Source organism: Schistocerca piceifrons, chromosome 7, assembly GCF_021461385.2.
Source record: "Schistocerca piceifrons isolate TAMUIC-IGC-003096 chromosome 7, iqSchPice1.1, whole genome shotgun sequence".
NCBI classification, from domain to species: domain Eukaryota; kingdom Metazoa; phylum Arthropoda; class Insecta; order Orthoptera; family Acrididae; genus Schistocerca; species Schistocerca piceifrons.
In genome coordinates this window covers 316,106,526-316,394,883 of record NC_060144.1, presented here as the reverse complement: position 1 = coordinate 316,394,883, position 288,358 = coordinate 316,106,526, and the positions used below count along the sequence as shown (strand labels likewise).

General features: G+C 42.2%; 2 protein-coding genes and 1 non-coding gene across 3 annotated transcripts; 1 reads left to right on the top strand and 2 right to left on the bottom strand.

Annotated features, from left to right (window-relative positions):
• Nucleotides 1-579: 579 nt before the first annotated feature.
• Nucleotides 580-1,495, bottom strand: LOC124804637 (dnaJ homolog subfamily C member 24-like). Its single transcript, XM_047264853.1, has one exon. The coding sequence runs from the start codon at nucleotides 1,330-1,332 to the stop codon at nucleotides 928-930; it is 405 nt and encodes a 134-aa protein (XP_047120809.1). The 5' UTR covers nucleotides 1,333-1,495; the 3' UTR covers nucleotides 580-927.
• Nucleotides 1,496-92,926: 91,431 nt separating this feature from the next.
• LOC124805647 (nose resistant to fluoxetine protein 6-like) lies at nucleotides 92,927-272,722 on the bottom strand. Its single transcript, XM_047266213.1, has 9 exons — nucleotides 272,603-272,722; nucleotides 265,738-265,919; nucleotides 243,953-244,285; nucleotides 241,601-241,794; nucleotides 171,176-171,308; nucleotides 147,322-147,505; nucleotides 120,375-120,517; nucleotides 104,690-104,798; nucleotides 92,927-93,346 (listed from the first exon to the last, which is right to left on the bottom strand). The coding sequence occupies exons 1-9, from the start codon at nucleotides 272,679-272,681 to the stop codon at nucleotides 93,186-93,188; spliced, it is 1,518 nt and encodes a 505-aa protein (XP_047122169.1). The 5' UTR covers nucleotides 272,682-272,722; the 3' UTR covers nucleotides 92,927-93,185.
• Nucleotides 110,582-110,656, top strand: Trnas-cga. The gene has a single exon. It is a non-coding gene; the product is annotated as a tRNA-Ser (tRNA).
• Nucleotides 272,723-288,358: the final 15,636 nt, after the last annotated feature.

Sequence of the window (288,358 nt, the reverse complement as noted above, 5' to 3'; positions counted from 1 at the left end):
TCTTGCTGCTTTGGTGAGTAAAGAGGGATATGTTGGAAAAATATTAGTAGGACACTCACACTTGTGTTTGAAACACTGAAGGTACTTGGTTGAAGGGGCATGTGAGAATGAGAGGATATGGTGATATTTATGTGGCCCTCTCCTCCTCCTACTCATCAAACTGATGGATTTTGTCAGAACATAAAAAATATAAGCCACATATCAACAACTGTAATAAAGAGTTCCAGCAATCCCATCAATTTCTATTTCCTAAACTGCCAAAGTTTAAGCACAACTGGAGTCTGTCACTATAACATTTACCTGCTCTGTTTCATATTTATGTCTTGTTACTCGATCACGCAAAATCTGCCAAGCTTCTGCACAGTATTTTTGCTTCAATTTAATGTCACCAGTACCAAGAGTGGTAATTTCAAAGTGTTCTTTTCTTGTTTTTTGTTTACCAACAGCAATTATATTAATAGATAAATAAATATTGTATTTCAATTGACACAAACAATATGTGCCTATACCTCACAGATAGTTAATAGAGTAACATTTAGTTCGATAGAGAAAACAGCCTTGTATCAATAAATAATGTTGTTAAAATACACAAAGAATCTTATTACGTCGAAGAACATTGTGTTAATTTCAAATAGTTTCACGTGTAATAGGACTTCGTAGAAGTACTTGTGTATTGTAAATAGTTCTACTTCCTATAGCAAAAGAGTCAGAGTGGTATGCACATTTGTTGGTGTTTGTTACACAATTTCATTTTTGCTCACAGTATTACTGTCAAAACTTTATTTCTAATAGTGTTCTTGTTTTTACACAACCTCATAGCGGAACACATCCCATACGAGAAACGAAGGACACTTCTTAGAATGTTTTACCATCGAAGATAATTTTTACATGCTTTCGTCGTCACCTAAATTCGATAATCTGTATACATTACTTCAGCTTAATGAGTATTGCTAGAGAGCATTCACTGCAATTCACATACGTTGTATCCGTACACAAGTCATCTCGACAGACGGAATAGGAGCCACCACATCGACAATTGTAATAGTACGTTCTTGCGGTCACGTCATATTCCATTTCTTGGACATTCACGGTTTCAAACACAACTGGAGTTTCACAATGTGTGACGTTTAGCTGTTCTGCGTCGTACTTTTTTCTTGTTTCAGGATCACGTAAAGTCTGCCAAGCTTCCGTAATTTGTTTGAATTTAGTATCGTCAGTACCAGCTTTCATTTTGTCTGGATGATTTTTTATAGCCAGTAGATGATAATTCCTCTTCAGTTCATCAGGCGAAGCATTTTTAGTGCATCCCAATACTGCATATAGATCATCCATTAAGGAAGGGATACCAGAAACTACGATAACTTATGTTGATCTTTCAGAGCTATCGAATCGGTACATACGAATTAACCCATATAACGGAAGCACAATAAACAAACTACCATTATCTTCACCTCCTGTGACGGTCAAGTGTCAACTCTGCAAAGAAAGGAATACCAAGAATTTGCAGAACTCGGCACGCGGTGGCTGACGGGAGTATCGAGTGGTGTCGGTCGGACGAGTCGGTACAACTTGGGTTCGGCTTAAAATCGGCCCATTACGTATTTATTTATTTATTTTTGATCCCACATCAACTGATTACAATTTTTTTTGTTGCAGTCTTCTGGGAAAGAGCCTTACTTACAAGCGTCACAAATTGTTGCCTGGTATTATTTTCTACACAAATTTTTCTATATTTAGTTGAGAGAACATACATGGACTACATAAAAACAATTTGCTATTGCAATACATACATTAAGAAATTTACAGTTTGTGACACAGTCTAAAATCTGAGATTCATACATTTTTAGAAAAAGGGTCATTCATCATACGAATGTACTAAATCTAGAAACTCATCTATTGAATACATCTGATTGTTTAGGAGCCATAATTTTCATTTATTTTTTAGTTTTGTAATGGGCAATTTGGAGATATTAAGGTGGAAGGAATTCAGTAGTTTTATGCCTGCGTAATGAAGGTTTTTCTTATAACGTGTTGTTCTTTGAGAGACATTGTGGGTTCTCTCTCTACCTCTAGTGTTGTGTTCGTGTATTTCTGTATTAAGTGTCTTATTACTGTTTGCTGCTATTATGATATCTCAAGTACGTACAGGTTGCAAACAGTTAGCATTTTAAAATCTTAAACAAATTTCTGCACAATTCCCTGGGACATTTTTTTCCCATAATTCTAAGAGTCCTCTTCTGTAGGAGAAGGACATTTTTCATATTACCTTCACCGCGCGGGATTAGCCGAGTGGTCTCGGGCGCTGCAGTCATGGACTGCGCGGCTGGTCGCGGCGGAGGCCCAAGTCCTCCCTTGGGCATGGGTGTGTGTGTTTGTCCTTAGGATAATTTAGGTTAAGTAGTGTGTAAGCTTAGGGACTGATGACCTTAGCAGTTAAGTCCCATGAGATTTCACACACACTGAACATTTTTTCATATTACCTTTACTGCTGGATCCCCATGTCTCAATCCCAGAGCTTAGATGGGATTCAAATAGTGGAAAATATATTTGCCTCAGAGAGGTAATGTTACAAAAAGGTGTCAGTTTTCTTTGGGCATATATAGGAGTGGATAGCTTTTTGGAAATATCATTTACATGATCAGCCCAATTTAACTCTTCATCAAATGTCAGGCCAAGAAACTTGGTCGATATTCTTTTTTAATGTATTCATCACCCATTAAAATTTGATTTTCATGAGTTTTTTGCCAATACTGTATTTAACTTTATTTTGTTTTCATTAAAATACCGCAGAATTACGCCTGTTGCAATATCAGAGTGCACTTCAAGTTGTGTATAACTAGGATTATGGCATATTAACGTGGTATCTCCATATAAGAAAGCTGCAGCAGAGTTTGTTATAGACTGAACATCATTAACATAAATAATAAAAAGTAGTTGTCATAATATTGACCACTGTGGAATACCATAATTAATGTCAGTGGTGCTTGATTTGTACGCTCCCTCTATAGGGCTAATAGACACAAACTGCTTCATATTTGTCAAGTAGGATATAATCAAATTATGGACTGTGTCTCGGATGCCATAGTTCCACAGTTTGTCCAGCAGTATGGTCAAATCAACACAGTCAAATGATTTTTGTAAATCTAGAAAGATGGCACATATATGTAATTTATTGTCTATTGCTTGAGTGAAGACTTCGATTACGTTGGATGCTGCTGTAATGGAGGACAGCGCCTTGACAAACCCATACTGCCTCTTAGAAATCACTTTTTTGTTTACCAGGAAGTTCCAGATTCATATGTATATTACTTTCTCAAAGATTTTGGACAGTATTGGAAGAACAGATATGGATCGAAAGTTTACTACTAGATTTCTGTTTCCTTTTTTAAAAAATAGGCACAATTCGAGCAGTTTTCAATTCATCTGGAGGTTGACCACCTTCCATATGAAAGTTGATAATTGCTGATAAAGGTGATGAAATTTTATGAATACATTTCTTAAGAGTGTCCAGACCAAAACCATATTGTCCTGATGCATGAAAATTCTTCAAACTATTCGCTATTTTAATTAGTTCCCCTTCACTTGTTGGTGTCAAAACTGTACTTCCTGACACTGCTGTTCCTCTGAGTTTATTTGTGACTTCCAAGCTGATTGTTTATGCTGGAGCCAAGAGAGGCAAGGTAATTTTGAAATAGATCTGCTACTTTATTCTGATCAGTTTCTATGTACTATTTATCAGCAAGTGATTTTCTGTTGTATGTTTCCCAGGTTTACCTATTTCTCTATTTACGAGCGACCATGATGTTTTGGAAATATTATTTGAGGTTTGAATGATGCTTTGAAAATCTTTCTATTTTTCAGAATTTAGGAGGTCTATATAGTATTTCTGATACTTTGTGAACTCTTCTAAATTTTTTTTCCTCAAGTCATTTAACTTAGTATACTCATAGCATCTCAGTTTTTCTCAGTGACTGAACTTGATATCCACTTTCAGGTTACAGCATGAGACTGAATTCTGTTTTTTATTAATGGCCAGGCTTGATTGAGAATGTAGTATAGTTCACTTGAGAATTTGCCATAACTGCAATGGTTGATAGAATAATGTCCTATCGAAATTGCTTAGCATGTTATTCAAATGAGTTATATTTTGGTCTGTATTCATCATAATATATCTACAGCAACTGTGTGTAGGATGCTTTTTTATGTTCACACTTAGATCTACTGCATGATTGTCTGACAAAGCACTTATAACAACAGAAGGTATAAGATCATAAAGGTGAATATCAGTGATTATGTTATCTATTGCAGACTGGCATGTTTCAGTCTCCCTGGTTACAGTGTTTATCAGGCGTGGCACAAACAAAAACATTAGGCTACACTGCAGGTCAACCTGTTACCAAAACCTTCATTTGGAATTCACATTCATTGACTTTGACATCTCAAAACCGAGTAAATTAATACCATCACCATAACCAAATCGATCGATTCCAACCAAACTCCAGTTGTATACCAACTAACAAAGGCAAGAGCTCCTATATAATAGGTTGAATTGTCCCCTACATTACCCTCAACTTGAGGATTTGCCGATGTTTACATTATGGATGGTTAACCAATTCACAAAATGGTTTACAATATTTCTTATAAAATATTTGATATTGGATGTATGAAGCTTACCAAAATGTAAGTGTTGTGTATAAAGATATTTATAATGCTCTCTTCAAATAAGAGAAAAACTGAAATGTTATATTACAAGGGTATAGAAATGTATGTTCTGAACATGTATGGTAGTTTGTAAATATTAAATGTAATGAGTTAAGAACTCGGTACCAATGTCTTCAAATATGGGTGTACCTATGCCTGTCTATTAGATTTTGCCCATTTATAGGCTTTTATAAAAGTGGTGTTTATTTTTTAATCATAACTAGGTACTTTAAGAAATGCAGCATTTTTGTTGTATATAGGGGGGGGGGGGAAGTATAATTTCCTGTTACAGTGAAATGAAGTTTCATTAATAGTTTCATCTATCATTTAACCAGTAGTCATTTTGTGTATTTCATGATAGATTTGTTGCTTACTGAGTTGTAGTACAAATTTTATTCTTTGAAGGTTATGTTACTTGTGCAGGTTCCCTCACAATAATCAGTCAGCTATAAAAATATCTTAATTGTCACTTGTCCTTCCATACCTATGTAAGAAATGCAGTTAAGTATTATTCAGTTTGTCTATGTATGTTTATAATAACGATGTGTAAGTATATCGCAAATATTCCTCTCCACTTTGCGAAAATATCTCAGGGATCGAAAAAAAAAAATGAAACGAACTGCTTGAATATTGTTTTTGGCTGGTGGAAGAAATGCGACATATACAAGGTTTTCTTCCATAAACATATACACTCCTGGAAATTGAAATAAGAACACTGTGAATTCATTGTCCCAGGAAGGGGAAACTTTATTGACACATTCCTGGGGTCAGATACATCACATGATCACACTGACAGAACCACAGGCTCATAGACACAGGCAACAGAGCATGCACAATGTCGGCACTAGTACAGTGTATATCCACCTTTCGCAGCAATGCAGGCTGCTGTTCTCCCATGGAGACGATCGTAGAGATGCTGGATGTAGTCCTGTGGAACGGCTTGCCATGCCATTTCCACCTGGCGCCTCAGTTGGACCAGTGTTCGTGCTGGACGTGCAGACCGCGTGAGACGACGCTTCATCCAGTCCCAAACATGCTCAATGGGGGACAGATCCGGAGATCTTGCTGGCCAGGGTAGTTGACTTACACCTTCTAGAGCACGTTGGGTGGCACGGGATACATGCGGACCTGCATTGTCCTGTTGGAACAGCAAGTTCCCTTGCCGGTCTAGGAATGGTAGAACGATGGGTTCGATGACGGTTTGGATGTACCGTGCACTATTCAGTGTCCCCTCGACGATCACCAGTGGTGTACGGCCAGTGTAGGAGATCGCTCCCCACACCATGATGCCGGGTGTTGGCCCTGTGTGCCTCGGTCGTATGCAGTCCTGATTGTGGCGCTCACCTTCACGGCGCCAAACACGCATACGACCATCATTGGCACCAAGGCAGAAGCGACTCTCATCGCTGAAGACGACACGTCTCCATTCGTCCCTCCATTCACGCCTGTCGCGACACCACTGGAGGCGAGCTGCACGATGTTGGGACGTGAGCGGAAGACGGCCTAACGGTGTGCGGGACCGTAGCCCAGCTTCATGGAGACGGTTGCGAATGGTCCTCGCCGATACCCCAGGAGCAACAGTGTCCCTAATTTGCTGGGAAGTGGCGGTGCGGTCCCCTACGGCACTGCGTAGGATCCTACGGTCTTGGCGTGCATCCGTGCGTCGCTGCGGTCCGGTCCCAGGTCGACGGGCACGTGCACCTTCCGCCGACCACCGGCGACAACATCGATGTACTGTGGAGACCTCACGCCCCACGTGTTGAGCAATTCGGCGGTACGTCCACCCGGCCTCCCGCATGCCCACTATACGCCCTCGCTCAAAGTCTGTCAACTGCACATACGGTTCAAGTCCACGCTGTCGCGGCATGCTACCAGTGTTAAAGACTGCGATGGAGCTCCGTATGCCACGGCAAACTGGCTGACACTGACGGCGGCGGTGCACAAATGCTGCGCAGCTAGCGCCATTCGACGGTCAACACCGCGGTTCCTGGTGTGTCCGCTGTGCCGTGCGTGTGATCATTGCTTGTACAGCCCTCTCGCAGTGTCCGGAGCAAGTATGGTGGGTCTGACACACCGGATTCAATGTGTTCTTTTTTCCATTTCCAGGAGTGTATTTACAATGCACTAATGAGCATCAGGTCCCAGTTTCCAGTTGTCTCACTGGCAATTTATGCTCCATCTTGTCTTCACTTGGGGAGAAAGTCCAAACATGTGAAAACTATTTTTGCAATAGTTAGTGCAGTTCACAGCTGAGTCACGAACCATATTTATGACTAATTATTCAATACATTTCATTAGAAATCTCCACTCATATTGTGATTAATATGTAAATAAGTATAAATATTTTGTACTTTGGGAAAATATGGTGGACAGTCCAGCTCAGTTATGCATTTTAAATAACAGCATCCACACTGGCCATCCTGTCCTGTCCTGTTCCATCATTGCTTCTTGGGAAGGAAAATTTGATGGTTGAAATTTACCTATCTGTTGTTGATCATGTGACTGCAAAGTTCATTTCCTCATGATACATGGCCATGCACACATCTCCATATTTCGTTTTGTTGTAGTTTTCATGGCTGGTATACGTTGTTCATTAGTTTTGTTATTTGTTATAAATTGTTTCGTTTCGTTATTTCTTTTGTTAAATTCATATTTTTATAATGATGAAAGATTAATTGAAACAGTGAGTCATCAGTATGAATTCTACAATGTGAGTGCAACCAATTACTTGCCATCTCCTACATTTATAAAGTGGATTTCACATACTGTTACCACAGACTAACATAATAGTCGCCACTGCTGTAAGAGTTGTTACCGTCTTGACAGCTGGAGCGATACTAGCTCTCCAAATGGCGAGAAAGGAGAACGTCAGATGCATTGTATGTATAATATTTGTTTTACATCCCTTTCCTACGTAATTTACGAAATGTTTGAATTATTTTTTTTGCCTCCAAGAGTTTGTGTAGTATCAAAAGACATAGATGTTTATAAAACTGTTCTAAAATAAATGCAAGTAGGTATGAGAATCATGAATCCAGTGGCAAGGTACAACAAATTCGTGAAGAAACACTTGTGGCATTGGGTAGAAATGGAGCTTACCACATTGATATCAAAAGAATATAAACACACAGATTCAAACATAAGAAGCATAGACATGTAACTCTATATGCAGAAGGGATCGATGCCCCATTTGTCATCCTGTAGGTCTACTGCATTTTAGTCATTGTCGCCTGTTGCCAAATTAAATCACTCTATGTGGGACAAGCAACTGCCAAATAGAGAGAGAAATATGCTGTGCTTGTAAACCGCAAGTGTTCAAAGCCAATAATACTGTCAGAAGTGCTGTCATATGTTAAATTTGCCATTACAGACATTTGAGCCAATGACGTATTCACTAGTTTATCAGTATCGGAGAAATGCTGTACCTTCTGCTTTAAAAGGTGGAATATATTGTTACTTATTCCGAATTTTATTTGTATGCCTTCCACATACCTCTGTAATGTATGCACTGTTGGAAGCATAAAACATTCTGACAACACCAGTATACCTGAGTGCTGTAATATTATAAATTTAGAGCAAACAGCTTATTTTCGTCTTTCCATTTTACAACAAGTTTCTCCTTCAATAGCATGCTAATCTGTCTTAACAAGTTAAGGGCATCTTTTTTAAAAAATTTGTTTGTTGTTCTTCGCTTGAACCTTCTGATACAGTCTCAGTTGTTGTCTGTACTTAAAATGATAGGCACATTCCTTGTCCTGTAATAGTTTTGCGTGAAGTCTAGCGATCTGCACATACTGACACTTCACACGCTTGTGCAAGACACGAATAAATGTGCTTGATCTAACCACTTTATCATCAAAACAGGTCTGTGTTCACTATTCAGATGAATCTGGCACTGATATATGGAGAGTTTGTAACGTTCCCTGGCAACACTCACACTATTAATAAACTAAAATTTGATTGTACTATATATGCCGCTATGAAGCAATTTGTATATACTGTAATTATTTAACAAAAAATATTATTTAATTTTGTGTAAAGGACATTCGTTATTATTGTAATATTTTCTGTAGTAATATTCTCGATGCATTTATGATTGTAATATTTCTATACTCATAATGTAATTGCGAAATGTGTCAATATCTGCGATAACAAAAATGTAAAATTCAGCCACAGAGGAAAATAATGTTGTAAGATTACAAAGAGATGTTAATGGTCAGCAGTAGTATAAAAAGCACCACGTAGTGTGTATTCTTTGTCGTCTTCCTGGAGAGCTGAAAGGGAGAGGAATCTGTGACGGTAGCATTTTATGAATGGGTAGACTTCTTTTGTCTGTATCTAGATTTAGCCGCCATTAGAGGAGAAATTACAAACTAATGTAAGTTGAATTATTGTTGTGTCTAAATACATTATAATTTAACAAAAGTGTGTATTACTAATGTAAATTAGCTTGCCGATGTCATCTATAATATTTCTTTAAAGAATTTTCAGCATTATTAGCGGTGTTGCTGGGCTGTGCCGCGACCGAACGATTTGCAGCGGCGGCACATTTAAAAAATTGTTCCGCTAAGAAAAATTAACCAAACCCGTAAATCGGGAGCAGATAAAAATTAGCAGTGAATTAAGAAAATGTTTTCTTTTACAGCGATCCTGAGACTGACGGAATTTATTACTAGTTTCACATTTGTGCATTCATAGGTGGATAGTTAACGTTGAAATTTAACAATTTTGGTTCTTTCAAATGACTTAAATGTATAGTGAAGTGTGTTTTATCAATGATAATTAAACGTCGGCTTGGCAATATTTAACCATTTTCTGCTAATAGAGACAGTCTTGTGTTCCATAGCTAACGCCGGGAAAGAATTCAGTAAATATTTAAAAAAAACACTGCATTTAGAAAATGTGTGCCAAGGCCGAATTATGTAAAGGATTTAATTCTCAACTAAATATTCTTAATCAGTTAATATGAATTCACGTAATTTTAAATGTACTTAATTCTGTGTAAATGAATTTTTATTACCACACGTAAATAAGAGGTTCTACAACAAAGTTCGTACGTACAGAAGGAAAGAAAGGCAAATTAACTAAAAACAAATTTAAAAAAGGTAACTGATTACTCTTTAATGTAATTTCATTAAAAGTTGAACTGTCTGCTTCTGTGCCACAGGACTGTTTTACAGCTTTAGGCAGATTGTCGAACCTTAGTGGCAGTTTCCTCTTCGTGGTCAGTTAAGGTGGCATCATTGGGATGTCAAACAGTGTGGGTACTTCATTCCCCATGAGTTTATTATTGTCTGTGTTTATGTACTGGTTTGGTTGGAAGTGTAGCGAAAAAAAAACTTAACATTAATACAAAGTTGAACAGGATATTTTTTCATAAGATTTTCCCATTTGATATTCACTAGTCTTTTTCTGGTCCTAAAACGAAGCACAAACCATTAATACACATGTAGTTTGCAAGTGAAATCTGATGATACAGTTTAGTAACATGATGGTATATACCTATCAGGGTTTTTAGGAAACATAAAAAAAGACAGATGCGATGTCTTTTCCTTGCTGTTGCTGCAATTTATTGCACTACAGATGCTCCCCTTTGTAAAAACCTGTGTACAAACCAAAATAAACAACTACTATTCACTTTTGCTTTCACGATCGAGCCGAATTCAACAGTTTTTCTTACTGGCAACTTGGCATGCCGCTGGTACAGTAGGCAACAAAATCGAGGCCAAGTGTCGTGACTGTTATGTTACACTGTGCTGTCAATGTATTTAATATTTTACAATGAAACAGATTTCAATATGGCTGCAATTTTACGTGAAAAAAGTGCTGTGGAAAGAATCAGATTGATTACTAAGTGTAATTTATTTGTAAGCTGTCAGGCATTTGTTACATTTCATAAAGAAATGTAGTGAAACCTTCAGACACTGTAACAGTGGCATAATGCTTTTTTGGGAAATATAAATCAAGGTATGTATTAGAGCTGTTTGTTTAAAGATGTGTTTGTGGAAGGCCTATTTCTTATTAAGTAGCTCTCTGGAATGTGTGTGAAACAGTTTTGCAATCAGTGGTCAATATTTATGTAGTTTCACTGGTACAAATAAGGCACTTGATTACTAAAAGTCAAATACAAAATGTAAAGAAAACCTATAAATGATGACGGGAAATGTATTGAGGGAGATGTGACTACCACACAAAAAATTTGCACTGGACTTCTGTATCACGTAATGATATTTTTCTGACCCAAATTAATTTTTTCCATTGTTTTGCACTTCTGTCTTCTTCCTTTAATGTGCAAGCTAGCTCTCAAGCTGCAAAGCGTTTGAGTCCAATAAATCTAATTTTCGTACAAGTGTGGACTACAGCACCCACTTTTAAAAGGTATATAAATTATCATGTTATGTACATGCACTTCATGCATGAAAACAGTTGAAGATCATATTGCGAAGGTCACAACTGGCGTGAAAAAAAAAAAACAGTTGAGGACAGCCATGAGTTTAGATCATGTGATTTGGATTGACTTGATTGCCGTGACGTGTTGGACAGTGTGTATACATTTTGACATGATGGTGCCATGATGGACAATAATGGCCAGTGTGAATTGGCCTGTATCATATTCATTTTAGTCGCTCATTCGGTTGGTACCAATGGACTCAATAGTATAGTCGATACTCACAGCTTTCCGGGTGCAGCCAATGTAGTCAACATTAGCTGGGAGATAACACTGTACGCAGTGTGTTTACATAATTGTTAGTTAGGGAGTAAATGTCCTTTGTCGCCATTGCCTTCCTTTTAACTATTAGGTTATGTCTTATTCTGGACTCACAAGCAAAATCATTCCCCTCTTTCCCAAGATTTTACCAATACCTGTTTTCCCATTTGGCTTGTGGTTCAGGATCTTCTGGGAAATTCAATGACCTGGCATTTTCATGAGGTCTTGTCTTCAATTTTCAAGTTTTTTCAAAATTTTTCATTCGTGTTAAAATATTTAATTCTGTTCTAATATCTTAATTTGCAATTATGTCTCTTCTTGTGGATACCCTCGTCCTCCTCAGGAGCATGGAATTAGGGTGTCTTTTTGTACTTTATAGTTCCATGTCCTGCTAAAAGTTCCACAGACAACTCGGAAGTTGTGTACTTTATTTTCAATATTGGAGTCAAAATCGAAACTTATATCACAATTTAAGTAAGAGATTTGAGAGACTTGTTCTAAAACTGAATGATCTAAAACAGTTTTTCAGATGAATAGATATTTCCCTCAGAATGCCATTACTTTTGTTTTATTACTAGAAACTTTTAAATTGTGTTCCTTGCTTGCAAGGGTTTCACGAGGCACTGATTTTTTTTATTATGAATGTTCTTCTGTTAAAGGGGCTATATATCTGAAAGCAAAAAATTATTTAGGTTTTTAAAATATCTGCACAAATTCAACACTTGGCCTAATAAAGAACATAAATTGATCAAATAATTTTAATTAAACAACTTGTATTGAAAGAGAAAAACACAATTGTGTTTAAAGTGATTTGATAACTAGAAAGAAAGGAAAACAATAGGGACAAGGTAATAAGATTTCATGTATTGCCATTTAAATATTTTGATGTGTATTTATACCTCTTATATATTTTCAGTATGAAATAATTGTTGATAGTATGAAATGATTCGACTATACTTTTACTAGTGTTTGACTTCTCAGCAGTTTAATGTGCATACTTTGTCAAGAACATCCGTTATGAATTTCACTGTAGCCATCATTATACACCATTGATGGTAGTTTTTTAATTCTAATACTACAGTTGCACTTTTGTATCACAAATGGTATCTCATAGCCACGTTTGTGCCGAAACTAGTGGATTCTTTCCATCCATTTCGTTTCTCTAGTTCCAAAAATAATCAATATTTTTTATAAATTTCATCTTATTTTCAATATGTTTAGCTGCTGATATGTGACACTTTCTTGGAAATCTCAAGTTCTTGTTAAGACAAAATGTCATTGGAATGTATTATTCAGTTCTTATATCAAGTGTTCCAATACAATGTTTGTAGTTAATTTTTATTAGAGCAGTGTTAATTAAAAGTTGCAGTCAATTGAAGTTAGCAGTATAGTTCACTACATGAAAAAGCCCATAAGCTAATATTTACAATTGGAGAAAGTGACTTACACCATTTGATAGTTCAGCATTCAGAATTTTCTGTAAAGTTTTTAAATTTCCAAAACCTGATTACCTCACATTACAATTAAGGTGCTTATTCAAGCAAATGAAATCACAATGCAGAAGAAAAGTATCGTCCTTGTTTTGTCATAAAAAGGTAACCAGGAATGTTTTCTGTAATCTAAAATACTGTTGGTTCTTGTACTTAATCCAAAACAATAATTTCAAACCTAGTCATTTTTCAAAGCATAATGTAGTTATGGGTGTGACATAAGTGACTAATCAGTATGTGACAAGTTCAGTGCGTCTTTACCTACTCATTTCCTCGTTGCTTCCTGTTGTTTTGGTCATTAATGTTTTTGCATATACATTTTGTGACTGTGTACAATAAAGTGGAAATTATCAAACCGATGGTTTGTGTATGCAATTTATGTGTAGACGATAGTGTCTCCACATAACTGGTGCCTCCAAACAAGAAACTGTGTTCTTGTGAAAACGTTGTCTGCCACGATTCATACTGATAAGTGCACCTGCTGCACGCCATCTACAGCGCCATTTAGGACATAAAAAACGAGGTTGAGGTTTTACAACCCCATCTCCTGTACCACTCAATTCTGCACCACACACTGATCCCACTCAGAATCTCACGTTAAGAGTCATGTCAGTCGCACCATCACGTATAGTGATGCAACCAGAGAACAATGCTTTGTACACCTGTACAGCAGTGTCAAGTGACATTAATCTCAATGTGAACATGCTCCTGGTCCTTTCACTTGCGCTGGTACCACTTTTACAGAACAATAGACTTCCCTCCTGTCTGCTCTTACAGCCCTCCCAGATTGTGTTTGCATAGACAGGCCTTTCTGTTTGTGACTTTTCAGTCAGAAATATGATTTTCGATAATGGAGAACATTTTCATCTGACAGTAAATGTGTGATGATTCCAAACAGTTTACTTTAGTGATCAGTAACCTCCATCAGCGAATTACCTAATTGGTGTTTGGAATATTATACTGAGCCCCCTTCTCCAATACATCTACATCCCAAGATGGCGCTGATATCATGCTGCACAAAACCAATCGACAAAAGACTCGCACAAATCCTGTATGAGAGGCTTGATGACAAGACACCATCGAAATTCTGAAGACATGTGTGTGGAATGATTGATGTCAATACCATTTTGGATATTTTTCTACTACACTACTGGCACCAACAACTGGCACCTCAAATTTAGAAGTTCAGGTAATGTTAACTGTCCTCAAAAGACAGACATAATGGAAGAGGCTTCAAGTTGCTGGTAGAGCACACACTTTGCTCAACTCGCATGTCATAGTGCCACCTTGACAATCTCTGTTGCTATCGAAGATAGCCAGCCGATTCCAGACCAGTCCAATGCATAGATGCTTTGTTGCGACGTCGCCTCTGCCCAACAACCTTCGAATGTACCCAAGGGTCTCTGAAGCCTCCACACAACCATCGAGAAGCTGGTTAAGCAGTTAGATACATTGCAACTGTCAACCACACCTGCAGAGAGCGCGAGTGCACACCACATCCTGCACCAGTCATGCAGTTGTGAGCTACCCCAGACGATTATTTGCTGGTTTGACAGACATTCATCTACAACACTTAACACAGAACATCTGTGACTCTCTATGATAAAAATTCTGGTAGGACTACTCATTGTGCTGCCAATGGCACTGCTGCCTCCATTATAACTGTACTCCACAGAGGCTGTTCATAGCTGGCCACTCTTAAGGCATGGTGTTTGTAGTCGACACAGCATTGGATGTCAGCATGCTGCTGGTCACAGACAAAGTAGTATGGCTTCCTTAATGGCAGTCAATCATTCTCTCCTATGCACATACAGTTACAAGACTTTGGTGTTTTATATCAGTCTCACCAATGACATCAAGTGGACCTACCTATTAACTTAACTTTGCTCAGCCTATTTTGGGCGCTGATTTTCTCATGGTGGCCACTTTGACTGTGGACTTACGGAATGCCTGCCTGATTTGTTCCGCCGATGGTCGCACTGTTCCCAGTGTAAAGGATCGTTTTACAACACATGACTCACAGGTAGACAACTTAAGTATTTCTGTTTCGAACGATGGTTGGTGCTACTGTGAGTCCTACTGTCACAACTTGGTGTATGAACTCCATAACGTGCGAGAGGGTTAAGAACAGTAGCGCTTGAAACTACTAAGTTAATGAGAACAGTGTATTAAAATATACTCTGATGGAAACAGATTGTGAACTACAAACAGCCTGAAAAACATTAGAAAGGCTTGTGACACCCCCCCCCCACAGTGCAACTGTGTTTCTCTCACAGCAGCGTCCTCGAAAATACAGCACACTGTGAAACTGTGGGGTGTGGCCACACACACAATGGTGCACCATATTCACATCACTCCTCCTCCACTGGTTTCTTCATGCATCTGTTGGATTGCACTGGAATGGCTAAATGAGACCTATGCCTCCATTGAGCAGGTTAAGTCTGCTAGGGTTTTACCACCAACTCCCGATGCAGCATAATGACTCAATGGTAACTAAGACCTTGCACTTCTCTCCTGCTGACTTCTACCAATAGCCATCCTTTTGACCGCCACTATATGGAACCAGCTGTGTTACCCACTTCAGTTATGTGCCTTAACGCCCAGCCATCCACTCATGAGCTGGGCACAAAGTCAAGTTTAAACCCCTTTATGCCTGGTGCTCCATATTCATTTTTGTGTGTGTGTGTGTGTGGGGGGGGGGGGATGCTGTGTGGGATTGACAAAATCAACTAATCGATGATATGTGACAAGTGCAGTGTATCGTTAACTTCCATTTTCTTTGTTGTTTCCTGGTGTTTTGTTTATTAATGTTTTCAAATGTGTACTTTGTGGCTGTGTACAATAAAGTGCATATTATCATATGGCAGCCCATGTGCACATTTCATATGTAGATGATAAATGTCCCTACATAGCTTTAAAAATAATGGTTTATTCTTATGACTGTCTGCAAGTAGTTGGACATCACCCCAGAGTAGTCAGTCCATAGTTTGAAAGCTAACAGGTAACATCCATGTCAGAAGTGCTCTCGTTGTTGGACTGGTGCCATAGTAATGTATATTCTTTACATGAGAACATGCACTCCATTCACCATGAAACTCAAAAACTTTAATGTAATGCTGCTTACAAGTGATCTTTGTGAACTAAATTAATGAATGTTATAATTGAACAGTGATGTCAACAAAAATTTTGTGTGTCAGACTGAGATATCATTACATTCAGTGATTCATGTGATGGAGTCACTTAAATGAACCACTTAAGTATAATAATGTTTAAAAAATTCCTGAAGTATCGTGCTAAATTTGAAATGTGTCATGATAAATGAGAACTATGATAATTTCATGAAAGTAGGAACCTCGTTTTGTGCCACAATGGAACAACTTACTTCCCCTTTGAATTGCACATGCTGGCCTGTAGACTTGTCCTGATGATTGTTTCTAGTGTAAAAACTAATAACTGTTATTAATAACTGAACTTCTCATGAATAAATTGTGTGCGTTATTGTCAACTATACTGTCATTGCTGTGCACATTTTTGAGCATCACCATTCCATACTTATGGCAATCAGCCTCAAGGTGATTAGGAGGAGATGCTAACTACTTGAGGCCACAAATCACATCTCAATTCTGTCGCATTTGGTGCCCAATCAAGTGAGAAGTGTTCCATCCTGATACAGTAATTGCTGACTCATGAACACTGAAAAACGTGACATTTTAGTAAACTATTTGTTAGACAGTGAATTATTTTTATGAAGAGGAGTAGTGGCTATTGGACAGTGTAAATATATGTGTGTGGTACAAGCAAACTAGAATTATGTTCATACTGCAGATCGGAACATAGCATAGACAATTTTCAGAACAGTGTAAATTTTAAGTTTTGAAGTATGCGGGTGCAACTATACAGAGAGAACTTCAGCCAATGGGAGAGCAGGACTGCTTGATATCCTGGTAAGTGCCAACTTGGACAGCAGCCCAGCAGCAAGTGATCTCAGTCAACATCACATCCTGGAACACAGAAACTGGCTAGTGTGGAGTAGACTAAAAAGCCAACAAAGCAACATAGAGGAGACAATGTGGAGCTTATAAGCTGGCGCAGCTAGCAGACAATGTGAGGGCAGCCACAACTGATACAAAAATTTATAGAGGTAAAATGTTGAGGACTTCACCCACTGATTACTGTAATGTGGAGGAGGAGGAGGACAGATCCAAATAGGTGGGAAAAGTTAACTTGGAGTCAGACACGTGTGAAGTCAGTTGACGATAACAGAAAAAAATTTGGGCTGAAAACATTAAATTGTTGTTGATGTTAGCAGCACAACATCCATCAGGCATTGATAGATAAGATTAAAAAATGGACAAAAATGGTAGATGAATTTGTGGAATTAATAATAAAGTCACAAATGTGGATACAAAAATTGAATGTATAAAATTTGGTTTTGAAAATGGAATAAAAAAACTGGTACAAAATACTGAGGTAAACTTAAATAAAGTCATCAATGTTTGTGCAGCTAGCAAAAATGAAATTGTGTAAACTGATAAAAAGGGAATGGAATCTGTTACAAGGTCATCTCATAATAATTTATGAATATCAAACAAATTTGGTTCTAACTGTAGGAAATTGAAGTTCAGTTTGATCAGATTAAAACAAATGTAGATGATACAACAGAGACAGTAGAAAAAGAAGTAGAAAGTGAATATGTGTACATCATTGAAAAGTAAATGGAAGAAGTCAATGAAGATATAGATTATAAGTTTGTTGAAATTGGAAAGAAAGTCAGCAAGTACAAAGGGTTATACATGATGTTTGTACAGTATCTAGTAGATCTTCTTTTGATAGTTGTGTAGTGGCCCAAGTTGAGATCCCTACTGTGGTCAGGTTGATGTAGTGTGGGTAGTGGTGGAGGAGGTCAGTTGGCATGTCAGGCGCTAATGATACAACATTAGCGGATAATTCACTAAGCTTTTATGTGGGAAAAAGGGGTAATAAATTAAAACATCATCTCTGATGCTTAAGTTTTACTGAACAAACAGTGAAAATGTAGTAAAGTTTGTTGGAAGTCACAACATGCTCTCATTCTCAAATACTAGGTGAATAAAGTTCAGGTATTTGCGTGCTATCAGTTGCACTGCCTCAAGACACACAGTTTCTAACCGTAGTTCTTGTCCTATAGAGTTAAACTTTTAAAGTAAAATTATATCTCGTAATGAGTAGGTTATAGCAGCATTTAAATTTCTAAATTTGGTCAAATATTACAGGAAATATTCAAAATAAAATTGTCCCTGGCAACCTGAACTGGTACCGGGTTCTGAGATAGTCGCTTGGTAATATAAAGAATACTGAATTTACTGTGTTTCACTCGGAAATAACGCTTTTGCATTGATTGACTAACAATACAGAAATACAGCAGGTACTGTGAACAAAGAGACAAGCTGTATGTAGTTACCACACTCTAATACTGATGGCAGCATAAACTTGAAATAGTAACACTGATTCCTGCTGAATGTACAGCAAAAACAAATAAGTAGGACCCTCAGTTCTCAGTGGTAACGAAAGGGTTATGGCAACCAAAGCTACTGACACATGTCAGAATATTTGTTTGTTTGACTTCAAAAAAAGCTTTGTGAGGATGCATATAACTTCAGACAAGATACACTCCGTTAGTATTTTAAGAAATACCTAAACAAGAAAAAATTCTGGGATCAAGACATATAACAAGTAGGCGTTTTGGAAATTTAGAAAGGCAAATCTCCACTTAATATAAAGGAAAATTGCTGAATGCGAGTGATCATGACTAAAAGAAATTTCTATCAGTCCTATACAGCACAGATATATTAGATGGAGACTGAAGAGCCATAAAAGGACAATATTCGAGAGTGATATGAAATGGTGTAGGGAAGGAAAAGAACAAAGAAAGTGTGAGAGCCACATGATCAGCCCATAGTGATGGGTGTCAGGCAACTGAGATGTAAGCATAACCATTGATATCAACCTGGCTATCATGGAGAGAAGATGGAACATTGACTGGAGCAACAGATAAGGACAAAATACTGATGGATTAAATAGAAATGAAGGTCTACATGTACATAGTTTACAGAAATTTCATAGTCAGTCACTTAGAGTCCCGATCACTGGCTAAACACAAGCAATCAAGCTACTGTGATGTACTAATAGGTAAAAACTGAAAAGGAACTGTGAACAGAAACAACAAACAGCATAACGTAGGAGACGAGGCAATCACTTATTAATATCAATGTGAACGGGATAACAGCTGTAGCTTTTAGAGACACAGGCACAGATTTATGTCTTCTTTCTACAGATATGATTGCAGAATACAGGGAAAGGAGAGAATATTCACACTACTAGTAAGTGGTGTCATATTAGCTGGAGCCATTGGACAGAGGATGAATCCAATGATGTTATAAGCCTGATAGAAATAGAGTCTAATGGTAAGGGAGCCGAACTTCCCTGTTAGTTGGTTGGAGTCTTGTTAATAGACAGCATTTTGGGCATAAGCTTTTTAGAGGACACATAGCTCGACTTTTCATCTGGAATTTTGAGGGTGTATGTTGAAGAAGATTTTATAGCTGTTGATTTACTGAGTTCCAATACCACATATGGAAAGTTCTTCCATAAAGTAAAAAAAGTAATTAAGACTGAATCTCAAAAAATTTTGATGAACATTTCTCATCTTACTTTTTCAACACTTTCTTTTAAAAGTGTGCTGAAGCAATTGAGGTGTTAAAGTCTACACATGAAGTAGAACTGTGTCGACAGAGACAATTTGTTCCAACTAAAACTTGATATTTTAATTAATATTATTTAATATTAATTAATCCAAATACATCATTAACTTAGCAAACATACTACCTTGGCAAAGTCTGAGTTCAGATTTGTAATCGATGTATCCAGTAATCAAATGACTGGACTGGATTCAGAGATTACAAATCTGAACTCAGAATGTCTTTAATATGTATCAACAACATTCTCTTTAGCTTTTTATATTGAACTTACGATCTGTTTGATGACTGTCAGTTTGGCTTTATGATAAGCAAAGACACCAGAAAGGTGGTTCTGATGCTGCACTTGATAATGGAAGCAAGACTGAACAAAAATCAGGACATGTTCATTGGCTATGTCGGCTTAGCAGTAGTGCTCGACAACATAAAACGACATAAGATGGTCGAAGTTCAGAGAAAAAATAGGAGTAATCCATAGGGAAAGATGGCGACACGCAATAAGTAACAGAACCAAGAGGAAACAGTAAGACTGGATGACCAAGAACGAAGTGAATCAGATTAAAAAGGGTTTGAGACAGAGCTGCAACCTTCAGCCCCTACTATTCAATCTATATGTCGAAGAAGCAATGACAGAAATAAAAGAAATGTTCGAGAGTGGGATTGAAATTCGAGGTGATAGTATATCGATGATAAGTTTCAGTGATGAAATTACTGTCCTAAGTGAATGCAAAGGACTTCAGGATCTGTTGGATGGAATAAACACCTGCAAAGTAACAGCCTATTTTTCATAAGATTTTGAAGCTGATTTAGAGTGCCTGATTAACTGTTAAGTCATTAAGTAGGAGCCATATATGGAACTTTGCCTTTTGAGCTCTGCTATTTGATTTTCAACAACTTCATAGTAAAGTATTGGCTAATAGTAAGTCCATGTGTTGCTTGAAACATATATCATTGATTCATTTGGGTGGAAATAAGATTTTTCACTTACAAACAATTGGATAACAAAAGAAGCACCAAATATAATATATTTTATAATATTAGAAACCTATAAAAACTCTCTCTGTCATGCTGTGCACTTGCTATGTTATTGTTTAACATAACAGCATCTAATTACTTCATAATTACTGTAATTTACAACATGAAAATAATTGACAATGTAAACAAACTATTTATTTAGGCTATTAGATTGTAAACTAAAATTCTATGTACACTAAAAAATAATGTACTCGTATTTGATGTGTGAAGCATGGTAGGGATCCTTGGAATAATGTACTTTCAGTGCAATTAACAAAAATGTAATCAGAATTATTTGCTCAAATTATTTCACTTATTTATCCATGAAAACGACAGATATATGCTGAAGTTTGTATTCCATTTCATGTATTTAGATTTTAATCTCCGAATGATAACATTTTTTGTAATTTTGAATAACTTCTGTGACTGTAATTAACGAAATTACTAAATGCAATGGTGTTCGAATTATTAGTGGGAGTTATAAGACCCGTGAGAAATCATGCAGGAGAGCCAGTATAACGTGAGATTTTGAGATGCACTTTGTGAGGTAATGTCAAATAAATTTGTGTGTTTTTATTTGATAATTATTGTCCCCAGCAGGCTGCCTATACTGCTAGATGGTGGAGTGAGCTGGGATAGTGATTTAGTTTGGATCAAAGTGATAAAGTAAGCTTGTGAATTTCAGGTGTACCATTCTAACATCAAGAGTGAAAGACAATATTATCTGGCAAGCAAAATTTTGGACTGGATGCTGAAATATTCTCGAACCAAAAGATTATGAGGATGAGGGAACTGGACTGTGGAACTATGAGTACCAATGGCTACAATAATTCAGACATCACAAGAACTGAGATGTGTCATCTACTATTATTTAATCTGTTCTTCAACATTGTCAGTTCAATAGGCCCTATGAAGAACTTGTTGTTTAGGGAATCTCTTTCATTTGGTTTCATGATCTGCGATGGCAGTAAGGCTGACAGTCAAGAGGTGGAGAAGGTGGCAAATTTGATGCAAGAGCATGAGGAGACAGTTAAAATTAATTTTAGTGATATACAATCAGAAAGGGAAACAGTAGGTGAAGATTCAGACAGTTTCTGTTCACTGATTCAAGGTTTCAGTCATGAGGAAATAGTTGGTAACAACAGCAACATTTTTAATATGCTTGCAAAACTTACTGGAGAGAAATTAAACAGTGTCAGAAGCTAGACAGCCAGACTGGGAAAAAAATTTGAAAAATAGATTGTGAAATTAGACAAAAATTAGAGTGTTAGAGAGACAAGGTCAAACACTAAACTTCATCATAAAAGATTTAGACGATGTCAAAGTTTTGGTAGAAAAAACTGTAGAGATAACTTAGTGGTTAGAAGTCGATTTAAATGATTTTGAAATGCATGCAAACACAGAGCATAATAAGATCTGTAGAAAGTTCTGTAGAAAACAATAGTAAGAATGCAGGAAACAAACTGGTCAATGAATAGAGAGAAATGATAGGAGCCTAAAAACCTTACATTACATTAAAAATGAAAATGGCAGTATTAATTTGAAATTAAGTGATTGAAATAGAATATTTAATTAAGAATTGTCAGTTGTAAAAACTGATGTTGTGCATATGTTAGTGATATTTCAAATGGTTAGTTAGATGAAACTGAGGAAAATGTTACAGCCAGAAGTATTTGTAGAAACAATGGTAGTACTTGGAATTTTATAAACATGAAGGACTCTCCTGGGTAAAACAAACCTCCCTCCATGGACTTTATTGACCAGTGTTGGAACAATTTTACTGATAGTGTGTCAGACAACTTGAAAATGAAATTCGTAAAGAAATTTTTCGATGAGAAGGCACAGTCGTTGGCTAATCAGAGGGTATGTACAGAGCTGGCTTTCACAGAATTCGAAAATGCATTCTGAACAGTTTGGTCTGAAACCAAACAAGCTAGGATTAAATTAGAAGTCTTGATTGGTCTATGTTTCAAAGGAGGTCTGGCGGTTTCCAGTGATTAAGGGTGGCAGTGTGGTACTGGTGTGCAAGACTCGCACTCCCCCTTGGCTATAGAACTTATTTGGAGTTGCTTTGCCAATCTTCATTTCAGGATAGTCAGCTGTGATGTCCTGCACAACTTCTTCTTTGAAGATAAGATGCTACTTTGGAAGAATTTTTTGTACTTTTACCGATATATAAATATACCCCTGTACATACCTTTATGTGATGTGGAACCATCACCTAACATAACCAGGTGCACATACCTATCACTATGTGCACACTTTTCTTCCTCCAACACATGATGGTTCCCACATTATGTGTTTGATTGTGTGTATTCGTATGGGTAATCGTGTAGTTTGATTTTTTGGGCAGCTTATGGAAAATAAGTTGAAGGTTATAGAAAACCACAGAAGTTGAGAAGGACTTCAGCTATACAAGTGTATGCATATGGACAGAGGGAAAGATAGACTGGTACTCAAAAGAGAAGTAAGAGAGGAAAAAGTAGAAATGGTTGCTAAGATCGCAGAAGAGAAAGAAGATAGCTCCAAAGACAGGAATCCCTTCCCATCCCCCTTCCCCATGATCACCACATTGCCTGTACTTGAGTGAGAAGCCGGAGGAGGTAGGATATTAAACGTCTCCTGCAGAACGGATATTCTCACCTTCACCTTTGAAGTCCCCGAAGAAAGACCTTAGCAACTTCTATGGAATGGCAAATGGTGAAGAATCAGTCACACTTGTCTGCGAAGGCTGTGTGAAAGGTGTGGTGTGTGTGTAATGTTACACTTATGTACCTAAACTACCCACCCCTTTGAAAATCGATACAAACCCTCCCCATTCATATGATATCTCACCAAAAGGTATAAAATACTCATAAAAAATAGAAGATTATACACTATAATCAAATAGTTGTTGAGTTAACCACTTCACACTAAATCGTTCTTAAATATACTACTCTTATTCATTTTATGTCATCGAGATAGCACTCTGCTTACCATCAGATTATTATTCGGTTTGATCCATATTATGTCTATAGATCACTGGTTATTCATGATTCCCTAAATTAGTCACATTCGTGTAGTCATGGCTCTGTCTGGTTCAAATGGCTCTGAGCACTATGGGACTCAACTGCTGAGGTCATTAGTCCCCTAGAACGTAGAACTAGTTAAACCTAACTAACCTAAGGACATCACAAACATCCATGTCCGAGGCAGGATTCGAACCTGCGACTGTAGCCGTCTTGCGGTTCCAGACTGCAGCGCCTTTAACCGCACGGTCACTTCGGCCGGCAGTCATGTTCGGTCACTTAAATACTAATATGATAGGATGATTAAAGGGGTTATGAATAGATTACTGAATAGTCGAAGATCCGAACGGAATTCGGTGTAGGAAAAGTAATGTGGAATTAACACCGAACCCAACTCAGGAACTGACGGTCGTCACTCTGCCCGTTAACACAGAATGTTAACGTCCCTGGGGTATTTACCGCTTTATATCTTTAACATAATATTTCCCTTTTTCTTCTCCAGTTGTAGGGTCGATTAAAAATAAGGTTTTTGGATGGATCACCGATTGTACTTGGTAAGGCCCTACATACTTTTGAAAAAATGTATGCATTTCTTTCTTCAGGGCAGAGCTCTGAAGATACTGTTTTACTAAGACTAGGACTTCGACCTTATATTGAGGTTCTAGAGCCTTCTCGTTGTGCTTGCTTATTTGTTGTTGTGCTCTTTTAACTAAGTTCTTAGCAACTATTGTTTGATTCAGTTAGTAGTCAGTAGGGAGGTTATTCTGGCCAAGTAAAACGTTTAATAAGTGTTTCACCTAGAAAGGGTTTACCTAATACTTCCAAGGATGTTAGTCCAGTTGATAAATGTGGTAACGTATTTAAAATAAGTGCGAAATCCTTAAATTTTGTTGCCCATGGTGTATGGTTTTCATGGCAGTAAGTGTGCCTAATTTCCCAATCTCCTTCATAAATCTTTCTCACGGTTTAGAAGATGGATTATAGTTGAATATTAATATTTGCCGAATTCCTCCCCATGCTAAAAATTCTTTAAGCTCGTTACCAGTAAACTGTGGTCCATTATCAGAAAGAAATCGATTCGGTTTGCCTACTTCGAGAAAGTATTGTTGGAGACAATGTATTACTGTCGGTGTATTTGCTTTTTTGATAGGGTAGGATTTAACATATTTGGACCAACACTCTATTAGGACAAAAATGGAGGCCACTCCTCCTCTTCATTTTGGAATTGGTCCAAAGAAATCTGCAGCTGTCAGATCGTGTAACGCTTTAGGAATAATTGGATACATTTTATATTTAACGTGAGAGTTATCCTCTTTTACTTTCTGACAAATCTCACAAGTCATAATGACTGATGCTACTTTATGTCCTAGCTTTTTTAAGTAATAGAACTTATACATACAGGGTGTTTCAAAAATGACCGGTATATTTGAAACGGCAATAAAAACTAAACGAGCAGCGATAGAAATACACCGTTTGTTGCAATATGCTTGGGACAACAGTACATTTTCAGGCGGACAAACTTTCGAAATTACAGTAGTTACAATTTTCAACAACAGATGGCGCTGCAAGTGATGTGAAAGATATAGAAGACAACGCAGTCTGTGGGTGCGCCATTCTGTACGTCGTCTTTCTGCTGTAAGCATGTACTGTTCACAACGTGCAAGTGTGCTGTAGACAACATGGTTTATTCCTTAGAACAGAGGATTTTTCTGGTGTTGGAATTCCAACGCCTAGAACACAGTGTTGTTGCAACAAGACGAAGTTTTCAACGGAGGTTTAATGTAACCAAAGGACCGAAAAGCGATACAATAAAGGATCTGTTTTTAAAATTTCAACGGACTGGGAACGTGACGGATGAACGTGCTGGAAAGGTAGGGCGACCGCGTACAGCAACCACAGAGGGCAACGCGCAGCTAGTGCAGCAGGTGATCCAACAGCGGCCTCGGGTTTCCGTTCGCCGTGTTGCAGCTGCAGTCCAAATGACGCCAACGTCCATGTATCGTCTCATGCGCCAGAGTTTACACCTCTATCCATACAAAATTCAAACGCAGCAACCCCTCAGCGCCGCTACCATTGCTGCACGAGAGACATTCGCTAACGATATAGTGCACAGGATTGATGACGGCGATATGCATGTGGGCAGCATTTGGTTTACTGACGAAGCTTATTTTTACCTGGACAGCTTCGTCAATAAACAGAACTGGCGCATATGGGGAACCGAAAAGCCCCATGTTGCAGTCCCATCGTCCCTGCATCCTCAAAAAGTACTGGTCTGGGCCGCCATTTCTTCCAAAGGAATCATTGGCCCATTTTTCAGATCCGAAACGATTACTGCATCACGCTATCTGGACATTCTTCGTGAACTTGTGGCGGTACAAACTGCCTTAGACGACACTGCGAACACCTCGTGGTTTACGCAAGATGGTGCCCGGCCACATCGCACGGCCGACGTCTTTAATTTCCTGAATGAATATTTCGATGATCGTGTGATTGCTTTGGGCTTTCCGAAACATACAGGAGGCGGCGTGGATTGGCCTCCCTATTCGCCAGACATGAACCCCTGTGACTTCTTTCTGTGGGGACACTTGAAAGACCAGGTGTACCGCCAGAATCCAGAAACAATTGAACAGCTGAAGCAGTACATCTCATCTGCATGTGAAGCCATTCCGCCAGACACGTTGTCAAAGGTTTCGGGTAATTTCATTCAGAGACTACGCCATATTATTGCTACGCATGGTGGATATGTGGAAAATATCGTACTATAGAGTTTCCCAGACCGCAGCGCCATCTGTTGTTGAAAATTGTAACTACTGTAATTTCGAAAGTTTGTCTGCCTGAAAATGTACTGTTGTCCCAAGCATATTGCAACAAACGGTGTATTTCTATCGCTGCTCGTTTAGTTTTTATTGCCGTTTCAAATATACCGGTCATTTTTGAAACACCCTGTATGTGTAATGCATTTCTTTATACTGAAATGTCCATACCCCATGTGAACATACTACACTAACTCGTCTTCTACTAAATTCGGTATACATAAACGCCAATGGTGCGTTGTTTCATTGTCTCTCCAGAACAAATTATGTCCTACAATCTGCCACCTTCCCTCTTGATTAGTCAGTAGCTATTTCCTAACACACATAGCAAAGAGTCTGTAAAATAAGGGTCATGTTGGATGTTCTCTGTTATTTTCTGAGCGATCTCTTGCACCTTGTTGCGTGGGTATTCTAATGTCAGAAAATTAATTGCAAAGATTACGCCAGATCCTTCCAAACGTTTTAGTTCTTTCATGCTTACTGGTAGCCGAGACAAAGCATCAGGTACAATGTTCTTTCCAACCTTTAACATACTGGGTCTTAATGTCATACTCTTGAAGAAACAACATGACTACTATGTAGTAATCGGCTATTCATTAGAAATGACAGAGCTTGGTGATCTGTATAGACATATTTCGGACCCCCATATAGGTGTTTGGAATTTTTCTATATCCCGTACTATGGCTAATAATTCCTTCTCTGTTGCCGTATAATGTAATTCATGTTTGTTGAGACTTCGGCTAGCGAAAGATATTGACCTATGGTTTATACTGTCTAATTCCCATTCACCTTGGAAAAGCTCTGTGGCTATACCATAGTCTGATGCTTTGGTCGAAATCTTAAATGGTTCACCCATCTCTGGATGGTGCTGTATCAGTGATCCTGATAGCGCCCTGTTTACATTTTCAAAAGCATCATGTGCCTCTTGGTCCCAACGCCACGGCATTCAATTTCGCAACAAACGCAAAAGTCGAGGGTCGTTCAACTCTTGATTTTGTACATATCGTCTGTAATATCCTGCCATTCCAAGAAATCCCTTCAATTGTCTTACGTTTCTAGGTGGCGGGCACTCCTTAATAGCCTTTATACAGTCTGGGTAGAGCTTAATTCCTTGTACACCTACGATATGTTCCAAGAATTTTAGTTCTTGCCTGGCAAAGTGCGACTTAGACAATTTTAGTGTAATACCTTTTTCTTTAAATTATTTCAGGGTTTTCCTCAAGGTTAGGCAATGCTCTTTCCAGGTGGGTGATATTATCAATATATCATCTACATATATAATTAACTCTTTTAATAACTCTCTCCCCATCGCTTCATCCAGTGTGCGTATAAACACTGATACCGAGGTATTTGGCCCAAATGGTTGTTGTTGTTGTGGTCTTCAGTCCTGAGACTGGTTTGATGCAGCTCTCAATGCTACTCTATCCTGTGCAAGCTTCTTCATCTCCCAGTACCTGCTGCAGCCACATCCTTCTGAATCTGCTTAGTGTATTCATCTCTTGGTCTCCCTCTACGATTTTTACCCTCCACGCTGCCCTCCAATGCTAAATTTGTGATCCCTTGATGCCTCAGAAGATGTCCTACCAACCGGTCCCTTCTTCTTGTCAAGTTTTGTCACAAACTCCTCTTCTCCCCAATTCTATTCAATACCTCCTCATTAGTTATGTGATCTACCCATCTAATCTTCAGCATTCTTCTGTAGCACCACATTTCGAAAGCTTCTATTCTCTTCTTGTCCAAACTATTTATCGTCCATGTTTCACTTCCATACATGGCTACACTCCATACAAATACTTTCAGAAACGACTTCCTGACACTTATATCTATACTCGATGTTAACAAATTTCTCTTCTTAAGAAACGCTTTCCTCGCCATTGCCAGTCTACATTTTGTATCCTCTCTACTTCGACCATCATCAGTTATTTTGCTCCCCAAATAGCAAAACTCCTTTGCTACTTTAAGCGTCTCATTTCCTAATCTAATTCCATCAGCATCACCCGACTTAATTCGACTACATTCCATTATCCTCGTTTTGCGTTTGTTGATGTTCATCTTATATCCTCCTTTCAAGACACTGTCCATTCCGTTCAACTGCTCTTCCAAGTCCTTTGCTGTCTCTGACAGAATTACAATGTCATCAGCGAACCTCAAAGTTTTTATTTCTTCTCCATGGATTTTAATTCCTACTCCGAATTTTTCTTTTGTTTCCTTTACTGCTTGCTCAATATACAGATTGAATACCATCTGGAGAGGCTACAACTGTGCCTCACTCTCTTCCCAACCACTGCTTCCCTTTCATGCCCCTCGACTCTTATAACTGCCATCTGGTTTCCGTACAAATTGTAAATAGCCTATCGCTCCCTATATTTTACCCCTGCCACCTTCAGAATTTGAAAGAGAGTATTCCAGTCAACATTGCCAAAAGCTTTCTCTAAGTCTACAAATACTAGAAACGTAGGTTTGTCTTACCTTAATCTATTTTCTAAGATAACTCATAGGGTCAGTACTGCCTCACGTGTTCCAACAGTTCTACGGAATCCAAACTGATCTTCCCCAACGTCGGCTTCTACTAGTTTTTCCATTCGACTGTAAAGAATTCGCGTTAGTATTTTGCAGCTGTGACTTATTAAACTGATAGTTCGGCAATTTTCACATCTGTCAACACCTGCTTTCTTTGGGATTGGAATTACTATATTCTTCTTGAAGTCTGAGGATATTTCGCCTGTCTCATACATCTTGCTCACCAGATGGTAGAGTTTTTCAGGACTGGCTCTCCCAGGGCCATCAGTAGTTCCAATGGAATGTTGTCTACTCCTGGGGCCTTGTTTCGACTCAGGTCTTTCAGTGCTCTGTCAAACTCTTCACGCAGTATCGTATCTCCCATTTCATCTTCATCTACATCCTCTTTCATTTCCATAATATTGTCCTCAAGTACATCGCCCTTGTATAGACCCTCTATATACTCCTTCCACCTTTCTGCTTTCCCTTCTTTGCTTAGGAGTGGGTTTCCATCTGAGCTCTTGATATTCATACAAGTGGCTCTCTTTTCTCCAAAGGTCTCTTTAATTTTCCTGTAGGCAGTATCTATCTTACCCCTAGTGAGGTAAGCCTCTACATCCTTACATTTGTCCTCTAGCCATCCCTGCTTAGCCATTTTGCACTTCCTGTCGATCTCATTTTTGAGACATTTCTATTCCTTTTTGCCTGCTTCATTAACTGCGTTTTTATATTTTCTCCTTTCATCGAATAAATTAAATATTTATCTGTTACCCAAGGATTTCTACTAGCCCTCGTCTTTTTTACCTACTTGACCCTCTGCTGCCTTCACTACTTCATCCCTCAGAGCTACCCATTCTTCTTCTACTGTATTTCTTTCCCCCATTCCTGTCAATTGTTCCCTTACGCTCTTCCTGAAACTCTGTACAACTTTTGGTTTAGTCAGTTTATCCAGATCCCATCTCCTTAAATTCCCACCTTTTTGCAGTTTCTTCAGTTTTAATCTACAGTTCATAACCAATAGATTGTGGTCAGAGTCCACATCTGCCCCTGGAAATGTCTTACAATTTAAAACCTAGTTCCTAAATCTCTGTCTTACCATTATATAATCTATCTGAAACCTGTCAATATCTCCAGGCTTCTTCCATGTATACAATCTTCTTTTATGATTCTTGAACCAAGTGTTAGCTATGATTAAGTTATGCTCTGTGCAAAATTCAACCAGGCGACTTCATCTTTCATTTCTTCCCCACAATCCATATTCACCTACTACATTTCCTGCTCTTCCTTTTCCTACTATAGAATTCCAGTCACCCATGATTATTAAATTTTCGTCTCCCTTCACTACCTGAATAATTTCTTTTATCTCATCATGGCAACACATTAAAATGATATGATTTTCCATCAAAAAGAAGTGCTGTATATTTCCTTGAATCTGGATGTAACCGGATCTGCCAGTACCCAGCAGTCAGGTCCATCGAGCTAAAGTACTGTGCTTTCTCAAATTTGGAAAACTCGTCGATGTTAACGGGTCTATCCCTTTCGGTTTCCGTATGTTTATTCAGGGAGCACACGTCCAGTATGAGCAGCACACTGCCTACCAAGGGATTATTTATAGCGCTTGTACTGCATTCTATTATTTTATTATGTACTGTTTTATTTATCTCCTCTTTAACAGCTTCTTTTAAACTCACCAGCATCGGGTACCGTTTACAGAAGAAAGGGAATCATCTTTGATCTTAAATTTACATACTTAATCACTAATACTACCTGGACTATCCGAAAACACCATTTAATATTCTAATAGAATTTAGGCTAAATCTGTTTTCTGGTCATTGGTTAATATTGGGGATTCATTTACTTTATCTTGTATGTCATCTTGTTGTGATGCATGATTTACGATTTCTATCTCTGGTGACAATTGCGCTGTCGCGGTTAATCGTAATCTCTGGTATTCAGTTGTTTGTTTATCGTCATAACTGTCTGTTAGAAACTTAACACAATATTTATTTTGCCCGAGTCAAAAATAAAGTCAGTTCTCTTCAAAATTCAATATAACGTTAAATTCTGACAGCCAATCTAAGCCAAATACCACCTCTCTACTAATATTTTCTTCGACCAGCAGTGTTTGCCAGAACGTCATCTCACTGATGTCACAATTTACTTGGGTTTCGTATTTGACAAGCTTGCTTTTAGTTCCAGTTATACCGATTATATATACTCACATTACTGGTAATATAAGTAAGTTATTGTTAGTTCAATTCAATAAGTTAGTTATTGTTAGTTCTTAACGTATTAAAGAATCCACTAGAAACAAGTGATACTTCACTACCAGAATCAATAAACTCCTACTTGGTACCAAGACAACGAAGATCGGTGCCACAGCGACAACAGTCACCAAAATAGGAACAATTTTAACCACGGCAGCCTGAACAATAACCGTAACAATGATTACGAGGTGTGCTCACGTAGAAAGAGGTAGGAGGAGAGGAAGAGGTTGTGGTCGCGGAAGACAAAATGAAAATGCACGAACGTGAGAAAATCACTGTCCGGGAAACGGAGATCCGCAACAATAATGGGGACCACTGAAGGGTAATGACTTTTGTGAATAAAGTAAATCAAATGCAATAGCGAATGAAATCAGAGGTGTTGTTGAAGCGACATCGGGTCCGTCGCGTACGAGTTGTGCGGCAGCATCGATAATGCATCAGTGTCCGGTCGCGAAGAAGCATGTTGTCGTTTTTAAGTACGTCGGATCAGCAGGCAAGGAGAAGGAGTGGCTAATGAAATTAAGTAAAATGTATGATGGGTTTGAAGAATGGAAGATAAATAGGAAAATATATTTGAGTGGGAAGGTAAGTGAGAGTAATGATAATTATGAAGCGTGTGCTGCGAAAGGGGCTAGCAGTGCGAGAGAGATGCTGTGCGATGTAGATGAAGTTAATAAGTGTGTAATGAGTAATGTCGCTGATATTAATGAATATAGTGAGGAGGTGGGTGCACGTGAAGGGCGAGTGAATAAGAATTTCGCAGAATCCATTCCCGATTCAGTCGCATTCGACAGATTTAATCAAACAGCCAGAAACTGTAATATATGACAAGAGTATGTAACTTCTGACAACCCAATGAAATTAGTAAGCGAAACAGATGGTTGCAATGTGTTCGAAGTGAAGGTTCATGAGATACGTTCAGATGACAGTGAAAATGAAAGTGAACTTCCCAATTACTTAGATGCATCGATGGTTAAACGTGTCTTGTGTCAAAAGGAGGAAAAGGAAGACTGAAAAAAACCCAGATAAATTAACTAAAATAGATAACGTTTCATGGAACGTTCTGGAAATAGAGCGAGGCTTGTTGTGGGAAGATAAGGGGAATGAATCGAAGCGTTGTGAGCAATTTATTATACCTGTTGAGGTGTATGGAATAGAAACTCAAGTATTAATTCCTAGTGGTATTCAAATTAGTGTCATGTCTCAATCATTTTATGAGCGTACCAAGAGAGTAATAGATATTGAGATGCCTGTTATGGGAGTAGAAGTTATTTGTGCCACTGTTGTCTATTGAAACCGATTAAGAAGCAAGTCTTGCTGCAATTTCGTATTAAAGATATTTTATGTGAGGATGACTTGTTAGTGGTGTATCAGTTAAGTACTGAAACTATTATGGGTGTGGATTGGATGATGAAATAAAAATTAATTGTTGACTGTCAGAAGAAGCAATGACATGTTCTGTAGGAGACAGTATATTAGAAACGAATTTTGATGATGTTAATCAGGTAGTTGAAAAATCACAATACAAGACTGAGTTTAATTGCTTACCTATGAGTGAAGAGTCTGAGGCTTATATTGTGAGTAATGTGGACGTGATATCTCCTTTTTATGACGACCTTGCAAAGATAGTGGAGAGTGTTTCGGGTCTCTCTCCCGAACAGATGGGTGAGTTGTATAACATTTTGATCATTAAAAGAGGGGTATTTTCGGACAAACCCAGTCGCATACATGATTTTGAGTACAAAATTGAAACGATACCCCATGAACCAATTTTTGGACCAGTCTATCAGGTACCATTAGGTAGGAAAGAAGCAGTAGAAAAAGAGGTAAACCATGTGGAGAAATGGGGTATAATAGAATAATCTAAGAGCCAATATAATAACCCGCTTGTTTTGGTAAATAAGAAAGATAATTGCACGAAGATTGAGACAGATGCATGCCATCTTAACAAGGTAGTGAAATGTGAGACAGATCGTCCTGAGTGTTTAGACGAGGTGTTGCAAAAATTCTATTATGTGCAGTATAGGATAAGCCTTTACCCGATGGCCCGCTATTGGTAGATCGCTCTCGAACAAGAATCACGAAAACTGATCGCATTCTTGTTTGCAGGAATATGTTACCAGTATAAAGTCAGTCCTTTCGGATTCAACATGTCTGTGTCAGTGTTCAGACGAGCATTGGATAGTGTACTAAGGAAGAACTTGGTACCAGAATTACGATTTACGTTGACGATTTGTTAATAAGACCTCTTCATGGGACAGCACTGTGAACTGTTGAACGAGTTTTTCCAAGCATTGAGACGCAGAGGAATGACACTGAAAATAAAAAAATGTCTATTTGTGAAAAAAGAAATAAAGCTTTTGGGCCATATTATTACAACTTCTGGAATAGCAGAAGACCCTTGGAAATTAGAGGTGGTAACAAACTGCCTGCCACCGAGAACCATAAAACAATTGCAAGTGTTTCTTGGCCTTTGTAGTTTCTATCGCAAATATGCGAAGGGACGAGGTTTTACTGAAACAAATTTTAGAAATGCACTAAAGAAGAATAGTCCGTTTATTTGGACAGAGAATTGTCAGTTAGCGTTCCGAAAGTTGAAAGAAGAACTTATGAGGGATATAGTTTTACATCATCCAGATTTGGTAGTGCCATTTCATATAGGCACCGATTCATGCAACTACGGTATCGCAGTTCACATTTTCCGAGAAGTAGGGGAAGGTGAAGATAAGAAATGTCGATCCATAGCTTTTGTTATTAGGACTCTGACGAAATACTAAAGAAATTATACCGTATCGAAAAAAGAAGCTATAGCTAACATAATGGAGATTCAAAAAATTCAGAGGTTTCCTATGGGGGCACAAAATTATTGCACATACTGACCATAAGGATTTAACGTTTGAAAAAGTGTAGATTGTTGCACAATAGGCTGAGGAGATGGGCACTATTTATGTAACAATTCGACTACGAAATTTGTCATGTAAGGGGTGTAGACAATAATGTGGCAGACACATTCTATAGCCTACTGCATGATCCTGGTGGGTGAATTAACAAGGAAAATTCAGAGTGAATGTTTAAAGTGCTGTACTTCAAGGATTTTGTGGGAAAAAAGAAGCTTTTGGTCATTGTAGGATAAAAAGTGTGTAGACAAGATAGCTGAATAAGTTTTACAATATGAACTGAAGAGTGGTAGAGAGACTAAAGACGTGTGACAGATGTCAGAAGGTGAAAGTGATGAATGCAGCTAGCCAAGGTCCCTTGCAGACTATCCAACCAAATGATAATTTAGAAAAACTTGCAGCGGATGTTTACGGTCTGTTACCTGAAACAACCGGTAAATCTGCATACATTTTGGTCGTGTTGAATACCATTTCAAAATTTATGAAGCTGTATTTTAGCTAAAGCCACAACGAAAGGAGTATTAAGTAAATTGGGAGACGATTATTGCGTAAAGATAAGGGAACCAAAAGCTATATTGTCGGACAATGGACCTCAGTTCATATGCAGAATTTGCAATGAAGGCACGAAGGAAAAAGGTATAGCGGTGATTCGTATGTTGGCCTATTACCTGTCGGGGAACCCTTCGGAACGTTATATGTGTGGATTAGGCAGGTATTTTAGGATATATTGGCGTAATAACCACATGGGGCGGGGCAAATATGTGGCTGACATTGAAAAAAATTATAAACTCTCTGCCTCACGAAAGTACAGGTTTTAAGTCTGAGGAAATTATGTTAGGTGTTAAATCAGAGAGTATAAAAGCAGAGATGATCGTTTTTACGCCACAACAAAACCTAGACATTGCCCAACAGAAAGAGATGTATGAGAAAAAAATGAGGAAGTGTGCTGTGGCCCGATTTAAAAGACATGATGCTAATCTGAAACCAGTAAAGTTTAAGATAGTGGTCAGTGTCCTCCTGAAAACACATGTAAAATCTATTGAGACAGTTAATGAAACCTCCAAGTTAAAGTGTATTTCCAGAGGGCCTTTCCAAGTTGCCAAGCCTACTCACTCTAATGATTACTGTTTGATATACCCTCAGTCAAGCAGAAAATTAGATGTGCAAAACTCTGTAGATCTGAAAATGTATCAGAGCAAGATTAGCTAATGTTTATGCTGACTGTAAATAACCATGAATAATTAGTATAAGAAAGACTTTTGACTTTTTGATTTAAAATCAGCAGTACTGACGCCATACTAAAAAATTATGAATAATTATTATATTGTGCAAAATCTCGCTACATTTTGTTTTGTAAACAGTAATTAATTTAAAGAGATAAATGTAATTTTTTACTTCAGATGAACTTAGAGGGGTGAAAATCTAAAAAGAATGGATGCTTATTAAAGGGTGGAACTGTGTGTTGCCTGCCAAAAGGACAAGCCAGTCCTCCACTAATAACGTGTTTTTATTTTCTGGAAAGGAACATGCATATAATGTTTATGTGAACTTTCTAATTTGAAAGGAGTAGTTCTGATTATAAAAAAAATATCCACATGGACACAGATAATATTAGTGCCTGTGTGATGAATTTCATAAATTACTTTGAGTAGTAGTAATTCAAGACATTAGTAAATGAGAAGTGGTAGGTTTAAAAAATAGACGTTGCTTTCAGCTATGTATGATTACCAATTCATTTGCTTTGCAACGAAATATAAATTAAAAATGACTTATGCAATGTAAACCACCTGTCTCTTCCTATAATGAGAGAATTTGTTTGTAGTGGATAAAATGTTAACTGCAGAATGATGTCATGTGAGTAGTGTAAAATGTTTCAAGCAAAAGACAGTGAAAATAAGTAGTCAGATTTTTTAATATTTTGCTAAAAAGCATGAAAAAGCCTAGCCACTGGTTCCTGGTGTTTGGACGATTACTTAAGTCTATATCTGCCAATATAAATCAATGAAACTTGGGCACATGTCTGACATAAGACATTTTCATAGAATTAATGTTATAATTTTCAGTCACAGGTAATTTTTATGTACTATATTTTGTCACTATTTTGTAAATATTTTCTCATGAATGAATATGGTTATGTAATTTAAATGCAGTATTTAAAAGGGCAATTTGTTTTTGTTGACAGTCAAAGAGTATATTTGAAGTAGGGAAGACTGTTGCTGAGCACAGACATTCACAGTTCAGGTCTGCCTCTTGCGAGCTCTTTGGCAGTGGAGTCTGAAAGTAGCGCTCAGGCATAGTGGTTGTTAGCGGCATGTAGTGCAGTACATTGTAAGGTACCAAACTGGAAGAATGGTATGTTATGGTCAGGCACAGTTATGGTGTTTATTAGGCACAGTGAAAAATTGTTTGTTGCAAAACAGCTCTAAGAAGAGCCTCTTACCATGCATTGTTGACGATTATTACCTTATGCACCACCAGCAACAACTAACTGAATTAAGACCGGACCAACTTTAATATTTAGAAGTGTATCAAGGTTAAACAGCTTAGTAGTTTCATTTTGTGAATAATTACCAACTTAACATTAGTGCTGTGTTAGAAGTGCTTAAACGTTAAGTATTACCAAGGAGGGACCTATCCTGTCATTATTAATTAAAACCGAGTGTCACTGTCGATGGTAAAAAGACTAAAATTTCTTAACTAGTTTAATTTTGATAATTTATTTAAAAATTGAAATATATCAAAACTTAAAAAATAATTGAGAATGATAGTTAATGGACTTTGTTCTTCAGCGAAATCTTCACCTGAAAAATCAGTATTAATATTCAATGATCATGAAAAAATAATTCTGGTGAATTTTTAAAGATTATTGTAGACAAGAATGTTTAATTTCTTTCTGTGATGAATAATTTCCTCTCTAATTTCCAAAACATGTAACAGTGTTATGCAAAAGTTGATCAGTAGTTATTTAATGAAATTTGTGTGCTAATGAGACATATTTTGCTTAACAGAAAATATTTATTCAAGAAAAATTACAATAGTTGAAATATTAACAGTAGCCATTAAGGTATTCTGTGGAAAGCTATATAATACACAAACTGAGTGCCAAACAATTAGCAGTGAATGGCATATGCTTAGCGCAATTTGCTTTACTGAGTTCATATTGCTAACTGTGATTTTGAATCTGAGTTCGAGTCAGTGTTGCTGTGCCTGCTCCCCCCAGACTGACTTGCACTATTTACTATGTAAACACTTTCCCACATTGATTAAAACTATACATATTGTTCACTCCAACCGTGAGCTGGCGACCGTTTTCTATAACCATTGCAATTTAAACTAAAAAAATATTTAACATCATTATCTGAAATTTTAATAATCACTTTGCAGCTTTTATCATTTGTCAAAATCCTTTCGATCGTTATTGTGTTGAAGTAGTACCACAATAACGATTCAGTTACAACTGATTCTACATGTTTTTTGGATTTAATTTGTTCTTCGAAACCGATGCTTTTTCCCAAAAAATAGGACACTAGGAACACATGTCATCAATTGTTTCAATTAGCTGAAAGCGTAGGTCTGTTATACATGAGCCGTTCCTCTCAAGAACAAGCCCTCCACAGCGCATATAAATACGTCTGCCTAGTGAGGCTAGGGAATGGGATCAGTGAGTCACTTCCACAGTGAGGTCACCACCATCATTCAGTCGTCATCCTGACAGGACCCCTTTCGTGATGGTCCAGCTGCAGCACCCATGGGCCGAGGGGCGAACTTAAGTCCTTTCAGTTGTAGACCCACCGAGAGTCTGCCATAATCTGAGGCAGATTGCTAGACCTCTTTACCTATGGCTCAACCAGCCCAAGGCATCTTGTAATCAACTGAACCAACAGAGCTATGTCACATCCACATATTGTAAACTGGTTCATGTGTTCGACGCCCACCACCCACTGCCCACATGATAAGTGCACGAGTCTTCTCTAATAAACTGTTGGGAAATAAATATTGAAATACCTTCAAGCTGTCCATGACTTGTGCTACTCATCCATGTCCGCCAGAGAACCCGGCACCAATACACTTCCTTTCCTTTCTGGTTTAATGAAACACTTTGCTCATTTCATTTGTATGGCTGGTACCAAAGTTGAGGTTTTTATCCTACGTCTGGCCCTTGAGTTGAATCTCTCTTTCTTTCTCGTTCTTTCTGTGTCTTGTACTGTATTTGTATGTGTGTGTTTTACCCTTCGTTTAACACTTTGGAGATTAATCCCGAACACAGCTCGGGCCGCGACTGTGTTACAAAGACCGCGCCCGAGTAGAGGTCGCACCGCGATTTTATTGACGCGTGAGCCACCAGTCGCTTTAAAACTGGACTCATTTCATAGAACAACCATGTACGAACGTCTCGCAACCCTCCTCTTGACTGGTGCTGCCTTGTTTTGTTCACTAGTATTATTTCGAAAGAAACAGTGAACGTAATACCTACTGTCGTTAATGTCTGAGCCAGTACGATCACTGACGTAATTTTTTGCGTTTACTCGATACGTTCCGCAGTTCTTTGTAATTCTGCTACAAATACGTCACGTTTGTTGAGTGAGCAAGTAATTTTGGACGTTCAAGAAGAAGAAACTTGCGCAATAGTTGGCCTCGCAATTTTTTCTTTTGGAGGAAATTATCTTTCTGTCATTATTTTGAAATTTGTGATCTATCGAAGAAATAAAGTAAATACGAAGGATAAATCTTGAAGCTTGGCCACTTTTTAGTATGTATTACTCATTAAGATCCATCAGTTACATGTGTATCACGGTTTAAGTAATGGCAGAAATGACATGTTTCCTAGGCCCAATATTCCTGCAAGTGCATGGTCTCCGAAGTGTTAATACCGCTTTGTTGGTTTTGCTGCTCAATTCTTTTAGCGTACTGCATAGTTTTATACATTCATTTCAAACCTGTAACGATTCTGCTACCATCCTCAGTATGCTGAAGCTTTTTTCTATTGTGAATTATTGGTACAGATCATGGCTGGATTCCAGTATTATTGTGTCTTTGTTTGTTGGCTAATGGCTGTGGACCATTTCATGCTCAGTGTATGTGGAATGTAAGTTACTGAATGTTTTTCTTCTGTAGGGTTTTTGATGCAACATTCTGTAAATGGATTACTTGCAACAAAAATGACGGTTCTTCAAATAATATTTACATGTTTCATTAACCCAAACGTTCTTAAAGTAACTTAAATTTTAAGTAACATAATAGAATAGTACATTTAGATTTCAATTTTAATGATATGAGTGGGGCTGATTTTTTATTTTCGCAGATACTTACTATTAGGATTTAAGGATGAAAGGTCATTTACCATGACAAGTTCATCATCAAATGAGTAGCGTTATTTTTTTTCGACACATAAACTAAGTACTCCATTTCTGAAATATGTGTACTTTCAAATGGTAAAAGTACTAACATAACCTTTTGCGAAAATTGAGGTTACTCTTTTTTCAAACTACATCAGAATTCTGAAAGCATCTTTGATTTAAATTTAATTTAAAACGAATCAGATGTTATTTCAACAAAAGCTTCGTATCCTTCTGCTGAGAAGATAGAAGGTCATGTCTTGACAATAAATGGTTTTTAATCGACCATTAATTTTGATATTTAATCTGCTTTTAATTTGGAAACTATTTATTGAAAGCTTCATTCAAACCTTTCAACTTCTTCAACAAGCGTTTCTGCTGTTTCAACCACCTCCTCCCTCCTCTAAAAAAGCTTTTACTTTCTCGTAGGAGTCAAACTCAGTGAAGTTTGTGTTATAGCCTCAAATAATTCTGAATTATTCTTTGTAAGTGTCACATTTGTACAGACTATCCAAAGTAGTATGAATTTTAATTTTGTAGATCCATTAATTGGTACTGTTTTGTTTGGTTGCTTTCTTGAACTGAAAAATAATGCCTCCGAATTTTTTTAGTCTGTTATCAATATCAGTTGAGATATTCATGTAATGCATATTACTCATCCGATTTTCCCACTTGGCTGACGCAAGTTGCAGCCCTTTGGTGGTAAAGAGCTTCTAATTGTAACATGTAAATTGCAGTGTGTAATGTAACTAAGTTGGTGTGCGAAAAACAGCGTGCTGTAATCCTTCAGAAAACTGAAAGCACGAATTCGAAGAGTTTGTGCAAACATGGAGCGCCCTTTCCTTCAGCATGATGGTGCCAGACCACACATGAGTGCTGCGACATATGCAACAGTCTGACGCCTCGGGTTCACTGTCATTGACCATCCACCAAACAGATCCAACTTTGCCTCATCCGTTTTCATCTGTTTCCAAAACTTGAAGAACACATCTGAGGACTTCACATTGATAATGATGAAGCAATGCGAGCAGAGGTGAGGTTGTCACTCCATCAACAATGTCAAACATTCTACAGTCGACTATCAGAAAACTGGTCTCTTGCTGGTAGAAATGTGTTCATCGCCATGGTGACTTTGTTGGCAAATAAAGATATAGAAATGAAGAATAAAGATGTTGAATGTTATTAAAGTTTTTTCCATTATTTTCACCGTGGCAACGACCACGCCAACCGTTACGAAATTGCCTCGAATGAAAAACAGCCCACAGTTGCCTAAATCATGTTTATTTTAAACCTTGACCATGGTTTCTGAATGATCAGCGTTAGCCGCGCAGGATCGCGGGATTAGCCGATCGGTCTATGGCGCTGCAGTCATGGACTGCGTGGCTGGTCCCGGCGGAGGTTCGAGTCCTCCCTCAGGCATGGGTGTGTGTGTTTGTCCTTAGGATAACTTAGGTTAAGTAGTGTGTAAGCTTAGGGACTGATAATCTTAGCAGTTAAATCTCATAAGATTTCACACACATTTGAACATTTTTTGATCAGTGTTATTTTAAAAGTTCCAGCTTCCTTGAAGGTTTTCAGCCCGTATTGGGCGTAGCAAATAGGCACTAGTAGTTACTCGACTGTGCCATATGATTGTATGATTATCTTTTGAGATAAACTAATGTTTTAGGACAATGCTCCAGTAGCAATTTGTCATAAAGAGTCATGAGCTGCTTTTATGTTAACAGTGGTTTATGTTGAGATAGATATAGTAATGTGACCTTTGTCATCTTGTACCATGTTACCACACTCATGCACTAGGGTTCTAGTCGTAGAAATAATGTCAATCGTTGGTAGTGTGGCTATGTACAACGACTACAGTGGGCTGGTAGAATTAGCGCTATAAGCTATTTGTTTGTTCTATGAAATTGTTAATGTTCTACCACTCTAATCATAGTATGCAACAGTATTTCATCTGTTGGACATTCGTATTAATAGTATATGGTCCTTCATTGGCACATGTATGCTTGTTACTAATTTATTGTCGTACATATTGACTAGTTACCTGATAAACGGTGCGACGTAACTCACAGTGATGAGCGGCACCTGTGGCGCGTGGGGTGCAGCACATTTGACAACAGTAAGCCCCGTATAACAGAGGTAGTGACGGAGGACATACGGTGCTATATGTAATTTTACTCATGTTAGAAACAGGCGTATGTCTATTGAAGTTATTTTATTGGTGCTGACGCAGCCGCTGGGCTAAGACGTTTTTCATTTATTAGTGTGTATGTAAGTAAGATGTTACCACTTACCTAATTTTGAAGTTTATGTGTGGATTGTATCATATTATTATAGCTCAAACCATGGTCAAGGTTTAAAACAAACATAATTTAGTGCAACTATAGGCTCTTTTTCATTCGAGTCACAGTTTTTTTATTTACGAAGCTTTAAGACTTTTCACATAAAAAAATTCGGAGGCGTTACCTTACAGCAAGTCCTGTATTAATTTATAAATTCCGAGTTTGGTTTGTTGATTTAAAGCTTTACTGTCGTGGAAGGGGACTTAGCTGTGTAAAGTTTACAGAATATTGTTTCTTTTTCTTCGGACGTGTTGAATGTAGGTCAATCTGTTGCCTACTAAAGCTCCATTCCACTCTAATGATTCTTAACTGTATGTGTTTTCTGGTAAATTGCGTCATGATTACCTTCCCTGTATTAATGAACAAGGAAAAGAACGTACATCGACGGATGCTGTATTTTCTGCCCATCCACTTTTCCTTTCAGTCGTTGTTTCCTGTGTCTTTTTCCTGCCTTCCGTTTCTGCACCCAGGAGCCCCTTAGCTTCATTGGCCCAGGAGCATAGCCCTGGGTGCCCAGACTTGTTTACAGTTGTCAGTGAACCTAATGAAGTGGAGTCTCATCAGTCATCTGTCTGTGCCTCGTACAAACTTTATTTTGTATGTTGTTGTATTTTAACCGTTTGTTTATCGTAGATTTGAGACCAATCAAGGATTTGTTTTAAGAAGCGTGGCAAACGATACACTGTATTTTCTGTTTCTGGATATAATGTAATTTTTGAATTTATTGTTAGAAAAATAATCTTTAAACTTGACTAAAATAAATATTGCTACTATCTCTTTTGCATGACGTTACTTCTTGAAATGAAAGTAATGTCTTTCCTTTATATATAGAGAGAATTTCTTTCACGTGTTTCACGTTTGTTGTAGAGAAGTAGAAAGCTCGTCGTATAATCGTGAACGTCGAAGTGTTACCGTGATTAAATAAGCTGAATCTTCTAATTCTCTGAAGGACAATATGTAGCGCATCACATTTCTGTTATAAAATGCGTCAAGATTCTGTTACCTCTAGTAATACATCTTTACTCTGAGAGCCGCAGGAACTTCAAAGTATGTAACATTCAGTCTACTACAAGAACAACAACACAACACACTCAGTTGAAGCGCTTTTTTTTCAGTTAGCAATTTCATATTGTACCCATCAATAAATCAAGCCACTGAACTTGTGGCATATCTACATGGTGACATCTTCGGATGTCTTTAAGCCACGAATTTTTCCGTCTTCCAACGGGCATTTTATCTTGTACATTAGCTTCAATAATACATTGTAAGTAAAGTATATCTCTCGCCTCTCATAATAAGTGCCAAATATAATGTCTTCCTTTGTTTTATAAAGTACACTGATCAGCCGGAATATTGTGACCACCGAGGTGCTAACGATATAGACCCCTCTAGGCAATAGCAACGTCCTCTGGCGAGGAACGACTGCTAGTCAGATGCATGCACAGTGCATGTAGTACCACTGAGCTCGCTGTCGTGTGGAATGGGGAAGGCGCGCGATCTACCTGAGTTTGATCGAGAGCAGATTATGATTGGCCTGGAGACACGGCACGAGAATTTCGGAAACTGTACGACTTGTCGAGTGTTCGAGGAAGGTTGGAGTGAGTGTCTTCAACACGTGGCGAAACCAAGGTGCAACCGCCTCCAGACGTTGTGGGGTTGGGCGGCTACCCCTCATCACAGATGTCGAATGTTGTAGGGTGGGCAGACTGGTAAAACAGGTCAGGTGGCGAACTGTGACGGAACATCAGACTTTAATCCTGGGCAGAGTACATGTGTGTCTGAACGCACAATGCACCAAACAGTCCTAATGATGGGCCTCTGTGGCCAACGAGCCATGCATGTGCCAATGCTATCTCAATGACACCAACAACTATGACTGAAGTGAGCATGTGACTCTTAATATTGGTTTTTGGCGCAGTGGCAGAGCTTTGCATGGTCTGATGACTCTCGATACCTTCTTCACCAAGCCGATAGAGGGCGCGCATTCGTCATTTTCCAGGGAAACAATTCCCTGCCACCTGCGCTGCAGTACGGAGACAAGTTGGCGGTGGCTCCATTATGCTCTGAGGAACATTCACGTGTGCATCTGTCGGTCCAGTGAAAATCGTGCAAGGCACCATGATGGCCAACAGCATCGTACACTGGTTGCAGGCCATGTACACCCCTTCATGATGATCATGTTTCCCAATGGCAGTGGCATTTTTCAGATAATGCTCCATGTCACATGACCAGGTGTGTGATGCAGTGGTTCGAGGAATACAGTGTCGAGTTCCAGTTGATGTACTGCCCCCCCCCCCCCCCCCCCCCCCCAACTCGCCACAACTGAAACAAGTCGATCATATCTGGAATGTGATTGAATGCGGTGTCAGAGCTCACCAGCCCCCTCTCCCAAACTTATGGGAATTAGGTGACTTGCCTGTGCAGATCTGCTGCCAACTTCCTGCAGCGACCTAACAAGGTGTTACTGTTTCCATGCCACGATGCGACATCGTTGTTATCCATGCCAAAGGTGGACATACTGACTACTATGTAGGTGGTCATAATGTTCTGGCTAATCAGAGTATAGCCGTAATCTTTGCTTTTTCTTCCGATGGACCTTAAAATTAGATGTTTACAACATCCAGGGGATGCGCAAAAGATGACAATAAAGTGTATCTTAGAGCAATCTTCGTTTTTCAGTGCTTTGATACATGGGTCAACTTTCACATCCTTAAAGGAGAACAGAAGATGTGTGGTATTTATTTATTTATCTCCACAATTGTAGCCTATTATCTGAGTAGCCTAAATGGACCATACAAATAACATTTTCGTGGATAATAATAAATTTATGCAGTAATTGTGTATTCCTGGTATTTAACCATGGCAATACAAAGGAGGGTGTACTTCATGGCCCCCTTTTGAAAGTATTGTGTTTTTAAGATTTAAAAAAATATTTGTTCTTTTTAATGAATTTTTCTATGAGATTCCACACATGTTTTAAATTCTTCCGTTAAACTTGACCCAAAAATTAGGATCTCAATATTAGATGTCACTTTTCCCAAGGAAGGCCATATTCAATATTTTCAGGTTCGGGGCCTTACCTATACATCAACATCTCTTTAAAAACTATATAGAGAGTAAAAGCCAACAACACTGAACTAAATGTGCATTTTATACTCATTTTGGGTGGTCATAAAGTTGGTAGTATATGTAACTGGAAATGCTAAGGGTGTGTTAAAACATATTATCAGGTTCTGGACCCTGATATACATCAGTATCTCCTTAAAAAGTATGTTGTTAACACAGTCCAACAACAAGTAAGGAATATTTTTTAATTTTGTAAGTGGTGAGCATAAATTAACCCCACCCCTCTTGATAATGCGCATTACGGAAAATTCCTTGGTATTGCTGGGATTAATAGGAAAACTAATACTACAAAAATGCTAATCTTCAACTATTTCTTGTAGTCTGCTGCACAACTACAAAAGAAGCACTTAGCCTGTTAACCAACAACTAATACTACTGTCTGCACTACAGAATCTGTTATGTTTTTTGTTAATTTATTTTGGTGCATTTAAACTTTAGATTGTTGTTTTCGTCGCTGATCCACCCACATGCTATCCTGGTCAGCAGCCATTGTCTGATGGCTTCCTTTTGACTAGAGCAGCACGTCAGCAGCGTTTCCACTAAAAGAAACAATTTCACAATTCACTGTTACAGCTTAGAATCCACACTTCCATGACCATTCTCACCAATGCAATGGCCGGCCGCTGTGGCCGAGCGGTTCTACGGGCTTCAGTCCGGAACCACGCGGCTGCTACGGTCGCAGTTTCGAATCCTGCCTCGGGCATCGTTGTGTGTGACGTCTTTAGGTTTACGTAGTTCCAAGTCTAGGGGACTAATGACCTCAGATATTAAGTCCCATACTGCTCAGAGCCATTTTGAGCCAATGCAATGTGAGTTCTGGAGAAAACACTTCATTCAGTGGTCGCCGAACCCAGTTGGCTTCTCTCCATCTGTAGGGTATATCGTTTATCCGGGATGGCAGAATGCTGACGTGTGGTTCAATGCCTCGTGAAGTCTCCCTTGGTCTTCCTGGATACTGCGACTGTAATATCGTCCCTTATGCGCCAGTTTCCGTCACTCCTCAGTATTGCTATCGGATTCAACATCCTTGATGCCTGACGATCATTACCCACAGTGTCTTTGTAGAGCGTGCAGTCTAACATTGTGTGCCCACACTGCTGCAGATGCAGCAATCATTCATCTTTTTTTTAATTTTGTGCAGATACGCAGCATACTGGACATGACCTGTCGTGTAATGTATCAGTCCATTCATTTTTAGTCTTTCCCTGATGTTAGGGAGAAAATCGTATGTTCTCCTGCCTGCATCTGAAGTGTCCCCTTCATTCTGTCACAGTTATAATATGCAATCTTTTATTAAATTTTTTGTAGTGGCCTCAGTTTCGAATCTCCTTCGTACTTTCACTTGACTGCCTTAATTTAATCAATACAGGGCTCCCCTAATTTCCAAGTCCAAGGATATCTTCCTAGAATCACCAATAATGCATCATTTGGAGTAGTGCAGTAGGCGCCATTTAATCTTCGTTCGTCGGTGAGCTCTCCTCACTAATGAAGCTGGCATCACAAGCTGCTATCTATGAGCCCAAACGCTCACACCATATCCTATGAATGATGCTAATATAGACTGGTGGCATGCTCTGATTTTTTCAAGGCAAGCCAACATTGCCTATTTGCAAAGATATAATTTGGTTCATATATATGTAGTAAACAAAATATATCATAAAATGTATTTATCTACTGCAAATCTTGTATGAAGCATTTCACTGTAATATGATATGTTATTTCAGCAGCCCATTACATATGTCTCACACGCAATAATCTACCCTATGACTGGTGCCATGGCATTCCCCATTTCTTCCCTACCCTTCTCGTATCTGCATATTCCCTACCTGCGAGTGTCCCAATAATCTACACTACTGGCCATTAAAATTGCTACACCCAGAAGAAATGCAGATGATAAACGTGTATTCATTGGAGAAATATATTATACTAGAACTGACATGTGATTACATTTTCACGTAATTTGGGTGAATACATCCTGAGAAATCAGTCCCAGAACAACCATCTCTGGCCGTAATAGCGTCCTTGATACGCCTGGACATTGAGTCAAACAGAGCTTGGATGGCGTGTACAGGTACAGCTACCCATGCAGCTTCAACACGATACCACAGTTCATCAAGAGTACTGAGTCGTGTATTGTGACGAGCCAGTTGCTCGGCCACCATTGACCAGAAGTTTTCAATTGGTGAGAGATCTGGAGAATGTGCTGGCCAGGGCAGCAGTCGAACATTTCCTGTATCCAGAAATACCCGTACAGGACCTGCAACATGCGGTCGTGCATTATCCTGCTGAAATGTAGGGTTTCGCAGGGATAGAACGAAGCGTACAGCCACGGGTCGTAACACATCTGAAATGTAACGTCCACTGTTCAAAGTGCCGTCAATGCGAACAAGAGGTGACCGAGACGGGTAACAAACGGCACCCCATACCATCACGCCGGGTGATACGCCAGTATAGCGTTGACGAATACACGCTTCCAATGTGCGTTCACCGCGATGTCGCCAAACACGGATGCGACCATCATGATTCTGTAAATAGAACCTAGATTCATCCGAAAAAATGACGTTTTGCCATTCGTGCACCCAGGTTCGTCGTTGAGTACACCATCGCAGGCGCTCCTGTCTGTGATGCAGCGTCAAGGGTAACCGCAGCCATGGTATCCGAGCTGATAGTCCATGCTGCTGCAAACGTCGCCAAACTGTTCGTGCAGATGGTTGTTGTCTTGCAAACGTCCCAGTCTGTTGACTCAGGGATCGAGACGTGGCTGCACGATCCGTTACAGCCATTTGGATAAGATGCCTGTCATCTCGACTGCTAGTGATACGAGGCCGTTGGGATCCGGCACGGCGTTCCGCATTACCCTCCTGAACCCATCGATTCCATATTCTGCTAACTGCCATTGGATCTCGATCAACGCGAACAGCAATGTCGCGATACAATAAACCGCAATCGCGATAGGCTACAATCCGACCTTTATCAAAGTCGTGATGGTACGCATTTCTCCTCCTGTTTGTGTATGAGAAATCGGTTGGAAAATTTCCTCATTTCAGCACGTTGTAGGTGTCGCCACCGGCGCCAACCTTGTGTGAATGCTCTGAAAAGCTAATCATTTGCATATCACAGCATCTTCTTCCTGTCGGTTAAATTTTGCGTCTGTAGCACGTCATCTTCGTGGTGTAGCAATTTAAATGGCCAGTAGTGTGTTTTAATTCGCTGACCTTGCATGTTTCACACAACTGTTCCTTCCGCAGTAAACTGAACCCTTTCAGATCCGAATTTTTTCTGGAGAGAGGAAAATTTTTATTTATGCAGTAATGCTCTTAGGTGATTTTTTAATGATTTTAGAAGTAAGATTTGTACAAAAATATGTACCCATTTTCAAAACATACTTTGCATATTTGCCTTCATTTTATGAACTAAAATATCTAATCACGAATTACTCTCTATTGTAATAAATAGTAAAATGATCATTTAATAATTATCATACCAAATAACAATAACAGTACTCAATTATACAGTGGAATATATCAAACCAACCACATCCATGTGGGACCACTTCGCAAGATGAAAATATTGAGGATTGAAAATGTGTACTTCAGGTTTCCATTGGGAAAAAAATACTTCTGTTGCAGCTAAGACACAGTAAGAGTTAATGTACACCATTGAAGGGTTAATCATACCTGAAAGTCTTCGCACATGCACCACTAACCAGACCTGTCTTTGGCTAAGATTTTTACTGCTTGTTTTCCACCTCTATACTTTCTAGAATGCCTTATAGTCTTATTTTTTGTGTCTGCTTATCTCTCTACGGCGTTGCATTTCCAAGCGCGTCATGTTTATTGTGCTTCTTCCCATTATACAGTCCGCCTGCTTAGGTGTGTGTTAATGGGCTTGCCTCCAGTGCAGCAGACCTGGGTTCGATTCCCGGCCGCGTTGGAGATTTTATCCGCTCTTCGACTGGGTGTTGTGTTGTCCTCATCGTCGACCCCAAGTCACCCAATGTGGCGCCGACTGAAATAAGACTTGCACTTGGTGGCCGAACCCGCATGGGAACTCCCGGCCAACAATGCCACACAATCATTTCATTTCATTTTTTACCGTTACACAGATCCACTTCAATATGATGCCGTGCTCCAAAAATGCGTTTTCAGCAGCATCTTCCTGAGTTTCATTTGAATATTTGGTACCACTAGAGTAGTTTCGTTGAAGAAAGCTTCTTGGTAAGCCCTTTCTTCCATGTCTTTCCTGCTTAAGATGTACAGAAGACTCTGTTATCCTTTCTATTACCCTTCACTTCCGTCTCTGTTTTCTCTATCCTTAGCTATAATTCTGTGCTAAGTTGCCTTTTAATTGTGTGTTTATTTAAGGATTTAGGATACTGAGCTGCGACAATATTAGAAACCTTACAGAACTGTGAAGCGTTATTACAAAACTGACTGTTACCCGCAGCTGCGCTCAATCGTTTTGTTATGAGTGATGGTAAGTAAGTAGGCAGCTGTTCGTGCAATAACATCAGCTGCCCTCACATGTCTGCCTGTTCGGATAAGCAGAGCTTGTGATATGTGTGCCCCACTCTCCTGCCTCCCAAGCTGTCCCAGTGCATGATGTGTCGGGATGTGCAACGTCGATCTACCAGTAATGTTGTTGAAGTAACTATACAGCACATTGGACAAAATGTATATTCTAGAACAAATAGTGTGGAAGTATGGGCTGAAGACACTGAAGATTGTATAAGCACTGTATTCATTAATTTGAATCGTGTCATGTAGCACGTTTCAGCCTATAAAAGCATTTTCACAAATATGATAAAGATCACAAGTCAAAGAGTAAATAGCTTTTTCAAATAGTAAATATTTTTCACGTAATATTCTTCAAATCAATGAATATCTTGTACAATAGATTGAGGTGACGAAAGCAGTATGTACATACACACATGGCGGTAGTATAGCGTACGCAAGGTATAAAATGGCATTGCGGGAAATTCATGTGAAAAGGTGTCCGACGTGATTATAGCCGGACGACGGGAATTAATAGACTTTGTCCGCGGAATGGCAGTTGGAGCTAGACGCGTGGAACATTCCATTTTGGATATCGTTAGGGAATTCAATATTCAGAGATCCAAAATGTCAAGAATGTGCCGAGAATACCAAATTTCAGGGATTACCACTCACTGCGGACAACTTAGTGGCCGACGGCATTCACTTAACGACCGAGAACAGAGGCGTTTGCATACAGCTGTCACTGCTAACAGACAAGCAATAATGCGTGAAAACACCGCAGAAACAATGTGGACATGCTTTTTTTTCTATTTAACAGTTAAGCTTATACTTAAAATTTTTCTTTCTTTTTAGCTTCTTGGACATTAGAGCATTCTATTATTGAACCAACGCCAGAATTGTCGTCACCGATTTATCGCAACACGAAATATTAGATTTAGTTGTCAATTGAAGCAGGCTACATACATCACTATTGTTATTTGTTATATCCGCGAGGCGTTTCGAAGGTTGATACAACACGAGAAAAAATGTGGTAGCAACTGAAATGTTGTTTTATGTCTATCTGTACAACATGTTGAATGATGTGTTTGACAATTCTACATCTACATCTACATTGATACTCCGCAAGCCACCCAACGGTGTGTGGCGGAGGGCACTTTACGTGCCACTGTCATTACCTCCCTTTCCTGTTCCAGTCGCGTATGGTTCGCGGGAAGAACGACTGTCTGAAAGCCTCCGTGCGCGCTCTAATCTCTCTAATTTTACATTCGTGATCTCCTCGGGAAGTATAAGTAGGGGGAAGCAATATATTCGATACCTCATCCAGAAACGCACCCTCTCGAAACCTGGCGAGCAAGCTACACCGCGATGCAGAGCGCCTCTCTTGCAGAGTCTGCCACTTGAGTTTATTAAACATCTCCGTAACGCTATCACGGTTACCAAATAACCCAGTGACGAAACGCGCCGCTCTTCTTTGGATCTTCTCTATCTCCTCCGTCAACCCGACCTGGTACGGATCCCACACTGATGAGCAATACTCAAGTATAGGTCGAACGAGTGTTTTGTAAGCCACCTCCTTTGTTGATGGACTACATTTTCTAAGCACTCTCCCAATGAATCTCAACCTGGTACCCGCCTTACCAACAATTAGTTTTATATGATCATTACGTGAAACTACCAAAAAAGATTTAAAATTCAACATCACTCCTGCAGTGCAATAGTACTCCATCTGCATATGGTTAAGTGTGATAATCGAAGCGTACCCTGGAGATAATGTGACTTATTTGTCAATTGGTTTTGTAATACTCTTGATTTTGTAATACTCGTATTCTGAACCTCAAATCCACGAATATTAGTTGTTGGTATTTGCAGCTGGCCTGGCCTACGCACAGGATACTCACTCTGACACACACACACACACACACACACACACACACACACACACACACACACACCTGCTACAAACACATATGCGAACTTTTAATTTTTGTGTGGGAAAATTGATAACATTGTTCCAAAAATGAATTAAATTAGTCTCTTTCCCGCGGTTCTGACCAAGGTCTTCCGGAATTTTTTCTTGGTTATCAGGCGAATGCCGGAACCAGAAGTCCCCGCCCAAATATTACCATTTGGGATTCCCACTGCCCCATTCCTAACCCGCAGAGACATCTGAATCAAGCGAACCATGTCTCTTTAATGGGTCGGATCTGAAACAGTACGCTGTGCTCTCTGGGGTAGATAAAGGAAAGCCCTTATATAAAATTTCGTACGCAGTAAAAAAAAAGTAATTAAAAAGAAATCAGCGTTCCGCACCACCTTGGAATACCGCAGATAACCGTGTGGGCAATTCTGCGATGGCGGTTGCATTTCATACTGAACCGTCTACAGCTCGTGCAACAATTAAAACCGGAAAGTTATGGCCGTTATAGCCAGCATCTTCAGGTTTGCATTATATTACAGGAAGCACCTGAGGATGAAGATTTCGCGTCGAAGCCGACATTCAGCAATGAAGCAACCATTCATTTATCTGGACGGGATAATCGTCACAATGTGAGAGTGAGAGGCACAGAATATCCTCATGAAAATTGTGGCGCATGAACGAGTTTCGCCAATGATTGGTTTCGGGGCAATGTCACAGACGAAGCTCTATGCGCCGTTTTCCTTTTCTGAGAAGGCTGTGATATGTCGCAGTTGTAGCTATTCCCGCAACTGACCCGTGATTCCGACAATTTCACCTTCCAGGGCGACGGGGCGCCTATCTCATTGGAGCATTTTCGTTGCTATTGAAAAGTCGAACTTCTTCATCACTGTATTGGGCATAGTGGTGAAGATGAAGTGTCTCTGGTCGCCTGACTTTACCCCTTGTGACTTTTTCCTTTCAGGGTACATTACAGACCCTGTTTACGTACACTGCTGCCAGGAATACTGGAACAGCTCAGAGAACGCATGAATGCTCCTATTATGACCATTGACAGGATGTTGTTACATAAGGTATGAAACATTACTTGCACTTGGAAGTGTGCCATTTGACTAGAGGGACCCTCACAGTATATTTGTAGAGTGCAAAATGCGAAGTTGATGAGCTTACTGTTCTATTCGTGCACCATTCCTGTTTGTGATGTAATACCTTGAAAAATATAGAGCTTAGAAAACTAAGGAATTATTTATAGTAACCCTGTAAAATATAAAATAAAGCGACAATCCCAGCACGTATAGATCGTTGTGCAGTCGGTTCATTTCCCGCCATTTGACAAGAAATTTAGCGAATTTAACGAATTAATTGCGCACAAAATATATATTTTTTTAAATTTCGTATAGCGCTTCTAGAGGGAGCGATAAATCAGTATTGTTTCTGCTTCGTTGTTTTCAAATGGAGTTTCCTTTGGTCCACACTTATTTCATTCTTCCAGAATGTTGTTCCTTCTCTTCTAGTTCCTCCAATTCTCGATTTTTTTGTCCTGAAGGCCTGCTTTTCTATTGCTTCTTTAAAAAGTATTGTGTCGCTTGTTGTGACTGTGCAGACTCTCACATTTTGGATATCTCTCTCAGCCACGTGTCCAATCGGTCCATGCGGTTCCCCACGTCGGAGGTTCGAGTACTCCCTTGGGCATGGGTGTGTGTGTTATCCATATCGTAAGTTAGTTTATGTTAGATTAAGTTGTGTGTAGGCTTAGGGACCGATGACCTCAGCAGTTTGGTCCCAAAAGACCTTACCACAAATTTCCAAATTTCAGCCATGTGGTTTTGGATTTGTAATTGTTTAGCAAGTTAAAGATTAGAGTTGTTATTCTGTCTTTATTTTTCCTGCGTATAAAAATCCCCGCCCAAACAGGCCATGAAGGCCCAAAGGTATCGATCGGCCGCCATGTCATCCTCAGCCCACAGGCGTCACTGGATGCGGATATGGCGGGACATGCTGACAGTACACCGCTCCCCCGGCCGTATGTCAGTTTACGAGATCGGAGCCGCTACTTCTCCATCAAGTAGCTCCTCAGTTTGCCTCGGAAGGTCTGAGTGTAATGTGTCCATAGAATTCCGTTTGTTATCATACCAATGCCAGAACATTACTGTTTTCTATGACATCTGGTAGAAAAAAGAGGGAACAGAGACAGCCTTAATTACGAATGTAAACTTTGTATGATGTAACTTTATCAAACACATCGAGATATGTACCGATATTTGATAAACTATCTGTTTTCATTTAGAAGGTATTTGTGTAAAGTTATAATAAAAGTTCGCTTTTAAATGTGCGCATACAAAGACGAACAAACATATCATGATCCCTGCTTAATAGCATCATGATCCAGATATGGAACGCAATACAGCAGCGATTCCGCTTGACAGGGATTCGACAAGTACTTGGTAAGTTTACGCAGGTAAGTGGCACCAGATGTCTATGTGCTGATCACACGATTCTGTAAATTATGACCTGGTAGTCTGTGAGCGTGGAGGTGATGCGCGGTAGCGTCCCAGATGTGTTCCATGGGCCTTACAGCTGAAATCAAGGCGGAACCACAGCCGTAATTTTTCCCGAGGGCGTCCAACTCTCTTGTATGGTTAAATGATGACGGCATCCTCTTGGGTAAAATGTTCTGGAGGTAAAATAGTCCCTCATTCGGATCTCTGGTCGGCGACTACTCAGTAGCATGTCGTCATCAGGAGAGACAAAACTGGCATTCTACGGATCGGAGCGTGAGACGTTAAATCTCTTAATCCCGCAGGTAAGTTAGAAAATTTAAAAAGGGAAGTGGATAGGTAGAATTTAGATGTAGTGGGAATTAGTGAAGTTCGGTGGCAGGAGGAACTGGACTTCTGGTAAGGTGGATAGAGGGTTATAAATACAAAGTAAAACAGGGCTAATGAAGGAGTAGGTTTCGTAATGAGTAAGAAAACAGGAATACGGATAAGCTGTTGTGAACAGCATAGCGAACGCAGTTTATATGCCACTTAGCACTGCATATGATGAAGAGACTTAAGAACAGTATGATGAAATAATAGAAATTCTTCCGATAGTTAAGGGAGACGAAAATTCAATTGTGAAGGGCGGCTGGAATTCGATAGTAGGAAAAGGAAGAGAAGGAAAAATAGTAGGCGAATATGGACTGGAGGCAAAGAATGAAAGATAATGCCGTCTGGTAAAATTTTGCACAGAGCATATTTTAATCATTGTTAACACTTGGTTTAAGAATCATGAAAGACGGTAGTATAGGTGGAAGAGAACTGGAGATACCGGAAGGTTCCAGATATGGGTAAGACAGAGATTTCAGAATCAGATTTTAAATTGTTAGACAATTTCCAGGTGCAGATGTGAACTCTGACCACAAATTATTGGTTATGAACTGTAGATTGAATCGGAAGAAATTGCAAAAAGGTAGGAAATTAACGAGATGGGACCTGGATAATTGGAAAAACGAGAGGGTGGTGAGAGCTTGAGAGGGAGTGTTAGGTAACGATTGACTAGAACGGCGGAAATGAATGCAGTAGAAGACGAATGAGTAGCTTTGAGAGATGAAATAGTGAATGAAAGAGGGGATCAAGTGGGATAAAAAACAAGGCCCAGAAGTAATCCTTGAATATCGCACGAGATAATGAATTTAACTGACGACAGAGAAAATACGAAAATGCAGCAAATGAAGCAGCAGAAAGAAAATACAAATTACTAAAAAATGACATTGATCCGTAGTGCAGAATGGCTAAACATGAACGGCCATAGAACAAACGCAAGGATATAGAAGCATATATTACTAGGGTAAGATAGATACTGCCTGTAGGGAAATTAAAGAGACCTTTGCAGAAAAGAGATGCAGCTGTATGAATATCAAGACCTCAGATGGAAAACCAATACTAAGCAATGAAAGGAAAAGGGGCTATGTAACGAAAATGAACTTGGAAACAATATAAATGGAAGAGGAGGTGAGGGTGAGATGAGACATATGATACTGTAAGAAAAATTTGACAGATCACTGATAGACATAAGTCGAATAAAGGCCCCTGGAGTAGAGGGCATTCCATCAGAACTACGGATATCATTGGGAAAACTAACCATGTCAAAATTATTCCGTCAGGCGTGCAAGATATATGAGACATGAAAAATACCTGCCGACTTCAAGAAGAGTGTAATAATTCCAATTCCAAAGGAAGCAGATACTGACAGGTGTGAATGTTACCGAACAATCCCTTTAAAAAGTCGTGGTTGCGATATACTAACACGAGTTCTTTGCAGAAGAAAGGAAAAACTAGTTGAAGCCGACGTCGGGGAAGATCAGTTTGGGTACTGGAGAAATGTAGGAACATGCAAGGTAACACTGACCCTACGACTTATGTTGGAAGATTTGACAGTGTCGACTGGAATACACTCTTTGAAATTCTGCAGGTAGCAGGGATAAAATACAGGGATCGAAAAATTATATACGACTTGTGCAGAAATCAGACGGCAGTTGCAAGAGTCGAGGGCATGAAAGGAAAGCAGTAGTTGAGAATGGAGTGAGACAGGGTTGCAGCCTATCCTCGATTTATTAAATCTGTAGATTGAGCAAGCACTGAAGGAATCCTAAGAAAAATCTGGAGAAGGAATTAAAGTTCAGGAAGAAAGACAAAACTTTGAGATTTGCCGATGACATTGTAATTCTGCAAGACTCAGCAAAGGACATGAAAGAACAGTTGAATGGAATGGACAGTGCCTTGAAATGAGGATATAAGATGAACATCAACAAAAGCTAAACAAGAATAATGAAACATAGTCGAATAAAGTAAAACAATGCTGAAGGAATTAGATCAGGAAACGAGACACTAAAAGTAGCAGATAAGTTTTGCTATTTGGGAAAAAAAATAAGTGATTATGGCCGGAGTGGAGAGGATTAAACAGTAGACTGGCAATGGCAAGAAAAGCATTTTTGAAGAAGAGAAATTTGTTAATACCGAATATAGATTTAAGTGTTAGCAAGTCTATTATGAAGGTTTTTTTTTGGAGCGTAGTGATGTGCGGAAATGAAACATGGACGGTAAACAGTTTAGGTCACTTTCTGAGACAGCAAGGGATCTCCAGTTTGGTATTTGAGGGAACTGCGGAGGGTAAAAATTATAGAGGGAGATCAAGATATGAATACGGAAACCAGATTTAAATGGATGTAGGTTGCAGTAGTTGTTCGGAGTTCTAACCTTGTGGCAGTTATCCTGCTGGAAGATGACCTTATCGTCGAGGAAGACTTCAAGCATGGAGCGATGCAGGTGGTCCGCAATAATGGTCGCATAGTCCACAACAATCATGGAGGCTTTGATTACAATGAATGGTCCGAATGAAGGCCAGGTGAATGTCCTCCATGGCTCAATATTGCCACCGTCGGCCTGCGTCTGTGACGCGATGCATGTTTTGAGCGGGAGCTGTAGCAAATAGTGAAGAGTATTACAAGAAGAAACGAGGAGTATAGGATGAGAATGAATGTAGGAAGGAAAAAGTGATAAAAATAATCAAGTGTGAAACACCAGTTTACATAATCTTAAACGGAAAAATGATCGAACAAGTAAAATCCTTTCTATATATGGTAAGTTTATTGACATGGAAAGGAAGCTATAAAAAGACATAAGGAGGAGGATCTCTATGGCAAAGAGAGATTTGAAAAGGTGAGGTGGTTACTAACAACTAAAAGATTTCCAATGGAGCAAAGGGATAGCTTTGGTAAATGTTATGTTATACAGCAATGAATCATTGTCTCTTAAAAAGGAAGAAGAAAGATAATGGAAAATTTAGAAATGTGCATATGGAGAAGGATACTTAAGGTGATTCGCACTGATAGACACTCATATTCGCAATTTTCGAGATGCTTGTTCCCAGTTGACGACCTATAACAACCTGCCAATGTCCAAGTCGCTTAATTAATGTAGATTTTGAATATCTGCATTGATGAAAACCATTCTGATTTAACTTTACCCGAACAATGTTTCGGAAAAGCCTTACCATCGTCTGTGGGTCTTCATTTCTGAAAATGAGAAATGAAATTAAAATGTACTGTGAAAATACAATGTCGAAATTCTCTCTGCTTTTACTATTCTCACGTACTACCTCTTTCGGTTCTTTAACTCACTCAAACTTATTTGTTTCTAAACCAATGTGCCATCTGTAACATGAACGCTTTTTACGACGGTGAAATTTACTTTTCTCCGCTAATTGGTATGAAAAACAAATCTGTTGAGCTCTTCAGAAAATTAATAGTCACGATAAAAGGCTCTTAAGCTTTCTCGTTTAACGTCACATTAACTTGATGGAGAACTGATTAGAACGTCTGCTCGCGATGGAATACAATGACGCATTCTTTCGGAAAAAATTCATACACTTACTTTACATTAGTCGTCTTTGTCTGAGACCGCTATAATTACAGAGCTTCGCTATGCATACACGCCCCGTGCTAAAACAGGCAACTCTCACCGCGTCACCGATAGGGTCGCATACGTGTGAGCTTTTGTCGCCTTTAAATGCGTCATTAACGAATACCTTTAAGCAATTAATGAGTACATCAGCGGCAAAGCACTTAGCTCACTGTAAATGCGATACAGCGCTCCGAATGAATGTCTTGCACATATTTTCCACGTTCCTTCGACGCATTTAACTCAGGACCGACTGTTAGTTGCCTTACTCTTTCTTTTTCAGTCCTTTGCGGTCTTACTTCTCACCTGGAGGTTTCACAAAACGACGGTACCTTTTCCCTCGCGATAATCAACCATTAAAGATCAGTGGAAATTTTAGGTTGATTTTTATGTCTATGACAATATATATTGCGGGTATCATCTACGGAATATGTAGATGATTAATTAGATCAAAAATAAGCATATTCCGGAAATTTTCAGCACACGGAATTGGCTCTAGTGCCTTTACCACTTTTTTCCGTTTTTAGCAGATGCCTTTAAAATACTCTTTTCTGCCAGTGTGAAGCCATATTATTAACTGTTCGTGCAATTTTTGGTACAATTGATACAATCTTTTTCGTGAAGTCTATCGTGAATATGATCCATGGAACTTGCAACTAGTTGTCTAACTAGCACCTGTTACAGGAAAATCTCACTTTGAAACTTGGACCATAGCCTTTCGGGTCGTTATAGCTGACCAGAGGGTTCAGTCCAGGTTCTGACTGGACGAAGCTCTCCAGCTTGTCAAGTATCAACACAGGGTGACCAGCCTTCTTCATGCAGTGGTACACACGCCAAAGAACGACCTATTATCACAGATGAATCGACCCACGAGCCCTCAATATACCAGGGCGATTTTAATGAACTGATGGACTCTATGACGGAACGGCTCTAAAGGAATCCCATTTTATAACACTAGTGTACCTGGTAGGCGAACGTGTTTTAGTTAACGTTCAAGAGCTAAAGGGAATATGTTTTACCAGGAGACATTGGCTGAAAGTTGCTTTCTCCACTGGGAGCAAGGTTTATGACTGCAAGTTCGTATATCAACAGCAGCAGATCTGCGCGAAGACGACAGAGATTAAATATTAGCTACCATACAATTATTTTTCAGCCTCATGTCTCATCAGAACTCGTCTTTCCGAATGGAGATTCTTTTTCAGTATAGTGACGAACTCTCCATCGAAGTGGACAAGCCTCAGGCCTTTACAGGGTGGTCCATTGATAGTGACCGGGCCAAATGTCTCACGAAATAAACATAAAACGAAAAAAACTACAAAGAACGAAACTCGTCTAGCTTGAAGGGGGAAACCAGATGGCGCTATGGTTGGCCCGCTAGATGGCGCTGCCATAGGACAAACGGATATCAACTGCGTTTTTTAAAGTAGGAAGCCCCGTTTTTTATTACATATTCGAGTAGTACGTAAAGAAACATGAATGTTTCATTTGGACCACTTTTTCGCTTTGTGACAGATGGCGCTGTAATAGCCACAAACGTATAAGTACGTGGTATCACGTAGCATTCCGCCAGCGCGGACGGTATTTCTTCGTGATACATTACCCGTGTTAAAATGGACCGTTTACCAATTGCGGAAAAGGTCGATACCATGTTGATTTGTGGCCATTGTGATTAAAATGCCCAAAGGGCGTGTGCTATATATGCTTCTCGGTATCCTGGACGACATCATCCAAGTGTCCGGACCGCTCGCCGGATAGTTACGTTATTTAAGGAAACAGGAAGTGTTCAGCTACATGTGAAACGTCAACCAAGACCGACAACAAATGATGATGCCCAAGCAGGTGTTTTAGCTGCTGTCGCGGCTAATCCGCATATTAGCAGCAGACAAATTGCGCGAGAATCAGGAATCTCAAAAACGTCGGTGTTGAGAATGCTACATCAACATCGATTGCACCCGTACGATATTTCTATGCACCAGGGATTGCATGGCGACGACTCTGAACGACGTGTACAATTCTGCCACTGGGCACAAGAGAAATTACGGGACGATGACAAATTTTTTGCACGCGTTCTATTTAACGACGAAGTGTCATTCACCAACAGCGGTAACGTAAACCGGCATCATATGCACTACTCGGCAACGGAAAATCCACGATGGCTGCGACAAGTGGAACATCAGCGACCTTGGCGGGTTAATGTATGGTGCGGCATTATGGTAGGAAGGATAATTGGCCCCCATTATATTGATGGCAATCTAAATGGTGCAATGTATGCTGATTTCCTACTAATGTTCTACCGATGTTAGTACAAGATGTTTCACTGCATGACAGAATGGCGATGTACTTCCAACATGATAGATGTCCGGCACATAGCTCGCGTGCGGCTGAAGCGGTATTGAATAGCATATTTCATGACAGGTGGATTGGTCGTCGAAGCACCATACCATGGCCTGCACGTTCATCGGATCTGACGTACCCGGATTTCTTTCTGTGGGGAAAGTTGATGGATATTTGCTATCGTGATCCACCGACAACGCCTGACAACGTGCGTCAGCGCATTGTCAATGCATGTGCGAACATTACGGAAGGCGAACTACTCGCTGTTGAGAGGAATGTTGTTACACGTATTGCCAAATGCATTGAAGTTGACGGACATCATTTTGAGCATTTATTGCATTAATTTGGTATTTACAGGTAATCACGCTGTAACAGCATGCGTTCTCAGAAATGATAAGTTCACAAGGGTACATGTATCACATTGGAACAACCGAAATAAAATGTTCAAACGTACCTACGTTTGTATTTTAATTTAAAAAACCTACCTGTTACCAACTGTTCGTCTAAAACTGTGAGCCATATGTTTGTGACTATTATAGCGCCATCTACCACAAAGCGAAAAAAGTGGTCCAACTAAAACATTCATATTTCTTTACGTACTACACGAATATGTAATAAAAATGGGGGTCCCTATTTAAAAAAAAACGCAGGTGATATCCGTTTGACCTTTGGCAGCGCCATCTAACGGGCCAACCACAGAGCCATCTGATTTCCCCCTTCAAGCTAGACAAGTTTCGTTCTTTGTAGTTTTTTCGTTTGACGCTTATTTCGTGAGACATTTGGCCCGGTCACGATCAATGGACCACCTAGTATATAAGGGGCGTTCAAAAAGAAACGATCCGGCGTCTGGAAAGCACAAACCGGTGACAGGAGGGTAATATCGTGGCGTTTGTAACGAGGTGTGGTTCCGACCAGAGCGTGGAAGTTCACAGCCCATCGCTAGAGAGCACACTTGCACGTCACGTGACTACACAGAGCTAGGAGCAGGATTCATCAATCGTCCAACGCTGCTAGTCGCATTACAAACAGTGACATGTAGGTGTCAACAGGAAAGCAAAGAGATGTTGTTCGTTTGCTGACAGCAGAAGGAGTAGGAGGAACGGACATTCATCAACGAATGTCACAAGTGTACGGCGTACACTGCATGTCCCTTGCAAGGGTCAAGGCGTGGCACAAGAGCTTCTGGGAAGGAGGGGTGTCGTTAGTCGATGATGCACGCTCAGGAGCACCACACTGCATTACCGATGACATCGTCCAGCTGGTGGATGCAATCATTACCCAGGACCGCCGACTGACAGTGAAAGCCATAGCCGCCGTGGTCTGACGAGCGTTGGAAGCTCTCACCAACCTCTCGTTCTTCCAAATTATCAAGGTCCCATCTTGTTCATGAAGGAACGACTGCACATGTGCAAAGTGTGTACCCAATGGGTGCTCCACAGCCTTCAACCACACCAGGAAGCATGTCGAATGGCCCACTGTCTTGCTCATCTGGAGCGCTATGCTCGGGAACGAAATGCGTTCCTGGCACGAGATGAAGCATGGTGTCATCACTTCGAACCAGAATCGAAACGACAAAGTCTCCAATGGAAGCATCCAGGATCACTACCACCAAAAGATAGCCAAGGCCATCCACACAAGTGCAGGAAAGGTTATGCTGACGTTCTTCTGATTCACTTCCTGCAGCACGGGACAACAGTGAATGTGGTGTCACCGCCAGACACCACACTTGCTAGGTGGTAGCTTAAATCGGCCGCGGTCCATTTAGTACATGTCGGACCCGCGTGTCGCCACTGTGTAATCGCAGACCTAGCGCCACCACCAAGGCAGGTCTCGTGATACGAGAGAGCACTCGCCCCAGTTGTACGAGAACCTAGGTACCGCCCAGTTGTACGAGAACCTAGGTACCGCCCAGTTGTACGAGAACCTAGCTACCGCCCAGTTGTACGAGAACCTAGGTACCGCCCAGTTGTACGAGAACCTAGCTACCGACCAGATGTACGAAGCCTTTCTCTCTCATTAGCCGAGAGACAGAATAGCCATCAGCTAAGTTAATGGCTACGAACTAGCAAGGCGCATTAGCCATACAGTGATTGAACTTAAAGTCTCCTGTGTATCTTCAAGATCGATGTACCAGAATGATATTAAAGATAAGTATTAAACCTGCTCCGTACTTTTCTTCCTAACATTAATTACGTATCCTGTTCCAGTACATCACGCCCGTCTGCGTTAGTCTAGCGTGCATTTTCAGCCATCTCAACTTCACGGTGTCGGCCCAGATACCGACACAACAGTGAATACCCAGCGTTACTCGCAAACTTTGACCACTCTTCGCCAAGCGATCAAACGACCAGGCAATCTCACCTGTGGGATCATTCTGCTCCACTACAATGCAAAGCCTCATACCGCCAACACAGTCGCGGCACTCCTGCAGAAATTCAAATGGGAGGTTCTCGGCCACCCTCCATACAGTTCGTACCTCTCTCCCTGCGATTACGCCAGGTTTGGTCCCCTTGAAAAGGCTCTGAGGGGCAGACGATTCACCTCGAACGACAATGTCCAGCTGTACATGCGGAACTGGTTAACATCGCTGCCCTGGGAATTTTATGAGACAGTTATTCACCGCCTTGTGTCACAGTGTGACAAGTGCCTCAGCAACCAAGGTCAATACTTCTAACATACAGGTACTGGTTTCTGTAATTATGCCTCCAGTTCGTTTCTTTTCGAACCTCCCTTATATAACGAGGGTATGCTTAACGAAAACATATTCGGTGGCGCTTACTGCGATCCTGTTTCAATAGTGAAGAAACTTCTATGCTTCCAATGGAGAAAATATTCCAACTATGAAACTGAAATTCTTGCTACAGTGATTAATACAGAACAGGCAACATCTGTGTTTGATTTAATTGTACATAGTAATTTTTTAATTGATTAAGATTAAAATAACAAAACAGTTACATGTGTAATCGCCAGGTAGCTGTATGGTCTATGAGAAAATATAAACTCAATGGGCATAATGTTGGTAATCCTTTTTAAAGAACACACTAGTTGCTTTGGAACGCCGTATTGTCTGGTCATTTGACTCTCAACCCCTGACTTACGGTGGGGGGAGGGGGAGGGCTGGGGGGGGGGGAGGGTAGAGGATGGGCAATAGTATGAAAACACCAAAGACACAACACCTTACCAAGCCTAATACGGTACAACAATCCGTTGGCATTCGAAGCAGCTTCCAGTCGTCTTGGAATGCGTAACTACAGGTTACATATAGTTTTCAGGGGAATCTTATACTGTTCTTCCTGAAAAATAGTGAGAAGTTCAGGTAACGATGATGGAGGTGGACAGCGATCACGCACCCTACTCTCCGAAGTAGAGCACGAATGCTCACTAATATTGAGATCTGGTGACTCTGGTGGCCAGGGCAGATGCGACAATTTATCCTCGTGCTTATAAAAGTAATACTGGACGATGTGAGTTGTGTGAACAGTAGCCCTGCCGTCTTGGAACACAGCATAACCACAATGGAACAGACGTTGTACTGTTTATGGAGCTGTTCAGCCAAAAGGGCCACATGATTGATGGTAGTAATGCGGCACTGCAGAGTAACCATGGGGCTCATGGAATACCATGAGACGGCTGCCCAAATCGTCAACGAACCCCGCCAAGTTTCACTCTTGGGACGTAAGCTCTGCCAGAAGTTGGAAACAGTGTGCAACAAGGCTCATTCGACCAAATGACATTCTTCTATCGCTCCACTGTCCACGTTTTATGGCTTCAGCAGAACGTTTTCCAGTTTCGGGTATTTGCATCACTGACGAGTGGTTTAGGCATTCCAACTCACCTAGCAATTTCCTGCTTAAGGAGCTCCCTTCATGTTGTTTTGGTACGGACACGATTCGCGAAAGCGACATTCAATTCTGCATTGACTTTTGAAGCTGTTATTCTCCTATTTTTTGTTAGAGTCCTCTTCAAGTCCGTCACGACCACTCAATACACTCTTACGTCCCCCTTGTGACTTAAGCCAAACGTTTTCCGCTTTCTCTGTATGCGGTATAAATCTTCGATCGTTGCCTGTTGAAACCCCAAACTCTTCGGGTACCTTGGTTACGGAAGCACACATCATACGAGCCCAGGTTCGAGTTTAGTCAACTTCAACATTGTGCGCTAACAACTACACAGAACACTGTTCTGACCACGACTGAGGCTTCCAACTTATTGGGGACATTCCACGGGTGCCGTTTGTGGTTAAATACATTGAGGTGACAACAGTCATGGGGTAGTGACATGCACGTATACAGGTGTCGGTACTACATCTACATCTACATCTACGTGATTACTCTGCTATTCACAATAAAGTGCCTGGCAGAGAGTTCAATGAACCACCTTCATGCTGTCTCTGTACCGTTCCACTCTCGAACGGCACGCGGGAAAAACGATCACTTAAATTTTTCTGTGCGGGCCCTGATTTCTCTTTAAAAATGGCTCTGAGCACTATGGGACTTAACTTCTAAGGTCATCAGTCCCCTAGAACTTAGAACTATTTAAACCTAACTAACCTAAGGACATCATACACATCCATGCCCGAGGCAGGATTCGAACCTGCGACCGTAGCGGTCGCGCGGTTCCAGCCTGTAGCGTCTAGAACCGCTCGGCCATCCTGGCCGGCGATTTCTCTTATTTTATCATGATGATCATTTCTTCCTATGTAGGTGGGTGCCAACAGAATGTTTTCGCAATCGGAGGAGAAAACTGGTGATGAGAAGATCCCGTCGCAACGAAAATCGCCTTTGTTTTAATGATTGCCACTCCAATTCACGTATCATGTCTGTGACACTATCTCTCCTATTTCGCGATTATACAAAACGAGCTGCCCTTCTTTGTACTTTTTCGATGTCATCCGTCAGTCCCACCTGATGCGGATCCCACACCGCACAGCAATGCTCCAGAATAGGGCGGACAAGCGTAGTGCAAGCAGTCTCTTTGGTAGACCTGTTGCACCTTCTAAGTGCTCTGCGAATGAATCGCAGTCTTTGGTTTGCTCTATCCACAATATTATCTATGTGATCGTTCCAATTTAGGTTATTTGTAATAGTAATCCCTAAGTATTTAGTTGAATTTACAGCTCTCAGATTTGTGTGACTTATCGCGTAATCAAAATTTAGCTGATTTCTCTTAGTACTCATGTGAATAACTTCACACTTTTCTTTATTCAGGGTCAATTTCCACTTTTCGCACAATACACATATATTATCTAAATCATTTTGCAAGTGGTTTTGATTATCTTATGACTTTACAAGACGGTAAATGACAGCATCATCTGCAAACAATCTAAGACGGCTACTCAGATTGTCTCCTATGTCGTTAATATAGACCAGGAACAATACCATCGCGTACACAAAGTATAAGAGGGCAGTGCGCTGGCGTAGCTGTCATTTCTACTCAGGTGTTACAGGTGGAAAGATTTTCGACGTTATTATGGTCGCACGACAGGAGCTAACAGACGTTGAACGCGGAGTGGTAGTTCCAGCTACTCGCATGGGACGTTCATTTCCGAAATCGTTAAGGAATTCAGTATTGTATGATACAAAGTGTCACGAGTGTTCCGAGAATACCAGATGTCAAGCATAACCTCTCGGACAATGTATTGGCGACGGTCTTCACTTAATATCCGAGAGCAGTGGCTGTTGCGCAGAATTGTCAGTGCTAATAGATAAGCAGTACTGCATGAAATGACCGCAGAAATCAATGTGGGACGTGGAACGAACGCATCCACTAGGACAGTGCGGCCGAATTTGGCGTTAATAAGCTATGGCAGCAAAAGACCGACGCGAACGTATTTGCTAACAGCATGACATCGCCTGCAGCGCGTCTCCTGGACTCGTGACCATAGGTCAGACACTGTAAAACCGTGACCTGGTCAGATCAGTCCCGATCTCAGTTGGTAAGAGCTGATAGTAAGATTCGAGTGTGACGCTGACCCCACGAAGCCTTGGACCCAAGGTATTGTACAAGCTGGTGGCGGCTCCATAAAGGTATGGCTTGCGTTTACATGGAATTGACTCGGTCCTGTGGTCCAATTGAACCGATCATTGACTGGAAATGGTTATTTTTGGCTACTTGGAGACCATTTGCTGCCATTAATGGATTTAATGTTCACAAACGATGGTGAAGTTTTTGTGGATGACAATGCGCCGTGTCACTGCATCACAATGGCCACCCAGCCGCCCGGCAGAACATTTATGCGTCATAACCTAAAGGTCAGTTTGTGCATAAAATCCTGCACCAGCAACACTTTTGCACTTATGGACGGCTATAGAGGCATCTGGCTGTATATTTCAGCAGGGGACTTCAACGAATTGTTGAGCCCATGCCACGTAGAGTTGGTGCACTACGCCGGGTAAGAGGAGGTCCGACACGATATTAAGGGGTATCCCATGACTTTGTCACCTCAGTGTAGAACAATGCAACTTAGAAGCTTGGCTAGCATCTGCGTTTATGTTAAAGTGTGTAGAATTTCCATATTTTTGTCCAGCCAATGTAAATAATGGCAATGAAGTCATGTTTATGTCACAGCAGGTTATACTCGTATGCCAACAACACAGTAAAATGGGTCGACATGGAGAGGTGACAAAGTGGCAAAAAGAAGCTAGTGTGATTGGACTTGCCCATTGTCACACTGCGAATGGAGCTTTCCGAATTGTTGTCGTATCGACGCGGACTGTACAACATGTCTAGAAAGAACGGCGTACAACTCACAGCCATGTAACACGGCGTAAGAACAGTGGACATAAAAGAACCCGAACCGATTGGGAGCCTAGCCAAGTGTTACGCCTTCTCAATGACAATCGTTTTCAAACCCGGCAAGAATTGCTACGCCAATGCATGCACGTCCATCTCAACCATTTGTCGAGCGCACTCTTCAAATAGAAATGCACGCAGTGGACATTTGCTGTCGGGTACCTCTTAAAAGACCATTACTCATAGCGGCACACACAGCTGTTCGTCTTCATTGGGTCAAACAACACAGAAGCAGGACGGTAACCGAATGGAGGGGCGTGTTGTGTTCCTGATTCGGATTCGGCCTCTTTCCAGAGATGCAGGCTAACGAATAAACCACTGTCTAATGAGACACCTACCCCCACAGTGTGTGGAAGGTACAGTTTATACCGTTGATGGCAGTAGTACATTTTGGTGGTGTCTCGTTGACGTTTAAGTCCCATATTGCTCAGAGCTATTTGAACCATTTTTTTTTCATCAGAGATCTTCTTAATCGGGAGATGATTGTCTGCCAGGAGTGAGGTCTGCTTCCTTTACAGTGGACGTTCAAGCTTGTCGTCGCACTTCCAATGGCAAGCTTTAGTGCTACTATAAAGGAATTAGACTACGCTTCTGGCAAATAATCATCTCCTGGTGAAGAAGACGGTGATAATCTTCAATGATTATCTGCCGGGAGTGAAGTCTGGTTCCTTTATAGTGCTGTTTAAGGTTTTTATCATATCATCAGTTACAAGCTTGAACGCCATTATTAAGAAAGCAGACTTTGCTCCAGGAGGACTGTCATCTCCTGACGAAGAATATGGTGATACTCTTTGAAAGCTCAAGTTTTAACTGTGGTACGACGCAGAATATTTTGGTGGTCTTTACTGTATCATGGATTATGCTCACTCATTCGTGTTACGATGTACGCTGTGGACACACCCATCTTCCAAGATGACAACATCCATGTTCACAGCGCTGCACGCATACATTCATCGTTCGATACACTCAGGCACACTTTCGCACCCTGAATGGTCCGCTAATTCACCCAATAATAATCCCACAGAAAATGTCTGTGACTGCTTGGAACAACGTATTAAATGTGCTAATGAGCATCCCTGCAATTTAGCAGCTCTACCGTATCTTAGCGTCAGTGAGTGGTTCAAATGGCTCTGAGCACTATGGGACTCAACTGCTGTGGTCATCAGTCCCCTAGAACTTAGAACTACTTAAACCTAACTAACCTAAGGACATCACACACATCCATGCCCAAGGCAGGATTCGATCCTGCGACCGTAGCAGTCGCAAGGTTCCGGACTGCGCGCCTAGAACCAGTGAGTGGTTCGGCTGCATACGAAACACCTGAAGAATCTTGTGGACTGTCTTCCACGCCGTACTGAGGCCATTATCATGGCTAGATCTGGTGTTGTGCGGTATTAACAAGATGTGTTCTGGGGGGGGGGGGGGTTGAGTATTTTTTATCTGATTTGCTTATCATGTCAACGGGAGAAGATCTGAACAGAGACGACTGAGCTTAGATATTAGCCACTAGAGAATTACTTTCAGCCAGGTGTCTCGGCAAACCAGTACCATGGCAAAAGACGAAGTTATGAAACTTCAAGCCCATATATACGGCTGGCTCGCTAAACAAAAAAAGATTCCGGGACGCTTACTGCGATCCCGTGATCCACAGTAGAAGAACCTCTGTGCATCCAATGCACAAAACATTTCAACTTCCCAAGTTAAAAAACTTCTACAGTGTCTAATTATGAATCTTAAATATACACGTGTGCATTTAATTTGCATTTATTAATTTTGTTACGCCAGAGAGCAGAAAAGGGGTAGAAATTAAAATTTTCTTTCATTTCACGCTAGCACTGCCACAGGCGACATCAGGCAAAGATGGTGACATTGTTATGCAGCAGAAAGAAACAATAACCTCTGTAAGTCAGTCATGTACAGAAGCAACAGAAGCACACGTTGCTACATCACCATCAATCGCCAGGCACAAGATACACGTTCAGCAAAATGGTCACCGAAAGGGAGAGAGAAAGAGATATATTCGTTAGCTCTTGTTAGGTAGAGCAAAAAGCTTCGCCTTGGACGAAAAAAACATTTTTAGAGACTTGATAGTGCAGTTAAGAGACTGTAACAAATCGTTAAGCCAACACAGTGAACTAGGACTGCTGACCACTAGTAAAGGGGCAGGTCACATTCGGTCATAAAAAAATGGTTCAAATGGCTCTAAGCACTATGGGACTTAACATCTGAGGTCATCAGTCCCCTGGACTTAGAACTACTTAAACCCAACTAACCTAAGGACATCACTCACATCAATGCCCGAGGCAGGATTCGAACCTACGAGCATAGCAGCAGCGCGGTTCCGGACTGAAGCGCCTAGAACCACTCGGTCACAGCGGCCGGCTCATTCGGTAATAATGAACAGAGCCTCACATCATTACCTTCCATCTGTCTTCATAAATACCGCAAATCTCCAGCTCTGAATTCAGTTGGTCGTTAGGACTGATGGCATTCATACTGTAATACTAGATTCAGTGACTGACTCTGTGTAGTGACCTCTGTGAGTTAGATGTTCCAGCACTTCTCGTGAACATGCTGCTTACAATTCCCGAGAAGACAACATCCAAGTAACCCCCCCCCCCCCCCCCCCCCCCCCAATTCGTGCAACTTCACGTTGGCCACCATCTATCACGTCACTGATGCGGAGACCGTAGGTCTTCCAATACCAGCACATGTCACGATGCGTCTCACAACATCTACGACACCGCTGGGTGAGAGGGCCATCCGGTGCCACTGTTCCTTATCATTGCTACAGACAGTTCCAGCAGTTAGGACCTACATGTTTGGTAGAGGCAGGATCAGTCAACTACATGTCTTCCCACACCGCAGGACATCCCGATGGTTCATTGCCGATCATCATCATCTTCCGGAGTGGGATCGAGGACGCTCTAACACAATATGTGGCACATACTCATACTATAGCTTCACATGCAGACTGCCAGATAGCGGCCTGAGCAGCCTGCAGGGCTTCTGCCGAATAGCTGGTGTAGCAGTCTTCGCGACTGGCCAGCCAAGCTGACAACAGGAGTCAGAGGAATTCCACTGTGTCACTGGCACGAGGCACCAGCAGACACAGATGAGAAGACACAGAACTGAAAATGTGAACGAATAAATACTAACTAGCTAATCATGTTTTATTAGCGCCGAAAGACGCTCTACATGATCCACGACACATCCTGACAATGTAGACGCGTCTTCGATCGGCACCCCTACAATTTTTTTATGGTTTAAGATAAAAGTAAAAATCTGGTTATGTATATAATCAGCATGTAGCTATATTTTTCACGACAGAATGTGTAATGTTTGTAAACCTACTGATGAGATCCGTTCAGTGAGAGCCGTCGCAAGCTTGATTCAAGGGAAATGCAAATAATTAAACTAGACAAAACTATAATCACATTCCAAATGAGCGCTCACTTCCTTGAGGTAGCTGTGTCAACGACGAAGTAAGACGGACATTTAGTATTCAGTAAGCTTGAAACTCTACCAGTAATGCGAGGCTACTAGAAAAGCGACTCTTTGATCTAAACGCCTTTGGAAGGTTTAAACCTTGTGCACTTAATCAAAACACTTATTCTGTGAAGGCTGACTAGAGATTGGACGTAAATGAAAGTTGTTTTCCTATACTAGACACTGACACAGGCCACCCCAGAGTCGTAACACAACACATACATACCACATTGATCAAACGCAGATCCACCTGATAGTGAAGGTTTAAACATTCGAAACGTATTGTGGAAATACACACATGTTCAGAAAAAAAAACGGAACGCCTTGAACGACTAGAGACAGGACGTTCGTAGTCACAGGACATGTGTATTAGTATGTCCTGCAGGAATGATTAGCATTTGAACCTTATGGCCCGCGGGTTCAAGGTCAACGTCTGTATCACGGTACAGCACCACCTACCTCTAAAATGTACCGGTGGCTCTCGTTGTCGCTATAAACCGGAGGTAGTGATCAGTGTGACTTATGCAGACCTTCAGGATGCGTCGCAGACGTATGCGCGAACCGTACCGCCAAATCAATGAGTTTGAAAGAGGGCGCATTATTGGCAAGGGAGAATGTGATGGATCCATCCGAGAAACTGCTGCTCGTGTGGGACGAAGTGTTTCGGCAGTGCAGTAGGTCTGTGCAGAATGGTTCGGTTCACGATTCACGGAAGGTCGTAGAACACGACGAGATGGACCAGCTCGCTCCACCCAGACCCCCTCCCCCCCTCCCCCCCCTCCCCCCCTTTCCACGCCCGCTCGAGAAGTTCGACACCTCATTCGAATGGCATTACAGGACAGATCTGCGTCTTCCTTCGCTCTAGCTAAATGGTAAGGCAACCGCTCGAGATAACCGGGAAATCCGTGTTCGAGTCCCGGTTCAGCACAAATTTTCATTGTCGTCATTCCATTCTACAGCTGATGGTTGTCCTAATTTGAAATTGCGAATTCATTTTGTGAATCCAGGTTCTGTTTGTTTGTAAATGATGGCCGCATTTTGGTTCGTCACAGACAGGAGGAGTGGCATCACAGTGACTGCATTCGCACAAGACATACAGCATCAGCACAATGCCTTGTGGTGTGGGGTGCTACTGGGACAACCAAAAATCACAGCTGGTGTCTGTCCAGGCCACTGAGCGCAGTGTGACCGACGTGAGTGACATCCCGCTACCCGTAGCCATACCCTTTCTTAACAACGCCCCAGACACCATTTTCAGCAAGACAATGCACGACCAAAAGTTGAGGCATGAAAACGTCCCCTCTTGGTGTCACAGAACGTCAGCCTTTTGCCCTGGCATGCTAGATTATCAGACTCGTTGCCAGTTAAAAATTTGTGGGATATAGTGAAACGATGGGTGCAGTGCCGTGACCCAATGTCAACCACCACGGTGAACTTAGAAACCATGTAAATGCAGCATGGATGGCTATACCACACGACGCCCTTCTTGCCTTATACGCGTCAATGCCATCACGGTGGAACAAGTTATCAGGGTCTACAGTGGATCCTGTGCCTACTAGGCAACAGGACACATGCTGAACTGTGGTGAATGAAATACTTATTGTTACGGCGCCAGCACGCCAATCGGGAACGAGGGGGAAGAGAGGGCTGTGAGAAGTCGTCAGCCAATTGCACGCTTACCGACCTCTCTCCAGGACCACAACGCGGCAGCAGCGGACCCTAGGTGAAGAGGACATAACCACCGCGCCCGACCAGTCACGGCTCATCGATAGCTACGATGCCACGGCGTAGGTAAAAGTTCTTAGGTTGGCACTATGGTACCGACACCGACGACAGCGCCCTCTAGCTGGTGCTGTGCAGCTCTACGAGCGCCGCTCCAGACTCAGCCCGTTTGATCCCGAGCAGACGACCTAGCAAGATTGTTTCTATTGGATAGTGGGCGAGCCACTACAGATTTTGCCTGTGTTAGCTTTGATACATCCGGCTTCGCACCTAGGTGCCCCTCAGTACAAAGCTATATATTTACATATTTTAGTGTGTTTAGATATAGTAAAACCGCTTTTACTTTTCTGTCAGTACCGAGAGTTTTACCTCACCTGCTCCTACTCGCTTCCTACATTCGGCCTACCCTTCAGTTTACAGGAGCAGACCCACGCGCCGCCTTCCAGGCGGGATACAAAAGAGTTGGCGACGAGTACGGACTCAAAATTTTTTTCTTCTCTTCTCATTTTTTTCTTCTCTACTCTATGTTTTTTTTTCGGTACTGCTTTAGCTTTGTCACTTTCCCTGTGTGATTCAGTGTATGAGTGCTTCCATCCTACGCTATAAGACTTTAAGTTTGTATCAACGATGGCTTCGCCACAGGAACAGGCTTCGCTGTCTGATCTTGTATGGTTTCAGGCGCAGCAAATGATGCAACTGCTTGCTGCTGTAAATGGACTGGTCACACTACAAACTGCAGCTACTACGGCGCCTCCGACGCCTCCACCTATACCACCGCTGCGGACGCCTCCGGCGCCACCATTTCGTGCCTTCAAATCTGACGTTGAACGCTGGCCAGAACACATCGCCCAGCTCGAGGCACACTTCGCAGTATACAACATGCCAGGTACAGAGCGGCTTGCCTTTTTCATTGCCAACGAGGGTGTTGTGTTATACCGTGTGCTCATAAAATTGTTTCCCACCACCCGTCCAGAAAGTAAAATTTACGACGAAGTGATTGACGCTTTGAACTCCCACTTCCGTGTCAGTGTAAATATGGTAGCTGCACGCTACAAATTCTTTCATCTCCGGCGTGGAAACTTTTTGTAACTTTGAACATTTGTGGACGTTCTGTTCGCATGCAGCTGGACACTGGGAGTCAGTTTCTTTACTGAACAGATCAATGTATGACCTGCTTGGTTCGCCCCCGCTTCGCAGTTCACATTCCACACTGACTACATTTACTGGACAGGAAATAGTGTTTGGTGTGTGTAGTTTGCAAGCCACGTATGGTGCAACGACATGTACAGTGTCTTTCCATGTGCTCCGCTCTAGTGATGCTAAAAACATTTTTGGCATCGACGCATTTGCACTTTTTGGTCTCGCGATTCAGGACAATGTACTCTGCATCAACGCTAGTGACCATGTACATAGTGTTGCCGCACTATGCGATAAATTTGCTGAACTCTTTTCTGATGGCCTTAGCTGTGTCACGGACTTTGCAGCGCATGTTGTAGTTAAAGACAATGCAATGCCTATTTTCCGGTGTGCACACCCGGTACCGCACGCACTGTGCGACGCCGTAGCTGCTGAACTTACGCATTTGCAAGACAGTGGTGTCATTGAACCTGTTTCTGTTTTGCCATGGGCTTCACCTATAGTGTGTGTGAAAAAACCAAACGGTCGTCTCCGTATTTGTGCTGATTTTAAGTCTACAGTAAATCCCCAGACAGTGGTCGCTACGTTTCCCTTACCGCGTCCTGAAGACATTTTCGATAAGCTTGGTGCGGGAACATTCTTTTCCACGATTGACTTGTGAGACGCATACTTTCAAATTCTACTCGACGAACAGTCGCAGCGCTATTTTGTGATCAACACCCACCTTGGACTGTTCAAGTTTCGCCGCCTTCCGTTTCGTTGTGCTTCGGCTGCTGCTACTCTTCAGTCTTACTGCAGCAGTTGTATGCCACACCCCTGGTTGCTCACATTATCTGGACGATATAGTTGCGTCGGGTCGCACCCCCGACGAACATCTGCAGAATTTGCGTGCCTTATTTACTGTACTTTTACAGTCAGGACTAAAGTGTAACAGAGCCAAGTGCAAATTTTTTCAAACTGAGATTCAGTATTTAGGACATATGATTAAAGGACAAGCAATCCACCCCTCACCGTTACATCCCCGTGCGATTAGAGACTTACCAGCATCCAGGAACTGGAGAGAACTTCAGTCTGTGTTGGTCAAAACTACATATTATATTCGGTTTATATCAAACGTGCCGCAGATTGTAGCGCCTTTGCATCGCCTTAGGCGTAAGAACGTTTCTTTTGTTTGGTTTTCGGAATGTGAGGCTGCTTTCCAGAAGCTCCAATCTGCTTTGTTGAGTGATCGCTGGTTGATTCCTTTCGATCCCTCCAAACCAGTTGTTTTGGCTGTCGATGCATCTTCTCACGGCATTGCAGCGGTTCTCTCGCACCGCATTAATTCTGTCGATCGCCCGGTCACTTTTGCGTCTAAGTTGCTCAATTCTGCCCAGCAAAACTATTCTCAAATCGAGAAAGAAGCTTCAGCTATTGTGTATGGAGTGACAAAGTTTCATGATTTATTGTATGGTCGAAAGTTCTATTTGGTCACCGACCATAAGCCTTTGACATCGTTGTTTCACCTGTCAAAGCCATTTCTGGCCCGGACTGCACAAAAGTTGCAATGTTGGTCTTTGTTTTTGCCCAACTACAATTACGAAATTTTGTTTCGGCCTATGGCCCAGCATGGCAATGCCGATGCTTTGTCTCGTCTACCTATCGTTCCTGACGAAGTGTTTGATTCTTCCGAATTGTCATGCATGTTTATTGATTCGCAAAATAAAGAATTAGCTGATGGTTTTCCGGTGGATTTTCGTCGCATTGCTTCCGCGACAGCCGCGATGCTTCTTTGCAGATTCTTTTGCAGTATATACTTACTCAATGGCCTGCATCTGCTACGCAGATTCGTGATCCACTCGTTTGACGTTACTTTGCGCAACGTCACAACTTGTCTGTACACCACGGTGTTATCTTGTTACGTCAGGAACGTTGGCTGAGGTTTCTTATGGATTTCCCGGCATTTGGTCTGTTGTCCGGCCCGAGCTAGGTCTCGTTATTTTAAAAGTCGGTCCTTGTTTTGGCTTAGTACGATTTTGGTTTACTGCCTGGTGGTTCTGGTAGTACGCCGGGTCGCTGTAGTTGTGTTGCATTTTGTATGGGGCTGTGTGCTCGGACCCGTGGAGTACAATTTGCGTGAACTGCTTCACTGGGGAGTACTGATCTGGCCATTCTTGGTCCTCTGCTATATGAAATAAGTTTATTATTATTTTAAAGTAGCATTATCACTTAAATGATTTAATTCTTGTTACGTTAATTGCAGCTTGGGTACTGAGAAATTTAGTAATGTAATTGCGGAAGATTTAATAGTGGAACATGCCCCTTTACCTGTTTCGTAATCTGTTAATTACCGAAAGACCTTAAGCTCATAGTCATATTGACGTGATTTTCTTAAATTATTGTATTTTTATGTCATGCTATTGTTTTTTTTAATTTGCTGATCACTGGTGTACTGTTCCAAGTATTAAAATGTTTCAGGTAGCTATTACTTGGGCGGAACGCGCGGAACCGCAACGGAGAGGAGTAGCGTGCCTTACGTGTTCGTTGTTGGCACAGCCTGGTGTCCGTTGTTTGTTTTGATGCACCTGAGTTCAAAAATGGCTCTGAGCACTATGGTCATCAGTCCCCTAGAACTTAGAACTACTTAAACCTAACTAACCTAAGGACATCACACAACACCCAGTCGTCACGAGGCAGAGAAAATCCCTGACCCCGCCGGGAATGCACCTGAGTTAAGTGTTGTGTTTCCTCCTCCCTTGCGGCCCCGTCGTGTTCTTCTCATAAACATTTCTTTCAAGGCATTTTTGTTAATTTTATGCTAGTATTTTAATTTCTTACATTGGTAAAATTGTGCGGCCTTCATTATGCACACTGTTTGTCATAGAGGAGTTGATGTGCCATTGTAATTTCTTAAACTCCATTGTGTGTGCCCTTCATGATACATATCGTTTGTCATAAAAGATTTGAGTATGACAATTATAATGTCTCATATATCATGATGTGCGTGTGTAATGGTGCAATAAATGGATGATTGTTATTTCTGTTTTTGGCGCCCTTCATGTCTCCTTTCTTGTCCCTATTGGTAACCTATCCTTGTACTTGTGTTGGTTATCCACATCAATACGATTTGTTTGTATGCTGCCTGGCGATCCGAAAAAGCATGGTTCCTAGACACCCCATTTTTGCCGACTAGGCTGGATTTAACAGTAATCGTTTCTGTACAACATACTAACGTACATGTTCTGTGAATATGAAGGTCATATCTCCAGTCGTTCCAGGTGTTCTTATTTTTCTCAACATGGGCGTCAATAAACAGTGACTGGTAGCAGTGACCTTGTTTCCTTCGATATCAGTAACAGTCATCGTAGAGCCTAACCTAGTACGTTCGTATTTGAATCTAAACAACTTGATTATAAACTACTATTATGTGATGTTTATAATTGCCTGAGATTTACTTGCCGGCCGCGGTGGCCGAGCGGTTCTAGGCGCTTGAGTCCGGAACCGCGCGACTGCCACGGTCGCAGGTTCGAATCCTGCCTCGGGCATGGATGTGTGTGATGTTCTATGGTTGGTTAGGTTTAAGTAGTTCTAAGTTCTAGGGGACTGATGACCTCAGATGTTATGTCCCATAGTGCTCAGAGCCATATGGACCATTTGAGATTTACATTTGAGTCAGGAACGGCCAGAGGGACATGGTCTGCGAGGAAATTGTACACGTGTGTGTGCATAAGGAACCACTGTTCATCATGAAAATCGCCGCAGTACCACGAACTAGTGCGGCTTTGGAACGATAACGAGAGGAATTGGTGATTAATATATTTCATATCATCATTGTTGCTCTGCCGGCCGGTGTGGCCGTGCTGTTCTAGGCGCTACAGTCTGGAGCCGAGCGACCGCTGCGGTCGCGGGTTCGAGGCCTGCCTCGGGCATGGATGTGTGTGATGTCCTTAGGTTAGTTAGGTTTAATTAGTTCTAAGTTCTAGGCGACTGATGACCTCAGAAGTTAAGTCGCATAGTGCTCAGAGCCATTTAAACCATTTGTTGCTCTGGGTTGTATGTTTAATATAGCACTCATTGGCGACTTGAAGCAAAGAAATAATTTAAAAGCACTTGTTTACATCTTGAGGAACACGCTGATCGACATCCGCGTAAAATTAAAATTGTGTTCTGGACTGGAGCCCAGACATGAATCTCTGCCTTTCGCAGAGAGAACGTTGCTAATTGTAATATCCAGACATGGATAACATAACGACACATATCATCAGCTGGCCACGATTTACTCTCCAAGACTATCAAACTTCAATTTTTCATGGATGTTTCCTCCTTAAAAACTACTTCATGACATATGAGATCATTCACGGGCGATCTCATGTTCTGTGGCGTTTGAAAGGTATGGGAAATAAGCAGTAACAAGCTAAACCTTTCAGCAAGATTATGAAAGGCAGGATTAGAAATCGATCCCCGGTCCAGCAGCGACTTTGCCTTGATAGAGATACTTAGATTGTGGTATGTAGTTTGTCTCAGGTATTGCGCAAATTGCTACTTAGTCTTGTTCACAAATGAAGTCATTTCTGCTTTTCTTTAGTGTACATTCCATGTTACTGTATTCCAGAGTAACTGAGTTATTTATTTACCAGTGTACTAAAATCACCCTAACACGTTGTTAACGATTGATTTTAAATTATAACTTAGCAAGCAGTCGTTAATTTGTTCCATGTTTGGTGTGCCATCCAGAACAGCCGGATTATATGCAGTCTTTTAGTACAGGAGGAACCATGGGAGTAGTCCTAGAGTCTTTCTGAAAGACTCAGTCATACTTGCAAACTAAAGGCGTTGCGAAATGAAAATAAAAAACAAAATGACTATTGATGCAGGGACTATCTGTTGACTCTGAACGTTAGTAAATGTAACTTATTGTTCGAGTCCACTCCTGGCGACAAATCACTAGAAACTGAAACTACTGTAAATAACCTACAACTGGAGTGGCCTAAAGGGGAATAACCACACGTAACAAACAGGTGCCGAGGTCATTCATTGGGAGAATCTCAAGAAAATATAATTCATTCACGAAAGAGGCACTTTTTCGACCTATTCTTGAGTACCGATAATCATTCTGATGCCCTTATGAAGTAGCATTCATAGGAGAGATAGTGAAGAGCGAACGAAGAGTGCTATATCGTCTCAGGAGATCGTTCAGTTTGTGCGAGAGCGTTTGGGAGATGCTCAACAAATTCGAATAGCAGACGCTGCAAAGGAAGCGTTGTCCATCACGGAGAGATTTGCTCTTGAAATTCCAACGAATGTACGTTCAAAGAAGAGTCACGCAACATTTTACTCCCCCCCCCCCTCCCCCCATATACGAGGGTCAAAAAGTATTGCCTCCCATAATTTTTTATTACTTGTCAAGAATTTATAACGCAACTACGTAGGTTTGAAATAACAACATTTACGATTACTTTATGACTTTTAATATAATCTCCATCCATTTCCACAGTTTTGATCCATTTTTTATAAAGGGCGGTAAAAATGTGGTAAAAGTGTGCTAAACCACACGGTCCTGCTTCCGAAGCCATAGACGCACAGACGTTTTCACTAACCCGTCACCTTCATCCCACGATGAGCTACTGTTAGTGGACGAAACAGATGGGAGTCTCATGGTTTTATATCAGGACTGTGTGAGGGATGAGGCAAGACTTCCCATACAAATTTCACAATGTCTTCAATGGTCAGTTAACATTCTTGGTACCCAAGTTTTACAAACCTTTGAGTATCCCACTTGTTGTATAACCGTCATCACATTGCCTTACTGAGAGAGGTAATGCAATGCAAATCATCTGAAGTCACCCAGTGGTCACCACGAATGATGCCATCGACTAGCTGAATGTCGTGTGGAGTCACTGCAGTCACCTACCTGCTACTCCACGTTTCGTTACCTAACGGTGTCTGCCCTTCAGCTTCGCCACAGAGAAAAACACATCGCCTAACAGTACTCCTATCTACTGCTGCATCACCATAAACTTTTTTAGTCTTTTATGAATGCGAATGGGGTTTCACCTTCTGCATTCTAGAATTCTGTCACAGAACACTGTCTAGTACCATATCGACGTCGGCCATTTTGCAAGCGACCGCAGTACTGGCATCTGTTGGCACAGAAAGTTATTATTGCAGTGAATTGGAGAAGAACCTTTGCGGAATAGCGCCAAATCTCAATTTTTCACTTAAAAATTTTATTTACGGAGCAAACAGAAAAGAAGGCATTATTTTTTGACCGACAATCGTACATATAAGGAAACGACAGCAGCGAAAAATAATTAGAGAAAGTAGAGCTCACGCTGAGTTTTATAGACAGTCGTTCTTCCCTATGTACCGTTCGCGAAAGGAGCAGGGAAGGCGGGGAAAGATAGTTGGTACCAGAAGTACTCTCCGCCACGCACCTTAGAATGACTTGCGGAGTGTAGAAGTAGATGTGGAAAGTTTGTTCAACAGTAGGCGTACCACCATGAGAAGGCCACGTGGCTTGAAAATTCCTCAAACAGAAGTTCTCGCGAAATAGGGGAGACGCAAGGCGCCTTGCGACTGAGGCGATCGTGAAGATCAAAATACACAAGATGCGTGATACCAGTGAATTTGACTGAGGCCAGATGTTATGTGCTCCACTCGTCGGAGCAGGCACAGACTTTTTCGCGAACTGCTTGTTAAGGAGTTAACTGTTAGCACATCTGTTCAAGGAAAATAGCCCTCAGCCGTCACGGATAGCAACAATGGAGATACAGGCCATAGCGCATCCAGTCCGTTGCTGGGCAACAAGAACCAGCGAGAAGCCGTCGCGTGGAGCTCCATTAACTCGCTGCACTCTACAGAGAACGTGTACCTCTAATTCACCGCAGGTCATACCCCACAGACGTTTGCATGAGCTCAGGACCACTGCAACTGAATGCTCGCGGTATGTTTGTACGGCAAGGTACGTGTACATCAAAGACCAGGTAAGTTATTTAAATTGTAGGGTCTAGTGAAGCAGAGGTTACAACCCATCTGCTTTAACCAATGACGTCATACATTACTCATAGATAATAATGTCTTCACTTTCGGCCGTAGATAATAAAACAGTTCTGTGTTCCGGATAAGCGCTATCATTGTACATTAAAATAATTTGAGGTCACTACATATTGCTCAAAATATTCTTCGTGTGCATTTATTTAAATAATTGATTGTTTGCAATTCATTCCGTTCTTAATTTCATTCTTATTTTAGAACAATTTTTAGTATCTCATTTTCGTTTGTAGGTATTGATTTATTTGTTCCGATGTACATAGAAGATTTGAGAGAGGCTATGGGCGTAGACATGTTGGACACGATTTGTTTTTTACAAATGTGTGGTCTCGTTGCCAAGTATGTTCAATGTCGTGAGTGCGGCGAACATATGGGCCTCACAAGTGTATCTCGTCGCCGTACTCACGACTTATTCGTATGGCGCTACAGGAAAGATCGGTTGTGGCGGTCCATTAGACGAGGGACGTGGTTGGAAAAATCTAAGCTCGCCTTGAGGGACATTATGAAAATCACGTACTGATGGTGTTTAAGATATCCTGTGTGGCTGTGTGTCCATGAACGTCGTGTGAGTAATCATACAGTTGTGGACTGGTACTCTTTTTGCAGGGAATAGGCGAGATATAGGGGGCCGCTGGGGGGGGGGGGGGGGGGGGGGCGTGTGTTATGGTCGAAAATGACGAATCGCATTTTGGCAAAAGGAAGTACAACAGGGGGGAACCTCTGGTGGGATTATGGGTTTGGGGGGCTGTAGTTTGCCAAGAATGTGACGATGTAGTGTTTAAAGTTGTACCCAATCGAAGGAAGGAAGTTTTGGTCAGTTTAATTTAAGATCACGTTGCAGAGGGTTCCACTGTAATTTCAGATGGTTTTTCTTCATATAGGGATTTAGGGGAAAGGGGTTATCAGCATCTCGTAGTTAATCACAATATTGAGTTCAGATCATTGTCCACAGGGGCTTGCACAAATAGCATAGAGGGTTATTGGTCAGCTGTGAAGTCTCTTGTAGGGAAGGGAAACGCCGGATTTCCACACTTCAAAGTCACTTAGACGAATATTCATGGAGGTGTAGAATTCCCCAAAGATATTGCCCGTTTAAATGTTTTGTTAAATGTGATGGGCAAATGTACCGCCCGAAATGTGTTAGCTGATTTCACATTAGGATGGGGTGAATGTGTGTGTGTGTGTGTGTGTGTGTGTGTGTGTGTGTGTGTGTGTGTGTGTTTTTTCGTAATGTTTTGCTTGTTGTGTATGTGGGTATGTGATTTTTGCTGACGTCGTTCTAGGCGAGCCGAGCTTCGGTTCTTTTAAGAAGTTCCCGTGTGGTAAGTTCAGTTTTCCATTTTTTTCTTTTACTGCATTTGACTATTTCGACTTATTTCATTTATGTATTACGCCATTACGTATGTTTTCGTGTAATTCAGTACGTAATAGAAATTTTGCATCTGTGGTTCTTCTTTAGTTTCCCAGCACTAGTATCAGTACGATTTTTCCGGATCTGTACTAGCAATATTAAAGGCGAAACGCCAACCCAACTAAAATTTGTATCCCGTCCTTCAGTTGACCTTTACACTGACACTACCTATTCGAAAAGAACGACATATGTAACATTGATGAGGTTTACCTATATATGTCAACTGGAAGAGCATGATACAAATGTTGTGTATAGCTATACAGCTCAACTAAAGAATGGGATACTGTTGTCACTGCTGTGATCAAAACTATAACTTTCAGTCGATACTATTACCATCAAAGGCGAAAAAACCGTACCCTATAGTGAATTACGGGATACAAATTGTTTATGTGTCGTCTTATTGCCTCTTCGTGTAGTTCAACTGAGGTACAGGTTGCAAATGTAACGTACTTCGTTAGCAGTGTACAAATATATAGGTCAACGGTAGTACGGGGTACAAATATTATGTACGTAGCTCCTTCTGCCATCGGTAATACTACTATCTGCGTAAGAATAGACTATTAGTGGTAGCAGAGGCGAAAGAAACAACACATGCAAAATTTGTATCCCTTGCTTCAGTTGACCTATATAATTCAACTGAACAACAGAATCAATGCTAACGAAAACGAAGAAATCGACGTACGCTAAACTTGTATCCCGTACTGCAGTTAACCAATACAGTTCGAATGAGGTTCGAGATACAACCCGTATACAGGGTGTTACAAAAAGGTACGGCCAAACTTTCAGGAAACATTCCTCACACACAAAGAAAGAAAATATGTTATGTGGACATGTGTCCGGAAACGCTTACTTTCCATGTTAGAGCTCATTTTATTACTTCTCTTAAAATCACATTAATCATGGAATGGAAACACACAGCAACAGAACGTACCAGCGTGACTTCAAACACTTTGTTACAGGAAATGTTCAAAATGTCCTCCGTTAGCGAGGATACGTGCACCCACCCTCCGTCGCATGGAATCCCTGATGCGATGATGCAGCCCTGGAGAATGGCGTATTATATCACAGCCGTCCACAATACGAGCACGAAGAGTCTCTACATTTGGTACCGGGGTTGCGTAGACAAGAGCTTTCAAATGCCCCGATAAATGAAAGTCAAGAGGGTTGAGGTCAGAAGAGCGTGGAGGCCTTGGAATTGTTCCGCCTCTACCAATCCATCGGTCACCGAATCTGTTGTTGAGAAGCGTACGAAGACTTCGACTGAAATGTGCAGGAGCTCCATCGTGCATGAACCACATGTTGTGTCGTACTTGTAAAGGCACATGTTCTAGCATCACAGGTAGAGTATCCCGTATGAAATCATGATAACGTGCTCCATTGAGCGTAGGTGGAAGAAACTAAAATGAGCTCTAACATGGAAATTAAGCGTTTCCGGACACATGTCCACATAACATCTTTTCTTTATTTGTGTGTGAGGAATGTTTCCTGAAAGTTTGGCCGTACCTTTTTGTAACACTCTGTATATGTGACGTGAGGTACGCATTCTATGCGACCAATATTTCCATCCATTTTTCCCCTTAATTTTCCACAGAAATAATACAAACACGAGATATCCTTAACGTGAAAATACTACTTGTCTTGATATATGTCAACTATATTTTTCGTCTGTCGTATTCCCTTGTTTCTGAACAGTCTTGCCAGCTTCTTTCATGTGTGTAATAAATACTCTCTCGGGCCAATTCTGACGTCATTGCTTCACTAGACCCGGGATAGCAACAATGGAGATACGGGCCATAGCGCATCCAGTCCGTTGCTGGGCAACAAGAACCAGCGAGAAGCCGTAGTGTGGAGCTCCATTAACTCGCTGCAGGTTACAGAGAATGTGTACCTCTAGTTCACCGCAGCTCATACCTCACAGACGTTTGCATGAGCTCAGGACCACTGCAACTGAATGCTCGTGGTATGTTTGTACGGCAAGGTACGTGTACATCAAAGACCAGGTAAGTTATTTAAATTGTATTGTTCTTTATAAGTGTTTCATTTGACTGATGTTTCCTTTTTTATTATATTTGCGGTATGATCTCCAACTGAGCTATACAGCTAAAGTATACTTAATGATATTGCCATCTATTTCTTTACGATAAATATGTAATTTTTTAAAAGAAGTTCGAAACGTGTGTCGCTCTATCTATTATAGTTATAGCCAATATTTTACCACACCAATCCTTGATTCATGTTCTTACCGACAAATCATTGTGTTAATTACCAATGCTTGGGCATCGTAGCGTTGAACATGACGTTATAGTTGCCATGTAGTCGTCTGAGGCATGTTTATTGGGTCAATGGTCATAATTGATAGCTTGTATCACAGTTTCCACATTATTCATTTTCCTCTGATGATTTTTCCTCTTTTATTGTATTTGTATTTAGAGCCTTGTTTCCTTTTGTAAATTGTAAGGAAACGTAAGGTCCAAGTGACTCAAACATGGATAAAAACTGCATTATTTTCACTTAAAAAACTGCGAAGAGGTAATCGGAAGAAAAACTACTGTACTTAGGTGCTGAGAAACAGTTTAGGCAAGATACATGAAAAGAAATCCTGAAAATCAGAGTCTGAAAATTAGTGTCCGCTCAAATTTTGTGGAAATTACGACACATGAATGGTAGGACTAAGAAGAATTCATACGAAGGAGGCAACTGGTAAGCCTGAAACAGACGCAGATCATCCATGTCAAAGAGCGTATAAAAATGATTTCTACAGAATGCATGTATTGCGAAAATTTAGAAGTGAATGCTATCCTAAATAAAATGGATATCCTGACTGGAAGCAAGGTTTTAATGACCAGCAACTGGGGAAAAAGAACATGAATTAAGCAATGAATGTGATACTAAAAGACCTGTTCTTTGGATGTGTTAAAGTTTCTGTTGTCGATAGTAAATGCTCCTACCTGTAGATCTGCTACTCATATACTGTACCTTGGAAATAATCTTTTCCCTGTCGTGTCCTTACGAAAGCTAGTGTCAATTGTACAGGAAGGTTAGTTTTAGAGAGAAGGTTCGAAGCAGTGTAGGAGAAGTGTGAACGTAGTGCTGACTGAAGTCTACCAACAAAGGTAGGCGAAAATGAACATTATTTCCAGCACTCCTGCGGAAATATGATGCTTTCATTAGGACAAGAGGCTTTAGTCACGTTCCTCACGTCTTCATTCATTTTGAAAGACTTAAGCATTTGACACGTGGAAAGCTATGTGAAGAGAGATATTGCCTTCGTTCACTAAACGCAAGTGATGTAGGATTTGTATGATCACAGCCCAGTTACTTGTTTAATAAATGTTATTTTGTGTTCAGCGACAGGTTTCCTACATACGAAAGAGCTGAGATGGATTTTGTAGTCAATTATTACTGAACACAGTTAAAGAATTTGTTTTAAGATGTAATATTTCGTGATGTGTAATGTGCTTTTTCCGTACGAATTCCAATTAGAAAACTTTGTATAGAATACCCAATAGCGTATTGTTAGTTTTGCTGAATTGCTGTTTCGTGGGCATAATATATCAGCCGAGAATCATTCTGTCAAGGGCATAGTTTATTTATAAATTATGACAGTAGGAGCAGATGTCCTGACAAGAGTGTTTTTCATGGTTACTAATTTACATGCTTAAATACTTTGTATACTACTTACCATTAAGTACATACAGTTATATTACAGTAATGTCATGTCCACTGTCGGTTTCTTTAATATTTCATAAGTTATAGGTCATTTGTTTATTACTGAGCATAGCACACATTATTCAACTGGTTCATTTTATTCTGCCATCAAACGATTACTGGAAGATGTTAGCAGTTGCTGGTCAACTAATACTCTTTCTATTTGGGTCATTACTAACAATATACGATGCTTCGGATTGAATTAACATAAAATTTATCACTATATAATAGTATTTTTGTCACGTTCTGTTACCTTTTATCCAATAATAACATGAAACACGGCCGTAAATAAAGACAATCGAGCAACAACATAATTTGTTTTCTAGCATGGGATCTACCATAGTACCGACTATGTAATTTGTCATCCAACGGGGGGCCAGTATACTAAAAAACGTACTCGTGATCACTGTCAAGTGACTCTGTCATCAAAGAATAATTATGATAGTTTACGGTATGTTCGCGAAGGTTGGAGATGAAAAATCCTAATTTTTTTTAGAAGAAAGTAGAAAAAGGTCCAAAACTGCAAACTGAAGGAAGTGAATAGCTGTTGTTTTATATAAATGAGACTGGAGCTGAAAGACGTTGACATTAAGGTCCTGTAAAGTTATTTTAGATTAATTTATCAGCGAAGAATTGACACTGTCCTGGAGGTCGTCATTTTCTGGTGCAGAGCCATGGACTAATATGTGACAAATGTCTTGCTATAGATATAACATGTCGATGAAATAAGACAGTAGGGCCCGCAAGATGTTTTAAAACGTCGACACGACGACGTTATGGCATTCAGGAACGTGCAGTGTTGGAAAAAAAAGCTCGAGATGGATTTTTGATTGAGAAAGCATTCAAGGACTTAGTCATGATCGAATGTAGATAGAGGAGGCACGGTAAAAGAAAGATTTGTTTGATAGGCATTGTACAAGAAGGCGCATATTACGTATACTAGCATATAAATGAGATATTTGAAGATTCCAGGAAGGGGAAGTTTACCGAGAGTAATTAATTATTTCTGGGAACAGACCCCGTTTTTCCTATGCGATGTTCTTCCTTTGTTTCAGACTCGGTTTGCGTTTCCAGATTTGAACCTCGTTTCTTGTGGACATGCTGGAGACATGTCGAAAGCTGCTTCTGTGTAATGCGTCTGTCTACAGGAAGATGGAATGACTTGATCTTTATTTTATAGCTTTAGTAGATTTAGAAACATATGATGAACAGTGACATAATGACTGTGAAGGTGAGAGCGATCCAATGTTATGAAATCTTTGTAGATGCCACAACGATCACCGATCGCAAATATTTTTTAGTTCAGCTATCAGTTTCGAGGTAACTAACTAAATATACTTAAACAAATAGCCGTGGTAATCGGGTAAGCCAAAAGGTTTGCCATGCGTCCATACAACAAAGTAAAAAAGAGCAATAAAAACACTCAGGACCACAGAAACCCGTTAACAGTAAGATGTAATTTGTCTGGATGAAATATTTTGGAAGAAATTCTCAAGAGTTAGAGAAGCAGTTAAGAAACACAACCATCAGATGCGCTTTTCGAATAACTACCTCTCTAAAAATGCAGCTCAGATACAAGATAGACGGCAAACGGAATAAATTTTTAAATTCAGGCCTCTAAAATACTCTTACAATATGGTGGTAGTGAGAAGTATTACCTAGGATAGATGGGCAGGAATTTTAGCATGAGGTTGAAGGAGCACACACATGCACGAAACACAACAACTTTTGGACAGGACTTGATTGTGCAACAGCATACTATTAGTAACACAGACCACAATATGCACGCTATACACGGTGCCCCCAAAGGACGTCTATTGAATCTTTTGGAAGAGACAGAGAATAGGAAACGCCACCCCTTAAAACGTCTTAATGAACAGAGTGAATCTGCGTCCAGTGCCTATTTTTCCTTGTATGGCAAGCTGCTGTAGCCTTCTTATTCTGGTAGAACTCTTCTCCTCCCCCTGCTCCCACAATTTTCTTGCTTCGGTTCCGGCGAGTGCGTTGTACTCACAGCGTTTATATCATGTTTTGATATGGTGCTTTCAGTCCGCTTATTTATGTATTGTACATGTTACAGACTACTTCTAGGCACAATTTTTTATAATTTTAACAATATTTTAGTGTCATACTTTTGTTTAGCCTTGGAGCTTTTATTAATTTTATTCCTCAGTTTGCCCATTTTCACTATCTCCCGGTCCCGTGCCACCAGCGGTTGCTCAGATCTATTTTTGGTATGCCCGCTGGGCTCGCAAACTTTTATCGTTGACAAGAAGCTGTTTATTAACTTCACTGTACTGCATATGGTGCATACGTTTACTTGCACCTACCCTTCATAATTTAAACTAATATTTCCCTTTTGGTTAAAGTTCTAGCTCCTTTCAATTGCATTTTATGTATTAGATCTAGTTGGATGTATACGTAATCTAAGATTACATCTGACTTTGTATTACGCTGCTGCAAACTCTATTCGGCCAAAATCTAGCAGCCACACCCCCTCAGCTGTTCACACCAGTATTGTGAGCATAGTACGCAAGTGACGACCCGACACTTAGGGCCAACTGTCGTTACTATTTTTTCATAATTTTTAACTATGTGACAATGCCACATATGGCTACATATTTTAGTGGATTACTGTGTTAACTTCATGAAGACAGGTACGTTTTACCAACTTTCAAGTATGTGTATATTACGACACTCCTCAGTACAGTTGATAGCCTACTGTTTAGTACATTTTTTTATAACATAGGCTCATTTCTGTATTTAGATCGATTTGAAAAGGTCAGAAAGATCGAAAACAATAACTGAACAAACAAATATTTGCGATCAGTGACTGTTGTGGCCTTTACAAAAATTTAGAAAAATCCATCCACAGTGTCAATTGGGGGAGGGGGATACACACTTTCAAATTCTGACGGTATCAGTGATAAAATACAGAGAGCTGAATGTTATCTGCAACTTGTGCACAAAATGCAGTCGAAGGACACGATAGACTGCGGTCGACGGATGCGAAAGGGTGTCGGCTGTTGAGAAGGGAGTGAAACGAGGTTATAACCTATCCCCATATTATTTAATCTGTACGATGCAAAAGCGGTAAGGAATATCTAAGAGAAATTTGGAAAAGGAATTAAATTTATGCGAGGAGAAAAAAAAATTACGGTGACACTGCAATTGTTCCAGATATGGCAAATGACCTGGGCGATCAGTTGAATGGATTGCATACAATTTTGAAAAGAAGTTATAAGAAGATCATTAGCGGAGGTAAAATCGGGGTAATGGAGCGCAACAGAATTAAGTCAGGTGATGCTGAAGCAATTAGATTGCGAAATAAGATACTAATAGCAGAAGACGAGTTTCTCTATTTGGAGGGCAAAATGATTGATTACGGCAGAGGTAGAAAGGAAAGAATGTTCGTAGTTAAAATTCCAGTTCCAAAACGATGTAGAAGGAGAACCACTGCTCAGAATGACGTGAAATTTAAGCAGCGTATTACTGACGTCATGGAATAAAAACAAATTTAACAAAAATTTGACCAATAGATGGCGCTATACCGGTAAACATCAGATTATGCACACTAACAAACGGACGGCACACGGCTGTTCCTCAGTTTGCGTTCGAGACGCTCGACATGACTATCTCCGTAAAGGATCGCGCGCGGCTGGTAAAGCTCTTTTACAAGAACGGTGGCTGTGCGCCAGTTTCCCTGGAGAAGTTCCTGACACTCAACGCTATGAAAAAAGGCACTGGTCCGATATCTGCTAAAGGTGTGGAGGAACTGATTCCAAATTCGAAAATGCAGGTTCTTGTATAGTGAAATGTAGCAGAGGGAGGAAAGCAGCTGAAGGGTCGAAAGGTGGTGAGCAGACATGCAGTGCACGGGAATTATCCAAACGTCGGACAGGCCTGCGAGCACAGTGCATAAAATCCTATGAAATATACTGCATCGCTGTCGACACAAAATCGTCCATGTTCGGGCGTTTCTTCCTGCTTACCTGCCAGCAAGACAAGAATTCTCTCTGGAATATCTTGCTCGCATGGAAGTGGACAATGAATGGCCGTGGAATATTCTGTGGACAGGTGATCCACATTTCTACCTCCACCGATGTATCAATACGCAGAACTGCAGAATATCTTCAGCGGAAAACTCGAACGCTCATCAGCCGGTACCACTTCATTCTGCAGAGGTGACTGTGTGGTGCGGGTTGACGGCATCGCTTACAATAGGGCCGTATTTTTTAGAGGCGGCGTCTTGCGCTTCGTGTTACCTATACCGTCACTGGTAAACGTTATGAGAGTCTTCTGCGCACGATCATCTTTCCAATCCTTCAATGGCGTGGATGTGTGAGTAGGATCATTTTTATGCAAAATTGAGCTCTTCTGCACACTGCACAGCCAGTGAAACGTCTGCTGCAGATGCGTTGCGGGAGTATTAGAGTTATCAGCAGCCATTTCCCTACATCTTGGCCGTCCAGATCACCTGGCCTTAATCAGTGTGACTTCTGGCTGTGGGGTTATCTGGAAGATATTGTGTTCAGTGTTGCAATTACGAACGTAGCTGAAGGCACGCATTGTGCAACGCACTCTGAACGTGACCCCTGAAACACTCCGATCTGTTGTGGAACATGCTGTTTCTCGATTTCAACTTGCAGAAAACGGTGGGCAGGATATGAAGCATGTCTCGCGCCAATCTCACAACAATTAATTTTGCTTTTTATGCTGTTTTTGTCCCCAGGACAATTAAAAACCGACGTAATTTTGTTTTTTATGCGTTTTTAGGTCTCAGGACAAACAAATACCGTTATTTCCTATCCTATGTGGAACGACCTTGCCGTGACAGATGGGTTTAGTTAACTATAAGTTCCACAGCGATTGATTGCCGAACTTGTGCAGTCATTCACATTGAACAATACGGACGGTGTAATGTGCAACTCAAATCATAGCCACCGTATAGAGATTCATCTGTTGTTTGTAGCCGACCCCATTTATGTTAAGACGCTTACAGCACCATCTATTGGTAATATTTTCGTTAGGTTTTTTTTGGATCCATGATGTTTTTCTCATACGTCAATAAAATGCTGCTCAAATTTGACGTCGTTAACATTTAATGCAAATTCAAGTGTTTTCTTCAGCTGACTGTCAGCAGGGGACATATGTTTCAGAAAATTCATGACTCCTGGCTGCATTAGAAGAATTTATTAATTTTCTACCTGTTTCGGACACTGACCATCATCTGGCATCTGAATCAACGTTATAAAACAGAAATGACAACAAAACGTCATGTGAAAAACGTGATAAAGACACGAAATACAAAAACGTAACTTACGAAAACTTTGGCTTCTGCCAGTCACGTGTTAGTCATGCTGAACTACACAATTACATTGCTATAGAAGAACAATACGTTTAATACATCAACAAACTTCCTCATCCACACACAATAGGAAACTGACCATATGTAGTAGTTTGGACATAGCATGAGAAGTCAAAGCACTTGTAACCTCGAACACAAGTCTAGGAAGACGTCCAGTCGCTAAAATCCATGACACACAAAGATAATTTTAAGATAAAATCATCAATAATTACAACAATTACAGTCCCTGCTGTGGATAGTTAGGTAAGTGTGTTAATAGGTTTCAGTGGATGAGAACTGTTTTTATATTTTTAATTCTATATTTTTAAGTTATCCATTTCTTGGTCACCCTCTTCATTCCATTCACTATATATAAACCTGAAAACCCTGATTCTTCCTTGGTTTCGAATAACTATTATAAGCTCATTAGTTATGTGTCTGAAGTTCCGCACTGATATGACACATTTGGGTATTTTGCATTGATACCTCTGAGGGAACATGTTCCATGTAACTCCTGTTTCACTATAAGTTAGATGTGTGTGCTACATTACTTTAGTCACACATACGGACGTGAAATAAAGTTTTAATTGACCGGTATTTTGCATACTATCACTAAGGTACCCTTTACTAAGTTTTCGAGTTGTAGCACTGTGCACCTTGTACCATAGTTTTATTTCCGTGTTGATGTAGCTTCTAAGTAATATAATGAGAATCTTAATCATACTTATTTGTTCCTGTGACCCTCTCTGTTGGGACACCTGATACATTGATTTGTACAGTGTACCCAACATTTGTCACTCTTGTTTTAATTTTGGAAGGTGTGTGTCATAGGACCTTTACTTACATTATTGTCGTGTAATGCTTATTAAACCAACTGTTTGTGATAATTGATGCTTGTGGCTTTTGTACATTTTTTAATTATGACTGTCCTGTAATTGTTGTAATTATGGTTCTTTTTATCTTAAAATCATCTTTGTATGTCATAATTTAGTTCGACTGGACATCTTCTTAGTGTCGTCTTTGAAGTTGCAAGTGCTTTGACTTTTCATGCTATGTCCTGACTACATATGGTCAATTTCCCGTTGATGTATGAAACGTATTGTTCTATGTTATTATTCATGACACTGACATGAATACGATTGCAAGGTTCAGCATGACTGGCTTGTGACATGCAATAGGCAATTTTTCTGTAAGTTATGTTTTTGTATTTAGTGTATTTATGTCTTTTGTACATGAGGTTTCTGTTTTCTGCAGTTGATTCAGGTACATGATGATGGTCAGTGACCGAAACCGGTATCAGTTTAATAAACTGCTCTTATGCAGCCACGTGTCATGAATTTCATGAAACAAATTTAGCTGTTAGGAAATCTTTTACGAAAATATTTGTCTAGGGTGCAGTTTTATTTTGAAACGAAATGAAGAAGATAAGCAGTACAGACAAAATGAGACCAGGACTGGAATTTTGTGGTGCATGAAAGTGCTGAAGATTAAGTAGGTAGTTCGAATAATTAATGAAGTGGTATTGAACCGAATCAGGGAGAAAAAGACAGTTATTGCACAGCTTGACTAGAAGGCACGTAGATGGATTGCACAGAACTTGAGACCTCAAGAAATAGTTAATGTGGTGATAATGGGATGTGGAATGTTGCTAATTGTAGATGAAAACCAAGGCTAGAGTACAGAATGAGATGCAACTGGATCTGTGCTGCAGTAGTTATGCAGAGATGAAGAGGCTTGCACTGGATCGATTAGCCCAATGATCTGTATCAAACCAGTCTTCGGACTACAGACTACAATAGAAACAACAACATAAAGGAAAACGCACGACAATTCTAAATCACGTGTTACAGTAAGGACAGGCAAGAGAACGACGGTCTAGGCTGCGTTTGTATATATTTGGCCTGAGAAATGAGCAACGCAAGCGAAGATCCTTCAAGGATTCTATGCATTCTTCCGCTTGTTTGTTGTCCATGCTTACTACCCAAACTGGGACTAGATGATCATTCACTCGTTCGCTGGTCGAACACTTCGTGCTTAACTCAACTCTCTTCAAGAAGAATAAAACGAAATATAATTATTTAGCAAGTCTCTTGGTTCAATTACCTATGAATTATTTTTTCCATGGTGTAATGGAATCCTCGAATTTTTATGCAAAACTGCGTCACAGTGAGGTTTTTATCAATGCTCCACATTTTGTATTTTTTAAAAAAAATGTAAATATACCTGCACTTATGCAGGAGTGTTACAGACGACGTTGATACCATAGACATTTCCAATATGTTTCACACAGTACAAATCTGACCATTGCGTTTGCAGCTAGTATAAGGACCAGAAAAGTATGCATGTATCTCAATATCCATTTCTGTAGGGAATTGTAGATGTCGTCAGTAGAAACAGGGAAAATTTTTGTACTCCCCCTGCCACCTCTAAAGATGCACGACTTCGTTTGGGTTGAACCCCGATTGCTCCCTGGAATTCTCAACTGTCATATGGACATCTCTCACTTGCGGGTCTGCCGGCAGCTTCTGTTCAGTTGCATCTGATACTGGTTTGGCTCGAGAGCGCCAGCAGTTTCCCTGTTGTCTCCCTGGAATCGAAAAAAATGCGATACATTAGTGGCTCCATAGAAACATTTTGTGCTTCGCTGCTGCTATCCAACACAGGACGCTCTGGCATGTCGGTTACAGTACGTCTTTAGTATTTAATGAGGTATTACACATTGTCAATTTAATCTAGTAACAATGTGTGAACATATCGCAATTCATAGAAATTTTAGCAAAAGAAAATGGTAGTCAAATGCTGGAAATGATAGTAAAACAGTAACGTTTTCAGTTTTACTTAATTAAACTTTGTGGTTTCGGATGTCTTCATAACCATCTTCGTAATGTACTACTTAGATGCAAGTGGATGGCCAGTGGCAGCCAGCTTTACAATTATAGTATACTTTACCAGCGAAAAATATGGCAACATTTTTTAATACACACACCATACTACTACATGTTCACAATTTTCTCTATGGAGTAGATGGAGCTGTCAAGCAGGTGTGATTTCCGTTTGTGTTTGAAGTTAATTTTATTATCTATTAAATTATTTACATCAACTGAATGCCTCTTTCGTTCATGTTAAGACTGAGTGATGGCTGATACAATTATTTTCTCCTTCTAACATTATATGTATGCAAGTTGCTGTTTTCTACAAACTATTACTTATTCTTAACAACAAAATGTATTGTGAAACTGTTGTCGGTCTGCTCAGTTGCTTAAAGAGTTAACTTCAAGGGTTTTTTCGGGGCAGTCATGATATTTGTAGCTGTGTCCCGAATTTTTAAAGGTAATTCCAATCTGAAATGATTTATCCCGAATTAGGGATTTACTCCATCTCTATCAGTATGTATTACTACTAGTTTTAGTTCAGTTAGCGAAAGCATTTGATAAAGAGATTCTACTGTTACCAAACGGTACCCACATACATTGTTACACATGAGTCAAAGGTCCCAGGATCGAGTCATTGGCAAGCAAACATTTTTAATCTTCTAGGTAGTGTCAGATCTTTCTGTGCTGGGGTGTTGTCAACCGCCATATGTCATCTTTACACAGGAAATAGTGTCAGATTGTATTGTGTGCTCCACATGCCACACTGTTATATATTACGAGATGAAATATTCGAACCTTTTGTGGTGAAGTTCACATATATTTAAGGATACTGCATATTTGAGGGCCATTTGTTCTTGCCAAAGTCGAGAGGCTTAGGTATATGATTAGGTATATCTTTGGTTGCTAAGTTCTTCGGAACTATGTGACCTAGTCTAATCTTTACCGGACGCTGTGGGCTGAATTAACACAGAGCCAAAGTATAGCAGTCATCTTGCCACATCAACACTGGTAACATATGGTAGGCGTTTTGGGGATGGTTTTTGGTTATTTTAAATATTTTTTTAAAATATTTTTTTCCATGAACCATGAACTTTGCCGTTGGTGGGGAGGCTTTCGTACCTCAGCGATACAGATGGCCGTACCGTAGGTGCAACCACAATGGAGGGGTATCTGTTGAGAGGCCAGACAAACGTGTGGTTCCTGAAGAGGGGCAGCAGCCTTTTCAGGAGTTGCAGGGGCAACAGTGTGGATGATTGACTGATCTGGCCTTGTAATACTAACCAAAACGGCCTTGCTGTGATGGTACTGCGAACGGCTGAAAGCAAAGGGAAACTACAGCCGTAATTCTTCCCGAGGGCATGCAGCTTTACTGTATGGTTAAATGATGATGGCGTCTTCTTGGGTAAAATATTCCGGAGGTAAAATAGTCCCCCATTCGGATCTCCGGACGGGGACACTCAAGAGGACGTCGTTATCAGGAGAAAGAAAACTGGAGTTCTGCGGATCGGAGGGTGGAATGTCAGATCCCTTAATCGGGCAGGTAGGTTAGAAAACCTAAAAAGGGAAATACATAGGTTAAAGTTAGATATAGTGGGAATTAGTGAAGTTTGGTGGCAGGAGGAACAAGACTTTTGGTCAGGTGAATACAGAGTTATGAATACAAAATCAAATAGAGGTAATGCAGGAGTAGGTTTAACAATGAATAAAAAGATAGGAGTGCGGGTAAGCTACTACAAACAGCATAGTGAATGAATTATTGTGGCCAAGATAGACACAAAGCCCACACCTTCTACAGTAGTACAAGTTTATATGCCAACTGGCTCTGCAGATGATGAAGAAATTGATGAAATGTATGATGAGATAAAAGAAATTATTCAGGTAGTGAAGGGAGACGAAAATTTAATAGTGATGGGTGACTGGAATTCGAGAGTAGGAAAGGGAGAGAAGGAAACATAGTAGGTGAATATGGATTGGGGGAAAGAAATGAAAGAGCAAGCCGTCTGGTAGAATTTTGCACAGAGCATAACTTAATCATAGCTAACACTTGGTTCAAGAATCATAAAAGAAGGTTGTACACATGGAAGAATCCTGGAAATGCTAGAAGGTATCAGATAGATTATATAATGGTAAGACAGATATTTAGGAACCAGGTATTAAATTGTAAGACATTTCTAGGGGCAGATGTGGACTCTGATCACAATCTATTGGTTATGAACTCTAGATTAAAACTGAAGAAACTGCAAAAAGGCCACTTGTATGAGTATCAAGAGCTCAGATGGAAACCCAGTTCTAAGCAAAGAAAGGTGGAAGGAGTATATAGAGGGTCTATACAGGGGCGATGTACTTGAGGACAATATTCTGGAAATGGAAGAGAATGTAGATGAAGACGAAATGGGAGATACGATACTGCGTGAAGGGTTTGACAGAGCACTGAAAGACCTGAGTCGAAACAAGGCCCCGGGAGTAGACAACATTTCATTTAGAACTATTGACAGCCTTGGGAGAGCCAGTCCTGACAAAACTCTACCATCTGGTGAGCAAGATGTATGAGACAGGCGAAATACCCTCAGACTTCAAGAAGAATGTAATAATTCCAATCCCAAAGAAAGCAAGTGTTGACAGATGTGAAAATTACCGAACAATCAGTTTAATAAGCCACAGCTGCAAAATACTAACGCGAATTCTTTACAGACGAATGGAAAACTAGTAGAAGCCGACGTTGGGGAAGATCAGTTTGGATTCCGTAGAAATATTGGAACACGTGAGGCAATACTGAAGAAAGATTAAGGAAAGGCAAACCTACGTTTCTAGCATTTGTAGACTTAGAGAAAGCTTTTGACAATGTTGACTGGAATACTCCCTTTCAAATTCTAAAGGTGGCAGGGGTAAAATACAGGGAGCGAAAGGCTATTTACAATTTGTACAGAAACCAGATGGCAGTTATAAGAGTCGAGGAACATGAAAGGGAAACAGCGGTTGGGAAGGGAGTGAGACAGGGTTGCAGCTTCTCCACAATGTTATTCAATCTGTATATTGAGCAAGCAGTAAAGGAAACAAAAGAACATTTCGGAGTAGGTATTAAAATCCATGGAAAAGAAATAAAAACTTTGAGGTTCGCCGATGACATTGTAATTCTGTCAGAGACAGCAATGAACTTGGAAGAGCAGTTGAACAGAATGGATAGTGTCTTGAAAGGAGGATATAAGATGAACATCAACAAAAGCAAAACAAGTATAATGGAATGTAGTCGAATTAAGTAGGGTGATGCTGGGGAAATTAGATTAGGAAATGAGACACTTAAAGTAGTAAAGGAGTTTTGCTATTTGGGGAACAAAATAACTGATGATGGTCGAAGTAGAGAGGATATAAAATGTAGACTGGCAATGGCAAGGAAAGCGTTTCTAAAGAAGAGAAATTTCTTAACATCGAGTATAGATTTAAGTGTCAGGAAGTCGTTTCTGAAAGTATTTGTATAGAGTGTAGCCATGAATGGAAGTGAAACGTGGACGATAACCAGTTTGGACAAGAAGAGAATAGAAGCTTTCGAAATGTGGTGCTACAGAAGAATGCTGAAGATTAGGTGGGTAGATCGCATAACTAATGGGGAGGTATTGAACAGAATTGGGGAGAAGAGGAGTTTGTGGAAGAAGGGACCTGTTGGTAGTACATGTTCTGAGGCATCAAGGGATCACAAATTTAGCATTGGAGGGCAGCGTGGAGGGTAAAAATCGTAGAGGGAGACCAAGAGATGAATACACTAAGCAGATTCAGAAGGATGTAGGTTGCAGTAAGTACTGGGAGATGAAGATGCTCGCACAGGATAGAGTAGCGTGGAGAGCTGCATCAAACCAGTCTCAGGACTGAAGACCACAACAACAACAACAACAAATATTTTTGGTACACATGAACTAGCCAATGGCTTTGCACAGTGGTGAAATTGGTTCCTGATAGATCACCGAAGTTAAGTGCTGTCGGGTTGGACTAGCACTTGGATGGGTGACCATCCGGTCTGGCGAGCGCTGTTGGGAAGCGGGGTGCACTCAGCCCTTGTGAGGCAAATTGAGGAGCTACTTGACTGAGAAGTAGCGGCTCCGTTCTCGTAAACTGACATACGGCAAGGAGAGTGGTGTGCTGACCACGTGCCCCTCCATATCCGCATCCAGTGGCGCCTGTGGGCTGAGGGTGATACGGCGGCCGATCGGTACCGTTGGGCCTTCCTGGTCTTTTCGGACGGAGTTTATTTTTTTCTTACATGTGAATTCCTCTTATTGAAAGCAAGAGTTTGTAACGTCAAGAATCATCAGAACTCTGACTATTCCAGCCTTAGTTACATGTTATGAGATGAAATACTCGATCCCTTTGTGATGAACACATATATTTAGGGCTACTGCATTACTGGGGGCTAGGGGTGGGGGGGATGGGTGGGGGTGGGGGTGGGGGGGGGGTTACTGAGATACTACACTTCGTTATACTGTGTTTCAGTATTATATGAATTATGGTGAAACATGTTTTGAATTTTTCATATGCAGTTTAAAGATACAGACATGCTGAAGAAATTCACAACACTGATAAATACAGCATGTCCGCTGGCACACGTTCAGCTTAGGAAGTACTAATAAAATATAAATTAACTTACTTTTTGCAACGAATTCAAGTGACAGTTCATTTTTATTGAATTTCATTAAGATTTTTTTTCGAGCGTCAAAAATTTTTGACATGTTCCGAATTTAGGTCTAGAAAATATGGACACCTTAGCAACAAATATTGCGCTTATAATGCACTTTTGTGCAATGATCACTTTTCTCCTCAGTGACAAGTTACCCCAGTAGGAGGTGCCCTGTAATACTAGTGAATGGAAATAGGAAAAGTAAAAATGATTTTCACACTTTCAGCCGTTGCAAAGTATAGACGTTTAAGATAATGAGTAACTTGTGACATCCAGTTCAGGTTATTCTTAATAAAAACACTGAAGAATTTAAGTCGTCTGTTTTTTCCTTTATTATTCTCTACAAAATACTCCATAGAGAATTAAAAATCACCTGATTTCAAAACTTATTTATGTGTAGTTTTTATTTATGTCTAAGGCTAATCAAATGTACAAAAGTAATACCTGACAGCAACTCACGAATAGCTGCTACTGGTCTATATTTAAATTAAAACTATATTTTACATCTACATAATAATATACAATAAATTTCTTGTGTTAACAGATGTGACAGAAATTAGCATTCACAAAAATGAAATGAGGGTGAACGTTTGATAATTACTGCATACATCAACCCCCCCCTTCCCCTCCCCCTCCTTGACCGAGGTCGCTAATGTACGCTTGTGTGGAGGTGCTCGACCCAGGGGTAAGCCAGTTCGGATCTTGGAGGTGGGAAAAATTTTTACTGCTATCATTTGATGGTCGTATAAAGCTCATTATCACCAGACTTTGCGCCAATGTCCTGGTTTAGATACCCAATCTCTCTGCATTGTCTCTTTTGACAGTTATCCGTCCATCGGATGGGAACGTTAATCTTGGCGGCCCCCTTGGTATTATTCACGAGTAGTAGGATATGTGCCAGCACTGGATTTCATCATCATCACATCATCATACAACACACACACACACACGCACACACACACACACACACACGCACACACACACACACACACACACACACACACACACACAATACGTACATGCAGTATTACGAAAAGTTGTGATGGAGCATGTTGCAAATGAACAAACAACAGCATACATTGATATTGTAAAATATTTCTCGTAGCTCCCTACACTGCATATTATTTGTTGTCCAATAACATACATGTGTATCTGACTTAATAACTATGTATACCATATATGCTTATACAGATTCTATAACTACACTAACAAAAAGAAAAAGTCGATTGAGGGATGACAAGAAACCACATATTTATAAAGGGTCTTATTTTCTCTGTATGTATCTGGCTTTTCTAGATGGATGTGAAAACAGGTGATGGACAAGTCATTCTGAAACTCTGAAAAAGTAACTGGTTGTTATAAACTGCTCCTTTGTTATACACATTACAATCACAGTGCTGAACAATTCATTGCGGGAAATCTTAGTTATGACATCTGGATCAAGGGGTGAAACTCATGTAGGGACTTCCGGTAACACGACTTTAGTTCACTGTCGGGCCACTTGGAGAGCTGCAGTTTTATCAATTCTTCAACATCTCATTTTCTTATTGTGTAATTTCAAGTCTTCCATCTTTGCTTCTGTTTCGTAGTAAACCGAAGTTGGGTTCATCGCATTGTGTTTCTATTTGCAAATTCTCTTGTGTGTTGCACTCTGAACTGCATTGTAAATGTATTACTCATATTCTTCTTGATTTCGACTCGTATCCGTAATATTGCGCGAAATAAATGATTCCATATTTGTTTTTGTTTCATATGAAACACAAACTGGTTTCATTGCATAGTGTTGTGTGGATCAACGTTTGTTCGTGCTTATTTATTCTTGTGTGAACTGCTCGATTTAAATGAACCCAATGTCAGATGCTTTTTAGGTGTCAAAGCGTAGTTATTCCCACTTGATAATAAACGCACGGTCAAAAATGCAATGTTAGGTTTTACAAAAAAAAAAAAAAATAATTTTACAGTCCAAAGGCAACCAAGATGTCATTTACAAAATTTTACATCTCTCAATCTCAGTTACTAGGTATTAATCTTATTTTTGAATTGAGTATTGTGAAATATATTACTTTATAAGGTCACAAACGTTTACAAGTACACACTTTACCATCAGGCTACGAGGCACACTAATAACGTATAAATGAAAAATATCAGGTATTTCGCAAAGCAAAAATACCGATTTCCGAGCTGCATTTTCCCATATTCAAAGTTGACTGTCAGGCCACTAGGAGCGCTACTATCGCTCTCTGTTTCTCTGTCGTAACGCGGGCTTGCACTTATAACTTGGTGTTCCGTGATCTGAAAGCTAGTAAAGTGTGCGCAGAATGATGTGGCTGGTAGATGCGCAGTCGGCTGGGAAGGCGTGCGAGAGCGATAGTGGTGGGGGTTTCCGGGCTGTCAGTGTACAGTGGGGGAAATACAGAGCGCTGGAGGGAAGTGCCGTACTAAGCTGAAGCCTATGCTCATATTTTTTGTAAATATTAAGTAGAGCCCTACTACGCCTGCACTTGGATGGCGAACATCCAGGAAGATCTGCTGTCGCCTCTTTGGTTAGTATCTAAAAAAAAATTCGTCTCAAGTGGGGATCTGCGATTTAATCGACGCGTCTGGACCCGATCACCCTTTTATGTGGTCCCATGAAGGGAGACAGCGGAAAAGAAGTGGTTCTGCAGAAGTGTCGGCCCCGGAGAAAAGTGTCGCAACTTGAAGAGTAGTGGGAAAAGATCTCCGCGACAGTATAGGCTGGAAAGTAGGGCAGCTAGCAGAAGTTTGGTTGGTGTTGTGATAGTTTTGGGATTCAGAATAAGGGCTGATTTGTTAGTACTGTTTGTGTGGATGGAGCAACTAAGATGTTTTCAGTAAACCTGCACATAGAAAATTTTTCGGTAGTGGTCACCTTACTGCACTCAATTAGATAGTGTAGGATCAGTCGGAAGCAGTGCTAAATGAAACACCCACAACGCAAAATAAATGTCACAAAACACATCTTTCGCTGTTAACAGGATAAAAGATGCAACAGACGACGTTACCTACTACAATGCTCAAAATGTAAAATAAAATGTATGCAGAATGTCAATTTCTTTGTCTTCTGTCCTTCCATTTATTCGCTGTCCTCAGAATGGAAAGGTAAAAATTCATCATCGTCCATCGCTAGCGTCCTCAGTATTGCCACAGCAGTGAGCGACTGTGATGGTCATGCCAACATGTTTGTACAGTGGAATGCAGAAAACCATCTGTTTGTAGATTAGCGATAGTTTAGCTTGTATCTGACGGATAGTATCCGTCTGTAAGCAAGGAGTCTGGAACTCATGTCAGTAAACAAAAAATAAGAAATGACTATTGCTTTAGCATAGACGTCGACATTTCTTTGCAAAATATTATGATTGTGTAGTTCTATATAGAGGACATTCTTGGTTCTTTTTGGAGTATTCTTGACAGCTCTGTAATTCTTCTCAGTCGTCTTTCCATTCCCCTGACAGGTTTCACTACCTGCTGAAGCTCATAGATACCAACGTTATCAGATGGCTCTAAGCACTATGGGACCTTACATCTGAGGTCATCAGTCCCCTAGAACTTAGAACTACTTAAATCTAACTAACCTAAGGACACCACACACATCCATGCCCGAGGCAGGATTCGAACCTGCGATCGTAACAGCCGCATGGTTCAGGACTGAAGCGCCTAGAACCGCTCGGCGACCACGGCCGACTACCATCGTTATCGATACCACATACCGCTGAATGAGCTGGATTGCTTCGTAGGGTTACCGCGCTGTGTAGCGGCATTACTTGTGCTGAACAAAACAGCCATATCAATTTTGTTAACTTAAGATAAGTTCTTTGCTCGAACTTATTTCGTTCTAATGAAGGTTCATGCTATAATTGTTGCTCTATATTCTACATTTCACCTAGGTTACGTTGAACTCGGCATAAAACTTATTATTAATTTTCTAATTTATCCTTGATTTATGAAAACTAGTAGGTGTTAGTAAAGCGTTAAGCAATTTTATAATTTATATTTACTATAACAGCTAACTGTCCATCTTTTTACGCACAGCGAAAAGTTGGTCGGACGATGAAATATCACTTATATTCTATGTTTATTGAGACTTTCTGTCTGGTACAGATATCCTCAGTGTCGCAAGTTTTAACACTTTCTTGGTGACTTTCAGGCTTGTAACTAGTCTGAGATTCGGACAGAATCCCGAATATTCTTTTAATTTTAGCCGCGCGGTATTAGCCGAGCGGTCTGAGGCGCTGCAGTCGTAGACTGTCCGGCTGGTCCCGGCGGAGGTTCGAGTCCTCCCTTGGGCATCGGTGTGTGTGTTTGTCCTTAGCACACTAGGTTAAGTAGTGTGTAAGCTTAGGGACTGATGACCTTAGCAGTTAAGTCCCACAAGATTTCACACACATTTCATTTCATTTTTAATTTTAGAACTAGAAATTGTAGATGCTGAATACTAATTGCTGTTGGAGTACGGGAACAGTATGAAGAAAAGAGGCAGAGTGGGTAACGGGACACGTGAGGTATACAATTACAGAAATTTGCTATACCTCTTTGTTCTAACAGATGCTTCAGAACGGAACACATTACACATTTATCTTTGGTTTAATTAGACGCAGAAAATACTTTTATACGCTGAAAACGTATGCAAAAGATACCTACTACATGCACACAATGAGCTCTCAGAAAGGTGGAACTAAACTGTATGCCATCAGCTTGGCAGCGACCATAAGAGAGATAGGAAGTGCCCTGAGCTGGAAAGTCGGCTACTGAAAGGATTGAGGAAAAGTAAAAACAAATGTCGTGTGACTGTGGCCTCCAGTCAGGTAGACAGTTCGCCAGGTGCAAGTCTTTCGATTTGACGCCACTTCGGCGACCTGCACGTCTATGGGGATGAAATGATGATGATTAGGACAACACAACACCCAGTCCCTGAGCAGAGAAAATGTCCGACCCAGCCGGGAATCGAAGCCGGGCCCTTAGGATTGACATTCTGTCGCGATGACCACTCAGCTACCAGGGCCGGACTGGGGAAAAGTACTTACATTATACGCTGTTTTCCGTTAAAAGAAATATTATTTCACGTTGTCTTGACGTGGGTATTGATCACCTTCAGTATTAATTTTCCACGTAATACCTCTCCGGTTCATGTAATCACAGTAGATCCACTGATAGCCAATACATTGTGACGACTGTCCACCACGACGTTGGATGCCACCTGGTGGCGTTGCGCGCAAGTGACGCGGTAACAAATGTATGTGAGCAGACACGAACAGGGGATCACCCTAGCGAAGACATGGGCCGCAAATGAGCAAATCCTTTGAGTCAAGCGACTTTGACAAAGGGAAGATTATTATTACTCAGAGCCTGCGATCGAGTATCGGCAAAGCTGGTCGAATGTTCACGTGCTACTGTCGTGAGCGTCTACAAGGTGGAAGGAAATTACCACTAGGCGCTAAATGGTTGGTTGCCCACGACTCTTCACAGAACGTGGGGTTCGGAAGTTTTTCTGCTCTGTAAAGTAGGATAGATGGTGATCTGTGATATCACTACCGAAAGAGAACAGCACTGGTGCACGCATAAGTGTTTCGGAGCGCTCTCTTCGTCGCACATTGTTCAACATGGAACCCCACAGCAGACCACCCCTACTTGTTCACACATTGACCCAACGACATCGTCAATAACGATTGTAGTGGGCACGGGACCATCGGAATTCTACCGCCGACCAACGGAAATGTGTCGGTTCTTCGGGTGAATCAAATTTTTGCTACACTAGGTTGATGGCCGTCTCCACAAAAGCCGTCATCGAGATGAACGGCGGCTCGAAAGGTGCAGCGCGCCGCTGACGCAGGCCGGTGGGAGCAGTATTATGCTACGGGAGACATTATCCTGCGCTTGCATGGGACTTGTGGCAGTAATCGAAGACACGCTGACAGCTGTAAACCACCTGCATCCCTACATGCATCCCCTTGATGTCCTTCCCGTCGGCGATGTCATCTTTCAGCAGTATAACTGTCCGTGTCTCAGAGCCAGAACCGTGCTACAGTGGTTTGAGGAGCGTTATAGGGAACCCACGTTGATGCGACGGCGACCAAATTCGCCTGATGCAAATCCTATGGCACCCACATGGGTCGCTATCGGGCGCCATCACCGCGTACCCAAATCAGCAGTCCGTTATTGTGCGTAGAGATCTAATGCCTCATACCTCCACAAACTTACCAGCAAACCGTCGGATCTCTGATACGCAGAATCAGTTATGCATTTTGTTCCAGAGCTGGGCAAACAAGCTACTAAGTAGGGTGTCATAACGCTTTGGCTCATCCGTGTAACAATAAACGAAAAAAACATCGACATGTGTTTTTGCCAGCCTGTGTTTCTATTGCTAGTGTCTCATCTGGATTGAGAAAAGCCTTAGATAGATTCAGGACAGGCATCTCGAAGCTCAGTGAGAGGACCGCTGCCACTGGTAACACCATCAGCAAGACGCCCAGTGCTTTCTGGACCTGCAATTTACACACAATGTATATAAGCATACCAGCTTTTTAGCCGCGACTTCTCTCGTGTTAAGTCTTTATCACAAACAATGTACACATATATGTCTGAGCCTGTGTTGTTTTATACCATACGAGTTCAAAGAGAATCTTAAACTTTCCTGTGTTATTCAGCTGTCATGAGTCGATATAAAAGAGATAAGGGGCCTAATATTAGAATCGTAATTTTTTAAAAAAGCTTTGGAAGACTTGATATCAAATAAAGTGGGAGGGATAGATAACAATCCATCTGAATTCATAAAATCGTTGGGGGGAGTGGCAACAAAACGACTGTTCACGTTGATGTGTAAAATGTATGAATCCGGAGTTACACCATCTGACTTTCGGGAAAACGTCATCCGCACAATTTCCGAAGATTGCAAGAATCGAGAATTGCGAAAGTAATCGCTCAATGAGCTTAACAGCTCATGCATCCAAGTTTCTGACAAGAATAATATACAAAAGAATGGAAAAGAAACTTGAGGATGTGTTAGATGACGATCACTTTGGCTTTAGGAAAGGTAAAGGCACCGGATAGGCAATTCGTAATGGAAGAAAGACTGAATAAAATTCAAGACACTTTCATAGGATTTTTCAGTCTGCAAAAGTTTTCGACAATGTCAAATGGTGGAAGATGATCGAAATTCTGACAAAAATAGGGGCAAGCTACAGGAAAAGACGTGTAATGTACAACATGTACAAGAGCCAAGAGGGAAAAATAAGAGTGGAAGGCCAAGAACGAAGTGCACAGTATAAAAAGTGTTTAAGACGTAGGATTTTGCCCCTACTGTTCAGTCTGTACATCGCAGAAGCAATAACGGAAACAAAAGAAAGGTTCAGACGTGGAATTAAAAATTAAGGTGAAAGGATATCAATGATAAGATTCGCTGGTGACATTGCTACACTCAGTGAAAATAAAGAAGAATTACTCAATCTGCTGATTGGAATGAACAGTCTAATGACTATAGAACACGGATTGACAGCAAATAGAAGCAAGAGGAAAGTTATGATAATTAGCAGAAATCAGAGCAGCGAGAAACTTAACATCAACATTTGTGATCATGAAGTTAAGGAATTCTGCTACCTAATCAACAAAATAACCCATGATGGACGAAGCAAGGAGGATATAAAAATCAGACTAGCATTGGCAAAAGTGGCACTCCTGGCGAAGAGAAGTCTAGTAGTGTTTAAATATAGACCTTACGGCAGTGAGACACGGACTGTGGGGAAAACCGGAACAGAAGAGAATAGAGGCACTTGAGATGAGGTGCTACAGAAGAATGTTGAAAACAGGTGGACTGATAAAGTAAGGATTGGGAAGGTACGCCGCAGAATTCGCGAGGGAAGGAATATATGGAAAACAATGACAAGAAGGAAGGATAGGATGGCATGGCATCTGTTAAGACTTCACGAGATAGCTTCCAGAATACTACAGGGAGCTGTAGAGGGTAAAAACTGTACAGGAAGGCAGAGATTAGAATACGTCCAGCAAATAATTGAGGACGTAGGTTGCAAGTGCTTCTCTGAGATGAAGAGGGTGGCACAGTAGGGGAATTTGTGGCTGGCCGCTTCCAACTAGTCAGAAGACTGATGACCAAAAAAATGTCATCTGTCTGGTATAATCTTAGTTCCCGGAACACATAAACAAAATTATTGTCTTTCTGTACTGCTAGTTCTCGCGACCTGGTTGACGGGCCGAGCAGCACACGTAGGAGATAAACTGCACTTCATATTTTTAAAGCATTCTAAGTCTTCTAAATTCGCGGAAAAGATACCAGCAGGCAGCACGTTTTAGAACATTTTTATATACCCCTTTCTCATCTCCATCCCCATCCCTAGGGGTGAAGGCGTATCTTACTCCTACAATAGTCACATTCAAAAAATTAGTCATGTGTATATCAAATAGGTTGAAATTGAGCTTGGCGTCAGTGAATCATGCTTTTCTGACACTCCGTTTCGCTCCACCTGCAGCTGAATGGATTCCAGGAGAGTCTCAGTGTCACAGTATTTTTTTCCAGGTTACAAGTGATACATGTGCCCAGTTAGATAGAAATTACTTAAGGGGTTACAGATATGGCCTGATATGTCACTGGTCATGCACCATCCCCACCCGTCCCCCGGCCTCTGCCCCTACATAACTAGAGCCGAAACTTCCAAGGACTGTCACCAATAAGCGTAGCGATCCCAAAACTATGGATTCGATAATAATATTGGTTGTTATCAGAGGTATGTGTATGGCAATCCTGGTAACTGGCTTTTAACCATCTTACCAAAATAATCAGGGGGCAATGGAAATGGTCTTGAAAGCATTACGTACTCATGCCACCTTCCCCCCCCCCCTTTCCCCAACCCACTCCCCTCCGCCTCCTCCCCCCTCCCCCCCAACTACAATGTAGTATTGAAGTGGAACACCGAGTCACAATGTAGCTGTCAAGATACTACTGAATTTTGTAAAAATAGTATACATTCACAGATATTTGTCAATACCACAGTATTTTCCATATCGAAAAATACATAAATTTCAGTGAACTGTTTCCATGTTGAAAGATTTATGCCACAATATTTTAAAAATGTATGTAAGCATCTTCATCTAAATTGTGTATTCAAGACACATGCGGGCGCGCGCGCACACACACACACACACACACACACTGAAGCATAAATAATACATTGTAGAGGCAATGGGAAGGAAAAAAACTCAAACAAAAATAGTCTAGGCATAAAATTTGTTACAAACGATATAAAACAAAATTTTCCTCGAAACGTATTTATGAAGCTAACGAGAACATGAGTAAGAAGTATGTGAATTCACATCACTTACAAAGATGAAAGTGACCTAAAATTAATACCTACAATTTACATTTTCACACACATTTCATTTCCATTTTTCAAGTATTTTCGTTTATACAGCTACTGAGGATAAAATCGATCATCATTATTAATGCAGTAGTGATCCAAAGTCATTGTATTTTCCTTATCAGGAAGTATCAAATGTTTATCGTCTTGTGCAGATGAGACGAATTTATGCTGCCTAATAGAAGAAGCAATTTACTGCTTCGTTTGAATTAAAAGTTGCTCAGTCATTTGTACTTCCAGGTGCAATACACACTGCTTGTAATCATTGATGGTTAACATTAACAGGAGGCTGCTTTGTTCTCCTCGCTCGGCACATTACGTGCCTAGGTTTCGTATCAAGAGCATACATCTTTGCTCAAAGACTGACAAATTCTGTAATAGGTTCACATTTTTGTTTGTCTTTCATTAATCCAAACTATTTTTTATTTATCAGTGGAATATCTTAGCCGTTATTTGCATTGAAACCCATAAACCGAATTTCGTATGCATATCACTCTTGATACGCTCATAAATACTCAGAGTTTTAATCTGGTAAATTAAGTTGTTAGTATCCTTGTAGTATAGTTTTCGATGATGTGCCAGAAGTTTGTTTAATATGTAACCAAAATGGAAGTCTAAAAGAAGCGTTCACGAAATATCCAAAATTGCCATTCCTGCTGTAGTGAGTTTATCGAAGGCAGCATTTAGCCTGATCAATGCAGTGGCGACTAAATTTTCGTTAAAAACTCACAGTCCTTCGAAAATCTGGCTTAGCAATTAATGCAGCTGACTCAAATCTGCGTCTCCAGGATATCTGAAAAAGTTCTTCTCGAAACCATTTATTGCACTCATGTGTTTTTGTGCATTAACGTCAATGTATAGCTAGTTTCTGTATAGCTTGCCTCAATTACAAAATACTCTGAATCTTTTTGTAAAGCCAGTTTGTGCTGTAAATATTATCTCAAATTCATGTAGTGAAAATATGGTTTTTCTTCTCAAACAAAGTCAAAATTAATTTCTTTGGTTTCTTAATATCGGATGGTGGTGGCATTTTCTCCAAATGCAAATTGTGAATACTCTCACGGTATTTGAGACTCACTTCTAAAATGTACCCTACTTTCGAATTGTTTGGTGCGTTTTCCATGCTGAAAGTTTTAGCTCTCTCTGGAGGAAGCCATTCAAAATTGGACATGGAAGGTACTGCAACATCACCCAGCTGTAGAGGCTATTCACTTTAAGATATATGATGTAAGATTCGTCAATTTTGTCGTCATAATTTACCATGTATGTGTTGTTGGCAATTGCATATTTGCAAAAACAATGGACAATACCACATCTAGGGCCTCTCTCAACAAACTGAAGTTGTTTGATGTCGGTAATAAACTACAATTCCTCTTTAGTAATTTTCCATGACAAGCCAGGCGAAGTAATGTAATGTGCAGGATCGAATTCGTATGTTTTGAGGCGAAGAACGTGAAAGTTTTTGAACATATCAGCAGGAAACAGAATGTCAGTTTTTAAATATAAATCAAAGTATTCTACAGGTATTTTGCACTTGAATACATTTCATAGGTAGAAAGCTCTTTGATACTCAACCGATGTTACCGTTTCGCCTGCTAATAACCTTTTTAATTTTTCGATTGAGACTAAGTGCTTTTCCAATAAAATTGATTTGTTGCTGACATATACGTCCTAATTGTTTTGTGTTCATCTGATTTTAAGTATGTTGGGCACGTTTTGAGTGAAAATGTCAACAAATTTAGCAAATCAATAAATCTGTAATTTGTTATGTAGTACTGCTTTTGGTGCAATACTGCAAATCTTATAGGAGAAGATTTATGTGTTTTCACATTCAATAAAAAATAGCATTAGCGAAACTGGATTTAACTTAAATTCTTCCTCGCCATTTGTTGTCTTTTGCTCACAAATGTTCATTATCAAAAATGCCTATAGTAATTCCTCAAGTTGTGGAATACAAGGGGACTGTATATTAAGGTCTTCAGTCCGCATTGCAGTTGAAATATGCTGTGCCTCGGTATGTACGGGTGAAATGGAATTCCGGCTGCTGTGGCAGAGCGGTTCTAGGCGCTTCAGTCCGGGACCACGTGGCTGCGACGGTCGCAGGCTCGAATCCTGCCTCGGGCATGGATGTGTGTGATGTCCTTAGGTTAGTTAGGTTTACTTACACTTTTCATTATATGGAGGCAATTGCCACTTTTTTCACTATACAGATAACTTGCCCTAATCGTCTGGCAGTTGGTTTTGATCGTCTGAAGACTTTACAAGACGGTAAAGTACAGCATCATCTGCAAACAATATAAGAGGGTTGCTCAAATTGTCTCCTAAATTGTTTATGCAGAACAGGAACATTTTCTTGGGGAATGCCAGATTCGAACTGTGACCTTTCTGACAGGAAATCGGGAATCCAGTCACACCACTAAAGATGATACTCTGTAGGCATGCAATTTGATTATAAGTTGCTTATGAGGAACGGCGTCAAAACCCTTCAGGAAATATAGCAATATGGAATCATTTTAAGATCTCCTGTCGATAGCACTTATTACTTCTTGAGAATAAAGAGGAAGTTGTGTTTCACAAGAATGATATTTTCTGAATCCGTGTTGGCTGTTGGTCAAAAAACTGTTCTCTTCGAAGTAAGCTGCTAAATCTTCCACGGGGTAGATGTCTGACAAGCAATTGTAAGACACAGGTAGACAAGAACAAGGGTTTATTAAGACCGCATTAGAGACATTTAATAATAAAAGAAAAAGACAGAGGTAAACAAGAACAAGAGAATGAGATTTTCACTTTGCAGCGGAGTGTGCGCTGATATGAAACTTCCTGGCAGATTATGTTAAGTTTGGAAGGTAGGAGAGGAGGTACTGGCAGAAGTAAAGCTTTGAGGACGGGGCGTGAGTCGTGCCTGGGTAGCTCAGTTGGTAGAGCACTTGCCCGCGAAAGGCAAAGGTCCCGAGTTCGAGTCTCGGTCCGGCACACAGTTTTAATCTGCCAGGAAGTTTCAAGAACAAGAGTTTAGTAAGACCGCAGTAGAGAGATTAAATAATAAAGGAAAATCTCTTCTTAGTAAAAAATGATACAACTACTCAGACACCAAAAGGCATATGCCTGGAGCACACAGTGAATAAGCGTAGTGGGACGTGGAAACTTTGCCACTGATAATCCCTAACGACGGAGGTTGAGCATTCGGCGTAGCTGACTGACGGGTACGTCTCAGAATGTCGCTGGAGAGTCGTACGTTCCGCTGCGGTTGCTTCCGACCGGTCTCTGACTGATGGACTGCTAAGAGTCGGTGCACAAATTGTCTAAGAACTTCGGTGGAGCGAATTGCGGAGCTGTTGGCTTGCCCTGTGTAGCGGGGGCGCGGAGAAATTCATGCCGATCCAGTTCCACACAAGTGACACGCCGGAGGAAATAGGTCCCTAGCACGGAGGATCTCTTGGCGCTTGTCCTGCAGTCTTACGTCCTTGTGATCAGCCCAGCCTCTTATATATGCAATCCCGTAATCCTTCAATGCCCGAGAGGTTGCCGATCTCTTTAGATGAACGTCGGGTACATGGCCAAACCAACAGTCTATGTTCCAAAATCCTACTTTGAATCGACATTAGTGTTATGGTTGTGTAATTCACCAGATTACTCCTATTTCCTTTCTGGAGTATTCATGTAATCTGTGCAACTTTCCATTCTTTCAACGAGCGAAGGCTTGTCTATGATTGTTAAGTATGGAGATATTGTATCAGCATACTCAGAAAGAAACCTAACTGGTATAGAATCTGGAACGAAGGCCTTGTTTTTATGAAGTGATGTAAGTTACTTCGCTACACCTAGGATATCTATGTCTAAGTTACTCATGTTGGCAGTTGTTCCTGGTTCGCCGGCCGTGGTGGCCGAGCGGTTCTAGGCACTACAGTCTGGAACCGCGCGACCTTTACGGTCGCAAGTTCGGATCCTTCCTCGGGCATGGATGTGTGTGATGTCCTTAGGTTAGTTAGGTTTAAGTAGTTCTAAGTTCTAGGGGACTGATGACCTCAGAAGTTAAGTCCCATAGTGCTCAGAGCCATTTGAACCATTTTTTGTTGTTCCTGATTCGAATTCTGGAATATTTACTTAGACTTTCTTGGTGAAGGAATTTAGGAAAACTGTGTATAGCAACTCTACTATAGTGGCACTGTCAGCAATAATATTACCGTTGCTATCGCGCAGTGAAGGTATTAATTGCGTCTTGTCACTGATGTACTTTACATATAATACACTCCTGGAAATTGAAATAAGAACACCGTGAATTCATTGTCCCAGGAAGGGGAAACTTTATTGACACCTTCCTGGGGTCAGATACATCACATGATCACACTAACAGAACCACAGGCACATAGACACAGGCAACAGAGCATGCACAATGTCGGCACTAGTACAGTGTATATCCACCTTTCGCAGCAATGCAGGCTGCTATTCTCCCATGGAGACGATCGTAGAGATGCTGGATGTAGTCCTGTGGAACGGCTTGCCATGCCATTTCCACCTGGCGCCTCAGTTGGACCAGCGTTCGTGCTGGACGTGCAGACCGCGTGAGACGACGCTTCATCCAGTCCCAAACATGCTCAGTGGGGGACAGATCCGGAGATCTTGCTGGCCAGGGTAGTTGACTTACACCTTCTAGAGCACGTTGGGTGGCACGGGATACATGCGGACGTGCATTGTCCTGTTGGAACAGCAAGTTCCCTTGCCGGTCTAGGAATGGTAGAACGATGGGTTCGATGACGGTTTGGATGTACCGTGCACTATTCAGTGTCCCCTCGACGATCACCAGTGGCGTACGGCCAGTGTAGGAGATCGCTCCCCACACCATGATGCCGGGTGTTGGCCCTGTGTGCCTCGGTCGTATGCAGTCCTGATTGTGGCGCTCACCTGCACGGCGCCAAACACGCATACGACCATCATTGGCACCAAGGCAGAAGCGACTCTCATCGCTGAAGACGACACGTCTCCATTCGTCCCTCCATTCACGCCTGTCGCGACACCACTGGAGGCGGGCTGCACGATGTTGGGGCGTGAGCGGAAGACGGCCTAACGGTGTGCGGGACCGTAGCCCAGCTTCATGGAGACGGTTGCGAATGGTCCTCGCCGATACCCCAGGAGCAACAGTGTCGCTAATTTGCTGGGAAGTGGCGGTGCGGTCCCCTACGGCACTGCGTAGGATCCTACGGTCTTGGCGTGCATCCGTGCGTCGCTGCGGTCCGGTCCCAGGTCGACGGGCACGTGCACCTTCCGCCGACCACTGGCGACAACATCGATGTACTGTGGAGACCTCACGCCCCACGTGTTGAGCAATTCGGCGGTACGTCCACCCGGCCTCCCGCATGCCCACTATACGCCCTCGCTCAAAGTCCGTCAACTGCACATACGGTTCACGTCCACACTGTCGCGGCATGCTACCAGTGTTAAAGGCTGCGATGGAGCTCCGTATGCTACGGCAAACTGGCTGACACTGACAGCGGCGGTGCACAAATGCTGCGCAGCTAGCGCCATTCGACGGCCAACACCGCGGTTCCTGGTGTGTCCGCAGTGCCGTGCGTATGATCATTGCTTGTACAGCCCTCTCGCAGTGTCCGGAGCAAGTATGGTGGGTCTGACACACCGGTGTCAATGTGTTCTTTTTTCCATTTCCAGGAGTGTAGAATCTCTTTGGATTTTCTACCAGATTTCAAGACAGAGCTTCGTTGTGGAAACTATTAAAAGCATCTCTCTTTGAAGTTCTCACTAATTTTTGAGCTTCCATTAGACTTCGCCAGTCTTGGGGATTTTGCGTTCTTTTAAATTTGGCATGTTTCTTTCGTTGTTTCTGCAACAGTGTTCTGACATGTTTTATTTGGTATATATGTCTCAATTGCCATCGATACTATTTCCTTGAATTTAAACCAGTCTGGGCTGTATTTACATAAAGGAGTGGAGATATCTCTTAGAAAACTGTCAAGCGAATTTTTATCTGCTTTTTGAAAGGGATATAAGGGTGAGTTACTAACTATTGCCACCGAGAAAAACTCCGAAAATAAGGAATGAGCTGGAAAGTTTGTGGTACAAAAGTTGCATAGGACAACGGGGTCCATAATATGACGTTAGTTCTTTGTTGCTAGGTGCGGTCGCTTCAGAGATATGAATGTCAACTTTGTTTTTTTAAATGGGATACTATACTTTGGTACTTATTTTCTGATAGCGGTTCTCGAGACGAATCCAGTGATGTGTAGCTGTAAAGTCTTTGAAGGTCAACGAAGATCAAAAAGGTGGAATGAACGTCCATTTACAGAATGTGTTCGAAGTGATGACCATTGGTATGAATGCAGTGCTGAATCTTCGTATCATGGATTGAGTGGTATTCCTTATCACTTTGACACTTGTCGAATCACTTGTTCTGACAATTCTGTCTCATACATCGTGCAAATAGTAAATATTCGTCGCATACACCGTATCCATCTAAAGTGCCATTGACATATGAACACCATTCGACGGTTTAGGAATACAACGCTAATAGGAACGGTAAGGCCAGTATCGTCGAATCCAACGACCGAGAATTATGTATTCCTTCGATGAACAAATCGATATGCTTCTCATTTACGAAGAATGCCAACGAAATTCAGTGAGAGCTACAGACTTATACGTTGAAAGATATCCTCAACGTACTCACCCTATACGTCGTACACTTCAATATGTGTTTGATAAATTGAGAACAACTGGATCTTCAATGCATCCGAAACATATCCAGCAAAGGAAAGTTACTAACGAGGAAACGGAAATTGGTACTATTGCCACTGTGTTTCGAGATCATTGTGTTAGTTCGCGTCAAATCGCAAGGGAATCTTGCATGAGCCAGAGTAATGTTGTTCGTGTTCTGCATCGTCATGAATATCGTCCTTACAATGTCAGTCTCCACCAAGAATTAACTGATACGGATTGTATGCGTCGCACTGAATTCTGCCGATGGGCTCAACTTCAGATTCACAGGGATGACACATTTATTAATTTGATTTTATTCACTGCCGAGGCTACATTCAGGAACCATGGAAATGTTAATTTGCATGACATGCATTACTGGGCAACTGAAAATCCATGTTGGTTGCGGCAAGTTGCACACGAAAAACCGTGGTCGGTGAATGTACGGTGTGGGACTCTGGAGGACAGAAATATAGGACCCTGTTTTATCGAAGGAAATCTTAATGGTGGGAAGTACACCACATTCCTGCAAGAAACATTAGGTCTGTTATTGGAAGAAATACCTTTAGGAACGAGGAATAGAATGTGATATCAACACGATGGATGTTCGGGACATTTTTCGCTAATGGCTAGAAATGAGTTGCAGAGACAATTCCCAAATCGTTTGAGTGGACGCGGATATGTGTCGTGGCCGGCTCTTTCGCCAGACTTGACGTCTCTGGATTTTTTCTTGTGGGGATTCGTAAAAGGCATTGTTTATAAAGACGTTCCAACGACATCTGAAGGTATGCGAGAGAGAATTGTCAGAGCATGCGCTTCGATAAGTGCCACTGTGATAAGGAATACCACTCAATCCATGATAAGAAGATTGCAGCATTGCATTGATACCAAGGTCATCAGTTTGAACACCTTCTGTAAATGAACGTTCATGCCACCTTTTTGACCTTCGTTGATCTTCAAAGACCTTACTGTTACACATCACTGGATTCGTCTCAATAGACGCTATCAGAAAATAAGTACCAAATTATAGCACCCGATTTAAAAAAAAACAAAGTTGACCTTCACATCTCTGAAGCGACCACACCTAGCAACAAAAAACCAACGTCATATTTTGGCCCCGTTGTCCCATGCAACTTTTGTCCCACGAACTTTCCAGATACTATCATACTTTCGGAGTTATTCTTGGTGGCAATAGTTAGTGACTCACCCTGTATATTTGCGGTTATTTTTGGTGGATTCGGATGGAAGCACAGCAGTTTCGTTGTCAGACAGGAAGACAAATAAACCAATTTAATTGTTAATTTTATGCTGTTAAAATTCGCAAAAGTTTGAGGTAAAATTTACACAAACGTCAATTCTACTCTTTGTAAGAGCTACAATAAGGAGTTTTTAATATTCAAGGACGATTTTAGACGAAAGCTCGTGCAGCACGCATTCGCTGTAGCTTAGGTGGTTTTTGTTGGCTACTTTGAAGCTGTTTCTCGATTTGATAGACCGCAAGTGTACTGTATCAAGTTGTTCAACTCGACTGCCCCTACAAAACGGTGGTACGTTCTACACGGTTATAGTTTACACCCTGCATAATCAGTGTTTATTTATTATATGCTAACGTGCTGTGAACAGATTCGTAAGGTCAAATAAAGAGGGAATGAAAATTGACAGCGAAAACTTATAGGGGTGAAAGTATAAAGTAATAGAAGCAAACGTTACGGCAAACAAGCGTCCACAAAAGTGCAGTTTGTGGGTTAATTGGGGTCAACCGAATAGTGAGGTGTACAGAACGCCCATTGATAAGTTTGAAGAACCAGAATATGAAATGAACAGCCTTGTCAAGCAATACGAAGTGATCCAGGGGCTGTGTGGCGACGAGTAAAATTTTTTGGTTTGTTATTAGTTTTGTAAGTTGAAATGTTTGGTAGTCTTGTGCGATTTTAAGGTACCACAGCCATTTGCAAGGGGCTGAAAACTTTTTGTGTGAACAGCCAAAACGGGATGGAAAAGATACTAGTCATAGGCTTCAGTGCACAGATCAACAATTCAGCTCGCCGAAATTGAAATAAAATATTATAACTTTCTAAGAATAAGCCAGAGGAGTCAGGTACCACGACGATAAATAAAAGTCTACTGTCATTTAAGTGAGCTGTAGATTCTGACAAATACTCACAAGCACAAGAATTAGTTTGAAAATTCATAACAGATTTTTCTATTGTAGTTAGCAATTGGTACAGTTTAGAGAGTTTTGTTCCTGAAGTTAATAACTCACCTTAAAAGTGGAGAATAATCTCATTCGGTTGCCTCACAGTTGTCTAAAATGTAGCGGGTGAAACAGAATCGCAGCACGGAAAACTAAACACGGGTTTTCAAGTTAAATTATTAATCCAAGTACGTTCACTTTCACACCGTTTCTCAAGATGTGCGCGATATCTCATTCGATCGAAAAACCAATCACATCAGTCGTCATTAACGCCATCTGGGGCTTAAGCGGACACAGACGCGGACAGAATCATCTGAACCGTCTCTTTCTAACGTTTGTACCTTTTGTTAAATTACAGTATCACAGTAAAATTTGGTACAGTTTCATTATTACTTACACGAATACAGTGCTGTCATTTTAGTTTTGTATCTTATTTATTAAGGTAAGTTAATCTAACATCTTTTTCTGGCTTTTGGCACGAAAATTGGTTTTTACTTGCTAATTAAAAAAGTAAATGTTCCAAAAAATTTTAATTGAGGTAGCTTCATAAAAACTTCTACCCTAGATTTTTAGAAAAAACTGAACCTCACTGCAAAAATAGAACTTTTAACTTCAATATTACGTGCTTTTTAAGATTTCGAGGAAAGTAGAATAATTCGAAAAGTAAATGAGGTAGCTTCATGAAAACCTCTAAAGAATGCTTTTATAACCATCGTAACATAATTCCGAAGTTAAAACATTCCAAGTTCAGTATTATGCACTTTCAAAATATAGAAAAAAATGTTTTAAGTGTATTTTTGAAGAAACAAATAGCGGATCACTCCGAGACTCAGAACCTAAGGCCTTTGCATAGTTTTGTATAATCCGGCTAAGTTTTGTAACAGTATTTAAACATTTAATTTCACATAAGATTATTAGGCAGTCTATTTGTTCCTCTATATTTTTGAAGAAACTAATAGCGGATCACTCATAACCTAAGGCCTTTGCATAGTTTTGCATAATCCGGCTAAATTTTGTAACAGTATTTAAACATTTAATTTCACATAAGATTATTAGGCAGTCTCTTTGTTCCTCTATTCATGGTAGGTATTAGGCTTGGCTTGGCTTGGCTTGGCGTTGGCCGAGCGAAAGAGAAAATTCATTTTCTCGCTTGCCACACTAAACATACCGATAAGTGCTTGCTTCCCAAAAGCATTTTTGACAGAACGGAATACCTCCATTTAGAGGTACGAGTGTAGAGTGAACTGTAACATACAATGCACTGAATTAGTATTGTACTTCCTGTTAATGTAGGCTATGGGTGGAGTTTGAGTCCAATTGGATAGGGACCTAATTGGAAATTTACATTTCAAACACGTTTGTACTTACTAGGACATATTCCATGTTGAACTCTCTAGCGGTTCGCAACAACGCACTTATCTCCCATATATATTGTTTCCATGTCTTCGATTGTATTGTCGTATACTTAACACTTGCGTCAGTTTCCACTATTAATTAGGTTATGCTCTGTATACAATATAGGTGGAAAGCAATATTTGTGGGAACTATTCACCCCGAAAGATGATTAATAAGAGTGCATTATTCAAGGATGAGCTGGAAATGCCTTGGGATAAACTTCGAAAATTGACACAACAAAGCCATAGTAAAACTACACTCATCCATTCATTAAATGGGTGATTACATCCTAAAACTGTCTAGTATTTAGTAATCCTGGCTGTGAAGCAAATCTGCAAAGAGTCCGGAAGCAGCTTAAAGAAAAAGTGTCATTAGAAACTCTCGGGCCCTAACAAATTCCAATATATGGCTTTGTCGGAAATCACACTTTTTAAGTTTAAGACGAGTATTTGTTTATCTGAGATTTACTCAGTTCATACCACAGTCGTGAATTTTGCGTAAACTGACATCCTGGAATTTTGTTACACTCAGAGAACATAGCCAGCCGACAGCCAGATTCTCGTTTTGATCGAAATAAAAATAATTAAAATGTTATTAAATTGGGTTAGTATTTGGCGGACAGTAAAACCAGTAAGATATTTAGAAAAATGAAATTGTCATCTATTTCTTCTACCACTGCCAATTCCCGACTTTCCTGTTTCAGTCGCGAATGGTGTGTGGTAACAACGACAGTTGATAAATCTTCGTATGAGCCCGAATCTCTCTGATTTTACGTTCACTTTCTTTTTGCAAGACATATAATGAAGGCAGAAAAATATTGGTTGGCTCTTCTACCAACGTAAGGTCTCGGTAGTTAAACACTAAACCACATCATAATGAAGAACGCAACTATTGTAATGTCTGCCACAGGAATTGGATGAACATTCTCTATGACAATTTCTCACTTGCTAGAATTATGATAAAGATGAAATACGCTGTTCCTCTTCGTAGGTTCACTAGTTTGTTTTTCAATCGTACATGGTAATTGTCTTGGACTGAGGAGCATTTGTCGAATCTCAGAGTTTTGGAGACCTTCGTGAGTAGTCTTTACTCCATGTGGACTCTTCCAATGTATCTCGTTATGACATCTGCCTTTTCGACGCTTGCTCTTTCCGCATCCGATCGCTCCGTATGCATACTCCTATATATTTCCAAACGAGACTGTTCCCAGTGATTGCTTGGATATCGTGTATTCTAACAGCAATGGTTTCGCGCCTATTTGCTCGCAAGAAGTCGTCTGTCGTAATTTCTCAGCCTCCTAACTCTTTTTCCGTTCGATAGCGGTGTTATTGGGGTATCAACTCGCATTATACGTAAAAACGTGATTACTGTGTAAAAGGGTGATTCTATGTAAAAACGTGATTTCTGTGTTAACGCTGAATTTCAGCGGGTGTTACAAAGACCTCCTTTTTATTGATTTCTGAACGCTGCTTGCTGACATGCCAGGTAAAAAATACTTGCAGTTCATGTTTAAAAAGGTCCAAGTAATGTCAGAGGACGAACTTCTTTTAGAGAATGAAGGGATGTACGCCGTCTTCGTAATGGCGTGTTGTATGGTAATCGATTTGTTTACTGCCACATTAAATTACCTAAATTTGTTAAGTGAAAGGCAATAGTAATCACATTTTATGTCGCCCTGATTTTGTTTGCACACCTGTAGTGACTGATATCATTAATGCTAGTATAACAGACTGTTACGAAAATCCATGTTATAATCACGAACAACTGGTTTTTATGTTTTCTGTCCACTGTGAGCACTGGCAACAGTGTTCTTTTGTAGTTTAATTAGTATTTCACTTAAATACGAATAGTGATTACGCATTATTCCAGCTATAGTGTTTGAGTATAACTGCACCACACCTATGATAGCTTTAATTTGGTATTTGCTAAGATAAAGGAATAAATTACCATTCTGGTGAATAGGTGAGTACTTTCCCTTACAGTTCCATTTGCAGTGCTTCGGAATCAATGGTTTATTCTGATTTATTAGGTACACGGGCTAATGAATTGTGCCGAGTGCAGTGGAGGGTTACTGTATGAGCAGAAGTTGTTGCTTTAAAGTGTAAGTAATTTATGCTGATGAAAAGCTAAATGCTCATTTTCAGCAATTTGTTCCTTATCTCAAAGTTCTAGCTAAGAATCGCCCACTATCAGCATAATTATGACCCTAAAAGTTTGGGGAGTCATACATCGCAGTACTTCAACATGTAAGACTTAATTTTTCATTGTCGCCTGCGTTTCTGTAATGTTTCTTAATTTGGTCTCCGTTTCAAAAGTATATTAGGTTTTACATGAGCAGGGCACTTATTAATTTGGAAAAGTGAGTGGTATCTACGAGTGTAATAGCAGAGAGCAATACTTACAATATAGTACCGCCCGAAGATGATAGGTGTCCTCGTAATCCCCCAGTGGTAGAAGAGGATGACTGAATGTGCCAAGTAGACGCAGTAGCTCAGTTTGGCCAGTGGCTGGAAACCTCGCCACGACAGAAGAGTTTTCACTGGCCCTGAATATGATGACAGTAATGTTGTTTACATGTAACAAGCAAACATAATACATGCAGGATAATCTTAAATATCTACCATTATCCTCAGTGTAGTTTTGATAATGATGGGTAATTACATAATTGATTCAGCGTCATATCATCCATACTATTGGATTTTTATTATTCTTACAAAACTTTATTATACACATACATCGAACTGAACACTGAAAGTCGTACGTAGTATGTGGCATGACGTTCTGTAACAAGAGCATAGGAAGAACTGCATAGTTTTGTTTACGTTTGCACATATGCAGTGCAAACTGTATTAATTACAGTGAAGTGCTATCCACCATCTAGAAGAGGAGAAAGAGCAGGTTCGTTGGTTATATAGAGAGACTGCGTAAGTAATGTATGTAGTTTCGTTCATTGTTTAATGTGGTTAAAGATACGTGAATTTAGAGTGCAACAGCGAAAAGAGGAGGTCATTTCCAGTAAAATACACGTAGCATACATGTATTTACAATAATAATTCGAGACGCAGTGAGCAGAGTCTGAAAACTGATCACTGCAACTAAAACATGTATTCATTCAACTTAGATTTATGGGCAACCTACTTAACGTATTATTAAATGTAGTATGTCAATATAATCAGGGTTTTAGCATACTCTTAACGTCGTATCTAGTTTTAAGATTGGACTTACGTATAAAAATATACCAGTATAACTTGTGCAATTGCTTGGACGGAACTGAACAGGCAGGACCTATTCTGCTCTGGACGATGATACAACTGCACACGTTTATGAACGTAGATGTTTTTCGAAAAGACGGCCGTGACACTTTGAAATATTTCCCGCGATAGTTCTGTGGAGACATAAAAAAAATTGAATTGGTCAGCACTTGGAATTATCTTGTCTGAAGTTCACTGGAATACGTAATTTTCGTGCGTTAACCGATTCGGACTTCGAGTGATTTCGTTTCGAGTTGAATTTTAACTCAGTCTGCTTAGAGGAAACTCTGATTATTTTAGTGCTGGTCGACACAATCATTTCATTCGGTGTCTATTCGACTTGCACATGCTGTGTTAGCGTTGATAGGAACATAGGGCAATTTTGAACTGTGAACACGTTCACTGTTGCCAGTTGTTTTAAATACAGGATGTTCAGAAATTCCATTACAAACTTGTAGAGGGGAATCAGTACATGACGTTTTGAATAGGAACACATGTCCGGTAACGTCATCCTACGACTTTGCAGAGTGTCACAGTTATAGGTACCGGCGCATGTAAGTATATGTATATACAGGGTGATTCCGTGATAATGTTACAAACTTTCAATGACGACGGAGAAGAATAAATGTATCAATTTGAGGTAAGGGTCCCTATACCGGAAACGAACGAGTCGGAAGCTATAACCGAAAATCATTCTGATACATCTGACCGTGGGATACATGTGCCGGTACTGCTAAGAACGTGATGTATGCGACTTTCAGAGGTGATAGTGTGGACCAGAACAAAAAAGAAAAGTTTAGTAAACATGGGTACTTGTTCAACAGAGGAGATGTGTTTCACACTATTGAAGATGAACAAGTACTCATAGATCCTCGGATATGCATTTCAGAACCCAAATTTACTAGACTTTTTCTTGTTTTGTTCCATACTACCACCTCTGAAAGTTGCATACCCAACATTCTTAGCAACGACAGCACCGGCACATGTATTCCACGGTCAGATGTATCAGAATGATTTTCGCTTGTCACTTTCGACTCGTTTGTTTCCGAAACAGGACCCTTATCTCAAACTGATACATTTATCCGTCTCCATCACCATTGACAGTTTGTATAACATCATCACAGAATGATCCTGTATATACAATACATCTACAGACGCAGGGGACTGTAACTTTGGCGCTCTCTAGCGTCGTTGGATAAAGTTTTCGGATATTCAAAATAGTATGTACTCACTTTCCTCTATGAGACCTACAAGTTTGTAACGGGAACTTCCGCACACCCTGCATATAATGAGTTTACAAATCACTACGTTGGGGGCTCGAGCTATTTTATATTCGTTCAACAACAGCGATGAGGTTAATCATCAGCCTGGATTTTGCTTTTGTGATGAAGCTGAACTAACCCGTTAACAATGAACATTAAAAGAATAGTTGTCGGCGGACATTATTTTCCACATTGCATCTTCATCCTAACGTTTATTTATTGTGGTTTAAGAATCAGGAACAATTCACCATTTTTTTTACGCGCCTGGTATGGCTACAGCATCCACTATGACAACGACGACAGAGTCGACTGGTCCTGTAGTGTCACTACTCAGATTTAAGTAAAGCTTGTGGCTGCCGTGTGGCGCGTTGCGTTAGCTACCACGGGCTGTTAAGCACAGTGTGTTGACGTGTAGGTCAGAATAACACATAGGCAAAAGGACTGTGACACGGGCGAGGCATGCTTGGTGAAACCTGCACCGCACATCAGTGACAGCAGAAGCTGGCAGGACGTCTTAATACACCATGCTGTGAGCTACGTGACCGGGGGCTGGGTGATAGTTCAACGATAAATATGTGTGAATTTTGAGGCAGATACGTTCCGAGTCTAGCAGGACCACCACGACATCAGGTCCATGCTAGATGACGAGAAGAATGGGTACCCCGCTTCCGAAGCGATTTAATGCTACAAATAAATTGTTGTCAAGTGTTGATACAGATTCGGGGACTTTAATAAAGTTGTACGATTCTTGACTTGATTACGTTCGAGAGAAATGTTCTACGCACGACACATATAGAAACGCTGGAATCGAAAAGAGTAATATAAATATGTACGAAACAGCCACAGAAAGGTACAGTTTAAGAAAACTGAAAGTGGACGAAACTGCCTTGTCAGATACTACTTTTAAAGGAAAAAAGACTTTCTGCTTATCGTAGAGAGATTGATATTTGAATTGGAGAAAAGAAAAGATCGCTAAAAGAGTTTTGTAGCAATTTTGAGTTTCTAAGTTGATTTCCTTGAAGAGACAACAGAGAACTACTGAAATATGCTAGAAAACTGCAAAATAGTTACACAGACGACCTGGAATAATTATTGACTGGCGAGGAACGCAATATAAACCTCCTCCGTAACTACTCTGTATAGAATGTTGCGTTAAGACCACGTTCAAGAACTCTTTCCTTATTTAGATTTTACTCTACGACTATTTCTGTCAATCACTGCAAAAAATTGCTCGGCCGAGTGATCTTTCTCCCTCCTCAAAAGGCTTAAGAATTATTTGCGATCATCCATGTTGCAAGCTCGAGTGAATAGTCTTGTCGGCCTCTTCATGAAATCTGTCATGACAACGCAATAGGAGTATGAAGACGAGATGAATGCATTTGCTGCAAAGAAAGCACGCCGTAAACAGCTTTGAATGGCTCCAGTGTGATGAGTTCAATATGCATATATTCTTTGTTGTTTTTAGCAGCGCCGCGCGGGATTAGCCGAGCGGTCTTAGGCGCTGCAGCCATGGACTGTGCGGCTGGTCCCGATGGAGGTTCGAGTCCTCCCTCAGGCATGGGTGTGTGTGTGTGTGTGTGTGTGTGTTTGTCCTTAGGATAATTTAGGTTAAGTAGTGTGTAAGCTTAGGGACTGATGACCTTAGCAGTTAAGTCCCATAAGATTTCACACACATTTGAACTCTTTTTTTTTTGTAAGTTACTTGGTGGTACATTTAAGTCGAAATGAGAGGCGGAGACATTTTTCTCTGGCTAAAGGCGGCAAACAGCTAAATTCGCCTCTGCTTGTGAGACTCGGTGCCACAGCGTTCCTGACCTTCTGTCAGCTCCTCCCATCGTCAGACGCCTGCCAGAGAGGCAGTGTGTCATGTCTCTTGCACAGCAGTCTTAACTCGCCCCCGTGATGGATGCGAGCAGGGCCTGAGACACTGTGTGCGGCCATACCACAGCGGAATGCCGTTGCAGCAGAAGTAGGAGAGCACTGCTGACGTCGAAGCTGTAGCCCAGTGTCCGCCCACCGGCCACTGCTCGGCCCGACGCCAACAACGCATGGCGCCTACACATGCATCTCTTCACTGGGCCGGAAGACAGCTGCCTGCCAGCCGACGCCAGTCAGGTTCACCAGAGGACGGTGTGCCTGCCTCACATTGCTAACGGTAGAGGTTAAACTAACTGTAGATGGCACATCAGATGAATTCGGAATTGCGAATAACGACAACCATCAGCTGTAGAATGGAATGACGACAATGTAAATTTTTGCCGGACCGGGGCTCGAACCCGAATTTCCCGCTTATCGCGAGCGGTCGCCTTACCATCTGGCTACCATTGCACGACTCACTGCTAGACCCAACCCTCCGTATGTCGTCAACCATGCGTCTGCGACCTGTGCTCGCACATCCATTATGTATATTCCCGTACAGGTCAGACGCTGTACTTGAAAGTCGGTTGCCCGGTATTGGCAGATAAATACGAAATTGCAGTGCCTGTGTTATTCTGATTACGATGCAGAGTTCCTCTGGAAAAGCGAGCATGTCCAAAGGAACTTTTCATCGTAATCAGACTAACACAGGCACTGCAATATCGTATTTATCTGCCAATACCGAGCATGCGACTTTCAAGCACAATGTCCGATCTGTAAGGGAATACACATAATGGCTGTGCGAGTACAGATCGTAGACACGTGGTTGACGACATATAGAAATTTGGGTCTGGCCTGGAGTCGTGCACGGATAGCCAAATGGTAAGGCGACCGCTCGCGATAAGCGGGGAATCCGGGTTCGAGCCCCGGTCCGGCACAAATTTTCATTGTCATCATGCCATTCTACAGGTGATGGTAGTCGCTATTCGAAATTGCGAATTCATCTGATGTGGTTCATAACAGCTGTGGTCAGAATAACACAACCACTGCAATATTGTAATTGTAGATGGTGTCGTAATAAATACAAATTCCTGGGAGGTAGCCCGAGGCACAGAGTAATGACGCTGAAGTTAAGATGAGTAATGTACAAGTACCAGCTCCTATATCGAGTGAAATTGTCGAGTCTGAGGTAGCAGGAATGAGTCCAGGCTGTAAAGAAGTGATTAAGTGCGGGGCTGGCAACATAGCTTATTTAATTGCAGTAGTATCTGCGCCATTGGCTGATAATGGGGGCTGTATTGAGGTCGGAGAGTCTGGGCCAGATGCACAGGGAAGTGGATGTGCCGATAATTCTTGCGTTGTACAGAGTGGAGTTGCAGACGATGTTATTTTAGATACTACGAAAATTGCATAAGAAGTTAGTAGTTGTTGTGGCACGGTACAGGCACATATACCGCGTGTTTCAGAAATAAATACACACTTTTTATGGGATGATAGGTTGGATATAGATAGTTAACTTAAGTATACGAACGTGGGATATCTGACTCGTAGTTAGTGCGCTAGACAACGCTAAAGTGTATTCGCTTTGCCTGGAGGAAACATCACCGTACTCGTACATTGTGATTACTGCAGTAAATACTCTAAGTGTGCGCCATTGACTCAAGCCGTCAAAAAACGGAACGGTGAACAATGGATAATGTTACGTTGGCGTGATCTAAGACGACTCCTGCAGCAACAGTAATTCGATTTACTAGTTCTTCCACAGTGTTTACAGGAGTTTGATACGCAGGAGCCTTCAGGTGGCTCCAAAGATAAAAATCAAGTGATGTGAGATCTGGGGATATTGCAGACCAGTGAACAGGTCCGTTATGTCGAATACAGCGTCCAGCGTATTATCTGTCCAAGAACCTTCTCACTCAATTTGTGAAATTGGGAGATGCCTCATGACGCTGGAAGAAAATCCGTCTTCTGGCCTGAAGCGACACATCTTCGAGGAGACCGGGAAATACATGTTATAGAACTACGTGGTAAACGCGACCAGTTAGACGGTGTGGAAGAGTGTAAGGCCCCACTACTTAGTTGTGAATAATTCCTGCCCAAACATTAAATCAAGATCGTTCCTGAAAATGGTGAACAGCAGTGCCTTAAGGATTTTCGCGAAACTATGCATGGGACATGCAACTGTTGAACAGCCACAGCGACATGGAAGCGAAAGTGCAGGGACAAGTTCGTTAGAGATACAGATAAAATATGTGTAGAAATATGTTTGAAATACGTTCTTCTTTTTTTCAAATTGCCTTTCGCGATGTGCCCATACAGCCGTCTCAACAATGGAATATCATTTATGACGATACGAATGCAAGGACAACACAGCATCCAGTCCACAAGCAGAGAAAAATCTCTCACCCGGACGGGAATCGAATCCAGGTGCCTTTGGTTAGCAAGCCGCTGAGCTGACCGTGCAGCTACCGAGGAAGTCCGAAGTACTTTAAATATATGTGACACTTGCGCATGCGGGCAAAGCCATGGATAAAAAGCCCCCAGACCCTTGTACGGATTTCAACCGAACTTGGTAAACATGATGCTTACTGTCTTGAAAGACATACTGTTGCGACGGAGATAAAAAAAGGAATATTGTATTGGGGTAGAAGTGATAACGTGGAGAGAGAGAAGTGGGGGAGGGTGTGGAGGAGTTGGACAGATAGAGAGCAGGAAGGAAGAGATGGACATAGAAAGGCAGGAGGAGGAGATGGACAGAGAAAGGGGAAGGCGCAAGAGGAGGAGGTGGACAGAGAAAGAAGGGAGTAGGAGATGGATGCGAGAGGGCGCCAGAGCAGATGGACAGGGAGAGGAGGAAGGGGAGATGAACAGAGGCAGGAGAGAGGAGGGGATGGACAGAGAGAGGAGAGGAGGAGACAGGTAGTTAGGGGAGAGAGCAGGGTTGCATAGAGAGAGTGTAAGGAGGAGATGAACTGATAGAAGGTTGGAATAAACACATACGGAGGCAAACGCCGGATACTCATTTAATTATGTCTAAGATTTTTGAGGGATCCTCGGTGTCTCTGTAGGTTAGTACCGTATTAGAAATCCTAAAGCCTGGGGTTCACCCCACAGTCCATCCTATAATTTTTCTGTCATTTACCCCTTGTATCGCCTCTGCAATGTTTTCTGCACGGAAAAAATTCCACCTAAGCCAATTGTCAGAGTTGTAGATCCCCTTGTAGCTGCCTGGGTAAGACAGATTGAAAGACAAAGTATGTCAAGAAAGTCCGACTTCCACTAGGGCTACGTCTAGTAAAGCAATGCGGTGTTCAAACCAAGCTTCGCGATAAGGACAGCTCAGTACAATTATTTATCATTTTCCGTTGGTGTGATCTTACGTTTCGTAGTAGCCCGTTGTTCAGTTTTTGGAATGTAATTCTAGGTATGCTGGTGATCTCGGAGAAGTATGGCTAGTGAACATTACCTCAGATATCGTGTATAACAGAGCTAAGTGCACAAACACAGTTTTTCAAAGTGCATAAAGAAACTACTCAGTCCAATAACTTTAATGTCATCATCGCTTAAGTTCGATGTCAAAACTCAGTAACCACTTACAGACGGCATGTGGCAGCGCTAGACACCTATCAGGAGGATGCGGGGAGTGCTGTAATCTTTATAGAATGAGATGTTCACTCTGCAGCGGACTGCGCTGAGATGAACTACCTGGCAGATTAAAATTGTGTGCCGGACCGAGACTCGAACTCGAAACTTTTGCCTTTCGCGGGCAAGTGCTTTACCCAATCACGACTCACGACCTGTCCTCACAGCTTCGATTCTGCCAGTACCTTGTCTCCTACCTTCCAAACTTCACAGAAGCTCTCCTGTGATCCTTGAAGATCTAGCACTCTCGGAAACAAGGAGACGAAGTACTGGCAGAATTGAAGCTGTGACGAGGGGTCGCGAGTTGTGCTTAGGTTGCTCAGTTTGTAGAGCACTGGCCCGCGAAAGGCAAAGGTCCCGAGTCCGAGTCTCAATCCGGTACACAGTTTTAATCTGCCAGGAAGTTTCATATCAGCGCACTTTCTGTAATGCAGAGAGGGAGTGATTTATTTGACGTCCAGAAGAGTCTGATCATTGGCTTTTGGGGCAAGGATGGAAGCATTTTCGAAAGGCCTAACTTTGGCGTGCCACCGCTGTAAAAGTGTACCGTGTACGGCAAAATGAGACTATACAAAACTGGCACCGAGCCAGCCGTGATGCAGCACAGGCCATAGATGACAGGGGTGAACGACAGCTGCAGAAATGTGTACAGACGAATAGACGTGCAATTGCTGAACAACTGACCGCCCAATTGAAGCAAGTGGCTATCAACTGTGCTTACTGGGCACAGTCTTCTGTTCTCATAACTATGTGAGGTACAATTCTGCCGTCTTTGCTATGGATAGGGACTGTGACTGCGCCGTCCTCATGCGAGCGGAGTTGATGACCCTTGTGCACAGCTCGAGGCGGTGTTGGTTTCTGTCACAAAGGTTGAGGCTGTTGCTGCTTATGGACCTCAGAAGCAAGTGCTTGGTCCATCAAGTCAGGCTGACTACTGTTCATCGGCGACGAAGGCCGAAATTTGCACGCCATCCCATCAACTGACCTTCTACTGAGTGCACTGAAATTTACTGGTGCAGACCATACTTATGAGCTTCAAACAGGAGCAACTTACTTCCAGTTATCTTTGTGGATACTAATTTACCCTTTTAATTTATTACGTGTCAGTGAGCTTACTGGGCACTGTCTTCTGTTCTCATAACTATGTGAGGTTCAATTCTGCTGTCTTTGCTATGAATAGGGACTGTGACTGCGCCGTCCACATGTGAGCTGAGTTGATGACCCTCGCGCACAGTTCCAGGCAGTGTTGGTTTCTGTCACAAAGGTTGAGGCTGTTGAGGTTGATCCCTCACTCGTGGGCGAGTGGGAGGTCGCTGCAAAGTATGGGAGGTGGCGAAAGACTTCCGCGAGGCCGATTGCAGAGCCTGCCTGTTTTATCTGACGAACATGTTTCGAAGGATATCTGTGGCTGACGAAGCCAGAGCTCCAAATACTAAGAGAAAGCACTGGAGCTTAAATCGTTATAGGCACGGAAAGTTGGCTAAGGCTGAAAAAACGTTCAAACGAAATTTATAAAAAGAACCAAGCGGTGTACAGAGAGGATAGATTAAACACAGTTGGTGCTGGAGTGTTTATTGCTGTCAGAGGTAGTTTACTTTGTAGTGAAATTGAAGTAGATAGTTAGGTAGAAGTTATACTTGGCCACCAGAAATTAATAATTGATTCCTTTTACCTTCTCTCCCCCCCCCCCCCCCCACCTCTGACTCGGATGATACAGTTTCTGAAGAGTTTAAAGAAAACTTGAGTTTCATTTCAAGTAGGTACCCCATTGGTACAATTACAGTTGGTGGTGACTTCAATCTACCCTCGATACGATGGCGAAAATACATGTTCAAAGTCGCTGCTAGGTATCGTCCGACTACGTTCTCAATGCGTTCTCAGAAAATTATTTAGTTATTTAGAACAATTAGTTCAGGAGACTACTCGAAGTGTAAATGGTTGCAAGAACATATTTGACCTTTTTGCAACAAATATTCCTGAGCTAATATGGAGCGTCATGATGGATACAGGGATTAGTGTTGATCAGGTTGTTGTAGTGAGACTAAATGCTATGCCGGCCGCTGTGGCCTCTAAACTTACTTGCATCTGCGTTAAAAGATAACAGAGAGTGGACGGGTGATGGATTCAGATAGAGCTGTAGCGAAGTACGATTTAATGGTTGACTGATTCATTCTAGAGAAGGAGAAGTTGCTGTAGGTCAATTTTTTTTCCCTTGTTCTGTCCGGATGCAACAGTCGCGTGACATAGCCTGCGTTCTACTCGTTTACAGCCACGTGTTCTGTATGCCTTTAAAGCACTGTCTACTTGCGATCGTTAATGGTAAATATGTCGGTCATCAGAGGACTTCCATCTCATATGTGATCAACCTTGACACATTGCTCTAAACGATCTTTGATTTATGTGATGTATTCCATCCCCCCTATCGCAACTTGGGTGTAAAATCGAGACATCAGCGTCATAACTAAGTTAGCGATAGGAGCTTGTGATGCGTTGCATTCCCCATGTACACATTTGCCCGACAGATGTGTTGTTTACAGAGTTAGTGATGGACTGAGTTATAATTTTCACACTTCGGACGCTCCTGCTATGCGTTTATTTGTTTCCATGTAGGATGTATCCCCTGCTACTAACGATAATTTTATATAGGTTTGATGCAGTCATTGTATAATTCCTGAACGGTGTTCGGATGTTAACAGTGGACACTATACGTCTCTGGAAAGCTGTATTGTGCTCGTATCTCATAGAGCAGGTGTTTTACGGTTCGATAACATAGTTTTTCGTCGAGAAACCGGGAAGGAGGATGTATGTACTGAGGTTGAATTATATTTCTCACAAATTAATATTAACAACGCTGCGTTCCATACGTCTGATAGGTCGGAAACGCAGGTGATATAACACTATAGGCCCGTTTTGAGTGCAGAACGATGTAGCCTTAGGAGTGCGTGTGTTTATGTTCTCTCTTACCAATACATTCCAGGTACCGATCCTAGACTCTTAGAGCAGTACTTTAGAGTTGATAGCTCGGTTGATTTACGTAAAAATGCGCCGAACTCCATCTGTCTGGAGCTCCATCGCCTATAAAAATCATTCCTTTCTTGTTCTTCTTAACTGTCTGATATTACATCATGGCACTTTGAAATCTACTACTATACATCGATAAGGAGTGCTAAGCTCTCGACATGGACGCATCTCGAGATTGGAGAGGACTCGGAAAGCTCCATTCATTCACTCGAGGTGGAGTGTAGCGGTCTTTTCTGGTCTGTTGCAGATTAATTCGCTAAAGGTGTTGCAATGCGTGTTGGTCAATGACAGTGTGAGGAGGGTTTTTCACTCTCTAATTTTACCCTAAGACATCGAGAATGCTTTGTGACTCCCATATCCAGAGAGAGATAGATCGTAAATTAAACATTATGTTTGAGGTGATAGAAATATGTGGAGGGCTGTCTGGTATACTTTGATTATTTATTTGTTCGAGAATTAACATTGAATGGATGTACTGCACAGTCATCTATACATTTTCGCACTGATACTCGCAAAGTGGAGAAGGGGTGGTTTAGCTATGATACTCATACTAGGAAAACATGCTGTCACATCACTGGGCAGCGCTGAAGTTACTGTAAAATTGTTCACACTATGAACTATGATGCTTATTATTAGAGTGCATGGATGGTGTCTTATCCATCCCATCCATGCACTGGCTACCAGATAATGATTGACTGATATCGCTTGTTTGAGTTGGGAAAAAGTTTTGGTGGATGGACAGCAACTTCTGGGGTGGATAGCACCAAAACACCGACCGCGTACATGAATGCAATATGAGAAATCAGCCGAAAGGGAATGCGGAGTCATCAGCTATTACGTCAGTGTGAGAGAAGAGTCTAAATATAGAGCTCGTGAATGACCTTCGAACTGTAGTTTGGAGACCTACGCCAACGCAGTACAACTGTTCGAGTTTGCTTATGTTGTAACTGTTTTATTTAAAATCAACCGGTGTGTGACGTGTTATGCTATCCGCCGTAAGAATTTGATTTACATCATGCAACGTCTAGTTATCTGCGGAAGGCCGTGGATCAGAACTTCTCAATGTCAGGTTAGAACCTGACACTGCCCTCGAAGTCGTGGCAGAGAAACGATATGTTTGGCATTGTACGAAAGCGTGTTAGAAAACAATGTTTGAACTAGGACCAGAGGGAGCATCTCTTGTGACTTAGTATAGTCTGTGGGATACGATCATTCGCCTAGAGTGTAGGTGATCAAACTTTATAGTGGCCTCTGCGGTGTCTGTATATTTAATAGGCGGCAGTAGCAGAAGCAATTTAAGGTGTGGATTCGGTGAGGGATTGGGTATACTGTTAGGAATGCTTGGAGGGCTGCACGCTTCGCTATTCTGGGATGAGCGTTGCAAAATCTCTTTCTCCGTCCTGGAGGCCCACCGCAGGTCTGCGTCATTGCTTCGGCATCAATGCCTATGTGACTTCTATATCAGATGAAGCTAGTGGAACTTCTATAGTTCGTAATTTTTCTATGTTGGGGGGGGGGGGGGGGGTCGAGAATAACGATGATAGCATGTTGGGCTGATTGATTTGAATGGACGCGGATCTGTGGTACTTGTATGTAGTTTGGGGTCGTACCACAATGTGCGCATTTCCATCGAATGGTCAAAACCTGCTCCTGCTGCACTGATTCAGATCGTTCTGTTTCTACATAGGGTGCAGAAGGTGGTGGATCTGTCTTTCTCCAACTTCTGGTCATTTACGGCTTAAAATGGAGTGATAACATGAGCGAAGCCGTAGAAATGGGCGTGGATACAAGATGCGTAGGGGATGACTAAGACCAGGTTGTAATTTTACTATAGCAGACAGGTTTGAGGAAGGTGACTCGTTTCGAGATATGTTAGTGCCAGAAATATGATTCACTCATGGGTGTGATCCGTTGTAGGTATGTGCTTGAATGGAATGACCTGATTCCAAATGATGGACATCATTTCTAGAGGATAGCGTAAGACTAGAGAGCTGAAAAAGTTAGTGTACATTTTATTTGACCTCAATCGGCACATCATCTACTACCACTGTTTGTGTTCCTTCTGAATCAGTCATCGCCTATAACTCAGTGGATATATAGCAGAATCTATGACATGGTATCGAGACAGAATGGGCTAGAAATAGTATAGAATTATCTGTTTGAGAGAGTGTCAAATACCGCTTACATACTATGTTCCTTAGCCAAATCACTTTCAAAATGCGGTAATTTTATCTCGAGGGTGCATCGTGGGCTTACACCCTCCTACGATCACCGTCATGGTATTTGTCCGGAAAAAAACCATCTCATTCAGAGGTAATGTCGTATCTAGATTCGTAAAGTGGGTATAGCTTTTAACCTGGATACTTGTGTGCGCCTGTAGAACGAAGATCGCTTGTGATAGTAACATACGGTAGTTGCTGCGATCGGATTTTTCTTTAACATCAGGCCAATTACGTCTCTCTTTCTAAGGCACAATGGTCGCACTTGCAAGAAAAACATGAGAGACATGGCCACCCGTGGTTGATTTTCGATCAGTATTATTTCGTATCGTGGGCAATTAGTTATTGAGGAAGTATTTTACTTAGTAGTTGTGGTGTGTGGCTCATATGTTCGCATTTGAGCACCAGGTTTATAAAGTATGTGTTTGTGGAACAGAAATGACTATGTCCAGTCGTAAGGAGAGTATGGTTTTGACTTGGGGTACTGTGATAGCAAAGGGAAGAGTATGTCAAATGATAAGAAAGGTAGTGATATTTCTATTTCCAGAGCTACTGCCGACAGCAGGGTGTATTTCTGATGCTTCGCTCCTTGTCGAGTGCTGTTCAATTGAGACTGCGATCGTAACATTTAATTGTGAGTATAATGATACAATATATTTGTGACAGGTTTTCTAGAATGATTCCGTGCATGCATGGCCTGTGGTGGGAATGATTAATGTTTCCCATTAACTGCAACAGCTGTCCGAATTCAGAGGCCTGTTGGATTGTAGGAATGTACGTGAGTTAACTTTTCCGTCCTCTAGACGACCAAATAGCGAACTAATACTTAGTATGTGTTGGGTGGCTTTCGTAATCAAGTGGAAATTTGAGAAGATGTTGCGTTTGCGCTGGACCGTTATTCCCTCCCATGTGAATTGTTCAGTTGATTTCTTCTGCACATTTCGCGCTTTTATTTGGTTGAGAGAAGATCGATTGTGGTGTGTGGCAGACACGTTTTCCTGTTTTCTAGACATAGGAAAGACCTTAGTTGGCTTGTAAATTATAGGAATGATTTGGAATCTGTTACATCGCCGATTTCGGCATACGAGAGTGGGAAAATCGATTTACTTCATTTGTTTCTAGTTACTGAGTGGTTTACAGCACGCTGGACCTCGCTAAAGTTTGGCGTTTGTATAGAAATAATTTACAGTCTATATCTTGTAAATTATGTTGCGCTAGCGATCGGTAGGATGCTGCCTAGTGCGTGATGTCGGCGAAAATGGTATGATATTATGGTGAAAATAAGTGTGTTCTTGTAATCCCCGAGTCTGGAGATGTCTGTAGAAAAGAGATTAGGTTCAGAGCAGAAACAGTAACGCGTTTGTGCCGAGAGGAAACGATCTCGAATTTGTAGAAGTTCTGAGAGCGACTTCGGTCCGCTGAGGGTGCTCTTATGTAAAAGGGATGATTTTGTATGGCGCTGAATGTCAAGTCTGTAGAAAGAATGAAAAGGCTGACGGCGCTTCCCTAGGACTGTGGAGCATCGTGATGTATATATAGCCTGTGTGAGTGTAGGCATTCCATAATTTTTTCGGGTGCTGTACAGGTATAAAAGATAACTGCGCTGTTTGTGTAAAATTTGTATATATTGTATTGTAAAGTTACTGTGGCTTACATTGTGTAAAATGTGTATATACTGCATTGTAAAGTTACCTGGTTTATGTTATGGCAAGAGTAGAGAGGATGGCTGTGTGTCATTCCTTATTTGACGATGTGTATGGTAGTTTGTATGATTTAACTTTCAGTGCAATATGGCGATCTGTATAAAATAACCGCTGAAAGTCTCGTCTGCAGAAGGAAAAAAGGGCGGACAGTGCCTAGATATCGGCGGTATCAGAAATTCGGCGGGTAAATTCGACAATAGCCAATCATAATGCTCGATTCAATCACATCCTTTGTGCTGGGATATAGGAGCCTCTACACAACGGTGAGAACATTTACGTATGTTGAGAGCAGGAAAGGTAGCACGTGATGGAGTGGGTACCACGTTAGGTCCGCAAGGAAGACTGCGTTCGACGTTATTGTGCGTTATTGTCGTAAAGAAGTTATGTTAGGGCAGGAATTTCCGTGCATACAAGCTGATACAACACGAAAACTCCTACAAAAGCGCACGTTATGTATTTCTGGGGGACTGTGCAATTTACTAGAGTTCGACTTGGTTATTATTTTAGATAGCAATGTGGCTTCATTATAACATTGAGAACATTGCTAGATGCACTTACGATGGTAAGTAGCTACGTGCAGCAAACCGTCAACCACACGTCACGCATGGTCCATCAGATTTGCTAAGGAGAAAGCAGCTTGTGCTATTCTGGAATGGATTTTTGCAGCGTCTTCACCGGACTACAGTTATAGGGAGGGTAGCGACGAACCCACGCACGCGGCCCAACTTGGAGTGTCTGTGGTCTGTAAATAAGTCTTCACTCCTATCTGATCGCGTCATCAATGGCGCCAAGAGGCAGCTTTCACCTGTGTTCGGCGGTGGCTCATGACTGTGACAGTGCGCACGTCCCTGGCCAGTCGCTCCAGGACCTGTGTCTAGGTGAACACGTATTTGGATAGGAATTTCTGAGAAATCAAGTATGAAACGGATGTGGCCACCTAATGCTTGCAGGACCCGAGCAGGGGCCTGTGTGTGGTTTGACAGCAGACGGCCGCTCACTTCCTGGTCTGGTGGTGTGGGGAGGGGGGGGGGCAGTGCTTGCGCGCTTTGATTGCATTATTTTGCGAGCTGGCCTGTAGGCTGTGCCATGCGCTATTTGGCCAGTTTATGAGTACTGAGCATGTCTACAGATCACTGTGCTGCATTATTTAGAAGCAGTTTGCAGGTATGTACTGAAATTATTTCGGAAAATTAGGAGTTGTTTGCGTGTCTGCAGACTGTGTATTGTGACCCCAAGCACATTAGGGCGAGTGTTTCGAGTTAGTGTGATAAATATACTCAATCGCTAAATAAAATGTTCCAACCTAAATAGAGTACAATCATTCCTTACTCTCCCAAGCAGCCCAGCGCAACCTGAGTCATCTTCGCGCCATTTTTCCTCTGCAGACCACCATCTGGGATTAGGTCACAGGAGAGATGACAGTACCCTCTGGTGGCAGTAATGTGTAGTAGGTCAGTTGGAGTCTAGATCTTGTGGTGGAGAGATTGTTTGCAAATTAATTAAGACTTACATTTAGCATAGGCAGAGTCGTTTTCCCGCCATTTTCCCCCACTATCTTTTATTACATCGTGTACTGTGCACGTTAGTGCATGCTAGTGTACGTTAGCCTGACAACATGGGTTGGTAAAGGTACATGGCAGTCGGTTGAGGATCGTGGTGGAGAGTTTAACTATTTCCTTCCAAGTCCAGATGGGCGGGGCATTCACGAAAATTCTTCCAAGTTCACAGTAGCGCACTCTGGTGGCGTTACTATGTACTAGGCCTCGTGGTGAACACATTGTATGCCTCCATCTTGAATAATGGTACTTCCGCCATCACCTGACGTCACAGTAGCGCCCTCTGGTGGTGGCGATATGAACTAGGTCACGTGGCAAGCAAAATGTATGCACCTATCTTGAATAACGGTACTTGTGTCATCACCTGATGTCATGAGAGTGTCCTCTGGTGGTGGCGATGTGTACTAAGCCAGTTGGGCTCTGGACTCAGTGGCAAACACACCTACATGAAATTGTTTGAATAATAAAGACATATCTTCAAGTCCTTTTCTCCCACGAATCCATATGAGGAGGTGGTGGTCGGGTGTGTGAGGTTAGTAAAAGTGTCCTTTCTTTTGCGCCATTTTCTTAGCTTAGTAGATAGGCGAATTGAATTTTGTTTACTGTGAAAATTTAAACTTGGCACCAGTTCGTAGGAAGAAGTGGCGTTCGGGTGACTTAGGTTAGTGGAGGTAGCCCAAGTGAGCTATCCTCCTGTGATTTTCTTTGCTTAGTAGAGATAACCGTGGTGTGGTGCATTATGCTCTTGGAATTTGAACTTACCACCATTTTTTGGGGGTGTGGGGGTGTGGCACTTTCCCGCCAAAATTCAAATATCCCGCCATCTTGGGTAATGGTACTTGCATCATCAGCTGACGTCATGGCTTCCATCTTGGATCAACTGACGTCACAGACGCCATCTTGGATGATGTCATCAACTGACGTCAGTTGATGAAGTCATCGCCGCCATCTTGGATAACGGTACTTTGGTGTCGTACCGCCCTTGTCCCAATACTAATGTAGCGAATAATGCTGTACTATGATCTGAAATGTGTACCACACTAGTGGAAGTTATTCGTTAACTCAATTGAATCCTCATCCCATTTTCGTTTTTAAACTGAATATAGTTATATCGTCCAATGTCAGTGTGCAGATGCAAAATATCCATATTCTCGATGTTGCGTCGACTATCATCATTCTGAAGTAACATAGATTTCAAAATCGAGATTCGTTTCGTAATTTCATTTGAATGGAAGGGGAGATTTTTTCGAAGCTGCTCACCATCATTGAAAAAGATATTACTGAAAGGATACAAACATGAGGAAGTCCATAAAACCAAGAGATAAGTTTATGTACATTTCACAAAAAGTTTCAGAAGAGTAAAAACTTCCTGTGTGTAACTTGTATTTGCTTTCTGACATAGACTGACAGTTACGTTAAGATTTCTCGGCACTGGGGAAACATTCCAGTTGTTGGTCTTTGCAACAAGAATTGCAGCAAATACATTATTTATAAAATTTAACTTCTACTGCTGCAGGTAATACGAAGAGCGTTCAAATAACTAATGCAACACATTTTGTCGTGAGTCGTCGTAGAATATTCCCTCTTTAGCCGCTCTAGTTTCATGAAGTTCCGATAGATAGCGGCGCTATCGTCGCTTTCAAAATAGCGCCTGTAAAATATATCCACAGGCGCTGGGTGAATGTCTATGGAAACCTGACGGTCAACAAATGCATGGTGAGTCGTTGGGCGAGGCGTCTGTCGTCATCGCAGCAAGATCGCACAAACCTGTCCGATCTGCCTCATGGCGGCCGGCCATACACAGCTGTGACTCCTGCAATGTTGGAATGTGCGGACACTGTTATTCGTGGACATTGACGGATTGCAATGAAACACCTCGCTGCTTAACTGAACATCTCTGTTAGTGGCGTTGACACACTTGACCACCAACTGTGGTACTCAAAGGCGTGTGCGCCCTGGATTCCTCGCCGCCTGACAGAAGTCCATAAAGAGCAACGAAGGACCATCTGCGCAGAATTGCTTGTGTACGAGGCTGATCGTGACAATGTTTGATGCAGTTATTTGTGCAGCATGACATTGGCTCCGACATCGACCATTGTAGTGGTATCATGTGGGCATACGAGTACAGACCTCTGTAAGGTGGCATAACGCCATCGCATTGAACGGAGACTGTTTTGAAAGTTAGGGTTTTGTAGCCAAAAGAATGAGGAAAAATATGTGTTGTAGAATCCCGAAAAAAACAAAACCGACCTGCTTTGAGAAACAAAGTGTTGCATTACTTATTGAATGCACCACGTGTTTCTATTTAACCATTAACAAAGACCCAGAATCTACCTGCTTTGAGAAACAAAGTGTTGCATTACTTATTGAACGCCCCACGTGTTTCTATTTAACCATTAACAAAGACCCAGAATCTTTTAGAAAACGAAGCTGAAAATAAATTTTTGGAAGGAGTGCATGCAGCTTACGACGCTATCAGCTTAGTTACGGCTTCACCATGGCAGACACGGCTACTTTTATGGTATACACTGTTTAAAGACTGTATCTACAAAAGTCATTATTTGATTCTTTACTACGACAAATTGTATCCATACGATGCGCTTTTGATGGATCATCATTGTGCCGTAGCAATAAACGGTAAACTTTCGTAGCACACATGTTGTAACAATAAAAACATGAAATACAGGAAGCCTTTATCTACCTATATATAGTTTCTTGTCACTTTATTACGACCAGTTGTAGCTAAAATGCGTTTTCGACAGATTCTCAGTTTGCTGATACTTTGAAACAGCTTATATTCATACCACGTACTCTATGATAAAGAAAACCCGCCAAATATGTAGTTCAACTCAGTACAATATGGCGGCTCGTAAGTTCTGCTTGTGAGGTAAAACGATGTCGCCTGTTACTGGTCACGTTCCTCTCCACGGGGCAAATATCGGACATGCCAGCTTCTTCATTTCAAGCTCCGCAGTGTAGGGGAACGTGGAATTCCCCGCTGTGCCGTCACCAGCTCCTCGTCCACGCGAGTCCTCACGTCCCGTGCGAGGACGCCTTTAAAGACAACCGACCGTCAGCGCAACATGAACCTATAACCATCTGTCCTAAGCATGGATGCTCCTTCATTTTGAGTGAATGGGGGCGTCATAACAGATGCATACAACTAGGCAAATTCAGGTGGAAGGTCTTGGTTTAGCTATGTGGTAGCAGCCTGGGAACGCAGCTGAACACTATTTTCGACGCCAGCTCCGGTGGCGACAGGTCGGCGCGACATTATATCGCCAGACGGAGCTGCGCTTTTGCAGAGATGGAGCTTCGCGGTTGGCTATTTTCGAACCCGAGCACTGGGATGCGGTTCTTCAAAATTTCAGCCGTTGAACTGAATGGAACATTTTAGGCCGAGAGAAGCGGAAATCTGTTCTCCTGTCATCTGATTGGAACAAACGCTTGCACTTTCTAAGAGAAGCAGTTTGGGGATTGGTCAACACGTCCCCAACTTTTGTCATTCTCTGTATACAGAGGCGAGGCAGCTGAAGTTGAACCGAATTCGGTATCTGATCGCTCACGAAGCACTTCTTGCAACGTTCACCCAATTGGTTATCATGATTCTTTTTGCTATGAGTCACGAACTGGCCTCGATGGCTCAGTTAGTAATGGAAAGTGGCGAATTTTGCTTACGAATTTTTGTATGAGAGTAATTGCGCGTCCGTGTTGCGCTCCCTCAATCTACTCTTCCCTTTGATGATAAATGATCGGAGCGTTAGTATTGTTTGATCTTGTGGAGCCATAGGATTGGTGTTTTTATGTGTGTCCCTAGTAAATATAGTCTCAGGAGTACTCTCCATTTGTGAAATAATTGACAATAATGCAGCTACACAGTTCGTTAAATCTCGCCTCAAAGCGCTCGCCATCACGTTTCTACATGTCCTGTAATTAACATCGTGAACCCTGTAAGAGAAAATTATTTGATATGTTTTGCAAAGTGTTACCTCTGATCGGTCGTTCTGGAGGTCACATATTAAAATTCTGTTGCTCTGTTTTCCCTTTAGGGTAGAGGCTACGGCTAAAATCAATCAAAATTCGTGGCAATTCAGACAGTTTGGCTCTCAAGGCTGCAGAAATAATATTAACTACAGTATTTGTGAAGGTTAGCACTAAGCTCCGCAAAATACTTGTTGTAAGGTGAAGTGCACCATTTTTATTCCTATTATGCTTAAGAGAACGCAAAATGCGGAAGGATACGAACACATTTTGCAGAGCTGTGTAAAGCGTATAGTATAAGAATAGTTCGGAGGCGATATAACAACATGACAATGCATCCTCTCATAAAGCGACACGTGTGGGGCAGCGGTGCGGACAGTAACGTTCTTGAAATGGACTGGCCTTCCCAAATTACCGAGTTTTGCCCAATGGAACACCTTTGCGATGGGTCAAATCGTCGAATAGGCTCCAGACCCCAGTGTCTAATGTCAATACCTTCTCTGTCCCACAGACATTCAGTCGCCTCATTAAAAATGCCCACAGTAGAATTCAAGCCATCATAATGGCGAATGGTGGACACGCCTCTTATTAATGTCTAGTAATAGGTGTTCGGATAATTTTGATCAGAGAGTGAGGAAGGTATCGTCGTTGGACGATCCTAATGAAATAAAGAAAGTACTTAGTGTAATGAATGACAGCTCCTTTTTAAACTGGGATGAATGCAAGATAATACCTTCCAACCCAGATTGCTTACTAGTTAGTTTCCTTTCAAGAGTGTGCTAGTGCAACAGCTCCATACTTAACAATACAACCTCTCGCTCGACGAAAGATTTGCACCCAAAGATTGGACAGTTGCACAGGTCATGCCAATATTCAAGAAAAGCATTATGAGCAGTTCACTAAATTACAGGCCCATATCATTAACGTCGATATGCAACAGGATTCTGGAACGTATACAGGGTATTTAAGGAACCATTTGCACTCGAGCACAGACAATATTTAATTTAGTTAACTTAGATTATATGTATCGATTTTTTAAGACAAGAGAATGCAAAATAAAGCAATAAACACCGCTCTCTCGTCACAGCCAGTAGGCATCATCACTCTCATGTCATTCGTTGTCTTAGGAGGACATATTATTTTGTGCGGCTCCACAGTAAGCCATTTGAAATTTATTTGCAGAAAAGAGGCGCAGAATTAATAAGTCGCCCTCATTTGTGAATTATCTGCAATTATTTAGATAGAATTTTACGTGTCATTTATATCGCAATGTATATGTTAAAATGAATATATGTTTTATTTAATCGTATGCTTTTCTTTGTTTTAGTAGTTTTAGTCACTCCATTTTCATGATTGAAGCTGAGGTCAGATATGAGCTTTGTCTACAAAAAAAATGCATAATGAGCCCTGGCTACGTTCCGTACATCTTCGGACGTGCGAAGCTCGACAAATTCACGGCTTAAAATTTTAATCCCTCAATTACTTATCCAAACTAACAATTATTATTATTACAAATTATTATATATTTTATTTTATTTTTTATTTGTTACAGGTGTTACAAAAAGGTACGGCCAAACTTTCAGGAAACAGTCCTCACACGCAAATAAAGAAAAGATGTTATGTGGACATTTGTCTGGAAACGCTTAATTTTCATGTTAGAGCTCATTTTAGTTTCGTCAGCATGTACTGTACTTCCTCGATTCACCGCCAGTTGGCCCAATTGAAGGAAGGTAATGTTGACTTCGGTGCTTGTGTTGACATGCGACTTATTGCTCTGCAGTACTAGCATCAAGCACATCAGTACGTAGCATCAACAGGTTAGTGTTCATCACGAACGTAGTTTTGCAGTCAGTGCAATGTTTGCAAATGCGGAGTTGGCAGATGCCCATTTGATGTATGTATTAGCACGGGGCAACAGCCGTGGCGCGGTACGTTTGTATCGAGACAGATTTCCAGAACGAAGGTGTCCCGACAGGAGGACGTTCGAAGCAATTGATCGGCGTCTTAGGGAGCACGGAACATTCCAGCCAATGACTCGCGACTGAGGAAGACCTAGAACGACGAGGACACCTGCAATGGACGAGGCAATTCTTCGTGCAGTTGACGATAACCCTAATGTCAGCGTCAGAGAAGTTGCTGCTGTACAAGGTAACGTTGACCACGTCACTGTATTGAGAGTGCTACGGGAGAACCAGTTGTTTCCGTACCATGTACAGCGTGTACAGGCACTATCAGCAGCTGATTGGCCTCCACGGGTACACTTCTGCGAATGGTTCATCCAACAATGTGTCAATCCTCATTTCAGTGCAAATGTTCTCTTTACGGATGAGGCTTCATTCCAACGTGATCAAATTGTAAATTTTCACAATCAACATGTGTGAGCTGACGAGAATCCGCGCGCAATTGTGCAATCACGTCATCAACGCAGATTTTCTGTGAACGTTTGGGCAGGCATTGTTGGTGATGTCTTGATTGGGCCCCATGTTCTTCACACCTACGCTCAATGGAGCACGTTATCATGATTTCATACGGGATACTCTACTTGTGCTGCTAGAACATGTGCCTTTACAAGTACGACACAACATGTGGTTCATGAACGATGGAGCTCCTGCACATTTCAGTCGAAGTGTTCGTACGCTTCTCAACAACAGATTCGGTGACCGATGGATTGGTAGAGGCGGACCAATTCCATGGCCTCCACGCTCTCCTGACCTCAACCGTCTTCACTTTCATTTATGGGGGCATTTGAAAGCTCTTGTCTACGCAACCCCGGTACCAAATATAGAGACTCTTCGTGCTCGTATTATGGACGGCTGTGATACAATACGCCATTCTCCAGGGCTGCATCAGCGCATCGGATTCCATGCGACGGAGGGTGGATGCATGTATCCTCGCTAACGGAGGACATTTTGAACATTTCCTGTAACAAAGTGTTTGAATTCACGCTGGTACGTTCTGTTGCTGTGTGTTTCCATTCCATGATTAATGTGATTTGAAGAGAAGTAATAAAATGAGCTCTAACATGGAAAGTAAGCGTTTCCGGACACATGTCCACATAACATATTTTCTTTCTTTGTGTGTGAGGAATGTTTCCTGAAAGTTTGGCCGTAGCTTTTTGTAACACCCTGTATTGTGTTCGAACATTGTGAATTACCTCGAAGAGAACGGTCTATTGACACACAGCCACACGAATTTAGAAAATATCGTTCTCGTGAAACGCAGCTAGCTCTTTATACACACGAAATTTTGAATGCTACTGACAAGGGATTTCAAATTGATTCCGTATTTCTAGATTTCCAGAACGCTTTTGACACCATATTTCACAAGCGGCTTTTAATCAGACTTCGTGCTTACAGATTATCGTTCCAGCTACGCGACTGGATTCGTAATTTCCGGTCAGAGATGTTACAGTGCGTAGTAAATGACGGAAAGTCACCGAGTAAAACAGAATCGATTTCTGGCGTTCCCCAAGAGAGTGATAAAGGCCCTCTGCTGTTCGTTATCTATACACACACATCAACAAAAAAAAAAAAAGTTTTGCATCACCCCAGTTCCCAGAACTCCTGAAGATAGACGTTGGCTGCGGATACTGTATCACTGACACAGTCCCTTTGACGCCGGCCGTAGTGGCCGAGCGGTTCTAGGCGCTACAGTCTGGAACCGCGCGACCGCTGCGGTCGCAGGTTCGAATCCTGCCTCGGGCATGGATGTGTGTGATGTCCTTAGGTTAGTTAGGTTTAAGTAGTTCTAAGTTCTAGGGGACTGATGGCCTCAGAAGTTAAGTCCCATAGTGCTCAGAGCCATTTTTTTAGTCCCTTTGACGGTACAGACGTGTCATTAAACCCGCCGAAAGATGTAAACAATCATGCATAAGCATCGCCTAACAGACGGAGGGGGTCCGACAGCCGATCAGTCCCAGTCATTTCACCAGGAAGGAGGTACACGGCTCGTGTTGTCTGTAGTTCAACCATGCCTAGACGGTCAATACTGATGTTCGATCGCGTCTTTATTGTTACTTTGTGCCAGGAAGGGCTCTCAACAAGGGAAGTGTCCAGGCGTCTCGGAGTGAACCAAAGCGATGTTGTTCGGACATGGAGGAGATACAGAGAGCCAGGAACTGTCGATGACATGCCTCGCCCAGGCCGCCCAGGGGCTACTACTGCAGTCGATGACCGCTGCCTACGGATTATGGCTCGGAGGAACCCTGACAGCAACGGCACCATGTTGAATAATACTATTCGTGCAGCCACAGGACGTCATGTTACGACTCAAACTTTGCGCAATAGGTTGCATGATGCGCAACTTCACCCCCGACGTCCATGGCGTGGTCCATCTTTGCAACCACGACACCACGCAGCGCGGTACAGATGAGCCCCACAAAAGCCGAATGGACCACTCAGGATTGGCATCACGTTCTCTTCACTGATGACTGTCGCATATGACTTCAACCAGACAATCGTCGGAGATGTGTTTGGAGGCAACCCGGTCAGGTTGAACGACTTAGACACACTCTGTCCAGCGAGTGCAGCAAGGTGGAGGTACCCTGCTGTTTTGCGGTGGCATTATGTGGGGCCGACGTACGCCACTGGTGGTCATGGGAGGCGCCGTAACGGCTGTACCATACGTGAATGCCATCCTCCGAAGAATAGTGCAACCATATCGGCAGCATATTGGCGAGGCATTCGTCTTCATGGATGACAATTGGCGTCCCCATCGTGCACATCTTGTGAATGACTTCCTGCAGGATAACGACATCTCTCGACTAGAGTGGCCAGCATGTTCTCCAGACATGAACCGTATCGAACATGCGTAGGATAGATTGAAAAGGGCTGTTTATGGACGACATGACCCACCAACAACTCTGAGTGGTCTACGCCGAATCGCCGATGAGGAGTGGGACAATCTTGACCAACAGTGCCTTGATGAAGTTGTGGATAGTATGCCACGTCGAATACAGACATGTATCAATGCAAGAGGACGTGCTACTGGGTATTAGAGGTACCGGCGTGTACAGCAATCTGCACCACGACCTCTGAAGGTCTCGCTGTATGGTGGTACAACGTGCAATGTGTGGTTTTCATGAGCAATAGAAAAGACGGAAATGATGTTTATGTTGATCTCTATACCAATTTTCTGTACATGTTCCAGAACTCTCGGAACCGAGGTGATGCAAAACTTTTTTTGATATGTGTAAATGATTTAGGAGACAATCTGAGTAGCCGTCTTAGGCTGCCTGTGGATAATGCTGTCGTTTACCGTTTAGTTAAGTTATCAAAAGATCAAAACCAATTGCAAAACGATTTAGAAAAGATTTCTGTGTGGTGCGAAAATTGTCAGTTGATCCTAAGTAATGAGTGCTAAAAATAATCGGTTAAACTGCGGTTACACGATAAATCAATCAAATCTAAAGGCCATAAATTCAACTAAGTATCTAGGAATTACAGTTACGAACAACTTAAATTGGAAAGAATACACAGAAAATGTTGTGGTGGATGACGAACCAAAGACTGAGTTGTATTGACAGGACACTTATACGACGCAACAGATCTACTGAAGAGTTTGCCTACATTACGATTGTGCGTCCCCATTTGGATTACTGCTGCGTGGTGTGGGATCCTTACCAGATAGGATTAACGGGTGCATGCAGAAAGTTCAGAGAAGGTCAGGACGTTTTGTTCAAATGGCTCTGAGCACTATGGGACTCAACTGCTGACGTCATCAGTCCCCTAGAACTTAGAACTAGTTAAACCTAACTAACCTAAGGACATCACAAACATCCATGCCCGAGGCAGGATTCGAACCTGCGACCGTAGCGGTCTTGCAGTTCCAGACTGCAGCGCCTTTAACCGCACGGCCACTTCGGCCGGCGGACGTTTTGTATTATCGAGAAATAGGGGGAGAGAGTGTCACGGAGAGGATACAGGATTTGGGATGTAGATGAGTAAAACAATGGCGTTTCTCGTTGCGGCGGTATCTTCTTACGAAGGTTCAGTCACCAACTTTCTCCTCCGAATACGAAAATAGTTTGTTGACGTCGACCTCCATAAGGAGAAACGATCATCATAATAAAATAAGGGAAATCAGTACTCCCACGGAAGGATATAGTGTTCGTTTCTTCCGCGCGCCGTTCGCCAGTGGAATAACAGATAATTGGTGAGAAGGTGGTTCGATGAAGCCTCTGTCAGGCACTTATGTGTGATTTGCAGAGTAGCCATGGAGATGTTGATGGAGATATAGAAATAACCTGACTGTGTCCGATTACAGTGTTAGTGGTGAGCATATTGAGCACGTCACATCGTATTAGTATTTACTGGCAGTACCGAGATGTGATGTGAAATGGGACAGACACGTAAAATTAGTATTGAAAAAGGTGAGTGGAACACCTAGATTTGTTGAAACGGTTCTGTGAAAGTGTAGTACATCTGTAAAGGAAACTGGATGGAAGACTATTTATAATCCGACTTGATTGCAAAAATGTTTATTCACATGACCGGTTTCGGTTCCTCTAGAACCATCTTCAGATCTGCACTTTCGTGACACACCATGTGAAGGTTGTTGAGTGTGGACAGGTTACTCCTGTAACCGAAATCGCAGATCTGAAGATGGTTCTAGAGGAACCGAAACCGGTCATGTGAATAAACATTTTTGCAATCAAGACGGATTATAAATAACATTGTATAAAAAGTGATTGCGGTATCCCTGCAGACATTATGTCTGTTTTTGCTATGGATGCAAGGTGGTAGTGTGACAAATTCTACAGCTTTGTTTTGGCGCTTTGAGATAATTATTAGCATGTTTCAAGTAAGGGAGTGTTAGTGCGAGGTACTATTACTGAATGACTTGTGCCAGCAACTGACCTGCGCGTCCCTTTTCGCAGGCGTAGATGACCCAGGCGATGGACAGAGACCAGGCGAGCGGCCGCAGAGAGGCGAACAGCGCAGCCTCCAGCCTGCTGTAGGGCCTGTGGTAGCTGAGGTGCAGCCCGTACGTGGCGAACAGCGCCAGAGCCGTCGACGCTGCCCAACAGGCACTCACCGCCACCTGGAAAAGGAATTTAGCTCCATCAACATAAATAGCTGATACCTAGGATTACTGCGCGAAAGTGATACTCTAACCTCATTAGAGCCAACTGAACATTACAATACTGTGAGATAACGCTTTTTCTGATCTCCTCTTGAGGGCAAAATTCGACTGAAATCCGCGTGTATTTTACTTTAGTATACCGTGTGGTCCATTGTAGGTGACCGGGCCAAATACACTCCTGGAAATTGAAATAAGAACACCGTGAATTCATTGTCCCAGGAAGGGGAAACTTTATTGACACATTCCTGGGGTCAGATACATCACATGATCACACTGACAGAACCACAGGCACATAGACACAGGCAACAGAGCATGCACAATGTCGGCACTAGTACAGTGTATATCCACCATTCGCAGCAATGCAGGCTGCTATTCTCCCATGGAGACGATCGTAGAGATGCTGGATGTAGTCCTGTGGAACGGCTTGCCATGCCATTTCCACCTGGCGCCTCAGTTGGACCAGCGTTCGTGCTGGACGTGCAGACCGCGTGAGACGACGCTTCATCCAGTCCCAAACATGCTCAATGGGGGACAGATCCGGAGATCTTGCTGGCCAGGGTAGTTGACTTACACCTTCTAGAGCACGTTGGGTGGCACGGGATACATGCGGACGTGCATTGTCCTCTTGGAACAGCAAGTTCCCTTGCCGGTCTAGGAATGGTAGAACGATGGGTTCGATGACGGTTTGGATGTACCGTGCACTATTCAGTGTCCCCTCGACGATCACCAGTGGTGTACGGCCAGTGTAGGAGATCGCTCCCCACACCATGATGCCGGGTGTTGGCCCTGTGTGCCTCGGTCGTATGCAGTCCTGATTGTGGCGCTCACCTGCACGGCGCCAAACACGCATACGACCATCATTGGCACCAAGGCAGAAGCGACTCTCGTCGCTGAAGACGACACGTCTCCATTCGTCCCTCCATTCACGCCTGTCGCGACACCACTGGAGGCGGGCTGCACGATGTTGGGGCGTGAGCGGAAGACGGCCTAACGGTGTGCGGGACCGTAGCCCAGCTTCATGGAGACGGTTGCGAATGGTCCTCGCCGATACCCCAGGAGCAACAGTGTCGCTAATTTGCTGGGAAGTGGCGGTGCGGTCCCCTACGGCACTGCGTAGGATCCTACGGTCTTGGCGTGCATCGGTGCGTCGCTGCGGTCCGGTCCCATGTCGACGGGCACGTGCACCTTCCGCCGACCACTGGCGACAACATCGATGTACTGTGGAGACCTCACGCCCCACGTGTTGAGCAATTCGGCGGTACGTCCACCCGGCCTCCCGCATGCCCACTATACGCCCTCGCTCAAAGTCCGTCAACTGCACACACGGTTCACGTCCACGCTGTCGCGGCATGCTACCAGTGTTAAAGACTGCGATGGAGCTCCGTATGCCACGGCAAACTGGCTGACACTGACGGCGGCGGTGCACAAATGCTGCGCAGCTAGCGCCATTCGACGGCCAACACCGCGGTTCCTGGTGTGTCCGCTGTGCCGTGCGTGTGATCATTGCTTGTACAGCCCTCTCGCAGTGTCCGGAGCAAGTATGGTGGGTCTGACACACCGGTGTCAATGTGTTCTTTTTTCCATTTCCAGGAGTGTATTTCACGAAATAAGCATCAAACGAAAAAACTAAAAAGAACGAAACTTGCCTAGCTTGAAGGGGGAAACCAGATGGCGCTATGGTTGGCCCGCTAGATGGCGCTGCCATAGGTCAAACGGATATCAACTGTTTTTTTTTTTTTTAAATAGGAACCACCATTTTTTATTACCTATTCGAGTAGTACGTAAAGAAATATGAACGTTTTAGTTGGACCTCTTTTTTCGCTTTGTGATGGATGGCGCTGTAATAGTCACAAACATATGGCTCGCAATTTTAGACGAACAGTTGGTAACAGGTAGGTTTGTTAAATTAAAATACAGAACGTAGGTACGTTTGAACTTCTTATTTCGGTTGTTCCAATGTGATTCATGTACCTTTGTGAACTCATCAGTTCTGAGAACGCATGCTGTTACAGTGTGATTACTTGTAAATACCACATTAATGCAATAAATGCTCAAATTGATGTCCGTCAACCTCCATGCATTTGGCAATACGTGTAACGACATTCCTCTCAACAGCGAGTTTCGCCTTCCGTAATGTTCGCACATGCATTGACAATGCGCTGACGCATGTTGTCAGGCGTTGTCGGTGGATCACGATAGCAAATATCCTTCAATGTTCCCCACAGAAAGAAAGCCGAGGACGTCAGATCCGGTGAACGTGCGGGCCATGGTATGGTGCTTCGGCGACCAATCCAACTGTCATGAAATATAGTATTCAATACCACTTCAACCGCACGCGAACTATGTGCCGGACATCCATCATGTTGGAAGTACATCGCCATTCTGTCATGCAGTGAAACATCTTGTAGTAACATCGGTAGAATATTACGTGGGAAATCTGCATACATTGCACCGTTTAGATTGCCATCGATAAAATGGGGGCCAATTATCCTTCCTCCCATAATGCCGCACCATAAATTAATCCGCCAAGGTCGCTGATGTTCCACTTGTCGCAGCCATCGTGGATTTTCCGTTGCCCAGGAGTGCATATTATGCCGGTTTACGTTACCGCTGTTGGTGAATGACGCATCGTCGCTAAATAGAACGCGTGCAAAAAATCCGTCATCGTCCCGTAATTTCTCTTGTGCCCAGTGGCAAAACTGTGCACGCCGTTCAAAGTCGTCCCCATGCAATTCCTGGTCCATAGAAACATGGTAGGGGTGCAGTCGATGTTGATGTAGCATTCTCAACACCGACGTTTTTGAGATTCCCGATTCCCGCGCAATTTGTGTGCTACTGTTGTGCGGATTAGCCGCGACAGCAGTAAAACACCTACTTGGGCACCATCATTTGTTGCAGGTCTTGGTTGACGTTTCACATATGGCTGAACACTTCCTGTTTCATTAAATAACGTAGCTATCCGGCGAACGGTCCGGACACTTGGATGATGTCGTCCAAGATACAGAGCAGCATGCATGGCACACGCCCGTTGGGCATTTTGATCACAATATCCATACATCAACACGATATCGACCTTTTCCGCAATTGGTAAACGGTCCATTTTAACACGGGTAATGTATCACGAAGCAAATACGATTCGCACTGGCGGAATGTTACGTGATTCCACGCACTTATACGTTTGTGACTATTACAGCGCCATCTATCACAAAGCGAAAAAAGTGGTCCAACTAAAATATTCATATTTATTTCCGTACTACACGAATATGTAATAAAAATGGGGGTTCGTATTTTAAAAACGCAGTTGATTTCCGTTTGACCTATGGCAGCGCCATATAACGGGCCAACCATAGCGCCATCTGGTTTCCCTCTTCAAGCTAGACACGTTTCGTACTTTGTATTTTTTTGTTTTGACGCTTATTTCGTGAGATATTTGGCTCGGTCACTATCAATGGACCACCCTGTATATACTGATCAGACGGAACACTATGATCATTGGACTACTATAGATATAAACCCGTCCAAGCGATAGCAACGTCACCTGACACGATCCATCTGAATTTGACCAAGGGCAGATTGTGATGGCCCAAAGGCTAGGAATGAGCATTTCGGAAACTGCACGACCTATTGGGTGTTCAAGGAGTGCTGTGGTGAGTGTCTTCACCACGTGGTGAAACCAAGATGAAACCACGTCCACACGTCGTGGAGTAGGGCAGCCACCCCTCATTGCAGATGTCGGATGTCGCGATGTAGGCTGGGCAGCCTGTTAAAAAAGAACAGGCGGCTAACCGTGGCGGAACTAAATCAGACTTTAATGCTGGCCAGAGAACAGGTATGTCTGAACACACAGTGGACCGAACGCTCCTAACGATGGGCCTCCGCAGCCGACGATTCCTCCGTGTGCCAATGTTAACATCACGACATCGGCAACTACGACGGAAATGGGCACGTAACCATCGGCACTGGACACTGGACGTCGGCGTAGTGGGCAGAGCGTTGTATGTTCTGATGATACCTTCTTCATCTCGCCTATGGGAAGGCGTGAGTCTGTCGTCTTCCTGGGGAACAAATGGTTCAAATGGCTCTGAGCACTATGGGACTTAACGTCTGTGGTCATCAGTCCCCTAGAACGTAGAACTACTTAAACCTAACTAACCTAAGGACATCACATACATCCATGCCCGAGGCAGGATTCGAACCTGCGACCGTAGCGGTCACGCGGTTCCAGACTCCAGGTGTACAGCTCCTTGATACTTGTACTGCAGAATTGAGACAAGCTGGCGGCGGCTCCATTATGCTCTGGGGAACATTCAGGTGGGCATCCACGGGTCCAGTGGAACTCGTGCACGACATCTTGATGGCCAAGGAGTATCGTACACTGGTTACAGACTTCGTACACCTCTTCATGACGAACGTGGTTTTAGACGGCAGTGGCATTTTTCAACAAGATAATGCAATTAGCCATGTCACAAGGCCAGGTATGTGATGGAGTGGCTCGAGTCACACAATAGCGTGTTCTAATTGATGTGCTGGCTCAACCAAATTGCCAAATTTGAACCAGATCAAACATATCTGGGATGAGACTGAACATGGCGTCAGAGCTCATCGCCCCTTCTCAGGAATGTTTGGGGATTAGACAACTTGTGTGAGCAGATGTGGTGCCAACTCCTTCCAGCAACCTAGTAAGGCCTCATTGCTTCCATGTTATGGCGCGTCTCCGCTGTTATCTGTGCCAAAGTTAAGCATACTGGCTATTAGGTAGGTGGTCATAATGTTCTAGGTGATCAGTATAACAGAGATTATGCTAACTGACCCATCACTTGCAAACAAAATTACGATAGAAGAACAAAAAAATATATAGTTGATAAATTTAAATATTTAGGTGAAATTATAACTTACAATCTAAGTGGTAATCCATCATGGCAAAACAGAACAAAAAACTGACGAAAGCAAATTACATTAGAAAAAACACATACAACAAGAAAAGCCTATCCATGGATGCAAAACTAAGACGTAATAAAACAGTTACACTACCAGAAATAACTTATGCAGCTGAAACCACCCTCAAAACAACTAATACAGCAGAAACTGACAAAACAATAAACATAGAAACAAGAATAATTAGGACATACATAAATAAACAATATCAAGTAAATGGTCCATGGAAAATAGCTTCAAATGAGCGCAACTAGGAAATAATATATCTCATTCTTTGGACATCTGATGACAAAACCAGGAAACAGAATTAGTAAGAGAATAATAGAAAAATTGTGGAGTACTAAGAGGAACACTAAATGGATCAAAGAAATGAAGTAAGACATAAGAGAACTCGAAATCACAGCAGATGTGACAACAAAATAAATGGAAATGGTGCTATACTTTAACCTCTTACAGTTTTGCGATGGTTTCGTATTAGCGAAGTTGCTAAATTTCAGGCAAAATCTTTTATTAGCCGTAACTCCGTAAGGAGTTAATTTTCTGTATTGTCCAGTGAAAGAACATAATAAGAACAGTGTATTTAAATGAAACCACATAGTAACTATTGTAGTTTCTAAATTATTTATGAAATATGCATGCTTTTCAAATTTACGACAGTGGAACACGTCGATTTGGTGTTTATTTATGGCATATGTGATGGTAATGATACGACTGCAGTTAACGAATAACGCGTACGTTATCCAACTGGGAAGATACCGAATGCACGAACCGTTAGCGGAGTATTTCGGATGTTACGGGAAACAGGTTCTCTACCTAGCGTTCATAATCAGTACGACGCTCGATTCGTGAAGAAGATGGTGAGGATATTATGGATGCTGTTCAACGTAGCCTGGGTACAAGTACACGACGTATGTCTAAACGATTTGCCATTTCACGAGCTAAGGTATGGCGTACACTGAAGTACAATTTGTATCCTTACCATAAACAAAAAGTGCATCATTTACATCCGGGAGATCCTGCCCTTCGCAAGGAGGTGTGTAACTGGTTAAATACTAACCGGTGGTTACACAAATACAGTTTATTTACTGATGAGGCATAGCTTACTCGAAATGGTGTAAACAATTTACGTAACGAGCACATATTGTCTGAGGAGACCAAGAGATGAATACACTAAGCAGATTCAGAAGGATTTAGGTTGCAGTAGGTACTGGGAGATGAAGAAGCTTGCACAGGACAGAGTAGCATGGAGAGCTGCATCAAACCAGTCTCAGGACTGAAGACCACAACAATATTGTCTGAGTCAAACCCACACGCAACAGCGCAACGCAATTTCCAGCAGCGATTTAGCATAAATGTGTAGTGTAGTGTAATAAACACATACTTTATTGGACCATTCATTTTCCTAGAACGTCTAACTGGCGAGACGTACTTACAATTCTTTTAAGAAGAAATACCACGCTTGCTCGAAGAAGTTCCACTTGCTACACGATTGCAAATGTATTTTCGACAATACGGCGCGCCTCCACATTTCTCCAACGCCGTTACTACACATTTAAATGAATATTTTTCCCAGAAATGGTCTGGTCGTGGTGCTACACGTCTGTGGCCACCTAGATCTCCCGATTTAACACCAGTGGATTTTTGTGTATGGGGATGGATGAAAGACATAGTTTATGAGGGCAAAGTCAACACACATGGGGCGTTACTTGCTCGCATTGTGAATGTAATAGACGAAATTAAGAACAGCCCTGTCAAACTGAAACGAGCACCAAAATCTGTTCATACGCGTGCAGCTAAATGCATCGAACTCGGTGGAGACATTTTTGAACATTTATTGTGAGTGTATTGCAAAAATGTATGTACACAGTACAACTTCATTAACAGTGAACTTTGTTTTTTCCGGTTTAACATGAATTCCCGTGTGCTATGGTATTAATAAAAGCAGATTATCTGACACATTCAAACAGCTTCAGTTAACTTCCTTACCATCATTTTTCCAAAAATTAAATCCTCTACAACTTCTGTTGAAAACTTTGTGCAATTGTCTGGAATTTAAAAAACTAATTGGGCCAAATAGTTAATAAATTAAAAATTTTACCAAATTGCGTCTTTCCTTCTCTGGATGTTCTGGAAAACTACTGCAGATACACGTCTGGGACATGTTTTATTAGATTCACCAGATCAGTGACAACAAAATAAATTAAAATCGTGCATTACTTTAACCTCGTAACCGTTTTCGAAACCTTCATATTTGCGAAGTTGCTAAATTTCAGGCAAAATCTTTCATTAGCTGTAACTCCGTAGCTAAACATTTGCGGACCTATGTTTATATGAACTATTTTCTTCAGTTTTACTTGTAGAATAACATATTAAAATATGTGCATATTTTCGTGAATCAATCTGTACATAAATGATCTAGTAGAAAGCGTCGGAGCCGGCCGCAGTGGCCGAGCGGTTCAAGGCGCTTCAGTCTGGAACCGCCCGACCGCTACGATCGCAGGTTCGAATCCTGCCCCGGGCATGAATGTGTGTGATGTCCTTAGGTTAGTTAGGTTTAAGTAGTTTTAAGTTCTAGAGGACTGATGACCTCAGATGTTAAGTCCCATAGTGCTCAGAGCCATTTGAACCAAAGCGTCGGATGCTCTTAAAGGCTATTCGCAGATGATGCAGTTGTCTGTGCCAAAGTAGCAACGCCAGAAGATAGTACGAATTTGCCGAACGACCTGCAGAGAATTGATGACTGGTGCAGGCTCCGGCAGTTGATCCTGAACATAAATAAATGTAACATATTGCGCATACATAGGAAAAGAAATCCACTACTGTACAGCTACACTATTGATGACAAACAACTGGAGACAGTGTCTGCCGTAAAATATCCAGGCGTAACTATGCAGAGCGACCTTAAGTGGAATGATCACATGAACCAGATAGTGGGAAAAGCAGTCATCAGACGCAGAAGTATCGGAAGAATCTTAAGGAAATGTAACTCATCCACGAAAGAAGTGGCTTATAAGGCGCTTGTTGCTCTGATTCTTGAGTACTGTTCATCTATCTGGGATCCCTATAAGGTAGGACTGATAGAGGAGATCCAACGAAGAGCGGCGCGTTTTGTCACAGGAACGTTTAGCTGGCGAGAGTGCGTTAGGGAGATGCTGAACGAACTCCACTGGCAGACGTTACGAGAGAGGCGTTGTGCATCACGGAGAGATTTACTATTGAAATTTCGGGACAGCATTTTTCAGGAGGAGTCGGACAATATATTACTTCCCCCCTCCCCCCATCCTCTAAGCAATACATCTCCTGCATTGACCACGAGGAGAAAATTCGAGAAATTAAAGCCAATACAGAGGCTTACCGACAATCATTCTTCCCACGCACTGTTCACGAGTGGAACAGGGTTGGAGGGATCAGATAGTGGTACCGAAAGTAACCTCCACCACACACCATAAGGTGGCTTGCAGAGTATGATGCAGACGTAGGTGTAATGCAGCAGAGAGCCGACTGCCTTTATACCCAGTTCCACACTCTACCACCTGAATCGCTGATGTACTGAACTGCTGACATCAAATGCGATATCATTTGACTGAATTTGTCGGCATACTGGATTCAAACTATTGCATATATATTATGCACAACTATTCCAACCGACAATATTAATTTTCCTGCAAATATCCATGCCTTTACAGTGATTTCCATTACTGTATGCGACAGAAATTACGATTGCAGAGATCACTCTTCCTATTTTAGAAAGTAGTGAGACTGTGTATAGTTACTGATCGCAGCAGCTGTGCCATAGCCAAGGCAGCTCTCGTAGAACTGCAAGGGGTGCAGAAAGGACCAGGGGCCCGAAAGGGCCAGGACCACGTGATTTCCCGTCAGAAAGGTCACAGTTCGAAGTAATAGACGGAAAGTCATCGAGTAAAACAGATGTAATATCCGGCGCTCGTCAAGGAAGTGTTATAGGCCCTATATTGATCCTGATCTATATTAACAGGATACAATCTGAGTAGCTCTATCAGATTGTTTGCAGATGATGTTGTCATTTACCGTCTTGTAAAGTCATCAGATGACCAAAACGAATTGCAAAATGATTTAGGTAACATATCTGTATGGTCTGTCTAGAGACAGCAGAGGACTTGGAAGGGCAGTTGAACGGAGGGTATAAGATGAACATCAACAAAAGCAAAACGAGGATAATGGAATGTAGTCGAATTAAGTCAGGTGATGCTGAGGGAATTAGATTAGGAAATGAGACACTTAAAGTAGTAAAGGAGTTTTGCTATTTGGGGAACAAAATAACTGATGATGGTCGAAGTAGAGAGGATATAAAATGTAGACTGGCAATGGCTAGGAAAGCGTTTCTGAAGAAGAGAAATATGTTAACATCGAGTAGTGATTTAAGTGTCAGGAAGTCGTTTCTGAAAGTATTTGTATTTAGTGGAGCCATGTATGGAAGTGAAACATGGACGATAAATAGTTTAGACAAGAAGAGAATAGAAGCTTTCGAAATGTGGAGCTATAGAAGAATGCTGAAGATTAGATGGGTAGATCATATAACTAATGAGGAGGTATTGAATAGAATTGGGGAGAAGAGGAGTTTGTGACAAAACTTGACTAGAAGAAGGAATCGGTTGGTAGGACATGTTCTGAGGCATCAAGGGATCACCAATTTAGTACTGGAGGGCAGCGTGGAGGGTAAAAATCGTAGAGGGAGACCAAGAGATGAATATACTAAGCAGATTCAGAAGGATGTAGGGTGCAGTAGGTACTGGGAGATGAAGAAGCTTGCACAGGATAGAGTAGCATGAAGAGCTGCATCAAACCAGTTTCAGGACTGAAGACCACAACAACAACATCTGTATGGTGCGAAAAGTGGAAATTGACCCTGAATAAAGAAAAGTATGAAGTTACTCACATGAGTACTAAAAGAAATCCGCTAAATTTCGATTACTCGATAAGTCACACAAATCTGAAGGCTATAAATTCAACTGAATACTTAGGAATTACAATTACAAATCACCTAAATTGGAGTGATCACATAGACAATGTTGTTGGTGGAGCAAACCAAAGACTGCGATTCATTGGCAGAACACTTAGAAAGTGCAACAGGTCTACTAAAGAGACTGCTTACACCACGCTTGTCCGCTCTGTTCTGGAGTATTTCTGTGCGGTGTGCGATCCGCTTCAGGTGGGACTGACGGATGACATCGAGAAAGTTCAGAGGAGGGCGGCTCGTTTTGTACTATCGCGAAATAGAGGAGATAGTGCCACAGACATGATACATAAATTGAAGTGGCAATCATTAAAACAAAGGCGTTTTTCGTTGCGACGGGATCTTCTCACGAAATTTCAATCACCAGTTTTCTCCTCCGATTGCGAAAACATTCTGTTGGCACCCACCTACATAGGGAGAAATGATCATCACGATAAAATAAGAGAAATCAGGGCTCGCACAGAAAAAATTAAGTGCTCGTTTTTCTCGCGCGCCTTTCGAGAGTGGAACGGTGGAGACAGCTCGAAGGTGGTTCAGTCAACCCCCTGCCAGGCACTTTATTGTGAATAGCAGCGTAATGACGTAGATCTAGATGTAGATGAGACCACAGTGGCCGCCTGCTGTGTCGACCAGTCAGTTCAGGTGGTCGGTCGTCAAGCGCCGTTTGAGGGGATCAACATTTCGGCGAATTGGGGGCGCCTATCTGGCGGGGCCCTCTTAGGTAAACAGCGCATACGCGAGGCTGACATTTATCAACAGGGCGTCTCACGATCGTAGGAAACCGAATGCAAGGTGGGTGGGGGCGAGTAGACGTGGACGTCGGGCTGTGAACATAGAGCATGTAACTAAGTAGAAGAGCCTCTCCCGTGGCGAAGGAACAGAGGCCGTGCGTGTGGACCGCCCACCCCTTGGGTACCTACAATCTAACAGCGCCTAGCGCAGCACCAGTTGCGCTGCTGTTTTCTCTATACTTGCTTTTTTGCTCACTGTACCATCTCGCCTTTCTGTCATCTTTACTTTAGATTTGTTAGTTTAAATCTTAACTATAACTTATTCATTTTACAATTGCCAACGGCAGAACGCTTAACTAAACTTTGTTCACGTACAGACGGGACCAAAGGCGTCTGACAATACCCGACAGTACTCGATGGACACACGTGTCTCGGCGTTGTATGGTCACGTTATGGTCATAGTGCGTTACTACTTATGCGAATCCTTAGCATCGGCTGAAATGGATTGTCACAGTCCAAATATACAGTATCGAAGAGTACGCTCCGATGGAATAGTGTTCATAAATAAACCGATGGAATAGTGTTCATAAATAAAGCAGTTCAATTCTGTTGAGAAGAAAACTGAAAGGCCTGCTACGTTTTAAAAAAAATGTAAAAATGGCATAATTCTGGTTGACGAGGAGGACACTGTAGATGGCGTGCACACTTTCTTAGAATAATGGGATAAAACGAGAAAAGTGTGAAGAAATCTCAACTGTGATCGGAATCCCAACTCCAGTTATTAGATCGGAAAACAACAGTTTCATTTTAATTTCGTACGCTTCTCTCTAGAAGAATGTATAAATAGCAATTGTATTACAAGTTGGCTTCAGAAAGTTTCGGTGACTTGAGAGAATGGATCCTGCTAAAATCAGAAGTCCAATGACGGCTTTTACTCCAGTATCATCAAATATGCATTTCTGCCATTCTTATTCTTTTCTCTGTCTTTATCAATTTTTATGTTTGTACTTATTGTAATAGCACTAATACGTGTGATGTCTATTAGCGCAGAGAAACAAGCATTGAGAGATTTACAAATCTTTGCCGATCCCCTTATTCCAGGAAAAGGAGTTATGATATTGCTCCTTCTACCTTTGACTCTCTGATTGACAGGAACCTTCCTCCATTTTGTACTCTTGTTTTTGCCTATGAAAAAATTGGACAAGTCTGAATCTGCATCATCTGAATCACCAGACTGCTTACTAGTGGTGTTATGTTGAGACTCGATACAGTAGTCTGATACAGAATCGGAAGACAGCCCAACTACACAGGCAGCTTCATCTGAAACCTCCTCAACGAAGCAACTGGAAGCGTCTTCTTCCATCATCTGTTACAAAAATAAAATCATTAATGCGAATTCCAAATTCAAAAGCTTCAAAGTGACAGGAAAGCATGAGTAAACGAATTTACACCTACTTCTTCGACACTGTCTTGTAACGGAAGTGTTGATGTAGGGGTCTAGGAAATCTCCAGCCACTAAATAACTGTCAAACGCTAACAAAAATGAGCAACATACGAATGAAAAATTGGTGACCGAAAATAAATTTAGCTACCATAAATGTGCTGGGGATTTGTCGGACGCCATGTTAACAATTAAAGGCTAAGGGACAGCTTTGTAGTCTGCCGATGGCTTGCTAGTGTCACTATTTAGGGACAGTCCACGTGGAGTTCTGGACACGGAAACCAAGCCACGTTCTGCTTGGTCGATGCTCGGAAACTTTAGAAAAAGAATTATATCATTCGTCGGAACACGCAAGTTTCTGAAGCAGCGGTATCCCACCACTTGTTTTTCCTTTAAATAAATAAAAAAAATAAAAAAAAAACTTTGGCTACACCTATAACAAAAATTCAGCGCAACAGAGAGAAATGTTACAGCCGTAGACTCTCATTGGCTGAGGGTGAGACGTGAGACGATCCGTCAGATTGACTTACATGTAATTCTTGGGAGCATCACGAATGAAGGAATGGCAGAGCGTAAGCTACAGCTTCATTCAAAATTCAGTATTTGAGATTCTAGGTTCAAGATTCACGATTCAGAATTTGACAGAGATATCCAAGATTCATCATTCAGGTTAGAACTTTGAGCTTGCAGAATAGTATGACGCCCATGTCCGTCATTCAAGAGAAGCTCGATGGCCTTCTGCAATCCACCAACTGCTATAGTGCAAGCTCACCACATATTAAGTGTAGGTTCAGGCAGCAATGGGCGAGCAGTAGCAATGATATGACAATAGGTGCCTTTGTATATGCTTCAAGTAACTAGGGACTTACATCGGTCATGCATCTTGAGTTTTCCGGGTCATGCTATTGCTAATTGATCTTCATATATGTTTCACCCCGTCACTTTTCGGAATAGACCCAATCATGACCAATCCAATACCGCACTTGCTGTTCAGTTTGGTATATCGTACAAGAGTCTTCCATTTTTTCCTGGTGTGCCCTTCCCTATTCTATATCATAATGAACTAATGTCTACAGAGTCAGATTACATTCTACACGCATCTCCGATTTGTGAGATAATCCGATTTGTAATTTCATGTCCTGTGTTTACATATGGGCAAACCATGGTTTTAATGAATTCCATTTTAATTTTAGTAGATGAACGTACCCTCCCCCCACACCCGCAATTATTAAATTAACACCAATTTCACAGCTACGATTGATTTGTCGGGGTCACTCACATGTTCGATTTCCAGGTGCATACCTCATTATCATACACATGAACTGTAGTGAGGTGATCTTTATATCGAGAGGGAATGGTCGAAGCAGACCACTGGTTAAATACATTCATGTATAGCACAGTGCATTTTATCTTGGCCAAATCATGAGGCTCAATGTATAGGACAGTCCGAGGTCGTACAGGCGCTGAACTTTGCACTCGTCACTAGGTTACGCTTGTGTCCCGAGGAACTTCTTATGGAAAAAAACACCCACTGCCAAAATTAACCGTGGTGCGCATCGAAGGTCCGAGCATACAGAGAAGTCATACCTCGCAATTAATTCAACTTACGACGAGGTGGCGGAGTGGGACTGGAATGGGAAAAGCGCTAGCGAACTTTTAGAGAGCAGAGGGTTCGGAGTATCGGTAATTTTATCAGCATTTAATTGCACGGCAGGAGAAAAAGTCCACAGTGCTGAGTATATGGATACAGCGTACTCAAACGACACAGGGTGGACGGAAACGGCCAAACTTGGTTTGGCGCAAGTATCCTTCCAAGAGACATCCGAGACAAGGTAGCTGATGGCATTACCGTACATAACGGGAATCGCGACGGAACGGTCCAATCCGACATGTCGAAACCGGCCCTGAATTTTTTTTTATAGGAAGAATACACCAAAAGGAACACACTGCCAAAATTTTAGCTGCTAAAAATTGAAAATTGCCAATTTATTGCTCGCTTGGCGGTTGGAGAACTGGACATCTCTTCTGTAGCCATAACAGACAGAGCATGTGGAGCATGAAACGTGAAGAACATGGGATGCAATCAAAATCACCAACTTATCCTGAGCACCTAGATATGTATTACTTAGTAGTTAATTCTTCGCATATCATTCAAATGATGTCGACATTTCGTTAGAAAGTGTGGAAACGTTAGAAGAAACAGGAAATAACTCGGACGACTCCGTGAATTATATTTCGAACGATGATTATTGTGCTAATAAAGTATAGAACAAAAATAGAGTACTTTCCAAGACAAAAGAAAACATGTGCAGTGATAGCTTCAGTGAAAAAGATAAGGCTGTAATTTTTTTTGGTTAAACAAAGGAGGAAGAAGTGCATAAAGTTAAGCACTGAGCAAAGTCGGTTTCATTTCGTAAGATCTGTACTTGAATTCTATAAACGGAAGAAAGGTTTATACAAAGTAAGAAATATGAGCCAAACTGAAACTAGCAGAAGTGCGAAATAAAAGTATTCGAATGGTTTAGAACTGCTCGTGAGTTTCAGTACACTGTTACCGAGAGAGTTCCATGAGACTGGGCCTTCCGACTTGCAAGTGGGCTTAACATTTCTGATTTCCAGGCTTCTTCGACCTGCTTAAACAGATTCAGGAAATTATACGGAAAAAGAAGTCGCAAAATTACGAAGCTTACTTCAAATGAACGCTCTGCAAGATTATCTTATCTTCCGTCCACCAGCAAAGAACCGGGCCCTGGTTGGATCCGTTAAAGACGATTTACAACTGAAGAAAGCAGGCGTCTACAAAATTCCCTGTGAATGTGGCTCTGCATATATTGGCCAGACGACAAGAACTGTCGATGAACGATGTATAGAACTTGAAAGATACACCCGTCTGCGGCAACCGTCAAAATCGGCAGTAGCAGAGCACTGTATTTCATTGGGACATTCAATAGAGTACAATGGAACAAAAAATTTTAACCCCGGTTTCCGGTTTTTGGGATTCCGTAATCAAGGAATCAGTGGAAATACGTCTTGCCAATAATCTTATAAATCGTGACAACGGCTTTCAGCTGGATAAAAATTGGAATTCTGTTATTAAAATTATACAATCACAGCGGAATCGACAGTGTCATTCGATACTCAATGACTAGATGAACCTTTATTTTCACCACCGAGGGCAGCAAGTACAACTCGGCTATGCTGTGCATGTCAACACCTGACGCATGCGCTGTAGGATGCCAGTACATTTCGCATGCGCAAGATTCGGCATAAATACGGCGACTGCACCTGGGCTCTTCAGTAGTTGTGTACTCACCTGATGATGGCCGGACGTCTCTGGGCCGAAATATCGTGGCAGAATCGTCGACGGGATCCGGCTGCATACCCGGAAATTATTAGAAGAAGAAATACGCCGGGAAAATTTCAGAAGTCACAATAATTCAGTTCTTGGTCTGAACATAACGTCACCTCTGTCCTTTAGGGGACGACGAAAAGATGTTAATACAATTCGGATACCACGCGGAATTAATGGTGTGATTCAGGCTTTCGATTAAAAAACCTCAACAGTGTATAGTATCTTTCAAGTTGTCCGACAGTACAATTTCCGAAAGCTGTGCTGTTGTCATTTCAGATTTTTCAGTGGAACAGTATTGTTAAACTTCAGTTATTTCTGCATTGTCAGTTTGCATCACCACATTTTAAGAATTTTAAAGTATACCTGGTACGCAGGACAATATGCAGAACATTGGCCATGGTCATTTCTTACGGCATTCCAGTTATGTCTAAAGAAAATTAGTAATTACTCTAAAGAGCCTGAGTGCATTAATTTTTTTTTCAGGTATGCCTGGTGTATGGAAAATGTTTGTTTTCATCATCCAATAACACTTGCATTTTTGTGAAGATTATAGGGAATAAACAAGGAACTGTTTCATTGTTATTACAATGCACGTTATTAAAAATTATCATAAGAAGTGCGCTACAAGAATTGTTATAAAATATTTAATGTCAGAAAATGGAAGTCCCAGTTGTTGGAAGTCGTCTGTAATGTAATATTATACACTGCCTAGATTTTTCCCCTTTGCTTGTCACTTGTAAGACAGTTACATCTGCAACAGTTTAACTTTCAACATGAACTGCAAGTTATTCAAAAAAATGTAATAGCGCTACGTTGCACTACGTTTTCTTGTCACGGCTGCGCCTGCCTATTCGCCGAGTCACGCGCAAGTCAGGGAGGGCTGTACAAGGTTATAAGCGGTTCTTTGTGCAGCAAAAACGAACAGCCGTAACACTGAAAAAAAACTTGCTGATAGCCTTAGCAGGTAAAATTTTGAGAGCGCGCTTCTTCGGTTTATTCGTCCTGCGGGAAAACTTTCGGGGTAGGTTTCGACGTGTTGGATTCGACCGTTCCCTTGTAAACACACTTTGGCGCTCGAACATTCAACACGTGTAAAATTTCTTGCGAATCAGAGTTCATCACTTTCAAAATCTTAAGGATCGACAAAGAGGTGTGGTGGCCACTGGCCAGAGTACAAGTAGCGCCGATAATACGAGGCTTGTTCAGAAAGTAAGCTCCGATTGATTGCCAAATTGAAACCACAGTGAACATCAGAAATGTTTTACTTGTAACAATTAGCTACACCTTTCAGCTACTGCTCTACGTAGTCGCCGTTCTGACTTAGACTTTTGTCATAGCGTTGTACCAACTTTTCAATAGCCTCATCATAGAAGGCAGCCGCCAGTGCTTTCCGCCAATTCTCCACGCTGGCCTACACCTCGTTGTCTGTGTCAAAATGTTGTCTTCAAAGACAGCGGTTCATGCGACCAGAGATGAAACTCAGGGGGAGACAATTGCGGACTGTATTGTGGGTAATCTCACATTTCCATTTGAAAACGATGCAGGAGCATCTTCATTGCCCCTGCAGAATGCGGCTGAGAATTGTCTTGAAGAAGAAACAGCACGACAGTTATGTAATGTTAGCTGCATAGCTTCAGGCGAAATTTCTCACCAGGCCCTCGTACTTGGCGGCAGACACTATTTTCTAGACATCTTTACGCACTCACTGCGAGCTCAGAAATGAGAAGAGCTACGTGATGCTAACTGGGGTTATACTAGAGACACTACCCAACACATCTGTGCAAAGCTTTATCGGATTTTCATAGTCGTTTCCATTTCGCGACCGATCGGAGCTTACTTTCTGAACGCCCCTCGTATCATATACTCGGCCACTTCGTGACAGACCGAGCTAGAAGGCAGGCTTGTCTTAGTAACACACTGATGAGCCAGAACATTATGACCACAGCCCACCTCGAGGTTACATGCTGCCTGGTGGCCCTCAGGGCACTTGACGCGGTAAGAGAAGTACATGAGCGAGCAGAGACAAACGGGGAGTCTTCTAGCGACGACAAGTGGCACAAATACGGAAATCAGCCGACTTAAACGACTTTAACAAAAGCTAGATTGTCGTGGGCCAGTGCCTGGGAGCGAGCATCTCGGAAACGACGAAGCTGGTCGGCTCTTCGCTACTCTCGTGAGGATCTATGAAGAGTAGTTGAAGAACACTGAAAATACGAATAGGTGACAAGAAGTTGGACGTCCATATCTAATCAAGAACATAGGGATCGGAGGTTTGCCCGCTCTCTAAAGTAGGATAGGCGGTGATCTGTGGTAGGTGGTGGCTCAAGCAAAGGTGTTTTGAAGCACACTGTTCAGTGCACAGTGCTGAACATGTTGCTGCATAGCAGAGGACGCCTACGTGTTCCCACGCTGACGCAACAACTTCAATTACGATTACAGTGGGCGCGAGATCTTCGCGATTGGACCGCGGATCAATGGAATCGTGTCGCATGGTCGGATTAATCCCGTTTATTGTTGTATCAGGTCGATGGTCATGCCCTGATACGTCATCATCTAGGCGAACATGCAGCGCACAATGGACGCAGTCCTTTATTCTCTGACCACAGGGCGGTGGTTTCCTTGCCACCGGATTTGCCCTCTATTTTGCAAGACGACGCAACGACTGTGGTTAAGGTCTTACGGTTTTGTGTCCTGTCCAATTTGTTGCCTCGGATTTTAGGGAGAGGATTTTAATGTGCTGCTGGGTGACTGGTTCACCCAGGTTTTAGGTAAGAGGTCCGCCAGTCACGATTACCTACTTGTTTCCCTTCAATTTCTGTTCTCTTTTCCTTGTGTTTCCTTTCCTTTTTAGTGCGTTTCTTCTCCTCTTGTTTTGCCTCTGTATGTGAGGATTTGTAACTGCGTCAGGTCTGTGTCTTTTAGCCGTTCTCCTTGTTCGCTGTCCGTCTTCGTCTCTTCTCCGCATGTGTTCCTGTTTCTATGCGTTTGGGCGCTGATGACCACGCTGTTTAGCGCCCGAAAACCTCAACCCACACACACACACACACACACACACGGCAGGTGGGAGCAGTGTTATGTTATAGGGGACATTCTCCTCGGCTTCTATGGACACTGTGGTAGTAATGGAAGGCACCATAACAGCTTTGGACTACATGAACATTATTAGGGACCATCTGAACCCCTTATGCTTGATGTCTTCCTCAAAAGCGATGGAATCTTCCATCAGGATAACTATCCGTGTTACAAAGCCACACCCGTGCTGCAGTGGTTTTTAGGAGCATGGCAGTAAACTCACGTTGATGGTTTTGCCATCAAATTCGGCTTTCCAAGTAAAACAGATCGCTCTTTCCACATTCTTAAAATGAGAAATTTCATCCTTGAGTACTGCTCAAGTGTTTCGGATCGCTACCATGTCGGCCTAAAGGAAGACACCGAAAAAATTCAGAGTGATGCTGCTAGATTTGTTACCGGTCGGTTCGATCAACATGCGAGTATTATGGAAATGCTGCGAACCCAAATGGGATTTCTTGGATGGAAGGAAACGCTCATTTCTCGAAACATTACTGGGCAAGTTTGTCACAGAGAGCGGAAGTTTTCTACTGCCAACAACGTACGCTCCGCATGAGTACCATGAAGAAAAGATAAAGAAATCAGGGCTCGTATGGAAGCATATAGACAGTCGCTTTTCCTTCGCCCCACTTATTAGTCTAACAGGAAAAGGAATGACTAGCAGTGGTACAGGGTACACTCCACCATGCACCATATGCTGGCTTGCATAGTATGTACGTAGTGTAGATCATTGTTCTTGAAATGGGGCGCGGCCAAATGCCGCAGATTATATCAGTGAATAAACGGCGCACAGTTCTAACAAATCAACAAATCACTCGCTAATCGAAGATATCTGTATGGTGCGAAAATTTGAATTTGATGCTAGAAAATGAACAGTGTGAGGTCATCCATGTGAGTGCTAAAACGCATCCGTTAAGCTTCTGTTACTCGATAAATAAATCACATCTGAAGGCCATAAATTTAACTAAATACCAGAATTTACAATTACGAACAACTTAAATTGGAAAGAACACACAGAAAATGTTGTTGGGAAGGCAAACCAAAGACTGATTTATTGGCTGAATATTTAGAATATGCAACAGATCTACTGAAGAGACTGCCTACACTACGCTTGACCGTCCTCTTTTGGAGTACTACTGCGCAGTGTGGGATCCGTACCAGATAGGATTAACGATGTACATCGAGGAAGTTCAAAGAAGAGCAGCACCTTTTGCATTATCGAGTAATAGGAGAGAGCGTGTAAGCGACATGATACAGAATTTATGGTGGACACCATTAAAACAAAGGCGTTTCTCGTTGCAGCTGGAGCTTCTCACGAAATTTCAATGACCAATTTTCTCCTTCGAATGCGAAAATACACTACTGGCCATTAAAATTGCTACACCAAGAAGAAATGCAGATGATAAACGAGTATTCCTTGGACACATATATTATGCTAGAACTGACATGTGATTACATTTTCACGCAATTTGGGTGCATAGATCCTGAGAAATCAGTACCCAGAACAACTGCCTCAGGCCGTAATAACGGCCTTGGTACTCCTGGGCATTGAGTCAAACAGAGCTTGGATGGCGTGGAATGTTCAACTGCCCATGCAGCTTCAACACGATACCACAGTTCATCAAGGGTAGCGACTGGCCTTTTGTGACGAGCCAGTTGCTCGGCCACCATTGACCAGACGTTTTCAATTGGTGAGAGTTCTGGAGAATATGTTGGCCAGGGCAGCAGTCGAACATTTTCTGTATCCAGAAAGGCCCGTACAGGACCTGCAACATGCGGTCGTTCATTATCCTGCTGAAATGTAGGGTTTCGCAGGGATCGAATGAAGGGTAGAGCCACGGGTCGTAACACATCTGAAATGTAACGTCCACTCTTCAAAGTGCCGTCAATGCGAACAAGAAGTGACCGAGACGTGTAACCAATGGCACCCCATAGCATCACGCCGGGTGATACGGCAGTATGGCGATGACGAATACACGCTTCCAATGTGCGTTCACCGCGATGTCGCCAAATACGGATGCAACTATCATGATGCTTTAAACAGAACCTGAATTCACCCGAAAAAATGACGTTTTGCCATTCGTGCACCCAGGTTTGTTGTTGAGTACACCATCGCAGGGGCTCCTGTCTGTGATGCAGCGTTAAGAGTAACCGCAGCCATGGTCTCCGAGCTGATAGTCCATGCTGCTGCAAACGTCGTCGAACTGTTCGTGCAGATGGTTGTTGTCTTGCAAACGACCCCATCTGTTGACACAGGGATCGAGACGTGGCTGCACGATCCGTTACAGCCAAGCGGATAAGATGCCTGTCATCTCATCTCGACTGCTAGTGATACGAGGCCGTTGGGATCCAGCACGACGTTCCGTATTACCCTCCTGAAGCCACCGATTTCATATTCTGCTAACAGTCATTGGATCTCGACCAACGCGAGGAGCAATGTCGCGATACTATAAACCGCAATTGCGATAGGCTACAATCCGACCTTTATCAAAGTCGGAAACGTGATGATACGCATTACTCCTCCTTACACTAGGCATAACAACAACGTTTCACCAGGTAACGCGCGGTCAAGTGCTGTTTGTGTATGAGAAATCGGTTGGAAACTAACTGGTGTTTGTGTATGAGAAATCGGTTGGAAACTTTCCGCTTGTCAGAACGTTGTAGGTGTCGCCATCGGCACCAACCTTGTGTGAATGCTCTGAAAAGCTAATCATTTGCATATCACTGCATCTTCTTTCTGTCGGTTAAATTTCGCGTCTGTAGCACGTAATCCTCGTGGTGTAGCAATTTTAATGGCCAGTAGTGTATTTTGTTGACACCGACCTTCATAGGGAGAAACAATTATTATAACAAAATAATGTAAATCAGAGCTCACACGGAAAGATATAGGTTTTCGTTTTTTGCGCACGCTGTTCGAGAATGGAATAATGGAGAATTAGTGTGAAGGTGGTTCGATGAACTCTTTGCCGGGCATTTAAGTGTGATTCGCAGATGTAGAAGAATATTCTCCTGGACCACAACAATATTGGTAAGCTACGACACCATCCAGAACCGTCTTCTTGCTATGGGATGCAGACGGTGCCACTTATAACGTGTGCCTCATTTCACGCCACGTCACAGGGCATAAAAGATCATCATTGGGAAAGATCATCCAAACTGATGAGTTGCAGTACTTAGTGCAAGATACGAGCTATCGGCATACACACGAAGCAATAAACACCTATTGCCGACACGTCAGCATTCTGGCAAGTGTTGTGTGCCCATGTGTGGGTTGTAGGAGGGAGGATTGTTCATATTTGGCCAATGAACGACGCTGGAACATATCAGAACGTGCGAATCCGCTTATTTTCCTTCACTATTCCGCAGCTGCAGGCGACCAGTACTATCAGCCACAGATGCACTATCGCATCACTTATGGATTGTGGCAGAGTGGTTTGAGCAATATTCCATGAACGGCGGGAAGCAAAGTGCTTGTGAGCTCAACTTCCTCCAGCTCCTATGCCCATCACATGACTAATGTGTACTGAGCGCATCTAAAATGCTACAGACAGAGATGCACTCATGAAAAGTATCTGAACCCATATCAGTGGATACTAATATTGGATGTTTTTACCCTTCATCTTTTGACGGCTTGAGCTCCACTGGGACACTTTCAATGAGGTGTCTGGAGGTTTGTGGAGGAATGATAGCCCATTCTTCCTCCAGAGCTGAAACAATAGAAGGTAGTGATGATGGACGCTAGGGTTTCGAGCAAAGTTGACGTTATAACTCATCCCAAATATGTTCCACTGATTTCAGCTTGGGGCTCTAGGCAGACCAGTCCAATTCGGGAATGTTAATTTTCACAAACCTTTGCCTCACAGATGCTTACACGGTACGTTGTCATGCTGATATGGAGAGTCATCGTCATGTTCCTCCACAGTACACAGTATGCATGATGTAAAATGCGTTCATATCCTTCTGCATTTAGCGATTTTTTAATTGCTATAAGGGTATCACACCCTAAGCACGAAAAACATCCCATACCACAACGCAGCTATCTCTGTACTTCACTGTTGGCACAATGCATGATGGCACGTAAAGTTCTCCATCCATTGGCGAAACCCAAACCATTCGAGAGGGAGTAGCGTGATTCATCACTCCAAATCGCTCGTTTCAGTGTTCGTCAGTACGTGAGGTCTGCGTGCACTATGTTTAGCTGTGGTTGTTCCTTCGCGTTTCCACTTGACGATCACATCGCCAACAGTGTCGACTTGAGTAGCTGCGGAAGGTTTGAAATTTGCCTGATGGATTTGTTGCTCAGGTGACATCCGATGACTAGTCCACATTCGAAGTCACTAAGCTCTGCTTACTGACTCACTCTCTTGTTACAGCTTCTCTACTTTATACTGACAGTTCCGTGTCTTGTGACACGCCCTGACTGACTCATTCTCTTGTTACAGCTTCTCTGGTTTATACTGACAGTTCCACGTCTTGTGACATGCCCTGACTGACTCATTCTCTTGTTACAGCTTCTCTACTTTATACTGACAGTTCCGCGTCTCGTGACAGGCCCTGACTGACTCATTCTCTTGTTACAGCTTCTTTACTTTATACTGACAGTTCCTCATCTCGTTACACGCCCTGACTGACTCATTCTCTTGTTACAGCTTCTCTACTTTACACTGACAGTTCCGCATCTCGTTACACGCCCTGACGGACTCATTCTCTTGTTACAGCTTCTATACTTTATACTGGAAGTTCCGTGTCTCGTGACACGCAGTGATTAAATCTGCATTAAATATGGGGTACTTTTGATCGGATGGCGTGTGAGCAATGGTGAACAGTCATATATCAGTGTAACTTCCCAATAATTACGGTGAAATCCATGCCAACATGATGGACGACCTCCGTAATTAGCGCTAAAGGAGCACTACCAGTACCCCACACGTGGTAAGCATCTCGTAATTCAGCAGTACGTGAGTCTACTGTTTATGCTGCTGTAATCTATATTTTGAAAAGGAACATTTGTCGATCGAAATCTTATGAAACGCCTTATATTTAGAACATACTCGTCAGGTAGCTGATAGGCAACTAAAATCTCGGATATTCATTTCTAGCTACTCACCTCATTCATCCCGCACTTCTTGTCTTTGCTGTAGAAGAGGACCCAACCAAGACCCACACCAGTCACATAGGGCACGATCCTCGAGTATGTGGGCACGTACATGAGCGACACGTACTCCGCCCACTGCTCGTGTCTGTAAATTTCGTTAACATAGTATGAGATGATCGAAGAACAACACAAGGAATTACATCTATAGGTAATCGTTACGTTTTCCTCGGACTCTGTCAGAAGAGAATAAAAGCATAAGCACCGTTTAATGTTTCTTCGATGGCATAGCTACTACAATCGAAGCATTACTTCTCGCAGTAGGACAGAAAATTAACTACAATTTTATCAAAGACACTCATCTCATGTGGTCCGGGAAGGCCATGTTACATCTTATTTTCGGTAGTCCGACTTGAATCCGAAGGAAGATTTTGCAAAATGCGAGTCGAGTGTTTTGGCTGGAGCACCATCGTCAAAGTAAGTGTCAAAATCTTGCTCACCTACAGAGACTCTTGTAAATATCAGCAGGATGTAAGAACCTCAAGCCAATTATCAACAACCATCAACGTGAAGGTAACTTCAATTGAAATAGATCCATGGCGTAGTCCAGTGGCAACACCAGACCTCAGGTGTGAAGACTTTGGTTGGAGGGCAAACCGATAGAATGGAGACCGCCCATCCAAAAAGTCCAGAGACTGATCTTATTCCTGGCGTCTAAGCGTCGTCAACGGAGTAACTACGTGGCAGCTTGAACTAACAACTGTAAACAAAAGATGAGATGTACATTCGACCAGCCAGCTGTGAGCAGGCAGTTTTAAGTAGAGGACGTGCGACCATACTTGCTGAACGTTGTTGCGTCACAAATCTCAATGAAGCAAGATCTCTGCATCATGTGTTCAAGACAATCTCTAGACTCTCTTGAAGAAGAGAAAAATGTGTGCAAAATTTGTCCCACGTATCTTTACTGCCAAATAAAAACAACTACACGTGGACCCCTGCCGCGACGTGACTGAAATAAACACGCTGACAGTTCTTTTCTGGAAAAAAATCATCAGGGAGGTGACGAGACTTGACGTTATCAGTACAAACCTACCACAGAACGACAAAGTGCATAAATTCGCACTTTGACGACAAACCCAATTTCAAACCAATGTGAAGCGCGAATTGAACATCTGACAGTTTCACAAGATTCTACGAACATTATGTGCACTGTACTCAAGTGAGAGGAGACTGAAGAACATATGAAGCATTAAAATGACCATATTAAGAGTTCTCTGTTTTTTATTTATCTAGTTTCCAAACTTTTTGGACTAATGGATCATGTGCTGTCCACATCGTTTTAGAGTCAAGCAAGTCAAGCCTGGCAGCCAAAGCATGCAAGTGTGAAGAGATACTTTTCAGAAATATCGTAATGACAAACTGATGATATGGTATGCACTTGAAATTGTCATTTGCAGACGTCATTCTAATTGTGTCATCGAGCTCGCGAAGTCCTTTGAACCTATTATTCTGGGGTCCGCTAGTGTCGTCAACAGTTATGGATGATACTGTTTTCCACCCCCCATACTCCACCCCAATAAGGTAATATATATACTGCAAAATGAGTTTCGGGCTTTCAGGGCATGAATATTATTCTGTAGGTGTTGGGTTGAGTACTTTGAGAACTTGTGTTAAACTAAGCTGTGTGCTTTCACAACATGTTGTTCTACATGGATCATACTTTGCATTTCCAGAAAAATTGATACTATTCTATACAGTCCATTAACATTAATGTGACCACTGATTATGTTCCATGTCAACGTGCAATAATCACTCACAGACCAAAGGTGGCAGCACTACAGTGGAGAGCAAATAAAGCATGTCTGGGTACACAGAGAACAGTGAAGCCATTGTCATAATGTGGGAATGGGGCGATTTATCTGGTGTCAAAAAGGGCTTCATCATAGGCTTTCTGGCCAAGGTGGAAGCTTTACGGAAACTGCTAGATATGTAAACTGTTCGTGTGCTGTCGTGGTTAATGTACTCTGTGCATGGCAAAATGGCGCTATCCCAAACCAGCATGGTGCACCGGGAGCTATATATGATGGAGGTGAACAGTGCCTGTGGAGATGTGTATGGGAGAATAAATGCGCAACAGCTATGCAATTGATTGCTCAGATTAATCAAGGGGGCTACCTTAGTGTGTCCTCAGCGATCGTCCAGTGAATATTGGTGCTTATGCGTCTGCACAAAAGCACTTGGTTTATGCATCCATGCAGACTGCTGTTCATCGATGATGAAGGCTGGAATATACATGCCAATATCTCAACTGGACGCCCACATAGTAGCGATAGATGACCTTTTCCTATGAATCACATTCTATACTTCATCAGACAAAGGGCCATTGGCGTGTGTTGTGTGTGACAGTAGCAGAGCTAGGGGGCTGCTAGCGCATATTGTTAGTGCAGGTTGCCTACATCAGGGGCAGGTATGCACTCAGGGACAAACCTGTCAAGTGCTTTTCCATGTCAGCCTATTGGTCTCCTTTGATTGACAGGTACTTAACCTATTGTTCTTCTAAGTGCTTTTACATGTCGCTGCACTTAACCTGTTGCCCCCACCCCATCCCACTCCCCACCCCCCTCAGGAAGGGGATGCTGGTACATTTTGTTAGTGCAGGTTGCCTACATCAGGGGCAGTATGCACTCATAGGCAATGCTACTGTCCTTCTTTGATTGCCAGGTACTTAACCTATTGTCCTGTTAATTGGTTTTCCATGTCACTGCTGTTAATCTATTGTTCCTCCCACTGCTCCCCCTCCCCCAACCCCCTCCTCCATCACTGCTACAGGTACACTTTCAGGTCTGAGTTACCAGAATAGGCCCCTCTCACTCTTATCAATTTGATTGACTACTTAATTAAATTTACCAATTAGCTAACCTCTCTGGCGGGAAATTCAAATTTTGTCATATTTTCGCGAGTGCCACGCCCACCTGGACTTGGAAGGAAATAGTTAAAGTCTCCACCACGATTCTCAACCAGCCGCAATGTCCCCTTACCAACCCATGTTGGTGGGCTAACATGTACTAACGTTCATTAACGTATGTGACATTTTTGTCTAAACAAATAAAAACACAATTTTACATTCTAAATATATTTATTTATTCGCGATCTATAATTATCATCAGCATGGGAAAAAGTTAAGTTCATTCTTTTGTAAATGGTGCAACAGCAGTACAGTATTTGGAAAATAGCTGCTTCTTGTATCCCTCAAATTCAGCACGTATATCTCGTAATGTTATAGGTGCATTGCACTAGTACAGACACGTATTCTACGTTCGATATTTGATACACCAGCAGATGGGACTGGGTGCTGGGACCCTTCCACGAGGCAAGCATATACATAGATATACAGAAAACAGAGCAAACGTTCTCCGAATATGGAGGTGACTGGATATATTTGAATACAGTTCTATATTACCCCCCCCCCCCCCACCCCGCCCCCCTCCCGATCAATGCATTTGGAGTAGGCGTTGGCAGCTGTGCTACATTTACAAGCAATTTTAGAACACAGAACTAGAAGTTATGTCATGATCGCACGGGTAGGTCTGACCTAAATCGATTGAATTGCGAAAAATGAGGAGCTAATAGGCATAAATTGACCGAATATAGACCAAAATGCGGTGAAATTTAGGAAGTACTTTGCTATCTTCTGGTTCGCGCCGAACAATTTGTATATGGTACCAAATATGTGGCAGCAGGAGGAATCCCAGAAAACATGGACATCGAAACGGAGGGAATAATGGAGGCAGTCAATTTTTCCCATTGAGGAAGCATTATACTGTATGTCTATTGAGGTACCAGTGATACACGCGAGTTGACCACTGTATCTGATGCTTTTTGGGATGACAGAACTATTCATTTCTAAACTTACTTCCATCTGCGTTAAAGGATAGCAGAGAATGGACCGGGTGATCGATTGAGATGGAGTTGTAACGAGGTACGATTAAATGGCAGACAGATTCGTTATAGAGAAGGATAAGTTGATGGAGGTCAATTTTTTTCCCAGTGTTCTTTCCGAATGCATCTGTCATTGGACATAGCCTGCGTTCTACTTGAATACAGCTACGTGTTCCGTATGTGCTTTAAAGCACTGTCTTCTTGTGATTGTTAACGGTAAACCTGTCGGTCATCAGAGGACTTCCATCTCATGTGCGAAGAAACTTGACACACTCGTCTAAACGAGCTTTGATTTATGCGATCGCGCTTGTCGCATCTTGTGTGTAAAATCGAGACTTCAGCGTCATAACTAAGTTAGACGTATGAGCTTGTGACGCGCTACAATCCCCGTGTACACATTTGTCCAAGAGATGTTGTGTTTACAGAGTTAGTGGGGGAATGACTTGTAATTTTCTCATGTCAGACGCTGCTGCTATGCGTTTATCTGTTTCCTTGTAGGATGTATCCCCTGCTACTAACTATCATTTTATATAGACCTGATGCATGTATAGTATAATTTTTGATCTGTGATCGGATGTGAACAGTGGAACTATACGTCTCCGCAGAGCTATATTGTGCTCGTATGATGTAAAGTAAATGTTTTACGGAAGTAGTTTCTTCGTTTTACGATTCCGTAAGTTAGTTCAGCGTAGAAAAACTGTGAAGAAGGGTGTATGTCTGATAGGCTGGAAATGTGTTCGATACAACATTACAGCCCATTTTTAAGTGCAGAACGTTGTAGTCTTAGGAGTGCATGTATTTATGTTCTGTCTCTTACCAATACCTTCCAGTTACAGATCCTAGACTTTAGAACAATAATTTGGAGTTGATAGGTTCGTTGATTTAGGTAAAAATGTGTTCGAGAATTAACTGTGAATGGGATAACTGAGTAGTCATCTATCCATGTTCGCAGTGTTACGCACAAAGTAGAGAAGGAATGTTTAGCTAAGATACTGAAATTGGGGAAACATGCTGTCACATATTGTCTCGAACTGCATCACATATAAAACTAAGTCTTTTCTTGTTCTTCTTAACTGTATGCTATTACATTACGGCACTTTGAAATCTGTTACTATAAATCGATAAGGAGTGCTAAGCTCCTCGACATGGTCACATGTCGAGAAATCTCGTGCACTTGGGCGGGTTAGGACTTGGAAAGCTCTATTAATTCATGCGACATGGGGTGTAACGGTCTTCTTCTGGTTGATTGGAGATTAATTCTCTAACGGTGCTAGAGGGCGGGTTGGTCAATGACTGTGTGAGGATGGTCTTTTAACCTAAGATGGGGAGAATGCTCTGTGACTCCCATACACAGACAGATGGATCGTAAATTAAGTACTATGCTCGAGGTCTTATAAATATGTAGAGCGCTGTCTGGTGTACTTTGATGATTTATGTGTTCGAGAATTAACTGTGAATGGGGGTTCTGAATAGTCATCTATCCATGTTCGCAATGACATGCACAAAGTAGAGAAGGGATGGTTTAGCTATGATACTGAAATTGGGGAAACATGCTGTCATCTGATTGGCCGGTGTTGGAGTTATTGTAAAATTCTCCACGCTTTCAAGTGTGTTGCTTAATATTACAGTACATGGATGGTGTCTTTTCCATCCCATCCCAGCATTGGTTAGCAGATAATGGTTGACTGATATGGCTTGTTTGAGTTGGGGAAAAAGTTTTGGTGGATGGACAGCAACTTCTAGGGATTGCTAGCAGCGACACAGTGATCGCGTACATGAGTGCAATATGAGGAATGAGTCGAAAGGGAACGCATAGTCGTCAGCTATTTCGTCAGTGTGAGAGACGAGTCTAAATGTAGAGCTCGTGAATCACCTTCGGACTATAGTTTTGGAAACCTATGCCAACGCCGTGAAAGTCTTCCAGTTTGCTTTTGTTGTAAGTGTGTTTTATTTAAAAGCAGCAGATGTGTGGTGTGTTATGGTTTCCACGGTAAGACACAGGAGGCAGTAGCAGCAGCAGTTTGAGATGAAAATTCGCAGAGGGATTGTGTATACTACTAGGAATGCTTGGCTGGCTGCACGCTGCCCTATTCTGGAGAGTATTGTGAAATCTCTTTCTCTGCACAGGACCGCAGAGGAGATGTGCGTCATTGCGCCGGCATCAGTGCGTAGTTGACTTCTAAATGGGATGAGCTTTTATAGTTCGTAATTTTTCTCTGTTTGGGGGTGGAGAATAGCAATGATAGCATGTTGGGCTGACTGATTTGAATGGGCGCGGATCTGTAGTACTTGTATGTAGTTTGGGGACGTACCACATTGCGCGCATTTCTGCCGAATGTTCAAAACACGGTCCTGTTGCACTAACTAAGGTCTTTCTCTTTCTACATGGGTTGCAGGAGGTGGTGGATATGTCTTTCTCCGACTTTTGCTCAGTTCGGAGTTAAATTGGAACGATCAAATGTTGAAAGCTGTAGAAATGGGAGCAGTTGCAAGATGTGTAGCGGGTGAATTTTACTGTAGCAGCTAGGTTCGGGAAAGGTGACTTATTTCGAAATGTGACAATGACAGAAATATCATTCAGTAGTGGTTGTAATAACTAAAGGAATTGTGAATTGGATCGAACGCGCATATGTGCTTGAATGGAAAGACCCGATTCCAAATGACTGACATCATTTCTAGCAGATAGCATGACACTAGAGATCGGTGGAACTAGTGTACATTTTCTTACGATCTCAGTCAGGACATCGTCTACTACTATTACTGTTTGTGTTCCTTCTCAATCAGTCATCGCCTATAACTCAGTGGATATATCGCTGAACGTCTGATGTGGTCTCGAGAAGGAATATGCTAGAAATACAATAGAATTGTTTAGCTTGGGCTGTGTCAGGAAGTCGCAAATACCGCTTACATACAACGTACCTTAGCAGATTGACTTTCAAATGAGGTAATTTTATCACTAGGTTGCATCGTGGGCTTACACATTCCTACGATCACTGTCACGGTATTTGTCCAGAAAAAAGAAAACTACCTAATTCAGAGGTAACGTCTTACTACAATTTGTAAAGCGGATATAGCTTTCAACATGGATATTTGTGTGCACCTGTAGAACCAGGAGCGCTTGTGGGAGTAACATGTAGTAGTTGTTGGGAACGGTTTTTTTTTCTTTAACACCTGGTCGATTATGTCTCTCTTTCTATGACATGGTGGTAGGACTCGCAAGAAGTACATAAGGGGCATGCACACGCATGGTTGATTTTCGGTCAGTATTATTTCGTATCGTAGGCAAAGATTTACTGACGAAATATTATAATTAGTAGTAGCGGTGGGTGCGTGATATATACGTATTTGAGCATCAGGTTTATGAAGTATGTGTTTGTGGAAAGGAGATGACAAAGCCCTGTTGTAGGGAAGGTATGGATTTGACTTGGGATACTGTGATAGCAAAGGGAAGAGTATTTTTAGTTTAAGGTGGATACAGATATTTCCATTTCCAGAGCCACTGCCTTTGGTAGGGCATATTTCCGATACTTAGCTCATGGTCGAATGACGTTCAATTGAGACTGTGATCGTAAGATGGGCAACTTTCGTGATCAAGTGGAAATTTGAGAAGATTGTGTATGGTGGTGCGTTTGTGCTGGACTGTTATTCGCTGCCATGTAAATTGTTCAGTTGACTGCTTCTGCACATTTCGGACCTTTATTTAGTTGAGAGAAGATCGACTGTGGTGTGTGCATCTGGCATGTGGAAGACACGTTTGCTGTTTTCTAGACATGAGAAAGACCTTTGTTGGTTTGTAAATTATAGGAATGATTTGGAATTTGTTAGATCAGCGAGATAGGTATTAGTGGGTGGAAATAACATTTTTCATCTGTTTGTTTCTAGTTACTTAGTGGTATAGAGCATGCTCGACCTACCTAAAGTTTGGGGTTTGTAGAGAAATAATTTCCATTCTATATATTCGGAATTGTGTTGTGTGAGCGATCGGGCGTCTACTGCCGTGTGCTTGATATCGAAAAGTACTGCAAAAATAGTTGTGTTCTTGTAATCCAAGAGTTCCGGAAATGTGTGCAGAAAAGCAACCAAGCAGGTAGGTCTGGACCAGAAACAGTAGCGCGTTTGTACCGAGGGGAAATGAGCCAGTCTTTGCACATACGTTCTGAGAGTGACTTCGATTGAGTGAGGGCTTTCTCATGTAAAAGGGGTTATTTTGTAAGGCCTAGGATAGGAATTGTATGTTTACTACATCGAAACAGTACGTGTTGATATAATGCCTGGTTGGAGATCGGTTTGACAATCTAATATTCTTGCGAGTTTCGTATGTATCTGATGACATGTAGACAACTTTACAATGTTTAGTTGTCGTTGCAAAATGGTGATTAGTGTAAAATAGTTTATTGCCACTGCGTGTCGCGTGTATAGGAAGAAAGAACAGGTTGAAAGTGCTTCCCTAGGAATGGAGAGCCTTCTGGTATATAGACGGTGTGAGTATAGGTATAGGATAATGTTTTCGGGTGATGTAGAGATATAAAAGATAAGTGGAGTGTTTGTGTCAAATGTGTATATATTGTATTGTATAGTTAGTGTGTATATATTGCATTGTAAAGTTAGTATGGTTTATGGTATGGCTTGACTAAAGAGGATGACTGTGTGTCCTATCGTGAGGGACATACTGATTGAGGGAACTGTCAGTGCAATTTAGCAATCTGTGCAAAATAACGACAGAAAACCCCAGAAAGAAAAGGTGAATGGTGCTTCGATACCGAAGGCGTTAGTAATTCGATTGGTAAATTCGATAAGAGCCAATGAGAATGCTCGATTGATTGTGGTGGTATATAGGAGTGGTGAGAACATTTGCGTATGTTGAGAACAGGAAGGCTATCACGTTATGTCTGGCAGGAAGACTGGATTGGGCGATATTTTCGTAAACAGGTTCTGTTAGGGTAGGAATATTGGCGAATAAAAGCCGAGACAAGAAGAAAGCGAGCGTTAACTATTTCTGGGGCACTATAAAATTAGGGAGATCTGGACTTGGCTGATACTCTTTTTCCCCAAAGCGACGTGGTGTACGAATAACATTGAGAATCTTTTAGATGGCGAGGTGTCAGTCACACTGGGGCATGTATGCGTGGCTGAACTCGTGTGTCAACATGCTCTGTGCTATTCTGGCTTCAGTGGTAAAGACAAGTGGCTCCTGGAGATGCCTCGAATATGCAACTGGCCTGAGCATGCTTTGGAATGCTACGATGTATGTATAATAGTGACTGTATAGGGGCATGGAACTTTCACCGGTGTTCGACGACGCCGGCTCGGGGACTGTGGTGGAGCGCACAGGACCCGAGCTGCGGCTGCCCCACTTCACGGAGGTTGTGGTGCGCGCAGCCCTAAGTGGACGTCTGTGAGTGCTTTGACAGCTGACGGTCGTGTCGACCGTACGTGCGATCGCGTCGTCATCGGTGTCTTGCCGACAGAAATTTCTCATGTGTTACATAAGAAAGGGGGTGCCGCCAACCTCTTGCCTGCGGAAGTCGAGAAGGGGCTGTTCTCGGTTTAACATCTGACGGATGCGTCACTTATCACTACCTCCTGTGCACACTATTGGCCAGGGGACGGTGGACTGTGCTTGCGCGTGTTCATTGCATTATTTCGCGAGCGACTCTATAGGCCGTGCTATGCGCTATTTGGACAGTTTACGAGTACTGAGCGTGTCTACACATCAGCGTGAAGAATTATTTAGGAGTAGTTTGCTATTGTGTACTGAAATTACGAGTTGGTTGTGTGTCTGTGGACTGTGCAACATGACCCCAGGCACATGAGGGTGGATGTTTTGTATCAGTGTGATAGATATACTCTACCCTTAAATAAGTTGTTTGAAAATAAATACAGAGCACTCCATCCTTACTCTTCCCAGCAGCCCAGAGCAGGCTGAGTCGTTTTCCCACCATTTTCCCTCACCATCTTGGTTTGCATCACGAAACGGACGACAGCGTCCGGTGCTGGTGGTACTGAGTACTAGACACTGTTTGCCGCCATCATGGATAACTGTGCTTACGTCATCAGCTGGTGTTACGGAGGCGTCCTCTGGCGGCGACAAAATGTACTAAGACAGTTGGGGTCTGGAGCTAGTGGTGAACCCACTAGGTGGCGCCATCTTAGATTACGGTACTTGCGTCATCAACTGACGTCACTACAGTGTCCTCTAGTGGCATTGACATGAACTAAGTCATTTGGGCTCTATGCTCAGTGGCGAATACACTGGGTGGTGGTGCTGTCCTTAATTGTTTAAATAAAGGGTGGTGTATGATTTCGAAAGTTGACGATTAGCAATCACAGTCTTTTAGATGGATTATTATTTTGATATGACGTAAATGTACTGCATTATTTACCAGTGGTTCTCATGTCTGTTGGCTGTGGAATGCGTTATTTCTGACGGTTTACAATTAGCAGGCGTGTGTGTAGAGCCTTATACATGAGTTATGTCAGGGTAGTTTGTAGGTCCGTATGCTGTGGGGTATGTGCTCTGTGATACACATACTCCATCCATAAATAAAATGCTCTCAAATAAATAAAGTACACTTCTTCCTCTCTCCATCAGCCTAGTGCAGACTGAGACCATTTTTCAAGCAGCAATCGACTGTTGATAACTTATTCAATCTAGGCATGGCAGTAACTAGTACAATACAGAGACTAAATAGATGGCACCCATATGTTCAAGCTGTATACAGTGACAGCATTAACTGACTTCACACATGTAGCATTCACATAGAAGATATAGATCATTGTTATAGTAACTATATAACTGCAGTGCAGAAGTCTTGTACTATTCCTCAAATAGGTGTTGAAAATGTTGAACTCAAATTTACTGATGGAATACCAGACTATTGCAATGCGCCTATAACATTACGAGATATATGTGCTGAATTTGAGGGATACAAGAAGCAGCTATTTTCCAAATACTGTACTGCTGCTGCAGCGTTTAAAAAAGAATGAACTTATTTTTTTCCATGCTGATGATAATTGTAGATCGTGAATAAATAAATATATTATAATGTAAAATTTGTGTTTTTATTTCTCTAGACAAAAATGTCGCATACATTAATGAATGTTAGTACCCGTTAGTACACGTTAGCCCACCAACATTGGTTGGTAAGGGGACTTGCGGTCGGTTGAGAATTGTGGTGGAGACTTCAACTATTTCCTTCCAAGTCCAGGTCTGCGTGGAACTCGCGAAAATTGATTCCAAGTTCAGGTGGGCGTGGCACTCTCGAAAATATGACAAAATTTGAATTTCCCACATGGGAGGTGTGTCAGGGAGGGCGTGGCACTTTCCCACCAGAGAGGTTAGCTAATTGATCATTTTAATTAAGTAGTCAATCAAATTGGTAAGAATGAGAGGGGGCCTATTCCAGTAACTCAGACCTGAAAGTGTACCCGTAGCAGTGAGGGAGGAGGAGGTTGTAGGAGGGAGAGGGGTGGGGGGAACAGTAGGTTAACTACAGTGACATGGAAAACCACTTAACAGGACAATAGGTTAATTACCTGTCAATCAAAGGAGAACAATAGGCTGACATGGAAAAGCACTTAGCAGGTTTGCCTCTGAGTCGCCTTATGTAGGCTACCTGCACTAACAAAATGCGCTTGAACACCCCCCCCCCCCGCCCCCCCCTTAGCTTTACTACTTGTGACATCTGAAAGCAATCATTCTGCAACAATCGTCAGAGCATTATGATCTAGGGATTGTTTTGTTGGCATTCCCTAAGTGAGCTTGTGATTCTGGAAGGCACAATGGATCAACATAAGTGTACATTTATCCTTGGGGACTATGTCCACCTCTACCTGCAATTTGTTTTTCCTCAGAACAATCGCATGTGCCTCTGCACTGCTGGCCGTTAGAGTTGGAATGCCCTGAAAACAGCATGCAACAAACCTCGAACTTGCATGTAGTATACTACATGTTTCAAAATGCATCTTGTTAGTATTTCATCGCAATGAAAGTAAATTGAAGTACTACCATCTACATCCTGAGTGTATGGAAAGAGCACACAATGGGTTTTTGTCATCCAGAAATCTCATCAGAGTGTTGTTTCTGTGGGGGAATGGGGTGTTACGCATTCTGTAAGAGACAGAAACATCTACCAGTACATATCGGAAATCTTCAGAGGTAGGATCCTGTTCTATCTAGACTATCGTTTATCGTTTCGTTATATTGCTGCTTGCATTAATCGATATTCCACGAGACTTATATGAATATGGAGTTGATAAGCCTGCAAGGCACATGTTGTGTAGTAAAAATGAACTACTAGCACGAGACATCGAGGAAAGGCCAAAAGTATCAAGTTATACGGTAATATATAATTATTTATGCCTCAGAAAACAAATTATAAATGCGATCTGAAAACAATTTTTAACAAAATAGTCACAGACACACATATGTGTTTAACGATGCCTCAATGAGCATGGATTTTGGACTAACTACATATCTAAACATCGAACAGTAGATAATGTGTATGCTTTCAGATTATAGACAAAATTACTGCTATGAGGTTGATGCCTCATATCTGTAAACACGTAATTTAGACTCGAAAACAATATTATTCAAACACCTCATTAAAATATGTAGACTAGAACTTATCGTGAGAACGACATCTCCACTTACTGTTGCAAATAGAGAGCCACTCGCTATCATATGTTCAACAGAACATTTCACTAATGGTTCAAATGGCTCTGAGAACTATGGGACTTAACATCTGTGGTCATCAGTCCCCTAGAACTTAGAACTACTTAAACCTAACTAACCTAAGGACATCACACATTTCACTAATATACCTAAACACTGTGCACTGTATTCACAAATCATCAGTTTTTACCAACACTATCTGACGACTTATTTTTCTCCACCTGCAACTTTAATACATCCAGAGAACAGGATGTTTAATGCTAATGGTTTGCGATGCTAGAATATTATTAATTTAGTTAACTGTTCATGCCATATCTGAGGAGAGATGTGATGAGCCAAGAAGTGTGAACAAGATCTTGGCACAGCAACATGTAGCTATGTTACGAAAAACCATAAATGAAATGACTTAGGTTGAACGAAATAATTTAGAGAAAATGTTCACAATATACATGCAGGGTGTAATGGGTATTAGTGCAGAATTTCTGTTGGTGACTGAGGATGGTGTACTGAACATTACTTCAGCATTTGCGTTATTTGAGGACTAGTAATTACAGCTATTACGAGTCGTGTGTATTTATTTTGGGTAATACCTCCAATTATGTATAGAAAGAGCAAGACATTAATTCTTATTTTACCCTGGGCAGCTGTCAGCTGTTGAAGTGTGGCCGCCTTGACGCAAAATGGGTAGCCTATAGTATGGTTGGCCCGCTAGATGGCGCTGCCATAGGTCAAACGGATATCAACCTTTTTTTTTTTAAATAGGAACCACCATTTTTTATTACCTATTCGAGTAGTACGTAAAGAAATATGAACGTTTTAGTTGGACCACTTTTTTCGCTTTGTGATAGATGGCGCTGTAATAGTCACAAACATATGGCTCACAATTTTAGACGAACAGTTGGTAACAGGTAGGTTTTTTAAATTAAAATACAGGACGTAAGTACGTTTGAACATTTTATTTTGGTTGTTCCAATGTGATACATGTAACTTTGTGAACTTACCATTTCTGAGAACCCATGCTATTACAGCGTGATTACCTGTAAATACCACATTAGTGCAATAAATGCTCAAACTGATGCCTGTCAACCTCTATGCATTTGGCAATACGTGTAACAACATTCCTCTCAACAGCGAGTAGTTCGCCTTCCGTAATGTTCGCACATGCATTAACAATGCTTTGACGCACGTTGTCAGGCGTTGTCGGTGGATCACGATAGCAAATATCCATCAACTTTCCCCACAGAAAGAACTCCGGGTACGTCAGATCCGATGAACGTGCGGGCCATGGTATGGTGCTTCGACGACCAATCCACCTGTCATGAAATATGCTATTCAATACCGCTTCAGCCGCACGCGAGCTATGTGCCGGACATCCATCATGTTGGAAGTACATCGTCATTCTGTCATGCAGTGAAGCATCTTGTAGTAACATCGGTAGAACATTACGTAGGAAATCAGCATACATTGCACCATTTAGATTGCCATCGATAAAATGGGGGCCAATTATCCTTCCTCCCGTAATGCCGCACCATACATTAATCCGCCAAGGACGCTGATGTTACACTTGTCGCAGACATCGTGGATTTTCCGAGTGGCAGAAATGTACACGACGTTCAAAGTCGTCGCTATGCAATTCCTGGTGCATAGAAATATGGTACGGATGCAATCGATGTTGATGTAGCATTCTCAACACCGACGTTTTTGAGATTCCTGATTCTCGCGCAATTTGTCTGCTACTGATGTGCGTATTAGCCGCGAATGCAGCTAAAACACCTACTTGGGCATTATCATTTGTTGCAGGTTGTGGTTGCCGTTTCACATGTGGCTGAACACTTCTTGTTTCCTTAAATAACGTAACTACCCGGCGAACGGTCCGGACACTTGGATGATGTCCAGGATACCGAGCAGCATACATATCATACGCCCGTTGGGCATTTTGATCACGATAGCCATACATCAACACGATATCGACCTTTTCCGCAATTGGTAAACGGTCCATTTTAACACGGGTAATGTATCACAAAGCAAATACCGTCCGCACTGGCGGAATGTTACGTGATAGTACGTACTTATACGTTTGTGACTATTACAGCGCCATCTATCACAAAGCGAAAAAAGTGGTCCAACTAAAACATTCATATTTGTTTACGTACTACACGAATGGTTAATATAAAATGGGGGTTCCTATTTTAAAAAACGCAGTTGATATCCGTTTGGCCTATGGCAGCGTTATCCAGCGGGCCAACAATTGCGCCATCTGATTTCCCCCTTCAAGCTAGACAAGTTTCATTCTTTGTAGTTTTTTCGTTTGATGCTTATTTCGTGAGATATTTGGCCCGGTCACTATCAATGGACCACCCTGTATACACTGTGCAAAATCACATTGATTACAGATTCGAGACCACTACCAGAGATGTCACTGCGGACGTTACATTTAAAATTATGGCGTACGCTTTCTTGTGGAACTGACCGTGTGTGGTACACACATCAGTATGTTGGTCGTTTTTTCTCTGCGTCGATCAGTCTTCATATAAAGACATCACAGAGTTTATGAGCTGATGTCTACTGCATGGTCGTACTGCACAACTAAATGTGTCCTGTACAGATTCGCACACAACGGTAAGGAGAGGAGGGTTTAAGAGTAGTGTAGCAGCAGTCGCTGTAGGAAAGCAGGACAGAAGCAGAAATAATTAGCGACAAGCTATCACAGTAAACAGATGATTTACTGTACTTGTATTTCTGCAAGCATACAAAGACTCATTTTGAATAATTCAGTAAGAGGTAGAGTGCAGCTAGTTCAATAGCATCAAAGTGAGGCTTTCTGTACTAAAGCACAGATAATAGCACCACAACAGTGACTGTTCGCAAATATATCTTCATTCAATTACCTGTTTCGATAGCTTTGATCATCATCAGATTGATCGAAACACAGAAATGTGCATATGCTATAGAATGTATATAACGGTACGCTATGAACAGTAATAAGCAATGGAACTTCCTGGCAGATTAAAACTGTGTGCCAGACCGAGACTCGAACTCGGGACCTTTACCTTTCGCGGACAAGTGTTCTACAAACTGAGCTACCCAAGCACGACTCACGATCCGTCGTCACAGTTTCAATTCTGCCAGTGCCTTGTCTCCTACCTTCCAACCTTCACAGAAGCTCAGTTGGTAGAGCGCTTGCCGGCGAAAGGCAAAGGTCTCGAGTTCGAGTCTCGGTCCGGAACACAATTTTAATCCACCAGGAAGTCCCATATCAGCGCACACTCCGCTCCAGAGTGAAAATCTCATTCTAGTAATAAGCAATGTCGTAATAAACATAGACTGGGAAGTTAGCAAAACGTACGTGTATTCGTAGCAGTAGTAGCATTGTCACATGGATTGAAATCAGGATACAATAGTAGCCACAAATGTCCCGTAATTTCGGGTCGTCGCTTGTTGCGTACTGTGCTTAAAAATTTAATCTTATACTACGTCTGCATACACCTACATTTAATACACAAAATGTAGTTAAAAGGCAGCTGGAGTCAAACGGGAAATATTATTTTAACTCCTCAAGGGTAGCTGCAAATAAATGTATGTGCGGTATGCAGTACAGTAAAGCTAGATAATGACTTGTCAAACCATACAAAAAGTAGCAGATACAGCGGGCATACCAAAAATAGATCTGAGGAACGGCTGGCGCCATGGTCTAAGAGAGAATATACACTCCTGGAAATTGAAATAAGAACACCGTGAATTCATTGTCCCAGGAAGGGGAAACTTTATTGACACATTCCTGGGGTCAGATACATCACATGATCACACTGACAGAACCACAGGCACATAGACACAGGCAACAGAGCATGCACAATGTCGGCACTAGTACAGTGTATATCCACCTTTCGCAGCAATGCAGGCTGCTATTCTCCCATGGAGACGATCGTAGAGATGCTGGATGTAGTCCTGTGGAACGGCTTGCCATGCCATTTCCACCTGGCGCCTCAGTTGGACCAGCGTTCGTGCTGGACGTGCAGACCGCGTGAGACGACGCTTCATCCAGTCCCAAACATGCTCAATGGCGGACAGATCCGGAGATTTTGCTGGCCAGGGTAGTTGACTTACACCTTCTAGAGCACGTTGGGTGGCACGGGATACATGCGGACGTGCATTGTCCTGTTGGAACAGCAAGTTCCCTTGCCGGTCTAGGAATGGTAGAACGATGGGTTCGATGACGGTTTGGATGTACCGTGCACTATTCAGTGTCCCCCGACGATCACCAGTGGTGTACGGCCAGTGTAGGAGATCGCTCCCCACACCATGATGCCGGGTGTTGGCCCTGTGTGCCTCGGTCGTATGCAGTCCTGATTGTGGCGCTCACCTGCACGGCGCCAAACAAGCATACGACCATCATTGGCACCAAGGCAGAAGCGACTCTCATCGCTGAAGACGACACGTCTCCATTCGTCCCTCCATTCACGCCTGTCGCGACACCACTGGAGGCGGGCTGCAGGATGTTGGGGCGTGAGCGGAAGACGGCCTAACGGTGTGCGGGGCCGTAGCCCAGCTTCATGGAGACGGTTGCGAATGGTCCTCGCCGATACCCCAGGAGCAACAGTGTCCCTAATTTGCTGGGAAGTGGCGGTGCGGTCCCCTACGTCACTGCGTAGGATCCTACGGTCTTGGCGTGCATCCGTGCGTCGCTGCGGTCCGGTCCCAGGTCGACGGGCACGTGCACCTTCCGCCGACCACTGGCGACAACATCGATGTACTGTGAAGACCTCACGCCCCACGTGTTGAGCAATTCGGCGGTACGTCCACCCGGCCTCCCGCATGCCCACTATACGCCCTCGCTCAAAGTCCGTCAACTGCACATACGGTTCACGTCCACGCTGTCGCGGCATGCTACCAGTGTTAAAGACTGCGATGGAGCTCCGTATGCCACGGCAAACTGCCTGACACTGACGGCGGCGGTGCACAAATGCTGCGCAGCTAGCGCCATTCGACGGCCAACACCGCGGTTCCTGGTGTGTCCGCTGTGCCGTGCGTGTGATCATTGCTTGTACAGCCCTCTCGCAGTGTCCGGAGCAAGTATGGTGGGTCTGACACACCGGTGTCAATGTGTTCTTTTTTCCATTTCCAGGAGTGTATATTAAGTTTTAATATGTATTCAGTTTAGTTGTATGCAGACGTAGCTGCTGTCAATTAATCTTACGGTACCCTTTTACTTGCGTTTTACGTGTGCAAATATAGTCTCAGAATAAAACTCCTTGAATGCGAGATCGGGAAAGGCTAATGACTTTACGGCATTCGACGCTTTAGATATTGTGTACCATGCAACCACAATATTGGCTACCAGTGGTAATAGGAGGCGGGCCTGGAGGTATGCAATGGAAAGCACAGCACGTGGAAACGGAGCGTAGTTGAACTGTTTAGTCGACGAGTACCTCACAACAGTGGTACAGTGATAGTGGTGTTGATACAAAGCAGAGAAATGACAAAGATAAACAAAGCGAACATTTAATTATATATACAACAACAGTTGCCGAAGTTGACATTTCGTTAGAAGGGAACCAAATGAATTTCGCAGGGTGAGAAACTAGTGACAGATGAAATACTAGCCTTTCTGAAAGATGATTCAGTGGAATGTGTGGTGTCGTATACACTTGACTGTGCAGGCAATGGACATGAGGAGTGCAATGATGACGATACATGCTAACAAGTGAAAGTGCTATAGAAACAGGTGTCGAGCTATGTGGTGTCTCCAGTGAAACGCAGTAAAGGACAATCGTTGTACAAGGAGCAGGTACTAAATATAATTCTGTGCATGGGATATTACCCGCACCATACTAAAAATAAAATTATGAACAGGTTTCGAATAAGTCTGCAGCAATATGACCTTGTAGCGCATAAGAAAAACTACGGACGAGAAGGCGCACTTATTACAAAAACTGGTGTTTGCTCGTTTCAAGGATGCTCGAAACAGTTTAGAGAATCTGCATGATAGTGACCTTTTATGCTATGCACATCAAATTGCGCGCGACGTGGATTACAGTGATCTCATGAGAAGCAGTGGTTGGTTGCATAACTTCAGACAGTGCTACGGAAGTGGTAGCCGTAAGATAACGCAATTTCAAACAGAGCGTCAACTTGATGACGCGCATCAAACTGCGGTAGTGGCCCGAAAATTTGTAGATGGCATAAATAAACTTATCCCGTCATTCAGTGAGAAATTGTTTTCATCTCTGACCAATCGGGATTTGAAGAGGAAAATCATACGAAAGGAACCTTGGAAATTAGAGGTATCAAGAGAGCAGTTTCAGAATCAACTAATATCAATGCCTTAACGCATTCATATACAACTATATCGACTGTTAATGTGGATGGGAAATTGGCTAGTAAGTTATTTATTGTGCTGAGAAAAGTTAGAGGTGCTCTGCACCCTACGATTCTTTCTCCTGTGCATGATCTTGCAAGGGCAGTAGATAATACTTACGTCACAGCAAGCAAGAGTGTGAAACCTGGCGTAAGAGAACTACAACTATTGTATGAGCACTGCTTTTGGCCAATAACTTGTCAAAATAACTTGCTTGTGCTTGATTCTTGGTCTGCGTATAAAAATAACACTCCTTTAGAGCAACCCATCCCGCCTCAAAAGTGTGTGACATTGGAATTCGTACCACCTGGAACCACTGGACAAATTCAGCCTCTGGATGTTTGTTTTTCCGTGGCTATGAAACATAATATCGGACTATCTGCAGCTACGATCTAATGGATAGCCAGTTATATTATAAGCTTCTCGACAGACTGTTCCGCATTTGATTGCATGCCATCATATTCCATCAGTTCCTGATATACATGGTGAGTCATTAGCAGCTAATATTTTTCATCTCATAGTGGTTAACACAATAGTTTCAAATGAACCTTACTAAATACTGAACCTGCAACCTCGCACTCAAGGGGTTCCTTGTAAGATTACATTTCTATAATTTTTTTTCATAATGTGGGGCCACAGTCATAATATATTTCTTTAAAGTCAGTACCGCCATTAGACCGTTTTTTTATTTGCAGTGTTACGTTTACACCACCATGATTTCGGCTTCAAAGTGCCATTATCAAGTGTTTTAAGTGTTATACAGTGCCTAAGATGACATACTGTCGTATTTAACATACACTATTAGACACATTGTCTAAGGGTCGATATATATGGTAAAGCCTACTGCTTTGTTTTATCACTGAGTATACCATCTTGACTGAAGAAGTAGGCCTTACCAGGTATATCGACCCTTAGACAATGTGTCTAATAGTGTATTTTGAAATCGACAGTATGCCATCTTAGGCAATGTATAACACTTAAAACACTTGATAATGGCACTTTGAAGCCGAAATCATGATTGTGTAAATGTAACACTGCAAATAAAAAACAGTCTAATGGTGGTACTGACTTTAAAGAAATTACATTTCTGACTGTGTTTTAAGCCGTTGCGAACTGTATTAGGCCAAAGAGATCTAGCGGCCATGCCGCCTCAGCTTCTTGCTCTGGTGTTGAAAGCACAGTACGTTAGCGACGACCCAACATTACGGGACATGTGTAGTTACTGTTTTATCATGATTTTCATGCATGTGTCAATGCCCTTTATGGATACGTATTTTAATTGCTTTATCTATCAACCTCATGAAGACAGGTATACTTTGATAACTTTCCAGATTATGTACGTTACGACACTGCTTACTGGAGTTGGTAGATTCCCATTAAGTACATTTTTATAACGTATGCAGATCTATGTATTTCGATCAATCTAAAGGTGATCAAAGCGATCGAACACGATTACTAAATACACAAATACTTGCTATGAGTGATTGTTGTGGCGTTTACAAATATTTTATACATGACTATAGCTCACACACTCAGCTATCATCTGACGCCTTGACTATAATTATCGCTCACAGCATTTGCTAGTTATTAATTCTGAAATGGTCATCTAATAAAGTTCTTATAATTAGGCTGACGCAGCTTTTGTGACATTTATACTACAATTTTCAGTCAAGTGGCAATGCACGTGCATCGATGTTGTGATCAGCCATGTGTATTCGGCTTTCTGGTAGGACGTTCTGTTGCTGTCACTTCAGTTCTGAATTATCGGCCACATTCATTTATCTTACAGCTTGCAAAGTCCTCTGTCTTTGCTGCGTTCATATTCGGCGAAACTCAAACTGCCTTTTTTCCCAATCCAAAGCTGTGGAAAAGCTCGGTCGACGGCAACAGTAAAACTGCCTGTACGATGGCCGGCAGGTGGCAGCTGTACCCATCTCTCTTCTTTATAAAACACGCCCTCGCCCTCTGACAGTTCGGTGACGGGAGTCGCCTTACAGGTTTTTTCAAAATCAGTGCTCAGTTCATGATACCCCATGCTAAACTAACGTTATAGCCAAACCATCATGCTTTACTACAATATACACTCTTTGTACATGTGATCATCAGGTGGTTAGTTTCTCAATAGTGACGGGGCCAGCTCCTCATTTCAGCACTACACCCTTAACGCTGCTTTTCGTTTCTAACGAGACGAACAGACCTGCAGTCCTGATAGAACAGATGGTCTTCTCGCATTAATGCATCACCATAAGGACGAAGACTCATTCATTAGAGAAAGATTAAATAAGAATGCCGTTTGCAATATTTTTGTGTAAACGAAGGGGGTAGGAAAGAAATGTGCAGTTTAACATTCTGTCAACAGCGAGGTAAGCAGAGGAGGAACATAAGCTGGGATCCGCGGTTGGTAAGGAAGGGAGTCGGCTATGTTGTTTCCTGAGGAATCAACCAAGTCCATACGTCGAGTGATTTAGGGGAAAAAATGGAAAACATGAATGTGAGCAGAGATTTGAACCCAGTCTCTCCCGAATATGAGTGCACTGTGTTATCCACTGTGCCACTTCGCTTGGTTAGTTGCGAACATCAGAAATAATGCAGAACCCTGGAAACTTTGGGTCAGGGCAGGCAGATAGATGCAGTATCTCTTGATTTACGAAAAGCATTTGATTCAGTACCACACCTACGCTCACTATCAAAAGTACGATAATATGAGGTATCAAGTGAAATTTATAACTGGAGTGAGGACTTTTTGGTAGGGAGGCCGCAATATGTTATCTTGGATGAAGAGTCATCGTCAGATGTAGAAGTAACTTCGGGTGTACCCCACGGAAGTGTGTCTGGACTCTTGCTGTTCATGTTGTATATTAATGACCTTGTAGACAATATTAATAGTAAGCTCAGAATTTTTACAGATTATGCAGTTATCTATAACCAAGTACTGCCTGAAAGAAGCTGCTTAAATATTCAATCAGATGTTGATAAGATTTCAAAGTGGTGCAAATATTGGTTACTTGCCTTAAATGTTCAAAAATGTAAAACAGTGCAGTTTGCAAAACGAAAAAACACAATGTCCTGTGACTATAATATCAATGAGTCACTGTTGCAATCCGGCAACTCATACAAACACCTGGTGTAACACTTTATAGGGATGTGAAATGAAATCACATCACATAGGATCAGTCGTGGGTAAAGTATGGGGTGGACTTTAGTTTATTGGTAGAATACTAGGGAACTGAAATTAGTCTACAAAGGGGATTGCTTCAAATTGGTCGTGTGACCGGTTCTAGAATATTTCTCAATTGTGTGGGACCCGTACCAAATAAGACTAACAGGGGATATTGAACGTATACAGAGAAGGGCAGTACGAATGGTCACAGCTTTGTTTGACCGGTGGGAGTGTCACTGAGATGTTGAAAGAATTGAACTGTCAGGCTCTAGAAAATAGACTTACACTATCCCGACAAAGTCTACTGCCAAAGTTTTAGGAACAGGCTTTAAATGGTGTCATTAGGACTATACTACAACCCCAACGTATCGCTCACATACTGATCGTGAGGATGAGATTAATTACAGCACGTACAGAGGCGTTCAAACACTCATTCGTCCCACGCTCCATGCGAAAATGGAACAGGAAGAATCCCTAATAACTGGCGCAATGGGAGACGCTCTCTGCCGTGCACTTCACCTTGGTTTGGAGGGTATAGATGTAGATGTAGATGTACATGTAGACGAAGTGGTCGATACCTTCCGAAACGCCGACAAAAATTTAGCAAATGATCATATTATGGCTAAATTCTTCATTTGTGTGGCCTTATTGTCCGTAGTTGCTTCACAATTCTTGAGGGCATTTTTGTTCTGTCGTTGCAACTACAAAGTTGCAACGACAGAACAAAAATACTCTCAAGAATATTAAGGCTAATTTGAAACACTGTGGTGAATGAAGTGTAAGAGTCTAGGTATCGTGAAAATGAGCGAGGAACTGTAATATGCTCTCAAAATCATGAGCAACATACGAGAAACGCTAGACATCGTGTGCTTAGGGTTAGGGAAGGGGAGGGGGGAGCGGGGGTGGCCAGGTGCTATGTAATTGGAAGATTTTGAAGTGGAGTGGATTTATGAATAGCAACAGAACGTAGCAACATCTGTGCCTTTTAAAGAAACCTATGATATTTAAGGCTGAATAACAAGTACCTACACTGTTTTTGTTCTATTGATTTCTGTAAATAAAACAAACTTTTGCAAACTGAAAATGTCTTTAACGTGCAGTGGAGCTACCTAAGTACCTTCGACATACCTAAACTAACATGAAAAAATCAACAGCAAATCTTCTACGCAGTTCCTGAAGGTCATGCTACAGACAGACGTTGCAGAATGATGCTATTGGCAGGAGAGTCACATGCTACAAGCCTTTGCCATTGCATATGCTCCGTTGCACACCTTCTTACGTGCTCACCATTATTAACACACGACCATTCTGGGCAGTGACTTGTCGCCTGCGAAGAAAATAACGTCGCCTACACAGGTATCCTAATGTGAGTACCACTGGTTTTAGGGGAGCTGGCTGAGAACACAACTAGCCTTGGTTCGAAAATGGGTAGCTCTGGATAACTTGCATACTTGCGCCCACAATCAGTGTACGTATGCCCCAGCTGCTCTGTCTCCGTGTGATTCTCAGAGGGCACTGGCCGGCAGTTCTCAATATTGACCAACGGATAAAGATAGTTCTGGGCACAGGTTTCAGACCTTGAATGGAGTGATTTGTCTTGTACTAGTCGCATTCATAAGAGTATTTTGTCAAAGAGTTTTGGGTGGGGGTGGGCCATTTGAAAACAGGTTATGAGATGACTGGTCTGGATTTAAGTGAAGAAGTACTACCCTCAAATCAATTTTAGTTCTGTGACTAAAAATAATGGGTGGAGGTAAGAAAAATGAGTACACATAATTGTATTGTAGATTTGGAGAAAGGATTTGAAATGTCGAATGAAAACAAAAGTTTTCAATTCCTGGGAAGTGTGGTATCAACTGCAGACTGGACAATAGAAAATGGCCCGAAAAATATTTACTGCACCTTAACACAGGCATTCGAGCTTACATCACCTACACCGAGGTGAATATGATGTAAGTTGGGTTGCCCATCTTAAAGTGCACGAAATACACTCCTGGAAATTGAAATAAGAACACCGTGAATTCATTGTCCCAGGAAGGGGAAACTTTATTGACACATTCCTGGGGTCAGATACATCAGATGATCACACTGACAGAACCACAGGCACATAGACACAGGCAACAGAGCATGCACAATGTCGGCACTAGTACAGTGTATATCCACCTTTCGCAGCAATGCAGGCTGCTATTCTCCCATGGAGACGATCGTAGAGATGCTGGATGTAGTCCTGTGGAACGGCTTGCCATGCCATTTCCACCTGGCGCCTCAGTTGGACCAGCGTTCGTGCTGGACGTGCAGACCGCGTGAGACGACGCTTCATCCAGTCCCAAACATGCTCAATGGCGGACAGATCCGGAGATTTTGCTGGCCAGGGTAGTTGACTTACACCTTCTAGAGCACGTTGGGTGGCACGGGATACATGCGGACATGCATTGTCCTGTTGGAACAGCAAGTTCCCTTGCCGGTCTAGGAATGGTAGAACGATGGGTTCGATGACGGTTTGGATGTACCGTGCACTATTAAGTGTCCCCTCGACGATCACCAGTGGTGTACGGCCAGTGTAGGAGATCGCTCCCCACACCATGATGCCGGGTGTTGGCCCTGTGTGCCTCGGTCGTATGCAGTCCTGATTGTGGCGCTCACCTGCACGGCGCCAAACAAGCATACGACCATCATTGGCACCAAGGCAGAAGCGACTCTCATCGCTGAAGACGACACGTCTCCATTCGTCCCTCCATTCACGCCTGTCGCGACACCACTGGAGGCGGGCTGGACGATGTTGGGGCGTGAGCGGAAGACGGCCTAACGGTGTGCGGGACCGTAGCCCAGCTTCATGGAGACGGTTGCGAATGGTCCTCGCCGATACCCCAGGAGCAACAGTGTCCCTAATTTGCTGGGAAGTGGCGGTGCGGTCCCCTACGTCACTGCGTAGGATCCTACGGTCTTGGCGTGCATCCGTGCGTCGCTGCGGTCCGGTCCCAGGTCGACGGGCACGTGCACCTTCCGCCGACCACTGGCGACAACATCGATGTACTGTGGAGACCTCACGCCCCACGTGTTGAGCAATTCGGCGGTACGTCCACCCGGCCTCCCGCATGCCCACTATACGCCCTCGCTCAAAGTCCGTCAACTGCACATACGGTTCACGTCCACGCTGTCGCGGCATGCTACCAGTGTTAAAGACTGCGATGGAGCTCCGTATGCCACGGCAAACTGGCTTACACTGACGGCGGCGGTGCACAAATGCTGCGCAGCTAGCGCCATTCGACGGCCAACACCGCGGTTCCTGGTGTGTCCGCTGTGCCGTGCGTGTGATCATTGCTTGTACAGCCCTCTCGCAGTGTCCGGAGCAAGTATGGTGGGTCTGACACACAGGTGTCAATGTGTTCTTTTTTCCATTTCCAGGAGTGTATTTCTGGGCCAGTTAACATGTTGGCCACCTTGTACATCAACTACAGTCACAGAAGTGTAATCCACTCTCATCCAGCGTTCGCTGGAAGAATAAGCACTGACGGAATGATTCAAACGTGTAGGGAAACGCTGCTCTTTGTGACCACTGGTATTTTCTTTTTACACTGAAGAGGCAGTGAAAGAAGTGAAGCCATAGACAGAATATTGCACTACACGATCCGCGTGTAATATGGCAGTAGTTTGCCGCAGGTAAACAGGAAATGAGTCAAGTGTTAAACGCAAGGGAATGTGTGACAGCTGATGGCTATAATATGCAAACAAACAATAAGAAAAGTAAGATAATGGTGTGCGTAGCGGGCAGGTAAGCGCTAAACTTGAACAAGAGATGCTTGAAGAACTGCATGAATTTTGATACCTCGGAAACGGAGAGATGAAGAAGGAAGATGCAAGATGGACCTAGGGGCTAGGAATGCGTAAGCCAAAAGGGCTTTCTGTATAAAGAAACACCTACCAACATCGAAAAATATAAACCTTCAGACAAGAAGAAGATTGATGTTTGGAGCACAGCTCTTTTTGGTTACAAGACATTGACGACAGGGGAAAACATATTTGTAACGATTAGATGCCTTTAAAATAAGGGAACTATTGTAGATCAGGCCGTCTGGCTGAATAAGTCATGAAGACGCCCTGCGACTAGTCAAAGAGAAAAAAATCTGGTTAAGAACATAATGAAACGAAGAGACAGAATGGATGGGGGCATACTACGACATGAATCGTTGCCGGAAACGTTGGATGAAATGATGTCAGAGGGAAAGATATGAGAACACAAGGCATGTCGCTTATGATTTAGGATGCGACAGTTACGTTGACATGACGATGACAGTGCAGTTAGCGGAAATCGAGGGCTGCATCAATCCGGCTGCAGTTACAGTGAGTAAAACCACTGTTTCTGAGGTGTTAGGTGCGGCACACTTCACTGTCGACATACGGATTGATCATGACTTGACAGAAACCCTTTTTCCTACAAATTATTTTATTCCTAAGTAAAACACGGGAAAAAGACGAAAAAATAAAAGTTAACGATAGCTATGAAAAGACAAGACTTTGTTCCTGAATACATCTTTTGCGATTATATGGTTTTTGGACTCCATGACGGACAAACAGACTGTAACGGCAAAAAAATTTCAGTACCAGACTGTATTGCGCTTGAAAGTGTTATTCGCTGCCCGGAAGCAAATGTAGGTGATTATTCGTAAAATTCAAGGGCTCCTTTATTGAAGGGCAAGGAAAAGAAAAAAAAGAAAAAATTAAAAAACATGTTTACCCATAATAGATGCAGCATGAACGTGCGCTTGCATTGAATTTCATGAAATCGATAACTGACATTGCAGTATCTAAGAAATGAAAGAAAACTCAACAATTGTGGTTTCATTAGAGGAAATAATGATGTTATCTTTCCTTACAGGAGTCACTATCAGGAAAGAATGCTCTGAAATACATACTGTTCAATTATGACAAGTTTCGACTAGCGACAGAATGGTTATGTTTCACGTCGACTAAGTTAGTTTTTGGTATTATCTCGATACTGAAACTCATAACACCAGACTAGCTATATTTGTGTCGGACTAGCAATAACTACAGAGCTGTCTATCGATGATTCAAACAACAAGATTTATTCGCAAATTACGCATCAGCGGTCACTTGATAATGTCTTAGGAAGTTCAAAAGACGATGGTAATCGAACAAAATATTGCAGAATGTGCACAAAAATGCGTTTAATTTATGAACGCGATGCCGCTGCTATCATGCAATTGGCTTACATTGACAGTAAGCATTATCATACAGTTGCGACGAGCGTCAGATTGAAATTCTTACGTGGACGTCGAGTGTTGACAAATTAATATGAGATGAAGCGGTAGTTCCACGAGGCAAAATTAGTGCACTTAGAAGGTGTCAGATGTATTTATTGAATTGCAAGTGAATGTATCGATCTACTATGTGCAGAAATGCGAAATCGAGCTGCGACTAGTGGAGATGCCTAGCTGTAGCTCGTAGAGAAACAAAACTGTACCTCACAGAGCTAAGATAGCAAAATGTGTTTGAAACTGTAATATTTTTTTGGGTTAAATCATGTCATACTTTATTTGTAATAATATACAGAACAATCACAGACAATTTTTATATTTTCACAAAACCAGATTCTTTACACAATACATAAAGAGCCTCTATCTTGATCCAACTTAGACGACTCCGTTATCTCAGCATAAAGGACGTATTACAGTAGAAATAAGAGGTGTAAATACCTTTATTAAAACATTTCCTACGTTAATAGTATGGTACGTAATCACATCACGACTATTGAAACTTTCAAGGGCACTAATACTCAGAATACCTCCACTGCAGACGATAGCCACCGTAAGCCATCGCGTACCATGACCAAATTTATCGTTATCAGTTAGCGTAAAATTTAAAACACCACTAACAAAAAAACAAGGATCTTGTTATTTTCGTAGCAGGAATAGCCGTCATCGTTCTACAGTGTACAAATCAGTTAAAAAGTTTGGAGCTTAAGACTGGAAGCGGAGCATCTACAAGCAAGAATACGACAGCGAATTTAAGAGGAGTTGCATCTTATGCAATTTCAGAAGGACCTAGTGTGGTTTTTGGATGTAATATCAACTTCAGTCTTATCAATAACGATACTTTCAGCCATGGCAGTGGTTGGTTTACTATTGCTGTAGTAAGAGTAGACTCAGTTGATGGTGGCCTTGAGAGTTTTAATGATCGCGATATTATTCCTTACCGTGCCTTTCATGTTGGAGAGATACAAACAACGACTTTGATAATGCTTATTTTTTTGTGATAGGCCAATGACAGTCTTGACTCGTCGTCGTCGTAAGATTGGTGAAGATGAAGGTGTTTATGTTTGGTGTAAGAGTCATGTTGGTTGTGAACAGGCGACCTTGAGTGATGATTGTACCGTATATTATCAAAATAAAGTTTGGCATAATTTAACCCCCAAAAAAGTTAACTATTTCAAAAACATTATATTATGCTCGCTCTGTGAGTTGCGGGTTTTTGTATCTGTAAGTCGCAGACAGCTCAGAAATCGAAGGGAATACACTGCAAGTGTGTGCAACTAATATGAGCTGTCTTACAGGAAGATACTGACGTAGAAAAAATAGGCGAACCAATAATGCAAACAGATACTGGAAAAACGCTGAATGATTGAAGGCAGTTTTATGGAAGCGGTGCTCGGCATAGCCTACGTATTCGCTGAAATTCATTATGATGTATAAACATCGGCTACTGCTGCATTATGCATTATGCAGCATGCAGTACGCATCGAAATTCGACAGCGGTAGGGTCGTAGTCTGTCGAGGGTGCAGTTTACCTTCCCGCAATATCACTGCCCGCTTTGGTAAGGATCCCATGAGTGTGAAGTAAATATGGAATCGATTGGCTCACGAGAAGTATACTCAGTGCCATACAGGGCCTAAAGAGCTGTGCTTGACTAGCGCCCGAGAGGCAGGACATATTGTTTGCTCGGCCATATAGTAACGTTCAGACACGTCGTGTACCTTACGACAGGGAGTGGGCTGGTTTGCTGGAAGACAAGCACCCACACGAAAAGTGCGAGTCCGCAACTCGTGGTCGTGCGGTAGCGTTCTCGCTTCCCACGCCCGGGTTCCCGGGTTCGATTCCCGGCGGGGTCAGGGATTTTCTCTCCCTCGTGATGACTGGGTGTTGTGTGCTGTCCTTAGGTAGTTAGGTTTAAGTAGCTCTAAGTTATAGGGGACTAATGACCATAGATGTTAAGTCCCTTAGTGCTAAGAGCCATTTGAACCATTTTTTTGAAAAGTGCGACGGTGTCTGGAACGCCCTGGACTGTCACGGCGGCGGTGCGACCGTAGTGGTGGCTCCCGATGAATCAAAGCGGAGGGCGGTCCACTGTCAGAGTTATGCCCTGAGACCACGTTGAACTCACGAATGGCACCACGTCGTCTTTGCAGACAAGTCCCAATTTTGGGTACAATATCAGGATGGACGCGGATTATCCGAGGAGAGCAGACGTTGCCATAGTGAATTCGTCATCATCCTTGGGGCCCATCACCTGACGTAGTGGCATGGGGTACCACCGGATACACAAAATGACCGCTTATGGTTCACATATCCAACAATTTGGGCAGCAGCTATTACATTTCTGACTTCTAAGGTCGGTGGCTATACCATACCTTCAAGGTCTCTGTGGCGTTTCCTTTCAACAAGATAACGCAAGACTACATGTTGCTCGTTCTATCCAACTTCCTTCGATACTGAGGGTATTAGATTTTCTGCCCCGGACTACATCTTCAGATCTCTCACCCACTCAAAACCACTGGGCAGGGGTTCGACAGCTACATCTAAATTTACATATACACTCCTCAAGCCTCTGTATGGTTCGAGGCGAGGGCACCTTGTACCACTACTGGTCATTTCCTTCCCTGTTTCACTTGCATACAGAGCGAGGCAACGGCGATTTTCTATATCCATTCATGACAGCCCAAATTTCTCTATCTTATCTTTGTGATCCTTACGAAAAATGTACTTTGGTGGCAATAGAATCACTCTGTAGTCAGCTTAAAATGCTGGCTCTCTAATTTTTTTGAGTATTGTTCTTCGGAAAGAATGGCGCCTTTCTTCCAGGGATTCCCATCCGATTTCCTGAAGGATCTCCGTAATACTTGCGTGTTGATCAAACCTATCGGAAACAAAATTAGCTGCCTGCCTCTGAATTGCTTCAATGTGTTCCTTTAATCTAACATGGCGGGGATCCCAAACACTGGAGCAGTGCACAAGAATGGGCCACACTAGTATATGGCACGCGGTTTGCTTTGCAGATGAACAACACTTTCCAAAAACTATCCCAATAAACCAAAATCGACCATTTGCCTTCTCAGCTACAATCCTTACAAGTTCGTTCCATTTCACATTGCTTCGGAACGTTACGCCTAGACTTTTAATCAACGTTACTGTGTCAAGCAACATACTACTAATGCGATATTAGATCATTACGGGATTATTTTTTTCTATTCATCTGCATCAACTTACATTTTTTTACACTTAGAGCTAGCTAGCATTCATCACATCAGCTAGAAATGTTGTGTAAGTTATCTTGTATTCTCCTTCAGTCACTCAGCTTCCCATACATCACAGCATCATCTGGAAACAGCCGCAGATTGCTGCTCACCCTCTCCCTCAATTCATTTACATTTACAGACAATAATAGTGGTGCTGACATACTTCCCTGGAGCACTCCTGACGGTAACATGCTCTCTGGTAAACACTCATCTTAGAGGACAACCTTCTGGGTTATTACTTAAGAAGTCTTCGAGCCACTCACATATCTGGGAATTAATACCATACGTTCGTACCTTAGTTAACAGTCTGCAGTCGGGCACCGTGTACATGCTCCCTGGAAGTATAGGAATATGGAATCTGCCAGTTGCCCTTCATTCATAGTTCACAGGATATCATGTGAGAAAACGGCAAGCCCAGAGACTCACACTCCACCACTCGCCCGCCAGCAGCATGGAATGACGTACCCGTATAAGTCTTCTAAGCGGAATTCGACTCAGTGCCCAGCGGGGTTAGAACTATTGTTGCTGCCAGAGTTAGGAGCTCAGTGTAATAAATTTTGTACGCCGTATGTCCCCAAATCACCAAGAAACTGAATCGTGAAGTCTTCCTTCTATACTGTAAACACACAGCAAGTAAAATCTTGTTATCTACTATTCTTATTTCAACAGCGTACTAGCTATCTGAATTATGACTAGATTTGTAACTACTTAGGACTTCGACATAATGAGGAAGTCGTGAGGTACAGTCAAAAACAATATTAAATACCAGCCTCGGGCATGGATGTGTGTGATGTCCTTAAGTTAGTTAGGTTTAAGTAGTTCTGAGTTCTAAGGGACTGATGACTTCAGAAATTAAGTCACATAGTGCTCAGAGCCCTTTGAACAATTTTTGAACACAGTCCCTTTGACTGTTCATAGATGTCACTAAATCCGCTCAAAGATGTAAACAACCACGCTTGAGCAGCGCCTATTAGACGGAGAGGGTCATACAGCCGACCAGTTCCAGTCATTCCGCCAGAAGGAGGTTCACGGCTCGTGTTGTCTGTAGTTGAACCATGCCTAGACGGTCAATAGCGCGGTTCGATCGCGTCCATATTGTTACTTTGTGCCAGGAAGGGCTCTCAACCAGGAAATATCCAGGCGTCTCGGAGTGAACCAAAGCAATGTTGTTCGGACATGGAGGAGATACAGAGAGACAGGAACTGTTGAAGACATGCCTCGCTCAGTCCGCCCAAGGGCTAGTACTGCAGTGGATGACCGCTACCTACGGATTATGGCTCGAAGGAACCCTGATAGTAACGCCACCGTGTTGAATAACGCTTTTCGTGCAGCCACAGGACGTCGTGTTACGACTCAAACTGTGCGCAGTAGGCTGCGCGATGCGCAACTTCACTCCCGACGTCCATGGCGTGGTCCACCTTTGCAACCACGACACCATGCAGCGCTGTGCAGATGGGCCCAACAACGTGCCAAATGGGCCGCTCAGAATTTGGCATCACGTTCTCTTCACCGATGACCGTAGCATGTGCCTTCAACCAGACAATCATCGGAGACGTGCTTGGAGGCACACTGTGAAGCGAGTGCATCAAGGTGGAGGTTCCCTGATGTTTTGGGGTGGCATTATGTGGGGCCGACGTACGCCGCTGGTGGTCACGGAAGGCGCTATAACGGCTGTACGATATGTGAATGCCATCATCCGACACATAGTGCAACCATATCGGCAGGATATTGGCGAGACATTCGTCTTCATGGACGACAATTTGCGCTCCCATCGTGCACATCTTGTGCATGACTTCCTTCAGGATAACGACATCTCTCGACTAGAGTGGCCAGCATGTTCTCCAGACATGGACCCTATTGAACATGCCTGGGAAAGATTAAAAAAGGGCTGTTTATGGACGACGTGACCCACCAACCACTCTGAGTGATCCACGCCGAATCGCCGTTGAGGAGTGGGACAATCTGGACCAACAGAGCCTTGATAAAGTTGTGGATAGTACGCCATGACGAATACAGGCTTGCATCAATGCAAGAGGACGTGCTACTGGGTATTAGAGGTACCTGTGTGTACAGCAATCTGGACTACCACCACTGAAGGTCTCGCTGTATGGCGGTACAACATGCAATGTGTGATTTTCATGAGCAGTAGAAAGGGCGGAAATGAAGTTTATGTTGATCTCTATTCCAGTTTTCTGTACAGGTTCCGGAACTCTCGGAACCGAGGTGATGCAAAACTTTTTTTTGATGTATGCAGATAGTGATGTTGGTATTTAATGGATGAAATGTGTGGCTCATAGCCACCTGCATGGCTTCAGCTGAAGTAACTGTAGCATTTTCCGTACCGATATTCCCGCATAATATATCTAACAGTTTATTTAGTGTCCTCGGAGTCTTTCGCTGCGGCATGTCTGAATAAAATCTCCTTGGTTTTGCAAGCCGCGCGAATTCGAATAAAATTCTCAAGCTTCCGCTAGCTGTCTCTGTCATGCTAGTCAGGATTATAAGCTGCTGCCTATCTCACCTTCCGCGCACGCGTCGGTTTGGCCCTCTTTGATTGGTGCCAGGGGCTGCAGTCGCGCATATATAAACGGAAAACCATGACAGTCGCGGCAGTCGGTGGTTTTCACTCCCTATAACGTCCGCAGCACGTGGTCTAGCGGCTAGCGTTGCTGCTTCTGGATCACTGGGTCCTGGGTTCGATTCCCAAGCGGGTTGGGGATTTTCTCTCCCCGGGGACTGGGTGTTTGTGTTGTCCTCATCATTTCATCATCATCATTCATGACAGTGGCTAGATTGGACTGTGAAAAAATTGGACTGTATAAAAATTGAGACTTTGTGCGGGCGCTGATGACCGCGCAGTTGAGCGCCCCGCAAACCAAACATCATCATCAAACAATGGCGGACATAGACATCGAAGGCTCAAGAGTTTTATTCGGATTCACGCGGCTTGAAAACCGAGAAGTTTTTATTCAGTTCATTTAGAACTTGATCACGAAGCTGAGCGGGCTCCACACGTTGCTCTATCATTCCGAAAATACTGAAAGCTACGAGCTATCACAACCTGGAACCTCTGCATCGTCAAACTGAGATTCTCATTTCTGGCAAAAACATACTGTAATATAAAGATTGTGTCTCAAGCAGTTGTCGCGAGAAGTGGTGGTTCGTTTAGGGCACTGGACTCTCCTTAACTTGGAGACGAGCTCAGTCCCCGTCCTCGCATCCAGATTTCCTTTTCTCTCGGTTTCTCTATACCAATTATGGACAATACCGGTATGGTTCCGTTCGCTCGACGAAAGTTCTGTACCCAAAGACTGGAAAGCTGCACAGCTCACACCAATATTCAAGAAAAGCAATAGGAGTAATCCACTAAATTACAGGCCCTTATCATTAATGTCGATATGCAGTAGGATTTTGGAACATATATTGCTTTCGAAGATTATTAATTACCTCGATGAGAACGATCTACTGACACACAGTCAACACGGATTTAGAAAACATCGTTCTTGTGGAACGCAGATAGTTCTTTACACACACGAAGTGTTGAGTGCTATTGACAAGGGATTTCAAATTGATTACGTATTTCTAGGCTTCCAAAAGGCTTTTGACACTATACCACAAAAGCGGCTTGTAGTGAAATTGCATGATTATGGAATATCGTCTCAGTTATGTGACTGGATTCGTGATTTCCTGTCAGAGAGGGCCACAGTTCGTAGTAACTGACGGAAAGTCATCGAGTAAAACAGAAATGATATCTGGCGTTCTGCAAGGTAGTGTTATAGGCCCTGTGCTGTTTCTTACCTATATAAACGATTTAGGAGACAATCCGAGCAGCCATCTTAGACTGTTTGCAGATGATGCTGTCGTTCATCTTCTAGTAAACTCATCAGAAGATCAAAACAAACTGCAAAACGATTTATAAAATATATCTCTATGGTGCTAAAATTGGTATTTGACCCTAAATAATAAAAGGTGTGGCGTCATCAACTTGAATGCTAGAAGAAATCCGTTAAACTTCGGTTACACGACAAATCAATCAAATCTAAAGGCCATCAATTCAACTAAATACCTAGAAATTACAATTACGAACAGCTTAAATCGGAACGAACACATACCAAATGATAGGGGAAGGCGAAGCAAAGACTGTGTTTTACTGGCAGAACACTTGAAAGGTGAAACAGATCTACTAAAGGGACTGCCTATACTAGCCTATCCGTCCTCTTTGGTGAACTACTGCGCGGTGTGGGATCGTTGCCAAATAGGATTGACGGAGTAAATCGAGAAAGAACAAAGAAGAGCAGCACATTTTGTATTATCGAGAAATGGGAGAGGGAGTGTCATTGCGGCGGGACCTTCTCACGAAATTTCAATCACCAACTTTTTCCTCCGAATGGGAAAATATTTTTTTGACGCCAACCTACAGAGAGAGGACCTATCATCATAATAAAATAAGGAAAATCACTGCTCATACGGAAAAATGTAGGTGTTCGTTCTTACTGCGCGCTGTTCGAGAGTGGAATAACAGAGAATTATTCTGAAGGTGATTCGATGAACACTCTACCAGGCACTTAATTGTGAATTGCAGAGTATTCACGTAGATATAGATGCATATGTAAAAGGAAACTGTAGATAGAGCTTGTGTCGCGTCTATAACCTTCTTTCTTAAGTAGGACTGCTTCTTGAGTAGAAAACTGCAGAAGGCTAGAAACTGCAATTTAGTTATGAATGTTCAATGTTCTCGTGTGTACTTCGGAAACTGCCTTACTTTATGAGGCAGAGTTTACGTCGTGTGTCACATCCAACCGATATCACTCCTATGCCACTTTTATAAAGTCTTACAGCGAAAGATCCTCAATCGAATCTTAAATTATGGTGATCAAACACTGATTAGGGAACAATCGGTTTTTCGTCTATGGAGGTCATGTTGTAGACAGATCTTTAATCTGACACAATACACATAAGAGTGATATGAGCGCAGGAGATCATCGTTAGTGCCTTTGTTGACCTTACTTCCGGATACGACACCATCAGTCATAGGAAATTATTAACAAAGATCTATGCCATCAAAAAAACTTCCATTTAACAGATTTTATCAGATGTCTGCTTCAAAACAGACGTTTCTTCGTTTCCCTACAAAAGAAAAGGAGCCGTTGGAGGATACAGAGAAATGGTACCCCCCAAGGAATTGTGTTACCCCGTTTTTATATAATATTTATACTAATGACCAGCAAATTAATTCTACCGCAAGATCTTCCATTTACGCAGATGATACAGCGGTTGCTGCTCAAAGGAGAACTTTTGGGGATGTGGAAGAAAAACTAACAACACGTGTTAAGACACTATCTGACTATTATTACAGTAACTACCTGAAGCCAACCCTTCAAAGACACAAGTGTGTGCATTCCATTTACGGAACAGAGAGGCCAAGAGAAAACTGAGCATAACCTGGAGAGGTCAACAACTAACACACTGCAATACTCCAAAATATCTGGGAGTAAAGTTGGACTGCTCCCTCACCTTTAAAGACCACTGCACAGATACAAAAATGAAACTCTCTGCCAGGAACAATATTATTCGAAAATTGGCAGGCAACAACTAGGGACCACATCCGGAAGTCCTCCGCACGTCTGCCTTTTCTTTGTGCTTCTGCGCTGCAGAATATGCAGCACCTGTGTGGCACGACTCCAGCCATGCCAAACAGGTAAATGTTGCCCTAAATGAAACAGGACGCACTGTGACAGGCTGCCTGCGGGCAACCCCGGTTAACAAAATGCACTATCTCTTGGGAGTAGCACCGCCAGATATCCCAAGGAGGATTGAAGCTTAAATGGAAAGAAAAAAGCATGATATCTTGCGAAACATGGATGAAGGGTATCAGACGGATGTCATATTCCTTGACTTCCGGAAAGCGTTTGACTCTGTGCCCCACTGCAGACTCCTAACTAAGGTACGAGTATATGGGATTGGTTCCCCAAGTATGTGAGTGGCTCGAAGACTTCTTAAGTAATAGAACGCTGTACGTTGTTCTCGATGGTGAGTGTTCATCGGAGGTGAGGGTATCATCTGGAGTGCCCCAGGGAAGTGTGGTAGGTCCGCTGTTGTTTTCTATCTACATAAATGATCTTTTGGATAGGGTGGATAGCAATGTGCGGCTGTTTGCTGATGATGCTGTGGTGTACCGGAAGGTGTCGTCGTTGAGTGACTGTAGGAGGATACAAGATGACTTGGACAGGATTTGTGATTGGTGTAAAGAATGGCAGCTAACTCTAAATATAAAAATGGTTCAAATGGCTCTGAGCACTATGGGACTTAACATCTGAGGTCATCAGTCCCCTAGAACTTAGAACTACTTAAACCTAACCAACCTAAGGACATCACACACATCCATTCCCGAGGCAGGATTCGAACCTGCGACCGTAGCGATCGCGCGGTTCCAGACTGTAGCGCCTAGAACCGCTCGGCCAACTCTAAATATAGATAAATGTAAGTTAATTCAGATGAATAGGAGAAAGAATCCTGTAAGGTTTGAATACTCTATTAGTAGTGTAGCACTTGACACAGTCACGTCGATTAAATATTTGGGTATAACATTGCAGAGCGATATGAAGTGGGACAAGCATGTAATGGCAGTTGTGGGGAAGGCGGATAGTCGTCTTCGGTTCATTGGTAGAATTTTGGGAAGATGTGGTTCATCTGTAAAGGAGACTGCTTATAAAACACTAATACGACCTATTCTTGAGTACTGCTCGAGCGTTTGGGATCCCTATCAGGTCGTATTCAGGGAGGACATAGAAGCAATTCAGAGGCGGGCTGCTAGATATGTTACTGGTAGGTTTGATCATAACGCGAGTGTTACGGAAATGCTTCAGGAACTCGGGTGGGAGTCTCTAGAGGAAGGGAGGCGTTCTTTTCGTGAATCGGTACTGAGGAAATTTAGAGAACCAGCATTTGAGGCTGACTGCAGTACAATTTTACTGCCGCCAACTTTCATTTCGCGGAAAGACCACAAAGATAAGATAAGAGAGATTAGGGCTCGTACAGAGGCATATAGGCAGTCATTTTTCCCTCGTTCTGTTTGGGAGTGGAACAGGGAGAGAAGATGCTAGTTGTGGTACGAGGTACCCTCCGCCACGCACCGTATGGTGGATTGTGGAGTATGTATGTAGATATAGAAGACACTACCTGTTTGGATATGAACATCAGTCAGCAAGACTGAAATCGAGAAAAAGTTTCCTGCAGACAACGCAACCAATTCCGACACCACTTGCAATGCGCTGAAGACAAGTCTGCCGTAGATCATGATCAGAGGAATATTGGGATGAACCAAAAGAAGAACTTGGTGCAGGTCACCACCTTCCATACGAGACATGGGAGGGCCTCAATGGACTGAGAACTGGAATATCTCGGTGTAAGGTAAACATGAAGAAATAGTGATACATCTCAGAGGACGAGCTATGTGAGTGTGGTACACTCAAGACCACCAGCACCTACTCAACTTCAGGGAAGTGGCAGAATCTGTCTCGATGGACGATCTGGTTGTCACCAACGATAAGGTTGTTCCTGATCTATATTAATGACATAGGAGTAGGTCTCAGTGTCCGTCTTAGACTGTTTGCAGATGATGCTGTCATTTACCGTCTTGTAAAGTCATCAGATGGGCAAAACGAACTGCAAAACGATTTAGATACCTGTATGGTTTGAGAAAGGGCAATTGATCCTGAATTAAGAAAAGTGTGAAGTTATTCACATGAGTACTAAAAGAAATCCGCTAAACTTCGATTACGCGATAAGTCACACAAATCTGAAGGCTGTAAATTCAACTAAATACTTAGGGATTACAATTACAGATACCTTAAATCGGAACGATCACATATATAATGTTGTGGGTAGAGCAAACCAAAGACTGCGATTCTCTGCCAGAACACATAGAAGTTGCAACAGGTCTACTAAAGAGGCTGCTTACACCACACTGGTCCGCCATATTTTGGAATACTGCTGTGCGGTGTGAGATCCGCAGCAGATGAGACTGACGGATGACATCGAAAAGGTACAAAGAAGGGCAGCTCGTTTTGTATTATCACGAAGTAGGGGAGATAGTGCCACAGACATGGTAAGTGAATTGGAATGGCAATCATTAAAACAATGGCGTTTTTCGTTGCGACGGGATCATCTCACGAAATTTCAGTTACCAGTTTTCTCCTCCGATTGCGAAAACATTCCGTTGGCAACCACCTACATAGGAAGAAACGATGGTCAAGATAAAATAAGAGAAATCAGGCTTGCAAAGAAAAATTTAAGTGTTCGTTTTTCCCGCGCGCCGTTCGAGATTGGAACGGCAGAGAGAGAGCTTGAAGGTGGTTCATTGAACCATCTGCCAGGCATTTTATTGTGAACAGCAGAGTAATCACGAAGATGTAGATGTACAGCGCAATTCTGGACACCACGTGGAGTATAATCATGTGTATATATTTCGTAATCCTTGTGTAACAATATATGCATTATTTCGAGCACTCAGTTCATGAGCCCTCGTGAATAGCAAACGGTTGTGAAAATACGCTAGACCAATTATCCACAAACAACCCTAAGCTAATAACAAGCATCAAAACGGATACAGGGATTAGTGAACACAGGGTTATCGTAGCGAGATTGAATATTGTATCCCCCAATCCTCCAAAAATAAACGAAAAATATATTCATTCAAAAAAGCAGATAAAAATTCACTTGATGCCTTCCTAAGAGGAAATCTCCATTCTTTAAAAATTAACCATGTAAGTGCAGACCAGATGTGGCGTAAATTCAGAGAAATAGTATCGATAGCAATTGAAAGATTTATAACAAATAGATTAACAAACGTTTAAGCTGGTCCCCCTTGGTACACAAAACGGGTCAGAACACTGTTGCAGAAATAACGAAAAAAGCATGCCAAATTTAAACAAACGCAAAACATCCAAGAGTGGCGGTTTGTTACACAAGCTCGTAATTTAGCGCGGACATCAACGAGAGATGTTTACAATAATTTCCACAACGGATCTTCATCTCGAAACCTGGCAGAAAATCCAAAGAGATTCTGGTGGTATGTAAAGTGTGCTAGCGGAAAGACACAGACAATGTCTTCTCTGCGCGATTGCAATGGAAATACTATCGACGACAGTGCTGCGAAAACTAAGTTACTAAACACAGCCTTTCGAAATTCCTTCACCGTAGAAGACGAAGTAAATATGCCATAATTCGAATCAAGAACAGCTGCCAACATGAGTAACTTAGAAGTAGGTACATTTGGAGTAGTGAGGCAATTTAATTCACTTAATAAAAGCAAGTCTTCTGGTCCGGCCTATACCAATTAAGTTCCTTCCCGAGTATGCTGATGCAATAGTTCCACACTCAACAATCATATACATCCGCTCGCTCGACGAAAGATTTGTACCTAAAGACTGGACAGTTGCACAGGTCACACCAATACTCAAGAAAGGTAGTAGGATAATCCACTAAAATACAGGCCCATATCATTAACGTCGACATGCAGCAGGATTTTGGAGCATATATTGTGTTCGAACATAATGACCTCGAATAGAAAGGTCTATTGATACACAGTCAACACGGATTTAGAAAACATCGTTCTTGTAAAACACAACTAGCTCTTTATTCGTTTGAAGTGTTGAGTGCTATTGACAAGGGATTTCAAATTGATTCCGTATTTCTAGATTTCCAAAAGGCTTTTGACACTGTACCGCACAAGCGGCTTGTAGGGAAATTGCGTGCTTACGGAATATCGTCTGAGATACGTGACTGGATTCTTGATTTCCTATCAGAGAGAGTACAATTAGTAGTAATTGACTGAAAGTCATCGAGTAAAACAGGAATGACATCTGGAGCTATCCAAGATTGGTGTTATAGGCCCTGTGCTGTTCCTTATCTATGTAATCGATTTAGGAGACCATCTAAGCAGCCATCTTCGGTTGTTTGCAGATGATGCTGTCGTTTGTCGTCTAGTAAAGTCATCAGAAGATCAAAACAAAACACAAACGGATTTAGAAAAGATATCTGAATGGTGCAATAATTGGCAGTTGACACTAAATAATGAAAAGTGTGATTTCATCAACGTGAGTGCCAAAAGGAATACATTAAACTTCGGTTACACGGTAAATCAGTCTAATTTAAAGGCCGTAAATTCGACTACATACCTAGGAATAACAATTATGAATAATTTAAATTGGAAAGAACATCAATAATGTTGCGAGGAAAGCGAACCATAGACTGCGTTTTATTGGCAGAACTCTTAGAAAATGTAACAGATCTGCTGAAGAGAGTGCCTACACTAGCTTGTCCGTCCTCTTTTGGAGTACTGCTGCGCGGTCGGGAATCCTTGCCAGATAGGATTAACAGAGTACATCGAGAAAGTTTAAAGATGAGCAGCACATTTGTATTATCGCGAAATAGGGGAGAGAGTGTCACGGAGATGATAAAGGATTTGGGCTGGACACCGCTAAAACAACGACCTTTTTCGTCGAGGCGGAATCTTCTCAAGAAATTTCAGTCACCAACTATTTCCTATGAATGCGAAAATATTTTTGTTGACGCCGACCTATATAGGGGGAAAATATCATCATAATAAGGGAAATCAGTGCTCGCACGGAAAGATATATAGGGTGTTCGTTTTCTCTGCGAGCTGTTCGAGAGCGGAATAATAGAGAATTATTGTGAACCCTCTGCCAGGCACTCGAGTGTGATTTGCAGAATATCCACGTAGATGTTGATGGCTACGTGCTGGCGGTGTTCAAGTTCCTAAATAGCATATTGAACTAAATTTGAAAATAATAAACATATTATTTTTCAGTTCTACTCGTGCAACAACATTTAAAACAATAATACTTTTACTTTCCATTTTTTACAGGCCACGAGTTTTTAAATAAAAGTTCACCTGTGAAATAGAAGGTGCAGTCCAGAAGAAACGATTTTAGACTAGGTTACACTTGCTTTACTATCTATCAGATATTTATTGTTATTTTGGCAGTTATTGAGAGAACAGGGTGCAACCAACTGAAGGTTATGGCACATTTTGGGACAAATCATGCCTGCCAACTAGGTTCCAAGGTCATGCCGACTGAAAGTTGAGAATACCAGCCTTCCTCATGGAGTTTCAACGAAACTCACAGTCTGCAGTAGTTTCCCCAGAACATATCGTGCTCTCCTGGTTCCGAGTCGAGTGGACGGCTTGAAGTATAGCTTGTGAAGTTCTATGAAATGGAAGACTGCGAATTCCTAAACTTCTGCCAAAAGGTTGAGAACTGTAGAGCCCCCTAAATGGGCCATGTATACACTATATATCAGAGGCTGCTACAACGGTGACTGACTGTGTATGGGGTGCACACAAGGGTTCTTTGGATTACGTGAGTCTCCATCCACTCGAGATAACAACAGATACAAGAGCGTAAGATCCAAAGAAATGACTCTCACATGTGTATTACAATTCTAGAAGTTAACGGCCGAAGCTTTCACTACAAAATGCCAGAGTTTGAAGCACTCAACAAAAAGCAATGAACTTACATAATTCTAGGTACAGAAAGCCGATTAATACCCAAAATTTACAGAAATGAGATATTTGGGGAAAATGGAGAAAATTTGAGCCATACCGAAATGATAGGCTAGTGGGAAATGGATGTGGTGTATTTGTCGCAGTAGACAAAAACTCCAATTCACCAAAATAGAAATCGCGGCTGCATGCAGGATTGTTTTTGGGCAAGATGCAGTATCACGGATAGGCATCAAATTGTAAGTGGATCCTCCTGTCGACTGACAAACTCAACTCCCGATGTACCGAAAGCTTTAGAGAAAGCCTCAAGGTAGCTAGTACATAAGTTCCCCAATCACACTGTAATGATCTGAGGAGGCTTTAATTTTCCAACAATCAATTGGGATGGTTAGAGTTCTGTTAGAATGGGCATGACAAGACATCCTGCGGGACATTTCGAAAAACGTTCTCTGAAAACTACCTAGAACAAATAGTTCGGAATTCCACTCACGATGGCAACATACTGGATGCAAAGGTGACAAACAGACCTGAACTCTTTGAATATGTTCACACTGAAACTTGTGTCAGTGATCATGAGGCAGCTGTAGCATCAGTCATCATCAAACTAAAAAGGACAACTAAAATAAGTAGATTTATATGTTCAGTAAACTAGACAAAGTGGTTGTAGTGTCATATCTCAACTAGAAACTTGAAATTTTCAGTTCAGGACAGGAGCATATTGAGGAATTGTGGCTGAAGTTCAAAAGAATAATTAACCATACACTGGATAGATGGACACCTAGTAGAACAGTTCGTGATGGAAGGGACTCTCCACGATATACAGGCATCGTAAAGAAACTTCTAAAGACTACTGCGTAATAGATGTAAAACAAAGCATAGGGCTGTAGCTAGAGATGTGAAATAAAATGCGGATAGCTGTCAAGAGAGCAATGCGTGAAGCCTTCAGTGACTACTGTAGCAGATTATTCTCGAAAGAGCGAGCCGCTGTGGCCGAGCGGTTCTAGGCGCTTCAGTCCGGAACCGCGCTGCTGCTACGGTCGCAGGTTCGAATCCTGCCTCGGGCATGGATGTGTGTGATGTCCTTCGGTTAGTTGGGTTTAAGTAGTTCTAAGTCTAGGGGACTGATGACCTCAGATATTAAGTCCCATAGTGCTTAGAGCCATTTGAACCATTCTCGAAAGATATCGAAAGATCTTTGTTAAAATCCAAAGAAAATTGTGGTCATATGTAAAGGCTGTTAGTGGCGCCAAAGTTAGTGTCTGGGAACTCATGGACGAGGCAGGAACTGAAACTGGGATTAGCAAAGCAAATACAGAAATGTTCAACTTGGTTTTCAAATATTCCTTCAGAAAGGAAAAACCGGGAGTAATGCCTCATTTTAACTCGCGTACCATTTCAAAGATGAGTGAAATAAATATTAGTGTCATTGGCTTAAGAAGCGGCTAAAAACGAGGGGGCTCCTCTTCATGCTGTGAAGGCCCAAGGGATGTCTATCGGCCACCGTGTCATCCTCAGCCTTGTGGCGTCATATGGATGCGGTATGGTGGGGCATGTAGGCAGCACACCGCTCTTCCGGCCGTTTTGCAGACTCTCCAGACCGTGGAGCCGGTAAACTCGGTCAAGCAGCTTTCCAGTTGGCATCACGAGGCTGAGTGCACCCCATAGCAGTCCTCCCACCAAGGAAAAATCCTTGGCAGTACTGGGCATCGAAACCGGGATCTCTGATCACTCAGCTATGAACGTGGAGTTTGAGGAGCAGCTGAAGTAGTTAAAATTGAACAATGCTCCAGCATGTGACAGAATCCCTGTCAGATTCTGTACCGAATTTTCTGCTGAATTAGCACATCTTCCAACGGTAATATTCCAAAGATCTCTAGGACAAAAAACTGCGCCCAGTGGTTGGGAGAAAACACAGGTCACTCACAACTACAAGAATGGCCGCAGAAGTGATCCACGAAGCTACCGTCCAGTGTTATTGACATCCATTTCTTGTGGACTCTTAGAGCATATTCTGAGCTCAAATGTAGTGATGTATCTCGAATAGAATGACATACTCCATGCTAAACAACACGGATTCCGGACACATCGATCGTGTGAAACCCAACTCGCGCTTTCCTCACACGCCACTCTGAAAGGCATTGATGAAGGCAAATAGATGTAGTAGGCTTTCTCGGCGTATTCCAGTGATAAAATCTCGGGTGACCCAGCCGAGTGGTGACGCAACTTTCTATGAGTTTCGTGCCCATCTTCTTCGCCTGAAGATGATGAGTGCTGAACTCACTGAAGCGCTGCGACAAGACGACGCCACCACTCGACTTATCACCACTAGAAGCTTTTGTCACAAGTGGATGCAGTACTTCTTGACTTCCGAGAGGCATTTGATTAAACACCACACATACGCTTGTTATAGAAAGTCCGTTCTTGTGGGTTTTGAAGCAAGATTTGTGACTGGACTGAGGATTTCTTCGTGGCGACGACACAGCATGTCATCTTGGATGGAGAGTCGTCTACAAATGTATGAGTAACTTTAGGAGTGACCAGGGAAGTGTGTTGGGACCCTTACTGTTGATCCTGTATATTAATGACCTTAGAGAAACATTAATAGTTGCCTCAGAAATTTCACAGGTGATGCAGTTATCTATAATGAAGCAGCACAGATAGTCGTCAGATTTGATAAGATTTCAAAATCACGCAGATATTAGCAACTCACTTTAAATGTTCAGAAAAGAAAAACTGTGAACTTTACGAAACGAAGAAGCATAGCACCGTGTGGCTTCAGGATCATTGAATCGTAGATGGAATCTGTTAACCCGTACAAATACTAGGGGTGTAACAGTTTACACTGAAGTGACAAAAGTAAATGGATGGTGATACGCACATGCAGGTATTCAGATGGCGGTAGTATCCCGTACACAAACTATAAAATGGCATGGCATAGGCGGAGTAGTAATTTTTACTCAGGCGATTCATGTGAAAGGTTTCCGGCGAGATTATGGCCGCCCGACGGGAATTAACAGATTTCGAACGCAGAGTAGTAATTGGACATAGACGCATCAGACATTCCATTTCGGAAACCGTTAGGGAATTCATTATTCCGAGATCCATATTGTCAAGAGTGTGCCGAGAATACAAAATTTCAAGCATGACCTCTCATCAAGGATAACACACTAGCCGACGGTCTTCACTGAACGACCGAGTAGCAGTAGTAGTAGTAGAGGGGCTTTTGGGCGCACGACAGCAAGGTCTTCAGCGCCAGTTCAGTAACATAGGGAGACGGGTGTCAAGAAAAATCCCAGAACAGGAATATAAAACGGAAAATACAACACGGGTAACAATCGTTGAAAAATACACTCCTGGAAACTGAAATAAGAACACCGTGAATTCATTGTCCCAGGAAGGGGAAACTTTATTGACACATTCCTGGGGTCAGATACATCACATGATCACACTGACAGAACCACAGGCACATAGACACAGGCAACAGAGCATGCACAATGTCGGCACTAGTACAGTGTATATCCACCTTTCGCAGCAATGCAGGCTGCTATTCTCCCATGGAGACGATCGTAGAGATGCTGGATGTAGTCCTGTGGAACGGCTTGCCATGCCATTTCCACCTGGCGCCTCAGTTGGACCAGCGTTCGTGCTGGACGTGCAGACCGCGTGAGACGACGCTTCATCCAGTCCCAAACATGCTCAATGGGGGACAGATCCGGAGATCTTGCTGGCCAGGGTAGTTGACTTACACCTTCTAGAGCACGTTGGGTGGTACGGGATACATGCGGACGTGCATTGTCCTGTTGGAACAGCAAGTTCCCTTGCCGGTCTAGGAATGGTAGAACGATGGGTTCGACGACGGTTTGGATGTACCGTGCACTATTCAGTGTCCCCTCGACGATCACCAGTGGTATACGGCCAGTGTAGGAGATCGCTCCCCACACCATGATGCCGGGTGTTGGCCCTGTGTGCCTCGGTCGTATGCAGTCCTGATTGTGGCGCTCACCTGCACGGCGCCAAACACGCATACGACCATCATTGGCACCAAGGCAGAAGCGACTCTCATCGCTGAAGACGACACGTCTCCATTCGTCCCTCCATTCACGCCTGTCGCGACACCACTGGAGGCGGGCTGCACGATGTTGGGGCGTGAGCGGAAGACGGCCTAACGGTGTGCGGGACCGTAGCCCATCTTCATGGAGACGGTTGCGAATGGTCCTCGCCGATACCCCAGGAGCAACAGTGTCCCTAATTTGCTGGGAAGTGGCGGTGCGGTCCCCTACGGCACTGCGTAGGATCCTACGGTCTTGGCGTGCATCCGTGCGTTGCTGCAGTCCGGTCCCAGGTCGACGGGCACGTGCACCTTCCGCCGACCACTGGCGACAACATCGATGTACTGTGAAGACCTCACGCCCCACTTGTTGAGCAATTCGGCGGTACGTCCACCCGGGCTCCCACATGCCCACTATACGCCCTCGCTCAAAGTCCGTCAACTGCACATACGGTTCACGTCCACGCTGTCGCGGCATGCTACCAGTGTTAAAAACTGCGATGGAGCTCCGTATGCCACGGCAAACTGGCTGACACTGACGGCGGCGGTGCACAAATGCTGCGCAGCTAGCGCCATTCGACGGCCAACACCGCGGTTCCTGGTGTGTCCGCTGTGCCGTGCGTGTGATCATTGCTTGTACAGCCCTCTCGCAGTGTCCGGAGCAAGTATGGTGGGTCTGACACACCGGTGTCAATGTGTTCTTTTTTCCATTTCCAGGAGTGTATGTGCTCATCCATGACCGAGAGCAGCGGCATTTGCGTACAGTTGTCAGTGCTAATAGATAAGCAACACTGCGTGAAATAACCACATAAATCAGTGTGGGACGTACGACGAACGTTTCCGTAAGAACAGAGCGGCGAAATTAGATGCTAACGGGCTACGGCAGCAGACGACTGTGGCGAGTGCCTCTCGTGGGCTCGTGACCATATGGTTGCGCCGTAGACGACTGGAAAGCCGTGGGCTCCTCATATGAAATGTCGTGTGGCTAAGGCCTCCCGTCGGGTAGACCGTTCGCCTGGTGCAGGTCTTTCGATTTGACGCCACTTCGGCGACCTGCGCGACGATGGGGATGAAATGATGATGATTAGGACGGCACAACACCCAGTCCCTGGCGGAGAAAATCTCCGACCCAGCAGGGAATCGAACCCGGGACCATAGGATTGACATTCCGTCTCGCTGACCACTCAGCTACCGGGGCCGGACGCCTCGTCATATGAGTCCCGATTTCATTTGGTAAGAGCTGGTCGTAGGGTTCGACTATGACGCAGACCCCATGAAGCCATGGACCCAAGTTGTCAACGAGGCAACGAGGCACTGAGCAAGCTGGTGGTGCCTCCATAATGTTGTGGGCTCTGTTTACATGGATTGGACTGGGTCCTCTAGTCCAACTGAACCGATCATTAACTAGAAATTGTTATATTCGGCTACGTGGAGACATTTGCAGCCATTCAATGACTTTATATTCCCAAACAAGAATGGAATTTTTATAGATGACAGTGCACCATCTCACCGGTCACGATTGATCGCGATTGGTTTGAAGAACTTTCTGGACAATTCGAGTGAATGATTTGTCCACCCATACCGCCCAACACGAATGCCATCGAACATTTATAGGACATAATCGAGAGGTCAGCTTGTGCACAAAATCCTGCGCCGCCAACAGTTCCGTAATTATGGACGGCTGTAGAGGTAGCAAGGCTCACTCTATCCAGGGCACCTCCAACGACTTATTAAGACCATGCCACGTCGAGCTGTTGCACTACACCGGGCAAAAGGATGTCCGACACGATATCAGGAGGGGGGGGGGGGGGGGGGGGGGAACCAATGACTTTTGTCACCTCGTGTACAAGAATATGAAGTGGAAGGACCTTGTAGTCTCAATCATAAGTAAAGCGGGTACCTCTCTGCGGTTCAGTGGCACGTTACTAGGGAAATTAAATTAGTATACAGAGGAAACTGCATAAAAAACTCTCGTACTACCCATCCTAGAGTACTAAATGGGACTTAACATCTGAGGTCATTAGTCCTCTAGAACTTAGATCTACTTAAACCTAACTAATCTAAGGACATTACATACATCCATGCCCGAGGCAGGATTCGAACCTGCGACCATAGCGGTCACGCGGTTCCAGACTGAACTGCCTAGAACCGCTCGGCCACATAGGCCGGGCCTAGAATACTGTTCGGGTGTGTCATATCCGTACCAAATAGGACTAGCGGATCATATCGAACACATGTCGGATGCCAGGAAGGGCGGCACGAATGTTCACATTCTTATTTGACCCATGGGGAATAGTTACGAAGATGCTGAAAGAACTGATCTGACAGATACTTGAGGACAGGCGCGAATGCCGGTGAAAGACTGCTTCGAAACTAGAACCTGTTTTAAATGGTGACTCTAGGAATATACAACAATCCGCTACATATCTCTCCCATAGGGATCGATCAGGCAAGATTACTCGAATTACAGCGCGCACACAGGCGTGAGTGGAAAAGTGGAAAGGGAAAAAGCCCTGAGAACTGGTTCAATGGGTCGTATCCTCAGCAATGCATTTCACAGTTGTTTGCAGAGTAAAGCTGTCGATGTACATGTAGATGTAGTTGATCAAAAAATTTTGTTAGTGCGTATTGAGCTCCTTTCGATAGCTTTAATACTGAGTAATAAAGGTCATTTATTCTCTCAGGATTTACCAGTAAGCCTCTCTGCTGTACGCAACGTGTCTTTCGTGACTTCTGCCAGTGTAGTTGGTCACGAATTTCCGTCGTTTTTTACACTGACTAAAGACCCCTTAACACGATTCACAGTTCGTTTTTGAATTTTCTGTGTCTTTTCAAATTAATCCTACCTGTTAAAGATCCTAGAGTTATGAGCAATAGTCAGATGAGAATTATAGCCGCGCGGGATTAGCCGAGCGGTCTAAGGCGCTACAGTCATGGACTGTGCGGCTGGTCCCGGCGGAGGATCGAATCCTCCCTCGGGCATGGGTGTGTGTGTTTGTCCTTAGGATAATTTAGGTTAAGTAATGTGTAAGCTTAGGGACTGATTACCTTAGCAGTTAAGTCCCATAAGATTTCCCACACATTTAAACATTTTTTTGAGAATTATAAATATGATATTATTGGAGAGGACCTCAAACTCTTGCGTCTCTTCGTATATAAATATCGAAATGGTAAGCTATTTTGATATCTCGCTGATAGGTTATCGCCAATAATCATACGATATTAGGTAGTTGAACTCACGAGTAGCTTACGAGGTCATATTAACATGTGAGCTGTTTATTAAAAACTGTGTAATTCTCAGCCTGATAACACAAAAATTATCAAAACTCTCTCGTCTTGTGTGAGGCATAAGCCTCCTTTAACCTCCTAAGACGTTGCATCGGATGACAGATTCAACGGGATGTTACTATATAGGATTCTGTAATATTAAAGAGGTGTTAAAGGTACACCACATAGGTTAAACTGGAAATATCGAGAACGTCATCTACTTTACTCTGTTAAACATACACAGAAAGAGATACGACAGCAAATGCTTGGCGTTCATATTTCTGCTTGGATCGTACAAATTATAAGTGGTTCAACTCCCGCCCCCCCCCCCCTCCCCTGATTCCAACCAAAGCTTACGCAAAGCGATCATGTTTTTGCCTAGATCGTAAAAATAATAAATGGCTCCAAAGTCTCTTGATTCCGACCAAGGCTTTGAGAGACTGTCGTTTTCTGTAAGGTAAGTCGATGATCCACTCCCAAATAACTCCGATTAGAAATGTATCTGATCCAAAATTAAAGTATGCTGCTTTAAATTCCATCATGCTTTCCGTATCTGATTGGCCTTAATCAAACTGGCGTGTCTGACAGATGAATGTTCTCACTGCTTGGGTACGTGGTATTCTGTTTCATGTTCGCAACGACCGAACTGTGGCACATGGAGTCTGGTGCTCTGCTGGCAGATTGGAGAACCACAACTTTCATAAGGAGGAACACAAAGGCCGCAGAACCACAAGCAGGGCTATTAGGGTTCGATTAGAAAAAGACCAGCAAGCTACACGAATACTGATGCGCAATGAATGCACGGCGCGAGGAGGGGGACATATCAAGAGGCTGGTGTCTTCCATCTACATGATATTAGGAGGAGTAGCAAAGCAGAGAAGTCCCGAAAATTGTGGCAGTTTTGGAAAAGTTCGTTGGGCTCCAGTCATCACGGGGGTAAGTCACGTTTGGGGATTTCCTCGTTTTCTTGCAGCACGAAACGCGGGTACGAGTAGATTAAAGTGATACAAGTCAAGTATTTTCATCTTGTAACGATTCAGCTAAATTTATCCTCAAGTGACAAAAGTCATGGGATACCTTCTAATATCGTGTTGAACCCCCTTGTTTCCGGCAAAGTGTAGCAACTCGAAGTCGCGTGGTCTCAACAAGTCGTTGTAAGTCCCCTGCAGAAATACTGAGCCATGCTGGCTCTATAGCCGTCCAAAATTGTGGAAGTGCGGGCGGTGCAGGATTTTGTGCACGAACTGACTTCTCGGTTATGTCTCGTAAACGTTCGATGGGATTAGTGTAGGGCGATCTGCGTGACCAAATCATTCGCTCGAACTGTCCAGAATGCCCTTCAAACCAATGGCAAACAACTGTGGCCCAGTAACATCGCGCATAGTTGTTTGGGAACATGAAATCCATAAATCTCAGCAAACGGTCTCCAAGTAGTGGAACATAACCATTTGCAATCAATTATCGGTTCAATTGGACCAGAGGACCCGGTAAAGTCCATTGTGGAGTCACCACCAGTTTGCACGGTGCCTTGTTGTCAGTCCACAGCTTCAAAGTGTCTGTGCCACACTCGAACCCTACCACCAGCTCTTACCAAATGAAACCGGGACTCAGCTGACGAGGCCACGGTTTTCGGATCGTCTAGGGCGCAACCATAAGGTCACGAGTCCAGGAGAGTCACTGCAGGCATTGTCGTATGTTAGCAAAGGCACTCGCAGCGCTCGTCTGCTGCCACAGTCCATTAACACCAAATTTCGCCGCTCTTTTTTTATTTTTATTTATTTATTTATTGTTCCGTGGGACCAAATTAAGGAGAAGTCTCCATGGTCATGGAACGAGTCAATACGTGAAATTATAACACGATATTAGAAACAGATAAAATGAAATATGAAAAAACATTCAGGTGACAAGTCGTAAGTTTAAATAAAGAAAATCAACAATGTGACACTGGAATTTGCTTAATTTTTTAGCTCTTCCAGGAGCTCCTCGACAGAATAGAAGGAGCGAGCCATGAGGAAACTCTTCAGTTCAGACTTAAAAGAGTTTGGGCTACTGCTAAGATTTTTGAGTTCTTGTGGTAGCTTATTGAAAATGGATGCAGCAGAATACTGCACTCCTTTCTGCACAAGAGTCAAGGAAGTGCATTCTACATGCAGATTTGATATCTGCCTACTATGAACTGAGTGAAAGCTGCTAACTCTTGGGAATAGGCTAATATTGCTAACAACAAACGACATTAAAGAAAATATATACTGTGAGGGCAATGTCAGAATTCCCAGATTTTTGAATAAGGGTCGACAAGAGGTTCTCGAACTTACACCACATATAGCTCGAACAGCCCGTTTTTGAGCCAAAAATACCCTTTTTGAATCTGAAGAATTACCCCAAAAAAAATACCATACTTCATAAGCGTATGAAAATATGCGAAGTAGACTACTTTTCGTGTTGAAGTGTCACTTATTTCAGATACTGTTCTAATGGTAAATAAAGCAGCATTTAGCTTCTGAACAAGATCCTGGACATGGGCTTTCCACAACAGCTTAGTATCTATCCGAACGCCTAGGAACTTGAACTGTTCTGTCTCGCTTATAATATGCCTATTCTGTCTGATCAAAATATCGGTTCTTGTTGAATTACGAGTTAGAAACTGTAAAAACTGAGTCTTACTGTGATTTAGCATCAAATTATTTTCCACAAGCCACGAACTTATTTCATGAACTACATTATTTGTTACTGTTTCAATATTACACACAAGATCCTTCACTATCAAGCTGGTGTCATCAGCAAACAGAAATATTTTTGAATCACCTGTAATACTAGAAGGCATATCATTTATATAAATAAGAAACAGCAGTGGCCCCAGCACCGACCATTGGGGAACGCCCCACTTAACAGTACCCCATTGGGACTGAACGTCACTACCACTCTCAATATTGCGGAAAATTACCCTCTGCTTTCTGTTCTTAAAGTAAGAGGCGAACCAATTGTAAGCTACTCCCCTTATTCCATAATGGTCCAACTTCTGCAGTAATATTTTGTGGTCAACACAGTCAAAAGCCTTCGTTAAATCAAAGAAAACACCTAGCGTTCGCAACCTTTTATTTAATCAGTCCAAAACCTCAGAGAGAAAAGAGAATACAGCATTTTCAGTTGTTAAACCATTTCTAAAACCAAACTGAACATTTGACAGCAAATTACGTGAATTTAAATGCTCCAGTAACCTTGTATATACAACCTTCTCGATAACTTTAGCAAACACCGATGGCACATAAATAGGTCTAAAATTGTCAACATTATCAATGTCTCCCTTTTTATAAAGTGGCTTCACTACCGAGTACTTTAATCGGTCAGGAAACCGACCACTCCTAAAGGAAAAGTTACAGATATGGCTGAGAACTGGGCTAACATACATAGAACAATACTTCAGTATTCTGCTAGATACCCCGTCATATCCATGAGAGTTCTTGGTCTTTAGTGATTTAATTATTAACTCAATCTCCCTCTTGTCAGTATCATGAAGGAGCATTTCAGGTAACAGTCTCGGAACACTTTTTTCTAAGAGCGCTATATGATTCCCTGTTGGGACTAGGTTTCTATTTAGTTCACCTGCTATATTCAGAAAGTGATTATTAAATACTGTACATATATGCGACTTATCAGTAACACGGACATTCCCACTACGCACTGATTCTACGTCCTCGACCTGACTCTGCAGATCAGCAACTTCCTTTACGACTGACCATATGGTTTTAATTTTATCCTGAGACTTAGCTATTCTATCTGCATACCACATACTTTTTGCCTTCCTAATAACATTTTTAAGCACCTTACAATACTGTTTGTAATGAGCTGCTGCATTTAGATTTTGACTGTTTCTAACGTTTTGATATAATTGCCACTTTGTTCTACAAGATATTCTTATCCCTCTAGTCAGCCACCCAGACTGCCTGTTTGTGCTAGTACCCTGTTTTAAACGTTCTAAGGGAAAGCAACTTTCAAAGAGCATGAGAAAAGTCTTGAGAAAAGCGTTATATTTATCGTCTACTGTATCAGCGCTATAAACATCTTGCCACTCTTGTTCCTTTATAAGGTTTACAAAGGTCTCTACAGCAACTGGATCAGCTTTCCTGAACAGCTGATGACTATATTTAACACGTGTTGCAGCACAAAAATCTTTTAAAGTTAAAATTTGTGCATCATGATCTGAAAGGCCATTCACCTTTTTGCTAACAGAATGCCCTTCTAGTAATGAGGAATGAACAAAAATGTTGTCTATGGTTGTTCTACTGTTCCGTTGCACTCTCGTTGGAAAGAATACGGTTTGCATAAGATTATATGAGTTAAAGAGGTCTACCAGCATCCTCTTCCTTGCACAATCACTTATACAATTAATATTGAAGTCACCACATATAACTAACTTTCTGTATTTCCTATAAAGTGAACCAAGAACCTCCTCTAGCTTTAGCAAAAATGTTGTGAAATCGGAGTCTGGGGATCTATAAATAACAACAGTTAGCAGTTTAGCTCCGTTAAATTTAACCACACCTGCACAACATTCAAACACCTTTTCAGTGCAGTACTTTGAAACATCAATTGACTCAAATGGGATGCCGTTTTTCACATACATGGCTACTCCCCCACACCGCAAAGAGCTCCTCGAAAAGCTGCCAGCCAACCTGTATCCTGGTAAAGGAAGCCTCTGAATCATCTCCTTATTTAAGAAGTGTTCAGATATACCAATAATTTCAGAGTCAACATCTATAAGCAGTTCACTAACTTTATCTCTAATACCTTGTATATTTTGATGAAATATACTAATTCCCTCATTACTCGGATTCCTAAGCTTTGTCAAAAGTGATTCCCTTGTTAGAGAGACTTCCCTTAAGCAGGAATACCTATAAGCTGACTTCAATCTAAAAAAGGTGCAGCTCTAACACCCACTACTGCAGGAATTTTCCCATGAATGATCCCACCAACCCCACCTATGCTGTCACCTATAAGCTTTGCCAACCTCCCCTTCCCATACCTGTTGAGGTGCAGGCCATGTCTAGTGAAACCCGTCCTGCTGATAGACTCCACCGACACCACTGAAATGTGACCCATGCTTTCTGTCATCAGCGCACCCCCAAGTCTCATGTTATTACGCCTGACGACTGTATTAAGATGAGGCCGACCGTGACGCTGAAACAGTTCCACGTAATGCACATTCGTGTTGCCAGTCTGAGTGGCTATCTTTTCCAGGTCATCATCTATGATATACTCCCCATCCCTATCAATACTATTACCAGCCCCACCCACAATCACTACCTGATCCTCTTTAGTAAAATCCCTACATAACCCCCCTATGTTAACAGTCACCTGAGCCAACCCTGCATTAGGCTTCACAATGCTGGTGACCAGGTACTCACTCCCCAGCACTTCCTGCAACTGCTTGCCTACACCTCTGCCATGAGAACTACCTAACAGCAGAACGTTCTTCTTCCTCTTCGACTTTGCAACTGTTCTAGGCACAGTAACTACTGAGGTCTGCTGCATACTTCCTATATCTGCAACTACTAGAGATTTCTCTCCACTAGACTCTGACAGTTGGTCATATCTATTGTAAACACCAATAGTAAAACTATCTGAAAATCTTCTTCTCCTAGCAGATCTCTTGCCAACAGCCAGCTCCCATTCCCCAACCCCCTTCTCCCTCCTCATCCTATCTAGCTCCTCCTGTGCGTTTTTCAACTGCACCTGAAGGGCACAGATCTTACGCTCCTGCTCCTCTATCAACTTACTCTTGCTACATAACCTGCAGTTCCATGAGAGGATCTCACCAGAATGCCCACTGGCTTCCCCACTGCATTCCCCCCAGTAAAAATACTTCGAACAAGTCTCACACCGCAATCCACTACTCACGAACCTACGGCAAAGCCCACACTTCTCACTCATGGTAAAATTTTACTTTTTCTAAGTTCCGCTACTACAATAAGAAGATGTTAAAAACCTGACTACAATAATCACAAACTTACTCTACAAGGGAAGTAACTACTATTATTAACAGTATTAATAAACAACAAATGTGAATATAACAAAAGACTAATACAGAAAGAGAATCAAACGTCTAATGACACAGTAATGAAGCTGAAAACAGTTCCCAAAAGGTTTTTCTGAAATTATTTCACCAGAAAACACCAAGAACACCGGTTGAAGACTACTAAAGTTCCTAAATAAACCACTATACACAAACAATTAATTAGTACTTAGCTTTCGATGCGCCGCTACAGCTGCAACTGGTCAGCGCGGAATGTAAACACAGGCAAGAGGTTAAGTTGCTCGATACGAAACACAAATATCGGGTCACAACACAAGAAAGACAGAGGTGAATGAAGAAACCACTAATACGTCACTTATATAGTAAATATTATCACAAAACCCGTTAAAATATGTATCTGAAACCTAAAAATATATTGAAAACTTAGAGAGCGATCTCACACGCAGTCACTCGCTTATATTTTCTAACGGAAACGTTCGTTGTACGTCCCACATTGATTTCTGTGGATATTTAACGCAGTGTTGCTTGTCTGTTAGCACTGACAACCCTACGCGAACGTCGCTGCTCTCGGAAGATCAGTGAAGACCGTCGGCCTCTACGTTGTCCGCGGTGAGAGATAATGCCTGAAATTTGGTAATCTTGACACACTCTTGACGTTGTGAATCTCGGAATATTAAATTCGCTAGTGATTTTATAAATGGACTGTCCCATGTGTCTACCTCCAACCAACATTCCGCGTTCAAAGTCTGTTAATTACCGTCGTGCGGCAATTAACATGTTGGGTACCTTTTCATATGAATCACCTGATTACAAATGACAGCTCCGCCAATGCCCTGCCCTTTTCTGTCATGTGCACGCGATACATCTGTATATGTGGATATCGTTATCCCATGACTTTTGTCACCGAACGGGGTGGAGCAGTGGTTAACACACTGGACTCGCATTTGGGCAGACGCCGGTTCAATACCGCGTCCGGCCATCCTGATTTAGGTTTTATGTTATTTCCCTTCATCACTCCAGGTAAATGCTGGAATGGTTCCTTTGACAGGGCACGGCCGACTTCCTTCCCCATCCTTCCCTAATCCAGTGAGACCGATGACCTCGCGGTTTGGTCTCTTCCCCCAAATCAGTCCAGTCCAATCCAATCACTTCAGTGTAATTATGAGGCTGCAGCTTGATTTCAACTCCAGAACATTCATTTGAGAAAAATACATAAACTGTCTTAAATGTGAGGAAGCAATTAACACGTGCCTGACATCAGCTGTGACAAATGGCTCTGAGCACTATGGGACTCAACATCTGTGGTCATCAGTCCCGTAGAACTTAGAACTATTTAAACCTAAGTAACCTAAGGACATCACACACATCCATGCCCGAGGCAGGATTCGAACCTGCGACCGTAGCGGTCACGCAGTTCCAGACTGAAGCGCCTAGAACCGCATGGCCACACCGGCCGGCTCGGTTATGACGATAACTGCTGAGTTCCTCATGTGACATATTCGGAAACTGATAAATATTATCGGATAATCATTGCAAAAAGGAAATTGCAACCCACATAATCTATTCCTTCACGTGTTGAAATAAATGTTGAACCAAAGAAACTTATTCGTGTCTCATTTAAACTGAAATAATTTTTGTATTGCCAAACTATATTTACACAGACGCAAAATCCCCAAGATTGGCGATCTTTTACAGAAGCTCGAAATTTAGCGCGGACTTCAATACGAGATGCTTATAACAGTTCCCACAACGAATTGGAGATACTATCGAAGACAGTGCTGCCAAAGCAGAGTTACTAAACACAGCCTTCCGAGATGCCTTCGCAAAAGAAGACGGAGTAAATACTCCAGAATTCGAATCCAGAACAGCTGCCAACATGAGTAACGAAGAAGTAAATATCCTCGGAGTAGTAAAGCAACTTAAATCACTTAATAAAAACAAGTCTTATGGACCAGACTGTATACCAATTAGGTTCGTTTCGAAGTATGCTTATGCATTAGCTCCATACTTAACAATCATATACAACCGTTCGCTCGACGAAAGATCCGTACCCAAAGACTGGAAAGTTGCACAGGTCACACCAATATTCAAGAAAGGTAGTAGGAGTAAACCACTAAACCCGGGTTCCCGGGTACGATTCCCGGCGGGGTCAGGGATTTTCTCTTCCTCGTGATGACTGGGTGTTGTGTGATGTCCTTAGGTTAGTTAGGTTTAAGTAGTTCTAAGTTCTAGGGGACTGATGACCATAGATGTTAAGCCCCATTAAGGCCCATTTCGTTAACGTCGATATGCAGCAGGATTTTGGAACATATATTGTGTTCGAAAATTATTAATTACCTCGAAGAGAACGATCTATTGATACACAGTCAACACGGATTTAGAAAACATCGTTCTTGTGAAACACAGCTAGTTCTTTACACACACGAAGTGTTGAGTGCTATTGGCAAGGGATTTCATATCGATTCCGTATTTCTGGATTTCCGGAAGACTTTTGACACTGTACCGCACAAGCAGCTCGTAGTGAAATTGCGTGCCTATGGAATATCGTCTCAGTTATGTGACTGGATTTGTGATTTCCTGTCAGAGAGGTCACAGTTCGTAGTAACTGACGGAAAGTCACCGAATAAAACAGAAGTGCTTTCTGGTGTTCCCCAAGGTAGTGTTATAGGCCCTTTGCTGTTCCTTATCTATATAAACGATTTGGGAGACAATCTGAGCAGCCGTCTTCGGTTGTTGGCAGATGACACTGTCTTTTATCGACTGATAAAGTCATCAGAAGATCAAAACAAATTGCAAAATGATTTAGAAAAGATAGCTGAATGGTGCGAAAATTGTCATCCACACGAGTGCTAGAAGGAACTCGTTAAACTTCGGTTACACGATAAATCAGTCTAGTCTAAAAGCCGTAAATTCAACTAAATACCTAGGTATTACAATTACGAACAACTTAAATTGGAAGGAACACAGAAAATGTTGTGGGGAAGGCTAACCAAAGACTGCGTTTTATTGGCAGGACTCTTAGAAAATGTTACAGATCTACTAAGAAGACTGCTTACACTACTCTTGTCGGTCTTCTTTTAGAATATTGCTGTGGGATCCTTACCAGATAGGACTGACGGAGTACATTGAAAAAGCTCAAAGAATGGCAGCACGTCTTGTATTATCGCGAAATATGGAAGGGAGTGTCACAGAAATGATATAGTATTTGGGCTGGACGTCATTGAAAGAAAGGCGTTTTTCGTTGCGACGGAACCTTCTCTCGAAATTCCAATCACCAACTTTCTCCTCAGAATGCGAAAATATTTTGTTGACACCGACCTACATAGGGAGAAACGATCACCACGATAAAATAAGGGAAATCAGAGCTCGAACGGAAAGATGTAGGTGTTCATTCTTTCCGCACGCTATACGAGATTGGAATAATAGAGAATTGTGAAGGTGGTTCGATGAACCCTCTGCCAGGCACTTAAATGTGATTTACAGATTGTCCATGTAGACGTAGATGTAGATGTAGACCATACAGTAAATACATAAATGTTGTATATCATAATTTCGTTTGTTGTACTGTGATTAATAACGGCTACCTAGCACTCCTACATACACTACATTGCTACACCAAGAAGAAATGCAGATGATAAACGGGTATTCATTGGACAAATATATTATACTAGAACTGACATGTGATTACATTTTCACGCAGTAAGGGTGCATAGATCCTGAGAAATCAGTACCCAGAACAACCACCTCTGGCCGTAATAACGGCCTTAATACGCCTGGGCATTGAGTCAAACAGAGCTTGGATGGCGTGTACAGGTACAGCTGCCCATGCAGCTTCAACGCGATACCACAGTTCATCAAGAGTAGTTACTGGCGTATTGTGACGAGCCAGTTGCTCGGCCACCATTGACCAGACGTTTTCAGTTGGTGAGAGATCTGGAGAATGTGCTGGTCAGGGCAGCAGTCGAACATTTTCTGTATCCAGAAAGGCCCGTACAGGACCTGCAACATGCGGTCGTGCATTATCCTGCTGAAATGTAGGGCTTCGCAGGGATCGAATGAAGGGTTGAGCCACGGGTCGTAACACATCTGAAATGTAACGTCCACTGTTCAAAGTGCCGTCAGTGCGAACAAGAGGTGACCAATGGCATCGCATACTATCACGCCGGGTGATACGCCAGTATGGCGATGACGAATACACGCTTCCAATGTGAGTTCACCGCGATGTCGCCAAACACGGATGTGACCATCATGATGCTGTAAACAGAACCTAGATTCATCCGAAAAAACGACGTTTTGCCATTCGTGCACCCAGGTTCGTGTTGAGTACACCGTCGCAGGCGCTCCTGCCTGGGATGAAGCGTCAAGGGTAACCGTAGCCATGGTCTCCGAGCTGATAGTCCATGCTGCTGCAAACGTCGTGAAGATGGTTGTTGTCTTGCAAACGTCCCCATCTGTTGACTCTGGGATCGAGACGAGGTCTCATGCATAACTGGCTTTAGATATCCCCGCAGGAAATAATCAAGGAGATTCAGCTCAGGTGTCCTCGTAGGCCGTGGAATAGGCCCCACCCCTTCCAATCCAGCTACCAGGAAATACTGTACATGTAATGCTCCATCGTATTGTACTGTAACTCTCTGAATAGCACTGAGTGATGAAAGGGTCTATCGTTGATTCATAGTACGATCTTTCATGGGACAATGTAAATACGATGCAACAGAGCTACCTTAGTAAGCAAAACCTGGATCATGACTTGCTGGTAATCGGGCTCGTCCTTCTTGTTTCCTTAAAGGAAATAAAGAATTTACATGTAATTAAACAGCATAGTAGTGTAAACTTGTATGCATGTTAGTTGTAAATAAGCCGGGAAACAGTAATGCTACACAAAGCGATAGACAAGTTCACTTTTTAATATTTTTTGTGGGATCTGAAATTTAAAAACCTCTCTCACACCGGCCTGATTTAGCTTCACTGATCAGGATATTAAAAAACATGCGTATATTAAGGGAATTTTCATTCACAAAGCAGGCTTATCACATTCACACAGTTCAATATTTTTCTATCATGATTAAATTGAGCTTAACTTAAATTCCATAAGGCAGTGAAGCAATTTCGAAGTCTCGGTGCGACGAAAATTGTCAGTCGATCTCATAAAAACATTTGTAATAATTATTAACTTTCGGTGATCACATGGGGAAGACCGGAGATCTGCTGGTAAGACCGTGTTAGCCCATTTATTGAATGTAATGAACTGGATACCTTGAGCGTACAAAACGGCAGGTTCGTCCAGTGTAAATGAGTCGTTCCCCACTGATCCCGTGCAACGCAGCGTAGTAAGCAGACACTGTCAATAATAATCAATTAAATAATACGCGAACACACTTACTTTAGTTTAGTTCATGTATTAAATTCCTTCTCATACAGAATCTCATCAAGATGGCGACTAGCTCAACAATACATACATATACATCTTCCTTCTTTCAGGGCTAATCGGCAAGATCTGAATCCCTCTTTTCATAAGAGAAAACATAGATAGCAGAGAAGCTATTCCATGGGGTAAATGCACGCTCCAAGGAATAATAGGGCTTGAAACTACTTTGCATTGATAATCATTGTATATTAAACTTTAGGAATCGGTAAGATAAAAATAGATATTTCGAGATATGTACTGAGTTATATAATTTACAAAATTTCTGAAAATATCGCGGAGAGACCGCTGCAAGAGACATTACAACTTCCACATCTCCCTGAGTTGTGTGCGCACCGGCGAAGTTTATGAATTAGTACCACCAGTCTGGGGGTGAGTGCAGCGTATGGGATGAGAACCCATGTCGTCTAAAAATATTCGATAATATTCGAGATCAATATCGAATCCATAGTTTCCGGCGACGCTAGGGCCATTGTGGACAGACAGTCCCTGTGGCACTCCACCGCTAGAGTGGTGGGGTGAGGAGCAAGCTGGTGACATATCGGCGTATCTCTGTAACACCTGAAGAAGTTACTACCAAACTTTGCACGCATATTACTTGCTATATGGGAAAAAATTCTGTGAAAGTCAGACACCCCAGTTAACCCTATGGCTGAGGGCGGGTGAACATTTGTGACATAAAAGGATAACTTAGGTAACTCTGGACCAGCTGCGACAAACATTGGTATGTACATGGATTACTATTTGTATAAAAATATTGTTGAGTAAGCCCCAGGGGTATGCACTGGATATACACCACAGTGGTTAGACCTAGGATTTCCTATGGGGCCGTAGTGTGGTGGAAGAAGGTAGAACAGCGGGTTGCTGCTAAAGAGTTTGCTAAGGTGCAGAGATTGGCCTGCTTAGGCGTAACGGGCAGACTTAGTAGCACACCAACCGCTGGAATGGAAGCCATGCTGGATATGCCTCCACATCACCTTTGGGTTAAGATGGAGGCAGCAGCTGGGTCATACAGACTTAAAACTGGCCAAAACTGGGTCTCATTGGGATATCCAGAATCAGACACAAATATAGTGAGTGAGGTAAATATAGGCATGGCTGGGGAAATGCCCGCCGACTATATAATAACTCTCAACAGCTTCGACAAGCCTTACAACATAATAATTGGAAGTAGGGAGCAGTAAGAGAAAACAGTTCGACGCCGTACGGGGGACATCGTTTGTTCACCGATGGGTCGAAACAGATCAAGGCGTTGGGGCAGGGTTGTACGGGGTTCAGCCAAGACTGGAGAGCAGCATCTCTCTAGGGAAACTGGCCTCTGTAATCCAAGCCGAAATTACTGCAATCAGGGCATGTGTGGAGGAGAATATGAGTAGGTGCTACAATGACCGTAGCATCTACATCTATTCAGACAGCGAGGCGGCCCTGAAATCATTGACACCTCCTGCAACAAGATCTAAAGGGGGAAGCAATAGGGTGTACCTAGTGTGGATCCCCGGGCACTCAGGGATCTGTGGCAATGAAGAAGCCGACAGATTGGCTAGGATGGGAGCAACAACTCCATTTATTGTACCGGAACCTGTCTTGACAGTCACCAAGGCTATGATCAAATTAGAACTACGAAACTGGCTTAGGAAACAGCACGTAGGATATTGGGCCAAGGCTGTTGTTGTTGTGGTGTTCAGTCCTGAGACTGGTTTGATGCAGCTCTCCATGCTACTCTATCCTGTGCAAGCTGCTTCATCTCCCAGTACGTACTGCAGCCTACATCCTTCTGATTCTGCTTAGTGTATTCGTCTCTTGGTCTCCCTCTACGATTTTTACCCTCCACGCTGCCCTCCAATACTAAACCGGTGATCCCTTGATGCCTCAGAACATGTCCTACCAACCGATCCCTTCTTCTAGTCAAGTTGTGCCAGAAACTTCTCTTCTCCCCAATCCTATTCAATACTTCCTCATTAGTTATGTGATCTACCCATCTAATCTTCAGAATTCTTCTGTAGCACCACATTTCGAAAGCTTCTATTCTCTTCTTGTCCAAACTATTTATCGTCCATGTTTCACTTCCATACAAGGCTACACTCCATACAAATACTTTCAGAAACGACTTCCTGACACTTAAATCTATACTTGATGTTAACAAATTTCTCTTCTTCAGAAACGCTTTCCTTGCCATTGCCAGTCTACATTTGATATCCTCTCTACTTCGACCATCATCAGTTATTTTGCTCCCCAAATAGCAAAACACTTTACTACTTTAAGTGTCTCATTTCCTAATCTAATTCCCTCAGCATCACCCGACTTAATTCGACTACATTCCATTATCCTCGTTTTGCTTTTGTTGATGTTCATCTTATATCCTCCTTTCAAGACACTATCCATTCCGTTCAGCTGCTCTTCCAAGTCCTTTGCTGCCTCTGACAGAATTACAATGTCATCCGCGAACCTTAAAGTTTTTATTTCTTCTCCATGGATTTTAATACCTACTCCGAATTTTTCTTTTGTTTCCTTTACTGCTTGCTCAATATACAGATTGAACTACATCGGGGAGAGGGTACAACTCTGTCTCACTCCCTTCCCAACCACTGCTTCCCTTTGATGTCCCTCGACTCTTATAACTGCCATCTGGTTTCTATACAAATTGTAAATAGCCTATCGCTCCCTGTATTTTACCCCTACCACCTTCAGAATTTGAAAGAAAGTATTTCAGTCAACATTGTCAAAAGCTTTCTCTAAGTCTACAAATGCTAGGAACGTAAGTTTGCCTTTCCTTAATCTAGCTTCTAAGATAAGTCGTAGGGTCAGTATTGCCTCACGTGTTCCAATATTTCTACGGAATCGAAACTGATCTTCCCCGAGGCCGGCTTCTACTAGTTTTTCCATTCGTCTGTAAAGAATTCGTGTTAGTATTTTGCAGCCGTGATTTATTAAACTGATAGTTCGGTAATTTTCACATCTGTCAACACCTGCTTTCTTTGGGATTGGAATTATTATATTCTTTTTGATGTCTGAGGGTATTTCGCCTGTCTCATACATCTTGCTCACCAGATGGTAGAGTTTTGTCATTACAGGCTCTCCCAAGGCCGTCAGTAGTTGTAATGGAATGTTGTCTACTCTCGGGGGCTTGTTTCGACTCAGGTCCATGGGCCAAGGTCCATAAACAAAAACATGGTAAGGTAATGATGCCCAAAGCATGTTTTAAAAGAAGCTGTGTAATCCTGGGATTGAACAGGAAAGAGATCAGACTCATGACTGGACTGATGACCGGCCATGGGAACTGCAAAAAACACCTGCACACAATGGGTATAATGGAAGAGGACCCTAAATGTAGGATCTGTGATGAGGGTGAAGAAACTGCATCACACCTAATCTTTGAATGCATGGCAATGGAGAGTAAAAGATACAGAATCTTCGGGACAACTAGACCTGAGAAATTGTGTCTAACAAAAAACTGGTAGAGGGACTCCTTGCACTATTTTAGGGCACTGGTTGGCTTTACAAGATGTACAGGGAGCGATACCGCACAATAAACCTAGTTTCGGTGCGGGCAGTGGCGGGCTACACCTAAGCTGTTTTAGCTCTCATGTTAAAATCAATCAGTCAATCAAATCAATCAATAAACATCTACTACTACTAGGGGATGAAAAGAGGTGACAAGTAAAAATGTTTTGGCAACAATCTATAGGTATTTCTTTCCTGTATTTAGCTGACTTTGAATATTTTAGAAATATGAAATGGAAACCGTATTACTCAGTGCGTCAACCAGGTCGTGAGAATGAGGCCTGCAGCCAGCCGGTAATTTTATCCATATGTTTTGTGACCAAAGATCATGCCACATGGCCGACTATCACAGTTACATTTAACACACTCTCTCTCCCTCTCTGGAGTCGCTCGGAGTAAAAAAGTGGTGAACCAGAAAGTTTCCTCAGGATTCAGAAGACATTGCAGGGAAAAATTCGCTACTGACGTATATAAAATACATGAAGACATGTGTGTGAAGCGCGAAATGTAGAATAATATATAAAGGGTGAATGTCCTTTCTAAAAACCTCGAAAAGTTCTTGATCACAATAATAGTGAAATTACAACACGATAATCTAATAAACAGTCGAACGGAAATAAGCTATATTTCATATGTGATGTTCAGAAAGAGTCTGAAAAGCTTGGAAGGGTGTTGCAAGTTAAGTTGTGATGAGAAATAATTGTTAATGAAAAAAAAATCGAACGTTTGCGCCGTTTCCGAGATAATTAGCACTGAAGGTGACCAATCAGACCACAGCGCGCTAATTCAAGCGGCCCGCCAGAGGCAGTATTGCCCTACTTGTCCTTCGTGTGATTTGCTAAAACCGCACAAGACAGCGACACAAAAATTGGGCATGGGACGATAGTCCAAAGGCTAAACAGTCTTGTACGTTATCATCTACGTTACGAGAGCAACTGACCTAAATTATATCTGGCGGGCTCCTTGAATTTACGCGCGCAACGGCCTGATGAGCTAACTTCAATGCTAATAAACTAGGACATGCAGCAACGCATAAAAATTTTTCCTTAACAGTTATTTATCAGCAGAAACTAACCTGTAATATCCTTACAAGTTTCTCAGATTGTTTCTGACCTCTGCATGCAAAGCCTACGTCCGTCTGAATGTTTATTAGGGTATATTCAGATATAGCATTAGTATTGTCCTGCTGGACGCAGCCACATCGTTTAAATATCTGGGTGTAACGTTACAAAACGATATGAAATGGACGAAGCGTGTGAGGTTTGTGGTAGGGAACGCAAATGGTCGACTTCCCTTTATTGGGAGAATTTTAGAAAAGTGCAGTTCTTCTGTAAGGGAAACTGGGTATACGACGTTTGTGCGACCTGTTCTTGAGTGCCGTTCGAGTGTTTGGTATTCGTACCAGGTCGTATTAAGGGAAGACATCAAAGCAACTCAGAGCCAGACTGCTACATTTGTTGCCGGCCGGTGTGGCCGAGCGGTTGTAGGCGCTTCAGTCTGAAACCGCGCGACCGCTACGGTCGTAGGTTCGAATCCTGCCTTGGGCATGGATGTGTGTGATGTCCTTAGGTTAGTTAGGTTTAAGTAGTTCTAAGTTCTAGGGGACTAATGACCTCAGATGTTAAGTCCCATAGTGCTCAGAGCCATTTGAACCATTTTTTTTGCTACATTTGTTACTGGTACGTTCGAACAATACGCAAGTGTTATGAGGATGCTTCGAGAAAAACGAGAATCCCTGGAAGGAAGGCGGCGTTGTTTACGAGGAACACTATTGAGAAAATTTAGAAAACCGGCATTTAAAGCTGACTACGGTACGATTCTGCTGACTCCTACATAAACTGCACCTAAGAGCCACAAACAAAGTATACGAGAAATTAGGACTCATACGGAAGCATACAGACAATCGTTTTCCCCTATTCTCTTTTCGAGTGGGGCAGGAAAGGAAATGATTAGTAGTGGTACGGGGTACCATCCGCCATGCGCCGAAAGGAGAAGTGCGGAGTATCGAAGTAGACGTAGGTGTAGATCGTGTAAAAATCTGAAGTAAATCGGTCATGAACTTTTCGAGATCTTTTTCACCTTCACTGTGTATGATTCATTACAATTTCGTGTATCCCATACCTTGTAAACCGGGAAGTCGCAACGGAACCTGTACATATAACTGGAATAGAGATCAACATAAACTCCATTTCCGCCCTTTCTACTGCTCATGGAAATCACACATTGCATGTTGTACCACCAACAGCGAGACCTTCAGAGGTGATGGTCCAGATTGCTGTACACAACGGTACCTCTAATACCCAGTAGCACGTCCTCTTGCATTGATGCAAGCCTGTATTCGTCGTTGCATACTATCCACAAGTTCATCAAGGCTCTGTTGGTCCAGATTGTCCCACTCCTCAACGGCGATTCGGTGTAGATCCCTCAGAGTGGTTGGTGGACCACGTCGTCCATAAACAGCCCTTTTCAATCTATCCCAGTCTTGTCTGGAGAACATGCTGGGCATTTTAGTCGAGCGATGTCGTTATCCTGAAGGATGTCATTCACAAGGTATGCACGATGGAGCGCGAATTGTCGTCCATGAAGACGAATGCCTCGCCAATATGCTGCCGATATGGTTGCACTATCGGTCGGAGGATGGCATTCGCGTATCGTACACCCATTACGGCGCCTTCCATGACCACCGGCGGCGTACGTCGGCCCCACATAATGCCATCCCAAAACATCAGGGAACCTCCACCTCGATGCACTCACTTGGTAGTGTGCCTACGGCTTTCAGCTAGACCGGGTTGGCTCCAAACACGCCTCCGACGATTGTCTGGTTGAAGGCATATGCGACACTCATCGGTGGATAGAATGTGAAGCCAATCCTGAGCGGTCCATTCGGTATGTTGTTGGGCCCATCTCTACCGCGCTGCATGGTGTCATGGTTGCAAAGATGGAGGTCGCCATGGACGTCGGGAGTGAAGTTGCGCATCATGCGGCCTATTGGGCACAGATTGAGTCATAACACAACGCCCTGTGGCTGTACGAAAAGCATTATTCAACAAGGTGGCGTTGCTGTCAGGGTTCTTCCGAGCCATAATCCGTAGTTAGCGGTCATCCACTGCAGTACTAGCTAGCCCTTGGGCGGCCTGAGCGAGGCATGTCACTGACAGGTCCTGTCTGTCTGTATCTCCTCCATGTCTGAACCACATCACTTTGGCCCGCTCCGAGTCGCCTGGACACTTCCCTTTTTGGGAGCCCTTCTTGGCACAAAGTAACAATGCGGACGCGACCAAACCATGGTTTCACCATCTAGGCATAGTTGAACTACAGACAACACGAGCTGCGAACCTCCTTCCTGGGCAATGACTGGAACTGATCGGCTGTCGGACCCCATCCGCCTAATAGGCACTGCTCATGCATGGTTGTATACATCTTTGGGCGGGTTTAATGACATCCCTGAACCGTCGAAGGGGCTCTGTCTGTGATAAAATATCCAAAGTCAACGTCTACCTTCAGGAGTTCTGGGAACCGGAGTGATGCAAATATTTTTTTGATGTGTGTATTTAGTAGTTGCGAAGCGTTCCCAGGTTCTCTAGTAGATACGGGGTGAATATTAAGCCGACAAGCTGCAGGGACGGATTCCTGACTAGAAATGGAGGAAGAAAGGGAACATATGGCCGGAAATGGACTGTGTGCGTGCGACGAGAACAAATCCTCCCGGAACACAATATGAAACACAATACAGACCACGTCACAACACATATTCAAAGCGACCTCTGCGGCACGCAGTCCACGTCTCCACTCACCGCGTCATGGGTTGCAGCACTCTTTCGCATGTTCTGGCCTCTCTCCGAGTAGCGGAGAGAGGCGTCGTGATCACGCCTTTGAAGGAACTGATAATCCTTGCACCCGTTGCAGGTCATAGGGATAGTAGCGACTGTCATGCAGGATGCACATAATCGTACTTTACCTTACACCACACTGGCCATTTGCTTGTAGCTTGTACTAGGGTTCGTCTCAATATGCTGTAGAACCCAGTCCTCGAATCCAGGCGGCTCCCCTCCCCGGCGGAAATTCGAGTCCTCCCTTGGGCATGGGTGTGTGTATTGTCCTTAGCGTAAGTTAGTTTAAGTCAGGTTAAGTACTGAAAGGCATGAATGGGAAGCAGTGGTTGGGAAGGGAGTGAGATAGGTTTGTAGCCTATCCCTGATGCTATTCAATCTGTATATTGAGCAAGCGGTAAAGGAAACAAAAGAAAAATTCGGAGTACGTCTTAAAATCCATGGAGAAGTAATAAAAACTTTGAGGTTCGCCGATGACATTGTAATTCTGTCAGAGACAGCAAAGGACTTGGAAGAGCAGTTGAAAGTAATGGACAGTGTATTGAAAGGAGGGTATAAGATGAACATCAACAAAAGCAAAACGAGGATAATGGAATGTAGTCGAATTAAGTCGGGTGATGCTGAGGGGCCGGCCGCGGTGGTCTAGCGGTTCAAGGCGCTCAGTCCGGAGCCGCGCGACTGCTACGGTCGCAGGTTCGAATCCTGCCTCGGGCATGGATGTGTGTGATGTCCTTAGGTTAGTTAGGTTTAAGTAGTTCTAGGGGACTGATGACCATAGATGTTAAGTCCCATAGCGCTCAGAGCCATTTGATGCTGAGGGAATTAGATTGGGAAATGAGATGCTTAAAGTAGTAAAGGAGTTTTGCTATTTGGGGAGCAAAATAACTGATGATGGTCGAAGTAGGGAGGATATAAAATGTAGACTGGCAATGGCAAGGAAAGCGTTTCTGAAGAAGAGAAGTTTATTAACATCGACTATTGATTTAAGTGACAGGAAGTCGTTTCTGAAAGTATTTGTATGGAGTGTACCCATGTATGGAAGTGAAACATGGACGATAAATAGTGTAGACAAGAAGAGAATAGAAGCTTTCGAAATGTGTTGCTACAGAAGAATGCTGAAGATTAGATGGGTAGATCACGTAACTAATGATGAGGTATTGAATAGAATTGGGGAGAAGAGGAGTTTGTGGCACACCTTGACTAGAAGAAGGGATTGGTTGGTAGGACATGTTCTGAGGCATCAAGGGATCACCAATTTAGTACTGGAGGGCAGCGTGGAGGGTAAAAATCGAAGAGGGAGATGAATAAACTAAGCAGATTCAGAAGGATGTAGGCTGCAGTAGGTACTGGGAGATGAAGAAGCTTGCACAGGATAGAGTAGCATGGAGAGCTGCATCAAACCAGTCTCAGGACTGAAGACCACAACAACAACAAGTACCGTTTAAGTTCAGGGACTGATGATCTGAGCACTTTGGTCCCGTAAGATCTTACCACAAATTTCCAAAATTTCTCAAAATCTGATGTTCGCACAGTCCGCCACCTCTCGGCACGTTCTTCTGTCTGAAAGGACCCATGATCACACAAAGGCCCCAAACTGGCTTGGAATGTTGTGTGATGCGGTTAGTGTCTGTGAGAAAACTTGTTTTGGCATAGCCGTGCTGGCTCTTTACCATTTCAATCTGTTTGGTCGAAGACAAAACACCATCTCGTCTTATTCTCGATATGAATAGCGGGCCATTTTGCTGCTTACAATACGCTTGGATAATCATACAGCATGCAACACACAAGGAACACATGGCACGCGGTTAGAGCAACGTACATTCGTCCGCGCAATCTATCGTGGCAACGTCATATTTCCGGACACATGTTCATAGGACTTTTTTACCTCCATTTCCGGCCAGGAATCCGACCATGCAGTTTGGCGGTTTTTTAATGCTTACCCTGTTTATGTGTGATGTATGATAAGAAGAGAGATACACCACATAGCCATACGCAACGTCAACTTGCATACCCTGGTATTTGAAAATAATCGACATCTAAACAAGAAACTAACAATGAAACAGTTTTGAGCTTGTGTGAGCGCAGACATGGCCGTTGATAGCCTCACACGATTAGAAATGTAAGACATAGGCTGGAAAAGAGAACTCACGGGAGGCCAGGAATATCACCCCAGGGCAGGCTGTAGCAGAAGGTGATGGCGAAGGCGGCGCCAGACGCGGCGAACACAATGCTCAACAGCAGAACGCGGCCAGCCCGCCGCCACTTGTACAGTGCCCATAGCAGCAACGGTGATGCCCAGAACAGCTGCATGTCCACTGCCAGGTACCACGTGTGGTCCATGCACTGCACACAAAGACGAAAGCTACTGTGGCGTGTGAAGGGCTATAATCTGCAACTGCTGACACAAAATAACAGCTAGAAACACATGCACGTTGTGACCGCTGGATAGTTCCATTCTACAACTGGGATTTATAATCAGCTATTGGGCTGCTGGCTGTTACGCAATCAATCAGTGTAAATAGTGAGCTGTTAGTGATTTTCACTTGGTCAATTAGTAGTATCTTCGTTGCGGACTTTTGTAAACTTGGTGATTTTCTTCTAAGGTTAGGAGGTATCTTTCATTATTTATTCTACACTAAGCAGATTCAGAAGGATGTAGGTTGCAGTAGGTACTGGGAGATGAAGAAGCTTGCACAGGATAAAGTAGCATGGAGAGCTGCATCAAACCAGTCTCAGGACTGAAGACCACAACAACAACAAACATGTGTTGCATTGCAGTTAGTATATTCCTATTTTCTGGTAGATGTCTGTGTCTTTTGTTATTTTTGAAATGTACTTTTGGAGTGATCTGTCTGTTTTGAAAGTTACATTTCTGCCTTGCCTTTTGAAAACATTTGTTATTTAGTGTGTGAGTTGGTGCTTGTAGGTCATTGTGTATTATCTTGCATCTTCTTTCTTGTTTTAATGTAGTCTTTGTGTAATTGTTGTTCTGTTGCTGTGTGTGCTTCTTTGTGTGGTGTTTTGTTGTGCTGTTGTTTTTGGCCGAGTATGTGAATGCTCTTCTGTGTTCTGTGTACCTAAACTGAAATTTACGCTTGTTTGTACAGTATAAATTGAGTTACTGTCTTGACATATCAACTGCTTAATACCAAATGTGTTCTTTATTTATTATTTATGAATTTATTTATGAATAATATCCAGTTATACTGCTGTGGAAGTTGTTTATATTTTATCTCATTCACAATGAGCCCATTTTAGCAAATTGCCATCGTCAGGTGCTCTGTAAACACATAGATAAGCGATGGTCTTGATATAATGGTTTTGTAGCTATGATATGAAAATTTATAATATATAATTAGGTGTTTTACCTTACACGTAACATTGTTGCTGTCATGTCCTGTCTGTTTTGGAATTGTTACCTTCTCCAAGGTGAAGAGGGGAGGTGTATATCATATGTTACTTGCTTTCCAAATATGCTACTTTTCTAACAGTTGGATGACAGTGGGTCAGTGATGTTACGTGTTTACATAGTTACCATTATAAATAAGTGATGTATAAAAGTCAGTTGTTTATTATTACTTTTCTCTCATATAGGTTTGTTTCTAATTATGTTTTTGCCTAAAGTTAGTTTCAGTTTTATTTTACGTTTTTAATTTGTCGTAATAATTGTTTTTGTCTATGATTTATGTTGGTATTTTATCTCTGTTTTATACTACTCATGTTATCGCTGTTGCTATGAATATTTATTATTTAGAGTCACTGATATTTTTATTTTACCCGTTTTCCCGATTTATAATGTGAATAAAGTTTTCTATATACTTTTTGTGTTTTAGGTCGGTGTGTTCGTTCAGTAAATTTGTTGGGTTGCTGCATGCATGTGAATATATCTCTATTTCCTCAAGGATGTTCAACAATGTTCCCTTTTGCGTAATATGGAGGATTTCTATAGCTTCGTTATGGGTTTTACATAGTGTTTCTCTGTTTGTAAATGTTGAAAAGATGTAGATGGGTTGTTTTCACTGAATGATTCCTTCAAGAAATCCGTGATCGATTTTCCATTTAATCTTTGTTCAATCCAAGGTGTCTTTCTTAACAAGATGCTGCCGCACCATAACTGGCAGTAATCTGTGAATGAACATGAGGTGTTAGCCCTTCTAGGTTTTGCAACCAAGCTAGGTAGACACACATTAAAATGTTTCAAAATCCTAAGTTTATGGTTGTCCTTTTGTGGTTGCTTCGTTTGAGTTTCGGTTGTATGTTAAACCACGATCTTTCATACTTCTCGAGTTACATATTTTCGTATTTGTAAGCTTTATTTCATCTCATAACGGCGCTGCTAATAGTGGTTGGAAGTGGTTCGACTCTATTGGTCTGAAGATTTAATATTTCATATTATATTGGGTAGGGTCAACTCAGAAATTTATACCCTTTTGCTAATTCGTTGATTGGGTTCCATCTTTTTGTTCAGTTGTTTACTTGAGAAGACTTAAAGCTTGCTTACCACTTTAGGCCTAACCTCGTAGCTGTTGACATACAGCAAGTTGTGCCACCACACGCGGATACATTGATCACTGTCGACCACCATCTCCTCAGACCAAAGGGGTCCGTTGCCAAGCCGAGGCAAGAATGTGGCATAGAACCAAATCATTACGGCATAGGGGGGCGTCAGGCGCAGGTAGCGCTGCAGGTAGAAACGGAAGAGGCCGAAGGGCTGGCCGTGGGCGCGCTCCCTCAGGAACCCGAAGCCCACCAGCATGCCGCTCATCAGGAAGAACGAGTCCACAGCCAGACTCCCGCCACTTATCAGAGGAGCAGTCGTCCAGTCGCCAGTCGTCTGCAAATAGACAAACAATTTTCTTTTCTTATCCACTACACTTTCGTTCTGACGTGCATTGAGTATGAAAGGAAGATTAAGAAAAGAACGGTACCTTTACAGGATCACTTTGTTGACCATCTGTCTGTTTCCGCGCGACCGCTACAGTCACAGGTTCGAATCCTGCCTGGGGCATGGACGTGTGTGATGTCCTTAGGTTAGTTAGGTTTATGTAGTTCTACGTTCTAGGGGACTGATGACCTCATATATTAAGTTCCATAGTGCTCAGAGCCATTTGACCATTTTTCTGTCTATTTGATAAGTTGAAATTTATGTCAAATACTAAGGTCTACATTCCGCTGGCGGTGTAAGCTTCTAAGTCAGTACAGTCAAGAGATATGGCCATTTATGCCACGTATCATGATACCCGCAAACTAACTCATAAAAACCTATATGGTACGTCCCGTTGACCTAAAATCACTAAAATTTCGACAGGTTTTCCCGTTTTTGTTAGCCGAGACTGTCGTCGAAAATTCCTTTCTTGCATTTGCAACTCTCGCGATTTTTCGACTTTTAAAAATCTGTTTTGTCTCTTGCTGCCATTTGTGATTGCTGCATTTCATTTTTGTAAAACTTTACAAAAGTTGTCAGGTGGAAGGAAGTGGACTTCTGAATACAAATTTACCTTTGACATTTGGGTTGTCTACACACAGGGATAGGGGCAAATGCATGACATTATCTTACTCCACCTCTTTCCCCCTCCCCTCTCTGCTTCCCCTCCTCAGTCCTCCCCTCTGCTCTCCTAAGCCAAATCCCCCCCCCCTTTTCCCACTACAGTCACAATACAATATTTTACTGCCCACTGAAACGAAACACCCAGTTAGAATGTACCCAAGAGCTGCCATCGTGTAAGTAATCACAGCAACCTCACAGCTTTATCAGCAGAGCACGCGCACAGCTTTGTCAAGTTTAGCTTGTCTGAGACCTTACAGACTTCACAGCAAACTGATGCAGCTTTTTGAGCAAAACACACACACACACACACACACACACACACACTGTACTATGGACTAGCTCCCTCACGGAGGAAAGTTTCGTTTCACCGCCGACGAAAATTCTATCTTTGCAAAAAAATAATATAGCAATTTAAAGAAACCGAGGCTTGTCTTTGTTATTTACCAAAATATCGAAAGATTTCTTCTCTAACAGTCCAAAACACACATGTCAAGACTGGCTGTCTTACTGGTACTACTGTTGTGACTCACATATTGACGTGCTCTTAGCAAAGGTTGTAATTCAGTCTTTGTACGCCACTGTCTGTACTATTGTTCTAGAACAGTACAAACTTGTGTGGCTTACTTATTCACACAACTGTTGTCACTTATAGGTTAAGTTGCACTTCTAAACAAGTATAGTTCGATGAATATACCGCTTCATGCAAGGCACTTTGGAATCTCGAATTAAATGTCACAATGCTATTTCCATATCTAAAGCGCCTGTGCCATTGTTATGCAACAGTAAAAACACACATGGCTTGCTTATTGTCGCTGCTGTTGTAACTTATAGATTAAAGGTACAGTTACATGTGTTTGCTTTACATCTAATTGCTCTGTGTCTGTGCTTGTGCCATGCTCAAGTAGAGGCTTGCTATAGTTGCGTGCCTCTTTCTCAACATTTGCACTTGAGTGATTCCATTCACACCTAGAGAGAAACAGGCATACTACTCCACGTTATCAAGTTGCAGTTGCGAGTTAAATGTGCCTATTAGGTTGGCCAGTGGTCGGTGAGTTCGTTTATCAGAGCCAGCCGCCAGCCATGTGTGCTAGCAATGTCCATCAGCGAGACTGAAGCATAAACATGTTCTATAAAAGCAGGTTGAAGACCGCCTAAGTAGTAGGGCAACCTTCATACGACGACACGTTGCATTGTTGCCAAAATTATTGAAGATGGCGGAGATGACGTCATCCAAGATGGCGGCATGAAGACTTGGCAACAGGGCATGACGTCATCCAAGATGGCCGATTTTGGTGGGAAAATAGGCCAATTGTGGTATGTCCACTAACCTAACCCTCGAGAAAAAATGGCTGGAATTTTGAATTTTTTCGGGAAAATAGACCAATTGGGCTACGTCCACTAACCTAAGCCTCCAGAAGAAAAAATGGCGGGAAGTTTGAATTCCAACAGGATAATGCATGGAAAACCAAACTTGTCTTTATTATTATTCATTATTGTTGATTATCATTTATTAACATTCATTATCAATTATGATTATTTATTATTATTTATTATATTTATTATTATTTATTATTATTGACCTGCCTCCACTAGAAAATTTCCTCCAAATTCAAATTGCAGCACGATAATCGCTGCAAAAACCTGCTTTGGTATATTATTATTCATGATCATTTATTAACATCGATTATCATTCATTGTCATTTATTATCATTCATTATCATTTATTATCATTTATTATTATTACTATTTATTATTATAGGCCTACCTCCACTAGAAAATTGCTCCAAATTCAAATTCTAACACGATAATGTCTCGAAAACTGTACTTCTATTTATTATTATCATTTATTATTTATTCAAGATGTCCGATTTTCTCGGCGAGGAAGCCATTTTCCTTACATCCATAACAAAAATCTATCACAAGTTCAAATCCCAACACCATAATCGAACACACGTACAATCTTTCTCCCTCACTCATCTTTTTTCACTGGTAACCTATCAGAATCGTGTCAAATAATAAAGTGCACTTATAGTAACCTAAGTCATGTCTTTTGATTTTGCAGGGGGAAAGGGACTGAAGACTTTATTTCAAGCAGTACGGTCATCACTTGTTCTCCACCACAATCAGTAAACATCTTTGATATCGCAGTGCAGTCGCCACGACGTCCGCGCTCCAACTGAATTAGTTCAAATCGTCGCCACTCCCTGGCCCCGCCAGCCAGCGCGCGCACCCGCTGCCGACGCCTGTCACGTGAGGCGGCCGCTCGCGTTGGACTGCCAGTGCGCTGGGGGCGGCCAGGGCTAGCTGCGAGCCCAGCGATCGCTCCCACGTCATAAACCTGTTTTTGCTGCACATGCTGGAACTTGCCGAGTTTGACATCACAGTGGTCCCTTGTCTGCTCACCACATGTATTAATCGCCTCCGCACGTTTCCCGCCAAAATTGTTTGCCTCGGAGCTGAATCACACAACGGTCGGCCATTCCCTGCCACACTTTTGGCGCCAAAGTTATTTTCCTGGGCACGTTCAAACCTGTCGACGCCGACCGCTCACCATCCACTAAGTGTCCTTGTGTGAGCGAGAATGCAGTGCTACACTTTTGGCGCCAAAGTTTGCTCGACAGTGGAATCCGCCATGTCTGTATAACAGCACGTTTGGTCGGCACTAGAACGCTCGCTAATTGACTCTCTCTCGCGCTCGTTATAACTGGACACTCGCTGCGACGCCACCCTGCTTACGTCACACACCCTCCATACACGCGACGGACATAGTCCTCTGTAAATCCCTAAGTACTTAATTCCATTTTGATTTTAATCATATTAAATAATTCAATTTACAGTTTGAAAGACGTATGTATTCATTACCAGCGACGGCGAGGCATGACAGAATCTCTGACCAGAGAGTTATTTATCGTTGCTAGTCTGCGCTTGACCGCGCGAGTGTTCAGTTGTACTCTGTCTATAGTAGTGGTCAGTCGGATACAGCAGTTGCGTGTAGCGAGTCGGCAGGAACAGTGCTAGTGTGTAGTGAGTCGGCGGCTGAAGTAGTAGTCAGTCGGATACGGTAGTAGCGAGTGGACGGTTGTACTGAGCAGGCGTCGGCATGCGTCGGCGGCGTGCTCTTCTCGCGACTCTGGTCACGATTCGGGACGATATGTATTGTTGTAGAAGGTAAAGACGCAGCATTGCCCACATCTAATAATGTATGTTAATTGTAATTAATTTGTTCAAAAAAAATGCCCCAATAACAATTTTCTATAAAGTAACTGTTTTAAAGAAAAACATTCATTTCAATTTAAAGAATATTTCCTACGCATTCCTTGCAAGAATAAAAAAAAATATATACGCCAGCATTGCACGAAGCTGTGTCGATAGATAAGAGCAGATATAGATGCAGTTTTTTTATAGATGCAGTTTTTTTATTGAGGTAAGAATTTTGCTTTTGTTATTCAGAATACAGGGCCGAAGGTCAGCGCTGCTGTCCTTATAAAATTTATCAGGTTTAATTATTTCACAGGGCCGAAGGTCAGCGCTGCTGCCCTTATAAAATTTACCAGATATTATTATTTCTGTTACGAGGTTACATTCAGTTCGTGGTTCATTATCTAAATAATATTATTGTGTGGTTTTTGGTCGATTTTCATTCATTAATTTTGTGTGGAGAAGTTACAAGATTCATATATGTATGCAAAGGTGTTCAAGTACCTAATTTCAACTATTTTTCGAGGACCAGACAGCCACCTCTTCCTAGGAACCAGTGCCGAGTTTCAATTCTGGCAGTAAAGAAAGGTCACTTCCGCTTTCTCTACCAACCTAAGAAAATTGTTGGAAAGAAAGAGCACTTGTACTAACCTCAGCCACCAGACCGCCACTTCCTCCTAGGACCCAGTGCCAAATTTGAAATATGCCCGTAAACAAAGCTCACTTGCCCTTCCGCCACCAACCTAAGAAAATTGTTGCAAACGAAGCTCATCACTGCTCAACTAAGCCACCAAGACTCAACAACTTCCTACACATTTTGGGTAAAAGGACTCACCCTGCACTCGGCCCATGGATGGAGGAACGAATTTACTTTATTTCGGAATGGAGTATATGTATCACACCGACATGTCCCACACCATACAGACCTGCAGAACACTCCTACATAACTCATTTAGAATGCTCTAGACACACGCTTGCTAATTGTAAACAGTAAAAAATAATGCATAGCACAGCCTATAGACATGGGAACCGCTCATAAATAATGCAAAACATTTACGTCCAAATAGCCAAACAACTCCTAACATTCGGAAATAATTTCAGTCCATAGGCTGATGGAAGGAGGAAGGAGTGTACTTTATTTATTTGGGACATATCTTTTTGAAACTTTTGCACCTCATACGTTTCGATATGTAAGGCTGACATAAGGCAGGTTCTGAACTCCAGTAGTGCACTACAAATGGCAACACAACCACACCCATCAAGATGTTCATTCCAATCCAGACGTGTAACTCCTCTACAGATAAATTTGTCCAGTTATTTGTTGACTCACTCACAGTCTGACCAGATTGCAGTTTTGCGCAACAACCGATCAGACTGCGCTGTGCTGCTCAGGGAAGTAAGGAAGGACTGCACTCTATTTATTTCGAGCCCTTTTATTTAGTCGTGAAGTATATTTGTCACAAAACACCTGCACTGATCTGACTGAGGTCGTCTGACACAGGCCACAAACACGTAAACAACTCCTAATTTCACCATACAATAGCAAACATCTTTTAAATAATGCAGTACACAGTATCAGCAGACGAGCTCTGTACTCTTGAACTCTCCAAGTAAAGCACAGCACAGCGCACAGACATGCTCGCAAAATAGTGCAACAGACGCGCCCAACTCCCCCAGCTGCCAAACCAACCAAAAGTGAAGCTGCATGGCTCTTCTTATGTATACCGCCGGCGTCTCATGTCTGGACCTGCCTTCGCGTCTATTGTCTGAACAGCCCATAGCTCATTGACACACACGATTATCGCGGCCGGGAAAACATTTACTACTCGCATGCAACCGAGATGGTGACGGAAATCCAATCACTCTGATCAGCGCTGCAGGTGCGTGTAATGATTGAGAACACTCTATTTATTTTTTCAAACATCTTATATAACCATACAGTATACCTATCACGCTATCACAAAACACCCAACCAGATGTGCTCTGGGCCATGTTGCACAGCCCAAAGACATGCACCCAGTCATAATTTCAGTACACACAATAGCAAATTGCTACTAAATAATTCTTCACACAGATGTGTAGATACGCTCAGTACTCGTAAACTATCCAAATAACGCATAGCAGAGCCTGCAGATCCGCTCGCAAAATAACTCAGCAGACGTGCGCAGGTACCCCCCTCTGCACCCTGCCCGCAGGTTCTCGAAGTCACGCATCCATCTGATTACAAGCCGCCCACAGCCCCTGCTCGGCCTACGCAAGCGTGAGTTGGCGCGGTCGATGTGGTCTTCAGCTGTCAAAGCACACACATACGTTCGTCCAGGACCGCGATCCGTCACAATCCCGATCCGCGACCACCAAACGCAGGTGAAAGTCAACTTTATATCAACGTTGCATGATTCCAAAGCGCATCCTACATACGCCAGACACATCATAGCAGCAGCACGTCTTTACCTCCTATGATACACTGCGCATTGGTCCTGACACGACATTACACGGCCCTTTAACTAAACGTTACTACACATCCCTGCTCTCGTCTCGTCGCGTGACCAGCCATCTAAAACCTTCTCAATATTGTTCTTACTTTACAACATTAAAAAAAAAGTAAGAACTAATGTACTCCTTCCATCGCACCTAACCTCACACCCATCTCACCATCAACATACGCAAACGTCCTCAACCCTATCTTGACGCTCATATATCACCCCACAAACTATGTCCATCAATCAATTTACCATTCCCATCCCCTCTTTTCGAATTACAAACGTAGCCTCTATCTAAACACCAATCAACTCATCTTTCTCGCACGTTCAAAAGTAAAATTAATTTTACGCACACCCAGAAATGCCAAACGCAATTAAAGAGTCAAACTTTTATACAGATCATCAAGCACATGCGACACTCACACCAATATTCAAAGCCTGGTCCATATTTACCACCTCCACCTTGAATTAAATATTATTACCATTGCCCCAACATTCTGCCAGCTCTCGATTTGGACCTTTTTCCCCCCCTCTTAACTGTTGTCACTAGCGGTCCAATATCACTATCTATAGATTGCATAAATTTCCACATAAAAAAAATCTCGCGCCGCCATTTAGAGACTACTATATTCGAACACATAGCATCATTCAACAACTATCACTTGCTCTTATCTAATAACTCATCATCAGGTCTGAGGGCAAGGTCACCCCTTTCTTTCATTCTTTCTTTCAGCAGCAGACAGCTATTTTTTACAGTGGTAACGAAATCGCGCCATCAACTTAACATCACCAATTGCGAAACATATCTTCAAATACGTAAGCATTCTTACTCGATTACACAGTGGTCCCGCTGAGGACATGACCTTCAATATTACAGTTCTTAATCCAATAACCACCAAAACAAGTACTAAATGCTCAAACTAATCCCATAGCACCATACAAAGCGAGCGTCAGAGCGCCGCTGGCGGCATGTCAAAGCAACATATCTGTCCATCTAAACAGCCGTCCACTCAGCCGCAGGACCAGCATGCTGAAGTGGGCTCTCTCTATGCCTGCTCTCCAGCTATTGTCTAACGACATACAGTGCACAAATTGATTCCTGAATAACGCAGATCTCTATCCCCCCTTGCATCTCCAACAGGACATGTAAACAGTGTCTCCCCCAGCCAGCGAACCTGACGTCATTCACCCTTCGCTGACAATTTCCACTCACAAATCTTAAACACTCGCATATATAAAACCATATTCACTCCTGCCAAAACTCACTTAATAATAAAAAAGCATTCCCCCTTTCTAAGCATAGATGAGTATGCATTTATCTTCACCCATCTGATCTCTGCAATTTATCTCGGAGAAAGACATATCTATTACTTTCTGCAGCCTGTATAGAAACAGGACGAACTCAGTTACGGGAAATGAGCGCACTGTTGTACGTCCCAAACTAGATGCAAGTACAACAGATCCTCAACACCCTATCATCTTTATCCTCTACCATCAAACAGTGAAAAAAAATTTACCAGCTATGAAAGCTCATCATATTTACAAGTCACGAAGGCACTAATGCGATCCACCTCCAGCTCGGACAAACGGAATTGACAATACTCTCCCTGAATAACTCAGAGTGCGACCATCCAAGAATTCCTAACAGCTCACCAAGTCAGACATCTCAAACTTCAGCTGCCTGTATGAATAAGATCATATTAAACATACAGGCGCTGCACAGACCACTTTAAAGTTTGATCACCCATACTCTAAGCGAATGAGAAGCTTCCTCTGACCCTTGTTCAAACTGTGTTTTCGAACACGCTTTTGCACACTGCCGAACATTTCGTCTTTCTGCCGCGACTTCGAAGTCAGTGTCTGATTCTAAACAGACATTAACGCGGACTGATGCACGGCCTCTCACAGGAAACTATACCTTGCACCTTCTAAATCATATTCTTACAGTCGATAGCATAACATTGAATGATTTTATATAGATGACAGCCACAACACAAGGAAACTAGAAGAGCCTGGTGGCGTTGTGGCGACTTCCCCCGAAAGTGATTGACCACCTCTACATTTAAACTCATATGTCGCAGTGACCGAATAGTTTATAACTCTGCATTCCATTTCTAGTGATTTGTCATTTTTTTGCACACAAGTACGGGATCACCGTTTTCGGTGCTAGCAACCCCGGAAGTTGCGGTCCAGCAACAAAAATTTGTCCCCCAACTCAAACAAGCATTGTCAGTCAATCATTATGTCGTACCCAATGCACAGATGCGATGGATAAGACACCGCCGATCTACTGTAATATTATCCATCACAGCTGATATCACGAAAAGTTTTACAGTAAGTCCAACACTGGCCGATCATGTGACAGCTTGGTTTCTTAATTTCAGTATCATAGCTAAACCATACATCCTCTACTTTGCAAGTATCATTGCGGACATTCATAGATGACTGCTCAGCACGTCCATTCACACTTAATTCTCGAACATATAAAAACGATCAAAGTATACCAGTCAATGCTATACATATTTCTAAGACCTCGTGCATAGTACTCGATCAAGCTCTCTGCGTATGGCGGTCACAGAGCTATCTCGCCCTCTTACGTTAAAAGACCATCCTCATCTCGGCATTGACCAACCTATCCCGCAACATCACTACCCAATTATTCCTCAACCGAGCAGACGAATACAGCTACATTCCACTTCTATTGACTGAATAGAGCTTTCCTAGTCCTAGCCCCTCCAAGTGCACCACATTTCTCGAAATGCAACCAAATCTTGGAGCTTAGCACACCATATCGATCTATAGTAACAGATCTCAAAGTGCCTTAATTTAATAGCATACAGTTAAGAAGAACAAGAAGTTTATACCTATGAGTCTTCCGCGGGGCGTGCAAGTACACAGAGATACAGAAAACAGAGCAAGCGCTCTCCGAATGTGGAGGTGACTGGATACGCCTTGGTTACATTTACAGGCAAATTTGGAACACAGAACGATAGCTTATGTCGCGTTCGCATGGATGGATCTGACATAAAATCGAAAGAAATGCGAAAACTGATTAGTGCATAGGTATAAACTAACCTAATATACACCGAAATGCGGTGAAAATGAGAACGTACTTGCTTATCTTCTGGTTCACAGGGAGGAATTTGTAAATGGAGTCAAGTATGCGGCAACAAGAGGAATGTAGGAAAACGATGACATCGAAGCGAGCGTAATAAGGAAGGTAGTCAATTTTTTCTAGTTGAGTTCGTATTATAGTGTATGTCTACTGAGGTAGCAGTGATACACACAAGCTGAATACTGTATTTGATGCTTTTCAGGAGGACAGAGAATCATTCACGTCTAAACTTACTCGCCTCTGTGTTAAACGATAACAGAGAGTGTATGGGATGATCGATTGAGAAAGAGGTGCAACTAGATACGATTCAAACGTTGACTCATTTATTATAGAGAAGGACAAGTTTCTGAAGGTCGATTTTTTTACCAGTGTTCTATTTGGATGCTTTAGTCACGTAATATAGCCTGCGTTCTAGTCGTATGCAGCTACGTGTTCCGTATGTGGTTTAAAGCACTGTATTTGCGATCGTTAACGGTGAATCTGTCGGTCATCAGAGGACTTCCATCTCATGTGTGATGAAAGTTGACACATTCCTCTAAACGCACTTTGATTTACGCGATCTCCACCCTGTCGCATGATTGGCATAAAATCGAAACTTCAGCGTCATAACTAAGTTAACTGTGGGTATTTGTGAGGGGCTGTAATCATTGTGTACACACTTAACCGACAGATGGGTGTTTACAGAGTTGGTGACGGGATGACTTGTAATTTTCACATGTTGAATGCTGCTGTTATGCGTATCTGTTTGCTTGTAGGATGTACCGGCTGCTAATAACTATCATTTTTATATAGATCTGATGGAGTAATTGTATTATTTCTGACTCGTGATTTGGTCAGACTGTGAGTGAGTCAACAAATAACTGGACAAATTTATCTGTAGAGGAGTTACACGTCTGGATTGGAATGAATATCTTGATGGGTGTGGTTGTGTTGCCATGTGTAGTGCACTACTGGAGTTCAGAACCTGCCTTATGTCAGCCTTACATATCGAAACGTATGAGGTGCAAAAGTTTCAAAAAGATATGTCCCAAATAAATAAACTACACTCCTTCCTCCTTCTATCAGCCTATGGACTGAAATTATTTCCGAATATTAGGAGTTTTTTGCCTATTTGGACGTAAATGTTTTGCATTATTTATGAGCGGTTCCCATGTCTATAGGCTGTGCTATGCGTTATTTTTAACTGTTTACAATTAGCAAGCGTGTGTCTAGAACATTATAAATGAGTTATGTAGGAGTGATTTGCAGGTCTGAATGGTGTGGGACATGTCGGTGTGATACATATACTCTATTCCGAAATAAAGTAAATTCGTTCCTCCATCCATGGGCCTAGTGCAGGGTGAGTCTTTTTACCCAAAATGTGTAGGAAGAGGTTGAGTCCTGGTGGCTTTGTTGAGTGGTGATGAGCTTCGTTTGCAAAAATCTTCTTAGGTTGGTGGCGGAAGGGCAAGTGAGCTTTGTTTACTGGCATATTTCAAACTTGGCGCTGGTTCCTAGGAGGAAGTGGCGGTCTGGTGGCTGAGGTTAGTACAAGTGCCCTTTCCTTCCAACAATTTTCTTAGGTTGGTAGAGAAAGCGGAAGTGACCTTTCTTTACTGCCAGAATTGAAACTCGGCGCTGGTTCCTAGGAAGAGGTGGCTGTCTGATCCTCGAAAAGTAGTTGAAATTAGGTAGTTGCACGCCTTTGCATACATATATGAAATTGTAAATTGACTTATTTAATATGATTAAAACTGAAATGTAATTAAGTACTTAGGTAATTGATGGGTTAGATGAGCGATGTGGGAGTTAGCATATTTACAGAAGACTTTGTCCGTCACGTGTATGGAGGATGTGTGACGTAAACGGGAGGGCAGCACAGCGAGTGTCCAGTTATAATGCGCGCGCGAGAAAGTGTCAATTAGTGAGCGTTTTAGTGCTGACCAAATGTGCTGTTATACAGTCATGGCGGATTCCACTGTCGAGCAAACTTTGGCGGCAAAAGTGTAGCACTGCATTCTCGCTCGCACAAGGACATGTGGTGGACGGTGAGCGGTTGGCGTCGACAGGTTTGAAAGTGCCCAGGAAAATAACTATGGCGCCAAAAGTGTGGCAGGGAACGCCGACCGTTGTGTGATTCAGCTCCGAGGCAAACAATTTTGGCGGGAAACCTGTGGAGGCGACGAATACACATGGTGAGCAGACAAGGGACCGCTGTGACGTCAAACTCGGCAAGTTCCAGTGTGTCCAGCGAATACAGGTTTGTGACGTGGGAGAGATCGCTGGGCTCGCAGCTAGCGCTGGCCACCCCCAGCGCACTGGCAGTTCAACGTGAGCGGCTGCCTTACGTGACAGGCGTCGGCAGCGGGTGCGCGCGCTGGCCGGCGGGGCCAGGGGGTGGCAACGATTTGAACTAATTCAGTTGGAGCGCGGACGGCGTGGTGACTGCACTGCGATATCAAAGATGTTTACTGATTGTGATGGAGAACATGTGATGGCCGTACTGCTTGAAATAAAGTCTTCAGTCCCTTTCCCCCTGCAAAATCAAAGGACGTGACTTACGTTACTGTAAGTGCACTTTATTATTTGACACGATTCTCATAGGTTACCAGTGAAAAAAGATAAGTGAGGGAGAAAGTTTATACGTGTGTTCGATTATGGTGTTGGGATTTGAACTTGTGATAGACTTTGTCATGGATGTAAGGAAATCTGACATCTTGAATAAATAAGAAATGATAATAATAAATAGAAGTACAGTTTTCGAGACATTATCGTGTTAGAATTTGAATTTGGACCAATTTTCTAGTGGAGATAGGTCTATAGTAATAAATAATAATAATAATAAATGATAATAAATGATAATTAATGATAATAAATGACATTGAATGATAATGAATGTTAATAAATGATAATGAATAATAATAAACAAAAGTAGAGTTTTGCAGCAATTATCGTGCTGGAATTTGAATTTGGAGGGAATTTTCTAGTGGAGGCAGGTCAGTAGTATTAAATAATAATAAATGATAATAAATAATGATAACTGATAATGAATTTTAATAAATGATAATCAATAATAATGAATAATAATAAAGACAAGTACAGTTTTGCAGGCATTATACAGTTGGAATTCGAACTTCCCCCCATTTTTTCTTCTGGAGGCTTAGGTTAGTGGACGTAGCCCAACTGGTCTATTTTCCCGCCAAAATTCAAAATTCCCGCCATTTTTTCTCGAGGGTTAGGTTAGTGGACAACCACAATTGGCCTATTTGCCCACCAAAATCCACCATCTTGTATGACGTCATGCGCTGTTGCCAAGTCTACATGCCGCCATCTTGGATGACGTCATTGCCGCCATCTTGAATAAATTTGGCAACAATGCAGCATGTCGTCGTACGAAGGTTGCCCTACTACTCACCTAATATTACTTATAACTCTGACTGTGATGAAAAAAACATTTGTTAGATCCTTAACATAACCAGTAAACAGGGCAGCTGCACATATTGTGTTTATCTCGCAAAGCATTTAATGACAATGATGAAATCTGAACATGAGAAAACCTAGTTTTAAGTAAAAAAAGTAACAACTCTCAAATAAACATGCTTGGAAAATCTTTCAGTTTACATTTTGAATGTATATTTTTTTGTCCACTTTCAGAGCTTATAGACTGAAGCATCTGAAACAGTCGGAAACATCCGGACATTTTGTTGTTGCTCTGATAAATTCGATTCGCTGGCTAGGCCAGGTGCCTGGGGGGTTGCAACTTGTGAATAATAGGAGAGAGGAGCTTCAGCAGTACACGGCTCTTCATCACAAGGACTGCTGATGGCTAATGAAGAAATACCAGATTCCATTTTCAAATCAAAAGTACTTTATGGTTGTACATTTCTGCTAGAGGTATAAGTGTTCTTTTATTTTCCTCTTATTGATCTTATTGATACAAACTATTTATGAATCAGAACGGTTCGTAAAGGAATCAGGATGGCTTCAGCACAAGTTGGCCATATTCACACCCAAACTTCAAAGTGTATTTATCAGAAGTATGAAAAAGTTTTTTTTATTTTGTTGAGATTTCCTTGTCGTTTCCAGGTTGTTATTTGTGAGGAAGTGTAGGCAGTTAGTTAGTTTCATTCTGCCTTTATAATCAAAGGAACTGATTAGGCTGAGAAAAGGAAATGCATGACAATACTTTACCAATTGCATGTGTTCCTTTGCCAAAGCGCAAAGGGAAGAGCAAACTTGAATGCATGTAATAAAATGAATCTTTTAAAAGTGAGACACAGTAAAACAAAGCCCGAGATGGAGCGAACAGCGGATAGGTCCATGAGCATTACATATATCTCCTGATCTGGTATGGGAAGACTCCTGTGCACCTTATTGCCTCTGTATGCAACAGCTGCATGGGTGTAGTGTGCACAGAAAATTACACAGGCGCAATCTCATATTAAAGTACACTTGGCGTGGACAAACTTAAGCTGTCGCAGGGTGGAAATTAAATGACGCTCCTGAAATAATATACTGAATAGTATTTTTAATGTCTCAATTAAATACAATTTCGAATTGATAAGAAACGATTGTTTCCATGCTTACAACTACCCATATCCGACTACTTTTCAAAGTCAGATAAATATTATAGTGATCCCATGCTAGGGTATTAAAATTATCTTGCAAAACTAAACATTTGTAATCTTCTCCTAACTTATGCTGTCGCACAATGGAAGTCGATATTTAATATCCTTAGTCTTCCACAGCGTCATTCTGTGGTTATAAATCGTAGCTTACAGTTTGGTAAGAGAATGTGCAATAGCCAAGGAAGACATAAAAGTTTCTCATAACACATATCAGGGACACTTAACAAAGTCAATAAGACAATTATTGATATCAATGTTCACTTCTGGGCTTCTGATGACGTATGAATCATCTATATATCCTTATACTGTAATTGTAGCTCTTCCACATTAAACCGCCTATTCCACCTGTCTTATCCGTGCTCACAATCACATTGTGTTTCCTCGGTAATCTCCTTGCACATAGATGGTTTGGTGTTAGGTAATCACGTATCTCCGTTTTGTTAAACCATGGGTTAAATCAAGATCCATAAGCCAATAGTCGTCTATATGAAGTTGCTGAAATATCCCAGGCAGATCACTCTGGGGAATTTATGACATAGACAACTGTTAAATACACCTTCTTTAATATCACAGACTGTCCTTTCTGTAATTGTTATTGGCAGTCCAGTGTTATAGTGTCTGACAGCAACCTGATATATGTGCAGCCCACATCTCTCTAATGAGAAATACGGTTTGTGCAAGTTTGAATATCTCAGCAAGCCCCAACTTGTCTGAGACTTTGCTGATTAAGCATAGGTACCCATCTTAAAACAGCCCCTTACGAATTCATGACGTCACTTCCGGTTATGCCTTCTGAACTTGGAACAAATCTAGACTCGTCTGACAGCTTGCTGACTAAAATACCTACATATCCTAGCACAATCCCGTTGACATTACGTGCATGACAAAAGGAGGGTGAGGCAGGGATGTTCAGTACACTATTCAGTGTGTTATTTCATCGAAGTGTCTTGCTGTTTCCACTGTGCACGGAATAAGTTAGTATTATCGTCGGAAAATGACGAACATTTGTACTGCAAAACAAAGTTAATAGTAACGAAGTTAGCACCCGTGATCTAGGGGTAGGGTTTTCTATTAGTAATACAAACGTCTTTGGTTCCAGGTTTGGACCCTGCCACCGCTTAAATTTTGAACAAAAATCAGCATTGTCAGCCGAAGACTTCCGGCATACTGCAAATGGCGTTGTCAAAGAGGGCGAATGAGCGGACAGAGGTTCAGGGCAATCTCTTACCCATGGGGTGCGAAACTGCTCCTAAAGACGGAAGTATCAGCAATGATCAACGGCGTGAGGATGCAGAAGGCAATGGAAACCACTCCATTAAGGACACGTAACGTGTAACCACAGGAAATGTGGCCTGTAATTGAAAAAGTGTCGTGATGATCTCTCCATTGGCAAAAGATTCCGGAATAGTCCCCTATTCGGAACTCCGGGAGGGGACTGTCAAAGGGGAGACGACTATGAGAAAAAGACTGAATAACCAAAGAAAGGATAACGTCCTACGAGTCTGGGAGTGGAATATCAGAAGCCTGAATGTGACAGGGAAGTTAGAAAAGCTGTAAAGGGAAATACAAGGGCTAAATCTAGATACAATGGATCAGTGAAGTGATATGGAAAGAAGACAAGGATTTCTGCTTAGAGGAGTATAGGGTAGCATCAACAGCACCAGGAAATGGTGCAGCAAGAGTAGGATTCGTTATGAGTAGGAAGGTAGGACAGAGGGTGTGTTTGTATGTACACTTCGTGATAGGGTTGTACTCACCAGAATCGACAGCAAACCAACACCGACAACAATAACTCAAGTATACATACCGACGTCGCAAGCTGAAGATGAAGAGATAGAAAAAGTACATGAGGATACTGAACTGGTAGATCAGTACATAATTGGGACATGATAATCTAATGATCATGAGGCACTGGAATGAGGTTGTAAGGGAAGGAGTAAATGAAAGGGTTACTGGAAAATATGGTCTTGATACTAGGAATGAGAGAGGAGAAAGACTAATTGAGTTCTTTAATAAATTTCAGCTAGTAATAGCGAATACTCTTTTCAAGAATCACAAGAGAAGGAGGTATACTTGGAAAATGCGAGGAGATATGGGTAGTTTTCAATAACTTCCATGGTACTTGAGGGAGCGCAGTAGAGTTTACAAACTTTTGAGGAAGACAGAGACTGGAATACGTCCAGCAAGTAATTGAGAAGATAGGTTGCAGGTGCTACTCTGAGATGAAGAGTTTGGCACAGTAAAGAAATTCATGGTGGGTCGCATCAAACCAGTAAGATGACTGATGACTCAAAATAAAAAATAAAAATATAAAATAAAAGAAAGGAAAAGTCGATTGCCTCCTTACTGTTGTCTTCGTAGAGTTATTTCTATATTTTTACCTGTTTCATACTCAGAAAAGTGGTTTTGTGTTTTCAGTTTTATTTCGCTTAGATTGTGTGTTGTGAGTACTGCGAATCTTGTGAATGAATTATTTTGTACAATTCCACATTCATATATATATATATATATATATATATATATATATATATATATATATATATATATATATATATATATATATATATGAGAGTAGGCTGACGTTTAAGAGGTTAGTCTGGAAGAATCAATATGAAAGGAGTGGGAACCAGAAGTATTAAGAAATGAAGAGGCGCGCTTGAAGTTCTCTAAGGCTACAGATAATGCAATAAGGAATAGCTCAGTAGGCAGTCCAGTTGTAGACGAATGGACACATCTAAAAAGAGTAGTAACAGCAGTTGGACAGAAGAACATAGGTACAAAGAAGGTAACTGTGAAGAAACCATGGATGACTGAAGAAATGCTTCAGTTGATCGATGAAAGAAGAGAGTACAAAAATGTTGGGACATTCAGGAATACAGAAACATAAATCGCTGAGGAATGAAATAAATAGGAAGCGCAGCGAAGATAAGACAAAATGAATGCATGAAAAATGTGAAGAAATCGAAAAAGACATGATTGTCAGAGGATTGACTCAGAATATAGAAAAATAAAAAAAAAAAAAAACTTCATTGGACCTAAAGCGAGGGTGGTAACATTAAGAGTGCAACGGAATTCCACTGTCAAATGCGGAGGAGAGAGGTGATAGGTGGAAAGAGTACACTGAAGACCTCTATGAAAGTGAAGATTTGCCTGATGTGACAGAAAAAGAGACAGGAGGAGGTTTAGAAGAGACAGGGGATCCACTATTAGAATCGAGGGTATGTAGAGTGTATGAATCTGGCGATATACCACCTGACTTTAGAAAAAAATATCATCCACACAACTATAAAGACTGCAAAACCTGGTAAGTGTGAGAATTATCACATAATCAGCTTAACAACTTGTGCGTCCAAGTGGCGGACAAGAATAATATACAGAGGAATGGAACAGAAAATTGAAGATGTGTTAGATGACGACCAGTTTGGCTTTAGGAAAGGTAAAGGCATCAAAGAGGCAATTCTGACGCTGCAGCTGATAATGTAAGCAAGACTAAAGAAAAATCAAGGCACGTTCATATGATTTGTCGACGTGGAAAAAGCGTTCAGTAATGTAAAATGGTGCAAGATGTTCGAAATTCTGAGGAAAAATGGGGTAAGTTTTAGGGAGAGACAGGTAATATACAACATGTACAAGAGCCAAGAGGGAATAATAAGAGTGTAAGACAAAGAACGATGAGCTAGGTTTAAAAAGGGTGTAAAACAGGGATGAAGTCTTTCTCCCCTACTGTTCAATCTGTACTCCGAAGAAGCAATGATGGAAATAAAAGAAACGTCCAGGAGAGGGATGAAAGCTCAAAGTGGAAGGATATCAATGATACTATTCAGTGATGCCACTGCTATCCTCAAATAAAGTGAAGAAAAATTACACGAACTGCGGAATGGAAAGAATAGTCTAATGAGTACAGAATGTGGATTGATAGTAAATCAAAGAAAGATGAAAGTAATGAGAGGCAGCAGAAATGAGAACAGTGAGAAACTTAACATCAGTATTGATGGTCACAAAGTAGATGATGGGGAATTCTGCTACCAAGGGAACAAAATAACAAATCACGGATGGAGCAAGGAGGACATCAAAAGCAGACTAGCACTGGCACAAAGGGCATTTCTGGCCAAGAGATATCTGTTAGCATCAAACATACGCCTCAATTTGAGGAAGACATTTCTGGGATTGTACGTCTGGAGCACAGCATTCTGCGGCAGTGAAACATGGACTGTGGGAAAACCGGAACAGAAGAGTATCGAAGCATTTGAGGTGTTGTGCAGTAGATGACTGGTGGACTGGTAAGGTAGGGAATGAGGAGATTCTGTGCAGAGTTGGACAGGAAAGGAATATGTGTAAAACACTGATAAGAAGAAGGGCCAGGGTGACAGGACACCTGTTAAGACATCAGGGAATAACTTCCATGGTACTACACGGAGAGCTGTAGAGGGTAAAAACTTTAGACGAAGACATATGGTAAACAGATGAGGACGTGGGTTGCAAGTGCTACTCTGAGATGAACAGGTTGGCACAATAGAGGAATTCGTGGTGGGCCACATCAGACCAGTCAGAAGTTTGATGACTCAAACACCAAATACGTCGACTGTCTCCCTACTGGTATCTTAGTACAGTTATTATTATACTTTTACCTGTTTCATACCTGGGAAAGTGGTTTTGTATGTTAAGTTTGTAATGGTACTTGAATTACGTAACCATTACGGCATCTCAACTCAACATCTCGATACCAGCAATATTATACTGTGTTTCCGTAAAGTAGTTAACATATTTCTGAGACAACATTCAGATTTGATTTGATGAATGTAGAGATACTTTGATACATCGATATGTTTATGTTGCAATGATATTCTTATGTGTATTCTTTCTCTTGTCACTATGATCTTTGTCGTACTTGTAACTCCGATTTTTGGGCGCGTAAGCGGTTATTAGAGAGTCAAGTCTTGGACGTCATGTTGAAAAGACGCAAATTGTAGTCAGTTTATAAAATGTGAACTTTAACAGTGAGGAAGATCTTTTCAAGTATGTTTTATAATGTGATGTTTTATGTGTCACGTGATACTGCAACAAAAGTAATAAAAAGGAAGTGTAACTTCGGAGTGGTGATTACTTTTTTACTTCACCATTGTGTTAACTTTTAAAGGTTTAATCTTCAAGAATAGTTTGTGAGACACATCTACAAAACTTTTGAATATCGCATAATAAAGCCTAGGCCTCTTTGCATCCGAGCTTTGAATCATCACTTTGACCTTCGTTGTGGTAGGGTTGTTAGAAGTTGTATATCGCTTAGGTTGTATGTTGTGAGTACTTCGAATCTTGTCAATGAATTATTTTGTACACTTCCACATTCGTGTGTGCGGTTGCGTGCGTGCGTGCGTGCGTGTGTGTGTGTGTGTGTGTGTGTGTGTGTGTGTGTGTGTCTAAATTAGACAAATATTGGATGTGCAGCAGAAAAATGGATGCATTGGTGCGGGAGTTTGGGAGAGGGGCAGTGATTGTAGAGATAGCATCTAGCACTAGATGTTAGTAATGATTTAGAGCTGAGTGACTGTGAGGTGGTGGGTGACACACTTGAAATTGTGTGCCTATAGTTAATAACATTCTGTGTAGTCTATTAATCTAATAAGTATGTGATTCGCCAAGTTGGTCTGATAGTTTATGAGATGGTTTTAAGATTGTGGTAGTTTTCTTGTAGGGTGAGAAGATATTTTTTGTAGTTCATTCTTACGATATTCGTGTCTGTGTCCTTAGTGTAAATTTCTGGTGGTAATTTTGTGTTGTTGTGCCAAAAAAACATAAAAATGAGGATGCCTTCATAGCTTGTGTGGACCTGGAGCAAGTCTTCAGCATAATTCAAATGGGATGTTCTAAATCAGCCCTGACTATGCCGTGCCTAGCAGCACGTGAGCGCGATGTACAGGCAACGGGCAGGCCCAAGCTCGGCCTGTCTCGGCTTTGTTCGACCTTCCCGGAAGTATCCGTGCAGCGTGACATTTTATTTAGTATTGCGGCGCGGCATTTTTCGGTCTTCAGTTTGGCATAATCATGCGTCCAACGCTGTTTTACCCTTCGCTGTTTGTCGTGGTATGATAGAGGCTGCCCTTCCTCGACACACATTCATACACTCCAGTGAAAGTGTCTCCAGCAGAGTTCACGCCGTCATAAGGGCGAAGGTTCACTCCCTATACTAACGTCCACTAATAGATGTCCAGATAGATACATTTGATCAGAAAATGTAGCGCAACGAATAGCAGGTAGACATTCTACGCCTCTATGGAAAATCTAAGTCAGAAAAACAGTAATGACTAGCGTGCACCGCGCGGAGTGACCGCTTGGTTTGAGGTGCCATATCACGGATTGCGCGGCACCTCCCGGCGGAGGTTCGAGTCCTCCCTCGGGCATGGGTGTGTGTGTTGTTCTTAGCAGAAGTTAGTTCAATTAAGTTTAAGTGGTGTGTAGGTCTAGGGACCCAAGACCTCAGCAGTTTGGTCCCTTAAGAATTCACACACACACACACACAGGCGTGCTTTTAAAGGAAACATGTAGCTAATGTAACACCTACAACGTCTCTCGGTGTTAATAAACCAAAATAGCTCCCAAATTAGCTTCCATGCCCTCGAAATATAAATTCAGAAAATGTCCCAAGCTCTCGGATACACACGATCGAACAGCGGAGGAGTGGTACTCAAGCGTCAACTTTAGGTTACAATATCTCCGTATGTAATTAACATTTTACAATGCAACAAACGGCACTGATTACGTATTTGTTTATATGTTCAGATGTGCTAACAAAACTAACGGGGTTCATTTAAAAAAACGTAGGTTTGTGTTAAAAAACATACTTCCGTGCATTTTTGTATGGTTTGTATTAAACAATTACACTAGCCCCTCTCCTCACGTTCGGTCTGTGGAATCGGTTCGTCAGTATGTGATGTGGTTTACGAAATATATCCAGCGGTAACGTTAGGTGACTCACCCTGTATAGCTTCTGGATAAAACAGATATTTGGTCACGATACATGGAACACCTTGCTTATTAACGTTAGCTTACAAATGAAGTTACACCAGATGCGAAATACTATATAGAAGTGTACTGCACATTGTGGGAAAGTGAAAGCGTTTCAAATGCAGTGTTGGCGATGAATTTTGAAAATTAAGATGTCAAATAAAGTACGAAACGGCTAATAGCAAGAATAATTGAGGAATGAAATCTACGGAAAAACATATTTTCATCAAGAAGGGAGGGATGTACAGTGGTAACGAAACGGACTAATGAGTAAATGAAATAAATAAAGCTGATTTCATTTAAATGGTTACTGAAGTGCACAATGCACACTGAACTCACCGAAGGAACAGTTGTGTCCCAGTTGATGGCGGGAGTAACGTTGTCAATCTTGTAGACGTGATAGAGTATGACCCACGCCATCGTGAGGGACTTGACGCCATGGACGCTGCCGAAGCCCGAATTACTGATGGCTGTGAGAGAGATCCAGTTTCTGCGCACCGAGAATGCTTGCCACACTATGCCTGTAACGATAAGAAGACGAAACCCTCAGGGGGATTTATTTATTAGTATCATCTTGTTGTAAGTAATCAGTTATCCAATGTGGCTTACTACATCTGCACATACAGCGTTTGTAGTTAGCATCAAATGTAACTTTTTTCGTGTAACAGAACTTGCTTCGCCACGCCACGTTACTGTCAGCCAATATGACCTGCAACATTCGTGAATCCTCGACTCCTCTTCCTCACCCCTCCAGCTCACTGCCTGTGCCAAATGAGTGCCCAGTGGAAGCACATGCTGTGGTTATATCACATAAAACAGAATATTTTTTTATTAGTATTGTTTGGAATCCGCTTGTCAGCGAGTGTATAGCAAACTCGAAGCACAGTGTCGCAAAATATTCCATCCGTCCAAAGGATATACCATACCATCAAATATTGTCATATAAAATTGTCATTGCAATTAATTTTTAATTAAATCCCATCTGTGACCGTAACAAATAATAATTTTTCTTTTAATTTTTGACGTTTCAGAGATTTACGAAGAAAACGACGTCATACGAGATTTTGAAGACAGCTTTTAGAATTTGTAGGAAAATCCACCTCGACTGATCTTTTCGTTTTAAAATAACAGAGTTGCAAAAATGTATAATGGTATTATGATTAACATTTCAATTAGGAAATGTCTTTAGAAACTGCTAACATGCTCAGTCAGAAGACCAGTATTTTCAAATATGTCATTAAACTTTTATTTAAACTATACCTTGTACACAAGGGAGTTTGGGGATTGTGTGGTGGGCATTAACTGTTGTCTCAGGAGAACCCATGTATGAATTAGAGCATCTAGTCCTCACCATAAAGGGTGTCCATACGCAGCTGTCGAATAAGGTGGATGAATAAATGTTGTTTTGGTGTGACATGATTAAAGTGATACGGGTTTCATCCACTGATTGAACTCGTATACAGGCAATGATGTTGCCTCTTATTCATTGTGTGGACCAGTAATGCAAACAAAGTGAGAATATGACTTCGCTGACCAGTTTAACAACTGAGGTCGTGGTATTACGTTCTACTTGTGAATATTATCATTAGTTTGACTAATTTGAATGTTGTTAATGTCCTGAAATCATGACATTAGGAGACGTAATTTCAGAATGCACTAATAACTGTTGTCTGGTAGTCTGTCAGTAGGCATTATTTTCTTAGACAGTGCACTAACAACTTTTTTTTTCTTTACATTTCCTGTAATATTTATCCTTTTTCAACAACTCTACTTAATAATTGTTCATTCTCAATTGTTTCTGTCCAACTTCTCTTATATAAGTAACATTTCTTGTACGAAGTTAATTACTATTAGTACGAATTCGATATGAACTTAAGAATGAAGCCTTACAGAATGGCACTGGTGTAAAAAATCATTCTCGGACTTGTTGCCATGCCAGTTACCTCAGACGTCTTCATTAATTCGGTGGCTCAACTTTTAGAATAGTAAGTACAGGATGGCAAAAATAAAACTGGTCTGGAAAATATTTACAACTAGCTTCTCCACCGGCTTCACCTGTGTATGTGTCCAACACATATGTTGAACACACCTCGTCCTACCCCTCTCTGGGTCCACCAATTCCTCCCTGTGTCTGTCCATCACATCTTTCCGCCTCTGTCTCTCTATCTCCTCCTCTCCACCGATTCTGACAACTAAACCTGGAGAAATCGCCTTCATTGACATAGCTTGGCCATACCCTCAAGGAAGGGAAGATGTTAAATGACTGCTTCCCTCGCTTCGGAAAGCGAATGCCATATTGTCCGATAAAGCTTCGAATTTTACTGGGCGAGTTTTGTGAGCATAACATCTAGCAGATTTTAATTTTACGTTTCCACCCGGAAAGTAATTGTACAGAAAAAATTTACAGAAATTCAACCGTTTTGCTCGAACCCATACTCCGCATAAACAAAGTGTGTTGACTTCATCACCCTCTTTGAGGAAATCGATCTTCCACATCTTTCCAAGGACACACACCAAAAGAGATTATGTTAAACAAAGTAGAGAGAAATGAGTGGGTGGCTCCACTTCCACTCGCCCCAAGAAGTGACATCTCGTGGGAAGAAAAAACACCTAAGTGATTGTGTCTTTGAATGCTAGGGCTGTGACACGAATGAGAGCGAATGATAAAAAGCTAGGCCGAAAGCAATCGTTTGATCTAGACTAGATGGTGCTTCCTAGATCGCGTCCTAAGTCATCTGTTCTCAAGAAACGGAACAACAAGTGTCAGTTATTGTGTACTGGCTCGTACCGTATTGTGAAAATTCTCCACGAAGGATGTTTTCTCCTGTCACATACGAATTCTTGTGAAGCTGATGGGCTTGAGTACTACAGAGATCTAAGAAAATTTCTAAAGTAGAGATTTATTTCAATGTTGCTTGTAGTTATGCCTGTACTTGTTTCATTTGCGAAGTATTGTATAGTGTTTTTGGATACGTGTATGTCAATGTAAATATGTAAGAACGCTTGACATCTTATCAAACAATCCTTGATTGAGATAGCTTTTTGCTCGAATGTACGTAATGTTAATAAGGCTTATGCAAATCCGTGAATTATTCGCTTAAACGATGCCACACTTTATGATAATCTATGGTGTACTAGAATGCTGATTCATGTTTTGATAATTGTGTCCTGTACACACTGATTTGTGCCTCCTGGTCTACAGTTTTACGTAATGGTAAATAGTAAACTGACAGTTAGTGATTGTGGGTGTGGATCCTCTCTTTAACTGTCTCACTAATCAGCGATATTTCATTGCAATTACCTATTCGTGGATGACTTTCTGTACTTGAAGCATGTCCCATAAGGACATTCATGACCAGTAATTACATGGACTACTCATTGTAGCACACATAGACGTAGCATTGGTTGCTATCCTACAAGTTTCTCTGAGGTACAGATCTCTATAATCAGACTGTATGTAGCAATTTTAAAATTTATTAACTAAACACATCAGTGGAAGTAATCTGTAGTGTCTAATTAGTAACACAAATTTAAATTCTATGATTTTTGGGTTGGATTAAATGTACTTTATGACATGTTTTTTCAAATGTATTTTTATTAAAGCTTTGTATGTATTTGTTTTTTGTCTATGTCCTGAACAGTATGCAGAATATGAGTTACTGGGTAGATGTTTAAAGTGCGTCATGTAACATTAGTTTCTGGGACATTGCGATGTTGGCATTCGCATTTACGAGCTTTGTTGTTTTTCTGGCAATGGTCGCGTACAGTAGTGATGTTTACCCACCCTGCCTGATCTCGATCAGGTGATGATGTACTGTGAATCCTTGGGCACTATAATCCTGTGTTCCTGCAGATAGTGAACTTTTCACAAACACTATCATAAATGAAAAGCTTGTGTGACGAGCTTAGAAGTTTTGAGAACTTACGAGTCGCCTGGCTGCGAACGGTAGCCGACGGTCTCAGACTCAGCTGTGAACATGATTGTTGACAGAACGTGTGCATTCTTAAATCCTAAAACTTTCTGCGAGGAGTGTATGCTATATATGGATACTCGAGGAGTGCTTGTGGCGTCACTTTCATTATGAGTGTGAGTTTAAGAGAGCTTTCTGCTCTATCAAGCACCCTTATTTATTTAGGTTAAACGTATTGAACGCTAATAATTGTTGAGCCAGTAGAAGGGCTTTATAGTACCAGCTTATAGATGGTGCAGCGGGTCGTGATCAAGTTTTGTATAGAGCACGAATTTGTTTGCCGTGAGAGGCATCAGTTCACAACATAGCGCTGGTAGCATTGTGCGAATGAGTCTTAAGCACTGATGCTGCGATTTGACTTTGTTTCATGATTCTGTGAAGTACTCAGCAAAGAGTTGGCAACACTTTACTCTTCTGACATGCACGTGCGCACTCGTAACACATTGGCTCCGCATACCGCCACTATGATGACGATGTGGGTGGAGGGGCTGCTTGCGGTCATCAACCAGACGCTCCCTCAATGCAGGCGTTTCTCGGCGGGTGCACAGGATATATAAACAACGAGTGTACATTGAGTTTATATAACCTAAACAAATTCTTATAAAGCACTAAGCCAGATGACCCTGAGCCTTCTTTGGTATTGCACAAATTCATTTTCTGTGAAGATTTCAGCACAGCACAATATGAGAAAGCCTCGGGTCGACTTTGCTTCTGTATAAGTTCATACACTTTTTGTGAACCACTGACGGAGGACTGCAAGTCGACTCTGAGTTTGTATTAATTCACCTTTCTTTAAACGAAACTCCTAATCCATCGACGAAGGACATTGAGTCTACATTGTGTGTGTGTAACTTCAACATTTTCTTTAGACCATCGCTGATCGTCGATTCATGAAGACATCAAGTCCACTTAGCATTGTATCGAGTCAAATATCTAAAAATTGTTACGATTTGAATCACAATTAATCCATGATTCGTTCTATGCAGACTTAAGATATGAAATTATTGAAATCTGCTACACCATATGTAATTCACAAATGAGCAAGTCTTTGTTTGTCATTTGTTTGAAGCACTCTGTATTTCCGTGAAAATTCTGTTCACTAGAAGCTGTGACTGATCCATGGATCCTTATTTTTACCTATAAAGATGCAAATACTTTAAAAACTGGAAATGAATAATAATTTTCTGTAGCAATCGCTATATGTGTAAATAAGTGATCAACTTCGTTGTGTGATTCTACTATCTGTAATGCTTCCTGAGTTTCTTACTATACATGTATATTTAATCATTACTGAATGCCGTTACGTACTGAATGTATTTTGTAAGATGAAAGCGATGCAAGTAATGGTACAATGGTTCTCATCCTAACGCGGTCGAAGACCTAAAGGTATTCGGTATTTTTACTCTATTTTACTCTATTTACTCTATTACTCTATTTACTCAAACCGGCATTTTTACTCTATTTTTAACATTATTTTACTTCTGTTCCAAAGATATTCGATATTAAATATAACTAACACTCAAATAAAAATTTGATACAGTATTTAGCAAAAATTTCAGATGAAGTTTATCACTGAAATCAGCATACAGTGTGATTAAGTACAGTCACTGCTCTGGTGGCAATACTGATTGGCTTTCAGTGAGGTTATTAGCCTCGCTTCTGTTTGTGGCAGTCGTTCGTGTCCACTGACCTGATGAAAGATCATGGGAATCAGTGATACTGGGAGGCCGATACCTCACCAACTCTTGGAGAAATTGTGTGAGGCAGTTCTTGAAGAGGTCCCGAACGCTCACCAGTATGTGGCAAGAATGGAAAATCTGATATCCTACCTTTACGACCAGAATAACAAATGATATATTCTAGCAAGACAATGAAATACCCCACACAACAGAATCACTGAGAAATGTACAGATATTTGACTGGTCTGTCTGCTCCTCTGATCTGCCATTGTGTAGCATGTCTGGGGAGCAATGGAAAGACATATACTTTCATACCAACCTCCAGATAGCAGTCTACAAGAACTGAAGTAGGATGAGTTTCAGGCACCAAAAATAATTCCTCAGTATTTCATTCGGAAGCTATTTGCTTCCGTTTCATAACCAATACAAGAGTATACTCATTTAATATCAGTTGTGAGATGAACATCTGCCCATGGTATGATAAATTCAGATTCGTGTAACCCTGTACATTTCTGTCAGCATATTTATTCTTGTTCGATCGATCAGAAGTTCTGACGCCTGACAGACCAGATTTTTAAAGAAGGAAGGAAGACAAGGATTTACCGCCCCATCGACGACGAGGTCAGTAGCGATAGAGCACAAGCTCAGATTGATGAAGGATGGTGTGGGTAATGAATGTTCTCGTTTTCAAAGAAACCAGCCCAACACTTGCCGAAATAATTTTTAAGAAAATATGGATGGCAAGGTGGATATTTCAATCGCCACGCTCCCGATTGCGAGGCCATCGGGTTCTAAATGTGTGATAATATAATCGGCAATCAAAATGCTCCGTTTGAGGGCGTTGCTGCAGTGTATATGCAACGTAGCGTGATTCAGATGCAGGTACATAATCACCGACATGTAGCAAGGGTCTGGCGTGGCATTTGTGTCTTTCTGGCATGCGTGCAGTAAAAGTGGAAACACGAACTTTGACGACGTTGTTATCAAATGCGTCCAAACAGAACCATCAGGCTGTTATTATTTTCTTGGCTGCCGAAAGACTAACACCGGTAGACATCCATCAGAGAATGATGAACATATTAGAGCATTACAAGTTTTGGAAAGCACCATTGTCGAATGATGCACCAAATTCCGTGCTGGTCGTGGTTTCACACAAGACGCTGGTCGTTCCAGGAGGCCAGCCTCATCTAATACGGATTAGTGGGAGAAACCTGAGCACTCCCCCCCCCTCCCCCCCCCCCCCCCTATAGTCCTCATCTCTCCCCATGCGATTATCATGCCTTCGGTTCCTTAAGAAAGGCCTTGAAGGATCGAAAATTCCCACCAGATGAGGACTTGCAGCAGGCAGTTATGCACTATTTACACAGTAGGCCGTGGTGTTTTACCAAATGGATATCTTCAGCCTGAAGCTTCAATTCTTACGGCAATTTTGCCTGAGGACTGTATCGGCTTTGAACAGAAAATTTTCTGATCGGCAATTATGTTTATATGAACTGTACATGCTTCATATAGGAGATAAATGGAACTCTAGATGAAATTCATCAGTGTGATTACCTTTCTTCAGTTGATTGCTCTTTGACGTGACGATGTCACAGACTGTAGAAGCGATGAGGACGACTGCCACCACGACCATGGCTCCTCTGGAACACAGTGTCGAAAGTAAGGTAACCTGAAATGACATTCTAAAAGAGAGAGAAATTCGTTAGTTCAGTTAATGTTCGAAACTAGGAAAGCGACTCATCATATCTTCTGCTTCAGTTCTAATACTGTCTGGTGTTAACTGAATGTAGATTTCAGTCGAAATATTCTTCAGCATGGCCAGTGGAAGCAAAACAGAAGGATACCAGCACCGCATCTGCTGTCAAAAACGTTTTACAACGATATGAAGAACGCAAGACCGGAATCCCAACAAAATGAGAAGATGTAACATTACAAGCGACAAGTCCCGTAAGAATTATGAGTATACAGTTGATATGTTTGTGTCTGGCACGTTCCCATAATATGGCTTGGGTGGGTGAGCTGGGTTTTTACGGCTGGACAGAGTGACCGTTAGGTAATGGCAAGGGTTTTCGTGACGTAGGTGTTAGGCATCAGGTAGCAGCGGTTGGCAATTTGGAAATCCCAGTAATGGGGGAACTCAGGTGGCATACCTGCTGAATGAGTTAAGATGACCAAGTGAGTGTATAAAATGAAAACCTAACATATTCACTGAAATACCAAAACAGATTACAGACATGCAACGAAACCTCTAAAGACAATGTCTGATTCACGATTGTGAAATGAGCTCACTAAAATTAATACCCTGCATATAAAATTATTATTAACAAAGTTATTAACACTTCTAATTATAATTTCTTATAAAGTCTGGAACTAATGAAGCAGCCACGTAATGTATATGTACAATACATCATTTGAAAGCTCTTGATACCAGCAATGGAGAGAACATGTCACTATTACTGATAAAAAAATAGGTAAACAGCTATAAACTATTTATAGAATAACATGGAAAAAGGTACATAAGCTAGAACTTCGCTGTTAGCAGTAACTGTGAATAGGTTTCCAATGGATGATGTACACAGCCCATCAGATGCCAATTTTTATTGTCTTTTGTCTTGGTCCCGGTTTTGACACCGCTAAGGGTATCTTCATCTTCTGAAAAGGTCGTGAAATTCCTACCTGCCCAGATATCCAAGGCTGCAACCAAATATACTCCTCAAAAAAAGTTTTGGATCACCCCAGTTCCCAGAACTTTTGAAGATAGACGTTGACTGTGGATATTGTATCACAGACACAGTCCCTTTGACTATTCAAAGACGTCACTAAACCCGCCCAAAGATGTAAACAACCATGCATGAACAGCACCTATTAGACGGAGGGAGTCCGACAGCCGATCAGTTACAGTCATTTCACCACGAAGGAGGTACATGGCTCGTGTTGTCTGTAGTTCAACCATGCCTAGACAGTCAATACCTTCTAGGCTCTCAACAAGGGAAGTGTCCAGGCGTCTCGGAGTGAAGAAAAGAGATGTTGTTCGGATATGGAGGAGATACAGAGAGACAGGAACTGTCGATCACATGCCTCGCTCAGACCGCCCAGGAGCTACTACTGCAGTGGATGACCACTACCTACGGAGGAACCCTGACAGCAACGCCACCATGTTGAATAATGCTTTTCGTGCAGCCACAGGACGCCGTGTTACGACTCAAACTGTGTGCAATAGGTTGCATGATGCGCAACTTTACTCCCGGCGTCCACGGCGTGGTCCATCTTTGCAACCACGACACCAGGCAGCGCAGTACAGATGTGCCCAACAACATGCCTAATGGACCGCTCACGATTGGCATCACGTTCTCTTCATCGATGAGTATCGCATTGCCGTCAACCAGACAATCGTTGGAGACGTGCTTTGAGGCAACCCGGCCAGGCTGAACGACTTAGACACGCTGTCCAGCGAGTGCAGCAAGGTGGAGGTACTCCGCTGGTGGTCATGGAAGGCGCCGTAATGGTTGTACCGTACGTGAATGCCATCCTCCCACCAACAGTGCAATCATATCTGCAGCATATTGGCGAGGCATTCGTCTTCATGGAGGACAATTTGCGCCCCCATCGTGCACATCTTGTGAATGGCTTCCTTGAGGATGACGACATCGCTCGACTAGAATGGCCAGCATGTTCTCTAGACATGAACTCTATCGAACATGCCAGGGATAGATTGAAAAGTGCTGTTTATGGACGACGTGACCCATCAACCACTCTGAGGGATCTACGCCGAATCGCTGTTGAAGAGTGGGACAATCCCATCCAATGATCTCAGGAAATATTATATCTATTTAGACATATTTAGATATTTGAATGTATGTAAAATAGTAATTTGACTGGCATGGGGCTGCAGCGCCCAGGAGTATAAGTACACTAGTTTTAGGTGCAGCTCCAGATGTGACGAACAAAGTTAATAAATCTGATTGTTGCTATGAAATTTAGAATGAATATTAGAACATGAGATTGCAAAATAACCAGTAGTATTTAATATATATTTCAGAATGTAGAAACATTATTTTAGTATCTGTACAACCTATGACAATACCATGAACTGTCACTGCTGACGTGAATGTGGCTACTAGGTGGCCTGGCTACAAGCTGTGAAGCTGAAATCTGGAAGAGGGAAACGAATCTCGATGTGCAAGACAATCCATCTGGAGCAGAGAGTCTGAGCACTACATAGAGAATGAAGATGGAGGAAAACACTACACATCACGAGCATGGGCGACTGACAACTGAGCACAGGGAAACAAAGCACAGTGCGAGGCAAATGTTCAGTCTACAGGGATTGATATGAGCATTAGGAACGCCACACAAGATCTGTTTCCACTAGTAGGTCTAGGTAAACGCATGGGTCAGAGGCTCTATCCATGCCATGTTTGGCACACGCCCACTGCAGTGCCAACGCTGCTTGCTCCATTGGTCTGAGGGGGGAGGGGGGAGGAAGAATATTAAGTAGGCTGGAGTAGCAACAGATCAACTGGCACTGGTAGGGAAGAGGACTCTGCCACTGGCGAGTGTGGGGAAGAGGACACTGGTGCGAATTCTAGGACTCTGCATCGGCCCCACTTATATCCTATTCTGTTGTCGTAGGTAGGACAGCAGGGGGCGCTTAGGGGACACCAGCGGATGAACTGTTCATTGGAACAATGTCACAACCGACTCCACTGACTAGCTAGCTTGCAAATGATGGTGTCGGAGATCCTACAGGTCCTGGACGCAACTTAATGGGATGATGGATCAACTTCCCTCGACCGATTTTCACCACAAACAACTGACACCCACCCACTCAGCCACACACACACACACACACACACACACACACACACACACACACACACACAACCACACCATGATGTCTGCTGCAGTCAGGGAGGGAGGGAAGGAGTGGGGGGACTGCCTCTCAGGAGCGGCATCCTGCCTGAGGCTGCATAGTCACATACTGCGTCTGGCTAGAGTGGGTATATTATCCATCTAATGCCCTGCACAACCCCACCAATAACCTCGTCAGTGTACAGAACTATGGTCTGGCTAGTGCGCTGTGCGCCGGCCGCGGTGGTCTAGCGGTTCTAGGCGCTCAGTTCGGAACCGCGCGACTGCTACGGTCGCAGGTTCGAATACTGCCTGGGGCATGGATGTGTGTGATGTCCTTAGGTTAGTTAGGTTTAAGTAGTTCTAAGTTCTAGGGGACTGATGACCATAGATGTTAAGTCCCATAGTGCTCAGAGCCATTTGAACCATTAGTGCGCTGTGCCACTCCACACCATGTAAAACCATGTTCACATAAGGTGCTACAGTCTTCTAGCCGCTTAGTATACTATACCACTATACCACTCCATGTTAAATAGCGTTCAGGTACAGCACCATAGCACTAGTGCACTGTACCAATCCACCCAAAACCGCGCTCAAGTACAGCGCTATACTCTACCATTTACTTAATGCGCACTACCACCTGTAGGTAAATTGACTGGTGTGCAAGTAAGTCTGCCACACTCTCAAGAGCGAGGAAAGTTTACAAGTTGTGTTCTGTCTGCATACAATTTTAATTGACTACCTGTAAACTATGTGGAGATTCTGACTATTGAATCCAACAATGTTGATATAAGTTTTATACAGAAGTTTTACATTAAAGCAAGAGAAACATGTTTTTCACAATCTAGGACATTAATCTCCACAATACCATCAAATATAGATATTGCCCAGTCGGGTCTGGTTCCCACAAACAATGTCATGTCACAAGGAATAAGGAAAAGAACCAATGTGTCGAACAACCTAAGCCACTCCCTATTAAGAAAATATCTCCCGTAAGTACAGTTAATGTACTGTGTGTATGAGTAACAAAACTGGAAATGAATGACACTGAAGTCAAGAAACAAAAACCGGAGTATGTGGCGGAGACAACTGCCATAAAGGAAGAATATAAACTGCAATTGGAAAAAGAAATAACTATTGAAGCTTTGTGAAAAGGTTTACATATCGCTTTAAACACAATGTGTGTAGAAATCTGGCTACGTCTGTGGAATATAAAATATCCACATTTACAGTAAATAGCACTGGAAATTGGCCACGCGCTGGAGTGCTGGCCGAAATCAATGGAATCAAGAATGTCTACTACCTTGAAGGATACATGAACAATTTTTTAATAAAGCGCCATTCCCATTTGGACTGGCTTAAAAATCTTGTTATATTATATCTAAAAGTGACGAACAGATATTTGTGCACCTAGCAACAGAACAGCCATTTGCGGAGTTTAAAAGCCATTGAATGTATATAATTTATGGACTAATGGACACTCGTTTGGAAAAACTGTAAACTTTAAGTTCTGTACAGAAATTCCGCAAGAATGTGTAGGGGAAGAGCTATTGGCGTACACGCAGGAAGATGGGAGTGCTTTAACAATAGAGTCATGGAGGAAATAAAAGGTAAAATTAAAATCTCCGAATGTTGTCGTCTAGAAGAACTGTAAGAAGGAACAGAGCTAATTACTAAAGATATAAAGGTGATAGCTTATAGGAACAAGAATAGACACGTATTAGATTTCGAGAACATACCGTCTTTGTCCTGTCAAATTACTGGACAGAGACAGAAATATCTGCTTCAGGTGTGAGTTTAAGTTATGTTAAAAATTAAGCTAGATCTTATTAAAACTACATCCAGGAAACATAAACAATGGGTTGTTTTCCAGGTGCAAATGTATGTGAAGAAATTAATAAAGATTTTGTGCGAGAGTATTTGTTTTTCTTATTCGCTAACTGCTAAAAATTCTATGACAGTTCCTGTTTACAATGATTTACGTTCCCGTATTTCCGAAGGGAGAATGACCTTGAAACACAGCTCAAAATATGTTGCTGAAATCGTAGTGACCCCCCTTTTCATACCTTTATGAGCTTATTGTCAGCTGCAATCCGGACATTAACACGCATAGAACCATTTGTGGTTAAATGATATGCACTGTTGAGGAGTAACATCGATTCGACGGCTCAACACTGCATAGTCACTGTCACCAATAATGTGCGCTCACATTGAATCGTGACAAAATGTCACGGTTGGTTCTCTGCGTTTCCTCCTTGTCTGTAGCGAATTCCTTCTGAAATTCCCTCTTCGCGCTCTGCAGTTTCCTTATCCTGTGGCGTTGCTGCGGCCGACTTCCTGCCGGGTTTGCGAGAGAGCGTCGGTCTGGAGCAGGGACTCTAATTGCGGACGTCTGAGAGCGTACAGGAGGCCACGCCGTTTTGTTGATGTTTGGCGTGACTCGTGTCAGGCGTGATGCATCGTTAAGACCTCGATAGCAGCCAATGTTACTGCCTTGGTCGCAAATGGATCAAAGGGGATGAGGCCTGGTTGTCCATTGAAACTCCTACCCTGCGGATGTGATCGGACTTAAAGTAAGACGTTTTGACCATTATTTTGCGTTATTTGCAAGCAATAGGGGACTCGACGTCACCAGTAATTCGGCGAAGATTACTTGTTTTGTCGGTGTGTAAATGACTGAACAAGGAGCAGTTTATTTAATGTCCACTTTATGCTCGTGCTCTGCGTGTGATTTTTGCGAGAGTAAAGCCACCTTTGACCACTGATTTTGAGGGCATCGTCAAATACTGACTTTCAGTTAATTAGCTGCATTCATCCTTTTCCTCGTCACGACGCGAGTTAAATGTCAAAGTAGAATAACTTGCTATCTCATTTGCGTGGCTTCAATAACAGAGCCTAACCTGTTACCTAATTAAGGCTTCTGGTAAACAAAGGTTTTTAAGTATGTTGTTTTAAAATATTATCTGAAATATGTCAATGATTTATGTTGCGCTAGATGACTCTGGGATATGAACGGATGTGCTGGCACGTCTGCCGTGTAAAGGAATCCTGCTAGTTTTGATTACCTTCTGACCAGGGTCCTTGCTCGACGCTTGTCTTTAAATACGCCGCTAACCTGGTTAGCTTATGTTATGGCTATTTTAATCACTGCTCAATAGTTCAACATAGTTTGTCGGCCATCAGAAGCCTTGTTTGTGTTATTTATTCCTGTATTCTAGTCAATCTACACTCCTGGAAATGGAAAAAAGAACACATTGACACCGGTGTGTCAGACCCACCATACTTGCTCCGGACACTGCGAGAGGGCTGTACAAGCAATGATCACACGCACGGCACAGCGGACACACCAGGAACCGCGGTGTTGGCCGTCGAATGGCGCTAGCTGCGCAGCATTTGTGCACCGCCGTCAGTGTCAGCCAGTTTGCCGTGGCATACGGAGCTCCATCGCAGTCTTTAACACTGGTAGCATGCCGCGACAGCGTGGACGTGAACCGTATGTGCAGTTGACGGACTTTGAGCGAGGGCGTATAGTGGGCATGCGGGAGGCCGGGTGGACGTACCGCCGAATTGCTCAACACGTGGGGCGTGAGGTCTCCACAGTACATCGATGTTGTCGCCAGTGGTCGGCGGAAGGTGCACGTGCCCGTCGACCTGGGACCGGACCGCAGCGACGCACGGATGCACGCCAAGACCGTAGGATCCTACGCAGTGCCGTAGGGGACCGCACCGCCACTCCCCAGCAAATTAGGGACACTGTTGCTCCTGGGGTATCAGCGAGGACCATTCGCAACCGTCTCCATGAAGCTGGGCTACGGTCCCGCACACCGTTAGGCCGTCTTCCGCTCACGCCTCCAGTGGTGTCGCGACAGGCGTGAATGGAGGGACGAATGGAGACGTGTCGTCTTCAGCGATGAGAGTCGAATCTGCCTTGGTGCCAATGATGGTCGTATGTGTGTTTGGCGCCGTGCAGGTGAGCGCCACAATGAGGACTGCATACGACCGAGGCACACAGGGCCAACACCCGGCATCATGGTGTGGGGAGCGATCTCCTACACTGGCCGTACACCACTGGTGATCGTCGAGGGGACACTGAATAGTGCACGGTACATCCAAACCGTCATCGAACCCATCGTCTACCATTCCTAGACCGGCAAGGGAACTTGCTGTTCCAACAGGACAATGCACGTCCGCATGTATCCCGTGCCACCCAACGTGCTCTAGAAGGTGTAAGTCAACTACCCTGGCCAGCAAGATCTCCGGATCTGTCCCCCATTGAGCATGTTTGGGACTGGATGAAGCGTCGTCTCACGCGGTCTGCACGTCCAGCACGAACGCTGGTCCAACTGAGGCGCCAGGTGGAAATGGCATGGCAAGCCGTTCCACAGGACTACATCCAACATCTCTACGATCGTCTCCATGGGAGAATAGCAGCCTGCATTGCTGCGAAAGGTGGATATACACTGTACTAGTGCCGACATTGTGCATGCTCTGTTGCCTGTGTCTATGTGCCTGTGGTTCTGTTAGTGTGATCATGTGATGTATCTGACCCCAGGAATGTGTCAATAAAGTTTCCCCTTCCTGGGACAATGAATTCACGGTGTTCTTATTTCAATTTCCAGGAGTGTATAAGCATGCTATTCTTAATTTGTTACTCTGGGTAGCCATTAAGTTGTCATTTTTGGGGTGTTTAGATGGAGTGTGGCTCCCTTGAGTATAGATTTGTCAATTTTCAATTTATTGTTTTTACACCAGTTATATATATATATGGGTGGAATCTAAATTTATTACTATTGAGCTGTACTTAATGTCATATTATAAAGAACGGAATTTATTGGAGGTTAACTGTCGCCGTAAGGCGTTGTGGACTGTGCACTTTTCTGATGTTCATCTTAATGTTCTAGTCTATGTGCTAACTCGCTAATTCTTTTCTCTTTACATGGAGTGTCTGCCTTGATGTTATAAGTGACTCTTTCATAATCAGTTCATTAACGCGCGTACACGCATATTTATATTTATGGGAGAACTTAGTGTGTTCCCTTGTTGAGCTTTAACTAAAGTGCAGAAAACTGAATCAGGTGTTTATTATTGTTCTAGTGCTATTATCTGTCAAGTGTAACATGCGATATTTTCTTGGTCTGTTATCAAGTGTTACAATACATGCAAATTGCAGTGAAGCGATGCGCTATTTCAGTTGTTCCCGTGATTTCCTATCTCCACATTTGTTAATATAAACTCATAATATTTGTTAAATATTGGAGGGAGGTGCGTGTGTTCCACACATCTGATCCACAAAGCAAAAACTGCATGTGTGTGCCGCTGGGATCATACAGGCTGGCATTCTCAGTTCGAATATGTAACGGAAAAAAACTCTGCGAAAGACGACTTACTTCTCCTGTAAACATAAGACTGGATAAGGATATATGTGGAAGTATATATACAATCAGAGCATGAGATTGGGAGGGAAGGGTAATCGATAATACTGGTGCGATGTACCCTCCATCAAGCACTGTACGACGGCTTACAGCGTATTTATTGTATACGTAGAATGTTCGCAATTGAGAGTTTTCCGCAAGCGGGCGGGAAGATCTGTGGTGGTGTTGGTAGCTGGCCTGAACGTAACTAAATCTATTGCACATTAATAGTACTGGAAATCCAATACACAGTCACCAGAAGCGTTAACTTCTGTAATATACATAGCAATATGCATCTGGAGTGAGCTGAAGAAGAATGAATATATCAGGTTCAGATTCATTTGTTGCAATCTTAAGTGGAGCAACCCAAACGCTAACAACTAAGAAGTCGGTGAACTAAAGCAGAAGAATGTCAGGCTCAAATACATTTGCATTGGTTTTTGAGAGGGGTGTAATCAACTCACTAAGAAGTGACAGTGTAGGAGGCTAGTGACCCGAATCCCGTCGGTATGTCACCTAGATACTGTGGCACTACGATTCGGATCAAGGTTAGGAGATACTAAGATGACTGCTGTTTATGGACGAAACAATGACAGTTATTTGATCTGGCTTGTGCTTGTTAGTTTGACTGTCGATGTACGATAGTGGGATAAGCGTGTAAGTAATGCGTATGCTTCTAAATAACTACCACTACACATGTGCCTACAACCCATGTGGATATACACTACTCTAGACAGAATACAGTATCATGGTCGGTCCACTATCGAACAGTGCATGCGGGGTGGGGGTTTGTGTGTTTGTGTTTGTGTGTGTGTATGTGTGTGTGTGTGTGTGTGTGTGTGTGTGTGCGCACGCGCGCGTAGTGGGGTTTGTGTGTGTGTGGCGGGGGGGGGGGGGGGGGGGGGAGGGAAAAGTGAGCAGTGCTGTGATTAAGTCCCGAATCTCCCCCTAGTCTTCCAGTAGCTCTGAATTATGCGTGGAATTGTGAGGCTGTTTCACCAATGTAAATGTTTGTATGGATAGTGTATTGGAAGCAATGTGATGTTGTTAGATTCGTGTTATGGAGGTTTGCTCCATTTGAATCAAACGGTGATGTATTTCTCACGAAATTATATGGTGTCAACGAAGACTATGACACTATTACACTATTACATCTTAATAGTTAGACTAAATTGAAATCTACATCTTTCTTAGGAAAGAAAATCACTAGTAGTGGCACAGGGTACCCTCTACCTTAAATAGAGCGAGAGAAAGAAACCTATTGTCTATATGCCTCCATATGAGTCCCAATTTTTCGTATCTTACCTTCGTGATTCTTACACCAAATGTATATTTGCTGCAGTAGAGTCCTTCTGCAGTCAGCTTCAAATGTCAGTTCTCTAAATTTTCTCAATTGAAAAGAACATTGCCTTCCCTCCAGGGATTCCCATTTGAGTCTCGAAGCTTCCAACTAATTTGGCAGGAACCAGTAAGAAAGCTTCTACAGGACTGTATACTGAGGGAAATGCAGGTCTGCAGGCTTTTACAAGTTTGGTATATGGTAGGCAACAGATATGTATTTTGCTTCTGTTCACTAAAGTGCGCGTCATTTATGTTGGCGGCCGAGTTTAGGTTCGTTCTGCGCATCTGACGTCACAAAACACAGTCAGCCAATGAACAGAGAACGACGTTGCCACATCTCGACTGCAGTGCAGAGCATGGACGAGTGTCTTCAGTTTTAGAAACGTTCAGTCACAAATAAAGTAATAGAACAAAAGCAATGTCTTGATAGCAGACATTCTTTTATAGAAAGTTTGGAAAAAGCATTCTTTATACCACTTGCTTCATATTCTATTAATTAATTAAACCAAACAAGCAATAAGACTCCTAATTCAGGCGATAGCAAGGAAAGGTGTTTGTATCACTCTCACGAACCGCTTTTTCGCAATAAAGAACAGCGATAATTGTTTATTTCCTATTGTACTTCGACGAAGCGTGAGTAAGTCATAGTCATATCAACAGTGTTTGTCAGTATTTTGCGTGACGTGTTATACTCCTCATGGCATTATGTAGTCAGATGACGTGCGTTAGCGTAACGGTTAAGGTGTTTGGTTGCTATGCGTAAGGTTATGAGTTCGAATCTTGTGCGGTGCTTAATATTTAAAAACAATATCGAAGTGCCTTACTTCACGAATTATATTCGTTTGAAAGCAATTTTTTGAAATTTCTAGTGCTTTGTCTCTTCATTAACCCTTTCGCTGCTGCAGACACGTGCTCGCCGCATTCCGCGCTGTGCGCGATTTTGTCATCACTGCACTGCTCGCCAGTGCAGACACGTCGTGTTCCCACTGCTTTGACACACTTATCATCCGATTTCACAAAAACTATTTGGCCCAAAAATTTGATTTTTACACGTCTTCTTGACTGATACCTTCCCCCCATAAATGACTTAATTTTGTTTCGATGTTCAACGCAGTTATTATGCAGCATTAAATGTAGTAAACCATTGCACGAAATTTTGAAGAGTTTGCAGAGGTAGAAGTCCATAGCGTATACTTTCCGTATGGTCGATTTTAGTTGCCACAATGTTGAGAATGAAATGTGGACAAGATACCTAAATTTCATATAAAATTTACTGTAAGCTTGCGAACTATGCTATACTATGGCGCTGCTTCTATTGGCGCGTGCGTCGTGTGCAACTGGCAACGCAGCAATCTCCCGCGTCTGGGCGTGCATGCGCGAGCCGCCAAGGTAAAAGAATTGAAATATAGCAGATCCTTTCTGGAATATCTCAAAAACAGATCTCAGAATGTTTCAGTTTGCAGGTGGGGGAGGAGGGGAGTTATATTGTTCAACATCCTGGTATTTACCCCAGCGACATTTAAGCGCTCACCCTACACCACCAACGTGAACACACACACGAACATTTTAGGAAGCAGTTTGCAAAAGGATAATATCTGCACATCCCAAAAAATGTTGTATTTTCCAAAAGTTTTAAACGACCTCTGGTGGCAATGTTGCGAAGAAGACCAGTCAGTCTTCATACACCATGGTGAACACACACAACAAAACTTTAGGAAGCATTTTCCAACAGGATAACATCTGCACATCCAAAAAATTATGAAATAAAGACATGTCTTACTACACCAACAGCTCAGCACTGACTGAACTTTTCCCACCAATTTTCAAGTGGGTGAATTAAAGAGATGTAGGGAGGAGAGATGTGAGGGGGTGGGTGGGTTGTGGAGGGGGGAAAACCATGATGCCACAGTTTCAAGCTCACTCTGGTTTTGGTATTGTGAGATACTCTCCCACCAATTTCCAGGTGGGGGAAAACCCTGATCAGCAGGTTCAGACATGTTAGGTACTGTTGTCCCCCAGAACGCAGGTGAGACAGCAAGCAGTTCTTGTTCTTCCATGACTGTCTTTCTCAGAGTTCACCAGTTCTTTGTGGACTGCCTGTTGTTAGCTACATCAAAGCTGGTGCATAATCGTCTGGGACAGGTGGTATTTGTAAGGTCAACATGTCAGCATTTCTTTGTCGGTGTTCACAGGTCCATTCGGGAGAAATTGATTGTTGGCTACCTCAAAGCCAAGGTCAGTATTCTAGTCTGACATGAAACCTTTCTAGATACCTTTATAATAAGTACTTGTGTGCGGGGACAGAAACTGTTCTTTGTCGGTCTTTCTAGGAATCGTTTTAAGCTGCCCCTACAAGCCAGAATCAGAACCCTTAACGGTACCTAAATTACGTCTTTTATGCAATCACTACAAACCGACAGACCGCATCAATGTGAGCCGCCAGTTGTGTGGGTCGCTAGAGGCCAATACAGCTACCATCAAAGGCGGGCCGCTTCCGTTCTACTGGAGAAGAAATAAAAGACCCGCGTGGACTGACAGCTTGGTCCCGCAGACCGCTGACTGCTGTGGCGTGTGAATTTGTTCCCACCACCGCAACTCAAACGGCGCTCAGATGCAGTGTACTGATGTTTTCTAGCGCTGTGAATCTGCTTTGGAAGGTGCAAGTATCATTACAGACTCCATATGTGATGCATGTTAGGTACTATATTTAGATCTAGATTAGCGATGTTTTTTTGATCTTTATAGATGCTGATTTTTGTGATATGTTAATGGATGGTCTGTAATAATGTAATCAGGACATCGTTAATCTTAGACCGGAAATCACAGACTGAGCGTTTCCCACCATACTATAGCAGTGCAATTACATTTTTTCTTCTGCAATGTTTTGCAGTGGGTATTGGGATGTATTCGTCTGAGGTGCTGTTTTCTCGCGATTTGTATGATTGGTCACCAATTTTTATGCACGTGATCGGTGTAAAGTGGTGTCAGGTCAGTTTTATGAAGTTTTTCGTGATAATGTTTATCTATCCGACGTTTTCACCTATCATTTTTTCACAGTATGTATGATTTACCGTCAAAAAGACTTCTGTTTTTCCAGTTATGTCTGGACTGACTGTATTTAGTGCTACAGTTGCGATCTGTAGCAGTTTAATTATACGTGGTGAGTGTTTATGTTGACGCTGACGCCAAATTAGTGGCAGTATTACATGTGCGATTGGAAATACACGTGCGATTGGGAAAAGTGATCGATTTGTGTATTTATTTACCTTTTGACAATTCAATAATTTTTTCTCGAAGTATTTTACAACACTTGCACCTTCAAAAATTAAATAAATGGTTCAAATGGCTCTGAGCACTATGGGGCTTAACACCTTAGGTCATCAGTCCCCTAGAACTTAGAACTACGTAAACACATCCATGCCCGAGGCAGGATTCAAACCTGCGACCGTAGCAGTCCCGCGGTTCCGGACTAAAGCGCCTAGAACCGGGCGGCCACCGCGGCCGGCAAAAATTAAATAACCAGCAGCTTTTCCCACCGAATAGGGAGATCCACTACTGTCTCCCACAAAATGATTAAATAAAGAATCTGCAAACTGAATTTTATAAATAAACAATATATTATGTCCTCTGCAATGTAACTGACACTGTTGGATCATATGGCCAACTTTCCCGCTATTTGTTGAAAAATATTCTTCTTACGATCCTCCACTATTTTTCCAATTCAATCCTCATGTAGGGCGCTGTGGACACAGTTCTCAGTTGAATGCTTACAGGTAATACAATTCAACTCCTCTCTGTACAACATCTCATCAATTGAATACATTTATCACAAAAAATTTGAATTTCCTTCCAAAGTGGGGGGACGGGGGGAGGGGGGTAATGGGGATAGCAGATAGTGAACATACACGATAACCCCAAAAATAGAGAAATTATCTTTTTTTCCAGTCCTGCAGCTCAGTACAGATTGAGCTTTTTTCCCCACCAATTTCCAAGTGGGGGAGGTTAGGGGAAGTGTGGATGTGGAAGGAAAGTGGGGAGCTGTTGTGAGGGTTGAGGTGGGGATGAGTGTCCGCCATCTTAAATAAATTGAAAGTGACGCCTTATCACTCTTGTTCCGATACTCTTAAACATCTCAACATCTTCATATTTCTTAGAGAAACCAACTTAGAGTGGCAGAAGGCTTGCCAATCTACATTTAAACATCATCTGAGGACCAGAGTCCTTTAACGCTTACAGGATACTCGTTCAGCTGACACCATCTTAGTTCGTCTTTACAGGACAACAGTCTCACCAATGAATTGTTTAACAAAAGGAAACAAGCTCCACGAAACCACAGCATTATAGAAGATACCACACCAAATTAAAAAATAAAAAAATACATCAAAGACACTTCAGTACAACGTTACAAACATTTTCAAGCTGTACAAGGAAATCGTATGTTACAGACTACTTAACGAATTGTACTGAGTACACATCAACAGAATTCTCAAACGTAGGAACAAAACAGAATTACCTATTGTCTCAGCTCTTCAACAGAAGCCACTCTACAAATGGTTTGATATTCAGAATGTGATGGGCCCCACAAAATTTTCCCATCTTTATCATCTAACACTCTAATACATCTGCATGGACGGTTGTTCATTCAGGGGACCTGAATAGACCGAAAAAACCTTAAGACAGGTTGCCTTCTGTTTTCTGGACAAATGCTGGGTTATATTGAGTCCTTTTGACTGACCCAAAAGTTCTTAACCTTTGCCTTCCAATCTTCTTGTTTCTTTCTCTGATCTGCTGCTTTTTTAATATGATCGAAAAAATGCGTTATAATAAATTTTTCATATAAAATGAACCACACTCTTTCTTTGTTATGCTTGAAGCGTCAACTATTCCTTACAGCTTTAACTGAGCATTGTCGGGTACCACTCTACACACTGTAACGTTACGCATATGTAGGTCTGTCTGTTTGGTAGGATTTAAGATGTTGTACGGTGGAGCGCTAGGGGGCCCAGGGCGCAGGGCACGCCGTGACAGGTGACCGGTGTGGGCGAGTCCACGTACGATAGGAGCAGTGTCACCGGAAGTAGGTAAATCCATAAGATGGAAATGTGGACGGCTGTTGCTGGCATGGCCTTTGTGCGGGAGGTGGACCAAAAATGGCGGAGTGTCAGATAAGCTAAAGGATGGCTTCTTATAGCTCTCTGAGAATCTATAACAATTTACAGTCAAGTATTAGAGCAAATCTGAACATAGTTGCGATCACAGAGAAATTGGACGCATCCAATGACACAATAGTTTCAGTATCTTTAATATTACAGAAGTTAATATTTCACAGCGAATAAACATTCTCACGATGAACCTCTGAATTGACAACATTTAAACGCTTCATGCGATTTCAATAAACGATACCTCAGATGAAAGCATTACACGATAGCTGTCATCTCAGAAAATTTGGTCTGTATCTATACTTTAATAACTTATGACATCTTTTGTATCTTTTTTATTATGGAAGTGTTTGTCAGGACGTCATATTCTCCACGATTACACAGCAAATGAACACCTCGCATATCGTCATACTTGTGTAGTTATTTAATGAACATTTCACTATTTTTCCAGTAACTTTATTTAAATGCTTAATGCAAGTATCATAATTAAATCGAAACCCTTAGCAGTCGACAGGTGGTGTTGATATACATCAATGGGGATAACTGAA

Excerpts from the sequence above, each read along its gene's own strand:
- LOC124804637 (XM_047264853.1), bottom strand. The coding sequence starts at position 1,332 with ATGGATGATCTATATGCAGTATTGGGATGCACTAAAAATGCTTCGCCT.
- LOC124805647 (XM_047266213.1), bottom strand. The coding sequence starts at position 272,681 with ATGGTCGTGGTGGCAGTCGTCCTCATCGCTTCTACAGTCTGTGACATC. Across the intron at positions 147,506-171,175 it reads AGAAGTGCGGGATGAATGAG|GTGGCGGTGAGTGCCTGTTG; the intron begins GTGAGTAGCTAG and ends TTCCTTTTCCAG. Across the intron at positions 120,518-147,321 it reads CTGCGAAAAGGGACGCGCAG|GGCCAGTGAAAACTCTTCTG; the intron begins GTCAGTTGCTGG and ends CATCATATTCAG.